This window comes from Thamnophis elegans, chromosome 16, assembly GCF_009769535.1.
Source record: "Thamnophis elegans isolate rThaEle1 chromosome 16, rThaEle1.pri, whole genome shotgun sequence".
Taxonomy (NCBI): domain Eukaryota; kingdom Metazoa; phylum Chordata; class Lepidosauria; order Squamata; family Colubridae; genus Thamnophis; species Thamnophis elegans.
In genome coordinates, this window is record NC_045556.1 from 38,970,504 (window position 1) to 39,228,848 (window position 258,345).

Genomic DNA, 258,345 nt, shown 5'->3' on the forward strand with positions numbered 1-258,345 from the left:
TGATTTCCAAAATTCCCAGTTTGCCCAGCAGAATCAGGATGGTGGGGAGTGCAGCCTTGAAAATAACAGTCTTGAAAAAGTTACAGAGTTGGGAGGTGCGTGGGAGAGGGAAGGGCAGCGAAAGTTTAATTAGATTACCTGGGGCTAGAACGCAAGCTGATGTTTGTTTGAGTTGCTATATCAATATAAAGTTAAGAAAGATTGGTCGGAGAATCTTCAGGAAAGTGGAGTAAACATGGGAGGAGCAATGAATGTGGATAAAATATATATGTGGATATGGATAAAGGCAGGGTGGAAGGTAAAAAATTTATATGTGGAGGTGGGTAAGGATAGAAAGGGAGGTGTTGGAAATGAAAAATGAAAGAAGTATTTGAGTTTAATGGTGTTATAGAAAGGTTTGGATATTTGGATAAAAAGAGATAAATTAAAGGTCTGAATAGATAGGCAAAGCAAGGAGACTTTTAGTTGGGGAATTCTAATTGATCAACTTACCTGGCTCTAATACAGTTTGAAACCCTGCAAGTAGCAAAATAATCGAAATTTGGAATGAGTCACATTGTTTAAGATTTACAGATAATGGGAAGCTGTGTTAACGTAGTGGGTTTATTGACCCTTTTTGTTTCTTTCTTCTTTTTGTGTGTGTGTGGGTGTTTTTTATTTCTTATTTTCTACTATTTTTCCTTTTTCTTTTTGGCTTTATTTTTATTTTATTTTTTTAATTTTAAAGTTAGCTGGCCTTATTATACTCAAATGCTTGTTAAAGAATTATGCCGGGCATGGGACCTGCGAAGCCGTAAGGGGGTTAGGGAGGGGGGATTATAGGGGGGAGGGGGGAGGGTGGAATTACAGTTTCAATCCTTAGAACAATAAGAATTCACTTGTGTACTGCGGCTCGTTTTTCTTTTCTTTTTTTTTTTATTTTCTTTTTCTACTTTTATTGTTAAAAACAAATTGAATTGTATGGATACACCAAAGTGAGGAGAAGAGGGAAAGAGAAGGGAGAAGTAAAGAGGGAATGAGAGGGAATGTATGGAGGGTGAAATGGAGGGAGGGGGAGATGTCTGAGGGGGTAGGGAAGTAGAAGAGGGGAATGTTGGAGGGGTGAAAGGAAAGTTGGAGGGGGAGAAGAGAGGGTGTATGGGGGAATGAAGTGTTATGTGGGGTTTTTTTTTTTTTCCTTTTTTTTTTTTTTTATGCACAGTATATAAGTGATTGTATAAAATGAAAATGAAAATGAAATAAAAGATATACAAAAAAAAAAAAAAAAAAAAGTTACAGATTTAGAGTTTTATGGGTCGATGGATATTATTTTATTAAATTTGCCCAATTTCAATTCCATGGAGTGCCAGGACCTGAACATTGGGTGTATTCTTTTAGGAAGCATATTTGAGATTCATTGGTCCAGAAATTGTTCTAGGAAGGCCCGTTTTGATCTGTTAAAGGTTACAGAATGAGTGTTTTAAGGGTAGGCCAAAGTTGTTTTATTAAATTAGCATTTTTTTTCAATTCAACAGAGACCTAACTCCTGAAATTAGGTGGTACCTGGCTCAATGGTAGTGACTGTGAGAGGGATCTTGGACTCCTAGTGGACAATCACTTAAATAGGAGCCAGCCGTGGGCAGCAGCTGCCAAAAAAAGCCAACACAGTTCTAGGCTGCATCAATAGAGGGATAGAATCAAGATCGCATGAAGGGTTAATTCCACTTTGTAATGCCTTGGTAAGGCCACACATGGAATATGACATCCAGTTTTGGTCACCATGGTGTAAAAAAGATGTGGAGACTCTGGAAAGACTGCAGAGAGGAGCAACCAACTCGAGGCTAAAATATATGAAGATCGGTTGCAGGAACTGGGTATGTCTAGTTTAAGGAAAAGAAGGACTAGGGGAGACAAGATAGCAGTCTTCCAATATCTCAGGGGCTGCCCCAAAGAAGAGGGAGTCAAGCTATTCTCCAAGGCACCCGAAGGTAGAACAAGAAGCAATGGGTGGAAACTAATCAAGGAGAGAAGCAACTTAGCACTAAGGAGAAATTTCATGACAGTGGAACAGTTAATCTGTGGAACTACTTGCCTCCAGAAGTTGTGAATGCTCCAACACTGGAAGTTTTTAAGAAGATGTTGGGTAGCCATTTGTCTGAAGTGGTGTAGGGTTTCCTGCCTAGGCAGGAGGTTGGACTAGAAGACCTCCAAGGTCTCTTCCAACTCTGCTATTATATTCTATTCTAAATTTGGGTGCATTCTATTAGTTTTAGTCCATTTGAGATCTCTTGATTCAAAAATTGTCCTATGAAGCAGCGTTTTTGCTAGTTAAAGTTTATATAAGGAGAGTTTTAGTAGTAGATAGATAAGCTTTCCATTGTGGATGTAGTATTTACTTTAGGTGTTGTCCAGCATGTCTTGTGTGTGTCATATTGGTTCCCCGTTTACTCAGGGTTTCCCCACAGTTTGTTTTGCAGGGACAGAGTTTATGTCAAGTTTACACATGACCTAAAAGAAACCTGTTTGGACAGGAGGGAATGCTGCCCTTTGCACCTTGTCCCTGTGTGGCCACTGACGGGGTTGGCAAACGGGGATTGGAAAGGGAAAACGGAAGAGCAGGAAACTGCAGCAAGGCTTGCTGGGAGATGTAGTCAGGAGAGCTCGGGTCGTTCGTTATATCCCACTAAGATAAGCCATCATGGATTTTATGTGGCTCTGCACATGACTTATAAGCCCTAAATTAAAGACAAGGCTATTATAAAATCTAGTCCAGTGTTTCTCAACCTTGGCAACTTGAAGATGTCCAGACTTCAACTCCCAGAATTCCCCAGCCAGCATTCGCTGGCTGGGGAATTCTGGGAGTTGAAGTCCGGACATCTTCAAGTTGCCAAGGTTGAGAAACACTGATCTAGTCATTCAACAAATCCTGATCCAACAAGCCACAACTCAACAAGCCAGAATTCAACAGCCCACAATCCAACAAGCCATGTTGGATTATGGGTTGTTGCACTGTGAAGCAGTGGTGAAATTCAATTTTTTTACTACCCACTCTGTGGGCATGGCTGGGGAAGGATACTGCAAAATCCCCCTTCCCTCCCCACTCCTGGGGCCAGTCAGAGGTGGCATCTGCCGGTTCTCCAAACTACTCAAAATTTCCACTACGGGTTCTCCAGAACCTGTCAGAACCTGCTGGATTTTGCCTCTGCTGTGAAGGATGGTGGAGGGGCGGCCCTCTGGCCAGACCCACACCATTAAAGTTGTTCTTGAGTTCATACATTGTGTTAGTTGCTTTTTATCCTGTGGTTCCCATCAGCTCTTTGGAGTGTCTTTTGAACCCAGCCATGTTGGCTAATGGATAGTTTAATGCACAGCACAAGGTCAAGGATTGATTTGGCTGTTCTGTATTCCACCAACCCCCATGGAACCCATCCTGCCAGCCACCGTGGTTTAGAACAAGCCACGATGGAGACACACAGACACAGACACACACACAGGGGCTGCCTGGTTTCTGATTTGCAAAGCTGTCATTCCGGGGCCGGCCGCCAGAGGGCCGGGGCGCCCTGGAGCAAGATGCCGGCGCCTGCGCGCAGGGCCGGGCGGAAGCGCTGCCGCGGGGCGTGCCGGGAGTGGTAGTCGCGGGCGAGAGGCGGCCATGGGGCGGCCGGCGGGGCTGCTGGTGCTGGTGCTGGCGGGGGCGCTGCGGGCGGGGGCGCTGGAGCCGGTCAGCACCGCCGTGGCCATCGGGGCGGCCTCCGTCCTCACCGGGTTCCTGGCCAAGCCCCGCTTCTTCTGCGCCTTCCTGGAGTGCTGCCCCCCCGACGACCACCGGCCCGACCCCGCAGGTATCGGGGGTCCCATCATGCACAGCCAGGGGTGGGAAGGCCGGCCCCGGGAATCTCTGGGGAAACACACCTCCCATGCTCCCCTGCTTTCGGTGGATGGGACTCCATTTCCTATCCTCCCCAGCCACTCTACTCGCCTTAAGTGTAGAGGAGGACCGTATCCCATCCTCCCCAGCTGCCTTTGACCTTGTTTGTTGGCTAAGGATGTCGGGGGAGGGGGTGTTCCGTCTTCCATCCTCCCCAACTGGCCTTCCATTGCTCCATGGGAGCATCGGAGCACCTTTCCCATCCTCCCCAGCCCCCCTCTGCACCTCTCCAGTGTATAGGAATCCATTGATAGAGGCGTCTGGGGGTTTAAAGCTTAGGGTTGCTTCACAGTCCTCCCTCCTTCCCTTCCTTTCCCCCTTCCTTCCTTCCTTCCTTCCTTCCCTCTCTCCGCAGCCCTGCAGCAGTCCCTGGACGAGAGGCTCTTCGGGCAGCACGTGGGCCAAGAGGTCATCCTGAAGGCGCTGACCGGCTTCATCCAGAACCCCAACCCCAAGAAGCCGCTGGTCCTCTCCCTGCACGGCTGGGCTGGGACGGGCAAGAACTTCGTCAGCCAGATCATCGCCGAGAACCTTTTCCCGGCCGGGCTGAAGAGCAAATTCGTGCACCTGTTCCTCTCCACGCTGCATTTCCCCCACGAGCACCTGGTCCCTCTCTACAAGGTGAGTGAGGGCAAAAGCGCTTTGGCTGGGGGGCCAAAAGGAGGCCCCTTTTCGCAGCATCCGTGTCAGGATTACAGCCGCTTCCTGCCTGGGGTTATGTCCATTTTGCAGAGGGGAAGTCTGGCTGCAGCCCTGAGAATTGGGACTAAGGACCCCCAGCCCACTCCCCAATATTAAGGAAAGGGAGGGAGCTTGGAAGCAGCTGTTGTGGCTTGGTGGCGCCTCCGGGACTCATTGGGCAGCCAAGCAGGAAATGCGATTTATTTCTCCTCTGGAGATCTTCCAGGACAGAGCAAAGAAAGAAAACAAGCTAAGCTGGTTCCACAGGGCATCGAAATCCCCTTTTGTAAAATAATTAATAATCCATCGTCATCATCTTGTGACTTCTAGAAATGACGAAGTGATTGGAAGGAGGAAGCTGAGAGGAATAGAAAGCAAAACTTTAAACCTTCTGGGTATTTATTGTTAGGGATTCTTAGGGAGACCGACTGCCCCAATTGAGCCTAAAATTCATGTTGCTAAGCGAGAGTTGCTAGGTGAGCTTTGCCCGGTGGCCCCAGGACCCTGGGACGGTCATAAACATGGGTCGGTTGCCGAGGGTCTGAATTTTGAATGCGTGACTGTGGGGATGCTGCAGAGGTCATAAGTGCGGAAAAAAAATGGACATAAGTCACTTTTTTTTCGGTGCCGTTGTAACTTTGGACAGTAAGTAAATGCCCCTTGTTGAATTCCACCGGAGCCTCTGAGTTAGGGGATTGAATCTGGAGAGCGGATCCCGATGGAAACGGGGAGCCCGGATCTTTGCCCGACTTTCTGGCTTCTTCCGGTTTCCAGGACCAGCTGCAGAAATGGATCCGGGGTAACATCAGCGCCTGTGGGAAGTCCGTCTTCATCTTTGACGAAATGGATAAGCTGCACCCGGGGCTGATCGACGCCATCAAACCCTTCCTGGATTACTACGAGCAGATCGACGGCGTGTCGTACCGGAGAGCCATCTTCATCTTCCTCAGGTGCTGCTGGCAGACCTGCCCTCGGAAGGAGTGAATCAGTTTGTTCTAACCGGAGGGGAATATGCCCTCCACTCTTTCCCTCCCATTTAACCTGAGATATAAGTCAGTGTTTCTCAACCTTGGCCACTTGAAGATGTCCGGACTTCAACTCCCAGAATTCCCCAGCCAGCATTCGCTGGCTGGGGGATTCTGGGAGTTGAAGTCCGGACATCTTCAAGTGGCCAAGGTTGAGAAACACTGATATAAGTGCTATGAAAGACCGCACCTTAGCACCACAATTGAACGCCCCACATGTCTGGGGTTTCCAGAGAGAGAGCTTCAGCCGGGATCTTGGCCATGTTGATAGCCACTCCTTGATGAACGTATTTTATTTTTCTTTATGTGCCCTGAGAGCATCTGCACCAAAGGCAAATTCCTTGTGTGGCCAATGAAGATTTCTCTTCTTCTCTTCCTTATTCTGTTCCGTTCCATTTTCTATTCTATTTTGTATTCTACATTCCTATTCCACTCCACTCTATTCTTATGGTACAGGCAGGCAGTTCAACCGGGATGGCAACACATCATTTGTGGCATTATCCCCCTCCCCGAGGGGTTTAAGAGATGACTTTTTCATCTTAAACTGCAGGAATTCCTGCTGCCGGCTTTTGAAAAACGCACCCTGAAATTCAAATTCCGGATCAAGGCTGCAGGCGGGAGAACGGAGCTGTGGGCAACTTTGTCTTAAGCGATCCGTGGGCCCAGTGGGAAGTAGGAAAGGGTTTGTAACGCTGGCTTCTTTGTTTTTCCCAACCTCTGCATTCCCACAGTAATGCGGGAGGCGACCTGATCACGAGAGTCGCACTAGAGTTTTGGAGGAGTGGCCGGGAGAGGGAAGAGATCCAGCTGAAAGACTTGGAAGGGGTCCTCTCTTTGGGAGTTTTCAACAACCGGAACAGTGAGTACCGATCTTGGCCCCCCCATTGGCCGTTTTCACCTCCCAAATCCCATGCAGAAAAGCCAGTTTTCTAGGTTCCCAGGGTGGCTGAAAGAGTTTCTCCTGAAATTGGGGAAAGATGAAAGATAGATTATATAGATAGATAGATAGATAGATAGATAGATAGATAGATAGATAGATAGATAGATAGATAGATAGATAGATGATAGATAGAGATAGAGATAGATATATAGATATATATAGATATATAGATATAGATAGATAGATAGATAGATAGATAGATAGATAGATAGATAGATAGATATAGATAGATAATTGATAGATAGATAGATGATAGATAGATATAGATAGATATAGATAGATAGATAGATAGATAGATAGATAGATAATGATGATGATGGATGGAGAGATAAAATGGAAGATAGATGATAAGATGATAGATAGATGGATAGAGATAGATAGAGATATAGATAGATGATGGATGGGGAGATAAAATAGATGATAGATAGGTAGGTAGGTAGGTAGGTAGGTAGGTAGATAGATAGATAGATAGATAGATAGATAGATAGATAGATAGATAGATAGATAGATAGAACAGGAAGGGAAGGAAAAGAGGGAGAAAGAAGGGAGGGAGGGAGAAGAGAGAGAAAGGGGGGAGAGAGGGAGGGAGGGTAGTGGAGAAAGTTTCATCGAACATCAGTACGTGAGAAGGCAGAAGTTTTCAATCAATACCTTCTGGAAATAATGATAGGCATCTCCCAAATCTATTTAGGGAGAACATTGCAGGAAGAAGAGGGAGCCACCACCGATAAGGCCCCGCTACGAAGGCCTACCTTGGCGTGTGTAGCAGGAGGCCTTTAGCGGTCCTAACGGAAACCGGTCGTGGATTTCCTTCCAGACTTTCCCCCCTTTTCAAACCTCTGGTCCCTTCCGCAGGTGGCTTGTGGCACAGCAGCCTGATCGACCGGAACCTCATCGATTACTTCGTGCCTTTCCTTCCCCTGGAGTACAAGCACGTCAAAATGTGTATCCGGGCGGAGATGAAATCCCGCGGCAACTTCATCGATGAAGAGATTGTCGAAAAGGTGGCCGAGGAGATGACCTTTTTCCCCAAGGAGGAGAAGATCTACTCGGACAAAGGCTGCAAAACCGTGCAGACTAAGCTGGACTTCTATTAAGGATTTCTATTTTTTTAAGGGCCCCCCAAAACAGGGGGAAGAAAATACGTGTGACCATTTCTGCTGTTTATGCACATTTTTTTAAAAACAAAAAAGAGGCAAGTCTCTGCATAGGCACTTTTTAAAAAGTTTGGGGAGGTTTTCTTCACAGCCCGTGGAAGCTTTTTTTGGGGGGGGATCGTTCCTTCTTCCTCAGATGTGGTCACCCCGAAAACATTGCTCTGGGCATCTTCCACTGTGCTGCACTGTTTAACACTCACTAATGGGTGTAGAAGATATAATCCCATCTACTGGAGGAGAATTGAAGAGAGTTACTCCATGTGATTATTCCTAACAGTCTGGCTGAACTCAACAGAGGTCTCCAGCTGACCATTTATGAACTAAAACCACTAAATGTTGTTACATGAGGTCTGTCTTCCTATCTCACCCCAGGCACCCCCCCACCCCCCCAATGCCTTTTTGAGAATTTCAGGTTAGAGAAAGGTCAAAACTAGTGTGTGCCTTCTTAGGTCAATATTGATGAGTGTCACGTTGTTGAGATTGTGTTAATTCAGGGTATCTCGTAGGCCAATTTGATCCAATAGTTCCTAAGCCTCTTGAGAATATGCTCAAGGTCCTGTTCCATCCTGGGGGGGGGGGGGGATAGTTTCTCCTTTATCTGACAATCATTCTTGTCTCGGGATCAAACTCCTGGTCCTCATGAAGTTTACGGATGGAAAAATAGCTCAGAAGCCTCTTGGAGGGGTGCAGCTATGCTGAAGGACCCATCCATTTTGGGGAGGGGGGAGGGAGAAAGAGTATAAGCCTTCCCTTTACCTGCCAGTCATCTTTTTCTCTGGGCCAAGCTTCCAGTCCTCATGAGGTTTGCACAGAAGTTGATTTTCCTATGCATGGGCTACTAAGAATCCAGATTTGGTGGTGGTGGAGTTGCAACTGCAGTGGTCACTAACTCAACTTTCTGTGGTTCGCACACCTACCTAAAATTAAACAACGGGGCAAATTGGGTGTGTAATTTTCTTAAGCCATCTCACTTTTTTTTAACAGAAGCAGCTTTAAAGAAATGTATTTTTTAATGACTGTTTTATATGTAGAACACTAGAGTTTATTATATGATTGAATGAAAAATAATAAATGAGTGATGAAAAAGATTTGGGTTGAATCTTCCTTTTTTCCCCAGTTGCCAGACTATTACAGTTTTTCCAGCGTTTTCCAACATTTTCTGCTCCTAGCAGTTGTACAGGTAGTCCTCGACTTACAACAGTTTGTTTAGTGACCGTTCAATCCACGGCAAAAAAGTTGGAAGCTTCTCCAATGAATAAAGCGGAAGGATTGAGGGTCAGTCACACGGCCGTTAAGTGAATCTGGCTCCCCGGTTGACTTTCCTTGTCAGAAGGTCGCAAGAGGAGATCATGTGACGCCAGGACATAGGAGTCAGTTGCCAGCAGTCTGGATTTTGATCATGTGACCTTGGGGATGCCGCAAAGGTTGTAAGTGTGAAAAATGGACATAAGTCACTTTCTTATAGTTTAGGAGAAACCCTCCCATACAACACTAGACAACGCAGTGGCAACAGCAGAGACCTTCAAATGTCTAGGTTCTACCTTATTTCAAGACCTAAAACGGATACACCTAACATCAAAAAGGTCATCAAAAAAAGCACAAGAAGGTTCTATCCATTATGCTGCTCCTAAATGTGACTGGTGCATGTGTGTGTGTGAATCTGGCATAAATGATTCATCGCATTCACGGTGGTGTGGGCACACGGAGGGTTAGCACCACCTCTTTTAACCTGATGGGTTAGTCTATTTAGGAAAGGGAGGGGGGTATTATCCACATCCCCCAACAGGAGAGGTTTGCCCTGCCCTAGGGCAGGATTTGAAGGAGGCCCTGGGGGGGGGGGGATGTGGCCGCCTGAGTTTCATATTACGCGCAATGCCCCACTGAACATGAAAGCGAACCAAGATTTTGCAAATGGAGGAGCTTTACTGGGAATGGTTGCTTGCTAAGGAAATCATTAACCAGTGCAATCTTGCGTGTCTTGTGCTCGTTTAGAGGTAAGATTTTAAGTGCCCCCCCCTGGGCAAGGAGCCCATAAGATTTTAAGCGCCCCCCCCCCTGGCCAAGGAGCCCACCCCCCTCTTTCCTGGCCCTGTTTTCTTCTGGGAAATGTGGCATCTCCCAAACCAATTGCCCAGGGTGTTTTAGAAGGAAAAACACACAGAAAGGAGAAAAGCTTCTCAAAACCTCCGCGATTTTACCTGTTGCTTTGTGTTTAATTGGGGATTCAGGGGGAATCCAGCTCAGAATATAGAGTTGTGTTGCTTTGTGGAGGCTGTGTGGATAGCAAGTGAGATCTTGGAGCAGCACTTCTCTTCATCCCAAGGTAAAAATGGGAAATTCTGCCCTCTTGCTTCTGCCTGCCCTTCAGCCCTCCCAGGGTCCGGTTGCTAAACCGTCAAAGGCAACTGTGTGGCATGGATACATCATTCTCCCTTCCCATTGCCTTGCCTAAGGCCGCAGGTAGAGCTGGTAGCCCACTTCTGCCTGCCCTCCAACTCTGCCAGAACCCCGTCTGGTTGCTAACCCTTCTGGCACAGAGCCAGGTCCCATCAAGGGCAGCTGTGTTCCTGCAGAAGCCGCAGTGCTTTCCCACTGAGCTGCCTTGGGACCCAGGTTGACCAGGCCGCTTCCTTCTGCCTGCCCTCCAACCTTCCCAGGGGCTGCCTGGGGGTCCAGAACCCCCAGTCCAATTTCTAAAACTTTTCTGGCACTGGACCAGGTCCCGTCAAAGGCAGCTGTGTGGGAGGGAGGCTTCCTCCTGCCTTCCCATTGCCTTGCCTTGGGACACAAGCAGCCCGGGCTCCCGTGGACACTTTTCGCCCCCCTGGCCAGGAATTCTGAGATTCCTACAACTGGGTGCTTTTTTTTCAGGGGGACTCAAAGTACACCTTGATTAAAAGGATACACTTGATAAGCATGCAGCATAAAACTCAGCTTGGGAAAAGCAGCCGCGGAGTCTGCCCTCCTGTGGCCCCTGTGTCAATGCTGTTAACGTTTGGCAAAGAAGCCCCAGAGTGGCTTATTTTCACTCTCCCATTTCTTTCCTCTGGCGAAAGCTCACAGCAACCACAGAGGAGGCTGCCAGGGATAGAAACGTTGGCTTCCTTTTTAATAGGGCATCGAGGATGGCAACATGGGGATTGCTGCCCTCTTGTGGCCAGGTATGGCCATGGCATTCTACTTTTCTAAGGTACAGCAGAAAAGGTTACAGGATAAATTGGATGGGATAAAACAAAGATAGAAGATGAATAGGGGTGGAAAATAATTTCATTGGAGGTTTATTTTGGTAGAAGAGGACATCCTCACAAAAGAAGGTCCTTGGTGACTCAGCATAGGGGCAGGACCACAGGGTGCCCAGCAGCCCCAAGCTCCTGATTGTAGCCTCACAAACGGTCAGACTTCAAAGCAGTTTCAAATACGTTATTGTTCCTTTAACACTGAGCATCGCTTCTCCCTAGCCCAACTCACCTGCCACAGTTTGCACAACCATTCAAATCATAATACAGCCCTAAAGAGGATACATAAAAATATCATACAGTATTTTAAGGATGACAGAAAGTCACATAATCGTAAAAATTACAAAAGCAACAATAAAATACCATGATGGGTTAAATGGTTTATTCACTTAAAATGACATTTTTGATATATTAAAAAAAGGTGAGGTGTAAAAAGAAACCACAGCTGCCATCGAAAGATTTCTCTCAGAAGAAAGAAAACACAACTTTAATGTTGAAACATTTTAATATCACAACTTGGTGAAGAGACGATGATAAGAAAGGATACATTAGAAATAGGCAACAAATAAACTATCTTCTTGTCTATCGTAAGCATCACAGCTACTTAACAACAGAGTAAGTCAGAAGTAAAACTCAGCTGCATTCCAAAAAATACATGTCAAACAGAATATTACCGAGCCTGAATCCTATTTAGAGACATTTCAGGACTAAAAAGATGACCAATATGACAAAAGAAATCAAAATTCTTGAGGTGAGGGCCACATACTGAGTCTCCTGATTAACATTTTACCAGTCGAAAACATAACGTACATTTCCAACCACAGCCCAGGCTAAAATTATTCCAAGGTGGAAAACGAGAAACCTTTTATCAATAACTGGCTACAACCTAACAATAAAAAGAGCCTTTGAAGCCTTTTTTTTCTGGTTCTAAGAACAATCGCCATGGCTAAATTTATGCCAGGAAGAAAACAATAACATCTATTTTAAATCACCGGCACACTTAGCATTAAAAAGATCCGGTGAGACGTTTTCTGGTTCTAAGATCATGCCTAAATTAAGCCAGGCCAGAAATCTACTCAGGATTTCAACGGCCACATCTAGAATGAAAAAGGGCCGCAGAGATTGATTTACTAGTTCCAAGACCTAAAGCCTCACACTAGCAAAAGAGTACTAACTAATTTATTGAGATGGCAACAACTCGTATTAAAGGGTGCCACAAGGTTTACTTTTGGTCCTAACAGATCTGGCTGCTACTGACCTTATTTCTAGGAATGTGAAGGAGGAGCAGGACTGGTGATCCAAAAGATCCCTTTCCAGTTTGAGAGGCGTTGGGGATCCTCAGGGACTGGGGGAGCCTTCTCTCTGAGCGCTCTAGGCTCTTCCAGTGTGATTCACCCCCACCGCCCACTCAGGGACTGGAAGGCCTCCTCCACCCGGGGGCGCCGTGGCATTTCCACCAACATGAGTGGGGGTCTGGTTTTGAGCACAGATGGAATCAGGAAGAGAAACGCACCCCATCAACTCACCTGTGCTCATGCATGAAGGTAGGCAGGCTATGAATGTGGAGGAGGAGGACTGGTGATCCAAAAGATCCCTTTCCAGTTTGAGATGCGTTGGGGATCCTCAGGGACTGGGGGAGCCTTCTCTCTGAGCTCTTCCAGTGTGATTCACCCCCACCGCCCACTCAGGGACTGGAAGGCCTCCAGGGCACCCTGGCATTTCCACCAACATGAGTGGGGGTCTGTTTTGAGCACAGATGGAATCAGGAAGTGAAACACACCCCATCAACTCACCTGTGCTCATGCATGAAGGTAGGCAGGCTATGAATGTGGAGGAGGAGGACTGGTGATCCAAAAGATCCCTTTCCAGTTTGAGATGCGTTGGGGATCCTCAGGGACTGGGGGAGCCTTCTCTCTGAGCGCTCTGGGTTCCTCCAGTGTGATTCACCCCCATCGCCCACTCAGGGACTGGAAGGCCTCCTCCACCCAGGGGCACCGTGGCATTTCCACCAACATGAGTGGGGGTCTGGTTTTGAGCACAGATGGAATCAGGAAGAGAAACGCACCCCATCAACTCACCTGTGCTCATGCATGAAGGTAGGCAGGCTATGAATGTGGAGGAGGAGGACTGGTGATCCAAAAGATCCCTTTCCAGTTTGAGATGCGTTGGGGATCCTCAGGGACTGGGGGAGCCTTCTCTCTGGGCTCCTCAAGTGTGATTCACCCCCACCGCCCACTCAGGGACTGGAAGGCCTCCAGGGCACCCTGGCATTTCCACCAACATGAGTGGGGGTCTGTTTTGAGCACAGATGGAATCAGGAAGTGAAACACACCCCATCAACTCACCTGTGCTCATGCATGAAGGTAGGCAGGCTATGAATGTGGAGGAGGAGGACTGGTGATCCAAAAGATCCCTTTCCAGTTTGAGACGCGTTGGGGATCCTCAGGGACTGGGGGAGCCTTCTCTCTGAGCTCTTCCAGTGTGATTCACCCCCACCGCCCACTCAGGGACTGGAAGGCCTCCAGGGCACCCTGGCATTTCCACCAACATGAGTGGGGGTCTGTTTTGAGCACAGATGGAATCAGGAAGTGAAACGCACCCATCAACTCACCTGTGCTCATGCATGAAGGTAGGCAGGCTATGAATGTGGAGGAGGGCTGGTGATCCAAAAGATCCCTTTCCAGTTTGAGATGCGTTGGGGATCCTCAGGGACTGGGGGAGCCTTCTCTCTGAGCTCTTCCAGTGTGATTCACCCCCACCGCCCACTCAGGGACTGGAAGGCCTCCTCCACCCGGGGGCGCCGTGGCATTTCCACCATCATGAGTGGGGGTCTGTTTTGAGCACAGATGGAATCAGGAAGTGAAACACACCCCATCAACTCACCTGTGCTCATGCATGAAGGTAGGCAGGCTATGAATGTGGAGGAGGAGGACTGGTGATCCAAAAGATCCCTTTCCAGTTTGAGATGCGTTGGGGATCCTCAGGGACTGGGGGAGCCTTCTCTCTGAGCTCTTCCAGTGTGATTCACCCCCACCGCCCACTCAGGGACTGGAAGGCCTCCAGGGCACCCTGGCATTTCCACCATCATGAGTGGGGGTCTGTTTTGAGCACAGATGGAATCAGGAAGTGAAACGCACCCCATCAACTCACCTGTGCTCATGCATGAAGGTAGGCAGGCTATGAATGTGGAGGAGGGCTGGTGATCCAAAAGATCCCTTTCCAGTTTGAGAAGCGTTGGGGATCCTCAGGGACTGGGGGAGCCTTCTCTCTGGGCTCTTCCAGTGTGATTCACCCCCACCGCCCACTCAGGGACTGGAAGGCCTCCAGGGCACCCTGGCATTTCCACCAACATGAGTGGGGGTCTGTTTTGAGCACAGATGGAATCAGGAAGTGAAACGCACCCATCAACTCACCTGTGCTCATGCATGAAGGTAGGCAGGCTATGAATGTGGAGGAGGGCTGGTGATCCAAAAGATCCCTTTCCAGTTTGAGATGCGTTGGGGATCCTCAGGGACTGGGGGAGCCTTCTCTCTGAGCTCTTCCAGTGTGATTCACCCCCACCGCCCACTCAGGGACTGGAAGGCCTCCTCCACCCGGGGGCACCGTGGCATTTCCACCATCATGAGTGGGGGTCTGTTTTGAGCACAGATGGAATCAGGAAGTGAAATACACCCCATCAACTCACCTGTGCTCATGCATGAAGGTAGGCAGGCTATGAATGTGGAGGAGCAGGAGTGGTGATCCAAAAGATCCCTTTCCAGTTTGAGATGCGTTGGGGATCCTCAGGGACTGGGGGAGCCTTCTCTCTGAGCTCTTCCAGTGTGATTCACCCCCACCGCCCACTCAGGGACTGGAAGGCCTCCAGGGCACCCTGGCATTTCCACCAACATGAGTGGGGGTCTGTTTTGAGCACAGATGGAATCAGGAAGTGAAACACACCCCATCAACTCACCTGTGCTCATGCATGAAGGTAGGCAGGCTATGAATGTGGAGGAGGAGGACTGGTGATCCAAAAGATCCCTTTCCAGTTTGAGATGCGTTGGGGATCCTCAGGGACTGGGGGAGCCTTCTCTCTGGGCTCCTCAAGTGTGATTCACCCCCACCGCCCACTCAGGGACTGGAAGGCCTCCTCCACCCGGGGGCGCCGTGGCATTTCCACCATCATGAGTGGGGGTCTGTTTTGAGCACAGATGGAATCAGGAAGTGAAACACACCCCATCAACTCACCTGTGCTCATGCATGAAGGTAGGCAGGCTATGAATGTGGAGGAGGAGGACTGGTGATCCAAAAGATCCCTTTCCAGTTTGAGACGCGTTGGGGATCCTCAGGGACTGGGGGAGCCTTCTCTCTGAGCGCTCTGGGTTCCTCCAGTGTGATTCACCCCCATCGCCCACTCAGGGACTGGAAGGCCTCCTCCACCCAGGGGCACCGTGGCATTTCCACCAACATGAGTGGGGGTCTGGTTTTGAGCACAGATGGAATCAGGAAGAGAAACGCACCCCATCAACTCACCTGTGCTCATGCATGAAGGTAGGCAGGCTATGAATGTGGAGGAGGAGGACTGGTGATCCAAAAGATCCCTTTCCAGTTTGAGATGCGTTGGGGATCCTCAGGGACTGGGGGAGCCTTCTCTCTGAGCTCTTCCAGTGTGATTCACCCCCACCGCCCACTCAGGGACTGGAAGGCCTCCAGGGCACCCTGGCATTTCCACCAACATGAGTGGGGGTCTGTTTTGAGCACAGATGGAATCAGGAAGTGAAACACACCCCATCAACTCACCTGTGCTCATGCATGAAGGTAGGCAGGCTATGAATGTGGAGGAGGAGGACTGGTGATCCAAAAGATCCCTTTCCAGTTTGAGATGCGTTGGGGATCCTCAGGGACTGGGGGAGCCTTCTCTCTGGGCTCCTCAAGTGTGATTCACCCCCACCGCCCACTCAGGGACTGGAAGGCCTCCTCCACCCGGGGGCACCGTGGCATTTCCACCATCATGAGTGGGGGTCTGTTTTGAGCACAGATGGAATCAGGAAGTGAAACACACCCCATCAACTCACCTGTGCTCATGCATGAAGGTAGGCAGGCTATGAATGTGGAGGAGGAGGACTGGTGATCCAAAAGATCCCTTTCCAGTTTGAGATGCGTTGGGGATCCTCAGGGACTGGGGGAGCCTTCTCTCTGGGCTCTTCCAGTGTGATTCACCCCCACCGCCCACTCAGGGACTGGAAGGCCTCCAGGGCACCCTGACATTTCCACCATGAGTGGGGGTCTGTTTTGAGCAGATGGAATCAGGAGCAGTGCAGCCTTTCTCCTGAGAAATGCACCCCATCAACTCACTATGTGCTATCTTCCATGCTATGTTGGTTCATGGGATGCTTTTGGGGCGCTCTCAAATTCTAAGAACTACAGCTATAGCTAACACTATACCTTACCAAACACCTAATCACTAGTTCTCTCTCACCACACTGACATTCTTCTTGGTTTTAATAACCATTGCCTGGTCTAATCGCCAAGAAAATTAGGGAATCTTTTATACATCATGGAACACACTTAGATTTAAAGAGAGTACTTGACCTTTTCTTTCTGGTTCTAACAACCATCCCCATGAGCAAAACTACACCTGGCAAGAAAACAAGAAATTCTATCATCTATCAACAGACACAGACAGCATTAAAATGTGTAGCATGTTGTGTTAATGAGTGACCCACAATTTCAGTAATTCTTCTACAGGTCAGTTTTGATTGACTGGGTGAAGTTGCATTCTTGGCGAAGATCTTATTCATTCTTGCGTTCCATTCTTTCTTCTATTTCTACCAAAAATGTTGCAGGCTGACAATCTAATTTTCTATCTTCTAAAATGGTACAGTTCATTCCTTTGAGATTAAAAAAAATCAACATTACTTCAGCTGCCACTGGAATTTTACTCCTAAGAATACACAATACATAGTGGTTACTTTATCTGGGCAAAAGGGGCTATCAGTTAGTGGAGGGCCATCCGCCTCCCCCGAACATTGAAGAATACAACTCTCAACTGTACTTACCTCACAGTGTGGAAGAAGACATCAAAGGTGAAGGCTCAGTCTTGGGCTGGGGACTTTTTCGTGGTCTCTTTTTCCTTCTTCTTTCATTTCATTTCTTCCTCTGCCATGCCTAAAACCGTTGTCTCTTTCAAAGAAAATTTAGCAGGTGGCATGCACGTGTTCCTCCTCTCAATCTCATAAGTTCTAAAATCTTCTATAGATCAACGGCCACACCTAGCATTAAAAGTGGCCATTGGGGTTTTCTTTCTGGTTCTAAGAACCATTGCCAGGGCTAAATTATGCCAGGGAAAAAAGGTATAAAAACTATTATCAATTACTAGTAGTATTTAACATTAAAAATGGCCATTGAGGTTTGTCTTTCTGGTTCTAAGAACCATTGCCAGGGCTAAATTATGCCAGGCAAAAAAGGTATAAAAACTATTATCAATTACTGCTAATATTTAACATTAAAAATGGCCATTGAGGTTTTCTTTCCGGTTCTAAGAACCATTGCCAGGACTAACTTACGCCAGGCAGAAAAGGAATAAAAACTATTATCAAATACTGGTAGCATTTAACATTAAAAATGCCCATTGAGGTTTTCTTTCTGGTTCTAAGAACCATTGCCAGGACTAAAATACACCAGGCAAAAAAGGTATAAAAACTATTATCAATTACTGCTAATATTTAACATTAAAAAGGGGCATTGATGTTTTCTTTCTGGTTCTAAGAACCATTGCCAGGGCTAAATTATACTAGGCAAAAAAGGTATAAAATCTACTATCAATAATTGCCCATACCTAGAATTAAAAAGGGCCTTGAGGTTTTCTTTGTGGTTCCAAGAACCATTGCCAGGACTAACTTACGCCAGGCAAAAAAGGAATAAAAACTATTATCAATTACTGGTAACATTTAACATTAAAAATGGCCATTAAGATTTTCTTTCTGGTTCTAAGAACCATTGCCAGGGCTAAATTATGCCAGGCAAAAAAGGAATAAAAACTATTATCAATTACTGCTAATATTTAACATTAAAAATGGCCATTGAGGTTTGTCTTTCTGGTTCTAAGAACCATTGCCAGGACTAAATTATGTCAGGCAAAAAAGGTATAAAATCTATTATCAATTACTGCTAATATTTAACATTAAAAATGGCCATTGGGGTTTTCTTTCTGGTTCTAAGAACCATTGCCAGGACTAAATTATGCCAGGCAAAAAAGGAATAAAAACTATTATCAATTACTGCTAATATTTAACATTAAAAATGGCCATTGAGGTTTGTCTTTCTGGTTCTAAGAACCATTGCCAGGACTAAATTATGTCAGGCAAAAAAGGTATAAAATCTATTATCAATTACTGCTAATATTTAACATTAAAAATGGCCATTGATGTTTTCTTTCTGGTTCTAAGAACCATTGCCAGGGCTAAATTATGCCAGGCAAAAAAGGAATAAAAACTATTATCAATTACTGCTAATATTTAACATTAAAAATGGCCATTGATGTTTTCTTTCTGGTTCTAAGAACCATTGCCAGGACTAAATTATGTCAGGCAAAAAAGGTATAAAATCTATTATCAATTACTGCTAATATTTAACATTAAAAATGGCCATTGGGGTTTTCTTTCTGGTTCTAAGAACCATTGCCAGGGCTAAATTATGCCAGGCAAAAAAGGAATAAAAACTATTATCAATTACTAGTAGTATTTAACATTAAAAATGGCCATTGATGTTTTCTTTCTGGTTCTAAGAACCATTGCCAGGGCTAAATTATGTCAGGCAAAAAAGGTATAAAATCTATTATCAATTACTGCTAATATTTAACATTAAAAATGGCCATTGGGGTTTTCTTTCTGGTTCTAAGAACCATTGCCAGGGCTACATTATGCCAGGCAAAAAAGGAATAAAAACTATTATCAATTACTGCTAATATTTAACATTAAAAATGGCCATTGAGGTTTGTCTTTCTGGTTCTAAGAACCATTGCCAGGACTAAATTATGCCAGGCAAAAAAGGTATAAAAACTATTATCAATTATTGCCCTCACCTAGAATTAAAAACGGTAGTTGAGGTTTTCTTTTTGGTTCTAAGAACCATTGCCAGGGCTAAATTACACCAGGCAGAAAAGGAATAAAAACTATTATCAAATACTGGTAGTATTTAACATTAAAAATGGCCATTGGGGTTTTCTTTCTGGTTCTAAGAACCATTGCCAGGACTAAATTATGCCAGGCAAAAAAGGAATAAAAACTATTATCAATTACTAGTAGTATTTAACATTAAAAATGGCCAGTGAGATTTGTCTTTCTGGTTCTAAGAACCATTGCCAGGACTAAATTATGCCAGGCAAAAAAGGTATAAAATCTATTATCAATGACTGTCCATACCTACAATTAAAAAGGGCAGTTGAGGCTTTCCTTTTGGTTCTAAGAACCATTGCCAGGGCTAAATTATGCCAGGCAGAAATCTATATATTATATAATCAATCACAACACCAGGTAGCATTCAGAATACTTGTTCCTCCACTCAGTCTGCTAAGGAAGAAAACTATAAGATCTCTTATAGATCACACCTAGCATTAGGAAAGGGCCGTTGAGGTTTTCATTCAGGTTCTAAAAACCATCGCCATAGCTAAAATCACGCCAGGTAGAAAACTATAATATCTACAATCAATCAATAGCCGCACCTAGCGTTGAGGTTTCATCACTATCATTCACATCAGACCAACCAATCAAGATATAAAGATTTCCCCTATCAAGGAACTGCCACAGAAGCTAACTACAAAAACCCTACAAAGAACCTCCGAGACCATTTGCACCAACACGGAAAGAAGCCAGAAGAACATAAACCGAGGGCAAGCTACACTCCCTACCAACACCGACGACGGGTTCACTTTCAGTTCTAAGAAGTCTGGCTGGCACTGGCATTATTTCTAAGGGTGTAAAGGTGGGAGAGAGGTGATGCAAAGGATTCCCTTCCAGTCCTGAGTCTCACTGAGGGGGTCCTCAGGCACTGGAGGAGGCTTCTAGCTGAGCGCTGTTGTCTCTTCCAGTGTGATTCGCCCTCACTGCCCACCCAGGGACTGAAAGGGCGACCCCAGAGAGGACTTCCCGTATGAGTCTCCCACAGTGTCTGCTCAGGGGCTCAATGAGACAGGCAGCGGATTGACTGCCTGGCTCATCCAGTCTGGGCGTCACAGAGTGGAAGCTCAGGGACTGAAAGACCTCCACAGGTAGGGGCATCACCCCCATCCCCACTTGTGTTTGTATGTGGAATGCGCTCTGGTTCTAAGAACCACAGCCAAGAGCCAAAATTATGTTGGGCCAGAGATTTTTTAAAATACTTTTTACCTACCTTTGTCACATTTATGACTGTACTTTTTACCATTGATAGTTTGTAATGTTGTTTTTTAAAAAACTTTGCTAAAGCAAGCCTTAGAGTAAACTTTAGCGAGGCCCAAAGAGTTTTGCAGTAACACACATGTTGCATACAGTACCTGCCAGGCTTCCTCATGTTCATGAAACACTGAAGAGTAAATGAAACCATGTGTCTTACTGTTGATGTCTTCTTCTTCGTCTACAGGTCAGTTTGGATTCGTGCCTTTGGGGGAAAAAAATCAACATTACAAAATGATCAAATGATGTTCAGGGACTAGAATAGCAATCAAGTAATTCTACTGTTCCTAAACATATGGCCTGTATCCCCTGGGTTTACCCTTACTTACCTAGGCAAAATGGGCTATCAATTAGGGGAAGGCTATCCACCTCCCTCCAGTATCCCAAAACCTGAGAAGAATACAAGACTCAAGGAAACTTACCTCATCGCGTAGAAGACGACATCACAGCTGAAGGCTGGCAGTCTTGGGCCGGAGACATCTTCTTCTGGCTTTCTGGGTTCTTCTTTCACTTTTCTTTCTTCTGCTGTGCATGGCAAGCGTTGTCTCTTTCAAGGACAGTTTGGTAGCAAGAGGGCACTTGTTCCTCCTCTCAGTCTGAAAAGCTAGAAAACTATAAGATCTCTTCTAGATCAACGGCCACACCTAGCATTAGGAAAGGGCCGTTGAGGTTTTCATTCAGGTTCTAAAAACCATCGCCATAGCTAAAATCACGCCAGGTAGAAAACTATAATATCTGCAATCAATCAATAGCCACACCTAGCATTAGGAAACGGCCGTTGAGGTTTCATCACTATCATTCACATCAGACCAACCAATCAAGATATAAAGATTTCCCCTATCAAGGAACTGCCACAGAAGCTAACTACAAAAACCCTACAAAGAACCTCCGAGACCATTTGCACCAACACGGAAAGAAGCCAGAAGAACATAAACCGAGGGCAAGCTACACTCCCTACCAACACTGACGACGGGTTCACTTTCAGTTCTAAGAAGTCTGGCTGGCACTGGCATTATTTCTAAGGGTGTAAAGGTGGGAGAGAGGTGATGCAAAGGATTCCCTTCCAGTCCTGAGTCTCACTGAGGGGGTCCTCAGGCACTGGAGGAGGCTTCTAGCTGAGCGCTGTTGTCTCTTCCAGTGTGATTCGCCCTCACTGCCCACCCAGGGACTGAAAGGGCGACCCCAGAGAGGACTTCCCGTATGAGTCTCCCACAGTGTCTGCTCAGGGGCTCAATGAGACAGGCAGCGGATTGACTGCCTGGCTCATCCAGTCTGGGCGTCACAGAGTGGAAGCTCAGGGACTGAAAGACCTCCACAGGTAGGAGCATCACGCCCATCCCCACTTGTGTTTGTATGTGGAATGCTTGTGCGGGCCTCTCTGGTTCTCAGAACCACGGCCAATAGTGAAAATTATGTTACACCAGAAATTTTTGATACTTCTCAGGTAAGTTTGTCACACTTTATGACTGCTCTTTTTACCACTGATACTTTGTAATGTTTCCTTTTTAAGAAAACCTTTGCTAAAGCAAGCCTTGGGCTTAGGATAAACTTTAGCAAGGCCCAAAGATTTTTGTTGCTGTAAACATGTTGCAAACAGTACCTGCCAGGCTTCCTCATGTTCATGACACACTGAAGAGTAAATGAAACCATGTGTCTTACTGTTGATGTCTTCTTCTTCGTCTAGTTTGGATTCATGCCTTTGGGGGAAAAAATCAACATTACGAAATGATCAAATGATGTTCAGGGACTACAATAGCAATCAAGTAATTTTACAAAGGACTTGTATGTGATTTATACTATAAGTGAAAGTAGACATGGTAAAAACAATTGGAACGGTGTGCTCTTGGGAATACCTCAGACTAAGCAACTAGTTCTTTACATGTTTTGCTTATTTTAAGGGGTTGAGCCATGGCTAAAATTCCCTCAGGTCCCCAGAGTTGATTTTATTCAGGAAAGTAATGGTAACTCCAGGTCCTGAAGCTATTTAGCCTTTAAACTAATTGTAATGCTTGTTCACCTGTGATTTTGCCCTTTTAACTGCCCCTGGCTAAAATTGCCTGAGTTTTATTCCTGAGAGTAAAATTAGCTCCTTTTTGGTTAGCCTTGACCTTTTCTTACTTGCAGTACTTTTAGTCTACAATTGACATGGCTATTATTTCAGACTTTACTCAGTAGCTAATTTTAACTCTTATTCACACCTGTGATGGTTTGGTCCTTTTAAAAGGGGCCTGGCTGAGATTACCCTAGAGATTACCCATCCACATTTTATTAAGAACTTGGTTAAAGTTACCTCAGACCTCAATAACTGACTTTATTTCAAGAAAATAAGGTCAACTCCTGGACCTGAAGTAATATAAAACATCCTTTTAACAGGATTACCTAAAATTCCACCAGTATTTTACTAAAAACTTGAGCCTTGGATGAAATTACCTCAGAATAACCCCAAAAGCTGCCTTTTATTTCAAGAAAATAAGGTCAACTCCTAGACCTGAAGTAATTTTAGTTAACTTTTTCCTTTACCTACTTGAAATATTTAGTCTGCAAGGCCATGGCTATGATTACCTCAGACTTAACTCAGAAGCTATCTTTAACTCTTATTCACACCCGTGGTTTAAAAATGTTCTTTAAAAGTGGTCCTTTACCTCAGGTTCCACCAATTTTTTTACTCTAAAACCTTCAATTTTGGCTAGAATTACCTCAGACCTCAAGAATTGACTTTATTCCTGAGAACAAAGTCAGCTCCAGAAGGCAATTTTACCTTTAAAGCTAATTTTTAACTCCTATTCACACCTGTGGTGGTTTGGTCCTTTTTTTTTAAAGGAACATGGCAGAGATTACCTCAAGTTCCACCAATTTTTTTAATAACTCAGCCTCGACTAGAATTACTTCAGTAGTTCAGTAGTTTGCGTTATTCCCTGAGGCAAACCCATGGGTAAGACTGAGGTAACTTATCTTAAGAGGTATTTGAGTCCTTTAAATAATACACCTTTGAGGTATATGAGGACCCAGACTGTGGGGGCGATATGCTGACTCTGTAAACCGCTTAGAGAGGGCTGAAAGCCCTAGGAAGCGGTATATAAGTCTAACTGCTATTGCTATTGCTATATTATCTCAGCCGTCCCTGGGTTTTACTCCTCAGAAGACACGCCTTGAGGTTAAAATTACCACAGGTGCTCTCCCGACTCCCCGAGAACAATACATTATTAATTAAAGTGCTCGCGCTCCCCTCCGTATCCTACTACAAGGCATAAAAAGTCTCAGCTAGAATTACCTCAAAAGCTCAAAAGGCCCTGCCCGGCCTCGAGCTCGAGGACTTGGGCAGCGGAGGCGCCGCTGAGAGACTATTATTATTATTATTATTTGCTTTGCGGCGCCCCGCAGCATCGTCCTTTTCGAGGAGCGAGAGACGCGGCGGCGGCAGCAGCGGAGGCTACCGCTTCGCCACCACGCGGCCCAATTTCAGACGCAGCTGAGGAGCCCGCCGACTTTTTAAATGGTCCCCGCCTCTCGGGGAGAGAGAGAGAGAGGAGGGGGGGGAGAGGCCTCCCGGCCAATCCGAGGGACGGTTTTTCTGAGTATCCAATGAACGGGCGAGGTGGGCGGGGAGAAGGAGGGGCTCTCCGCGGCTCCGGCTCAGAAGGATTTGGGCGGGAAAGGGCGCGCGCCGGCGCTCGCATCCAGCGCGCACGCGCGGTTTCCTTCCGTTCCCGTCCGGGGGGGGGGAGGTTCCGGCTCATCACGGCCACGTGCAGCCTTCCCGCGCCTTTCCCTGTGCACAGGAAGTCGGAGTAAGGTTGGGGGCTTTTGCCTCCCCCGCTGCAAAGGCCCACCTTTCGAAGTTATTCTCCATTATTTTTGCCTTTTTTTTTTTTTAAGCATTGAGAGATCAGAGGATGACTTGGGCTTATACTGGGGATGTTTTGGATTACAAGTCCCATCAGCTTCCCCACCCCGGGGTGGGGGCGCGGATAGGGAACATAGCTTCCTGCAATGGAGCTCCCCCCCGACCCCCGTTGAGCAGGTTTCCCTTCTGATTAAAATGCTTTTATAAAAAAAATCCCTGAAAATGTAATAATTACAAAAACCCTCCCCATAACCCCCCCCCTCAAAGACCAGGTGATGGGAATTGTAGTCCAAAGCATCTCCAAAATTCAACCCCTTTTTCTGCTTTTTTTTGCATCTTCTCCACCCTGTTACAATCCCACCAGGACGCCCTTGAGTTATATTTTGTGGTGCAAATATTGAATTTGTTGTTTTTCCAGTTTTGTTTTTTAAGAAAAAAAAAATCCCCAGACTGTCTTGTTTTGCTTTCTAGGGATTCTGCTTACTAAATATAATAATTTTTGATACATGGGTGTCCTGCCCTGGGAAACAAATTGAACCCAAATTCGAAACTATTTCTTCCTTTTTCTATTATAGGAATTCTTTCCCACCCCCCCAGCCCCCAAATCCCAGTTAAATGTTTTCAAAAGAGGTACTTGTCCCAAACATGCAAAATAATAAATTGGCTGGATTGCATTTCTTCATGGTTTAAATGTGGTTTATGGAATGAACCAGGTTTTCTACCCTTAAATGACACTGAACTGTAAATTACCCATACAAGCTACTTTAGCGGAGCACCCTGAAGTGGACAAACACAGCTATGGAGAAAACTGGCTGTTTTCTACTTTGTGGGTTAGAACAAAGTTGCAATGGGGAAACTCTGATCTTTTTGGATATTGCATTACGCAGACTGAAGGTTGGGGACTCACAGCTTAGGAGATCTAGGCAAGGGGCGGCTTTTTTAAAAAGGGCTTACAAAATCTAACAAACCCACCATACGATCAAAATCCCACTCCATTTCCCATGGCAGCAGCAATCTACCCAAGTTGAACTTTTAATGAAGTCCCTTTCAACAATTCCACCATGTTGCGCCCTCCAGACAGGGTAGGACAAGTGACCTTCAGAATTAAATCAACTGGCTTTTCTTTATTCACAAAAATATTCCAGAACGTTCAACAAAGAGATGAATACCTTCTTGTTACTGCTTCACAAAGCCATTTTATTTGGATGGCTGGGGGAAAAGTACATTTTTGCGAGTGATGGCAGAGACCCCCAACATTAAAATATTCTCAGAAATTCTGTCTCTTGGCATGAAGGCAACATTTTTAGAATTGGTTCTGAGAAGTTCTTGCTTCAAGGAATTGCAGGTGATTCTCAGAATACTTGGAATACGTCGGCTGTTCAGCCCCGGCAGTAGTTAAGATGGCCAGCTGTGTTTTATTCCAGTGAGGAAAAATATCTCCCTGAAAGAGTGTCAAATCTTTTGTTGCTTGACAATTCTGACAGCGCTAGATCACTTAGATTATTTTTTTTCTTTCTTCTTTTTTTTTTTTAGCACCAACTCTTGATCTCGATACAGAATAAAGGCTTTTAAAAAGCAGATCGAAGGATACCCAAAGAATCATTTCTAATGAAGTGTACTACGTTAGCTCAAGATTGCTGGAAAGATTCCAACTGTTCATTTGTAGAATATTTAAAAAAAATGCACGGATTCAAAAACATTCCTTCATTTCTTAAGAGTCACAAACGTTTCAAAAAGAAAAGAAAAATCAGAATACTTTGCGTACCAACCGTTATCTAGTTAGAACCATTTTCACTTCCAGATAGAAGGATGTGTTCCCTAAAGATCTCGTGACGTGGACCAAAACGCAGTCATGATTAAAAACAATTTTTCAACGGATGGACCGAGAAACTCTTCTCTTAACGAACGAGCCACAATTTTAGATTTCCAAAATCCCAGCTCTCCCCCAATCTCAATTAATTGTCCTGTTTACATAGGTTAAAATCTTAGGGGAGGGGGAGAGAGAGAGAGAGAGATTTGGTCCTCTGAACGGATTCATTTCCCCCTCCCCTTCCTCTGAAGTTGCAAGCGAAAACCAATTTTAGACGTCGTAGTAGAAATCTAATTTTGTGTAAACTGTCTTGCATCCTTTGTCAGAATAGATCTTCTCCTCTTTGGGGAAATAGGTCATCTCATTGGCCACCCGAGAGACCACGTCTTCATTTACTGCGTGGCCCCGCGATTCCAGTTCAGACCTGATGCACATTTTCACGTGGTTGATTTCCAGAGGCAGGAAGGGGATAAAGTAATCGATTACATTTCGGTCGATCAGGCTGCTGTGCCAAAACCCACCTGCAAAAGAAAAGCAAAGTTGTCTTGAGTGGGATTCCTTTGTAATGCAATTGAAACAAAAGCAACTATATAGGCAGCCCGGTATTTAAGGGGCTGCCACAAAAAGGAGGAGGGTCAATTTATTTTCCAAAGCACCAGAAGGCAAGACAAGAAGCAATGGATGGAAACTAATCCAGGAGAGAAGCAAGCTAGAACTAAGACATTTCCTGGCAGAATAAACCAGTGGAAGGACTTTTTCTCCAGATGTTGTGGATGCTCCACCACTGGAGGCTTTCAAAACAGATTGGACAGTTATTTGTTCAGAACGGTGGAAGTTCTTCGGCTTGTGCCGAGGTGGCGCAGTGGTTAAATGCAGTACTGCAGGCCACTTCAGCTGACTGTTATCTGCAGTTCAGTGGTTCTAATCTCACCGGCTCAAGGTTGACTCAGCCTTCCATCCTTCCGAGGTGGGTGAAAAGAGGACCCAGACTGTGGGGGCGATATGCTGACTCTGTAAACCGCTTAGAGAGGGCTGAAAGCCCTATGAAGCGGTATATAAGTCTAACTGCTATTGCTATCTATCTATCTATCTATCTATCTATCTATCTATCTATCTATCTATCTATCTATCTATCTATCTATCATCTATCTATCATCTACCTATCTGGGTGAAATGAGGACCCAGACTGTGGGGGCAATATATGCTGACTCTGTAAACCGCTTAGAGAGGGCTGAAAGCCCTATGAAGCGGTATATAAGTCTAACTGCTATTGCTACTGGAGGCTTTCAAAACAGATTGGACATTTATTTGTTCAGAACGGTGGAAGTTCTTCGGCTTGTGCAGGGGGGGGTTGACTAGAAGACCTCTGGGGTCCCTTCCAACTCTTGCTACCCTGCTCTTCTCCAAAGCAACTCAAGGCAGGATAAGGGAAAAAAAAATGGGTGGAAACTTTGGTAAATAAATAAATTGTGTTACTCACTATTTTTGTTATTAAACACGGAATTTGACAATTGCTGTTGCAAAACATGCAGAGGAATCTCTTCCCTCTTCTTCCCACTCTTCCAATAATCGAGAGCCACTTCGGTTATTCTTTCAGCTCCAGCATTGCTGGGGGGGGCAGAGGGGGGGGGGGCGGGGAAAAAAAAAAGAGATTTCACACACAAGCAGCCGAAAGCGGTTTCTATGCTCCTGCAAAGCAGGGCTGAAGAATGCCAGCCACTACAACAGTGTTTCTCAACCTTGGCAACTTGAAGATGTCTGGACTTCAACTCCCAGAATTCCCCAGCCAGCGAATGCTGGCTGGGGAATTCTGGGAGTTGAAATCCGGACATCTTCAAGTTGCCAAGGTTGAGAAACACTGCACTGCAATTAAGCAGTTTTGGCTGGATGGAAAATAAATCCAGATCTCCCCCACCCCCGCCTACTTTTTGACATAATCTTTCGAAGGGTAACAGGAACACGACAGCATTGTGTTAGAATCCATAAAACAGCCCTTGACTTATAACCACAATCATTATTTCTGTGTTGCTAAGTGAGACATTTAGGTGACATTTGCATCATTTTAGCACCTTTCCTGCCAGAGTTGTTCAGGGAATTGAACAGTGTTTGTTAATTTTGTCACACGGTTGTTAAGTGAACCTGGCTTTCCTGCGGACTTCGCTTGTCAGACGGTCGCAAAGGTGCATCACGTGCCTCTGGGATATTGTAACCGTCATAAACACGAACCCAGTGGCCAAGTATCTGAATTTTGATCACATGGCCATGGGGAAGCTGCAACACCCGTGTGAAAACAGCCTGGGGCTGTTGACCTCTGGATTGAGGTCCAGCCCCGCTTAGATTGGGGGCATGTTGCGTCTTTTTAAATTTGTGGTGTTTTATCTGTTTTTAATTTCTTTTAATTTCTGTTGCTGTAAGCCGCCCGGAGTCCTCCAGGATTGGGCGGCCTATAAATTTAATAAACAGTTAAACAGTTAAAAAAGGGTCCCAAGTCTTTTTTGTTTTAGCGTTATTGTTAACTTTGAACAGTCACTAAACAAACCGTCGTAAGTAGAGAACTACCTGTACACCTGTAACTCAGGAGTACCTGAGTTGGCTCCCGATTCAATGACTGCCCCCAACCTTACTTAGCAACAAACATTTTGGTCCCAATTGCAGCTATAAGTTGAGCACTACCTGTATTTGAAGGAAACAAATTATAGAGGTGACACTGATGGTTCCACGACAAAACCGCGGTAGACAAAAGCGCGCTCGATGAAAGCGCGTACGTGACGTCATCACAGCGCGATGAAAACATCGCGCTGTGAGCGGTAAATTTAAAATTAAAGCGAAAACCTTACCCTAACCCCCCCCCAAACCTAACCCTAAACCTAAACCTAACCCTTAACCTAACCCTTAACCTAACGCTAACCCTTAACCTAACGCTAAACCTAACCCTAACGCTTAAAGTAACCCTAAACCTAACCCTAACCCTTAACCTAACCCTAACCCTAACCCTAACCCTTGCCTTTATGTGAATCGGCTTGCTTTAATTTTATTTTAATTTTAATTTAATTTTTTAATTTTTTTCGCCGCGCTGCTGATGACGTCAGGTACGCGCTTTCGTCGGGCGCGCTTTTGTCGACCGCGGTTTTGACGGGTCACGGACACTGACAGATAAGCAATAAAAAAGGACTAAAATTAGGTTTTAGTTTAGTTTAGTTTAGTTTTAGGTTTACAATACCCCAGATTTTTAATGACTAGAATCCTGAAATCTACTCCAGCAAATTTGTTTTAAAATAAACATTTCTTTTGCCTTGTGTGGTGGCCCATCACTGGCATGGTGCCTCACCTGAGGAAAATGAAAATGGCTTTTCGATACGAGATGCCGTCTATTTCTTCATAATATTCCAGGAAAGGCTTGATGGAGTCTATGAGCCCGGCGTGCATTTTATCCATTTCGTCAAATATGAAGATCGACCTGCCACAGGCACTCACGTTGCCACGAATCCACGTTTGCAGCTGGTCCTGAGAGATTATTTTTTTTTTATTTTTTTTATTTTTAGAAAATTAGAAGCAAAGCTGAACTGAAGGAGCCCATCAAAAGCGGAAAGGGAAACTAAAAGGCCTGAGCTCACTCCGCGGCAATCCACACCCAGAGGAGCAGAGATCGACACCAAGATTTAACGCTAGACCAACAATCAAGAAGTCTACAAAACAGCAAACAGCAGCCCAATCAAGGAGCCATTGAGAACCTCTCACCAACATCGACAAGGCAAGCCGCTTTGTATAAAACGAGAGCAGTGCTACCTTTCTGCTACTGATGACGTTACCTAGTTTGGTAATGAAATGTCTTTCAGTACGCAAAAGGCGATCAAATGACCCCAGCGATATTGCAACCGTTGTAAATACAAGTCTGACTTTTGATGATATAACCTGGGGATGCTGGCGAAGGTGGGACAAATGGCCGTAAGTCCCTTTTAACAGGGCCTTCGAATGGTCACTAAATGAACTATTGTAAGTCGAGGACTACCTGTTACTCAGGAGAACAATGGGCCTCCCTGCAGGGTCCTCCGGATCCGCTCCCCACAGTTGCTTTCATGGTGTGGCGACAAGAACGTGGTCCTTAACACCAAGGAGGCCAAGGAGCTTATTATAGTGGACTATAGAAGGAACAGATCAGACGTCCGGCCCCTGGTCATCCATGGAGACTGAGTGGAGCAACAGTTTTAAGTTTCTGGGTGTTGTCATAAAAAGAGGACCTGGCCTGGGGCAACTCACATTGCAGCCCTGGTCAAAAGGGCCCAGCAGAGATTACACTACCCGAGACTTCTTGGGAAACAGCAACTGAATGGAAAACTGCTGGTGACCTTCTACCGCCGCACCAGAGAGAGTATTTTAACTTAATGCCCCCGTGCCTGGTTTTCCAACTGCACAGGGGCAGATAGGACAGCACCCCAGAGGGCCAACGTCATTGCCCAGAGGATCATGGGTTGCCCCCCTCCCTTCCTTGGAAGAGCTTGATGGCTCCCGCTGCCTTAAGGAAGTTCAAAACATTCTCAAAGATCCAACCCATCCTGGGCAACCTTTGTTTTTTGAACTATTACCATCTGGCAGACGGTACAGGACAATAAAAACAAGGGCGAAAAACAGCTTCTATCCCACGGCAGGAACCATACTGAATTCTACGGTATAGTGCAATATCGGGCTTTCAATTTCAATTATATAGATTACAGAATGTAAAGGATGTATGTTTGTGTTTTTTTATTTTTATAGTTCTATAAACTGAAGACGGCATTTAATTTCGTGGTCCCATGTGCAATGACAATGAAGTAAACTAACTAACTAACCTTGTAATGGCTGATGTTCTGCTGATGTGGGAAGTGCAGAGTGGACACGAACTGGTGGACGTATTTGCTCTTCAGCCCTTCGTCGTAAAGGCTTTCTGCCACAATCTTGCTGACGAAGTTTTTGCCCGTCCCCGTCCACCCGTGCAGAGAGAGCGCCAGGGGTTTCTTCGGATTCGGGTTGGCCAAAAACCCCGTCACAGCTTTCACAATCACCTCCGACACCAGGTGTTGTCCGAAGACTTTTTTCCCCAGATTGTCCTTAAGATCTGCAGCAGGGAGGAGGGGTGGGGGGTTGGGAACGATGGGAGAAGCAAGAATTTTTTTTAAAAAAAGAACGATAGTCTGAGAACATTGGAATTGGAAGGTCTTCTGTAGGAATAGAGGAATGTTTTACCCCTCGGAAAGGGGAGATCAACAAAACTTGTCCAAAGGATTCAAAGACACACACACACAGAGCATGGGAGAGTACAGTGAATTTAGAAAGAGTGCAGAGAAGAGCAATAAAGATGATTAGGGGACTGGAGGCTAAAACATATGAAGAACGGTTGCAGGAACTGGGCATGGCGAGTCTAGTGAAGAGAAGGACCAGGGGAGACATGATAGCAGTCTTCCAATATCTCAGGGGTTGCCACAAAGAAGAGGGAGTCAAGCTATTCTCCAAAGCACCTGAGGGCAGGACAAGGAGCAATGGGTGGAAACTAATCAAGGAAAGAAGCAACTTAAAACTAAGGAGAAATTTCCTGACAGCGAGAACAATTAATCATTGGAATAACTTGCCTCCAGACGTTGTAAATGCTCCAACACTGGAAGTTTTTAAAGAAGAGATTAGACAACTATGTGTGTGAAATGGTGTAGGGTTTCTGGCCTAAGCAGGGGGTTGGATTAGAAGACCTCCAAGGCCCCTTCCAATAATTCTAATTCTAATAAGAGCCGAGGTGGCACAGTGGGTAGAGTGCAGCACTGCAGGCTACTTCAGCTGACTGTTATCTGCAGTTCAGCTGTTCAAATCTCACCGGTTCAAAGGTTGACTCAGCCTTCCATCCTTCCGAGGTGGGTGAAATGAGGACCCGGATTGTCGGGGGCAAAAATGCTGACTCTGTAAACCGCTTAGAGAGGGCTGAAGCCCCATGAAGCGGTATATAAGTCTAACTGCTATTGCTATTCTAATAATTCTATTCCTATTCCATTCTACTCTACATCTATTCTATTCTTCATTCCAATATTTATTCTATTCTATTTTAATAAGCAATGCAGGAACAGTCCTTGACTTACAACCAATTATTTAGTGACTGTTCAAAGTTAGAACAGTACTGAAAAAAAGTGACTTACGGCAGATTTCCACACTTACGACGGTGGCAGCGTCCCCATGGTCACATGATCAAAATTCAGTCTCTTGGCAAACTTGACTCCTATTTATGATCAGGGGGTCACGCGATCCTCTTTTTGCGACCTTTTAAAGCAGTGTTTCTCAACCTTGGCAACTTGAAGATGTCCGGACTTCAACTCCCAGAATTCCCCAGCCAGCAAATGCTGGCTGGGGAATTCTGGGAGTTGAAGTCCAGACATCTTCAAGTTCCCAAGGTTGAGAAACACTGTTTTAAAGCCAAGGGGGGAAGCCAGATGCGCTTAACAGGGTGTGACTAATTTAACGTGGAACAAATGTGTCAAGAAAGGTCGTTAAACGGGGCAAACCCCACTTAAAATAACTCGCCGACAGCATAAACGTTGGGCTCCCTTGTGGTCGTAAGTCGAGGACGGCCTGGTCACCTGCGCCACCCCGCCCACCTCCCAGTGACGTCAGAGCGCGACCTCCCCTTCCACGTCCGCAGCGGGCCCCGCCCCCTTCCCGCAGCGGGTGACGTCACCCACCTCGCCCGACCTGCGGCGGCGGCGGCCTCTCCAGGCAGCATTCGGCGAAGTAGCAATAGAGCCTCGGGAGGGAGATGAGGCCGGTGAGGGCCGAGGCGGTGCCGGCCAGCGCGATGCCCATCGTGATCGGGTCCATCGCCCGCGCCGCCGGGCCCAGCTGCCACAGCACCAAGGCCAGGCCCCACACCGCCCCGGGCGCTCGGAGAACCTTCATCGCCGGCAGCCGCGCTTGGGCCGCTGCCTATTGCGCCTCAGCGCCTCGCTTCCTCTTCCGCCCGGGCTGCTTCCGGCCCCGCGGCCGCCATCTTTACGCCGGGCCGGTTGGGAAAGGCCATTGGCTGCCGGGGAGAGGGGGCGTGGCTTTGCTTCCCCGCCTCCCTCCCGTTGCAGCCTGTCGGATTTCCACCTTTTAGATCTTCTCACGATCAGCAGACCCGAGTCAGCAAGCCAAATCGCGTGTTTTCAACTTCACACACCCCCCCAACCCGCAAATCTTGGATGCACGTCCACTTGAACTCCCAAGAACTGACACGCATTTCAGCCCACGAATGAATTGCAATAAATCCTTTTTTATTGGGGACGGAAGGACAGATTTCTCCCTGCTAGGACGTGGTTTTTGCAAAAAGGACAAGTTGCAGAGTGGGTTTGCTCCTGCTCTAATCCCCAAATATCTATCTATTGTTCCAATTTAAATAGCTGCCCATCTTAAGGTAAACCGCTGCAAACTTGATTGCAGAAAATACGACTTCAGCAACTGAATGGTCAACGCCTGGAATTCTCTACCTGACTCCATTGTTACATCCTCAAACGCCTACAGCTTAAAACTGCCTAACGTGGACCTCACCCCATTACTAAGAGGTCCGTAAAGGGGGCGTGCATAAGCTCACCACCATGCCTACTGTCCCTCTCCCCATTTATCTGTACCTATTTTCCTGTGTTCTTCTTCATGTTTATTCTTATTCCTGTTACCTTGTACATATGTATACATGTACAGGACCCTTGAATGGCTTGCAAACAAATATACAAAGAACAATAGAACTATATGAAGAACAAAAAACAAGGAAATATGAAAACATCTAAAAAGTAACCTTTAGACTGGTTGGTTATATGACATCAGTGCTGACTTAAGTTGGAAGGCTTGGAGGACCAAGTTGTGGGTGGACAGCCTCTTGCATGAAGTGGTATAGGGTCTCCTGCTTGAGCAAGGGGTGGGACTAGAAGAAACCCCTCCACCCAAGGTCCCTTCCAACCCTATGATTCTATGTTCTGCCTGGAGAGGACCAAGTAACTTATTTGCGATCTCCGGTGGGATTGCGAGAATTCAAATTTCCATCCTATGTCGCTGCATGCAGAAAACACAGACAGACAAATCCTCCAGGCCATCCTCCGTTTAAAATACAAACCTTTACTGCTGCAAACATGCAATGCACATTGCGGTATGAAAAAAAGATCTATCAGTGACTATAATGCATGGCAGTTTCGTGGAGAAAAACTGGAAGGGAAATGAATAAGTGAGAAATATTAGAAATGCAGCCCAGTCTCTGACAACCGAAGAAACTCAATTCTCAGTATCTCCGGTTCATCTTCTTAAACTTTTCGTAGTGATAATCGTCGGTGGCTTTCTCGTTTGGCGGGCGCTTCCGGTTCGGCGGAGATTCTGCAAAATTGAGAAAGAGACATTCCCAAAATAAAGATTAAGCGACAATTTTTGAATCAAAATACCCCCAATAGGCCAACTCAAGAAATATGCCCATAACCCAGGTTACACGATTCCCACAGGATTGAAATTTAGCCCCCAGCCTGTGAGAACTAGACCAAAGTAGCTGGATAAGCCCTCAGTGTATGTGACTTACTTTCCATTTCGGATTTTTCAGTGTCTCCCACCCTCAGGGGTCGAGCCTTGGGCTCCTCTTTATTTCTTCTTACTGGAGCATTCAGTTCTTCATGATAAACTGAAAAGAGATTATCATGATCGTGCTAGCTTAGGATCAACTCAAGTAGAAATTTGCAGCTTTCAAAACACAGGGGCTCCTTGACTCACAAACCACAAATTGAGCCCAAAATTTCTGTCTTTAAGCCAGCTAAGCTTCCCTTTATGACCTTCCTTGCCACAGTTGTTAAGGGAAATCACTGCAGCTGTTCAATTAGTAACAGTCGTAAAGTGAATCTGGCTTCCCCAGGGACTTTGCTCATCACAAGAGGGGATCACGTGACCCTGGGACGCTATAACTGTCATAAATATGAACCAGTTGCCAGCGCTGTCCGAAGGAGTCTCCGTGGTCATGTGGCTGGCATGACTAAATGCCAAAGGTGCACGGAATGCTGTTCCCTTCCCACCAAAGGTGGCTCCTATTTTTCTACTTGCATTTTTTACGTCCTTTTGAACTGCTAGGTTGGCTGAAGCTGGGACAAGTCACGGGAGCTCACTCAGTTATACGGTGCTTAGGGATTCGAACTGCCAACCTTTCTGATCAACAAGCTCAGCGTCTTAGCCTCTGAGCCACCGCGTCCCCATTGATCCAGGACAGTCAGCTTAAGTCCTCTCGTACTCACATCTGTTGTGTTGGACATAGTTCACTGCCATATTGGTGGGAACGAAGGAAGTTTCGCTGTCTTTCTTCTTATTCTGCTGTTCCGCCAGCAATCTTGCCTTCGCGTCTTCGGTGGAGATTATGTTTTTTATCTTGGCCCTAAGAACCACCACCAAAAGAAATAGCATCAGGCTGAGATGTTTTCAAACGTCCGGGGAAGAAATGTTGGACTGAAGATAGCTCTAAAGAGAACAGCTAACGATGACCGTGGTGGAATGAAGAAGGGGGCGAGTTGATTTGCTCTCTGATAATTTCTCTCTGGACAAGGGGAGGACTTGGGATCACCCCAAATTTCTTTTAAAGGAGAACATTTGTAGCTCAGACTTGAAATGAGGCGTCCTTGGTGCTTTCTGAGCTTGGTTGTTTTCTTGCAGATGTTTCATTACCCAAACTAGGTAACTAACCCTGATGACGTTCCCTAGTTGGGTATTGAAACGCCTGCAAGAAAACAACCGAGCTCAGAACTATAAATGGAGCAAACCCCACACTCACTAGCCCTGATGATGTTACCTAGTTGGGTAATACCTGCAAGAAAACGGCCAAGCTCGGAGAACACCAAGGTCCCCTCATTTCAATTTCAAATATTCTCCTTTATTGGATTAGAAACTGCTAAACTTACTCGATTCCAAGGTCCACCTCGGGGATCCCACTCAGCATCTGATTGGACAGCATTTCTTCCGTCTTCTTAGCCGAAGAGACACGGATGCTCTCTGGGAGCTCGTACAGACAGTCCTCTGCGTTCTTCTGCTTCACTTTCTGCTCCTCGTTTTCCATAATCCCTTTTCTCTTCTTCAGCTCAGTTTCGATGTATTTCATCCTGAACGAAAGCCGGACTGGGTGACTTTGGGCCGATCACCAGGAGGTGAAGAATTCTAGTCCCACCTTAAGTGTGAAAGCCAGCTGGGTGACTTTGGGCCACTCCCTCTCAGTCCAACCCACCTCGCAGGGTGGTTGTTGTTGTGGGGAAAATAGGAGGAGGAAGGTCAGGTGGATATGTTCACCACCTTGACTTCTTCGTGAAAATAATATAGGCGAGATATAAATAAATAAATAAACAAATAGTGGCAAGCTACATACATGTCTGCGTCTTCGTCTCTCCTGTTGGTCTCGGCTGAAAACGAGGTGCCAAGATTGAGATCCTCCTCTTCGCTGATCCTATGAAAGGGCCACAAAGATGACTCTAAGCACCGTCAAGGCAAAAGGGGCAGAAGCACCGAAATTAATCTTCGGTCAACCCTCTTTTTTTAACCCGTTAGACCCAATTCAAAACATCTAAGAGGCTGTGCCTCCATGTTGTGCTGGGAGAGAGGAGAAGGAGAAAGGAAGGGGAAGTAGAGTAGAAATTGATGGAGGGAAGACAGGATGTAGAAGAGTTGGAAGCAGAGGAGAGAAGAAAGATAGGAAGAGGGGGACAGGAGAGAGGGTGAGGGGGGAAGGTGAGGTGTATAAGGAGGAGTTGGTAAGGGGAGAGAGGAGAAGGAGAAAGGAAGGGGAAGTAGAGTAGAAAATGATGATGGAGGGAAGAAAGGATGTAGAAGAGTGGGAAGCAGAGGAGAGAAGAAAGATAGGAAGAGAGGGACAGGAGAGAGGGTGAGGGGGGAAGGTGAGGTGTATAAGGAGGAGTTGGTAAGGAGAGAGAGGAGGAGGAGAAAGGAAGGGGAAGTAGAGTAGAAATTGATGGAGGGAAGAAAGGATGTAGAAGAGTGGGAAGCAGAGGAGAGAAGAAAGAGAGGAAGAGAGGGACAGGAGAGAGGGTGAGCGGGGGAAGATGAGGTGTATAAGGAGGAGTGGTAAGGGGAGAGAGGAGGAGGAGAAAGGAAGGGGAAGTAGAGTAGAAATTGATGAAGGGAAGAAAGGATGTAGAAGAGTGGGAAGCAGAGGAGAGAAGAAAGAGAGGAAGAAAGGGACAGGAGAGAGGGTGAGGGGGGAAGGTGAGGTGTATAAGGAGGAGTTGGTAAGGGGAGAGAGGAGAAGGAGAAAGGAAGGGGAAGTAGAGTAGAAAATGATGATGGAGGGAAGAAAGGATGTAGAAGAGTGGGAAGCAGAGGAGAGAAGAAAGATAGGAAGAGAGGGACAGGAGAGAGGGTGAGGGGGGAAGGTGAGGTGTATAAGGAGGAGTTGGTAAGGGGAGAGAGGAGAAGGAGAAAGGAAGGGGAAGTAGAGTAGAAAATGATGATGGAGGGAAGAAAGGATGTAGAAGAGTGGGAAGCAGAGGAGAGAAGAAAGATAGGAAGAGAGGGACAGGAGAGAGGGTGAGGGGGGAAGACGAGGTGTATAAGGAGGAGTGGTAAGGGGAGAGAGGAGGAGGAGAAAGGAAGGGGAAGTAGAGTAGAAAATGATGATGGAGGGAAGAAAGGATGTAGAAGAGTGGGAAGCAGAGGAGAGAAGAAAGATAGGAAGAGAGGGACAGGAGAGAGGGTGAGCGGGGGAAGGTGAGGTGTATAAGGAGGAGTGGTAAGGGGAGAGAGGAGAAGGAGAAAGGAAGGGGAAGTAGAGTAGAAAATGATGATGGAGGGAAGAAAGGATGTAGAAGAGTGGGAAGCAGAGGAGAGAAGAAAGATAGGAAGAGAGGGACAGGAGAGAGGGTGAGGGGGGAAGACGAGGTGTATAAGGAGGAGTGGTAAGGGGAGAGAGGAGGAGGAGAAAGGAAGGGGAAGTAGAGTAGAAAATGATGATGGAGGGAAGAAAGGATGTAGAAGAGTGGGAAGCAGAGGAGAGAAGAAAGATAGGAAGAGAGGGTGAGGGGGGAAGGTGAGGTGTATAAGGAGGAGTGGTAAGGAGAGAGAGGAGGAGGAGAAAGGAAGGGGAAGTAGAGTAGAAAATGATGGAGGGAAGAAAGGATGTAGAAGAGTGGGAAGCAGAGGAGAGAAGAAAGATAGGAAGAGAGGGACAGGAGAGAGGGTGAGGGGGGAAGGTGAGGTGTATAAGGAGGAGTGGTAAGGGGAGAGAGGAGAAGGAGAGAGGAAGGGGAAGTAGAGTAGAAATTGATGGAGGGAAGAAAGGATGTAGAAGAGTGGGAAGCAGAGGAGAGAAGAAAGAGAGGAAGAGAGGGACAGGAGAGAGGGTGAGCGGGGGAAGATGAGGTGTATAAGGAGGAGTGGTAAGGGGAGAGAGGAGGAGGAGAAAGGAAGGGGAAGTAGAGTAGAAATTGATGGAGGGAAGAAAGGATGTAGAAGAGTGGGAAGCAGAGGAGAGAAGAAAGAGAGGAAGAGAGGGACAGGAGAGAGGGTGAGCGGGGGAAGATGAGGTGTATAAGGTGGAGTGGTAAGGGGAGAGAGGAGAAGGAGAGAGGAAGGGGAAGTAGAGTAGAAAAGGATGATGGAGGGAAGAAAGGATGTAGAAAGGGGGAGGAGAGAGGGGGAAGAAAGTGTCGCATAAGGTATAAATATGATGTATGGAGAGCAGAAGAGCCAATAACTGTTTTGTTTTTCCCCCCCTTTGGTAGTTGATGGTAAGATGAATTGATGTAATTACTTAATAATACAACATGATATTGACTATGTAATAGTATACATGTGATTATATGCTATGAAAATGGAAAAAAAAAATTCTATCAGAAAAAAAAAAGGAACATGTTGTTCCTCCGCTTCCGGTCACACAGTCGGTGGCCAAAAGGCATCCACCCACCCAGGGGTGAAACCCTCCCGGTTCGGCCCAGTTCAGCTGGACCCGTAGGGACGATTCTCCTTGGTTCTGCAAACCGGTAGTAAAAAAAATATAATTTATAAAAATATATTTTTTTCTCGCCCTCCCCCAACTTTTCAAAGCATTTCCCCCCTACCGATTCGGGCAAATAGGCAAGGAAAAATCCTTTAAAAAGCGGGGGTGGGGGGAGGACGAAAGGAAGGGAGGGAGAAAGAGAGGGAAAAAGGAGAAGGAGGAAACCTGGCCCTAGATCAGTGTTTCTCAACCTTGTCAACTTGAAGATGTCCGGACTTCAACTCCCAGAATTCCCCAGCCAGCGAATGCTGGCTGGGGAATTCTGGGAGTTGAAGTCCAGACATCTTCAAGTTGACAAGGTTGAGAAACACTGCCCTAGATGCAGCTTCAGAGGATACCTTGAAAGAGCAGAGCAATCCAGGGCTGGAAGGGACCTTGAGATCATCTAGTCCAACCCCCTGCCCCAGCAAGACATTGTTAAAGTGAGTTTCTCTCTTTTGACACCCCAGTCACATGACTACATAGCCATGCCCACTCAGTCACATGAACCCATCCCCCAACAAGCCACATCCACAGAACCGGGAGGGAAAAAAAAATCAGATTTTACCACTGCACCCACCTCTCCTTTCCTCGCTCTTTCAACTTCTTCATGTCCACCATTCCGCCTGACTTGATCTTAAAAGGATCATCCTGGCCACGAGGAGAGAATAAATAGAGGCGAGAGTTTTTGAAGATGCTGGAATCCGAAGGGCCATAAATGCTGATTTATGCAACTGGGTTTCCTCTGTCAACAGGATCAGCTATTTCTGTAAATCAGGGCTTGGTAGCCTTAAACACTCAAAGAGCCATTTGGACCCGTTTCCCACAGAAAAGAAAACACCGGGAGCCACAGAAACCCTTCCCGTTCCTGACTATTTCCTGAGCGGCCACAAAATTAGCACATGTAGATGAATTAAAGATTCTGTTTTCTTCTGAAACTTTTCTTTTCTTGGATTTATCCATGGTTGGCCGACCGGGGGTTGAAAATCTCAATAAATCACGTGCCACACACGTTGCGGGTGTCGCACATTGTTGTGATGCATATTTTGAGCAACAGGGAGCCACAGCAGAGGGATGAAAGAGCCACATACGGCTCCAGAGCCACATGGCTGCTGACTCTGGCTCTAAATCGTGAGTTAAACCACTATTAATGATACACCGAAGTGGGTTGTGTTTGCACCTCACTCAATACCTTTGGCGGAGGGAGGAATGTTTTTTGTTTTTTTTTTTAATAAAAATGTCAAATCAATACATGAACAGTGTGGCACCTGGACTCCGTGCATTCCAGTACAAACAAAACTAATCAAATTAAACATTCAATCAACCTATAAAATTTCCCATACATCTCTATTAGATTACAGTCTATCATTATTCAATTACTCCACCTATTTCTCATAATTACTTTCATTTTATCAAATAAAAATGTAATACACTGATATTCCCTTTATTTCTATTTCTAGCTTTTAATCATTTTCACCCCATATTAAAAAGTTTTTTTCTTTCTTTCCTGTCTGACTTTCTAATCGTGTCACCTGCCTACAGAAAGAGAAAAAGAGAAGAGGAATGGAGAGGGAGATATAGAAGACAGTTCAAATCAAGAATTGAGAACAGGAACCATCCACCCATTATCTCTTATCTCTTACCTGCTTTATAGTTGCTATGCTTTAAATAAAGAGGGGTAGAAGGAAAAGCAAGTCAAAGAACAAGAAAGAAAGAAAGAAGAAAGATAGCAAGAAAGAGGATATATCTACTCATTGTCCCTTGCCCGCTTCGATACTTCAGTTGCTATGCTTTTTTTTTTTACTTGTCTCCCACATTCCTCTCTTAAGTCTCCATCTATATCTATTTCTTGGACATCCCATCTAAGCATTCCTCGGAGAGAGGAGTATTTACAGGGCTCTGTTCTGAAGGCTTCCCATTCTGATCTTACCACCAAAGTTGTCTCTTCTTGTAGCTTTTCTCCGACAAGCAAGGCTGCAGCACTTGGGGGGGGGGGGGGGGAACGACAGACAAGAACAAAGAATTAGGATGATTTAAGAAAATCTTCCATTTTTATCTCAAATCTGATCAGTCAGTTTGGGCTAGAGTACTTAGAAGAGTTTGATATTCCTTTCCTTCCTTGAGAATACTTGTTTTTATGATCGGTGTTCAAGAGTCGGGATTCAGGACAGGTAGTCCTCGACTTACAAGCACAGCTGGGAGCAGAGTTTTCATCGTTAGGCAAGGTGGTCGTTAAGTGAGTTGTGTTTGATTTTACCGCCTTTTTATCGGGTCTACAACAACTCACCAGTGTTTAATTATTGGAACTACTGTAATACCTCATATAATAATAATTTGTACTAATTAAAGTGAACTAAACTCATAATCATTTGAATTCGCTGTTTAATTATTTGAAATAATTTGAATTTTGAGCATGTGTCCAGGAGGATGCTGTGACCATCCTAAGTGGAAGAATCAGCCAGAAGTCACCTTTTTTTTCACAATGGATGGTTATAAGTCAAGGACTACTTGTACAGCACAGTGCTAAAGTAGAGTCAGGGAGCCCCAGGTTCAAATCCTTGCTTGTCCTTGAACTCATCACGTACTCAAGCCCTGATCCATGAACCACAATTGGTTGGCTCTGTGCAACATGCTGGTGAGGGTTGTGGGTGGAATCTAACAATTCTTAGCCAAATGGCAGATATGAAGACGCACCTTAATGTTCACAAAGAATGGTAGATGTATTTCAGAATCTCAGTTTCTACGGATATAAATGGTTCCGGACAAAAACCCAGGATCTCAGTCTGTGATAGCTGACAAAGATTACCTTGACATTAAAACTCCATGGAAACATTAGTCATACCTTACTCCATTGGGTCTCCTTCTTAAACTCTGCACTTCCTTCGCTTCTTCTAGTTTTAAACTGGAGGGGAAATCATAGATCATAAACATTAAATACCAGGATCTGGGGAATTTTTGGCAGTACACACATCTTAAAGGTGCTGAGATTGCTGTTTTTTTTTTAAAGGCCTTGATCATTTTTTAAAATGATTTGCAACTGAAGCAAACCTTTGAGAAGTTTTTTTTATTTTTATTTTTCCATAACCACTCCTTACATCATTAATCTTACAGTGTGTCGTCTTGGTACAATCTTTCTGTCATCATATTTTAACAGTTACATCATTTTAAATCTATTTTTATCTTACATTTCAATTGCCTTTTAATTCAACTCCTCCCCTCTAATTCTACCTTCTTTTCCAAATTATTCAATTTTCTGCTTCTTTTTGCCTATACTCGTTTTCTATCCAGTGATAAAAACAAACTTGTTTAAAGGCCTTGGTCATTTTTAAGAATGATTTGCGACCAAAGCAAACTTGTACATATTTTTAATCTTGTATTTCATGTTTTAAATTGTATGCCATATGGTAGGTCTTATTTTAATTGAAATGCTCCTGACACAAATAAACAAATAATAGATAACCGTAATTGTAAATTGTATATAAAAAAATTAAACAGCAGAAGCAAAGCGCCTCTTTCCAGCCTCGCCCCCTCCCCAATATGTCAAGCCCACCCCCCCTTCCCCGCTGGCACTCACCGAACCTCCTCGGCCACCAGCTCATCCTCCTCTTCCTCCTCGGAGTCGGCCTTCCTCCGGCGAAAACTCTTCCCGGCCGGCATAGCTGGAGACCCCCCCCCTCCCCGCCTCCCACCGCCTCAAATCAAGGTGGCTGCTTGGAAAAGGCGCTTCCTGTTTGGCAACCTGGGGGCGCGCGTCTTGTGACGTCAACACCGCGCGCCGAAGCCGCCTCGTTGTGGCTCTTCGTTGCCCTTAGAAGGGCAGGGCAGAGTATTCCGTCCAGGGAGGGCGGGGGAGGGAGGGAATCAAGGCGTCCATAGATGTAGGAAAATAATAGATGGATGGACAAGGGAGAGAAGACGGGTCTCTTTAATTTTTTTTAACCTATATTTTAATTTATTTTCCTGGACTGTTAGAAAAAGTAAGAATTATACGTCACAGGAAAAAACATCGCGGTTGCAGAGATGCTTAGGTGGGGCATGGCCCCCAAAAGGTTGGGAACCACTGCATTAGAGCCTGTAGGACCGCCAGAGGCCATCTAGTCCAGTGTTTCTCAACCTTGGCAACTTGAAGATGTCCGGACTTCAACTCCCAGAATTCCCCAGCCAGCATTCGCTGGCTGGGGAATTCTGGGAGTTGAAGTCCGGACATCTTCAAGTTGCCAAGGTTGAGAAACACTGATCTAGTCTACAGTTGAAAGGAGAAATCGAGTCTTTGGGGCACCCAGAGGTCATCTTGCCCGTCCCCTAGACAGGAAACGGCCTGTGGGCCACCGCGAGTCTCCTACTGCCTATAGGAGAAATTGGGCTCCCAGAGGTCATCTTGCCCACCGCTAGAGAGAAAACAGAATCTTTGGGGCCCCCAGAGGGCATCCTGCCCATCCTCCAGGAAGCAATTGGGGTCCATCATGTCTATAGGAGAACAGGAGCCATTGACAGATCAAATCAAATAAATTTATTAATAAATAAATCCATTTGTTAATAAATAAATAAATGCGTACCTACTACCTACTTTCCTAGAGAGGAAACGGGGTCCATGGGGCATCCTGAGGTCATCTTGGCCGACCCCTCCCCTTCTGGGCCGCCTTCTCCCCCGAAGCCCCGCCCCTCTCCCGAGGCCCCGCCCCCTCCGCCTCCACCGTCGCCTTCCCCGCTTTCCCCCCGAGCGGCGCAGCGCCCTCTGAGGCGGCCCCGGCCGGTAAGCTGCGCCCTTCCCCGCCCGACCCCCCTCGGCTCCACCCGACCAGCCAGGGGCTTCGCATCGCCCCTCCGGCTTCGTCTGCCGGCCCAGCGGCCCAAAAGGCGAGAAGGAAGGTTTTGCGGCCTAGCCTGGTCCGAAGCCCCGGACTCGCCTACCGCGCCCAGCCGAGGAAGGCGCGTTGGAGGCGGCCGGGCGAGTCTGATCTGTGGGGGTGGGGGCTGTGACAGTGCCCGAGTTCGGCTGGGGAAGGTGGGCAGGGGAGGGAATCGTCTCAAGGGTGAGACCTCTCCCCCAACCCTGACATTTTCTCTTTTAAATGAGACGTTTTCATGCTTTTTATTGTTTTAAAATGTTTGTCAAGAATTTATTTGTAATGTTTTCCAATTGGGAGCCACCCAGAGTTGTTTGTGGAGATGGGCAGCCATAGAAATCAGACAGAGATGGATGAGAGAGAGAGAGAAATGATAGATAGAATATGATTTTATATATGTATGTGTGCATGTATATAATATATGTGTGTATATGTATGTATGTATACGTATGTATGTTTGTATGTATATATATGCTGGTCTTGTTGTATTCGGGTCTTGTCCCGTGTAAGATTGAGATTGCCTTGGCAACGTGTGTGTGTATATATGTATGTATGTATGTATGTATGTATGTATGTATGTATGTATGTATATATATATATATATATATATATATATATATATATATATATATATAATAGATAGATAGAATGATAGAAGATAGATAGATAGAATGATAGATAGATAGATAGATAGAATGATAGATAGATAGATAGATAAGATAGAATGATAGATAGAATGATAGATAGATAGAATGATAGATAGATAAATAGATAGAATGATAGATGATAGATAGAATGATAGAATGATAGATAGATAGATAGATAGATAGATAGATAGATAGATAGATAGATGATAGATGGATGGATGGATGGATGGATGGATGGATGGATAGATAGAATGATAGATAGATAGATAGATAAGATAGAATGATAGATAAGATAGAATGATAGATAGATAAATAGATAGAATGATAGATGATAGATAGAATGATAGATAGATAGATGATAGATGGATGGATGGATGGATGGATGGATAGATAGAATGATAGATAAGATAGAATGATAGATAAGATAGAATGATAGATAGATAAATAGAATGATAGATGATAGATAGAATGATAGATAGATAGATGATAGATGGATGGATGGATGGATGGATGGATAGAATGATAGATAGATAGAATGATAGATAAGATAGAATGATAGATAGATGAATGATAGATACATAGATGATAGATACATAGATAGATAGATAGATAGATAGATAATGGGAGGGGGGAGGGGGGCTTCTCCATATCTGCCCCCCCCCAAAAAAGATCCGGGCAGAATATTACTCCCCCTTCCCCCAGCTGGTTCCAGTCTGCATGCCCACCACCTCTTAGTCTCAGCTTCCATCTGGGTTAGGTTTAGGTTAGGTTAGGTTTAGGTGTGTGATGTGAACCCAACAACCCCATGGCTTCAGGGCACGTGTGTGTGTGTGTGGACTCCCCAATGGGACAAATTCCCTACCCCGCTTCCCTCCCTGGACTTGGCCGATGGGAGTTGTAGTCCAAGCCACCCCGAAGGCCCCAAGATGGAAAACTTTGATCCTGACATTGAGAAATGAGAGAGGAAATCAGGTAGGGAGTCAGTTCGTATTTGTAGGAATCAAATTGGGGAGGGGGCCCTGCGGCGGCCTCTAAGCAATTTTATTGGGAAACGAGGTGGTCGTCTTGCGATGGATCTTAAATTGGATGTTTTTTTCTAGTTCTCTTTGCCTTTTCTGTCTTTGTTGGCTTCTGGCTAATTGCAGAAGGGAGCAGGTTTAATGGCGAATTATTGTTTGGTGAATGGAAATTTTGGGTTTTAACTGAGCCAGATTTCACTCCCTCTCACACAGCCCTGTGCTCTAGCGCCTGTTGGCTTTGGATTTAGTGGTAGGACTGAACTTGGCCGTTGTGGGTTTAACAAAACGTGGCTAAAACAAGTGATGTCTTGGTGTGTTGTATAAAGCTGATATGGGAGGTGGTGGCTTAGTGGCTAACACCCTGAGCTTGTCAATCAGAAAGGTCGGCAGTTTGGCAGTTCGAGCCTCTAGCGCCGCGTAATGGAGGGAGCTTCCGTGACTTGTCCCAGCTTCTATCAGTTCGAAAGCACGTAAAAAATGCAAGTAGAAAAATAGGAACCACCTTTGGTGGGAAGGGAACAGCCTTCCGTGCGCCTTCTGGCGTTGAGTCATGCCAGCCACATGACCACGGAGGCGTCTTTGGACAGCGCTGGCTCTTGGGCTTTGAAATGGAGATGAGCACTGCCCCCTAGAGTCAAGAACAACTAGCATATGTGCGCGAGGGGAACCGTTACCTATAAAGCTGGTAGTTTTATTTGTGGCATTGCTCTAGTGCAGTGTTTCTCAACCTTGGCAACTTGAAGATGTCTGGACTTCAAGTCCCAGAATTCCCCAGCCAGCATTCGCTGGCTGGGGAATTCTGGGACTTGAAGTCCAGACATCTTCAAGTTGCCAAGGTTGAGAAACACTGCTCTAGTGTGTTGTAAGAATGCAACCTATAGGGCTAAATTTACCATTTATTGTGTGGTGCAAGCAATAATGGGGTTAATTCCCAATGCCGTGAATATGATAATCTTATCATGTGATCAGAGCCTGTTTTTATATAACAACCAGGTTCTTCAAAGTGATGGGATATTATTGTTCTTACAGTTTTATTCTTTGTTCGTAACAATACTGGTAATCTTTGACATTCAACCCGTTCATTTAGAGACCGTTCAAAGTTACAACGACGCTGAAAAAAAAGATTTATGACCATTTTTCACACTTATGACCGTTGCAGTATGCCCGTGGTCACTTGATTTACATTCCAATGCTTGGCAACTGACTCATATTTATGATTGTTGCAGTGTCCTGGGGGTGGGGGGGTGTCACGTGATTTCTCCTTTTGCGACCTTCTGACCAGCCAAGACAATGGGGGAGCCAGATTCACTTAACAACAGGGTGACTAACTTATCAACTGCAATGATTCACCAAGAAAGGTCGTAAAACAGGGCAAAATTCACTTAAACAAATGTCTCCTTCGCTTAGCAACAGAAATTTTGGGCCCCATTGAGGTCGTAAGTTGAGGACTACCTGTAGTTTGTGTTCTGTATAGGGGACCTCTCAGAGACCCAGTGTTTTCCTGATGGACAGGGCCTCCCTTTTCACGACAGTGGTGCAAAAACAGAGAAGAAAGAATGGAGCCAGCAAGGATTGGGGGGGGGGGGGGAGTGGCTGTGGACAGCTCTAGCTTTTGTGGGGAAAATGATGAGTAAGCCTCCATCGGAGCTGAAAAAGTAATTGGTTGCTAAGCCTCCAAGCTACCATGTGAAAGCTTTGTTTTCATCCGTGCTAGGAGCAACCAGCTGATGCTTTCTGGGGAGCATTTTCCAGAAAATCCTTCTGGTTTATTTAATACAGTTCAGAACGTGCCAGCACAGCAAACTTGAAAAAGGATGCCAAGTTGAATGAGGAGGGTCAAAAGCATTTACTAAAATCGGTCACTTGCGTGTGAGTTGGGCAGCTGTATAAAATCTGGTAGATAAATGAAAGACACCAAAATGGGAAACTGTACTTTTGGGAGGGGAGGCATGTGGAAATGCAGCATTCTAAGTGTGGATGCAAGACCACACCTGGAATGCTGTGTCTGGGGTTGGTCACCATATTATACAAAGGGTGTTGAGACAATGGAAAGGGGGCAGAGAAGAGCCACCAAGAGGATTGGGGGCCTAAAACACAGGGGGAACGGTTGCAGGAATTGGGCATGTCCATTTTACTGAAAAGAAGGATTAGGGGGTAACGTGATAGCAGCGTTCCAACATTTGAGGGGCTGCCACAAAGAAGAGGGGGTGGGTCAATTGATCTTCCATAGCAGGGGCTTTTGTCGGGAGGAGGAGGAGTTGACTTCCTGCTCTTGAGAAGCCTGGGTTAGGACAATGATAGAATAGAATAGAATTTTATTATTTGTATGCCGTCCTTCTCCGGGAAGACTCAGGGCGGCGAACAATTCAAGGGGGAAAAAGGGGAACATAAAAAACAAAATACAAATAATAAAAGTAAACAACAGTCGCACAACCATACATAGGTAGGTAGTAGGTAGGGATAGGTAAGTAGGTAGGTAGGTAGGTAGGTAGAAACAATACAATAGCACAGTGTTTCTCAACCTTGGCAACTTGAAGATGTCCGGACTTCAACTCCTAGAATTCCCCAGCCAGCATTCGCTGGCTGGGGAATTCTAGGAGTTGAAGTCCGGACATCTTCAAGTTGCCAAGGTTGAGAAACACTGCAATAGCAGAGTTGGAAGGTACTTTGGAGGTCTTCTAGTCCAACCCCCTGCCTAGGCAGGAAACCCTATACCGTTCCAGACAAATGGCTATCCAACATCTTCTTAAAGACTTCCAGTGTTGGGGCATTCACAACTTCTGGAGGCAATTTCTGTTCCACTGATTAATTGTTCTAACTGTCTGGAAATTCCTCCTCAGTTCTAAGTTGCTTCTCTCCTTGATTAGTTTCCATCCATTGTTTCTTCTCCTGCCCTCAGGTGGTTTGGAGAATAGTTTGACTCCCTCTTCTTTGGAGCAACCCCTGAGATATTGGAAGATGCTATCATGCCTCCCCTGGTCCTTCTTTTCATTAAACTAGACCTACCCAGTTCTTGCAACCCTTCTTTATATGTTCTAGCCTCCAGTCCCCTAATCATCTTTGTTGCTCTTCTCTGCACTCTTTCTAGAGTCTCCACATCTTTTCTACATTGTGGTGACCAAAACTGAATGTGGCCTTACCTAGGCCTTATAAAGTCGTATTAACACTTCATGTGATCTTGATTCTATCCCTCTGTTGATGCAGCCTAGAACTGTGTTGGTTTTTTTGGCAGCTGCTGCACAAGGCTGGCTCAAAATTAAGTGGTTGTCCACTAGGACTCCAAGATCCCTCTCACAGTTACTCCTGTTGAGCAAGGTACCACCTATCCTGTACCTGTGCATTTCGTTTTTCTTGCCTAAATGTAGAACCTTACTCTTTTCACCCTTAAATTTCATTTTGTTAGATAGTGCCCAAAGTTCAAGTTTGTCCAGATCCTTCTGTACCTTAAGCCTGTCTTCTGGAGTGTTGGCTATTCCTGCCAGCTTGGTGTCATCTGCAAATTTGATGAGTTCCCCATTTATTCCCTCATCCAAATCATTGATGAAGATGTTGAAGAGTCCTGGGCCTGAAACAGAGCCTTGGGGTACTCCACTTCCCTCCATGTAGATGCAGTTGGTCAGCCAGTTATGAATCCATCTGGTGGTGATGCTGTCTAACCCACATTCTTCTACTTTATCTAGTAGTAGGTTATGGTCTACCTTATCGTAGGTAGATAGATGATAGGTAGGTAGGTAGGTAGGTAGGTAGGTAGGTAGGTAGGTAGGTAGGTAGATAGATAGATAGATAGATAGATAGATAGATAGATAGATAGATAGATAGATAGATAGATGATAGATAGATATACTGATTAATAGATACCGATAATGGATAGGTAGGTAGGTAGATACAGTAGACAGATACAGGAGAAATGGGATGGATAGATAGGGATGGATAGGTACTGTAGATAGATCGAGACAGAGAAATAGATTTACTTGCTTACTTACATGGGATATGAAGTGAATTCTGGAGTTCTTTTCTCCTATAATATTGATTTCTTTTTCAAACTGCTCAGGAAGTCCTGCGTTTGTGCCAAAAGGCTTGCCACATTATCCGTTGTGCAAGGTCGAAACCAATTACAGCCCATTTAAAGCCTCTGTTCTTATGGCTGCTTTTTGGCTAAGCCAGGCGAAGCAGAAGAGGGAACATTCTGTGACCTGCATCTTTATTAGTATTTTTTTCCTTAAATGTTTTATTCATTTTCATTTTCAATTTTGTACATTCACTTATATACTGAATATTTGCAATAATAATAATATAATAATAAAAAAAGAAAAACCCCAACCTAAACACATCGCTTTCATACACCCCTTCTTCTCCCCCTCCAACTTTCCTTTCTCCCCCCAACAATCACCCCTCCTACTTCCCTTTCCCCTCCTATCTTCCTTTCTCGCCTTCCTCACCCTCCTTCCCCTCTCATCCTCCTTACATTCCCCTCTTCCTCCCTCCTTACTTCTCCCTCTTCCTTTCCTCTACTTCTCACTTTGGTGCATTTCTCTATTCCTTAATCTACGCTGAAAAGAAAAAAGAAGAAAAAAAAATAAAAAGAAAAAAAAAGAGAAAAATAAAAAGAAAAGATAAGGAACAACAGTATACAAGTGTATTCTTCTTATTCTATATATTGAGACTATATCTCCACCCACCCACCCACCCCCAATGAACCCCCCTCCCTAATCCCCTCCGACTTCCCAGGTCCCACACCCGGCACAGTTCAGTACCATTCACCTTCTAAAATATCTTATTAACAATAATAATGAAAGTAAAATAAAAAGAACACTCCGAAAAGAAAAAAAAACAAATAAATAAATAAATAAAAAAATTTAAAAATCTTTTGCATTATGCTCAGCCTCCCATCATTCTTAAAATTTAAACAGTATAAATCATTCCATTTATATTTTGTCCTCGTCCCTTACTTCTTTGATATTTACCCCCATCTTCCTGTAGACTCTCCAGATAGCCTTTCTTAACCTTATATTCAAATATTAGTTTATACAAAAATCAATTTATCTTCAAATACAGAGCAGTCTAATCATACTTTCGCTACTCATCTTCCTACCCTTCGTTTCTCATCTCCATTCCTCCCAAGCCCAAATTCCATAAGATTAGGATCTCGCTCTTCACTTTAAAATCCTGAGCTTTTTATGTTATACTTCAAGCATGTAAATCCGTAAAATGTGTGCCCAAAATCCATACCACTTCATTCAATCCCAAGATCCCTTCATCAATATCCCGCTCCACCTTCCCTTCTGCCCCACTCCTCCCGACTCCATTCATCCCAAACCGCAATTCAAATAAATCTTAATCCCCGCTTTCCTCACAGAAAACAATTCATGCGCAGTTTGGATTGAAATTCAAATAAGTCTTATAAAAGTCCCGTACAATATCTGTCCAAAATAAGCAATGCTTCTTTCCATTCCTCATCGGTACACAGCTTTACCATTTCATCCCAAACAGAAATCCTAAAATTTTAATCAGTCCAAGAGCTTAGAAAGTATTTTAAAGACATCGCTGGATCTATATTCTTTACTCTTCTGCCCTTCCGGATAGAGAAGGCAACCCTCTGCCTTATGACCACGTGTCCCGCTGCTTTAAAAATATGGCTAAATCCTCAGTTTCCGCTCCTCTGCCTCTCCAGTAGGGGGAGAACAACTCCCTCCTTCTTGTAACCAAGTGACTTGCTGCTTGTCTTTCCTTCACGTTGTCCTTCCGCGTTTCCGAGTGAGTCAAGAAGCCCCGCCTTCAGAGTTTTATAATAAAAGTCCCGGGCTTCCGAAACAGAATTAATACGAAATCTTTGATTTTCGAGTGTAACTGTGATTCCAACTGGAGCTTCCCATTTATACTGTATTTGACTATTTCTAAGTTCTTGGGTTAAAAAAGTATAGCCTCTCCTTGCTTGCAGCATCTGGAGCGGGATTTCTTTAAAGACAAACAAATCATGGCCATCGATTCGGAGCCTATTGTTGTAAAACTTTTGGATGATCGCATTCCTGGATTCTCTTGTGAAAAAGTATATAATTATGTCTCTTGGAAGCTGTCGTTGTTCTGCTACACGCGAATTCTGGCGATAGATTTTTCGAATATTCCAATCAAAATTGAATCCCGGACCTCCCACCGCTTGGCTGAAAGCTTCTACAAACGTCTGTTTCAAGTTCTCTCCTTTCTTTTCGGGCAGTCCTCTGACTCTTATTGCAAACGCCTTTCTGTTATAATTTATCATTATAAGTTGTGTTTGAGTATCTCTAATCTCTTGTTGTAATACTTGGATGTTGGAAGTCAAATTAGAATTAGCCTCCTCCAAGGTTTCCAGTTTAGTCTCCATTTCTTCGATATAATCTGTCAAAGTAGACATAGCTTCAAACATATCCACCTTTATTTGGGCAATTTTAGTCTGTATTTTGTCGCATAAATCCAGCACAAATTCTTTGATTTCTTGTTTAAAATCATTGAGTATTTGAAAAAGAAGCTCCTGTGTCAAGGAATCTCCAGTAGGGGGTGTAGGAGGCAAAGGCAACGATTTACTAACAAGTTCTTTAAGCACATGCGGGGGGGATTTTTTTGCCTGCTTAGACCTGGGAGGCATTATAGATAAAAGCTGAGAATAAACAGATAAACAGTGTCTTCACCTGGTCAGTTCTCAATAAATTATTTGTAGATTTTGCTTGTTAATGAGTAGCAGTCTCCGGGGAGATAAAGCCGGTTAATTGCGTCATCAATCACCAACACAGTAAAAACGCCATCTTGTACTCGGTTGAACAAAGAAGTTTCAAAGGAAAAACAAGGCTGGTGTTTAGATAGTTATAAAAAAAGGAACATCACAGGAGTAAGACCCGCTCGTGTTAGCCTTAAGTTGCTTTAAGCAATTTATCATTGTCCTGAGGGGGGGGATCGCCTGTCTAGGGCTGCAAAAAGGCAGCTGCGAGGAACTGGCTGGAGATAAGAGCTCAGTTACGCTGGATCTCTTCTCCGTTCGCAGCCCCCCCCAAAAAAGGGCTGTGAACTACGAATAAATCCTAGCACCTGAGCTTCTGCCTGCCCCTTTCTGCCAAAAAGGGGTGATATCTATTGATCTTAATTAGATATACAAACCAGAACTCTGAGAGGGGCTCCGTTGAGCTCCTTCGGCGACAGGCTCCGCCCCCAGGAAGCCCTTTATTAGTATTTTTATCAGGCTGTCAGCGTGCCTGGATTGATGTAAGAGAATGATTCAAGAGCCGGTGGAGCGTTATTATATTTTTATTTGCATTTGGCCAGGCACTCGATAGCTGAGAAATCTGGGAAGCCACGGGAATTCCTTCTAGCTCAGTGGATACGAAAGGACGTGTTCCTTCTGTTGTTTTGCTCCCTTACACAGGGCTCATGCTGAGTGAGAAAGAAACAGGGAAAATCCAGCTAGCGAGCCTCTGCATTTAAAATCTAGAGGAGAGGAGGGGTTGCAGTTAATGTCTCATCCTGTATTTTCACTTGATACCACCGCTAAAGCCTCAAACTGACTGACAGAAAGATTGCTGCGAGTTGCTGTCATTTGCAATCCTCCCTAATGCGGTATTTTTCTCAACCTTAGCAACTTTAAAATATGTGAACTCCCAGAATTCCCCATCCGGCATGCTTTAGGTTGTATGGACTCCAACTCCCAGGTTTCCCCAGCCACCATGTGTTCTGACTGTCCTTGTCTGGACAAAAACCCTTTTATTAATTGATTGTGAATTCTGCCAATTCACCTCCAGCAAAGTCTTTCAAGGGAGGATTTATAGTCACAGACATTATCTGGTTTGGAGAGCTTACAGGCCGATCGATATCTGGACAACTGATCAAGGAATCTCTGTGGGTCACAACCAATGATGTGAAGTAATTGTCTCCTGCAAACTCCCCTCCCCTTTCACTCCTCTTTTATTTCCTCTGGGAGGGGCCATTCATTGTCCACCTGTGGCCTTACTCCCAAGTCGACCCCTGCTCTTTAGCTGTTCCCTTCGTCTGGCATGCGCACACTGGGAACAGGCTCCAGCTGTTCTTCTGCCTCACTGATGTCTGACTCTGAAGGCAGCTGATAACTGTCAGACAGCCCTGGCCCCCTCGCTGCCTCCGACCCAGAGCCTTCCCCAGACTCCAGGACTGGCCCATCTCCTTCCCCAACCTCCGAATCCGCTCCCAGCTCCATTGGCTGCTGGTGGGTCTCAACACCTTTCTTTCGGTGGGGTGGACTTCCAACTCCCAGAATTCCCCAGACACCCTTCTTTAGGATGCTAGACTAGAATAGGAAACCCTATTTTTAATGCTTTCCCTTTTCTTTACATCTTCGATGCCCTATGATTGAGAAGGCAGAGTGTTAATCCTGGAATTCTAATTACTGTTCTGTTTGTTTATTGACTGCATTTTCAGACTGCTGCCTGTTCCAGGGGCTCATGAATTATACAAAACGCTTAACCTTTGGGAGATTAAATATTTCAGTTGCCTTCTTCTCGGAATCCAGTCCTCTGCATCCAAATCCAGCGAAGCAGGTTTGAGACCCTTCTCTTTTCCGTTTCAGGCACGGATGGTGGACTGAGCTGGCCTGGAAAAAAGAAGCCAATTCTTTCTCCGAGCTCTTTCTCCGCCCCCTTTAGGGGGAGCCCAGGCACAGAATGGGGGACCGAAGGGACCTCTGTCCTCACCTGGATTGCATAGGTGAGGTCACCAAGGACGATATGCTTTTCAAGTCCAAGGTAAGCAAGTGGCTGCATCTCTGCAGCGACATTTCTCCTTGCTGGCATAATACAGCTAGTCCTCGAGTTACGACCAAAGCCGAGCCCCAAATTTCTGTTGTTAAGTGAGACATTTGTTAAGTGAGTTTTGTCCTATTTTATGACTTTCCTCGCCATAGTTGTTAAGAGAATTGCTGCCCTTGATAAGTTTAGTAACACGGTTGTGAATTGTTAGTCGCAAAAGGGGATCACACGAGCCCGGGACACTGCGACTGTCATAAATGTGAGTCAGTTGACAAACGTCTGAATTTTGATTCACATGACCACAGGGATGCTGTATCGGTCGTTAAGTGTGAAAAACAGTCCTAGGTAACTTTTTTCAGTGCCATTTTAGCTACGTTGGGTTCTCCCTGGACATTCTTCTTTTAGTTTAATTAAAGAAAGAGGACACGAAACCGAAAATATGAAAGCTTTGTATACTAAGCAATCAAATCATCATCATCTCCTTTTAATAACCCCCATAATCCTTTGCAGAGTGGAGTCTGAATGGAGCTGAGTATTTACTGGCCGGGTGCCCTACCTGTCGCCAATGCGGAGTTTTATTTGGCAGATAAATTCACATTGTGCCCAGAGGGAGAGAAATATCTCCCTCTACCCAGAATCAAACTCACGGCCTCCTGAGCTCCACCTCTAAGCCATCGCACCACTACTAAGCAATCAAAGAACAATATCAAGATAATAATAATCTATCTAAATTAAACATAGAGCCTATAAATGCATCATAAGGTCACCGCTTCGGTATTGTTGGGAACAAAAATGGGCATGTTGGGGAAACCACCAGACGTCAACTTCTAAAGCGTTGCCATGACTATTATCAGGCTGGCATGGAAGGGGAAATTCCATGCATGCCTTCCTCCGTCTCATGTCGACAGCCTAGTTGGAGAATATGAATTACGACGCAGGAAAGAAGGGAGCGGATACAGGGGGTAAAGTTCAAACGCAATTGAGCGAAAGCAGTTTTGGCTCCACAGGAGTCCACGCCAGAATGTCGATCCTAATGAATGATTGGATTTCTTTTGAACTTTGTCTCGAGGCTCGTAAATTAATTAGGTTGTCTTCTGGGAACTTCACACCAGGAGTCATGTCCACATTTTTCATCCCACCCCCCCCTTTTCGTGTGACTCTAGGGAACATGCCAGTCTTGTGGTGCGGGAGGACCAAATCTCTGGGCCTGCCTTCAGGTAAGACACTCCTCCCCCCCTCCCTTTAAGACCAAACTTTTGTGAAGGAGGGGTGTTGTGTTCCCCCTGTGGTCACATCTGGTGAGTTATTGGGCCATAGAAAGTTCATTGAGGGCAGCAAAGACACAATTTTCTGCGTTACAAACGCAGCCGCCTTCTGCTTGCTCCCGCTTTAATAAGCCTCTCTGCTCCTCTTAGGTTGGTTGCCATTATGTCGGTTGCGGAGAATCCTTTGCGGATCACAGCACTTTGCACGCCCAGGTGAGACACTTTCCACCAACTTCAATCAATCAATCAATCAATTAATCTATCAATCAGACTAGAGCTGGAAGGGACCTTGGAGGACTTCTAGTCCAACCCCATGCTTAAGCAGGAGACCCTAGGCCATTCCATAGAAAGAGTTGTCCAGTTGTCTTTTCTTAAAAACCTCCAGTGTTGGAGCACCCACAACTTCCTGTTGCTCCACTGGTTAATAGTCCTCACTGTTAGGAAGTGTCTCCTTAATTCGCTTCGCTCCTTGATTAGTTTCCACCCATTGCTTCTTCTCCTGCCTTCTGGTGCTTTGGTAAATAAGTTGACCCCACTCTTCTCGTTTCACTAAGTTGAGTTAAGCTGATTCACTGATGTTGAGACTCTGGAAAGAGCGCCGGGAAGAGCAACAAAGATGATGAGGGGACTGGAGGTTAAAATATACGAAGAACAGTTGCAGGAAGTGGGTATGTCAATCTACCAGTATTTGAGGGGCTGGGAAGGGTCAAGCTACTCTCCAAAGCACCTGAAGGCAGAACAAGAAGCAAAGGATGGAAATTAATCAAGGAGAAATCCAATCTAGGAGGAATTTCCCGACAGTGAGACTAATTAACCAGTGGAACTCCTTGCCTCCAGAAGTTGTGGTTGCTCCATCATTGGAAGTTTTCAAGAAGAGACTGGACAATCATTTATTTGAAACGGTATAAGGTTTCTTGCCTGAGCAGAGGGTTGGACTGGAAGACCTCCAAGGTCCTTTCCAACTCTGTTATTCTGTTAAGTTGGTGAAGTCTCTGAATCACAAACCCTAATTTCTGCGGGTGGTGGTGGTGGTGTTCTTTTCTTTTTCTCCTTTTTCCTTTCCTTTCTTCCTTTCCCCCTCAATCTGCACCCAGGCCAAAAAGCACAATTTGACGGTGAACCTGACCACTTTTCGGGTCTGGTGCTACGCGTGCGAGAAGGAGGTGTTCTTGGACCAAAACCTGGCTTCCCATCCTACCAACCCGCCTTCCAAATTTATGGAACAGGTAGGTGAGCGGTTTTTTGTGGACTGTGCTGATTGCATTCCTCCTCCTCTACCACCCCACCCCTCGGTTGAAGAACACAAAATAGCAATAGCAATAGCAGTTAGACTTATATACCGCTTCATAGGGCTTTCAGCCCTCTCTAAGCGGTTTACAGAGTCAGCATATTGCCCCCAACAACAGTCTGGGTCCTCATTTCACCCACCTCGGAAGGATGGGAGGCTGAGTCAACCCTGAGCCGGTGAGATCTGAACAGCCGAACTGCAGAACTGCAGTCAGCTGAAGTAGCCGGCAGTGCTGCACTCTAACCACTGCGCCACCTCGGCTCAAAAAAGAGTTGCTGAGCGCATTTTGGCTCCTGAGGTTTACACGGGTGCTTAAAAGACGGGCATCCTGAGCACCGATGCTTTCAGGGGGACCGAGTGCGTTGCGAGGACCCGGATGATGGCTTTCGTTCTGACCTAGGCTTCCCGAGACAGTAAAAAGCACACGCTTAGTTCCCAAAACCCTCTCTTTATTTTAACGGCTGAGAATTATGTTCATTCACAGCCCGTAATGAGTCCCAAATAGTTTGTAAATAGTCCGACAGAAGTCTGCCAAAGTCCTTCGGGAGAAGGCTGATAAGCACCCACCTTTATCTCCCTTGAAACTTTGCCAAAGACCTAATTGGCAGTTAGCTTGGCAAGGCCACACGGAGCGAAGAGTCAGAACGGGGCTTCAGAAGGTAAATTGACCGGCATGAACCAAGTTGCTTCCTCAAAGGCTCCCCTGTCTTTGCTCCTCCTTTATGCCCTATGGGAGGGGCCAATCACCTCCAAGCCTTACTCCCGAGTCGTCCCTTCTGTCTTAACTGTTCTTGCCTTCTGGCAGCTCTGCGCATACGCGCACTGGGAACAGAGGGAACCTGTCCCTCCGCCTGGCTCATGTCAGACTCCGGAGGCTCCGGAGGCAGCACATAACTCCCAGACGGCCCTGGCCCCCCTCTCTGCCTCCGACGCAGAGCCCTCCTCAGAGCCTTTCCCCAGACTCCAGCACTGGCCCATCTTCCTCCTCACTCTCTGAATCTGCTGGTGGACCACAGCAGGCTTTGAAAGGCGAACGCTGCGCCCCCCCCACCTCACCCCAAATCTTGCTTTCCCCATTCCTGCTCCAGGAGGCTCCCCCACCTGTCCATCCACTCAAAGCTGTTCCGATTGCTGTTGCTGACGAAGGAGAGTCGGAATCAGAAGACGACGACCTCAAACCAAGAGGTGAGCTGGTTGGGGTCATTTTGGGGGGGGGGGGGGGGGGGGCTGGTGGGAGAACCAAAGAGTTATAAACAGAAAGAAGGGGGTCTGCAGAGCTTCACACACTCCATTCCTGCCCCCTTTAGGCCTTACGGGGATGAAAAACCTTGGGAATTCGTGTTACATGAACGCTGCTCTCCAGGCGCTCTCGAACTGGTAAGTACTTTCATTACAGGTGGTCTTCGAGTTATGACCACAACGGAGCCCAAAGTTTAGGTTGCTAAGTGAAACGCTTGCCACATTTTACTAGCATTAGCACTTAATACACCGCTTCATGGTGCTTTGACAGCCCTCTCCAAGCGGTGTGCAGAGTCAGCCTCTTGCAAACCCCAACCATCCGGGTCCTTATTTTACCCACCCTGGAAGGACGGGAGGCCGAGTCAACTTTTGAGCCTGGTGAGATTCGAACTGCCAAATTGCAGGCAGTCAGCAGAAGGAGCCTGCAGTGCTGCGCTCTGACCACTCCGCCACTGTGGCTCGTTTACGACTTTTCTTGCCACCGTTCTTAAGCGAAGAATTTGCGTTTGTTAAGTTAGTTGCGTGGTGGTTAAAGCAGCCTGGCCAACCCCTTGTCTGCCGGTCAGAAGGTTGCACTGCGACCGTCGTAAATCTGAGTCAGTTGCCAAGAACCAGAATTTTTGATCACCTGACCATGGAGGATGCTTCAGCGGCCGTTAAGTGTGAAGAAATGGTCGCCGCGGTCCCCTTTTGCGACCTCCTGGCAAAGTCAATTAGGAAGCCAGATTCGCTTAACAACCGTATTACTAACTGAACAAGTGCAGTGATTCCCTTAACAACTCTCGCACGGAAGGTCGTAAAATGGGGCAAAGCTCGCTTTTAGCAACCGTCTCGCTTAGCAACAGAAGCATTGGGCTCAGTTGTGTCCGTAAGTCGAGGGCCGGCTGCATGTTTGAATGGAGGAGATGCTCTCTTTGGTCTGTGACGTTGCACGAAACGGACGGAAATGTTCTCTCCGGCCTTCTTGCCTCCGCTTTAGCCCCCCACTCACGCAGTTCTTCCTGGAATGCGGGGGCCTCGTGAGAACCGACAAGAAGCCGGCGCTCTGCAAAAGCTACCAGAAGCTGATATCCGAGGTCTGGCACAGAAAACGGTGAGTTGGTTGAGGGCAGCCCAGCTTGTGGGAGGTAAAAGTACATTCTTAGCCTGGGTGGTGGGTGGATGCACGGATAGGGAAAACACACACTTCTCTCACTGATCCCTATCTTCTTGTAGACTTTCCATTACCAAACTAGGTAACGTCACCCGTGCTAGGAGGACGTGAGGTTTGCTCCGGTTTATATAGAGAAGCTCTGAGCGGGGGTTGAGGACGAGGAAAAGGGCTGCGAGGCCCTTGGTGCTTTCTGAGCTGGCTTGGTTTCTTTTGCAGACGTTTCATTGCCCAACTAGGTTACATCCTCAGTGCTAGTGAGTGCGGCTCACTCTGTTTATATGCCGTGGCTTGGAGATTGATTTCATTTCTGGACTGTGTAAGGTGACAATGATGACGTTACCTAGTCAGGTCATGAAACAATCAAACATCCAAGCTCCAAGCCACTGTATATAAAGCAGTGTTTCTCAACCTTGGTGACTTTAAGTCCACAGGACTTAAAGTCACCAAGGTTGAGAAACACTGATATAAAGAGAGCTGTGGGATTCTGGGAGTTGAAGTCCACAGGACTTAAAGTCACCAAGGTTGAGAAACACTGATATAAAGAGAGCTGTGGGATTCTGGGAGTTGAAGTCCACAGGACTTAAAGTCACCAAGGTTGAGAAACACTGATATAAAGAGAGCTGTGGGATTCTGGGAGTTGAAGTCCACAGGACTTAAAGTCACCAAGGTTGAGAAACACTGATATAAAGAGAGCTGTGGGATTCTGGGAGTTGAAGTCCACAGGACTTAAAGTCACCAAGGTTGAGAAACACTGATATAAAGAGAGCTGTGGGATTCTGGGAGTTGAAGTCCACAGGACTTAAAGTCACCAAGGTTGAGAAACACTGATATAAAGAGAGCTGTGGGATTCTGGGAGTTGAAGTCCACAGGACTTAAAGTCACCAAGGTTGAGAAACACTGATATAAAGAGAGTGAGCCACACTCACTAGCACTGAGGATGTAACCTAGTTGGGCAATGAAACGTCTGCAAGAAAACAAGCACGCTCAGAGAGCACCAAGGGCGCCGCAGTCCTTTTCCTCGTCCTCCTCTCCCCACTCCCTACTAGTTAGGTAGTGCAACGTCTTGCAAGCAAGCAGCCAATCTCCGAGCTCCTGTACATAAACAGGGAGCAAACCCCACACTCACTAGTCCTGATGATGTTCCCTTGCTGGGCCTTGAAAGGTCTGTAAGGAAGCCACCCAGCTCAGAGGGCACCCAGGACCCCACAGCGATAAACCACTGGCTGTTTAAACGGCCTCTCAATTGTCGGCTTGTCCTCCCTTCCTCCTAGCCCCAGCTACGTGGTCCCCAACAGCCTCTCCCACAGCATCAAGCTGATCAACCCCATGTTCCGGGGCTACGCACAACAGGTGAGCCCATTCCCTTTGCTGAGATCTCCTCCCTGCGATGGGTTAGAAAGGAGGAGACACGCTCGGTTTCTCCAGGACCAAACACAGCAAGTGATTATGGAAGTAGCAATAGCAATAGCAGTTAGACTTACATACCGCTTCATAGGGCTTTCAGCCCTCTCTAAGCGGTTTACAGAGTCAGCATATCGCCCCCACAGTCTGGGTCCTCATTTCACCCACCTCGGAAGGATGGAAGGCTGAGTCGACCTTGAGCCGGTGAGATTTGAACCGCTGAAGTGCAGATAGCAGTCAGCTGAAGTGGCCTGCAGTACTGCACCCTAACCACTGCGCCACCTCGGCTCAAAAGTAGCATTTCCCTATTATTGGGTAGAGTCTTGCCTCACTTACCGTATTTTTCGGAGAATGAGACGCACTTCCCCCCCCCCCCAAGGGTGAAAATTTAGGTGTGTCTTATAGCAATAGCAGTAGACTTATATACCGCTTCATAGGGCTTTCAGCCCTCTCTAAGCGGTTTACAGAGTCAGCATATATCGCCCCCAACAACAATCCGGGTCCTCATTTCACCCACCTCGGAAGGATGGAAGGCTGAGTCAACCTTGAGCCGGTGAGATTTGAACAGCCGAACTGCAGAACTAGCAGTCAGCTGAAGTAGCCTGCAGTGCTGCATTTAACCACCGCGCCACCTCGGCTCATTTTATGCACCAAATGTAGCCCCACCCACCCACCGCCCCCCACCCTTTAGCCTCTGCCTCCCAGCAATTTGCCTCCTTGCAGCAAACAGCCTGTTTCAGCTTCAGCACAGCCTGATTAGCACAAGCAGCTGATTGTCAGTTGAATTGTCCTCCCAACCATCAGCTGGGGTGCCTGAAGGCGGCAATGGGCAATGGCAATCCCTGCAGCCTGAAACAGCTGATCATCGGGAGGCCGATCCAACTGGCAATCAGCTGCTTGTGCTAATCAGGCTGTGCTGAAATTGAAACTGAAACGGGCAGTTTGCTGCAAGGAGGCAAATTGCTGGGAGGCACAGACAGATTTTTTTCCTCTTGTTTTCCTCCCCGAAAGCTAGGTGCGTCTTATACTTTGGAGCGTCTTATACTCCGAAAAATAGAGTATGTCTTGAATCACTGAAACGTTTTGTAGTTCGTTAGAAGGATGTCTTTGGGATAAGCCCCATTTTCCCCTAGCAAACCTGGGGTCACTTTCCGTCCCCTTCCCAGGATACGCAAGAATTCCTCCGCTGCCTGATGGACCAACTTCACGAAGAGCTGAAGGAGCCGATGACGGCCGAACTGCGCGACTTGGACGCGAGCGACACAGATGACAAAAGGGAGGGGGACCGCAGCCCCTCGGAGGACGAGTTCCTCTCCTGCGACTCAAGCAGTGACCGCGGGGAAGGGGATGGGCAGAGCAAAGCGGGCTCAGCCGAAGCGGAGCTGCTGATCCAGGAGGAGGCGGGGGGTCGCAGCATCTCCGAGAAGGAGCGGATGAAGGAGCGGAAATTCTCCTGCCACCAACGGCGGAGCAACTCGGAGCAAGTCGACGAAGATGCTGACATTGACACCTCGGTGATGGCGGTGGAGGGCGGGGCTTCTCCGGAAGGGCTTCTCCCGCCCCCTCCTCAACCCGCCAGCCCTGCGAGGACCCCAGGTATGGGCCATGTGAGCCATCCCTCCTTTCCTTCCTTCCTTCCTTCCTTCCTTCCTTCCTTCCTTCCTTCCTTCCTTCCTTCCTTCTTTCCTTCCTTCCTTCCTTCTTTCCTTCCTTCCGAGTTCAGCATCTTTCAAGCCTTCCTCCCTCCCTCCCTCCATTTAGCATCTTTCAAACCATCCTTCCTTTCCTTATTTATCTTCTCTCTTTTCCTATGTTTCTTCCTCCCTCCCTCCTCCATTCCTATCCCTTTCTTCTCCCTTCCTCCCTCCATCTCCTCATCCTCCCTCATTTATTATGTAACTTCCTTCTCCTTTTTTCTTTTCCCATCTTCCCGTCTCCCCTCCATCTCTCCTTTCATCTTCTCCTTCCTTCCTTTTTTCATCTTTTCCTCTTTCTCTTTCTCCTCTGCATTTTTAAGCCGCCCCAGAGCCACTTTACGGGGGGAGACAGGAGATATAAAATGTAATAAACAAAACCAATAAAATCTCACCATACCCAACTGCCTCTCGTCCGTTCCCCAGAACCAGATAATGACGCCTACCCACGTTGTTCCTCGCGGCCCTGCAGCCCTGTCCACCACCACCACGAATACGCCAAACTCTCGACTCCTCCACATTCTAGCCCGGTGAGGCTGGGACACTCCTACGTGCTGAAGAAAGGTAGGAGGAGTGTAAGTCTAATGTAAGTGTCTGCGCAGTGGGGTTATTTGAGTCCTCGCCTGATCACCTCCTTTGCTGCTGGGGCCGTTAAGTGAATCTGGCCTCCCCGTGGACTGGGAATCGGAAGGGATGGGCGAATGCGGTTGGATGGGGTTGTGGGCTTCGTTGCAGGAGGTCAGCCAAGCTGCCTTTTTGCAATTGACCGACGGCGATTCTGTCAATGCCAAGATGGTGTTAGGAGCGTGGTGGCACAGTAGTTAGAACACAGCATTGCAGGCTAACTCTGCCCACTGCCGGGAATTCGATCCTTGACCGGCTCGAGATTGACTCAACCTTCCCTCCTTACCCCGAGGTGGGTAAAATGAGGATTGTTGGGGGCAAGAGGCCGACTCTGTAAACGGCTTAGAGAGGAGGGCTGGAAAGCCAAGCGGCATGTAAGTCTTTTAAGTGCTGCTGCTATTGGTGTGCAAGTGGTGCTTCCGGAGATTTTGCAATTGCACCCCAAAGTGCCTATCGCTCTTGGCCAATATCTTCCTTCTGTTCTTGTTCGCTCCCTTCTTCAGCTCAGTTGCTGACCTCTGGAAAAAAGAAGAAAGAATTGCGTTACCGTAGCGTCATTTCTGACATTTTTGACGGATCCATTCTCAGCCTCGTCCAGTGCCTCACCTGTGACCGAGTGAGTTTCGGTGCTCTTGGAAAGAAGCCGTCCCTTTCCCACACCTTGTGGCCACGAGTCACACCATATTTTGGCCCCAGGGAGAGGGATTTTTTCCCTAGGTTTTGGTCTAGGGATGATAGGGGCAACCAGGAATTTACTTTCCTTGCAAGATCCACTTGGGCTCGGTTACCGAGACCCAAAGAGGTGTAGCCTTCCGTGCTCTCATGCTGGAGCCCATCCTCAGGGAACGTCTCTCTATCGGAATGGGTGCGCTGGGCTATTCCAAACATCGTTGTTGTGGCCTGCCAGAGGAGTTGGCAGCAGATTCGGACAGTGAGGAGGTTGGGGAGGAACCTGGGCCAGTCCTGGAGTCTGGGGAAGGCTCTGATGAGGGCTCTGTGTCGGAGGCAGAGAGGGGCCAGGGCCGTATTTCAGTTATCAGCGGCTTTTATCAGTGAGGCAGAAGAACAGCTGGAGCCTGTTCCCAGTGTGCGCATGCGCAGAGCTGCCAGAGGAAGGGAACAGCTAAAGAGTGGGTTGACTTGGCAGTGTCACACAGGTGGACGATGAATGGCCACTTCCATTTCCACTTTCTCTCTTCCTTCGATGCCCTCCAGGTTTCCACCACTGTAGAGACTTTCCAAGATCTGTCGCTGCCGATTCCCGGGAAGGAAGATCTGGCTAAGCTGCATTCAGCCATTTACCAAAATGTACCCATCAAGCCAGGACCATGCGGTGACAACTATGCCGCCTCGCAGGGCTGGATCGCCTTCATCATGGAATACATTCGCAGGTCTGTGGATCTTGGAAGCGCCTGCAGATGTTGAGGCCAGCTGGGGAATTCTGGGAGTTGAAGTCCACACCTCTTAAGGTCGCTAAGGTTAAGAAACACCGCTCTACGGTTTCTTGGGTTTATTGTATTTGCACGCTGATTTTGATAGCTCAGATCTGGCCACGTGGTTGAGAAGGAGGAGCCTTTTTCCCCCTAATTTTCCTAATAGTGAGAGAGACAAATTCACAATTGCATTTCTGTTGTGGCCCATGCCAGTGGCCACTGGAGCTGGCAGCAGATTCGGTCAGTGGGGAGGTTGGGCAGGAACCTGGGCCAGTCCTGGAGTCTGGAGAAGGCTCGGACGAGGGCTCTGTGTCGGAAGCAGAGAGGGGGCCGAGGCTGTCTGGCGGTGATCAGGGCAATGAAACGCCTGCAAGTGAATTTTAAAATATTATTGTTGTTTTTTTAAAAAAAATATTTTATACACATAAACACATCAACAGAACACATAAGCACATTAACAAAAATAACCACATAACTTAAAAACAACATAGGAACAATAAGTTCCATCGTATATCATACAGCAGTTCCGAATCGGTTTCTTTGCAGTTAGTGTTTTCCCTTCTATACATTTCTATCTTGCGATCATAATCTCCTTATTCGTTGTCCATTTTTATGTACATTTCTTTATTTATTTGTACTTAGCTACTTATGGTCAAGTATTATGTACCTATATTGTGCTTTATATTTTTACTGTCATTTATTCTCTTGCATACAGTTCTAGGTATACATTCACATAGTAGTATTTTTCTTTGCCATTCTTATATTATTATTGTTCCATTTAAAAGGATATAAGGTATAATTTGGAATGTATTGTTTACCATCCTTCACACCTGCTATGACACCACCTTATTTTCTCTCTCTTTTCTTTTCTCCCTTCCTTCTCTACTTCCTTCCTCCCTCCTCCCCTTCCCCTTCTTCCTTCCATTACTTCTCCCCTACTTCTCCCCTCTTTCTTCTCCTTCCTACCCTCCTTCTTTCTCTTTTTCTCTCTTCCTCCCTCCTCTCCTTCTCTTTCTCTCCCTTCCACCCATCTCTCCTTACTTCTCTCTTCTTCCCTTACCTCTCCTCCACATTTCTTCTTCTTCTCCTACTATCTCTCCTTCTCTCTCTCTCTCTTCCACCCTCCACTTCTTTCCTTTCCTTCGTCCCTCCATTCCCTACTTCCGTCCTCCCCTCCTTTCCTTCCTTCTTCCCTTCCGTTCTTTTTTTTAAAATATTGTTGATGGTGAAAACCAAATTCTCTGACACTGAATGCAAGGCAATTGGCTCTCAGCCTCCTGTGGACAGACAGACAGACACAGACAGACACACACACGGTTTTCCAGAAGCCCCAAGTGCAAATCCACAATTGCAAACAGGGTGTCAGGTCCATAGTGACTCATGCAGTGCCTCCTTTCTCCTTTGTTCTCTCCAGGTTTGTGGTGTCCTGTATCCCCAGCTGGTTTTGGGGCCCCGTCGTTACCCTGGAAGACTGCCTGGCTGCCTTTTTTGCCGCAGACGAGTTGAAAGGTGTGTTTGCAGGGAGGAAGGCCGCTCCCAGCCCTCTTGTGGGGCTTCCACACCCAGGGCCCTTGAAAGAAATGGGGGTGGTACACGTTGTCCTTGACTTATTAGTCCTCATAACCGGCACACCATTCCCAGGGTCATAGAATCAAAATTCGGGCGCTTGGCAGTGGCAAGGATTTACGCCTCTTGCAGCATCCTTGGCTCACCTGGCCGGCCATTTGCCACCTTCCCAGTGCTGTGGCCCGCCAGCAGAGCTGGCAGCAGATTCAAACAGTGAGGAGGTTGGGGAGGAACCTGGGCCAGTCCTGGGGGGGGCTGAGGGAAGCTCAGACGAGGGGTCTGCGTTGGAGGCAGAGAGGGAGCTAGACAGCAGTGAGGCAGAGGAACAGCTGGAGCCTGTTCCCAGTGTGCGCATGCAAGAGCTGCCAGAAGACAAGGACAACTAAGAAATCAGGGTCGACATGGGAGTAAGGCCACACCTTGGAGGCGATTGACCCCTCCCAGAGGAAACAAAGGAGGAGCGAATGGGGAGGGGGCTTTTGCAGGAAACAATTCGTTCCTTCGGTCATTTCAAGAGTGGGAAGTTCTGTTTGTGACTGTAAGAGACTCTGGGCCAAGCGTTGCCTTGCCCCGCGGTTGGAAACTGGTTACCTGGCAGCTCTCCAAGCGAGATAAGGTTCGTGTGGATAAACATTCCTTTGAAAAGACTGTTTTACTAAGCCTTGCTGAGTGGGAATGAAAGGAACCCACAGTCGTGTAAATAAAAGGGATTTTGCCAGGAACAAGACTCCGCTTCTTGCTTTCTAAGGAAGCCGAAGTCAGAACAAGGGCCACCCTAACCACTCCTGCCTCATCTTCGTTTCTCTCCTAGGCGACAACATGTACAGCTGTGAAAGATGCAAAAAGTAAGTCCCTTTCCCCACCTTCCATCGCGGGGAGAACTCCTCCCTTCCCAGATATTTTCCCTGGCGGCTCCCAGTTTTGCAAATGTTGAGGAGCGACACTCAGCATCTCGGTGGGAGAATAAAATTGGAAGCAGCCGAGAAGCGACTAAATTAGCTAAAACAAGGAAGGTTGGCTGGGGAACTCCGGGAGTTGAAGTCCACATATCCTCAAAGTTGCCAGGAGAAATCCTGGAGCAATCCCTTTTTTCCTCTTTCTGTCCCTCCTCCAGGTTGCGGAACGGAGTCAAGTATTGTAAAGTGCTTCAGCTGCCTGAGGTGAGCTGTTTCCCTTTTCTTGGTTTGGCCAAAATCATTTGGCTAAATTTCCTCCTTGGTTAATGATGTCTTCTGCCGTTGCGGAGTGAGAAGTACGTGTTCACTCTGGAGCCCTCGCTCTGGAAGCGTGGCTCAAGAAGAAGGGAAGACATGGGCAGAGTGAAATGCATTGGGGAGGCATAGTGTGGAAGATAGTTTTCTTAAAAAAGGACAGGGAAGGGAAGGGAAAGAAAAGGGGAAGGGATTCCCTGCCATTCGGTCAGAACTGAAGAAGCTTCTTGGATGAGAAGAGAAAAAAACAAAGTCCATTTGCCTCTTGAGATAGCACCTTTGGGGAAAGCAAAGGAAGTAAATGGATGAAGCAAGGAAGAGAAGAGAAGGGGGAAAGGAAAGATGAGGAAGGGAAGGAAGGAAGTAGGAAGGAAAAGGGAGAAGAAAGGAAGGGAAGAGAAAGGGAGAAGGAAGGGGGGAAAAGGAAGGAAAGATGGAAAAGGGAGAAGGAAGGAACAGACAGAGGAAGGAAGGAAGATGAGAAGAAGGGAGCCGGGGGAAGAATGGTGACTTTCCCTCAAGAGCAGCCAGTGATTTATAATCTCAGCAGGCATTTTTCAAACTCCCCCCCTCCCTCCCTCCCTCCCTCCCTCCCCAGGTCCTCTGCATCCACCTGAAGCGCTTCCGGCACGAGGTCATGTACTCTTTTAAAGTCAACAGCCACGTTTCCTTCCCCCTGGAGGGCCTGGACCTCCGGCCCTTCCTGGCCAAGGAGAGCATCTCCAAAGTCACCAACTACGACCTCCTCTCGGTCATTTGTCACCACGGCACGGCCGGCAGTAAGTCGCCTTCCTCCGCGTCCTTTGGCTCCCCTGAACGGAGTTATGGAAGCAGGACGCTGGGTCAGGGCCCCGCGCCAATTCTCGGCCTCTCGGTCCTAGGTGGACATTACATTGCCTACTGCCAGAACATGATCAACGGCCAGTGGTACGAATTTGACGACCAGTACGTGACGGAGGTGCACGAAACGGTCGTGCAGAACGCCGAGGCTTATGTCTTGTTTTACAGGTGAGGGTCACCTTGTTTGGGGAGTCCTCGACTGACAACTTACAATTGAGCCCACCACCACACTATCTCCGGGTGATTGGCCCAGAGTCACCCAGCTGGCTTGCACGCCTCAGGCGGGACTAGAACTCACCGCCTCCTGGGGATTAACCCAAAGGCGCCAGGCTGACTTTCATGCCTAAGGTGGGACTAGAACTCACCGTCTCCCGGTGGTCGGTCCAAAGTCGCCCAGCCAGCTTTTATGCCTAAGGCGGGACTAGAATTCATCGCCTCCCACTTTCTAGCCCTGGTGCCTTTTCTACAGGACCAAACTCTTCCGCCTCCTCTTGTTTCTTTCCAAACGTCCTATAGAAAAAGCAGCGAGGAGGCTGTCCGGGAGCGCCAGAAAGTCGTCTCGTTGGCCACCATGAAGGAGCCCGGCCTGCTGCAATTTTACATCTCCCGGGAGTGGCTGAACAAATTCAACACCTTCACTGAGCCCGGGCCCATCAGCAACCACATCTTCCTCTGCTCCCACGGAGGTGAGGGGGTGCTGCATGTGTTGTGACCTGCCAGCATCCAGCGGAGCTGGGAGCGGATTCGGACAGTGAGGAGGTTGGGGAGGAAGATGGGCCAGTCCTGGAGTCTGGGGAAGGCTCTGATGATGAGGGCTCTGTGTCAGAGGCAGAGAGGGGGCCAGGGCCATCTGACAGTTATCAGCTGCCTTCAGAGTCAGACATCAGTGGGGCAGAAGAACAGCTGGAGCCTGTTCCCAGTGTGCACATTATGAAGTGAATCCAGCTTCCCCATCGACTTGGCTTGTCCGAAGGTCACAAAAGGGGATCACGTGACCCCGGGGCACTGCGACCGTCATAAATACGAGTCAGTTGCCAAGGGTCTGAATTCTGATCACGTGTGACCACAGGGACGCTGCAACGGTCGTAAGTGTGAAAAACAGTCATAAGTCACTGTTTTCAGGGCTGTTGTAACATCAAATGGTCACTAAATTAATGGCCGTAAGTCAGGGACTGCCTGTGGCAAGGCATAATAGCACGTCAGAGGTGGGGCAGAGGTAGATTTAGGGAGTTGCACGTCATCCCACCTTGCTTCTAGAATTAGTCCTTTGCTTACGACCACAATTGAGAACGGGATTATTCGTCATTAAGTGATTTGGTCATTCAGCGAGGCACCACGTGACCCCACCCAATTTTACAACCTTTATTCATTTTTGCTTGTCCGAAGCCAGCTGGGAAGGTCATAAGTAAGTGATCAGGTCATTCTTCTAGGCCGCTACAATTGTCGTAACTGTGAGCCGGTTGCTCACATAATTGTGGGATCACCACAGCAGTCATAAGTGCGAGAACTGGTTGACAGTCATATTTTTCAGTTCTCTTCTCAGCCTCATTCTTAACTCTCTCTCTGGTTTTATCTTTCCCCATAGGAATTCCACCAAATAAATACCATTACATTGACGATCTGGTGGTGATTCTGCCCCAGAATGTCTGGGAATACCTGTATAACAGGTGAGGAGTTTCCTCTTCCAGCGGTTCAGCCACTGCTGGGAGTGACTGTTCTTTTCCTCTTGGTCTCCTGTCCCTCCCCAGGAGAAGAGGACAAGCTCAGAGCCTTAGCCACTGAGCCACCTACTACCGTTCTAACTGCAGTCAATATATGCAGAAGTTGAGGACTTCCGATCTAACCCTCCAGCGTTCCCTACGCCTCCTGGTCTCCGGAGTGACCAGACCCAGGAAAATCCACCTTGTCGGTCTGGAATAGAGGATCCCTGCAGGGATTCGATCCCGGAACCCAAGGCGCCATTTGGTTCAGCACCTGGTTTCTTTCCATGCTCAGGTTTGGGGGTGGCCCAGCCGTGAATCACCTGTACGTCTGTTCGGTGTGCCAGGTGGAGATTGAAGCGCTGGCGAAGCGGAGGAAAATGGAGATCGACACCTTCATCAAGGTAACGTCCTCTGTCCGTCCCCCCCCCCCGTCCCCCCCTGGCTGGCCTGGTGCGATTGGGAGTCCCGACGGCCGGTTCAACGGGAGAGGCTGGCTGGGTTTGCAAACGGCCCCCTCCCAATTTAACAAAAAGAGAATTCGGAACCTGGAAAGGGGGTTCCGGAATATGCAGACAACAGCCTGGGGTTGCCCCAAAAAGTGTACACTTAACAACCACAATTGAGCCCAAAATTCCTGCTAAGTAAATTTTGTTCCCAAGAACGATCCAAATAATCACAAATGGCGCCCAGGAGCCGAGATTTATGCATTGATTACCTGCGTTGCCCCGAAAAGCAGATTTAAGAGTTTTAATGGCTCTGTTGGGGCAGTTTTCTGCACTTTGGGAGTCTCCCCAATGGATGAGATTTTGGGGGGGAGCCTTTATAAATCCTCAGTCAGGCCACACCTGGGATAAATGGGGCATCCAGTGTTGGTCCCCGCATGACAAAAAATTAGACTTTGGAAAAAGTGCAGAGAAGAGCAAGGAAGGTGATTAAGGGGCCAGAGACAAAAATCTATGAAGAATGGTTGCAGGAGTTGGGTATGACTAGTCTGGAGAAAAGAAAACTGGGGGGGGGGGCATGGTAGCAAGTCTTCCCGTATTCGAGGGGCTACTGCAGAGAAGAGGGGGGTCAACCTATTCTCCAAAACACCTGAGGGTAGAACAAGAAGCAGTAGATGGAAACATCAAGGAGAGAAGCAACTGGAATTAGCAATAGCAGTTAGACTTATATACCGCTTCATAGGGCTTTCAGCCCTCTCTAAGCGGTTTACAGAGTCAGCATATTGCCCCCAACAACAATCCGGGTCCTCATTTTACCCACCTCGGAAGGATGGAAGGCTGAGTCAACCTTGAGCCGGTGAGATTTGAACCGCCGAACTGCAGAACTAGCAGTCAGCTGAAGTAGCCTGCAGTGCTGCACTCTAACCATTGCGCCACCTCGGGTCTAATTGAGAAACTTCCTAACAACGAGGACAATTAACCAGTGGAACTGCTTGCCACCAGACGTTGTGGGTGCTCCAACACTGGAGGTTTTCAAGAAGAGACTGGACAGTCACTTGTGTGGAGCGGTATAGGGCTTCCTGCCTGAGCAGAGGGTTGGACTAGAAGAGCTGCCTTTCAGCCCTGTCCTGATTAATTTGACCTCCCCTGGGAGGTTTCATTCCCCCCAGTCTGACCTTTCCCCCTTTCTCCCCCCCCCCCCAGCTGAACAAAGCTTTCCAGGCGGAGGAGTGTCCCAGCGTCATTTTCTGTATCAGCATGCAGTGGTTCCGCGAGTGGGAGGCCTTCGTCAAAGGGAAGGACAACGGTGAGACGCTGGCGGAGGGGGTGGGACACGGGGACCCCCACAAAGATGTGGACCAGGAAGTGACATCCCGCTTCACTGCTGGTTGAAGTTGTGGGATAAAAACCGGGCGGCCGGTTGATCAATTCCCCTCTTCCTTGGTCCTTTCCAGCAAGGCCCAGCCTTGTGATGATGATGAGGTCACCATTAATTCTAGGAAGGGGAGAGGTCCTCACATTAGTAGAGGCCACTTGGTTAAATCGCCTCCTTTGATTTGTGTAGCTGTCCTTGAACGAGGACGCACAAAACCGCAACTCACAAACCATGTTTTTATTTCCCACAGAGCCTCCAGGTCCGATCGACAACACTAAAATTGCCGTGTCCAAAGGAAGCGGCCACATGCAAGTCAAACAGGGTAAGGAAGAGGAAAAGCAGCTTGGCCGGCCCACCAGGAGGGTTCTGCGGCAGAGGCAGAGGGGGGGCCGTCTGACAGGTATCGGCTGCCTTCAGAGTCAGACATCTGTGAGGCAGAGGAACAGCTGGAGCCTGTTCCCAGTGTGCGCACGGGCAGACTGGCCAGACAAAGGAAAGAGATAAAGAACAGGGGTCAACTTGGGAGTAAGGCCACAGGTGGACGATGAGTGGCCCCTCCCAGAGGGAATAAAAGAGGAGCAAAGGGGGAATGGAGTTTGCAGGAGACAATTAGTTCGTTGTCAAATTTTGCAAATATCGGCCTGGCAGCTCTCCAAGCCAGATAAGGTCTGTGACTGTAAATCCTCCCTTGAAAGACTTTGCTGGAGGCGAATGAGCAGAATTCATAGTCAATTAATAAAAGGGGCTTTTGCCGGGACAAGGAGTTTGCTTCAGGCTCTTGGGAAGCCTCGGTCAGAACACAATCAAAGACTGAAACCCAACCTGCCTCGAACAGAGTTTTGAGGCTCTGAGTTCAAATGCTGCCAGAGTGTCTCCTGATCGGCTCTGGCGTCTTTTCCAGGAGCCGATTACGGGCAGATCTCGGAGGAGACCTGGATCTACTTGAGCACGCTCTACAGCGGAGGCCCCGAGATCGCCATCCGGCAAAATGTGGCCCAGGTGCAGGAGGTGGAAAGTCTCCACGGGGAACAGAAGATCGAAGCCGAGACCAGAGCGGTTTAAAACGAGGAAGACATTCAGGTGAGCTCCTCCGGAGAACCCAAAGTGACGTATGTTTGGTTAAGTTAACAGGGTTGACATTTGCATCCTGCCTGTATTATTTATACCAGCAGTCACCAACTGGGGGTCCGGGAGGAAATTTTGATGGTCCGCAGAAAAATTACTTGCATTTTTTAATATTCTACTAAATCAGGGGTCCTCCCTCCCCCCTGGGACAGATACGTGCAATGAACGCTTGTGTTGCTGCAGAGAGTCTCCCCCTTCAGGGTCTTTTTGTGGGCGTCGGAGAGGATCAGAAATTCCGACGGGTGGGGGACTTTCAGCCTCCTGGTGGGGGGCTTTGGGCGAAGGCTGGAGGGAAGAGCCGCTGGGGGCGAAGAGCCGGAGGGCCTCGTTCCAGTGGGACGGCATCAGGGCCTGGAACTGGCTGACCATCTCAGCCCTCCGAACCTCCAGGCGCCAGACTGCAAAACTCACTTAGCGAATGTGTCCCTTAGCAACAGAAATGTTGGACTCGGTGGTGTCCAGGATTAATTGTGTTGTTATTCTTGACTTTTCCTTCCTTCCTTCCTTCCTTCCTTCCTTCCTTCCTTCCTTCCTTCCCGTAGGTCGTCTCCCCCTTCAAACTCCTGTGTTTTGGAAGTCAGCACACATCCATCCGCTGCTCTCACCACTACCGCCCTCTGCCCAGCCAGCCCCTTGGCCACCAGTCTTAATTTGAGGCTCGGTGGCTTCTCCCTCCCTCTTTGCCAGAGAGCAGGGAGCCTGACCGCATCTCGCCTGCCTACATTCGTCCCAAAATCGTCCGGTTCCAGGCCAGGAAGAGCACCTGGTCCGGTTTGGTCTCCTGCTTTCTCATCCCATCCACCTTCAGAAGCCGGGACAGGATTCGCCGGGAGAAATTTTGGGCCGCCCTTGGAAGGAGGATCCGGTGTCACCACCGTTCTCCTTCGTCACCTTTGCTGGGCTTTTGTGACTTGAGGTACCATGGAGCGGTGCACCATGGTCTCGGTTCTCCTTTTGGCTCCCCTCCTGAATTATTATCTGGATGCAGGAAAGATTTTGAAGCCACCTGGAAAGGACCTGGTCGGTTGAAAGGAATACCTGGGCCACAGGTGTTTTTTTTCTCTCTTCCTTTTGTGGCACACAAAAAAACATATTTTTTTCCTCCCTTCACCCGTACGGGTCAAACGGGTTGGGTGCAACCCCCCAATTCCCTTCTATTTATCTTATTTATTTGCAAGGAATGGGTTGTCCTTGGCTCTTCTCGTCTCTGCCCCAAGTATTGCCCAGCACAACCCCTAAAACCAAGCACGGACTTCAAGCCAGATCAACAAACACGCTTGAATTTTTCATCCAGCGGTTCCTTACACGCACCCCAAACGGCTACAGCCCCCCCCCTCAAATGTTACAAAGAAGTGAGGGAGCCCTCTAACATCCGTGCGCCGAAAGGGGTTGAGCATATCCTGGAAGGATCTGACAAGGGAACGGGGAGGAACGGGACACCCCCATTCTCTGTCAGTCGATGCTGACGTTCGCCTCCATGTTCCTGCAAAACTTCCTTTCGGAGACTCGTGACTTTCTCCTCCACCTGGGTGATGCGTAGGGCAAAAGATGGAGCTCGGAGTGTTTTTTCCCCCCAGGCAAACGGCCGTCCCACTGTGGACGTGGACTAAGAGCAGGACTCTTGGACGTCTCCGCCTTTCGCTTCTCCGACGGAGCCCCGGTTCCTAATCCTCAAGAGATTCTTCACTCTCCTAGCAGTTGGTCTCTCGGCAACTTTCTTCCCCCAAACCTGCCCACAGTCTCACGTTTCGACCCAGGTTGGAATGGCGTCGCCCTCAACAAGCCAGTTTATTATTATTATTATTTTTTTTCTGGAGAAAGGAGGAGGAAGAGATGCAGAATGAAACGTGGGCTTGGGAGAAGCTGCTTGGAAGATGTCAGTGGCAAAGGATGGGTTGGGGACTCACCTGGAGAGAGATCCTGGCCAAGGGGTTTGGCTTCACCTCTTATCTGCTGGATGCCGTTTCCTCCCCCTCCCACGGTCCTTCTGAGGGAGGGGCCGCCTTGTTTTCCATCATCCCGCCTGGGTCTACTTTGCAGAGATGGGGGGATTCGGACGATTCATCCCGGTGCCCCAAAATGGATTTTGTTTTATTTTTTTCCTGCCGAGAACATCAGCCAATAAAACCCGCTCGCATTCAAAAGTCCGTCAGCGTTGCTTTGCTTCGATCTGCGGCAAGTCCTTTGAGCTGGGTGTGCTGCTATTTGTTGTGGCCCATGCCAGTGGCCGGCGGAGCTGGCAGCAGATTCGGACAGTGAGGAGGATGGGCCAGTCCTGGAGTCTGGGCAAGGCTCTGGTGAGGGCTCTGTGTCGGAGGCAGAGAGGGGGCTAGGGCTGTCTGACAGTTATCAGCTGCCTTCAGAGTCAGACATCAGTGAGGCAGAGGAACAGCTGGAGCCTGTTCCCTGTGTGCACATGCACAGTTGCCAGATAAAGGGAACAGCTAAAGAACATGGGGTCAACTTTGGAGGAAGGCCAGACAATGAATGGCCCCTCCCAGAGGGAATAAAAGAGGAGCGAAAGGGGAGTTTGCAGGAGACAAAATTAGTTCGCTTAATTGGTTCGTGACTCTCTGAGACTCCTGGCCAAGTTCTGCAGAGATCGGCCTGGCAGCTCTCCAAGCCGGATAAGGTCTGTGACCGTAAATCCTCCCTTGAAAGAATTTGCTGGAGGTGAATGAGCAGAATTCACAGTCAATTAATAAAAGGGGTTTTTGTTCGGACCAGGAATTTGCCTCAGGCTCTTGGGAAGCCCCGGTCAGAACACTCTTGTCCCCTGAGCTGTAGCCAAGGGTCAGCCCTATAGAAAAAAATGAAGGGGAAGGGGTGTAATTTTTATCTCCCCAGGCCCAGCCTGAATTTCCTTCTACTGGGAGGGCTGGGAGCATGGGAACTGATCAAGGATTGCATATTTAAAATCCTAAGGCAAGTGTGTGCATAATAGTAATATAATAATAATCTTATATCCTCCGGCGTTACCTTAACAGTTCCTAGGTCCTTGGTTAGGACTCCAGCTGTTGAGCTGCCAATCAGCCCTAAAGGCTTTGAATCTCACCAAAGATTAACCACATAACAATAACGATTATCATCGTCATCATATAGGTAGTCCTCAACTTACAACAGTTCATTTCGTGACCGTTCAAAGTTACAAATGCACTGAAAATAAGAGTCTGTTTTTCATATTTATGACAGTTGCAGTGTCCCCGGGGTATATTTGTGTGTTGTCACATGATTTTCAGATCTTACGACAAGCAAAGTCAATCCCGGAAGCCAAATTCACTTAACGACCGTGTTACTGATTTTAACAGCTGCAGGGATTCATTTAACAACGGCAGCTGGAAAAAGTCATAAATTAGGCAAAGCTCACAACCTCTTTCTCACTTAGCAACACAAATCGGGGGTTCAACTGTGGTCGTAGTTAGGGGACAGCCTGTCCTTGACAATTAAAATATTTGCTTTGAAATTGGCCTTTCTACGCTTCTAAACTTGGTTTCAAATTTGAAATTTGAGAACTCTCTACAAACTTGGTCCCTAATATGTTTTTTTGTGGGGGGGGGGGGAATTGTCTCTCCAAATTGTCCAAAAAAACAATCCTCTTCTTTCATTTGTCTTTCATCTCTCTCTTAAGAAAAAAAAAACATTCCCAAAGCAGCTGTTCTGAGCTCTGCTTGCTTGGCAGCCACGAGGATTTTCCTTCTGGGGATAATAATTCATATTTGGCTGGGGTGATTTTTTTAAACCAATCCTTCCCTACAAAATTAGCCCACCCCTGCTATTTTTGGTGGAAAGCCCACCTACCTGCAACAAGAGAGATATGAAAAGTGATCTCTTCTGCTTCGGGATCTTTTTGCTCCAGGCAGAGGATCAAGTGGGTCCTGGATCGGCTGGGAGAACTAGCAGAAGAGCCTCTTGCTGTTGGGGTTGATGGATTAACAACAGATTCCCTTTCTGTCCCTCCTCCTCCAGTCTGGAAATTCTTTAAGATCATATTACATACAGTAGACCAAATGAGCTTGCAGCTTTCCACGCTCCGTGTAAATCAGAGAAGCTGTTTTAAAAACTTCAGAATGAGAAAGGGGAGGGGGGGAAGAGAGGAAGGTAGCAAGAAAAGGGAAAGGGAGAATGAAGAGAGGGAGAAGGAGGGAGGGAGGGATAATGAAAGGGAGAAGGAAAGAGTGGGAAGGAGGAAGGTAGCAAGGAAAGGAAAAGGGAGAATGAGGGAGGGAGGGATAATGAAAGGGAGAAGGAAATGAGGAAGGAAGCAAAGGAAAAGGGAGAAGGAACGTGGGAGGGATAATGAAAGGGAGAAGGAAGGAGGGATGGAGGAAGCAAGGAAAGGAAAAAGAATGAGAAGAGGAAGGAAGGTGGGAGGGAGGGATAATAAAGGGAGGGAGGAAAGGAAAGGGAGAATGAGAAGAGGAAGGGAGAAGGAGGGAGGAATAATGAAAGGGAAGAAGCAAAGAAGGGAGAATTGGAAGAGGGAAGAAGGAATGAAAGGGAGAATGGAAAAGGGGGAGGGAGGGAGAAGGAAGGAAAGAAATGAGAAAGAGGAAAGAGAAGAATGCAGCCATGACAGACAGCATGATTCACTTAAGAACTGCTAATGATTTGCTTAACAGTCATGGCAAAAGAAGGTAGAAGTAGCCATGATTCCCTTCATCCTCACTTTTCTTAGCAATGGAATTTCTGCTCGTAAGTCAAGGGCCACCTATATTCTGTTGCAAGCATATAGGTGCAAAGTTTGTCATTATTCCCCCCCCCCTGCACTTAGTTTTCTACTTTTCTTTTCTAAGTAAATCCACACCAAACATGCACCAATCACAGTCGAAGCCGTCGCTCGCTTTCAAATGGAAGCACTTTATTTGATTGAATTCTGTCGCCAGAAATAAAATGAGTCGGAAACACTAGAACTCGGATTTTCTTTACACCTTGTTTTTTTCAGCTAGGAAAATCATACATACGCACAGACATTTAAGTCGCCACCAAAAAACCTACATTAAAAGAATCCAGTGCCTAAACACACAGAAGTAAACCATTAAAAAAAAAAATGGAAAAAACAAAAAAAAAGTGCTTAACGTTTTATGTTAAAATATAATTTGGCGGGTTTTTTTTTCTTCTTTACATTTTTTGACACTTCAAGCATGAGAAGGAGAGATGCGAAGTACGCAGAACCTTTGAAAAATACTCAGCATTAAAACACAGTTTTTCAGTAAATATTTTTTTTTCTCTCTCGTTTATTTACAGATGGTAAGAAAGGGCGTTAGCGGATGAGTGGAGAGGCCAGGATAATCTCGTCTTTTTAGTCTGATCCTAACCAAGGAGGAAAAAAACCTTTTAGAAACTTGGTTGTGTTATTTACCTACTTCAAATTCACACCTCTAAGGCCCTACGTTAAAATTTCATGCACACTTTTTAAGCGTAGATGAAACTTTTCAAATATATTCTAACATAGGGTCTCTACTCCCTCGGGGACAAGGGACAATATTCTGAATCTGGAAAAAAAAATTTAAAAACATTTCTCTTAAAATTTATTACGTGATGTGTACGAAGGTTTCCAGGGTGAAATTAAAAAAAAACAATCTCAAAACAAGCCTTCCAAGTCAAAACACATGTTGGGATTCAAAACTGCAGCTTTTTTGGCACCGTGATTTCCTAAGTATTTTTCCCCCCAGCCATCCTGGGGGAGGAGGAAGGTGGCTGAGCCTTGGGAAGCAAAATCCCCTGTAAAATAGGCACCCCCCAAAAAATAATTGAATTAAAATAGCAATAGCACTTAGACTTATATACTGCTCGGAAGGGTGGGAGTCTGGTAAGATTCAGTCTACCCAATTTCAGGCAACTGGCAGGCAGCAGAAACAGCCTGCAGTGATGCACTCTTGACAACTGCGCCACCAAGGCTCAAGGGCAAAATTAATTAAGATAACAATTCTCCGTCCTTAACATTTTCTCCCCCGTTTTCCGTTGCATGCAAAATAAGCATTTCCAACAAAACATCTCTTGGGGCATTTGCTCCTAATCCAGGGTTGAAAAAAGAATAACTTTCCCTTCCTTTATGTCTTCAACAAATCCACACCTTTCTTTTTTTCCCAAATTAAACCCATGTCCTATCAACCTTTGCAAAAAGGTTAAGGTGGACAGTCGATAACCGGTCTGGCGGTGTCTTAGCACCTGGATTTAAAAAAAAAGGGAGATTGAAACCATGGCTCAATTGCAACCTTGGTTTGTGGGAAACAAAGTTGGGTTTATCTATCTTATCTGTCCATGTGGACGTTCCTGATCAGGGATTGGTCCAGCGAGATCTTAGATCCGGTGATGCACCAAACATGAAGCTTTACAAAGAAGCATTTTTTAAAAAAATTATTTTGGGTGGGAGAAAAGGGGAACTTGTTCCCCAAACTGTTCAAAAGGCGAAAGAGAAAGCAGGGAGAGGCCCTTTTCTAAGGATGCTGGATTTGGGAAAGGAGAAGAAAAAAAAATTGGGAATTTTAAAAACCAAAGTGGGATCTTTATTTTGGAGAGCCCCAGGTGCAAAAGATGCCCTGCCTTTCTGGGCTGCAGGGAAAGAAGAATTTTCAGGTCATTTTATTTCCAAGAACTCGGCCCAACCGGGAGTTTCCTAAATCGAAGGGCAAATAGGAAGCTCTCTGTTGCCAAATCATGCTGCAACTTTATTTTATTTTGCTTTGGGCTTCCTCAAACTCTCCCTGCAAGGTGGGAAACCTGGAAGGCTAAACTGCCTTCTGCTCCAGGGAGGTTGGGGCAGGTGGGGGGGGGGAGGTTGCCTGGCCCACCAGGGTAACAATTGGGGGGGGGATGCCCTCTCCCTGAATATCCATGTCCACCCTAAGTACATTGAGAGCTGCAGTAGACCAAAGTCCAGAGAAGGCTCTGCCTTCACCCTCCCTCCCCCCCCCCCCCCCACCAATTTCTGATCCCCACAGGTAAACTGTTCCCAAGAGTGGAGGCTCAATTTAGATTCCTGGGCTTGTGGGCGCCCCATCCTCCGCAAATCCAAGCTGCCCGTTCCTAGATTTGTTCCCATCTTGGCGAGGTTCGTAGCAGGCAACTTTTATTCCACCAGGATATTTTTAATGGTGAGGATGTGCGAGGATGAGTTATAACGGTGCAGTTATATCCACAGATGGACATCAATTGTCCACTCATGGTTAAGCCTCCCATCTGGAGGGTGTTTCCAATGTCTGCTCCAGCTTCCAACTCTTCACTTCCCTGCTAACAACTTTCTCGTCGGGAAGATTCAGGTTTTCTTCTTCAACGCAGACAGGGAATCCCGCCAAATTCCTTAAAAAATCCATTCTCGCCTGTTGATTTCCACCTCTTTGGATGGAGAAATGAGGTTTCACCGTCCGTGTTCTTGGTCCCCTTGGCTTTCCAACTGGGTTGCAACCACAGGTAGTTGAAGCTGCAATCTGGGGCTACCGCAGCTCCCTTCTGACTTCCAAGAAGAGGCGAGTTCAAAACCGGCCGTCTCTTGAACTCAGCACAGCAATAACCTTTCTTGGCCAATCGGCTACAAGGCTCCAGTTTTGGAGTAGGACCTTTGGTCTTTCGGGACGCTGACCAAAGCTGCAACTTCGATGTGATGGCATGGCTCACAAAACGGAATTAAAAACTGAGGCCAGGCGAGAGCCGAGAAGGGCAGGAATCACAGCAAAATTTGGCCGGGATGGATGGTAGCACCAAAGGGCTGGAGAAGGGACCTTGGAGGTCTTCTAGTCCAACCCCTTGCCCAACGCAGCAATCCCCAAGCAGGATGGGGGTTGGGAAAAGCTGAAATAAATAAATGAGGAGGGCCCTGCGAGAGAAGGTGGAGGGGTGGATTTTGAGAAGGCGTCATGCAAAACAATTTAATAAATTAAAGGGGCAAGGAGAGAGATTAAACGGGCTGGAGATTAAAGTGACCTGGACGATGCATAGAGGGCGGAGCAGGGAACTAACAGGCTGAAAGGAAGAAGAAATCGAGATTTGCATGAAAGATGTCGGGCAGCTAAAAGAATATTCGTGAAATAAAAGCCGTGCAGATGGGAAAACCAGATCCCCGGGAAGCTCAGCAAGGCCAAACCAGCTTCGCCAGCCCAGCAGAGCCTCCCAGTTGGCAAGACCAGGCAGAAAGGCTGAAGGCCTTGGGAGCAGTCTGGTTCTCTTGTCCAGGCCTCCCAAAAGCCATCCGTCAACAATTGGGGCTGGCTTGAGAATTCTGGGAGTTGAAGTCTACCTGTTTTTAAAGCCAGCGAGGTGGAGGAACTCTGCATCAGATCAGACCCTTCCTGAAGTGGAAAGAAAATATCTCCTTAATTCTTAGTAAGAGGGCTGTCGGATGAAGGGGACCTGAAGGCACTTCCTAGAAGGAGAAATCTGAATTCCTACCTGCAAGTCACGGGGCTTTAGCAGAGGTGAGGCGTGGAACTGAAGTCCTGGTGAACACCACGGGTGCCCATAGACACCACAGCAGCCCCAAACCAGGGCCTCCGAACTGCTTTCTGCAAAGTTTCCGGGTGCTGTGAAACGGCTCGAACCCAGGACCAAAACGGGGCGTCTCTGCACATGGGTAGCTTGGCCTGGGGGCAAGGCACACCTTGGGGCTCTAACAGCTTCATTTATGCATCACGCTAAGACTGTACTTCAACATGTTTTGGTAAGGGAGATACTTGGCACTAAACCAGGGGTCAGCAACCTGCGGCTCCGGAGCTGCATGTGGCTGTTTTCATCCCTCTGGTGCGGCTCAAAATAGGTGTCACAACCACCAATGTGCGCCAGCACAGGATTTACTGAGCTTTTCGATCCCCGGTGGGTTTTGTGGCTCCAGGTCTTTTCTGTGGGTAACGGATCCAAATGGCTCTTTTGAGTGTTTAAGGTTGCCAACCAAACCATGGCTGGGTGAGCTCTCCACTAACCCAGGACCAAACCAGACCATCAGTTCTTAGCATGATGCAAATCCCATCTTGAATAGCCAAGCGTTCTCCTGGGCATAACGCCCATCAAATCAGCCAGGCTAATTTTGGGGTGATCTCAAGGCCACCCATGGGCACAAGAGCTATCTTCTAGGACTCTACTCTGCCATAGAAGCCCGTTCTCCTTCCAATGAACCTCCTCTGGATCTGGGTGTGATGGACAGATGGAGTGAGTGAAGGGAGAAATGGAGGCCCTCCCGCCACCACCTCCACCTCCCTCCGTCACACCAAACACAACCCAGCTGGGAGGGAACGTCTTTTGCCTTCTCCCTTCTGGAGAGAGCAGCACCAGAAGCTCCTCGATCAACTTCTAAGGAAAGTCTTCTCCAACCTAGGTCCTTCAAGGAAGGTTGGCCAGCCTAACCAACGGGGGATCTTCTCAATGTGGCCAAGACGTCCTATGGGCTCCCAACAGCCAACACTTCCATCTCCTGCTCTAAGCCCCATGGGAAAGTCATATTGGCTCCTCCATTTTCTCCTCAAGCGATAAAACGGGGCTAAGCCCACCCGGCTTTCCTAGTCAAAGCCCAGTGGTTAGATCTGATGGATTAAAAACAAAAATTGTTTGGATCTCAGACCTGCAAATTAGCTGTGGACCGAACTGATGATGTCAGACTGCGTGGCAAATCGTAAATTCTATCTCGTGGCGAGGACCCTCCGTTTCATAGCTTGGTATTCGGACGGTTTTCTGTGCAGGAGACCTGTTTGAGGGGCCAGGAGAAAGGAGGGGGAGGAGGAAGGGGTAACCGTTGATCCGCTGATTCCGTCCCGTCCCTTCCTTGGTGGAAGAAGAGAGGGGACCCCACAGTGTGGATCCGGTAAGCGGTGGTGGAAAACCACTTGAGCCAAGCCAAGAGGGATCCGTTGGTGCCAGAAGCTCGGAGGCAGGAGAACGTAAAGAAGCGATGAAGGATGAGCTTGAAGGACCGTTTCAGATGGGGGGGGGGCTTTAATTCTCCTCCCCACTGAAGGACTTAAAATGCCTTGACTCCCCCTCCCTTTTGTCCCAAGCTCTCCAAACGCCAGAAGCGGTTTTCAAAAAACGGGACACGTTTCAAAATAATCATAAAATCCAATCGGCCGTTTCTTTCTCCGGTGTGCCCAGCTCGTCCTGAGGCTCCTGTGACAGCAACTGACTTTGTGTTTTTTTCCTCTTTTTTTACTTTAGGAATCTGAAAAAATAAACACAAAACAAAATAAAATACAAACAACATCAGCGGGAGAAAAATAAATGTACAGACAGCCCTTGACATGCAACGCTTCATTTAGTGTCCATTCAAAGCTACAGCAGCGCTGGAAAAAAGGGATTTATGACCATTTTTCACACTTAGGACTGTTGCAGCTTCCCCACCACAGTCAAAACTCAGAGGCTTGGCAACTGGCATGTACTTACGACGGTTGCTGTGTGCTGGGGTTGCGTGATCCCCTTGTGCGACCTTCTGCCAAGCCGAGTCAATGGAGAACTCGGATTCACTTAACAACTGCGTGATTAACTTAACCACTGCAGTGATTCATTTAACAACGGTGACAAGGAAGGTCTTAAAGTGTGGCAAAACTCAACAACTATCTCTCAGCAATAGAAGTTTTGGACTTAACTGTGGTCGTAAGTTGAGGACTGCCGGTATAAGCCGTGTTACCTTTGGCATTCTTCTCCAAAAAGACCTCGACGTAAGAAGTGGGGACGTAGCCTTCCTCATCCTCGTTTCTCCGGATGCGAGTCCACCCATCTCCTTTGTCTTCCTCTATGACGTACAGCGTCTCTCCTTCCGTTACAGAAATGGTTCCTTCGTTCTGCCCTGCAAGTGGGAAGGGGAAGGGGATTAGAATGGGCAATTTTAAAAAAAAATACACCTCTAAATTCAGTCACATCTTCGGCATCAAGGCTGGTCCTGCGCCTAAGAGGGCAGAAAATTACAGGCAATAGCAATAACACTTATTGTTCTGATGGAGGCTCCCCAAGAGCCTGAAACAAAATCCTTGTCCTGACAAAAACCCCTTTTATTAATTGGCTGTGGATTCCGCTCATTCACCTCCAGCAAAGTCTTTCAAGGGAGGATTTACGGTCACAGACCTTCTCTGGCTTGGAGAGCTGCCAGGCCGAGATCTGCAGAACTTTGCAAGGAGTCTCGGAGAGTCACGAACCAATTAAGGGAACTAATTTTGTCTCCTGCAAACTCCACTTTCACTCCTATTTTATTTCCTCTGGGAGGGGCCATTCATCGTCCCCCTGTGGCCTTCCTCCCAAGTCGACCCCTGTTCCTTAGCTCTTCCCTTCGTCTGGCCACTCTGCGCATGTGCACACTGGGAAGAGGCTCCAGCTGCTCTTCTGCCCCACTGAGGTCTGACTCTGAAGGCAGCTGATAACTGTCAGACGGCCCTGGCCCCCCCTCTGCCTCCGACACAGAGGCCTCATCATCAGAGCCTCCCCCAGACTCCAGGACTGGTCCATTTAATTCCCCAACCTCCTCACTCTCCAAATCTGCTGCCAGCTCCACTCTCCTCTGGCGGGCCACAACACTTGTATATTTTTGTAAAGTGAGTCCAGGGCGTGGAAGAATCTTTCACCAGAAGCTTCTGGCTCCTGTTTGGAGAGTTCCCCCCTTACCATCAAAGGTGTAGAGAGCCTTGCAGGTGCCGATGGTGGGCAGAGGTTCCTCATCGTCAAATTCATCGTCAAATTCGGTCGTCGGCGTTTTCATCTCACTCTCCTGGCTGGGTTCCTCTGTGTAACCGCCATCGGGACTGCTCAAGACAGGAAAAGGAGAAAGGAACCCTAACCCTATAGCAATCTTTTGGGTCGGCTGGAGAGGAGGAGGGAGGAGAGGCTGCCCCTCGGCCTGCCTCCCCACCTGGGTCTCTGCCGTGAGCTTCTGCCCTCAGGGGCTTGGGAGAATAGGCCAACCCCCTTTTCTCTGCGACAGCCCCCCAAAGACTAGAAAATTGCTATTGTGTCACCCCTTAAACTAAGCTAAACGTTCCCCTTGCACATATATGCTAGTTGTTCCTGACTCTAGGGGGCGGTGCTTATCTCTGTTTCAAAGCCGAAGAGCCGGCGCTGCCCGAAGACGTCTCTATGGTCTCGTGGCTGCGTTTTTCACCTGCTTTCGAACTGCTAGGTTGGCAGAAGCTGGGACAAGGAATGGGAGCTCACTCCATTACCGGAGATTAAACCTGTGATGGGAGCCAGATTCAAATCGGCTCTCAGACATGGGAACTCTGGGCCAGTCACTCTCTGCTCAGCCTACCTCTCAGGGTGGTTGTTCCTGTAGGGGTAGAACTGGAGGAGAGGAAGGTGCTTCGGAAATCATGTAGGTGAGGACTGTGCGGGCTTTGAGGTTGCAAGGCTGGCATCTGAGAGGGCCTGGCGCCAGGCCTTTGCCCTTCATGGGTTCTCCAGCACAGTACAGGTACTGTACCTCTCTCTATCCTGGACGCAGTTTGTGACGGTCAAGGTGTTACTCTGGGGCTCGTAGGCTCCACTCTGGCGGCGCATCACCTCTGTCCGGACAGGTAACCGACCTTCCACCTCTGCTAACCAGCCCTAAAGCAGAGAAGGAGGGAAAACGAGGGACTTTTAATGGTCTGTGGGAATGGCCTTGGGAGACTGGAGGAAGAACTGTGGACTAGATTAAAGTATCTCAGCCCAGGGATGGAAAAGGGACGTGGGAAGCATCTCGGAAGTAACAGGAAAAGAAAGGAAAGGAAAGGAAAGGAAAGGAAAGGAGAACAGTTTTCAATCTTGCAAGGTTCTGTGAATGTGATCCGACAGTTGGATCTCTTCTCTGGACTACCTTGCAAAGCTAACAGGGGAGACTTCAGTATCTTGGAAAAACCATCTGGATTTGACCAAGCGGTGCCTCGATATGATGCTCAACTCAATGGGCTGAGAGACTACAGTTCCCAGAATTCCACTGTACAGGAAATTTGCCACCCTAGCACATCTGGGTGGCATCTGCTTGGAAAGCCTTCCCTAAACTCAAGATTTCTAAACTTTAGCCGTTTTAAAATGTAAGGACTTCTGTTCCCACAATTCTACAGTGACACATTTTCAAGCATGCTGGCTGGGCAACTCTGGGAATTGAAATCCACACGTCTTAAAGCTTTCCACCTGGGGAATTCTGGGAGCAGAACTACACCCATTTTAAAGCCGGATGGCTAGGGGATTCTGGGAATCCATGTCCACCCATCTTAAAGTTGAGAAACAGAGCAGAAACTGGTGCTTGGTTAACTCCCTACTGTTGGGCCCCGCCAGCATCCAGTGGAGCTGGGAGCAGCTTCGGACAGTGAGGAGGTTGGGGAGGAACCTGGGCCAGTCCTGGAGTCTGGGAAAGGCTCTGATGATGAGGGCTCTGGGTCGGAGGCAGAGGGGGGACTAGGGCCGTCTGACAGTTGTCAGCTGCCTTCAGAGTCAGACATCAGTGAGGCAGAGGAACAGCTGGAGCCTGTTCCCAGTGTGCGCATGCGCAGAGTGGCCAGACAAAGGGAAGAGCTAAAGAACAGGGGTCGACCTGGGAGTAAGGCCACAGGTGGACGATGAATGGCCCCTCCCAGAGGAAGTAAAAGAGGAGCCAAAGGGGAGAAGCGTTTGCAGGAGACCATTAGTTCACTTAATTGGTTCGTGACCCTCCGAGGCTCCTTGCCAAGTTCTGCAGATCTTGGCCTGGCAGCTCTCCAAGCCAGATAAGGTCTGTGACCGTAAATCCTCCCTTGAAAGACTTTGCTGGCGGTGAATGAGCAGAATTCACAGTCAATTAATAAAAGGGGCTTTTGCTGGGACAAGGGATTGGCTTCATGCTCTCAGGGAGCCTCCGTCAGAACACCTACCTCAAATTTTTGTACTTCCAGCCTCAGCTTCTCCAAGTTTTGTGCAAGTTCAGCTAACTTGATGTCCACGCTAACCGCGTCCCCCATTTGGGGGTTCTTGATGTAGACGTCCTTCATTTTCGTTAAGGCCTCTCTGAGAAGGAAGAGGGAAGAACCACCATCAAACCAGGAGCTTGAAACCACTCTCAACATCTTTTCAGGAGCTGCAGCGCGCGAATAGCAGCTGTCTTTGCCCCTTTACAGCCTGTCCATCCCCAGGACCAAAGAGACTGTTATTTTATTTCTAACAATAATTATCTTATGAACCGCAGAAAGGTTCCTTTGCCATTAAGGGGGAGCTGGAAGATAAAATTTTACTAGTTTGGGAACTGGCGTTTGCATTTGTTCTTCAAACACCGAACCAGGAAAAGCATTCTGCATTCTTTACTTTGGCTACAGGACCTCCGGTGATGGGGTATCCATGAGTGGAGAAGCATTGCTCAGATCATAAGAGTGGGAAGGGACTTTGGAGGTCTTCTACTTAGGTTCACACTTTCACAATTAGGAAAGAAAACCACGAGACTCCATTGATAGAATCAAGTGTACCTTTACTAATTATAAATGATCAGAAGCGTAGCAAAGCGAAGACTGATTATTTAGGCGCGAAAGCAAATGATATATAGAATAGCCCATTCCCCTCCCCTTGGCATCCCAGTTACAGTCCAATCATAATTCTCCCAAGTGTCAGGTGCGAGACAACTTCGAAAGGCATCACCCAGATGGAATGTCGGTGCCATTGGCCTTGGCGGGAAACCTCCTCCGCATGCGCAGCAAGACGGGCAGCAGAAACTCCAGAATCTTCCTCCAGCACAATTAGTATTCCCCTCCCAAATACCATGCCCCCCTCCCCCCGTTTCAATGGCAGCTGAAGCAGCAGCAAAGCAGAGGCTGACATCATCCCTTTCCAAATAAAAGGCTGTCCAATCTCATCTTAAAAACCTCCAGTAATGGAGCAGTCAGAACTTCTGGGGTTCCACTGATTAATTGTTTTCGCAACCAAAAACCTTCTCCTCATTCCTAGGTTGGTTCTTCTCCTGCCTTCGGGTGCTTTGGGGAATAGATTGGCCCCCCTCATCTTCATGGCAGCCCCTCAAATATTGGAAGAAGCTATCATCATGTCCTCCTTTTCATTAGACAAGAGAGAACCACGGTTCCCTGCAGCCATTTTTTTCATATGTTTTAGCCTCCAGACCCCAATCTCCTTTGTGGCTCTTCTCCGCGCTCTTTCTAGAATAGTCCCCGCATTTTCCCCCCTATCGTTTGATCTACCTTTGATCCAGCTCTTTCTGAATATCCTTGTTGATTTCATCCACTTTTTGCTGGAGTTTCTTTCTCCGTTGCTCTGGGGGAAGGTTGCTATAATCTTCCGGCCCTCCTCCCTGAGGTTTTCAGGAAGGCGAAAAAGGAGAAAAAAAGATGAAAAGTGAAACCTCTCGATCCCATCACGCGTGAGAATTTTATCTGCCTGCACAGCAATATTCTAACCCAATTAGTTATCAAAAGATGTTGCCTTGGCTGACTTAAAGGCATTCCTTTTAAGGCGGCGGATTGGCTGTTGAACAGCCAATCACAGGGAGTTCCCACACTCTTCTCTAAGTCTAAGATACAAACATCTCTCCAAAAAAATAAAATAAACTAGAAAAAAAACCTGGAAGCATCTTTCGTGAATAGCTACGTAAAGGTAAAGGTTCCCCTTGCACATAAGTGCTAGTCGTTCCTGACTCTAGGGGGCAATGGTGCTCATCTCCGTTTCAAAGCCAAAGAGCCAGCGCTGTCTGAATACGCCTCCGTGGTCATGTGGCTGCATGACTCAACGCCAAAGGCTCACGGAAGGCTGCTCCCTTCCCACCAAAGGTGGCTCCTATTTTACTACTTGCATTTTCTACGTGATTTCGAACTGTTAGGTTGGCAGAAGCTGGGACAAGTCACGGGGGCTCACTCCGTTACGCGGCACTAGGGATTCGAACCACCAAACTGCCGACCTTCCGATCGACAAGTTCAGCGTCTTAGCCACTGAGCCACCGCGTCCCTCCGTGAATAGCTAATTATATTAAAAGGCTCAAAAGCTTTTGTAAAACCACAGCTCCCTTCATCAGACGCACAGGAGGGCTGGATTAATCTAAGGTTTAATTTAGGAGGCGGTTGGGAGAGAAATGGGGAGGGAAAATAGGTTGGTTATTGATGAAGGGAGCTGCATCTGACAAAAGCTTCTTTTAATTAGATTTATGCAACCAACTTCATCCCATTTGTCAGAAAAAGCGCTATCCAACTTCTGATTTCCTCCCCCCCCCCCCGTTCCAAACATGTGGCTCTCTGCTTTGGGAAAATCTATGAATGACCACTTCCAACGGTCACTAAACGAACGGGCGTTAATTCGAGGACTCCCTCTACGGTATGCAAACTGTAGCGAAGACACGACCTTTTATGGCTGCAGCAGTTGAAAAAGAGGCCGAATCTCCGTCAACTTTGGAAGCCAATCAGGGCCAGATTAAGCAGGAAATGAGCTACCGTATTTTTTCCTGCTGAATCAGTGACTTGTGTGTGTGATTTCTGATTGTGATGGCTGCTGCACACCCGGCCCACCAACTGGTTCACCGTGAGCCTATTTGAGCTAGAACCTACGATGAGCCTCCAGCGAACTCCCTTGTCACCAGCCCCAGGTTTTTTTGGCATTAAATGGAGTTATTCTTTTTAAACGGTTTGGTTGAAATTTGCTGGGAAAGGATTAAAAAGCGTTAGTTTGAGGAAATCTTGCGTGGGAGGCTGAAAAACGTAGCTGGCTAACAAACCAAGAGAAATGGATAACCAAGATGGCAATCGCATTCTGTACAGCCCGGTTATTGTGATTGATGTTGAACTCAATGAAGGACAGAGAAGGAGATGCAAAGATTTTTTTTAATCAATCATGATCAATGTATATATTCCTGAGGATCTTTTAGTTCTCCACCGGGTAGAGTCCAAAATGAGATTGATATTTATTAGATTTATATTGTTCAGAGAAGAGTTTAAGTTCCCTAACCAAGACTTCCCATCCTGCAGTGATTTTCACCACCTTGCCAAATTTGGGATAGCCAATTCCTTTGCCATTTGTAACTAGGATAAGCAAACCTTTAACTAACACAACATTCTTGCAATTGGCAAAGAACTCCAAAAACTTACTATCCTAAATTTTTCTTTTAACTGGGGAACATTTTTTTTTTAACAAGACTTCTATGATCTGAATTGGCCAGACTCTTCTCTGTTGTTTATTGAGTTCAACATTTTGTTTTCTTTCTTCTCCCCACCTGTGGATGGAGAAAAGCCTATTTTTAACCCAAACTAAATTATTTTAAATCTGTTTCAAGGCTGTCTGTCAGTTCAGAATGACAAGCCTATTATCTACGTTTTTTGTTTTTTTGCAGCCTGCATCGCGCGAGGCTTTCTAAAGCCTTCTAATTAGACTGAGACACTACAAGTTAATTCTTAGTAGTTCATTAGCAGCATCAAAATGGGATCACCTCCATTAAATTCCAGACTTGCATATTCAAAGTTATCTGATAAAGGCCGAAAGAAAAGAAAAACACAAATAAACACACGCAAAACACACCAACACACTTAAAAGACAACAGGGAAAAAAATAGTCATTTTACAAGCTACACAAGTCACAGATATAAAATAGTGATATTTTTTAAAATATATATATATATATACATATACATGCTGGGATGGTGCTTACCAGCTTCAGAGAAAGCTTCGTGTTTAAAGCGGAGGAGGACGGAGAAGGGGGGGAGGAAAAGAGAGAGAGAAAGAAAAGAACGTATCAGAAAAAGGAGACAAAGCTCGAAACTGCGTTTAATAAAACGATGTGAATGAACTGGACACACGCACAGAGGTCTGCTCAGCTTGTGCAAATGGACACTGCTTTTCACAGAACTTTGCAAAGGTTCACAAGATTGTAATGGGGCAAAAAAAATACTGCTTTGGTCTCCCCGCTGCCTAAAAATACAAATTCTCAGGTGGTGGTGTTTTTTATCCTGCCTCGTCTATGCTAATCGGCCTCTGCAAAAACAAAACGAAAAAGGTGACTTAAGAGCCGCTGAATAATGCAAAGTCAACTCCTTGTGCTTTAGACCTTTTAACTTTAAAAAAAAAGGTTTGCCAACTTTTTACATGTAGTTATTAGTATTGTGTTGGTTGCTTCCAAGTATGATCTGTAAACCATTTGTGGTGTTTTTATGGCTTTAATTATTGGGGGCTGGTTTGCTGGCCAGAGTGGCCCGGATTGAGATGGGCGGCTATAGAAATTGAATAAATAAAATAAGAAAGAGTAGGGAGGGAGGGAGGAGAGAGAGAGGGAAAGAAGGAAGGAGGGAGAGGAAAAAAGGGATGAGAGAAGGAAGGAGGGAGGAAAGGAAGTGAAAAGGAAAGAAAGATAAATGATAGATGGATGGATGGATGGATGGATGGATGGATGGATGGATGGATGGATGGATAAAAAATTATTAAGTGGCCATGAGAACTGTTTAATTCACTTTCTTTCTGTCCGGAAGCTTGGAAAAAAAGTGTTTAGCTTCCAGGCAGGCAGGGAGGAAATTAAACATCTCAATATCTCTTATTCCTTCCTTCATGATGCTATTCTGCACATTTCCAGTTTGAGCATTGGGGCGTTCAAAACTGGAGTTTGGTGCACAATAGGGGAAAAAAGACAATTTGAGGGCGAGAATTTAAGCTCTTCTAAGCCACCTCAAACTGCAACAGAGCTGTCATTTAAAAAAAAACCAAACTATTCTCCCAAGGATGGGAATAAGATTTTGTATTAATTCATAGCCCCCAAAAAGCCTCACTAGAATGCACAGATACAAACTAATAGTTTAGCCTTAGATGAAACAAAACAAAAAGGATCATTATTACATAAAACAATTAAAAGTCCAGCTTACTGATGTGTTACTAAAGACTTCGTTTTTACACTCATTGTTCAAAAGAGTGCCATGTTAGGGATTTTATTTTCCAGTAAAACCTTTTTAACAGACTCAGAAATATGGCTTCCTGTCCTGGATTTTAAAAATAGGTCAGATAATATATCCTGCTGAAATGTCTAAAAATAAATGTTGGGAGTAACCTAAACTCTAAAAATAAACAAACCTTTTCTGTGCCTGTAATGAGCTAGCACATCCGCATATTTTTAATTTATCCAAATTGTATCAGAATGGTTAAAAAAATAAAATTAAAAATTAAAAATAAAATAGAGACCAAGCCGGAAACCTGTAAATCTAACCGAGTTTCTTCTGAATGTTATCTTGTTGCTCTGGACTTTAAAAGACAAAAAAAAGGTTTTAACCCCCATTTATATAGTGAACAATTTTTATATATTTTCACCCGGGTAATTTCCCTCTCTCTCTCTACAATCCACCAGAATGTAGAGGTAGAATTCTAGGTAATATACACAGCTTTTTCTCAAATTTTCTCACTTCCCGTGAACTGGTCACAAAGTTAAAAAGCGTTGAGGACTGGTTTCGTTAAGGGTGAAGTGCTGGGACTGGGAACTGGGAACTGTAGTTGCCTCTTAGATCTGGAAGAAGGCCTACCTCCTAGGGTTGTTGGTGTGAGGAAAAAACAACCAGGAGGGTGCATTATGTTTGCTGGATTGACTTGTGCCAATGTAAAGGGGGGGGGGCACGTAAATCTAAATAACATAAGTCAGCCAGGGGACCCCGAGTTCTACTCCTGCCTTAGGCATGAAAGCTGGCTGGGCGGCTTTGCGTCAGTCACCAGAGGATGTGAGTTCTAGTTCCGCCTTAGGCATGAAAGCTGGCTGGGTGCATGTGGGCCAATCACCAGGAGGTGGTAAATTTGTTATCTTGAGCTGTTTATTTAAAAAAGAATAATAAAGGTGGGGCATAAATAATAAATAAACCACCTAGGGCATGGATCCATTCCCCTGGCAAGCTGCAACGTAGGCTTATCATGCCCCCCCCTCCCCAGCACTTACCTGAACACCCCCCCCCGAGAGTTGAACCCCTGTGCAAAACACTGTTTTATCCCGGCGTTTTGCATTTCCCCCCCAAAATAAAATGTGAATAAATGCAACCAGCATCTTACAGAAGACCGAAGGGCGAGCCTCAACCCCAAGCCCACAAAATCTGGGCATCTCCTTTGCTGTCGTCCCCCCCACTGTCCCCCCATGGCTGTGAACGTCTACAAAGACACAAGGCTACTACACAGATCTCCAACGGCTACATGCAGGCTATAGAAACTACGAGGAGGGATGGTTGTCGAAGGAAAACCGCCTCCCCTCCTACAAGCATGCGCTATGGGTCAAAGCTGCTCACTCTCTAGACAAGGGGGGAGTAACAATGCCAGAAGCTACGGATTTGCCATCCAACAAGGCTACCATTTTAACGGTCACTCCATGGATGCTACGGGCCGGACCACACACACACATACATATTATATATATATACAGCGTATCTACAGCTTACAAAATGAGGCGGGGCGGGGAGAGGGGGGGGGGCGAGAGACAGAGGAAGAAGGGGGGAAATGAGAACAGAAGGTATTGTTTTGCAGGAGGGGAGGGGTTCCCCTTGGTTTTTGGCACTATTATTATGATTATTTCTTTTTCTTTTTTGCATCTACGGTGGAGGCTTTAAAACTGTCAACATGACTGCCCAAAAGGTTCCAAAGAGTTTCTTCAAACTTTGCATCGGGAGTGATGAATAAAGAAAGTGGACCTCCAGATTCTTAGGTGGTCGAAAGTATAGATATACATATACATATACATATATATATATATAGAAATATAAATATATAAATATATATATAAAACGCCATACGGAATCCCCCCCCATAAAACCCCCTCTTTTAATGACTTCTTTTGACCGATTTTTAAAAAACAAAACGGTTTGCTGTTATAGCAATGGCTCATGTGTACTAAAGCATGTAAAACTGAAATATTAAGGCTGCATTTTATTATTTTTATTTTACGGCACTTAAAAGAAGTTCGAGGTTAGTCTTTTTTTTCCGTAACGGGGTAACAAGAGTTGGAAGGGACCTCAGAGGTCTTCTAGTCCAACCCCCAGCTCAGGCAGGAAACCCTGCAGCATTTCAGACAAATAGTTGTCGAACCTCTTCTTAAAAACCAGTGTTACTTCCTTTCTTTTCCCACACTTCTCTTTCTCCCTTTTTTCCCCCTTCCCCCTTTCCCCATTATTCTTCTTTTCATTTGTATTTTACATGAGGAGAATTTGAATACAAATTATATTAAAAAAAAATAACTGGTCTGATTACTGTAAAAAAAATTAAACTTTTGTTCTAGGGATTGGACTGTGGTTAATTTTTACAAAAATTCCTTTAATTTCTCGGGTTTTTCATAGCTCTGTATAAAAAATAGAAATAAAACAAAACTCGTTTCAGTCCTTATTAGCTATAGGCTGCCCTAATTCTTCAGTTATGAGCAAACCTGATCACCGTATTGAAACGGTGGCATCTGTGGTTTAATCAGATTCTGGTTTTCCATGCTTATCTCTTTTGGTTTCTTTTAATGACGCTGTGTTTTGGGGAGGGGCGTAAATTGGCTTTAACCCAAACCAGGTGAGCATGTGAATTCCACATCTGAATTATATGGCTTGACCCAGGCAATTTAGCCTGGTGGGAAAACCAACAATGGCAAAATCTGGGTACGTACGGCTGATGCCTCAAGTTAATTCCTAAATAAATGACCTAATCTCCAGTGGGGGAAAAAGGGGTATAAGATCATATCTAAGTCCTTTAGATCCTCACCTTTGTCAACTTTGATCCCTTTGAAGAGGTGTGGACTTCAACTCCCAGAATTCTCCAGCCTAACTGGGGAATTCTGGGAGTTGAAGTCCACACCTCTTCGAGTGGCCAAAGTAGAAAGTCTGCATAACCGCAAGCAATAAATTCAAGAATAAAATCCCTTTGCTCCCTCCCCAACCAGATCCCCTACGTGGTTTATTCGGGTTCCACCACCACCACCACCACCACCACCAACCGATGGCTCTGGAGAAGGCGGGGAGGTGGGCCGGTCTCTGATTTCCCACAATCCCCCTTCCTTACACCCGGAAGCAGGGCAATTAACCCTCTGGGGCTCATGTTGTCAGGATGCAGCAGAGGGAGCCGATGGAGGGGAAGCCGCAAGCAAAACGATGGACACGCGGCAGCGCATGGAGAAGCCGGTGGATCTCGGCGTTCCTGGCACGTGGCAAACCATGACTCTCGTTTGCAGCGGGCAAGAGGGCGGATTCCGAGTGGTTGGACCAAGACTGAAGAGCCTGGTAAGGCACAAATATGAATATATATACATATTTCTCTGCATTGGAAGGGAGAGGAGGCTCGGCGGAAAAACCCAGCCTTTCCCTTCTTCAAAGGTGATTTTTTGGGGTGGGGCAATTTTGCCAAACTTGGCGCGGGGTTAACGAGCCAGAGTTTGCTGCCCACTGCAGTGTAACTCCCTCCTTCTCCATCTCGCTGGGTGAGAACAAGCCTATCAAGGACACGACTTAATTACAGGTAGTCCCCGAATTACAACCGCTGGCTTAATGACCCTTCAAAGTTACAACGGCACTGAAAAAAAGAGACGGGAACGTTTCTCACGCTTACGACCATCGCAGCATTCCCCGTGGTGTTAGCCTCAAGTCATGTGTCGAGGACAGCCTGACTCCCTTCCCAACTTCACGGTGGTGCTTATTAAGCCAACCTCCATGAGGAGTTACCACTTCTGATCCAACGGGTTCATAGCATCAGAGGGCTGCCAGGGGCCTTGGGGGGTCTTCCAGTCCAACCCCCTGCTCAGGCAGGAGACCCTGTTCCATCCCAGTCAAATGGCTCTCCAGCATCTTCTTCAAAACCTCCAGGGATGAAGCACCCACAATTTCTGGAGTCGTTCCACTGGTTAATTGTTCTTATAATTCAGCTAATCGGAATAGATCCGGAAGGGACTCAGCGGTCAATAGTCGATACGGGTTGCTGTCAACTGAACATTTAAAGATGTGTCACAAATTCTACTGACTGGTGCTAATGGCTGATATAGGTGCTGCCGGCATCCTAAGTATCAACCAAGTATCTCCCTAAGATGTATGAAGCTCCGAGTAACACAGTTTTTTTGCAGTTCCGCTGGTGTTATTGCAGGAGGCTGCAATTTATTGATGCGTTTTGTAAAATTCTTGGCCAGGGTACCAAGTGCCCCGATGACCATGGGTATCACCGTTACATGCTTCATCCATGGCCGTGTAGTTTCGATGGCCAGGTCGCGATATTTCTTGATTTTTTTCCCCAATTCTTTTTCTTTGACTCCGGCATCTCCTGGTACTGCGATATCAATAAACTGTATGCTTCGGCCCTCTACAACCATGATATCTGGCATGTTGTGTTCCAAATAACAACAATAACAACAACAACAACCCACCGCAGCCTATCGTTCTGCCAAATAGCCAAATAGCCAGTTTTTGCTTCTCCCATCTTCTGGGCATCAGCAAAGAGAGTTTCACTGCAGCGGCCATCCTGCCTCTTTCGTGGAAGGTTCGCTTTGGATTTTCCAATGTTTACGGTTTTTTAAATCTCAAGCCAACCCAGCACACGCCCTGCGATGTGAAGGAAGCACCCCCCCCCTCCCTTCAAGATTTGGGGTTTTAGTTTTGCTTGCAACCTCCCGGGGGGGGGGTTGTTGCTGAGGGCCGAATTGGAACTTGGGCGTCCTCCCCCTTGCAAACGTTGCAAACGCGTCAGTGGTTGCGTGGGCCGTCCACACCATCCACGGGACTTACAATGTACTCCCTAGCCTCCACGGCATAGGTGGCTCTGCCTAAGCGCCTCTTCATGTGTTCTTTGTCAAAGTACAAAGACTGGGATTGTTGCTGAGTCAGCAAAAGAAAATACAGGTGTTAAAAAAGAGAGGAGGAGGAAGAGGAGGAGGAGCAGAAGGGAGAACGGAAAATAATAATAATAAAGAGAGCTACATTTATTCCTCCTTCAGCAATAAAGGTTACCTCTGGCTGGAGCGTGATGGAAACAACGCAAAGAAAGATAATTTGAACTGAGAGATGGTTAACCAGGAATCAAACCCTGTAAGAGGGTGGCCAGGTTACGAACTGACACAGGTAGTCCTCGGGCTTGTGACCAGGAATCAGGACACTGTTGTGGGCTGCCAGTGACCAGTGGAGCTGGCGGCAGATTCTGACAGTGAGGAGGGTTGGGGAGGAACCTGGGCCAGTCCTGAAGTCTGGGGAAGGCTCTGTGTCGGAGGCAGAGAGTGGGCCAGGGCCGTCTGACAGTTACCAGCTGCCTTCAGAGTCAGACATCAGTGAGGCAGAGGAACAGCTGGAGCCTGTTCCCAGTGTCCGCATGCGCAGAGTGGCCAGACAAAGGGAAGAGCTAAAGAACAGGGGTCGACTTGAGAGTAAGGCTACAGGTGGACGGTGAATGGCCCCTCCCCAGAGGAAGTAAAAGAGGAGCGAAAGGGGAGTGGAGTTTGCAGGAGACAAAATTAGTTCCCTTAATTGGTTCATGACTCTCCGAGACTCCTTGCCAAGTTCTGCAGATTTTATGCCTGGCAGCTCTCCAAGCCAGAGAAGGTCTGTGACTGTAAATCCTCCCTTGAAAGACTTTGCTGGAGGTGAATGAGCAGAATTCACAGGAAATTAATAAAAAGGGTTTTTTTGTTGGGACCAGGAGTTTGCTTAATGCTCTTGGGAAGCCTCGGTCAGAACAGGCACCCAGTGCTGAGCAGTACAGTTGTTAAGTGAGACATGCCTGACTGCGGATGATCGGCTTGACTTAATGACCGTGGGCTCCCTTAACGGTGATGTGAGTTTGCTTAACGTCCGTGCCATTGGCTGAACGACCATTACCCAAAAAAAAGGTCATAAAATCAGGTTGGTCACGGGATGACTCACTTAGTGATCGTACTTCTGGGATTAATTAGAATCGTAAATCAAGGACTACCTGTATCAGCCCTCCAGGTCTCAAAAAAAGAAGAGCTGAGAAATAAAAAGGGGTGACCGAAACACCCCCTTCCCATCATGCATTTAAGATGAGAAGCATTTAATACGAGCAGCATCTCCTTTGGATGCAAATTCGGAGCAGAAGTCTGGATAATCCAGAACCCAAGGAAGAATGGCCAGGAGAGAGAAAACAACTCCTCCCAGGGGGAAAGAAATACCTGGCTAAAAAATTAACTAATTACTGACGGTCCCTAACCCCGATTCCATGCAATGCTTCTAACCTACTATTCCGAATGTTTAAACACAGCAAGGACCAAGGTAATCATAGGTTTGATCAATAAACTATAATGGAAGGACGGCATTGCATGAAACTGCCTTTTGTAAACTTCCCCACATTGGTTTACGTGACTTCAGAAAACACAAAAGGACCGAAATGCTCAGTTTAATGAATTTTCACAATTCCTTCCGTGGCTCGGGTTCTCCCTTATTAGGGCCAAGCCAGAAAAATGAATAATTTATCCAGTCACAGGAAAATCCCACCCACGATTAATATTAATAATTTAAAGCCCCTCACATTAAGAAAACTAGCTTAGCAGTTTATTCCCTGACAGGCTAACTTTTTAGAGGCGGGGAGTTTCTTGAAGTTTTAGAGATATTATTTTACACTGAATTATAATCCATTCAATTTAAAAGTAGCAGTTTTCAATATCCCCTCCTACGGAACACTAGCTAGTTGTTTAATCCCAAATGAAATGAAACCCACAATACATTTTCCAGCTTGGCTTAGAGTTTCAGAGTGAAGATCCTAAAATGAAAAAAAGCCCATGCTCCACAGTTTATTTCATTTTTCTTTCCAAACATGCCAAGCACCTACCGGATTTCTTCCGCAGGGAAAAACAATCAAACGCTATTAATCTGCAAGCAAACCAGGGCTGAAATAATACTAAAATAAGAACAACATCCCCAAAAGCTGAAAAAAGGAAGAAATTAAATTTTATTTTTTTTAGGCATTTGCGGCAGGCGGATTGGAAAAAAGTATTAATTCGGACAATCTCAGTGTGATTGTGCACCCACAACGCACAACGTGGAGAAAGAATCAAAAGCGAAACATGGCAAATGATTAAAAAGACATTTCTGGATGCAAAACAGGTCAGATAATCACATGGGAAGGGAAAGGAGTCAATAACATCCATCGGGATGGAAACCACAAAGATTCCAATGTCACAAAACAACAGTTTGCGACAAACTGCAAGAAAAGGGCCGCATTGTCAGTGCCAGCGCAACTTTGAATGGCCACTAAATGAATGGTCATAAGTCCAGGACTACCCTGACTCTAGAGACACTGATCGGGTTTGACTGTTTCAATGGCCAAACTGAGTAACAGAATTGGAAGGGACCGTGGAGGTCTTCTAGTCCAGCCCCCTGCTTAGGCAGGAAACCCTATAACACTTCAGACAAATGGCTATCCAACCTCTTTTTAAAAACTTTCAGTGTTGGAGCATTCACAACCTCTGGAGGCAAGTTGTTCCACTGGTTAATTGTTCTCACTGTCAGGGAATTTCTCCTTAGTTCTTGGTTGCTTCTCCCCTTGATTAGTTTCCACCCATTGCTTTGTCTCCTGCCCTCAGGTGCTTTGGATAATAATTTGACTCCCTCTTCTTCTTCTTCTTTGGGGCAGCCCCTGAGATATTAGAATACTGCTATCACTTTACCCCTAGTTCTTCTTTTCTCTAGACTAAAAGGTAAATGTTCTCCTTGCACATATGTGTTAGTCATTCCCGACTCTAGGGGGCAGTGGTGCTCATCTCCGTTTCAAAGCCGAAGAGCCAGCGCTGTCCGAAGACGTCTCCGTGGTCATGTGGCTGGCACGACTCAATGCTGAAGGTGCACGAAACACCGTTACTTTCCCACCAAAGGTGGTCTCTATTTTTCTACTTGCATTTTTTAACGTGCTTTCGAACTGCTAGGTTCAGGACGAGTCACGGGAGCTCACTCCGGTAGGTGGCACTAAGGATTCAAACTGCCGACCTTTTCTGATTGACAAGCTCAGCGTCTTAGCCACTAAGCCACCGCATTGTCTAGATTAGACATGCCCAATTCCAGCAACCATTCTGTATAGGTTTTAGCCTCCTAATCCTCTCGGTTGCTCTTCTCTGCACTCTTTCCAGAGTCTCAACATCTTCTTTCTATCGCGGTGACCACAACTGGACACAGCTGGGGCTTCACCAGTGCAGGGTAAAGGGGTCCTAATCATTTCCCGCATACAAAGGCCCGTGTGACTTTTTTGGGGTGGTTTCACCGTGGGGGTTTTTGACTCCGTGTCGAATTCTAATTCTCGGGCCGCCGAGCTATGGGTCTCACAAACACACACAGAGACTATGGCCCTCTACAAGGAAGGAAGGAAGGAAGTGGACGTAACCCTCAGTTTCCCCAAACGTCACAACAGAACGTGCAATGGAAGAGGAGAGGAAAGCCGACAGACACACCCGGAGAACTTACCCCGCGCTTTAGGCTCCTGAAGCAGTGGATTTTGGGTTTGGAGGTCATGAATTCGTTGAAGCGATGGGACAGGGGTTCCTTTTGCTGCTTAGGGGACTGAGGGCCATTTGGCAGAGCAGAAGGCGAGGCAGAGGAAGGGGGCAGAGGAGGAGGCTGATAGGGGGGTGTTAAAAGGGACATAAGCTACGTATAAGAGATGGAGAAGTGATAGAATTAAAAAAGAAAACAAAACAACAACAACACAATGAAATCAAAAAGGTTAAGGAACCAAACCTGGAACCAAATCAAATAATAAATAAAGCACAGAGCATACACACACGTACAAAAAAGAAAAAAAAGAAAAGGCAAACAAATTTACAAGCACCAAAAAAAGGGGAACTAAAACCAAAACAGATAAGGGGGAGGGGACACCCAAAACCTGCTGAAAATCAAATTTCGGAAGAATTCCTCCCAAGAAAAGCCACGGACGGAGGCAAAAGAAAGCAAAAAAAAAAAAAAAAATCACTGACGTCATGGGGTTTTTCATTAAAAAAAACAAAAAACAGGAAAGCAAAGCAGAAGGTGGGCTGGGGGTGAGGGGGGGGAGAGAGAAAGAAAACGAGAGGAGGGGGAAAGATCGGCGCCTTGAATCCGAAAGAAAGGTTTCCCCCCCCAAAAAAGGCATGATCCAAAAGCAGTTTCGTAGCAGGTGGTTAGGATGGCCGGCCATGCTTCATGCAGGAGGAGATTCGGGTGTTAAATAGATGGGAAACTCCGGATAGGGGAGAATATTCCTAGGTCAGGATTGAATGGTGACGTCCTTGGTCCGCTCTGAGCTTGGTGTTTTATTATCCAACTAGGTCAGTGTTTCCCAACCTTGGCAACTTGAAGATGTCCGGACTTCAACTCCCAGAATTCCCCAGCCAGCGAATGCTGGCTGGGGAATTCTGGGAGTTGAAGTCCGGACATCTTCAAGTTGCCAAGGTTGGGAAACACTGAACTAGGTAACGTCATCAGTGCTAGAAGGGAGGGTCGCTTGTTCTCTTCTTCCCATACAGAAGCTTTCAGCAGGCGTTTCTTGACCCAACTAGGGAACACCATCAGTGCTGGTGAGTGTGGCTCGCTCCCTGGTTATATACAGTAGCTCCCAGCTTGGGGGTTTTCTTGCAGACATTCAGCCAGGTAACATCGGGTTAGGATGCGGCATTGTAGGCTAACTCACTGCTCACGGCCACGAAGGTCATTCCGACCCACTCCCATCTTTCCACCGTTGATGAAATGAGGACCCAGATTGTTGGGGGCAACATGCTGACTCTATCAAGTGCTTAGAGATGGCTGTAAAAGCACTACCATGTTCCCCCCAAAATAAGACAGGGCCTTATTGTCTTTTGACCCCCGAAATAAGCACTTGGCCTTATTTTCGGGGAGGCCTTGTTATTTTTGAGGTGCAGGAGGTGGCGAGCGTGGTCACCTGAGTGTTGCGCTCTTTTTGAGGCAGCCATTAGCGTGACAGAAGGGGCGCGGTGGCTGGGGTTGTGGGAGTGGCCATTAGGTCAGGGGGTGCGTGTGGAATGTCCCCCCCCCGGCTTCGCCTCCTCACTTTTGCGTGGCAAGCAACAAGGAGAAATGGTGGGGACCAGCTGCGCACGGGCTCAAATATTTTCGGGGAAGGCTTATTTTCGTGGAAACAGGGTATTAATGAGTATATAAGTCTAAGAGCTATTGCTATTATGATCAACACTGGTAAGAATGTAACACTGGTAGCAGCTACCCTGTTTCCCTGAAAATAAGACCCCCCTGGATAATAAGCCCCATCGGGCTTTTGAGCGCCTGCGCCTGAAAATAAGCCCTCCCCAAAAACTTTGCAACACAGCAGCAGCCATGAGGTGATCACGCTGGCCGCCTCCTGCACCTCAAAAATAATAAGACCTCCCCGAAAATAAGGCCAAGCGCTTATTTCGTGGGGTCAAAAGAAAACAAGGCCCTGTCTTATTTCCAGGGAAACACGGCAGCTTCTTCTAGCATTGGGGATGTTACCTAATTAAGTCACGAAATGCCTGCAAGAAAACGACCAATCTCTGAACTGCTGTATTTAGACAGGGACAGAGTCATAACTCATAGCACTGATGATGTTACCTAGTTGGGTCATGAGAGTTCCTGGAAGCCTCCATCCCCAGGTGAATGAGTGTCAACCGGTGAATATGCCATTGCTGAAAATCCTGGGATTTGGAAGAGACTTCAGATGGTGGAGTTCAGTTCCCAGATTTTCCCCAACCAACGTTTGGTCTTTTTGAGGATCCTGGGAATATTCTCCAGAACTACGAATTCCCTTGCCTCTTGAGAGACCGCCTGCTGCCAATTACCTCCCAAAGACCCATTAGATCGGACAGGGTCGGCCTCCTCCGGGTTCCGTCTACCAGCCAATGCCATCTGGCTACTACCTGGGGGAGGGCCTTCTCTGTGGCAGCTCTGGCCCTCTGGAATGAACTCCCCGCAGAGATTCGGACCCTCACCTCTCTCCAGGCCTTCCGAAAAGCCATTAAAACCTGGCTGTGTCAGCAGGCCTGGGGTTGATGAGTTCCCCTCCCCTCTCGACTGGTGTGGTTGTGTGATTCTTGGCTATTTTAGATTTAGATTTAGATTTAGTTTATTTGTATGCTGCCCTTCTCCGGGAGGGACTCAGGGCGGTGAACAACTCAAAGGGGGGAAAGGGGAACATAGAACACAATACACGTGATTAAAATAAACAAGAATCATACAGCCACACAGGTCGAGAGGGGAGGGGAACCCATCAACCCCAGGCCTGCCAGCACAGCCAGGTTTTGACGGCTTTCCGGAAGGCCTGGAGAGAGGTGAGGGTCCGGATCTCCGCGGGGAGTTAACTACTTGTATTGTGTTCTATGTTCCCCTTTTCCCCTTTTGAGTTGTTCGCCGCCCTGAGTCCCTCCCGGAGAAGGGCGGCATACAAATAAAATAAATCTAAATCTAAATCTTGTGGCTGAGAATTATGAATTCTTTAAGCGATCCCTGTATTGCTTAAAGGAAACCATTGGTGGACATTGAAGAACGAGATGCAACCACAAACATCAATAAAGTGAAGGTTGTGACATGTGTGAGGACCCCTGGGCCAGACCCATCCTACCCCCAACTCCTAACCATGTAGGAGGCAAAGAGCTAGATCTGCAGAAGTGGCGTCAACCCAACGCGAGGAGGAGAACCCAGGAACATGCCTTGTTCATGCTTTGATCATGCGGGTGGTGAAAAAGGAGAAGTTGATGCACGTGGAGAGTGTTAGGCCTGCTCATCCCAAACATTTGCTACCCTGCCCCAGAACGCTTGCCCAGAGGGACCCACGGAGATCCCGTCCCAACCGCCAAGGAGACACAAAAGCTGGGCTCAGCTTCAAAGGAGTTGAGTCCCCTTTCCCCATCTCAACCCCGTTTCCAGGTGCCACGGAGAAGGAAAAGTCACCTGTTGGGTTGAAGGACCCACGGCTGTGCTCCATCGGCCTCTGGCTTCTTCCTTTGCAAGGGGCCACCACCACCACCACCACCCCAAAACTGATGTGTGGACAGCAGAGCAAATGTTTAGCCGAAAGACTGAGCATGCGAGTGGAGGAAAGAAATCATGTTTCCTAGTTGGACTTGGGGGGGGAGGAGGATGAAGTTCTAATGAAGATGCTTAGGTCTTCCAGCCCAATTTAACAGTGGAGAAATTGGGCTTTCCTGTTTCCCTAATGATTGAATTAGCTGGAAAGGGTCGAGCAATGGAACCAGAGGAGCAACTGAGGCAGGCATGGAAAAAAAAAAGAAGAAGAAGAAGAAGGGACAGCAATTATTTAGAATTGAGCAGGAAAGTCTGGGGGAAAAAAAATTCAGGAAGTCCTCGATTTACAACAGTTGATTTAGTGCAGTGTTTCTCAACGTTGGCAACTTGAAGATGTCCGGACGTCAACTCCCAGAATTCCCCAGCCAGCATTCGCTGGCTGGGGAATTCTGGGAGTTGAAGTCCGGACATCTTCAAGTTGCCAACGTTGAGAAACACTGATTTAGTGACTGTTAGAAGTTAGGACGGCACTGAAAAACGGATTTAGAACCGTTTTTCCACACTTATGACCATTGCAGCATCCCCATGATCATGTGAGCAAAATTTGGACGCTTGGCAACTGACTCATATTTATGAGTCCCCATTTGGGACCTTCTGACAAGCAGAGTCCATGGGGAAGAGGCCAGAGTCACCTAAAAACCATCTTATTAGGTTAACAACTGACATGATTCTCTTAACAACTCTGGCAACAAAGGCCGTAAAAATGAAGCAAAGCTCACTTAATGAATGTCTCACTTAGCAATGGGAATTTTGTTTCTATTGCGGTTGTAAGTCGAGGACCACCTGTAACCACCATGGCAAAGATACAACTGAAACAGAGCCAAACAAAACTAACTTCAAACCAATTCAAATCAATTCGGCATTAAAAGCTAAACACAAATTATAATGAAAAGAACCATAATTTCAAAAGAAGATGCATTGAAAAATTAAAAATAAAACAAAAACTTTGCCAATGAAAAGAAAAACTGTTACATTAAATTTCAAACAGGACCATCAGCTATTAGTTCTTAGAAACTAATTTCTATTTAAAATAAAAAAAGAAGAAGAAGAAGAAGAGAAAGAGAGAGAAAGAGAGAGAGAAAAAAAAACACTTCACTGCTGGGATTCCAAAGAAAAAAACTCACAAGTAGCAAAAACTACTGTACAAAGAAGTGTGAACAACTAGGCCAAAGTGTGCACAGGAGAGAGAGAGAGAGAGAGAGAGAAATGTCATATATACCTTGTTTTTTTTGATGAACGGCCATAATTTGCCCTTCGACTTGCTGGAAAATCTGGATTCGGATTTGCTCTCTTTTGAGTTCGAGAGGCTGGATTCGGAAACGGCTCGCTTGATTGGCTGGGTGAAGTCTTCGAAGTCAACATCTCCTGGGGGTTCAAAGCCGGATTTGAAGGCATCGACCACGAGCTGAGAATCCTGGATGGGGACACACAATGGCAGAAAACAGGGTCACAAACTGAGGATCTTGGAATCTCAAGAAGTTTGAAGGAACCGACAAATTAACCAGTGGAACAATTTGCCACTAGAAGTTGTGAATGCTCCATCCCTGGAGGCTTTTAAGAAGAGACTGGGCAGCCATTTGTCTGGAATGGTGCAGGGTTTCCTGCTTAAATAGGGGGTTAGACTAGAAGACCTCCAAGGTCCCTTCCAGCCCTACTCTGATTGATTGAGAGTCTCACTCAATCCAGGTGATAGTTGACCCGAAGGTGCTTTTTTCAAAAGGCAGCGGGACTTCCCTGCTTTCTTTTTCCTTGGAAGAAGTTTTGCTTCTTGTCCAAGAAGCTTCTTCACAAGAAGCAGGTTTTGGGGTTATCAGCTAAGAAAATGACCCAGAATTCTGTCATGCATGGGAAAATCGGGAAACCCAGGCAGTGTTGTGGCCCTCCAGCGGAGCTGGCAGCAGAGTCGGAGAACGAGGAGGTTGGGGAGGGAGATGGGCCAGTCCTGGAGTCTGGGGAAGGCTCTGATGAGGGCTCTGTGTCGGAGGCAGAGAGGGGGCCAGGGCCGTATGCCAGTTATCAGCTGCCTTCAGAGTCAGACATCAGTGAGGCAGAGGAACAGCTGGAGCCTGTTCCCAGAGTGTGCATGCACAGAGCCGCCAGAAGACAAGGACAACTAAGAAATCAGGGTCGACATGGGAGTAAGGCCACAGGTGGATGATGAACAGAGGAAACAAAGGAGGGGCGAATGGGGAGGGGGCTTTGGCAGGAAACAATTTGTTCTTTCGGTCGTTTCAAGAGTGGAAAGTTCTGTTTGTGACTGTAAGAGACTCTGGGCCAAGCGTTGCCTTGCCCTGCGGTTGGAAACTAGTTATCTGGCAGCTCTCCAAGCGAGATAAGGTTCGTGTGGATAAACATTCCTTTGAAAAGACTTTTTGCCAAGCCTTGCTGACTGGGAATGAAAGGAATCCACAGTTGTGTAAATAAAAGAGACGAAGGCTCTGCTTCATGCTTGTTAAGGAAGGTTCTGGGTCAGAATAGGTCTTTGCAGGGGACACGAGGGTGTGTTCCCCATTCAGTAACTCTTCCCAAACTTCACAGGAAGGGATGGGAAGAGGAAAAGGAAATTAAGAAGGGAATAGCTGCGAACTGGAGAGACAAAGAAAAGCAGAGGAAGCCGCATCCTGTATGTTCCACCTCCTCTTTTTCCAATTTTATTTGGTATTACTTTATTTTCCAGCCTTTGCTTTATCTTTTCTAAGCCGTGCCACATCCCCTGCCCTGGGTTCTAACCTCCTGTCGCTGCATCGGAAGGAAACACGGCGACTGTCTTTATCCAGACAGGAAGCAGGAAATCGGACGGGTATCCAGAGCAAGTTCAACTGCTGCTCTCAGCTTTCTGAATCTGTGCTGTTTAAATCTGTCATCTCAGTCCTGCCCACCTGCCCTTCGATGGGCCTCACAGGGGTGGTGGTGGTGGGGGGGCACACCTCTGGCTTGCAAGCAGCCCTCCACTTACGTCCAACAAGTAAGAGCAGAACTTCCACTGCTAAGCAAAAGGGTTGTTAAGTGAGTTGCATTTGAGCGTGTAATATATTTGTTTCGGCCACAGCTGTTAAGCAAAGCACGGCATTCATTGTTAAGGGAATCGCTAGTGTTTTAAGTTAACTGCTTGTAACGGATGCAGCAACCGTCACAAGTGTGAGGACCGGTTGTAAGTAGAGGACGTCCTGTACATGAAAGGGGACAACGGATGCACTGCCTTAAGCATAAAAAGCTGCAGTGAAGGAACCACATCCGACTCTTTTTCAAAGAGCAAACATGGTTTACGCCTGATCATCTTCACTTAACGACCCCATCATCCCTCGCGGGGTGGAGTCTGGGCAACGGAATGGAACCAGCAGAGTGTTTTACTGGCCGGATGCCCTTCCTGTTGCCAATGCGGAGTTTTGTTCAGCAGATAGATTCTCCTTGTGCCCAGAGAGAGGAATATCTGCCTCTACCTGGTATTGAACTCCTGATGGTGAGGCGAGAGCGCCACCTCTAGGCCACCGCACCAACTCTACGGTTTACACCTGACGAACAGGGTTAAATATCACCTTCCCCACAACCCAGGTGTGATCCTGGGTCTGAAGGAAGCTGCCCACTTACGTGCTTTGGGTCAATGGAATCCACGGCCTTGGTGATCTCGTCCAGGCACTTTCCGATGATGGGCGTCACCTGGCGATCCACCTCGGCAAATGTCTTCATGGATTCCCCTATTCTGATGATCCGCCTCTCTTCCATGTCTTGGATTTTCTGGAGAGAGGAAGAATCACACGTTAAACTTCTCCCAGGGACACCCCGTCCATGCAGCAACCTCAAGAGGCTCTGAAACGGAGATGAGCACTGCCCCCTAGAGTCGGGAACGACTAGCATGCATTTGCAAGGGGAGCCTTTACATTCTCACACCTTCTAGGACAGTGTTTCTCAACCTTGGCAACTTGAAGATGTCCGGACTTCAACTCCCAGAATTCCCCAGCCAGCATTCACCGGACATCTTCAAGTCCGGACATCTTCAAGTTGCCAAGGTTGAGAAACACTGTCCTAGGAGAAAACACGAAAGGTTTTCCAAAGTCTGGGATTGCTCAGAAGTGAGGAGGGAGGTAAATTTATCCTAGAGAGCCTTGTATTCACAAAAATAACTCCAAAGTACCAATAAAATTGTAAATTGCAAGCTGCCCAGTATCATTGACAGAGAAGGGCAGCTGTAGAAATCAAACAAATTAAAAATAAATAAAATAAACATTCATAAGGCATAAAGGAGCCTTTGCAGGAAGCAACTTTGTTCGTTCTGGTCGGTTTAAACTCTGAAGCTCCGTTCTGACTCGGTGCTCCGTGTGGCCCTGCAAAACTAGTTGGCAATTAGGTCTTTGGCAAGGGAGATAAAGGTGGGTGCTTATCAACCTTACCCCGAAAGACTTTGGCAGACTTCTGTCGGACTCTTTACAAACTATTTGTGACTCATTGTGGGCTGTGGATGAAGATAATTCTCAGCCCTTGGAATAAAAAGAGGTTTTTTGGGGACTAAGCGCGTGCTTTTTATTGTCGTGGGAAGGCTATAGCTCCAAGTTTTCCATAATCAAAGTAACACAAACTCTCTCCCTTCATCTGGATGAAGAGGTTTCCTAATTCCCTCCTGCAACTGGCGAGTGAGTGGAAGGCAGAGAGCAATTCCCGGGAAAACCTCCACGCAGGGAGATTATTTTTCAAAATCAGAAGCTGCTCACTCCAAATTCTTCTTATGACAGGTTTGGGAATTTTCCACTCCACTTTTGGTCACAGAGAGAAACGGCTGCGATGAGTCTTGAAGGAGGCTAATGAAGATGACCAAAAAAAGGAAGAGGATGGAAGCCAGGGTAGGAGATGATATCAGCTTATTACACATATTTCTTTCTTTCTGGCATTGGAAAGTTCCAGCGTGTGTGTGTGTGTGTGTGTGTGTTCTCCCGTGCTTTGGAAACATAATTATAAGAAATCCTCAACTTATGAATGGAGCCCTGTTGCTAAGCAAGATGGTTGTTAACTGAGCATTGCCCCATTTTATGAATTTTGTTGCCACTGTTGTTAAGCGAATCATTGTGTTTGTTAAGTTAGTATCAGGGTTGTTAAGTGAATGCAGCTGCCCCCTGGGTCAGATGGTCGCAAAAGGGGATCAGGTGACCCCGGGACATGGCAACCGTTGTAAATACGAATCAGTCGTCTGAATTTTAATCAGGTGAGCAGGGGATGTTGCAAACTCATTGAACAAGTGGCTCACTTAACAACATAAATTTGAGGCTCTGTTCCGGTCATAAGTTGAGGACTGTGTTTATGACAGTTGCAGCGTCCAGGGGGGGGAATCATGTAATCGCCACTTGCGATTTTCTAACAAGCAAAGTCGACGTGGGAAGCCAGATTCACTAAACCAGGGATCCCCAGCATTTCGGACCTCAGGAACCACTAAACCACTGTTTTTCAACCTTTTTTGTGCAAAGGCACACTTTTTTCATGAAAAAAATCACGAGGCACACCACCATTAGAAAATGTTAAAAAAAATTAACTCTGTGCCTATATTGACTATATATAAAGTAATTTCCCACGGCACACCTTACACTATGTCACGGCACACTAGTGTGCCACGGCACAGTGGTTGAAAAACACTGCACTAAACCACTGTTTCTTAACCTTGGCAACTTGAAGATGTCCGGACTTCAACTCCCAGAATCCTGGGAGTTGAAGTCCGGACATCTTCAAGTTGCCAAGGTTGAGAAACACTGCACTAAACTCATAATTTTAAATCCCGCGGACCACTAATATCATCTGCCTAATGACTGGCTGGGTGGGCGTGGCTAGGTAGGTGTGTGACTGGGTGGGCGTGGCCAACTCGATGTCACTCACGTCAAGAGGCGCCTCACCAGCCTCTGCTCGCCCCTCCCTTCCCAGCCCCTCCTCTCCTGCCCTCCCGGGCTCCTTAGGGCCCCAAGAGGAAGCAGCTGCTGGAGCTAAGCAGCCCCCAGGAGAAAGAGTTGGCAAAACAGCTCGGTTCAAATTGGATCTGGCCGAGGAGGAGGCTCAGCAGAAGCACCTCACTGAGGACTAGGAACATGGGCTTTCCAAACAGAGGGAAGACCTGCGGGAGTTCAAGGCCAGGTGCCTGGAGGCTCAGCGGGCTGAGATGGGCAGCCAGTTCCAGGCCATGATGCCGTCCCACTGGAACGAGGCCCTCCGGCTCTTCGCCACCAGCGGCTCTTCCCTCCAGCCTTCGCCCAAAGACACCCCCCCCCCCCCAGGAGGCTGAAGGAGACCCCAAGTTGGAATTTCTGCCCCCCTCCAGACCCCAAAAAGACCCCTAAGGGGGAGACTCTCTGCAGCCACACAAGCGTCCATTGCACGTATCCCTCCCAGGGGACGTAGTTGGAGGAATATAAATATATAAAATGCAGATAATTTTTCTGCAGACCACCAAAATTTTCTTGCAGACCCCCAGCTGGTGACCACTGCACTAAACAACCTTTGGCAATGGTCACATAACCAACTCTTGGCTTGGGGCATCCAGGCAGAGCCTTGGTTGGTTCAACCTGGCACCAGGCTGCCCCCTCCGCGTTGTCCCTCTCCAGCTGCAGAGCGGTGAGTGACAGCGGTGGGAGAAACAATGATGTCAATACAACGACAGCTCCAGAGTCTTTCGGACAACCGGCAGCTGTGCCTGAATTCCTGCCAGAGTTTATTCATTCAGATGCGGCAGAAACTAGCAGAAGATCAGGAGAAGTTAGGGCTTCCTTCGCCTAGAAATCCTTGACTTACAACCGTTTCATTTAGTGACAGTTTGAAGTTACAACGGCGCTTTGAAAAAAAGGGATCATTTTTCACGCTTATGACTGTTGCAGCATCCCCGTGGTCACATGGTCAAAATTGGGACCCTTGGCAACTGGTTCCTAGTTATGACGGTCACAGTGTTCCGGGATCGCGTGATCCCCTTTGGCGGCCTTCTCAATGGGGCAGCCGGATTCACTTAATGACCGGGTTCCTGACTTAACAACGGCAGTGATTCATTGAAGCACCGTCTCCCTTAGCCACAGAACCATGGGGGCCGAATGGAGGTCGTAAGTCCGAGGACTGTATTGTTTGCTACCAAAAATAATTCGGAGACCCAAATTGCGAGAGGTTGCCTCACCTGGAAAATGCTGGGGATGTGCGTGTGGTAATGTTCTCGTTGCTCCTGGTTGAATCTCTGTAAGGTGGAGAGATACTCTCCTTTGCTCTCTTCGGCCATCTGGTGACGCACCTGGGCCTGCTGGCGTGCCTGGAGGAGGAGGAGAAATGGAAAAGGTGGGATACTCGGCAGATGCTTCCGGGGAGATTTTGCACCCGATGGCTGCCCCTATGACTCCCGTTGCAAAGCAGCCTGGGAAATAATGGAGGGACTACAAAAGACCCCCACCCCCCCACCCCCAAAAAAACTGGCTAAGGGAAAAGGGAAGAGAGTCAGTGCGGTGGAGAGTTAAGATGCTGGGACTAGGATCCAGGAGGTTGGAAGTTCTAGTGCCGTCTGACATGTGAGTGCTGGCTGGGTGACTTTGGGCCAATCACTGGGAGATGGTGAGTTCTAGTCTTGCTTTAGGCATGAATGCCACCTGGATGACCTTTGGGCCAGTCACCGTGAAGTGGGACTAGAACTCACCAGGAGTCGGTGAGTTCTAGTACCGTCCTAGCCATGATAGCTAGCTGGGTGACTTTGAGCCAATCACCAGGAGACTGCGAGTTCTAGTCTCTGTTCTAGTCTCTCTCTCTCTCTCTCTCTCTTTTTCTCTTCCTCCCTCCCTCCCTCCCCCCCCCCTCTCTCTCTTTGTTTCTCTCTCTGTCTCTCTTTCCCTCTCTCTCTGTCTCTCCCACTCTCTGTCTCTCCCCAACCCACCTGGCAGGGGTGTTGTGGGGAAAAGAGGAGCAGAAAGGATTGTGAAGATGTTTACTGCCTTGAGTCACAGGAAGGAGTTTTTAGGAAAAGAACAACTGAATGGCCAGAGGGGCATCTCATGCCTCTGCAGAAGCAGGAATTGGTTAACTGGTTTCCCGCTGGCAATGGGTGCTGCCTTTGCATAAATATTTTCCATCAACAATCCCTTTGTAAGTCAGCTCCTCCGCCCACCCCGGCCTCTGAGCAAGATTTCCACCGTCTGGCGTTCCTTTCCCGGCCCACTCGCTTCGGCTGGCTCCCCAGCCCCCCCCCCTCTCATCTGCTCCGCATCAGATGCCTCCTCATCCCCACCAGCCTGGAACTCCCGGCTCTCCCCCGCTGGCATCTCCCCAGATGTTGCAGCCGGCTTTGGGGAAGGACCCGGGCTCTCCCTGGGGAGGAGGAGAGCTAAGGGCGAAGAAGGCACCCCTGCCCGCGTGCAGAGTGCATCCCTGTGCCCTCAAGAAGAACCCACCCCCCTTTTGTTAAAAAAAAACCCAAAACAAAACGGAGGGGGGGCATTTTCCAGGGAAGGGGAGGCTGGGTCTTCTGCCAGCCCTTATATGGTGAGATTTTGGAGAAAGAATCTGCCGGCTTTCCACCAGCCCCCCCCTCCCCCCCCCACTGCTTAAGGTTGCACTCAATCCCGAAGGAGGGAGGAGAAGCAGCAAAGTCTGAAAGGGATTTTCAAGCACTCGGAACAATCAGAAAAAGAGACCCCCTGTTGGCTGCAGGACGGATTTTGCTGCAGTGTTAAAATAGACAACTTTGGTTCCTTGAATTTCTTTGGGAGAAATCTCCCTTTTGAGGGTGCTCCAATCACAATGCGTTAATTGTGGGGGGGGGGGAGAGAATGGACAGAATGGGAGCATTTAAGGCAGCCAGAACCCACTACAGGCAATTAGTTGGAAGGCAAGTAGTTTTTTTAAAAAAGCGTGCAATTCTTATGATCCATGTGCTTGGAATCCACATATGTTCATTATTACAAACACAGACAAATATTTCGGTTTCTCTCCCTGTTTTTGACATTAAATCCATCATGTTTCCTCATCGGCTGCTCTTTGTTTTAATGAAAGGTCCTGCACGACAGAAATTTCCGTGCGACGTAATTTTACACACTCATTTTTGCACACAATTTTCTTTCCCCCTTATAACCCCACATTGGCATTTATTTTGACTAACATCTCTCTCTCTCTCTCTCTCTCTCTCTCTCTCTCTCTCTCTCTCTCCCTCCCTCCCTCCCTCCCTCCCTGTTTTTCTTCTGGATGTTGCTGAATTTTTTTAAAAAATTGCATGGAAGTCCTGAAAGAATTTAGGAAATTGACAAAAGAATGAATTTACTCAGACAGCTGAGTCAGTTAAACAATACTGCATTGAACCATATGAGTTGGGTGATATTCCTCATAGTGTTGTGGCCCACCAGTGGCCAGTTAATTTCTCATGGTGGCCTGTTGTGGCTGGCCAGCAGAGCTGGAGACAGATTCGGGCAGTGAGGAGGTTGGGGAGGAACCTGGGCCAGTCCTGGAGTCTGGGGAAGGCTCCGGTGAGGTCTCTGTGTCGGAGGCAGAGAGGGGGCCAGGGCCGTCTGACAGTTATCAGCTGCCTTCAGAGTCAGATATCAGTGAGGCAGAAGAACAGCTGGAGCCTGTTCCCAGTGTGCGCATGCGCAGAGTGGCCAGACGAAGGGAGAAACTAAAGAACAGGGGTCGACTTGGGAGGAAGGCCACAGGTGGATGGTGAATGGCCCCTCCCAGAGGAAATAAAAGAGGAGCGAAAGAGGAGTGGAGTTTGCAGGAGACAAAATTAGTTCGCTTCATTGGTTCCTGACTCTCTGAGACTCCTTGCCAAGCTCTCCAAGCCAGATAAAGTCTGTGACTGTAAATCCCTACACTCAGCAACTTATACAGAGACACAACGAGCCATTTCCTCATGGACAGAACCCCTTGTCTACATCCTTATGTTCAGGTGAACAGCTCATATGGAAACACAACAGGCAGCTTCCTCATAGGAGGAATCCCTTCCCTACATCTCTACGCTGAGGGCTGCAACTCATTCAGAGACACAATACACAGGTTCCTCCCTCGAGGTGGCTTTTCCTACATCCCTAAATTCAAAACCGTGACTCACACAGAGCCACGACGGGCAGAAGCATAAAACTGTTGCCATTCCATCCCTCTTGAGAATCCCTGGACAAAATTGGCTCTTAGCCTCCCTTCTAATTTATCTCTCCTTTCCGTCTTAGCCCAAGAAGCATCAAGCCTGGATTTGGAAAAAAACATTCCCTAACCCTTCCCAGGTTCCAGAAACGGCAAAAGTGTCAATAAATAGATTTTTTTTTTGTTCCCCACAAAGGGAAGCTAAGGGCGGATAGCTGCTTCTAAGAGACTAATTCCGGAGAAGCACAGCCGATCTCCAAAGAAGATCAATCCAAAATCAATCAATCTCCCTCTCCCTCTCTCCCTCTCTCTTTCTTTTTGGGATGACACCCTCTTCCAGGCCAAATCCTGCATTGTCCTGTTGCCAAACCAGCTGCTCATCCGAGAAGATAAACAAGGCAAGAACGGAAAACAAAACATGCCAAGTTCTGTTTCAAAAATAAACTGAATTAGAGGACTGTTTTTTTTTTAAAGCAACTTTTGGACTTTGGCTTCACGCACCCACCAAGATAGAGTCACGTCTCAATTCTGCTAGCATCGGGGACACCCAAAATTATCATACAATCGAAGGGCTGGGAAGGGCTGATATTTGAAAAAAATGACACCACACGCCCGGGTGCATTTTATCAGGGAGTTCACACACACACACACACACACGGCACTGAGATAAAACGCAATTTAGTTTTGCTGTTTTGCATATGGAGAACCGCTTAGGTGCCAATTCTGGGTTTGAACCGTTCCAAAATTTGGCTTGTTTTAACTCATGCAGAATACAGGAAGTAGAATGCAGAATATCAGAGTTGGAAGGGACCTCAGAGGTCTTCTAGTCCAACCCCCTCCCTGCTCAAGCAGGAGAGACCCAATATCATTCCGGACAGATCCAATCCACCCAAATTCCAAATCTCCTGTGGAATTCAAATTCGGCAAATTTCATAAAACATTTTAAGACCCCCAACATTATCATAAAGCATTTTATGACATTATATATATACAGAAATGTTCCGTGTGATCAGCTCCTCTATGTTTGACGGTGCAGGGAGTTCAACCTGGGCTCCCTTTCTGAATACTTTTGAACATCTTTCCAAAGGGGTTCGTAGACTCCTAAGGCGGGAAGGGACCTTGGAGGTCTTCTAGTCCAACCCCCTGCTCAAGCAGGAAACCCAAACCAGGGTGGCACAGTGGTCAAGAGTGCACTACTGCAACCTACTTCAGCTGACTGCCGGCTGCCTGCAATTTGGCAGTTCGAATCCCACTAGGCTCAAGGTTGACTCAGCCTTCGGTCCTTCCGAGGTGGGTAAAATGAGGACCCGGATTATTGGGGGCAAGAGGCTGACTCTGTACACCGCTTAGAGAGGGCTGTAAAATCACTGAGAAAGTGGTATATAAGTCTAAATGCTATTTCATCCAAACAATTGTCCTTAAAAACCTCCAGTGTTGGGGCACCCACAACTTCTGGAGGGAATGGATTGATTTTTCTCCCTGTCAGGAAATTTCTCCTTGATTCTAAGTTGCTTCTCTCCATCTGTCATTCCTTCCTTCCATTCCATCATTTTCCTATTATTCCCCTTTTTAATCAGATTCACAAGATTTGGAATATCTGAAGAACCACGGCTACTCAGAGAGAACCCTCTGTTAAAGGGCAGATATGTTTAGTCCTGGCTAACTGCAAACGTAGTCAGCCACCATTTGAAATTCCACCACTGGGGGAAAAAAAGTGGCCACTTTTCCCACTTAGAACCATTGCAGCATCCAATCAGCATGGCCACCCGATCAAAATTAAGAGGCTTGGCAACGGACTCACATTTATGACGGTGGCAGAGTCCCAGGGGGGTCACGTGATTCCCCCTTTTGCCACCTTCTGACAAGCAAAATCAACGGGGAAACCAGCTTCACTTCACAACCTCGTCACTAAAGGAACACGGCAGAGATGCATGCAATAAAGGTGGCGAGAGGAGTCTTGCTCTGCATCCAGATTTCCTCTGCACCCCTCCCTTTTTTTTAATCAAAGCAAGATACTTTCATCCCCCAGCTCTTCATAAAAACAATCAAGGTGATAATTCAAGATGGTTGGTTCCCCTCGATCATATGTGCTAGTCGTTCCTGACCCTAGGGGGCGATGCTCATCTCCATTTTAAAGCCGAAGAGCCAGCGCTGTCCAAAGATGTCTCCGTGGTCATGTGGCCGGCATGACTCAACACTGAAGGTGCACAGAACACTGTTCCCTTCCCACCAAAGGTGGTTCCTATTTTTCTACTTGCATTTTTTACGTGCTTTCAAACTGCTAGGTTGGCAGAAGCTGGGACAAGTCACGGGAGCTCACTCCGTTACGCAGCGCTAGGGATTCGAACCCCGGAACTGCTAACCTTTCTGATCAACAAACTCAGCGTCTTAGCCACTGAGCCACCTTCGAGATTCAAGATGATTGATTGATAATTCAAGATAATCATCTCTTTGTGGGGCTTCCAAATGGAATTTGGGGGGTGGTGTTTGCAATTGTGTAGAGAGGTGTGCTAGGGGAGTGAATGGAGGGACCACCCAGGAGGAGGATAAATTTCCCTGTATTTTCCATGGAGCTTAATTCGCCCTTCCCCACGCCCACCGGGGCTGGAGTTTGCTGGGCTTCAGAAGAATGATTCATCTTTTTTTATTTATTTAAACCCGATGCGATTGCCTGATACGGCAACTGGATATGTTTTGCCTCTGGCTTTAGATCAAGGGGCTCTCCTAGGGGCTCGTTTGGCCAGTTGGGAGTATTTAAACAAATACATAATTTTAAAAAAGAGAACCTCGTGTTAGGAAGTGGGGTAGTTTCAGGAACAAGAGGAAAAATAACAGAGTGGTGCAGTCCTGAGTGCCTGGGATTCACCGTTTCTGAAGGGTGTCATTGAGATATTCAGAGACAGAATGGGATAAGTAAGTTATTTTTTTTTAAAAAAATCCCTGCATGTAGAAAACTAGCACAATAAACCTCACAAAGAGAAATCTAGCACAAGACAACGCAAGTTGCTTTTAGAACTTTTTCGGATTAGTTAGAACTTTCACAGCTCAACAAAGATCAACCCCCCCCCAAAAAGGGTGCTCACTTTTGAAGGGTGCAAAATAAACCCCCATTTGTTTGGGGTGAAAAACAAGATACTGGTCCCTATTATGCAAGGAGCATCAGTACAGATTAAAAACAGCCTTGGAAAGAGGAGGACTAGGAGGAAGTGGAGAGGAAGGAAGGAAAGAAATAGGAAACAGAGAAAGAAGAAGATAAAGAGATAAATAAATAGGAGAAGGGGAAGAAGAGAAGGAGGAGATAAAGAGGAGAAGGAGGAAGAGGAAGAGGAAGAAGAAGGAAGAGATAAATAAACAGGAGAAGGGGAGGAAGATAATAAGAAGATAGAAGAGAAGGAGAAAGAGAAGGAGGAGGAGAGATAAATAAATAGGAGAAGGGGAGGAAGAGAAGGAGAAGGTGTAAGAGGAGGAGGAGAAGGAAGAGATAAACAGGAGAAGGGGAAGAAGAGAATAAGGACATAGAAGAGGAGGAGAAAGAGAAGGAGGAAATATCTCCCTTGCAGTGTTCAGAAAGTAAAACAAAATATATTTTCCACCATCGTTCAGCCACCAGGGAGCTCGTCTTCAGCACCAAAATGCTTTACCAGATATTATCATAGGGATGGAATGCAGGGCAATTATCTCCCAGGGCTAATGAGTGGAGGAGAAAAGCACAAAAGGAAACCCTAATGAGGCGCCAACCATGGGGGCAGAGCTGTGATCGCAGACCCTGCCCTCAAACTCTGGCCCACCCCCACCTTTTCTGCCCCAGATGCGCTCACTGTAATATACATACATACATACATACATATATATATATATATATATATATATATATATATATATATATATATATATATATATATATATATGCAATATATGCATATACAAATATGTACCAAACTTGGTACACAGATGGCTTACCCTCTGGATACAAATACTGGGTGGGGGTGAAGACAGCCCTGTTGTGCGTGCCTGCGTGTGTGTGTGTGTGTGTTCCAGCATAACTCTGGAATGCCTGGCCCGTTAAGGAGAGGGAGTGCGGCGTCCTAGAGCGGCAATTGTTTGTGATGCCATGGGAGGGAGAAGAGAGAGCCTGGGCCGTTAAGGAGAGCGAGTGACTAGAGGCCCCCATGTTGGCAGGGGGATGTCTCTGCTATTTAGCAGGCCGTCTAGCTTTGCCATCACTTCCCTCCCCGGGAGCAAGCCTCTTTTCATTTCTTTTAATTTCAGTTAAACTAGACCCACCCAAAGGGAAAACAGCAGAAGGGAGGGAGCGTCCACCCTTCCCTGTATGGGTTTCCCCCAAATGGTAAAAGAACCGAAGGCGGAGCTAAAAAAAAGTCTGCTCACTTTTCAAGCCCGTCACAATTTCCCCCCGCGTCCCACAACGTTTGTGCTTCCTCACCAGGTTGGGGAAAGGCAAACATTCGAAGAGGGGAACTTGAAATAATGGATCGTGTTATAAAATAAGCCCACCACGAAATGCACAAAATCTCCAGTCCTTCCTACTGGGAGCCCTCGACATTCATTTAGTGCCCCTTCAAAGTTGCAACGGCGGCGCTGAAAAAAAGTGACTTTCACACTTCCGACCGTTGACTTTGCTTGTCGGAAGCTGGATTCGCTTAACAGGATTCACTGGACAACTGCAGTGATTCACTTAACAACCGTGGCCAAAAAAAGGGCATTAAATCGGCTGCGACTCACTTAGCAACCAACTTGCTTAGCGACGGAAAGCGGTGGTGAGATCCGATTGCTGAAAGCAAGATGAAGCGATCAAGGCCCTCCGAGCTAACTAGCCCCGTCCTGCCCATCTCACCGAGACGCAGCGTATTTTAGCTTCCTACAACTCAAGCCGAATCCAAGGGAGCTGCCTGCAGAGGCCGGGAAATCTCCTGCCACAGGAAGGAGGCAGCCAAGAAATCCAGGGGCTGCTAACAAAAGGTGGAGGCTGAAAACAACTCGGTTGTGTCATCCTAGGAAGGCTGAGTTAGCGCTAAGCTACAGAGAGAGAGAGAAGGAGGGAACAGAGACAGAAAAAGGAGAGAGAAGAGAGAGAGAGAAGAGGAGGAAGAGAGAGAGAGAAAGGAGAGAGAATGGAGAGAGAAATAAAAGAGAGAGAGAAAGAAGGGGGAAGAGAGACAGAAAGGGAAAGAGTGAAAAAGAATAGAGAGAGAGAGAAAGAAAAGGGAGGGTGAAAGGGAAGAGAGGGAGAAAGAGAAGAGAGAGAGAGAGAAATAAAAGAGAGAAGAGAGAGAGAAGGAGGGAACAGACAGAAAAAGGAGAGAGAAGAGAGAGAGAGAAGAGGAGGAAGAGAGAGAAAGAAAGGAGAGAGAATGGAGAGAGAAATAAAAGAGAGAAAAAGAAGGGGGAAGAGGGAAAGAGGGAAAGAGAATAGAGAGAGAGAAAGAAAAGGGAGGGTGAAAGGGAAGAGAGAGGAAGAAAGAGAAGAGAGAGAGAGATAAATAAAAGAGAGAGAAGAGAGAGAAGAGGAGGAAGAGAGAGAGAAAGGAGAGAGAATGGAGAGAGAAATAAAAGAGAGAGAGAAAGAAGGGAAGAGAGACAGAAAGGGAAAGAGTGAAAAAGAAGAGAGAGAGAGAAAGAAAAGGGAGGATGAAAGGGAAGAGAGAGGGAGAAAGAGAAGAGAGAGAGAGAGAAATAAAAGAGAGAGAAGAGAGAGAAGAGGAGGAAGAGAGAGAGAGAAAGGAGAGAGAATGGAGAGAGAAATAAAAGAAAGAGAGAAAGAAGGGGGAAGAGAGAAAGGGAAAGAGAGAAAGAGAATAGAGAGAGAGAGAAAGAAAAGGGAGGGTGAAAGGGAAGAAAGAGGGAGAAAAAGAGAGAGAGAGAAAAAAGACAGAGAAGAGAGAGAGAGAGAGGGCACCAGCCGTAGCCCTGTAAATAAACAATGTGCTATTCTGCACCACAATTACATAAGCTTCGTATCACATGTCCCCAGCCACACAAAGGAAGGGACTTAAGACTTAACACACTTCACAAAACCACACACACACGCACGGTGTCCTCTGGGGCCAGCCACGTGTCATGTGCACCCCGGGCACGGATGGCGTGGAGGCGAATGTCCAGAATTGACGGGTGCCAAGGCAAGGGAGGCTCCCACGAGGCTTCCAATGAGCAAAGACGGGGGGGGGGGTGGGCGGATTCGCTCAACGACTGTGTGATTCACTTAACAGCTGTCCTGATTTGCTTAACCAAAAAAAAAAAGGTTGTGAAATGGGGCCCGGCTGACTTAACAACCACTTTCCTCGGCAACCGTTAAGGGTGAGCAGTAACTGTGAGTTGCAAAAGGACCATAAGAGGTTTTCAAGAATAGGCTGGACACCCGTTTGTCTGGAACCGTACTGTAGACAATCTCTTACTCAAGCAGGGGGTTGGACTAGATGACCTCCAAGGTCCCTTCCGACTCTGTTGTTCTGGGACCGAAATTGAGCAAAATACGTTTCTCTCTTTTCGTGCCTCTCTCTCTCTCTCTCTCTCTCTCTCTCACACACACACACACACACACACACACACACACACACAAACCTCCTTACCTTTTCCACATCTGCTTTCGTGACGTTGAGGTCCGCATCCATCTTCTCAAAGTACTGTTGCGCTCGGTCGGCTTCTTTGCAATCCCGTTCAAAACGCCGCTTGCTCTGAGGAGGGAAGGAGGAGAGTTAGCAAGTCCTGTGGAAGCGCAGAGAAGAAGGACTAGAGGGGGACATGACAGCAGGGGCTTCCCCAAAGATGAGCGGGGGGTCGACCTGCTTTCCAAAGCACCAGAAGGCAAGGCAAGAAACAACGGATGGAAACTAATCAGAGGAAGAAGCAACCGGGAATTAAGGAGAAGCTTCCTACCAGAACAATTAACCAGATGTGGGTGCTCCATCAATGGAAGTTTTTAAGCAGACAATGGACAGTCATTTGTCTGGAATGGGATAGGGTCTCCTGCATGAGCAGGGGGCTGGACTAGAAGACCTCCAAGGTCCCTTCCAGCTCTATTCTGATTGATTGGTTCCAACAATGATTTTATGGGTCGTCCTCCTTCAGCAGCTGCCTCATTTAGCGACAGTTACGGCAGGGATGACAAAGCCACTTTACAACCAAACCTCATGCCGTCCATCTCTTAATTGTGGTTTTTTGGGGATAATTTTAATATTTCAATATGCCTAGTTTTCATATTTTTATTGTGGTTTTTTTTAATAACCTATAATAAGGGACCCACAGTCCTCTTTAAAGGGAGATTGGATCATACTATTTAAAAAAAAGATTAGGTAAAGGTAAAGGTTCCCCTCGCACATCTGTGCCAGTCGTTCCTGACTCTAGGGGGCGATGGTGCTCATCTCCGCTTCAAAGCCGAAGAGCCAGCGCTGTCCGAAGACGTCTCCGTGGTCATGTGGCCGGCATGACTCAATGCCGAAGGCTCACAGGACGCTGTTACCTTCCCACCAAAGGTGGTTCCTATTTCTCTACTTGCATTTTATTATGTGCTTTCGAACTGCTAGGTTGGCAGAAGCTGGGACAAGTCACGGGAGCTCACTCAGTTAGGCGGCGCTAGGGATTCAAACCACCAAAGTGTCGATCTTTCTGATTGACAAGCTCAGCGTCTTAGCCACTGAGCCACCGCGTTCCAAAAGAAAATTTAAAAACATTAATCAATCAATAAAATAGATAATAATTACAATCTTCGTCGGTCTGTAAAGCCAAGGAAGGCGGAAGTCAGACCTGTAAGCACCCTCAGGGTTTCATTTAGCAACCGCTTTGCTTAATGACCAAGTTGCAGGTCCCAGCTGTGATCCCTAATATGTGGATGGCTTTTACTCCAGAAGTCATTGGTGCGTGGAGCAAACCAACATCCTTTAGTTAGCAGGAAGACTTTTACAAACAGCCCAGAAATGTTAAACCTAACATAGAACGGAGTCACAGACGCACTTACCGATTCCAGCTGTTTCCAACAGGTTTCTATGTGTTGCTGCGCTTTCCGTCCGTCGTGAAAATGCTGGAAGGAAGAATTCACAAGATCTTATTTTTTTAATCAAAGGCAGACTTGGGTCAAAAGAGGCAAATTTATTGCCATTTTTATGATTGGAATTTGTTTTCTGACTGAGGCTTCCCAAGAAGGAAACTCCTGATCCCGACAAAAACCCCTTTTTATTACTATGGATTCTGCTCGTTCACCTCCAGCAGAGTCTTTCGAGGGAGGATTTACAGTCACAGACCTTATCTGGCTTGGAGAGCTGCCAGGCATAAAATCTGCAGAACTTGGCAAGGAGCTGCGGAGAGTCACGAACCAATGAAGGGAACTAATTGTCTCCTGCAAACTCCACTCCCCTTTCGCTCCCCTTTTATTTCCTCTGGGGAGGGGCCATTCACCATCCCCCTGTGGCCTTCCTCCCAAGTCGACCCCTGTTCTTTAGCTGCTCCCTTCGTCTGGCCACTCTGCGCATGGGCACACTGGGAACAGGCTCCAGCTGTTCTTCTGCCTCACTGATGTCTGACTCCGAAGGCAGCTGGTAACTGGCATATGGCTCTGCCCTCCTCTCTGCCTCCGACATAGAGCCCTCCCCAGAGTCTTCCCCAACCAGACTCCAGGACTGACCCATCTCCCTCCCCAACCTCCTCACTGGCCGACTCTGCTGCCAGCTCCTCTGGCTGCTGGCGGGTCACAAGAAGACCTGCCCCATTGAATCTGACCACAGCTCCCATCTTCTCCAGCTACACCGAGTGAGTGAAAGACCTCTCCTGCCCGCTACTGTCTCCCTTCAGTCAACCGCATCGTTGGCCGTTCTATTTTGAGCGCAACGCCCTTCACGCCACCGAACGTGCAGCACCAGAGCGCCATCCAGACAGGAGAACAACCCTTAATGAATCTTCTGGGCATCCGGCCAGAGAAGGCGCTTCACCCTTTGGTTGAAGGGTGAAGTTGTATCTTCTGAAGAAGGCTGGGGAGAAACACTGTGGGTCACCTGAGGAGACCGTCCTTCTCCCAAACTGTCAGGTGCTCCTCACAAAGCTTCCGGAGATGCTGGCGATGGGACAACCACATTCTTTGCTTTAACCACAAAGCCCCATCAGCCAAGGGGCTGCACAGGGAAGAGGCTCGTTGTGGTTGCTAACTCTTCAGAGCGGGCAGCAACTCAACACTCAACCAGCTGCTGATCCAGTTCCACGGAGGAAGGATTGAGTCTGTCCTCTGCACCCTCCATAACGGTCTGGTTGGGCTGTGGAACCCATCAAGGCAGACACGGACTTCAGAGGAGAATCAGAACTGGAGAAAAATCAATGGCTGCCAACCTTCCTTCCATGGAGGACCTGGACACGGCCCGAATCAAAAAGAGGGCGGTGAAAATATCTAGACACCCCTCGCATCCTGGACATGAATTGTTTCAACTCCTGCCCTCAAAACAACACTATAGGGCCCTGCACACCAGAACAACTAGACACAAGGACAATTCCCCCCACCCCAAAAGCCATCACTCTGTTAAACAAATAATTCCCGCACCACTGTCAAATTATCTACTAAGACTGTATTACTATTCTTCTCTGGAATGTTTGGAATGTTTATTAACATTTGTAGGCCGCCCTTTTCCCTGAGGGGACTCAGGGCGGATCACATAAAATCAGGAAGGGGAATACAAACAATGACGTAGACACATATAATAAAAGTAATAAGCAACATTCATTCATCATTCGGGAGGGGCGGCTATCCTTGTCCCCAGGCCTGACGGGCTAGCCAGTTCTTAAGGGCTGTGCGGAAGGCCTGGACGGTGGTGAGGGTACAAATCTCCACGGGGAGCTCGTTCCAAAGGGTCGGGGCTACTACTGAGAAGGCCCTCCTCCTTGTAGTTGCCAGCCGGCACTGGCTGGCCGATGGAATTCGGAGGAGGCCCAATCTATGAGATCTAATTGGTTCTCTTCCTTCCTAGTACCTAACTCTTTCCTAGTATCTGTCTCTTTCCACTTGCAACCATGTTGCTTGTATCTTTACAAAGTTGATATTGTTTCCCAATTGCTTATTTGTACCCTATAACTATCATTAAGTAGCAATAGCAATAGCAGTTAGACTTATATACCGCTTCATGGGGCTTTCAGCCCTCTCTAAGCGGTTTACAGAGTCAGCATATATTGGCCCCAACAACAATCCGGGTCCTCATTTCACCCACCCCGGAAGGATGGAAGGCTGAGTCAACCTTGAGCCGGTGAGATTTGAACCGCCGAACTGCAGATAACAGTCAGCTGAAGTGGCCTGCAGTACTGCACCCTAACCACTGCGCCACCTGGGCTCATAATAGCTGTACCTTATGCTTCTTGAGGAATGTATCTTGCCTTTCGATGTACACTGAGAGCATCGGCACCAAAGACCAATTCCTTAGAATCTCATCACGGAGAATATTATGACAAGAGGGCCTGTCAGTTATTCTGAGCCGTCCATTTTCTGTACCCTTGAATTGCGACCGCTGTTCAAAATTGCAACGGCACTGAGAAAAGCGTCTGAGGGCCAATCCTCGTGGCTACGACCGTCACAATGTCCCCGCAGTCACGTGACCAAAATTCAGCATGCATTTCTCATGGCTGCCACGGGGGTCACGTGATCCCCACTCATTTAGCGACTGTTCGAGGTTACAATGACGCTGAAAGAAGTGACTGAGGACCACTCCTCGTGCCTACGACCGTCCCAATGTACCCCTCACGGTCATGTCATTGGGCGCTTAGCAACCGGCACGTATTGACGATGGGTTGCCGAATCCTGTGGTCACGACAAGCAAAGTCAACGGGGGGGAGCTAGATTCGCTTAATGGCCACGTGATCCACTTAAAATGGCACAAGGGATGTCCAGTCGGTGCGGCTCACTTAATGACCGCCTTGTGGCCACAAGCTGAGGAGTACCATTCAATTTGCGTTCGTCAGGTCACCTGAGTCACAACTCTCTTTTTAAGGTCTGTCGTTACTTGGAACGTTTGGCTGGTTGTAAACCGAGGACTCCCCGTAGCAATGGGAAAGGAGGACGAGGCACAGACAGAGGGAACCATTGAGGAGGCTAACAATCTCTGCTCCCTTCCCTTCTCTTCTCAGAGCCTTTTGTTAGCATCCAGACAGGCCAATTTCTTTCGTCTCTCTCTCTCTACGTCAACATCCTGCTCTCGGCTGCCGAAATGTCAGGAATCTCCAGCTAATTTTGGGCTGGGATTAAAAACAAAACGCCCAGCCCTTGGGCAGTGTGAAAATTGCCCACCCGTCCAGCGACCCAGCCACCCAGCCACCCACCCACGTGGGTCTCTGCAAACGCAGCCGGCTGCGTTTTCGGAGACCTCAAAAACGAGAGAGGAAAAAGAGAGATTATTTTTGTCCTGGCTAAGCAGAAAAAAAACCTCAAATCAAAGTTGGCTTTTTTTAATGATCTCTCTCTGCCTCTTCGGGTTTTTCCTGCCCCGTGTAAGTCAGTCTGTGCCGCCCCGACATATCAATTCAGATGAAAACCCAGAGCTCAGACTCCCCTTTTCCAGCCAAAGTTAATTGTACGTTTGCAAGTCGGACTTTGCTCTTCGCCAGTCTTGAAAGCGTTCGTTTCTTTCTCTGCGTCCTTGCAAAAGAGATCATCACACCGAGGATCTGTGCCCTGAGGGGGAGCCCTCGGCGTGCAATTTATGCTTTGTGCCAAGGAAACAGGAGGGCGCTGATGTTGGCAGAAACACCCGATGGGGAATTAAAAGTCCCGAGAGGAGCCACCTGCTTTTCTTCCTTTGCTGGCTCAGGAGGTGTTTAGATGCTCTTGTCAAGAAATACAATGACTGTACGGCCATAAGGAGCCCTGCAATGTTTCTATGTCAAGTTACTAGTCCATAAAGTCCTCCCTTCCTTCCTCCCTTCCATCCCTCTATCCATCCCTGACCAGCCCAGGGTTTCCTCTCTGTTCAGTTCGTTCCATCCATCCGCCCATTGCAAAGAAATCAGAAAGTTTAATGGGGGGAAAAAAACCATCCTTACCGATTTCCTTTCCTGCTTGAGTTCTTGTACGTAACGGGCTAACTCGGTGGTGATTTGGGAAGTCATGTTCTCGGAAATGACTTCGTGCTGACCGGCGTAATCGTTCATTTCGTTCAAAGTTGCCAGGAAAGCTTGACAAGATGAATACCTAAAAGGAGCCCGAAAAAGAAAATTGAAACGCAAAAACACTTTTTAAAAATCATTTTACTTTTCGGGAGGTTGGGCTCGTCCCATCATTCCTAGACAGCATGTAGAACAGTGTTTCTCAACCTTGGCAACTTGAAGATGTCCGGACTTCAACTCCCAGAATTCCCCAGCCAGCGAATGCTGGCTAGGGAATTCTGGGAGTTGAAGTCCGGACATCTTCAAGTTGCCAAGGTTGAGAAACACTGATGTAGAACATAGAGAATCCTAAAGCTGGGAGGGGCCCCAGAGGTCTTCTAGTCCAGCCCCTTGGCGCCTGTTAAATGCAAACATGTGTTAAACCAGAGCTTCCCAAACATTTTCCTTCAGTACCAAAATCACTAATCAGAAAGTCTTATCAAGCTTTGAGGACCTTCCTACATATATATATATATATATATATATATATGTATGTATGTATGTATGTATGTATGTATGTATGTATGTATGTAGGTAGGTAGGTAGGTAGGTAGGTAGGTAGGTAGGTAGGTAGGTAGGTAGGTAGGTAGGTAGGTAGGTAGGTAGATAGATATAGAGATAGATAGATAGATAGATAGATAGATAGATAGATAGATAGATAGATAGATAGATAGATAGATAGATAGAGAGATATGGTAAAGTTTCCCTGGCACATCTGTGCCAGTCATTCCTGACTCTAGGGGGCGGTACTCATCTCTGTTCCAAAGCCAAAGAGCCAGCGCTGTCCGAAGATGTCTCTGTAGTCCCACCAAAGGTGGTTCCTATTTTTCTACTTGCATTTTTAATGTGTTTTTCAACTGCTAGGTTGGCAGAGGCTGGGACAAGTCACGGGAGCTCCCTCCGTTACGCAGCGCTAGGGATTCGACCTTTTCCGATCGACAGGCTCAGCGTCTTAGCCACTGAGCCACCGCATCAATATATATATATATATATATTTGCAGGTGACGCTTTGGTTGAAAACCTACATGTATTCATCCTCTTCTTTGGAATTCTTTTTGGGCTGGTATTTCTTTGCGAGGTTCCTAAAAATAAAAGTGGAAAGAGAGAGAAGGGAATAAATGAATAAATGAATAAATATCAGTAAATAACTTAGCAAACTTTTTCTTTTCTTCTTCAAACAGAAGATCAGTTGTTCAATCAGCTGGGTCGGTTTTGCGGCCATTTAAGATAAGAATATTCCCCCGGCAAACAGAAAATAAGCAGTTGCAAACTTCCCAAAATAGCACGGCTTTACGACTGTAATTCTGGGCTCAGGCACGGTCGTAAAGACGAGGACAGCCTAAAGACCTTGAATTGGCGGCACAAGCAACTGAAAACTACGATTAATTTGTCACCCCAGCCTCTCTTGTGCTTTTTCCAAGGAAAAAACTTCATTTTGTTCCCAAAATAAAGAGAAACGGATTTCTATCCGAGGGTGCAGGCTGCTAAATTTGGAACTCGGGTGAAGTTGCTTGTCCAATGAGACCATCAGCGTGTCTTCCTAACGATGAAACATTTGAGACTTCAATCAGACACCTGAAGGTAGTTTTATTTTTGTATCAGCCATAAACTATGCTGAAAATGGAATGGGCCAAGTTGGGGATAAAATAATGCATAAAGCAAATTATAATGGCAATGAAGGAAGAAATCCATTCCTATTTAGGAGTTACAATCATGGAAACTTGCAGGAGATGGGAGAAGTTGAAGGGCACATAAATAAACAGGACTTCTGATAGAAAACAGCCAGCCAGCAAGAGGGGTCTTTGGATTTGCAGGAGTCGGGGGCCAAAACATCTACGAAAAAAAAACATGCTTTGTCTAGTAAACTCTAAATCTGAAACTCAGAAACGGTAACCAAAAAAAAAAGCTTTGCCCAGTTTAAAAGGTAAAGATTCCCCTCGCACATATGTGCCAGTCGTTCCCGACTCTAGGGGGCGATGGTGGTCATCTCTGTTCCAAAGCCCAAGAGCCAGCGCTGTCGGAAGACGTCTCTGTGGTCATGTGGCTGGCATGACTCAACACCGAAGGCTCACGGAATGCTGTTATCTTTCCACCAAAGGTGGTTTCTATTTTCCTACTTGCATTTTTTAATGTGCTTTCGAACTGCTAAGTTGACAGAAGCTGGGACAAGTCACGGGAGCTCACTCCATTACACGGCGCTAGGGATTCGAACTGCCGACCTTTCTGATCAACAAGCTCAGCATTTTCGCCAGTGAGCCACCATGTCCCTCTATGATTTGTCTAGAAAACCTTAAATCTGAAACTCAGAAACGGTAACAAAAAATATCAAAATAAACTTTGCCCGTTTAGGTAGCTTTAAATCCATAAATCCCTTCCCTCAAACCTGGTTCAGAATACTTGGCAAATGCAGGTAAATCCTACAAGAATTACGTGCTTCGGACTCACCTAAGCTGCTTTGCATAATTGATTTCGATCTCCGTCCGATCCTTGACGAATTTGATGTATTTTTCTAGAATGTCGATTCCCCATTGGGTGTGTTTTTCGAGGGTGTCAAATTGATCCTGTAGAGGAAGACAGAGTGGCAAAGTTGGAAAGGGACCTTGGAGGTCTTCTAGTCCAACCCCTTGCTCAGGGAGAAAAGAGAGAGAAAAATGTTTAATTGGCCACCGTTGTCTCCTGGCGATTGGCCCAAAGTCACCCAGGAGGCTTTCATGCCCTAAGGCAGGACTAGAACTCACCACCCAGGCGGCTTTCATGTGTAAGACAGGACTAGAACTCACTGTCTCCTGGTGATTGGCCCAAAGGGTAGAGATTGGGGAGCCCCCTTTTATGAAAGGCTTAATTCAGTTCTCTCCACATTGCTGAGGTTTGGGATAGATGACCCTTTAGGGTCCCTTCCAGACCACTTCAAGCACCAGGGGCTGAAGTCAAGTTGAAAGGTTGCCATTCCTGCACCGCAACTTTGACAACTTTTTTCATACCGCCGGGATCTGAAGTGAGCGAAATAATAATAATAATAAAAGCCAAAACCTGGCTTTGCCGGCAGGCCTGGGGGTGATGAGTTCCCTCGCCTCTCGACATGTATGGTTGTGCGATTGTTGTCGACTTTTATTATTTGTATTTTGTCTTTTATGTTCCCCCTTTTTTTCCCCTTTGAATTGTTCGCCGCCCTGAGTCCTCCCGGAGAAGGGCGGCATACAAATAATAAAATACCAATACCAATACCAATAATTCTGTGAGGTTTAACACCTCCCACCCACTCCCCGCATCCTTTCCAAAGCCCCTCACCACTCCCCGGACTCCCAGGGCATCCACTCCATTGGACGGATCTCCCGCCTCGAAGTCATACTTGCCATTGAGTCAACCCTGGTTTCTCCAATCAGCCACACACAGGTGTGCCCAGGCAAACGGCTTAAGCCTCAAGTGCGAAATATCCAACGGCACCGAAAGGAAAGGCAGGATGCTGCGGGCTTCCTGGGACCGCGACCCACCGGGGCATCCTCAACGGTGAAGGATGATTGGAGGAATGTAAAATAAGCAAAGCCCCCCCCGCCCCCCAAGATTTGGAATTGAAGTCACAAAATCCCACCCAGCAGCTGTTCCGAGTCTGGTGAGCTCCTTCCAGCAAATTGCAAGGACCCCCCTGTGAAACAGACCGAAGGGGCAGTTTTCGGCTGCTGCCATAGCAACAGAGCCAGCATGCCTACGGAGGGTGTGTGTGTGTACGGGGGGGGGGGGGGTCTTCTCCGCCAATGGAGCATCGCTCGCCTGGCTGTTCCATTTCTAACCGCGATTTGATTCGAGGAAGCCCACGGCCTCTTCTGCCAATCAGGCCCCTCCGCCAGCGGAGCTTTGTGGAAGGAGCCGTGCCAGTCTGCACTCAGCTGCAGGGCTGGCAACGTTGAGGGCAGAAGGTGACTCTGAGCCAGGGGGTCCCTCTCCCCCCCTCCCCCCCACAGAAGCTTCCTATTGGGGCTGAAAAGATGCCACATCTTTTGTGCATAGCAGCAAGCCCACCCGCCTCGGGGTTGTCGCTCAGGGCTCTGCAGGCACAGGGTTGCAGGTACCGGAGGCAGATTGCAAGCATGCATAGGGTAAAGGTTCCCCTCGCACATCTGTGCCAGTCATTCCCGACTCTAGGGGGCGCTGCTCATCTCCGTTTCAAAGCCAAAGAGCCAGCACTGTCCGAAGACGTCTCCGTGGTCCTATGGCCGGCATGATTCAACGCCCGAAGGCGCACGGAACGCTGCTCCCTTCCCACCAAAGGTGGTTCCTATTTTTCTACTTGCATTTTTACCTGCTTTTGAACTGCTAGGTTGGCAGAAGCCGGGACGAGTCATGGGAGCTCACTCCCTTATGCGGCACTAGGGATTCGAACCGCCAAATTGCCGATCACCTTTCTGACCAACCAGCTGAGCGTCTTAGCCACTAAGCCACTGCGTCCCTTTTGAAGCATGTACACATAGAGCAAAACCGAGCCCCAAATTCCCCCTGCTAAGCAAGAGGGCTGCCGAGGGACTTTGGGACCCATTTTACCACCTTTCTTGCCACCCTCGTTAAGCGAATCGCTGCAGTCATTAAGTTAGGAACTTGGTTGCAAAGTGAATCTGGTTTTCCCATCGATTTTGTCCACCACATGAGCCCAGGACACCGGAAGCGTCGTAAGTCCATGCCAGTTGCCAAGCGTGCATGAATTTTGGTCACGTGACTTTGGAAATACCGTGATGGGGTTGGGTAAAAAAAAGTGCCTTTTCTTCAGTGACGTTGTAACTTCGTCACTAAACAAATGGTTATAAGTCAAGAACCGCCTGTACGATGAGTGACTGATTGTTCCCACTGCTTTTCAGGAGGGGGGGAGAGGGGGGGACTTGCTTTTCTCCTGGAACTCATCCAGAGAGCACAAAAGAGGAGATCTGAAACTGAGCCACAAGAAACCGAAAGAAACATTTACCGACAAATAACACAAGTGAGTTGCGGTACTCGGTTCTGCTCTTGCAAAGGAGACGGCTTTTCCGCCCCTTGTGAGTGAATGTATAGATAAATTTACACCCTAGGAAGGCGCCCCAAAAATTAAAGTTGCTTTTGATGAGAAGACTTCTAGAGTCCAGGCTGAGGTTTCAGAGAGGAATATTCTATTTTTAAACCGAGTGGCTCAAACAGACCCTTAAATGGGCTACAGCACCACATCACGGGAGGTGCACTTTTGCACTTAGCTAACACACTCACACCTTCTTTTGTGATGGGGGAGGGGGTGGAAATCTGCAATTGAAGTGGAGACAGATGTGTGTGCACGTTTTGCTTTCCTGCACGGTGGAAAGAAGCTGGGAATAAGGTTGAACTTATGATCCCCCAAAGGAACGGAAGGCGGGTCCTTGCCCAGAGGGGAGTTTACAAACACACAATTGTGGAGATTGAACGTTGCAAAGGCAACCCACATAATCAAAAGGGACCTTGTGACACTGAATAAGAAAACATGAGAATCACTTTTCAGCATCTGTTGGCTGGAGGATCACACATTTTTTTTTATTGGAATCTGTTTGAGGTTTCTAAAGAGAGTGCTCTTTAGAAGGTCAGATCCTGAAGAGGAAACTCAAATACTAATGAGAAGGAAGGACTGCAATGGATGGCTGTGAAGGTTGGATGATAAAGAAGGCTGAGGGCCAAAGAACGGAGGCCTTTGAACTCTGGTGCTGGAGAAGAAGACTCCTGCATTGAGTCCCTTGGACTGCAAGGCCATCCAACCGGTCAGTCCTAGAGGAGATCCACCCCGACTGCTCTTTAGAAGGCCAGATCCTGAAGAGAGACTTTGGCCACCTAATGAGAAGGAAGAAGGACTCCCTGGAGAAGAGCCTCGTGCTGGGAACGATGGAGGGCAGAAGAAGGAGAAGAGGATGGCAGAGAAGGAGGTGGCTGGATGGAGTCACCGAAGCAGCCGATGTGAGCTTAAATGGGCTCCAGAGGATGGCAGAGGACAGGGAGTCCTGGAGGAACGTGGTTCATGGGGTCGCGATGGGTTGGATACAACTATGCAAATTAACAACAACAAATTGCATGCATGTTTTTAATTGAATGCTTTTTTTAAATCAACCTAGCGGCCAACTGATTATAACATCAGGTGTGATTCACTTAACATCCTCATTGCTTAACGACTGAAAATCTGCTGGTGATTGAATGTCGAGGGCTACTTCCAACTCCTTCAAATGGATGGAAAAAAACATGCATTTTTTTTTGAGCCTCCAGAAGCAGGGTTTTTTTTTTAATGTCTCTCTTCTCAACCACATAACTTCCTCTCTTCACCCCCGGAAGTGTTTTAACGGTGCATCCCAATTTGCTAGAACGCATCAACTGCGCTTATGATTCAGCTGCATTTCCCCCCCCCCCCCCTCGGTCACAGATTGGCCAACGACTCGAACCATCATCCGGTGTTCTAGAAACATTGCAGAGCTGGAGAGGAAATAAGAACCATGCTAAACTTTCTGCACTTTCCCCCACCCCCCAAAAACCCCCACCTGCCATTGGAGTTGGGTAAAATGTAAGGTGGATATTTCAACCTTGTTTTCTGCCAGCTGAATAAATCCAGAGCCTCACGTGATGGGGCTTTGATTGAAAAACGCGATTTTAAGGCATTTCCACACTGCGGTCCTTGAGCTTGGTTCTTTCCTTGCAGAGAATATCATAAGTGCTAGAAGAGTATGGGGGGTGTGGAGAGGAGGAGGAGGAGGAGGAGGAGGAGGAGGAGGAGAGGGAAAGAGACTGTGGGGTCCCTGGTCCTGTCTGAGCTAGGTGGTTTCCTTGCAGATGTTTCATGACCCAAGTAGGTAACATCATCAGTACTAGAAGGGAGTAGAGTTTGTGGAGAGGAGGAGGAGAAGAGGAAGAGGAAGAAGAAGAAAAGGAGGAGGTGGAAGAAAAGGACGAGGAGGAAGAAGAAGGAAGGAGTACTGTGGGTGCATTTTTTCCTGTTAGGTTGGCAGAAGCTGGAACAAGTAACGGGAGCTCACTCCGTTATGTGGCACTAGGGATTTGAACCACCAAACTGCTGACCTTTCTGATCGACAAGCTCAGCATCTTAGCCACTGGGCCATCGACTCCCAGCATGACCTCCCTTCAAAGAAATACTGATGCATAAGCAGTGATAACAGAAACAAATCCCATTAAACCAAAAAAAGGATTCTGTCAAATTACTCACATAATTTCAAAATACCTCCGGATGTTTCCATCTAAGAAAACTGCTCACCCTAACTCTCCATCCCCCCTCGTGCACTTTTCTTTCTTTAAAGAAAATTTAAAAAACTTCTAGGCAACATCCAAGTGAACAAACTTCCCCTTCAGACGTCCGTGAATGTACAGAAGTGGGTGAAGAAGAAAAAAAAAAGAGAGAAAGGGAAAATATTTGCGAAGAACGCCGAGGCACCGAAAGCAAGAAGGCGGCCCTTGTTTAGGCAAGCAAATGAATAATTTACTGGGACTTCACATCCATTAAATCCATTGTGTTTGCAGTCCTGCCTTCCGAAGGAGTTAGGTCATTTGCACCCTCACTTCATAGCGCTAATGGCAGGAATTTTTATCCAGGAAGACTATTTCTCAGGAAACGCCAATTAGATCTCCAGCCGAAATCCAGCCTGGGAAGGAGAAATCCGTAACAGGGCACATTTTTCACACGGCCCAACAACTCGCTCTGGAAAAGTCCAAAAGGATCTCGCCACTGTGGCTCCTCCCAGCAAAGGGATTCACTCAACAAACGTGGCAAGGACAGTCATAAAACGGGGCAAAACTCACCGAAGACACATGTCTCACTTAGCAACAGAAGCAGAGTTGGGGAGGGGGTGGGAGAGAAATCAACCCAGGGCTTTAAAAGCATTAACTCAGTGTTTCTCAACCTTAGCAACTTGAAGATGTCTGGACTTCAAGTCCCAGAATTCCCCAGCCAGCGAATGCTGGCTGGGGAATTCTGGGAGTTGAAGTCCAGACATCTTCAAGTTGCCAAGGTTGAGAAACACTGCATTAACTCCTGCGAGACTCCTGCTAAAATATGCATCTATCCAGTTGGAACTGATTTTCAAAACAAAACAAAAAAAAGCTGTGTTTTGGTTTTATTTTCACAAAGCCGCTCATATTTTCTTCCAGCGGAGGATTTAAGCACAGAAGCCTCCTTTGTTCCTGGCATTCTTGAACAGAACCTCAAGCATAACTAGAGATGAGATCCACAGGGCAAAAAAAATAAAGTATTTTCGTGGCCGGGAGAAAATTGTATCAGCATATCCGCCCGAGATTGTGTGAGAGCTGCTCTCTTTTGAAATTCTGCAACAGCATCTATTCTGACAAAATAGGGAGCACTTTGCAAACGGCATAAATTATTCAAATAAAACAAGCATGCGGAGGGGTTTTTCTTTTTTTGAGCTTTATTTTAAAATTCCAAAAGTGGCACAGATTTCTTCCTGTAGCTCAGAGTGACCAAGGCATGCCCTAGGACTGGGAACTCATGAGATCTAGAAACTCCCACTCATTGTACACGGCAGTTGTACAACATTTGCAAGGCTGTGGAAGATGGGGATGCGAGAATGATGGGTCCTTGTACCTGGTGCGTGTTACCTAAGGCCCTCCCGTTGGTTGCACAGCCTATCTCGTCCCTTTGTGTAGAATACTGAAAACAGAGGAAGCGTCTTCTTGGCCCCCGGGTGGGATCTTTCTGTCCATTCTCTCCTCCTTTTGTTTCTCAGTTTCTTCCTCTCCGCCTGGTTTATTTCGCAGCCTCATTTCGCTCTCTTACACACACACACACACAAGCCTACACAGCTTCACATTTCGCCCTCCTGCCCCCCGGGGAAATCCAGGGCCCCAAACACAAACCAACAACCCTCTTCTCCCCGTTGTAAGAAAAGAAAAGAGGTAAATTAATTCCCCTTGAGTGCAAAAAAACCAACAACAACAACCAAAGACCAGAATAACAGAATTGGAAGGGACCTCGGAGGTCTTCTAGTCCAGCCCCCTGCTCAAGCAGGAGACCCTATCCCATTCCACACAACTGGCTACCCAGACTCTTCTGGAAAAGAGTGTTGGGGCACCCACAACTTCTTGGGGCAAGCTGTTCCACTGGCTAATTGTTCTCGCAATCATGCGAACAAGAGCCGGAAGGGACCTTGGAGATCTTCTAGTCCAGCCCCTTGCTCAAGCAGGAGACCCTATCCCATTCATCTGGGAAATTTCTCTTCTGGAAACCCTCCATGGATGGAGCAGCCACAACTTCTCCTTTTCTGCATAAAACAAGGACCAATATTGTAATAAAAAGGCATCATGGGGAAAAAAAATAAAAACGATGCCCAAAACCCCATCAAGGATGTTTGCTTTCTGCGATGCTAAAATACGATTTTAAGTGCTCTGGGCTTCTGCAGTGGTTAACCATTGTCACGTCTCAACATCCTCCTTATTTTACTTTATTTATTTATTCTGCTTCTGTTCAGTCGCGTCTGATGCTCAGAGGCCGCCTGGACAAGCCCCTGCCGTTTTCCTGGCCAGCTTTTCCAGAAGTGGCATTTGGCATTGCTTCCTTCCGAGGGCTGAGAGAAAGTGGCTGGCCCCAGGTCCCCCGGCACAGCTTACATCCTGGCATGATAGCTTTGACACAATCCAACAACAAGGTTTGATTCTCCCGGGTCCTTGGGAGGGACCCAAATCCAGAACTGGCCTAAATCAATTTGACAGAAACACAACTCGGAAATGCTTGAAATGCTGAAATGCATAAAAGTGCTTGACAAAATTCAGAGGAAGAAGAGGGATTTTTTTCAGAGGAAGTTGAGTCAGGAGGGTGGGTTAAAATGCATGTCACGGCTTCTGCAAATGCAGCACTCATGACTAGCATAAGATTTTTATAATTCAGCTAATTGTGATAGAGCTGGAAGGGCCTCAGAGGTCTTCCAGTCCAACCCCCTGCTCAAGCAGGAGACCCAAATCAATCAATTAATCAGAATAGAGCTGGAAGGGCCTCAGAGGTCTTCCAGTCCAACCCCCTGCTCAAGCAGGAGACCCAAATCAATCAATTAATCAGAATAGAGCTGGAAGGGCCTCAGAGGTCTTCCAGTCCAACCCCCTGCTCAAGCAGGAGACCCAAATCAATCAATTAATCAGAATAGAGCTGGAAGGGACCTTAGAGGTCTTCCAGTCCAACCCCCTGCTCAAGCAGGAGACCCTCTACCATTCCAGAGAAAGGGTTGTCCTGCCTCTTCTTGAAAACCTCCAGTGATGGAGCATCCACAACTTCTGGTGGCAAGGAATTCCACTGGCTCATTGTCCTCACTGTTAGGAAGTTTCTCCTTCATTCCAGATTGCTTCTCTCCTCGATTATTTACCATCCATTGTTGTTTTTCTTCTTGTCTTGCCTTCTGATGCTTTGGAAAATAAGCTGATTCCCTCCTTCCTTGATGTGATCACCATTTTGGAGGTCAATTTTGGGAATTTGGGGACCCTTTGTGATTGTAAGTCCAGGGCTACCTATATACATAGAATGGGACCCTATAAATTCAATTTAAAATTATAATTGAATTAATTCTTTGCTTTGTCACCTGAAAAAGGATACAGGATGATTTTATTTAAAAGAAAAAAAATAGCTCAGAATCTCCAAATGGGTTACGAGGAAACAAGAGTTTGCTTGAAAATGCAACAGGATTTAATTGGAAAATAATAAAATTCTCAATTACAAACTCACTCAAACACACACACACACACACACACACACACACAGATTTTATGATTTATTGGTGCCCAAAGAAGATTGAATATAATTGCTGGGTAATAACAGTTTACGTCCCAAAGCTTTTGCCTCTTCAAATCTATATTTATGGATTTCATGCTCATCACGAGACAATTGGATATGAAGTTTGGCATTTTTATCAGATACCGGTTTATAAATAAAGTGCCGAAAAAAACCCCTGCAGGTATAATAGATGTATCCTAGCAATCAATCAGTAGGGAAATAATAAATGGATTTTCCGGATGGGACAATTAATGGATTACTCTATTAAGCAGTGAGACTTTTGAATAAGGGTGGGTGGGTGGGGTGGAGATTTGTGCTGAAGGGGTAGGGGGCAGATACAGACAGCTGTTCTCACCCAGAACCTTCCTTAGAAAGCATGAAGCGGAGTCTTGTTCTTGGCAAAACCCCTTTCATTTACACGACTGTGGATTCCTTTCATTCCCAGTCAGCAAGGCTTAGTAAAACAGTCTTTTCAAAGGAATGTTTATCCACACGAACCTTATCTCGCTTGGAGAGCTGCCAGATAACCAGTTTCCAACCGCAGGGCAAGGCAACGCTTGGCCCAGAGTCTCTTACAGTCACAAACAGAACTTTCCCCTCTTGAAACGACCGAAGGAACGAATTGTTTCCTGCAAAAGCCCCCTCCCCATTCGCCCCTCCTTTGTTTCCTCTGTTCATCATCCACCTGTGGCCTTACTCCCATGTTCACCCTGATTTCTTAGTTGTCCTTGTCTTCTGGCAGCTCTGCGCATGCGCACACTGGGAAGAGGCTCCAGCTGTTCCTCTGCCCCACTGCTGTCTAGCTCCCTGTCTGCCTCCCACGCAGAGCCCTTGTCTGAGCTTCCCTCAGCCCCCCAGGACTGGCCCAGGTTCCTCCCCAACCTCCTCACTGTCCGACTCTGCTGCCAGCTCCGCCGTCGGACCGCAAAAATAGCCCTCAACTTACAACCATTGATTTACTGACCATTCAAAATTAAAGCAGCACTGAAAAATGTCGATTTTTCACACTTTACGACCATTGCAGCATCCTCAGGGTAATACATGATCAAAATTTGAACCGCTGGCAAGGGACTCGTATTTATGACGGCTGCAGTGTTCCCAGGGGGGGTCACGTGATGCCCCCTTTTACGACCTCCCAGTGATGAAGGTTTTTAACCTGATAACTTGATTGACGGATGTTCTAGTCCAGTGTTTCTCAACCTTGGCGACTTTAAGTCCTGTGGACTTCAACTCCCAGAATTCCCCAGCCAGCTGTGCTGGCTGGGGGATTCTGGGAGTTGAAGTCCACAGGACTTAAAGTCGCCAAGGTTGAGAAACACTGCTCTAGTCTCAACCAAGGGCGACTTAGCAGCCAAACCCTGGTTGAACCCCACATGGTGGGATTTGCAGTTCCAAATTGTAAGCATTTCATGGTAGCGAAGAGGGAATCCCAGCCCTTCTCTTGCAGTTGTAGAAAATTAAAGATTAAGCTCCACGCCAGCCCTCAGCCCTTCCAAAACCAACTGGGGAAAAGGCTGCCTTCCATAACCACAAATCCACACACGGCAGCCACAAGTTACTCAGAAGTCTCTCATTAGAACAAGAGGCCGGTGGTTTATTTCCCAAAAAAAACAGAACGTGGGATTTCTCTGCTGAGAGTCAAGGTGGGGGGCCAAAGCAGATAGACAGGGAGCCAAAGGCTGCTCTCAGCTACCCAAGGGCCACTTCCTTCGGAGGAAGAGGAAGGAAGGAAGGATTGAAAGATAGTGAAATCAGGCAAAGAAGAAGGGAAGGAGGGAGGGAAGAAGGGAGGAAGGAAAGGAGGAGGAGGAGGAGGAAAGGAGGGAGGGAAGGAAGGATTGAGAGATAGTGAAGTCAGGCAAAGAAGAATGGAAGGAGGGAGGGAAGAAAGGAGGCAATGGGAATGAGGGAAGGAAGGTAAGGAGGAGGAAGAAAGGAGAGAGAGAAGGAAGGAAGAAAAGGAGGAGGAAGAAAGGAGGGAAGGAAAGGAGGAAGAGGAAGGAAAGGAGGAAGGAAGGATTGAAAGATAGTGAAATCAGGCAAATGAGGGAGGGAAGGAAGGGAAAGGAGGAGGAGGAAGAAAGGAGAGAGGGAAGGAAGGATTGAAAGTTAGTGAAGTCAGGCAAAGAAGAAGGATGGGAGGGAGGGAGGAAAGGAGGAAGGAAATGGGAATGAGGGAAGGAAGGTAAGGAGGAGGAAAGAAGGAGAGAGGGAAGGAAGGAAGAAAAGGAGGAGGAAGAAAGGAGGGAAGGAGGGATTGAAAGATAGTGAGCTCGGGCAAAGAAGAAGGGAGAGAGGGAGGGAGGGAGGATGAGTGAGGAAGTGAGCGGCCATATCAATCTTCTAAATGAGGAAATAACTCTAGCTGCCCCCCCCCCCCATAGCTGCCCTCACAGGCTCCCATCCATGCTGGGGAGGCTTTTGAGATGTGGGTCTTTTTCCGGGAACATTGGATGCCCCTCCCCCCTCTGCTGCCTTTCCAAAGAGCCCCCAAAAGCAGCTTTTTCAACAACCCTCTTCCCTTGTGCCTTATGGGTGATGGAGTAGCAACCTTCCCAGCCAGCTTCCAACAAGCAAGGTCAATAACGAAAGCCAAGCTCACTTCACCACTGCGACAAAAAGGTGATAAAATCGGGGTTGACTCGCTTAGAGACAGGTCCCGAATGTGGTCGTAAATCGGGGACTAGCAATAGCACGTAGACTTATATGTTGGTAGTCGACTTACAACAGTTCAAAGTTACAACGGCACTGAAAAAAGGGACTTAGGACCATTTCTTACACTTACGACCATCACAGTATCCCCATAGCCCCCTGACCAAAGTTCAGGCACTTGGCAACTGACTCATACTTATGACGGTCGCAATGTCCCAGTGATCCCCTTTTGCGACCTCCCAGCAAGCAGAATCAATGATCCACTAAACAACCACGTTACTCGCTCAACAGCTTCAATGATTCCCTTAGCAACTCTGGCGAGAAATGTTGTCAAATGGGACAGGACTCACTGAACAAATGCCTCACTTAGCAACCAAAGTTTCAGCCTCCATTGTGGCCGTATGTCAAGGACTATCTGCACGGCTTCGTAGCCCTCTCTAAGTGGTCGACAGAGTCAGCCTTTTGCCCCCCCCCCCAACAATCTGGGTCGTCATTTTACCGACCTCGGAAAGATGGAAGGCCGAGTCAACCTCGAGCCGGTCAGAATTGAACTGCTGGCAATTGGCAGAGTCGGCCTGCAATTCCGCCCTCTAACCACTGGGCAACCTGGGCTCCACAACTCCCTGCTATTTTGAGTAGCAAGCTAACCCAGACCATCCGTTCCACGCATCAATTCCCTCAGCAACCAGCAGTCATACGCTACCATCATCCCCAGTCCGGCTTCTCTTATTCGGCTTTTCCTTCCGAGAGAGTCAACTGTGTGATTAGCTCTTTGCTCGAATGATGAGCCGTCCGACCTTCGCAAGCGCCGTGAACAAAAACCCAAGTCCGACAGGCTTGTGCAACCATTCAGCAATTTTCCGATCCTTTCGGTTTCTATAACAGCCTTCGAGGTCTTGATTATTGCAGGCAACCTCGCCTCGAAGTTGGAAATGCGCCAAGCGCATTACACGTTGTGTCCCTCTTCAGCCAAGAGTTGGTTGGCCCTGGACAAGGAAATCTGGACCTCTCTAAAAAACCTTGGCACCTGGAGTCTCATTTTACATTTGGACGACACTGAACAGGTGTTCTGACGGAGGCTTCCCGAGAGCCTGAAGCCAACTCCTGGTGCTAACAAAAAAACCCTTTTATTAATTTCCTGTGAATTCTGCTCCTTCGCCTCCAGCAAAGTCTTTCAAGGGAGGATTTACGGTCACGGACCTTCTCTGGCTTGGAGAGCTGCCAGGCATATAATCTGCAGAACTTGGCAAGGAATCTTGAAGAGTCACAAACCAATGAAGCGAACTAATTGTCTCCTGCAAACTCCACTCCCCTTTTGCTCCTCTTTTATTCCCTCTGGGAGGGGCCATTCACCATCCACCTGTGGCCTTACTCCCAAGTCGACCCCTCTTCTTTAGCTGCTCCCTTCGTCTGGCCACTCTGCACATGCGCACACTGGGAACAGGCTCCAGCTGTTCCTCTGCCTCACTGAGGTCTGACTCTGAAGGCAGCTGATAACTGTCAGACGGCCCTGGCCCCCTCTCTGCCTCCGACACAGAGCCCTCACCTCCGACACAGAGCCTTCCCCGGACTCCAGGACTGGCCCATCTTCCTCCCCAACCTCCTCACTGTCCGAATCTGCCGCCAGCTTCCCTGGCCACTGGCACTGGCCACAACAACTTGTTACACTAAACCACAGAGTTGTTAACCAAACCTCACATCAGCTGGGTTTGTGCCCCGAGACGAGCAAAGCAGAACTCCTGAGGCTGAATTGTCATATATACTCTTTAATCCAAAGCAAATTTGGTTTTGAACCTTGTTTTATAAGCCACTAATTGTGGCCTATCGGTATGAGCAAAATAGGCCACTATGTTCATAGTAAACATGGCTTAATGAGATTTATAGATCCAGCTGGTGACTGGTCTTATTTCATATTTGAGGCCAAAATATGGGGGCTTCCTCCCCCCCCAAATCCACAGTAACAGATTAGGAGAGTTGGAGAGGACCTTGGAGGTCTTCTAGTCCAGCCCCCCTGCAGTCCCCTTTCCTTTCCAATCTTCTGACAGTTACCAAGAGCCAAGAAAATCCAGTGGATGAAATACGCAGGTGTCACCCCCCCCTCCCCCGGTCCAATTCCCCTTTCCTTAATTGATCACAACTAAAAAGTGGTTTGTTCTCATTCTTGTTTTGATGTGTGTGTCCCCGTCCCCCCCGCGCACTTCCCCAGTGAACATGTGAGTTAAACAGAAACAGGAAACCAAAAGAGGAGCCTCTTTCATGGCGAATGTCCTTCTTCCTTAAAATGCTTTTGCTCTTGTGTCCAATTTGCCAGCGAATACGTATTTCAGAGAAAGAAAAGCTGCCTTCGACCAACGCCTTCAATTAGGGCCAGTTAAAAACCGGCAGCATTCACACAACATCCTTACTTATCTTGGTTAGTTTTCACTCTTTGTATTTTTTTTCCCCAGCTACTCAGTTCATTCGATTAAGTAGAATATAGAATAACAGAGTTGGAAGGGACCTTGGAGGTCTTCTAGCCCAACCCCCTGCCTAGGCAGGAAACCCTACACCACTTCAGACAAATGGCTACCCAACATCTTCTTCAAAACTTTCAGTGTTGGAGCATTCACAACCTCCGGAGGCAACTTCTGTTCCACTGATTCATTGTTCTCACTGTCAGGAAATTCCTCCTTAGTTCTAAGTTGCTTCTCTCCTTGATTAGTTTCCACCCATTGCTTCTTGTCCTGCCCTCAGGTGCCTTGGAGAATAGCTTGACTCCCTCTTCTTTGGGGCAACCCCTGAGATATCGGAAGACTTCTATCATGTCTCCCCTAGTCCTTCTTTTCATTAAACTAGACATACCCAGTTCTTGCAACTGTTCTTCATATGTTTCAGCCTCCAGTCCCCTAATCCTCTTTGCTGCTCTTCTCTGCACTCTTTCCAGAGTCTCCCCATCTTTTCTACACCGTAGCGACCAAAACTGAATGCAAATATTCCAAGTGTGGCCTTATAAAGTGGCCTTAGGCCTCCACGGGATCTTGATTCTCAGCTAGGTTCCTACCTTGTGCAAACCTGAAAACTGTTACTTCAGGGAGAAAAGAAAAGGGTGAAACCTGCTGAGTGACCAGCCAGCCTTCCCACATTCCTAAGACACAGTCTCCAGGTTTATATAGGCACACGGCTGGAATCGCACCAGAGGCCAAGGGGAGCCTGGCTGATTTGGGGGTTCGTTGGGCTGTGGGCGAAGAGGAAGGGAACCCCTCAACTTAATTCTGAAAGTCAGGAGGGGTTCAGAAGAACCAAACAACCAAAGAAGCCTGAACTCGGTTACATGGTGGCTAAAAACCGTGGAGGACATTCCAGAAACGTCTTTTTTAAAGCAGAAAAAAAGATGGACGGACGATGTCTTATAGACACCCATCTCTTCAGGAAAAGCAGGGCCCCACCACCAAAAGGCAGGCAGAAACCAGAAATAAATAAGTACACCTCTGCCCCCCCCTCTGCCCATTAAATAAAATATTTCAGCACCCCCAGCCAGAGGTATCTCACGGGTGAGGTCATCCATACTGGTTTGAAAAGCTTAGGTTACGCCTGCATCCCTTTAGCTAAACCTGGTTATCTCTCCCTCTCTCCCTCTCTCTCTCTCTCCTATCTATCTATCTATCTAGGCAGTGTGGGGGGGGGGAGGCATTAATTCAGGAATTAGTGAAGCCACTGCAAGGGGCGGGGGGGGGGATGGAGAAGCAGTTGGAAAAACAAGGGGAAGGGGAGGTGCCTCCATCTAAGAGCCCTCTCTATAAAAGGAGGTGCAAATAAATCGCAAAAAAATTAAGAAACTCTCTTGTCCAGATAGTGCTTGGCTTAAACCACCAAACAGAAATATCAGACCATCCTGGTTTTTGTAAATTGTTCTTTTAGGGAAGGAAGAAAGCAGATTTTTTGGGGGGTGGGTGGGTGGGAGGGAATAATTATCCCCTTCTCCAAGGTTGCCCAGCTCTCTGCCCTGCTTCTCAGGGGCGGCTTTTCTGGCTTGGCTTCCACGCCCCACCACTCACCCAGCCCACTTCTCCCACCCAAGACGGATCGGCTTAAACCCCCAGCCACCCCACCCCACCCCCCACATTTCCGTCCCGCGGTTGAGAAATGAGGTTTCTCTCTCTCTCTCGGTCTTTTGCCTCGGCCGCTTCAAAACCCCACCGGGGGCTCGTTTCTCGTTCGCGATTGCATCAGTGGAAAATTAGAAATAAAATAATGAAATGGAATGAAATAGGCATTGCAGCCGAGGTGATCAAGGCACGCGCTTCCCTGGGCATTCCCCCAAAAGCTGCGTCTCCCCCCCTCCCCACACACACCCACCCCCCCAAAAATTCCCCCTGCATTTTACTCATCGGGAGGAAACGGATGGGCTGCGAACACACACAGACAGACAGACACACACACGGGGCTCTGGCTTCTGCAGACCGTTCTTTTCCTCCCTTTTTCCAGCGGAGGGGGAAAAAGGCGCAGCGGAGGAAGGATGGAGAGGTTCTCCGCTGCCCATCCCTCCTTTTGCTTTGGCCGGGGAAGTTTGCGCAGCGTCGTATCCCGGCCTGCGGAGGGAGGGGGCTGAGCCCCTCCGGAGGGGAAGGGGGGAAAGCCCCTCGCTCTCCCGCTGCTGTCCAGAAAGAGCCCCCCCCCACTCCCCCCCAGGCTAAAGCCCCGGCCCTCCCCCGTCCCCAACGCCAAGGGCGCGCTTACTCACCCATAGCTCGGCGCCCCAATTCATGGTGCCTGCGGGGCTGCGGGCTGGGCGAAGCGGCCGGGGGTCCTCTGGGAAGCGGCGGAGGAAGGGGTCCTTGGGGGGGGAGGGGCTCTTCAGCAGCCCCTCCTTCCTCTTCTCCTGGCTCCCGACTGCCCCCGTCGGAGGCGAGCCCCCTTCTGCGCCCTTCGCCCAACTGGCATAGGCTGCGCGATGGGCGAAGCGAAGGCTAGCGGGAAGAAGGGGGCTTTCCGCCCGCTGGCTCGCTCTGTCTGTCAAGGACGCCTCCCACCCCCTCTTCAAACACACACACACACAATCACACAAACCCGGACTTGCTATCTGCCCATCGCTTCCTCCGTCCGGAGCGCGCGCTCGCGCGCACACACACAATAAGGCTTCAACAACCAGCAACTCCGGAGGCTTGGAGAAAGGGGGGGGGGGAGAGATTGACAGTTCGGGGAAAGGGGGAGAACGCGCATGCGCAAGGGGGGGTGTAGATAGGAGGGGGAAGAGAGGAAGGAGTACAGGGGGGCTGCGGGGATTGCGCAAGCGCGAGAGAGGGGGGGGGGTCTTTGGCACACACACAAAACACACGGACACCCCACCCTTAAATGATGGGCAGGCGCCTTTTGCAAGCTTCCAGCGCAACTGCGCGGGCTCCGAGGACGGCCAGCAGCTGGGGAGGGGATGCAGATCGTGGTTTAACGGGCTGCTGCAGCTGCTGCTCCCCCCCCCCCCCCGACTTCCTCTGGCCTGCGGTCAGCCGGCTGGCGCTGTCCAAACCCTCCCAACTACAATCAATCAGGATAGAGCTGTAAGGGACCTTGGAGGTCTTCTAGTCCAACCCCCTGTTCAAGCAGGAGACCCTACCAGCCTCTTCTTGATGAAGCACCTACAACCTCTGGTGGCAAGCTGTTCCGCTGGTTAATTGTCCTCATTCTTAGGAAGTTTCTCCTTAGTTCTAAGTTGCTTCTCTCCTTGATTAGTTTCCACCCATTGCTTCTTCTCCTGCCCTCTGGTGCCTTGGAGAATAATTTGACCCCCTCTTCTTTTTGGCAACTTCTGAAATACTGGAATGCTGCTATTACTTCCCCCCCAGTCCTTCTTTTCTCCAAACTTTAGAACAGTCGCTAAACAGGTGGTTGTAAGCCAAGGACTCCCTCAGTGACGTTAACTGGGAACCTCCCCCGTTGAAGGCGTCCCTGGTCGCCAAACCACGTCAGTGTGCATTGCCGCTTCTGCACGACACCTAGTACAATTGGGTAGTAGTGACGGGTTCTGGGAGGTCATCCAGTCCAGCCCCCCACAGGTTCACACAGTCGTTCCTGTTCGGCCATGCCCACGAGGCCGGCCAAGGACAGCGGGGTGTGTGTGTGTGTGTTGTGTGTGAAAACAGGCATTGTCCTTTGTGCAAGACCTCCAGTCAAGAGGCATGCAGGGGAAAGGCCCCAAGGCCTGGTGTGCCAGGGCAGCTGTGAAGGTGCAGCAGGAGGTGAATTAGAAGATACAAAGCAGGTCTCTTTTGGGGGGGGGGGGAAATGACATCTGACCTTTGCAAGACACACTTTGGCCCAGTGCAGGGATGGCAAAGCTTTTGGTTGTTGCGTGTCAAAAGCAACAACGCATTGTTGCATGGGTGCAAAAACGGATGTCTGTGTGCCCACCCCCATAATGCAATGCATGCATGGCAGCCCCCATGCGCCCTGTCCGCACTCATGCATGCACGACCAACCCATGCTCCCCTCCCCCCTACACGCCCCGACCCCCAGTGCATGCATATACAACCCCCCTTCGTGCCCCCCCATTTTGGGCCTCCCTGAAGCCTCTCTGGACCAAAACGGGACATTGGGGGGGGGCTCCCCCTGCTCATGTATGCGTGTCTCCCGCACGCACCCAGCACATGTGCGGCAGAGACCTGGAAATGAGCTGACCGGCGGGAGAGCGCCCACGGATGCCTAGTGGAGCTGAGCCGGGGTGACGGCTCGCTTGCCCGCAGAGAGGGCTCCGAGTGCCCACTGTGCCATCACGGGCCTAGTGGTTAAAGCACCAGCCCGTAAGAAAACTGCATTTGACGTGAGCAGTGCCATCCAATTCCTATTTTCAACTTACAGGTAGTCCCCCGACGTACGACCAAAATTGAGCTCACCATTTCCGTTGCTAAGCGAGACGGCTCTTAAATGAGTTCTGGTCCATTCTTTCTTAATTTCTTTCATTATTAAGTGAATGGCTGCCCTTGTTAAGTTAGTCACGCGGTTGTTAAAATCAGGCCTCCCCATGGACGTTGCTTGCCAGAAGGTCACATAAGGGTATCAAGTGACACCACCACCCCGCCCCGGGGTGCCACAACCGTCGTAAATACGAGTCAGATGCCAAAAGTCTGAATTTTCATCACGTGATCATGTGAAAAATGGTCATATAGGTTACTTTTTTTTCACCGCTGTTGTAAACTTTGAATGGTCCATCGCTCCATCTATTTAATCCAAAGACTTTTAATTGTTTAATTAAAAGACTTAAAATCTGACTCACAAGGCACCCGAGAGACTCACAGCCATAATAAATCATGAAATAAGCAATAATACCAACAGCTACCAAAAGTAATCAAGGTTCACTTTGCCTCATTCAAGCAGCTTCAAAGAAAAAACAACGTATCTCTTTTTTTTTACAAATCTTTTCAGAGCAAAAAAGTTGAATTATGATCATCCGTTTGCTGCATTATATAAACAAAACCAAGGTTAAACCAAGCGTGATTTATTGCAACGCAAACTAGGTCAGTTTTTTTTTGAAACTCAGTCGTTCTTAGATTCCTACATTAGACAATTCATTTTTCAACCGGTTGATAGAATCGTTTGAATAATTAAGGCAGAAGCTTAATTATTACAACAGGAGGAAGTCAAAGTAATGATTCCTTAATTAAATATCTGCTTAAATCTGGCAAAGAAACACCATTAACTGTATTCACACAACATCTAGTGGTGAAAGGGGGAACAACAAATTCACCCTGTGATAGATGGATGGATGGATATTCAAAGCAAAGATATTTGCTGAATCCGGACACCAGATTAGCAACAGCAGTTGGATAAGCAGATTTTAGCCATCAAATTGGCGGCAAAACACACACACACACCCCAATTTGTAAGATCTGGCACCATCAAATGAGTTTTCCAAATATGGATTTGACCTAATTAAAAGGTCTTTCCCCCCCCCCTTTCAATTATCAACTCAGTATAATTTCATCCATCTTAAAATGAAGATTGTACGAGTTGCCAAATTAGACAGAAAGTAGTTGGGAAAAGCATCACAAACCTTTTTGTAAATTGCAGGAGTCTTGGGGCTTGTTCAAACTACTTCAGGGACTTTGTCTCCAACTCCTGACAAAGCAAAGATATCTTTGAATGTCGAAGGATCCTCAGAATTTACTGTTGTAGCAGCTTAAGCAAATTCCCCTCTCCAGTATGTGAGATTTTATGCAGGAAATCGAAGCATTGGGTGGATGGGTGGGGGGGTTTCTACATCTCCTGGCTTTGTAGTCTGGTGGCTTTGTGTGCATACTATACACAGGTATATACTTATTACATATGATGCTTTGCCTCTGTTTTGTGGTGGCAGAATTATTGTGAGGTGGCAGGTTTTGTATCTCGGGTGAAGACATGGCTCTTCCAATCACATCTCTGGCTAGTGGCTTAACACCTGTCCCCCTGCGTTTATGTTTTGATGCATCAGAGATGTTTGTAGGGAAGATAAGTAAGAATACACACCCACCCGTGTGTGTGTGTGTGTGTGTGTGTGTGTGTCTGTGTGTGTGTGTGTACACATCCCTCCCTCCCTATCGATCTCTATAGTTCTATAAAAACCTCATAATATGTTAATATGTAATCCTGTTTCAGGATGCTGTGTGACAGAGAGATGGAGGGATGGAATGATAGACAGACAGTTAGATATAGACAGATGGATTGATAGATGAATGGATGGACAGACAGACAGATAGGGTGACAGATAGATATAGACAGAGATGGAGGGACGATCGGACAGACAGACAGACATTAAAAGCCTCTGTGTATGACTTAACACAGAGCTCTCTGACGGTGCAGCACCCCTGGGGGACGGCAGAGGGCGCACGCCTCCACTCCAGGCGCGAAGAAAGCAGCGGCTGCTAGTGGAGACGTCGCCCTTCCCTCCGCCGGCCTCTCTGTGGTCCGCCCGCTTTCGCTTTCCCCTCACCGGAAGTCCCGTGACGTTCCAGCGGCGGGCGGCGGTGACCTCTAACCCCGGAAGCGGGCGTCCGGGGCGATGTTGACGCTGGAGTGAAGATGGCGGCGGGAGGGAGCGGCGGCGGCGGCGGCGGCGGTTCCGGCTTCCTCTGCCGGCTCCTCCTGGCCCTCCTGGCCGGGCTGCTCTCGGGGGGCCCCGCGCAGGCCCGGCTCCACCATCTCACCCTCAAGGTAGGAGGACGAGGGGGGCCTTTCCCCGCCCCGCCCGGAGTCCCCAGCCCCATCATCCCCTGCCTGGAATCCCGTCAGTCTGGTACACCCAGCCCCATCGTCCTTGGCTTGGTTGCTCTACGTCCCTTCCGCCCTAAAGGCCATCACCCCCAGCCTGGAATCCCTTCTACCTCATCTCCCATCATCCCCAGCTGAATCCTATCAGGCTGGTACTCCCCAGTCCCATCATCCTTGGCTGGGTTGTTTTAGGACCTTTCTACCCTGAAAGCCATCGTCCCCAGCTGACTTCCTTCAGGTTTGTAGTTCCAATCCCATCACCCCCAACCTGGAATCCTTTAGTGCTGTTGCACTCCAGTCCCATCACTCTTGGCTGGATTCCTTTAAGATTGTTGTACCCCAACCCCCATCATCCCCAGCCTGGAATCTCTTGAGGCTGTTACCCTCCACTCCCACCTTCCCCAGCCCAATCTCTTTAGGCTGGTACCTCCTAGTCCCATCATCCTCATCTGGATCCCTTTAGGACTGCTCCACCCCAACCACCATTATCCTCAGCCTGAAGAGTAAGCCCCATCTTCCCCAGCTGGAATCTCCTCAGTCTGGTGTCCTCCAGCCTCCCTGGATTCTCCACTCCCACCTTCCCCAGCCCAATCTCCTCAGGCTGGTACCTCCTAGTCCCATCACCCACCTCTGGATTCCTTTAGGGCTGTTCTACCCCAACCACCATCATCCCCACCGGAGTCCCTTCAGGCTGGTACTCCCCAGACCATCATCCTTTAGGATTTGGAAACTTGATCTGAGAAGACTTTTATCCAACCTCATCACTATCAAATATCCGGTCAAATCTTATCTACTAGCAAGAATGTGCAGAAACAAAGCAACTGGCAGGAGTTGAATCACCCAACTTTAAACGTATTCTTTAAAAGTCAACTTTTTTGGGACGTGTCCATGGAAGGCATCATTTTCTAATTTACCACTTAAAGTGTCTTTCGAATAAAATGTCTAGCAAGACTGTGCAAGTGGAAATACTCCGGATGAGCCTTCTGTTTGTTCATGCTTCATTTATCTGTATCTGTCACCATCATCATCTTCTAATGACCCCATTAAAAGATGAGGTGAAATGTCTGGGCAACTGAATGGAGCTGAGTGTTTACTGGCCAGATGCCCTTCCTGTTGCCAATGTGGAGTTTTGTTTGGCAGATATATTCTCATCGTGCCCAGAGAGAGAAATATCTGCCTCTACCTAGGCTCGAACTCCACCTCTAAGCCACCGCACCACTCACATTTATCTATATTTGTGACACCGCTTAATTTTAAAATTTCTAGCTGGGAATTAAGTTGATCCGCTACTATTTTAGCAGGTTGTTTCATATCAAACTCTTTTTGAAATCCTTGAATTATAAAAGCTGTAACTAGGCAGCGGTTTCCTTTGTCCTCGGATACAGGTTTCCTTAACTTCATAACTGCAATTCTCAGGAAATACATGTCCTATCCTGAAAGAACAGTCAGCACCTCAAACATGTTAAGGTTGTTTATTTTAACGCACCAGTGACTGTGTTTAGAATACAGCTTTCTTTTCAGCTCCCAAGTCTTAACCATTGAAATTGGAAATATTCTCTTTTATCTTTTGTTCAGAACATTCAGTGAGTCTTTGTTGACATTAGCCAGAACTTTTAATCTTGTAATTTATCACTTCAGCATTTGATATTGTTGCTGGAGGGGAAAAATACGTTGGTATGTCACCATATTTCTGATGAGTTGGCAGTATTGTGAAATATTCCTTTTCCGAACTAAAACAACTTTAGGTTTGTTTTTGTTTTTATTTTTTGCGGTAGACTTAATTTTTTTTAGGAAAGCTATTATTTTTGGGAAAGCTATGGCAAATCTAGATAGCATCCTAAAAAGCAGAGACATCACCTGGCCAACACAAGTGCATATCGTCAAGGCGATGGTTTCCCCAGTTGCAAAGGATGGGTGTGAAGGTTGGACCATAAGGAAGGCTGAGTGCCAACGAATGGAGGCCTTTTAACTCTTGTGCTGGAGAAGGCTCCTACGAATCCCTGAAGAGGAAACTCAAATGCTTTGGCCACCTAAAGAGAAGGAAGAAGGACTCCCTGGAGAAGAGCCTCATGCTGGGAAAGATGGAGGGCAAGAGAAGAAGAAGGGGACGGCAGAGAAGGAGGTGGCTGGATGGAGTCACCGAAGCAGCGTGAGCATCAGTGGACTCCAGAGGATGGGAGAGGACAGGAAGACTTGGAGGAACGTTGTCCCCGGGGGTCGCGATGGGTCAGACACAACTTTGCAACTAACAACATTTTTTTTTTAGTTGGAATTTCACAGATATCTTGTACCTTAATTTTGCAATGGTTCTTGGTTTTGATGGGCATATAAAAGTTGATTTTGTGCCGGACGTTGTGAGGATTGGTCTGCTAGAAATCTTACGAATATCCTAGAAAGCTGTCAGCCTTCCTTAGATAGACCTGATGGAAAAGGAACTAATTCTAATTTATTCCATAAATTTATACCTCAACAAAGTCTTTTAAATTTAAACCAGTTAGTCCCTTTTATTTAAACAGTCAAAAGACGAACAGAGATAGATGCAAGCATTTTGTATCGACTCATCGGTACCTACATTACAATAACACGGTTAAAATCCGCCTGAAATATAAGATCTAGCAAGAAGATTAATTAATTAAGCCTATAATTTATGCAGGGAAGCATACAAATCTTTTTAAGGCTGAAAGCGAAAATCCCCCACTGTCTCTTTTACAGTCTGGGGGCTGCTAAGGAAATTCCTTTCTGAGTTTCTTCTTTCTCTGCCCGTTATGCAGCTCTGGGCTATTCCCTCTCTTATCTGATCATTCCCTAAGTAGCCTCTCCTCCTCCCACCTCTCAGGTCCTTCCCATGTCCTACCGCAGAAGCAGTACTGCCCTTAATTTACTCCCTGTTGCTTCCTCAGCGTCTTAAGTCGCAGACCTTTCTGAATAAATATGAAGGGAATCCGACTGAGCTTCTGAAGTTAGGAATATGTATTCCGTGGAGAGCTCAGTCTGGATTCCCAGGAGGAGGGAGGGGCTGCGTTCCCGGGGACCAAGAGACAGAGAAGCTTAGATGCCTTGGTTGGGAGGAAGACGGTTCAGACGGCTCCTCCTTAGAGTATATTTATAGTGGCGCAAGCACTTGCTTTAGTTGGGCAAGATTTCTGCCTGGAGGTGAGGAATGAAGGAAGGAAACTGCTCAGGATGACATTCTGCCTCTCTTCCTTTCGCCTTGCAGCCTGACATAATTGCAGGCATAAGCTGAAAAGACTCCTGCTGAATCAGGACAGTCATTCAGCGTCTCTTCGTATTGCAATTAATTGTCAGGTGCAAATAACCAGGAGCATTTTTGGGGTGGGGTGGGGGGAGGCTTCAAAGCAACATTATTGTTGCAACCTAAATGCAACAATCTACTCAGCTGATGGCTAAACTTGTGTTAGATAAGGGTCAACGTGATTGACAGCGGTCTGGACCCTTGGGTTGTAGCTGCGCAGCGACTCCAAGCTGATGACACATTTAACCCCACCTTCCAGTTCAGCCTGCTCATTTCCTACAATACAGGTAGTCCTCGACTTAACAACAGTTCGTTTAGTAACTGTTTGTTCTGACCGAGGCTTCCCAAGAGCCTGAAGCCAACTCCTTGTCCCGACAAAACCCCCTTTTATTAATTGACTGTGAATTCTGCTCATTTACCTCCAGCAAAGTCTTTCCAGGGAGGATTTACAGTCACAGACCTTCTCTGGCTTGGAGAGCTGCCAGGCTGAGATCTGGGAGAGTCAGGAACCAACTAATTGTCTCCTGCAAACTCCACTCCCCTTTCGCTCCTCTTTCATTTCCTGGGAGGGACCCTTCACTGTCCACCATATGGCCTTACTCCCAAGTCGATAGCACGTCCCTTCGTCTGGTAACTCTGCACATGCGCACCCTGGGAAGAGGCTCCAGCTGTTCCTGTGCCTCACTGCTGTCTGACTCTGAAGGCAGCTGATAACTGTCAGACGGCCCTGGCCTCCTCTCTGCCTCCGACACAGAGCCCTCACCGGAGCCTTCCCCAGACTCCAGGACTGGCCCATCTCCCTCCCCAGCCTCCTCACTCTCCGAATCGGCTGCCAGCTCTGCTAGCCGTTGGCATGGGCCACAACGCTCTTCCAAATTACAACAGGGAGGTGTTTTGAGTATTTTCTTTACATTGACATTGTATTTGAAGGACTCTGGAAGACAACCTTGAGGCCGTTCAGGTTGTTCTCCTTGTTAACTACAGTTGCCACTAATAAAAATGAGTGGACTATTGTCCTAGCGCTCTCTGTCCATCTGTCTGTCTGTCTGTCTCTCTCTCTCTCTCTCTGTGTCTCTCTGTCTCTCTCTGTCTCTGTCTCTCTCTCTCTCTCTCTCTCTCTCTCTCTCTCCGTCTCTGGCCCATGTTCTCCATAATCAGGTCACTTGGAAGCCCCACCAGAATTTCGATGTTGTGGAATGAGAGTCTCTGGTGAAGGGACCACGTTCTCCAAACCCCGCCAGATGGTGGCTCATCAGGGGCCTCGTCCTCCTGGCAAATCTTAGGAGATTTGTGTCATTGTACGAGGAGGTGATTAGTGTGCCTAATTATAACACAGATGGCCAGAGGGCAGCCTAGCTGGTGACTTTCAGGCTTGATGAAGAGCCGTGGTGGTTCCTCTCTCGCCTCCCCCGAAACCTCCGTCTTTCATGATCCTCTCAAAACAAACAGGCCAAAAGCCAACTCTGGACGCTGACATTGAACCCAGGACAATAAAGACCCCGGGGTTCATTTTGCCTTTCATGCTGCCGTAAATGTGGGCTGTCCCAAAATGCAATCCTGTGACCGGGGGAGAGGGCAGCCGTCAGAAGTTCAGAACTGGGTTGTAAGTAAACCCTGGGAAGGTCCATTGTAACTCTGAACTGCCACTAAGTGACTGGTCATAAGTAGAGGACTACTTCCCATAGTTAGAAGAAGAGGAGGAGGGGGAGAAGAGGAGGAGAAGGAGAAGAAGCAGAAGAAGAAGAGGAGGAGGAGGAGATCACTGTGGGAGGTTCTTGGTGCTCTCTGAGTCTGGTGGGTTTTTTGCAGGCATTGCATTACCCAAATAGATAATATCATCAAACCTTCTCCCCCCAACTTTCCTTATAGCACTGATGATGTTACCCAGCTTGGTAATGAAACGTCTGCAAGAAAACAACCAAACTCGGAGACCACCAAGTACTCCAGAGAGGGGCTGTTTTGTGCTCCCCACCCACCCGCTTCATCTACGAGACCCTCTAAATAAAATTGCGTTTCCTCCTCTCTTCCAGGATGACCTGCGTCAGAAAGTGCACCTCAACACATTTGGCTTCTTCCAGGATGGATTCATGAAGGTCACAGTCAGCAACCTCTCGGTCAAATCCCTGGGAGAGAGCGACAAAGACATTCAGGTAAGGTCCCTGCTGGCCAGAGTCCGTCACACAGCTCTGGAGGGCCGACTAAGAGGGACATTCAAATTCGAACTCGCTCGGCCCCCCAAGAGTGCCCGGTCTTCAGAAGAAATCGGCAGGCTTCCTTGGTGAATTGGATTTTAAACTCCTCCCTCCTTGTGTCTGTTGCTTTTTCAAAACCTGGAGGCAGCCTTGAATATTAACCCTTTGTTCTCCGTTACAAATCTGTTTCCAGGTGGGCTTCAGCCTAGATCGAACCCAGAATGATGGATTTCCCACTTACCTGGTAAGAAAGTACAGTCCTACCTGGATACCCAGCTGCTCTGAAAATCTTAGAATTTGGTCCTTGACGCATTTTTGACAAAAGTTGACAAATTGACATATCCTTAGTGAGGTGGGGAACTTGAAATGGCCAAATACAAACATACTTTCCAAGTAGGCAGCTATCTGAATTTACAACTGCCAAAACATCTTAGGGAGACATTTACGCGAGTGAGATTCGAACCACTTGACACAATCAGAGAGGGGAGATTCCACTCTTCACCCTACAATGAGCATCTTTGCATTTGTGGAGCATCAGAGGTAGAGGACCTGGCTCACGTCCGATTGGGCTGTTGCTTGTGGAAGGGGGTGAGGGGTAGAGACCTTGGTCCATATACCAAACGGATCACCCACTGGGATCCCCCTATCAAAACAACTTTCTTTATGTGCAGCCAGAGCTGGGAAATAACATTTAACACAGCCACAGTCCTTCAACAAAATGGATTGGTTGAGATCTGAGATACGTGGGACCGATTGGGGTAGATTGCAGGGGTGACACCGAAATGTAATTTTATCATATTTTATATCTTAAATTATATATTCTATTCCAATTTCATTTTAAATCGTATTTTATCAAATTCCATTTTATACTGCTTTTATCAAAATTTAGTAATAATTTGTTTCTGGAACTTTGCCTTTGATATGGCCCCAAGGGTTGATCAATAAAGACTCAACGTCCATCACCAAAGTTGACAAATTTTGCCCTGGTACTCGTCATCTTTCTGATAGTGGACACGCAAGCTTGGAACTTGTTGTCGGTGTCCTTGTGACTCGCTACCCTTTCCAGCCACAACAGAGGGCCACAGATTAGTCACATGGTAGTGGCCGTAAGTTGAGGATTGTACCAAGACCAGCTGAATTTAAAGGCCATTTGGGGCTGTTTAATTGAAAAGGATTCATCCTCATCCAATAAGCTTCTCTTTCTTTTTCGGGCAGAATGAAAAAGTGGATTATTGCGTCTTGAATCAAAAGCCAAACCACGAAGTCTTGGTCATCATTTTGCTCCTGGATTTCTCCAAGAAGCTGTAAGGAACCTCGGGGCAATTGGGGGGGGGGGGGTGGCTGGGGAATTCTGTGGGGGGAGTCACAGTCCCATTTTGGTGAGGTGCCCTAAAAGGAAAGAATTTGAAAGATCGCTCAAGTTAATTTGAGAATTAAAAGCATGCCAGAGTCACCCGTTCTCCAGGAGGACAAATTGAATCGATCTATTCAAGAAGTGTAATTAGAAAAAAAAAAAGATCAATAAGCCGATGTCTCGTCTTGGAATAAACGCTGCATGTGGAGGCAAATTAAATTGGAAGAAGTAACTATGCGCCATTGGGAACCTCAGTTGCTCTTGTCCTTTCCTTCCTTCTCTCTCTTTTTGGCCTCTCTCATCCAGCATTTGATGACCGTCTTTGTCATTGTCCCCCGCAGGGTCAAAGTGAAGTTTGAAAACAAAGCTCCACAGTTGCCTGAAATTGTCTTCGGCGAATCCCAAGCAACGGGTCCTCCAGGACTTTCAGAGAAGTCCGGTAAGCCATCGTGTCGGGGTCCCCCTCCCCCCCCAAGGAGGATGGCACTTCCTTTGTGGCATGAAATAAGAATTAAGAGAAGCCAGGAATTCACCCAGGGCAGGGGCAGAGCCATCTGTGGAGAGTCTCCAGATCGTGGGTGCCCCAGACTAAAATATCCCCCCTCCCCCTTGCTGGAATTGTCTCTGACTTCCTTTATCTTCGCCTTTTAGAACCAAAGCAGCCGCCTAAGGACAACACGACGGAAGTCCAGGTAAGCAGCAGCTGGATGCTGGATGGAAGGAGTCATGTTCCTTTCCCCATCCTGCTACATGCGACACTCAAAATTGCCCAGTTTGGGAATTCTGGGAGTTGAAGTCCAGCAACGCTGCCATGGAGGCTGCCACCCACTTGCTTTTTAAAGTTTAAAATCCTTTTTTTAATTTTTTTCCTTTTTTTCATTGCCTGCCCCCCCCCCCAACCCCAATCGCTGGCACCGTTGTTGGGGAGGCTCCACGGATTAAACTAGGTTTAATCTATCCTTGTCCTCAGGTGCTTTGGAGAACAGATTGAGCCCCTGTTCTTTCTGGCAGCCCCTGAGATATTGGAAGACTGCTATCATGTCCCCCCTGGTCCTTCTTTTCTATTAAACTAGACATCCCCAGTTCTTGCAACCGTTCCTCATATGTTTTGGCCTCCAGTCCCCTAATCCTCTTTGTTGCTCTTCTCTGCACTCTTTCCAGAGTCTCCACATCTTTTTTATAACATGGTGACCATAATTCATACCTGTTGCTTCCGATTTGATTTGGCGTAACCATAAAACCTGGTGATAATTTTGTTTTTTATCCACCAGGCGCCTGCTGAGCGAACGCACCCAATGCAAAGCGGGAACAATAGTTTTTCATTCCAGGTAGGTGGTTTTTGTTCCTCTCCATTCCTAATGAAGCCTGAGCTGAGGTGGCGCAGTGGTTAAAGTGCAGCACTGCAGGCCACTTCAGCTGACTGCTAGTTCTGCAGTTCGGCTGTTCAAATCTCACCGGCTCAGGGTTGACTCAGCCTTCCATCCTTCCGAGGTGGGTGAAATGAGGACCCGGATTGTTGTTGGGGGCAATATGCTGACTCTGTAAACCTCTTAGAGAGGGCTGAAAACCCTATGAAGCGGTATATAAGTCTAACTGCTATTGCTATTGCTATTGAGCTTGAAACAGCCAGTCTGTGTGTGTGTACACTCCACTCCTCCCAAGTGGGCTGAACGGCAACCGTTTCCTCAAAGAGGAAAATGAAATACATTTGAAACTTGAACCTGCCCCTTTGAGTCCTGCCTTGCAGGCTGTGTAAAAACACCCACCCAGCTTTTTGTCTGCCAAGGATTCTCTGACTTGTCTTTTCAGTCATATTTCTGCACCTCATTATTTGGCTCTGCCCATATAGGTTGTTGGATTGCTGTTTCCGTTTGCCTTTTATTTTTCTGTTTGGGTGGTCCTTGACTTACAACTGTAATGGAGCCCGGAGTTTCTGTCCTATACCATGACGGCTGTAAGTCGAGGCAATTTCATTGTATTTGTTTTGTACAATGACAATAAAGATTATACTTACCCACTGGGCTGACTCCTTTTTATGATTTTTCCTGCCACGGTTGTTAATGAATCCCTGCTAAGCTAGTAGATTAACTGCATTGATTTTGTGTTACTGTGCTTTTATTGTGGAGGAATTTTATCCAAAGTCAAAGCCAAAGTCATCCCTTCTTCCTTCTGTGTCCTTTTCAGTTCACCATCAATTCAAAGGAACAAGAAGGACTTTACAGTCTTTATTTCCACAAGTGCACCCTGGGGAATGTGCGGACTGAAGATGCTTCCTTCAGCCTGGATGTAAGTTTTTTTTTCTCTTGCTCTTTTCCTTCCAAGAATCAGGAATCAGATTCCTCATGGGCCTTTCATTGTCCCCAGATGAAACTCCTCATCAAACGTCTCTCTGCCTGTCTGCCTTATCTCTCATTTCATCTACCTATCCATCCATTCACCCACCCACCCATCCTCCATCATCCATCCATCCGTCTGTCCATCTATCTGCCATTTTCTCCAGGTCTTGTTCTAAACACCTGTGGAATCCACCCACCCACCCATACATCTAATGCAGTGTTTCTCAACCTTGGAGGCTTTAAATCCTGTGGACTTCAACTCCCAGAATCCCCCAGCCAGCTGTGCTGGCTGGGGGATTCTGGGAGTTGAAGCCCACAGGATTTAAAGCCTCCAAGGTTGAGAAACACTGATCTAATGTGTCCGTCTGTCTATCCATCCATCCTGTATTGCGTTCACCTTGCCAAAAGACATCGCATAAAATCTCTGTACAAAGCACTCGAACAATAAATAAGGACCTTAAGGTTTTTTTTTAATTTTAAAAAAAATGAATTAAAATAAAACCAAGCAGGATTGTGAGACAGGGAAATCTCTTTGACCCGTATTAACCCTAACCCCTTTCACACAACCTCAGTGTTTCTACCAAGGAGCAATTGGCTGGGAATTGCGTGGGAGGGAAATGGTTCCAGATCTCGAACCGTGTTTTCCTGTCGTTGAAGAAACGGATCCTCACATGACGCAGTCTTCCAGCCAGGGTCCCATAACGTGCGCGTTGTATTCTCCCCTTTTTGCTGGATCTTCAAACCGCTTCCTCCTTCCTGCTTGCAGATCGCGATCACGGAACAGAATCCAAACAGCTACCTCTCCGCTGGAGAAATCCCACTTCCCAAGCTGTACATTTCCATGGCGTTTTTCTTCTTTCTGGCTGGGGTCGTGTGGATCCACACCCTCCGGAAGCTCAGGTACATTCAAAGAGAACTTCCCTTGGAGCCCATCGGCAAATCTCCCTGTAGAAACTTAGGAAGGGCAAGGTTTGCACCCAAATTGTCCTCTTGACGTAGGACGAACAAGGGGGCTCAGATTTCTGTTGCAAAGCAAGAGAGTCATAAAGCGAGCGTGGCCTTATTTACGGCCCTTCTTGCCACCAATGTTAAATGAATCGCTGCAGTTCTTAAGTTAGTAATGTGGTGGTGTGGCCTGCCAGCAGTCAGCAGAGCTGGCAGAAGATTCGGACAGTGAGGAGGCTGGGGAGGAAGATGGGCCAGTCCTGGGGTCTGGGGAAGGCTCTGATGATGAGGGCTCTGTGTGGGAGGCAGAGAGGGGGCCAGGGCCGTGTGCCAGTTATCAGCTGCCTTCAGAATCAGACATCAGTGAGGCAGAGGAGCAGTTGGAGCCTGTTCCCAGTGTGTGCATGCACAGAGTTGCCACACGAAGGGAACAGCTAAAGAACAGGGGTCAACTTGGGAGTAAGGCCACAGGTGGAGGGTGAATGGCCCCTCCCAGAGGAAATAAAAGAGGAGCGAAAGGGGAGTGGAGTTTGCAGGAGACAATTAGTTCGTTGCCAAGTTCTGCAGATCTCGGCCTGGCAGCTCTCCAAGCCAGATGAGGTCTATGACCGTAAATCCTCCCTTGAAAGACTTTGCTGGAGGCGAATGAGCAGAATCAACAGTCAATTAAGAAAAGGGGTTTTTGTCGGGACCAGGAGTCGGCTTCAGGCTCTCGGGGAGCCTCGGTCAGAAACACTGGCTGTGAAGTGAATCTCGCTTCCTCTTTGACTTTGCTGGTCAGAAGGTCGCAAAAAGGGATCACGTGACACACACACACACACACGGGACGTTGCAACCATCATAAATATGAGTCAGTCACAAAACAACTTAATTTTGATCACGTGGCCATGAAGATACTGCAATCGTTGTGATGCCTCAATGTGTCTCTTGACGTTCAGTTCTCCATTTTTGTCTTCCAGGGCTGATGTTTTTAAGATCCATTGGCTGATGGCTTTGCTTCCTTTCACCAAGTCCCTTTCTCTAGTCTTCCACGCGGTAGGTTGCCTCTGGATTCACTTGTTTCTGTGCCACAGGGAGGAAGAACCGTAGGGCTGGAAGGGGCCTCGGAGGTCCTCTAGTCCAACCCTCCGAAGCATTTGCCTGTTACAGAGTTTGAGGCAATTCGGCAGCTAGACAAAGATAGGGCTTGACTTGCAAAGGACTCTTTCCTCTCTTCCATCCCTGCCAATCAGCCAGAGTGACTTCCAGGAATTGACGTAAAACACCTGCAGATTACTTGGCTGTCTCTCCGTCTTTTGTTTCACTTGCTTTATTTAGCAGCAAAACGTTTTCACGTTTTCCACTAGAACGTGGATTCTCCAGACTTCCATTCCCGTAGATAATGGGTGGAAGAAACAACATTTTATTTTGGAATTCCCCCCTCTCCCCCAAACTGATCGAAATTTAATTGAACAGTCTGAAGTGGCAACATCACTTGTATAATTATTTACCATTTTTATATCCTTTGGTCAGTTGACAAAAATGAGACTTAATGGCATTCTTTTGGATTTAACTAACACCCCCCTTTTTACCAATTTGTCAACCAAAATGAAGCTCTCTTTATATTGGATTTCATTTAGATGTTGTTGTTTTGTTTCTTCTTATTTTAGAATTTTGCTAGAAGGGAAGGCTGTTGTAAGGAAGCTTAATAGGGTGACTTAAAAAGCTTAGTGGCTGAATACCAACCTTGGCACTAACTTCTGCCTTTTTCCTTTCTCCCCAGATCGATTACCACTATATCTCCACGCAGGGCTACCCCATCGAGGGCTGGGCTGTCGTCTATTATATCACACACCTGTAAGTCTCTATAGAGCCTGGTTGCAGATTTAAACCAATCTAGTGTGGGTAGCTAGTCAGATGCCGAGCTTGTCAATCAGAGAGGTCGGCTGGTCGGCGGTTCCAATCCCTACCGCCGCGTAAGGGAGGGAGCTCCCGTGACTTGTCCCAGCTTCTGCCAACCTAGCAGTTCGAAAGCACATAAAAAATGCAAGTAGGAAAATAGAAACCACCTTTGGTGGGAAGGGAACAGGGTTCTGTGCGCCTTTGGCGTTGAGTCATGCCGGCCACATGACCATGGAGACGTCTTCGGACAGCGATGGCTCTTTGGCTTTGAAACGGAGATGAGCACCACTGCCCCCTAGAGTCGGGAACGACTAGCACAGATGTGCGAGGGGAACCTTTACCTTAGTATGAGGTAGTGGCAACTGTGACATCTTAAAAATGGCATGTTGCAGTTTCAAAATGGTTTCTTTTTACACGAGATTGTAGCATGAAGATTGCCAAAATCTTATGAGGTTGTAATCAATTGGAAAGGCAGCCTTGTGGACCTCTGTTGTGAAGTTGTTAGATTTGTAACTGTCATTTGATTGACATTTCTGCTCTTGGTTCTTTCACAACAATCCTTGAAGGTAGGCTGAGCCAAGAGAGAAAAAAGAAGAACTGGTCCAGAGTCACCCAGGAAGCTCCTGTGTCAAATGTTGGACTTGATTTATTTATTTGTTGAATTTATATTGCCACCTGTTTGCCCTCAAGGTGATTCAAGGCGGATTGCAGAATATAAAATCACATTTGTCACAATAAAACTAATAATAACTAATCAAATAAATTAATATAGTATAATGCAGTGTTTCCCAACCTTGGCAACCTGAAGATGTCCGGACTTCAACTCCCAGCATTCGCTGGCTGGGGAATTCTGGGAGTTGAAGTCCGGACATCTTCAGGTTGCCAAGGTTGGGAAACACTGGTATAATGTATAATCATTCTAGCCCAAAATGGGACTCTCATAAACGTTTAAACCAGGACTTCCAAAGCTCAAGTTGCACCGCATTGAGCCACTGTTCTGGCCCCAGAATAGTACCTGATTCCTTAAAAGTATTATTATTATTATTATTTTGCATTTGAGTCATATGCTCCACTTTTAAGAGAGGATTGTTGCTGGAAAGTTATTTGTTTTCGCTTGAGGGCTTTTTGGAATTGACGGATGCATCAATCAACATGTCACCATTTGTGTGTGTGTGTTTTTTCAATCAGGTTAAAAGGCGCCCTGCTGTTCATCACCATTGCTCTCATCGGTACGGGCTGGGCTTTTATTAAGCACATCCTCTCCGATAAGGACAAGAAGATATTCATGATCGTCATCCCGCTGCAGGTGAGGCGGGGCCAGGAGGTTCTCAGCTGGGTTTGTTGTAAGCAGCGTCCCAATTTGTGCAATGTTTTAGTTGCGTGGAGTGGGGGCACCTTCTGCAACTCACGATTACGCAACATGCAGCCTCCTTCTCCCGAGACCCCGTGTCTGGGAAGGCAGAAAATATAGGGGGGGCCTTGACTTAACGACCGCCACTGAGCCTGAAATTTCCCTCGCTCAGCAAGACTGTTAAGTGAGTTTTGCTACATTTCTACCTCCTCTCTTGCCACCTTTGTTAAGCAAATTGCTGTGGTGCTGTGGTTTTGTTAGGGACACGGCCAGTGGTGGGATTCAAATAATTTAACAACCGGTTCTCTGCCCTAATAACCGGCTGGGTGGGTGTGGCCATGGCCAGCGGTGGGACAGGCAGCATTCAGCCACTTGCTCTTACCTGGGAGCCAAAACACGGCGTGTGGGGACCTCTGGAAGGGGCGTGGGAGGAAGGGGCAGGGCCAGCCAGAAATTCAACAACCGGTTTGCCCCGAACCGGCTGAATCCCACCACTGAACACGGCTGTTAAGTGAACCCAGCTTCCGGCAGAGTTCCCAGGGGAAGGCAAATTCTCTCCACGACCGTATTCATTTGCTTAGTGACTGTAGCGATTGGCTAACACCAACCACTGCAAAAAGGTTTTTTTTTAAAGGTCATAAAATCAGGCACAATTCGTTTTAACGACTGAATCCCTTAGCGATGGAAGTTCCTGTTCCAATTATGGTTATAAATCCGTAAGGGTGTGTGGGTGCGTTAGACAAAGTGTACCTATGGAGGATTTTGTCCGGGGAGAAGCGTTGGGATGAAGTGATTTCAACTCCCCTGTATCAAACAGTCCTTAGACTTATCCAATGTTGCGTCCGGCCTTTTGTCTACAATCAAGCAGAAATTTGCCGCTGGTCAGATTCGCACCGTTTCCCCTTTCCCAGGTCTTGGCAAACGTGGCCTTTATCATCATGGAATCCACCGAGGAAGGCACGACAGAATACGGGCTGTGGCAAGAGATCTTGTTCTTGGTAGATCTCCTCTGCTGCGGGGCCATCCTGTTCCCCGTCGTATGGTGAGTTTGTGGGAATGGAGGCCGTCGGTTGGGGAAGAGCAACGCCCCCCCCCCCCCCAAACAAACTTTGTGAACAAGATATTGTTCTGACCCAAAAAGCAGGAGGCAGAGTCCTGGACCCCACAAAACCCCTTTTGTTAAACGAACGTGAATTCCTCTCCTTCACCTTCCGCCAAGGCCTGGCAAACAGCCTTTCAAAGGAGTATTTATGACCACAGAACTTATCTATCTTGGAAAGCTGCCAGCTAAATATTTCCCAAATGAGGAGCTGTGCAAGGAAAGGCTGGGCACAGAGTCTCTGAGATTCACGGACAGATCTTCACACTCCTGAAACAAATGAACAAACAAACAAATTGTTTCCTGCAAAAGCCCCCTCCCCTTTTGCTCCTCTTTTATTTCCTCTGGGAGGGGCCAATCACCTTCCACCTGTGGCCTTACTCCCAAATCGACTCTGATTTCTCAGGTCTTCTTTTCTTCTGGTAGCTCTGCACATGTGCACACTGGGAACAGGCTCCAGCTGTTCCTCTGCCTGACGGCTGTCTAGCTCCATAGGCATCAGATCACTGCCAGAGAGCCTCGGCCCCCTCTCTGCCTCCGACACACAGCCCACATCAGAGCCTGGCCCATGCCCCTCCCCAACCTCACTGTCCAGCTCTGCTGCCAGCGGTGGGGCCCCACCAGATATATTTATTTATGTCCCGTCTTGGTTAAAGCCCAAAGAGAGCTGAGGGCCTTCTAAGTAGATCCCCCATCCTTTTCCTAGTCAAGAGTCGGCTTGAAGGATCCTGCCTAGGGGTCTGTCATTAATCCAACGATTGTTCTCTGTCCTAGGTTGATCCGACACTTACAGGAAGCTTCTGCCACTGATGGGAAAGGCAAGTGTTTGCTCCCCAATTTGGGGGTGTTCGGGTATTCTTGGGGTTCCACCAGGTTTCTGCAGCTCAAAAGTCAGCAGGTATTCACTTCGCCTCCCCTTTTTCTGTCTCTCCCTCTTTTCCCTTCCTTCCTTTTCCCTTCTCTCCCTCGTTTCTTCTTTCCCCTTCACTTCTCCTTCCCTGCCTCTTTTCCTTCCTTCCTTCCTTCCTTCCTTCCTTCCTGAGCCGAGGTGGCGCAGTGGTTAAATGCAGCACTGCCGGCTACTTCAGCTGAACTGCAGTTCTGCAGTTCGGCTGTTCAAATCTCACCGGCTCAGGGTTGACTCAGCCTTCCATCCTTCCGAGGTGGGTGAAATGCGGACCCGGATTGTTGTTGGGGGCGATATGCTGACTCTGTAAACCGCTTAGAGAGGGCTGAAAGCCCTATGAAGCGGTATATAAGCCTAACTGCTATTGCTATTCCTTCCTTCCTTCCTTCCTGGTCCCGACAAAACCCCTTTTATTAAACGAATTTGGATTCCTCTCCTTCACCTTTAGCCAAAGCCTGGCAAACAGTCTTTCAAAGGAGTATCTATGACCACAGACCTTATCTATCCTGGAAAGCTGCCAGGTAAATATTTTCCAAATGAGATGCTGTGGAAGGAAAGACTTTGCACAGAGTCTCTGAGATTCACAGACAGATCTTCACACTCCTGAAATGAATCTAATGACTGAAGGAACTAATTGTCTCCTGCAAAAGCCCCCTCCCTTTCGCTCCTGTTTTGTTTCCTATGGGAGGGGCCATTCATCGTCCACCTGTGGCTTTACTCCGAAGTCAACCCTGGTTTCTGAGTTGTTCCCTTCGTCTGTGCACACTGGGAACAGGCTCCAGCTGTTCCTCTGCCTCACTGCTGTCTAGCTCTGTAGGCAGCTGATCATTGCCAGACGGCCCTGGCCTTCTCTCTGCTTCCGATGCAGAGCCCTCATCAGAGCCTTCCCCAGACTCCAGGACTGGCCCATCTTCCTCCCCAACCTCCTCCCTGTCCGACTCTGCTGCCAGCTCCACTGGCCGGCCACAACACCTTCCTTTGCTTTGAGAGGATGCAGTGGTGGTGTCAGGGTTCCATATAGCACCCAAAACTAAATCAGAGTCCGAGGCAAAGGATTCCTCAAAGTTCCCATTGATGAAGAGAGCCATGTTGGCACATCTGGGGAAACCCGAATCTGAAAGCTTCCAGTTGAAAGATCAAGATCCTGCCCCCATACCCACGAGTCCATCACACGGTCCAATCTTCCCCTGCCAATTCCTCTCGTACAGCTCCAGCCAGGTCCAGAGACAAAGGATGACCTTGTCTTTCTAAGAAGACTGTTGTTATGGCTACATATCACCCACTCCGTCTAATTCCGCCCTCCCGTTTTCCCACAATAGAAAATGAATAGTGGAAAGTTTGCCAGGCCTGGAACCCAAAAAGAGAAGATGACTGACAGGTCTGACAGCTGGTTGGTTGTCTTTGAGGACTCTGAGCTCCAGCTCACGCTTGTCCCAAAAATATTTTATTTATTTATTTGTATTTTATTGGTCTTGTATGCCGCCCACTCCCGAAGGACTCCGGGCGGCTTACAATAAACAAGGGAAGGGGATAAATAGACAAATAGACAAGCAACAATTTAAAATGCACAACATTCATAGTTCCCGTGGGGCTGGCTATTTCAACAGCCCCCCAGCCTGCCGGAGCAGCCAGATCTTAGTGGCTTTGCGGAAGGCCGGGAGAGTAGTAAGGGTCCGGATCTCCACGGGGAGAGGGCTTTTTCAAGCGGCAGCTGGGCTTCCCTTTTTCTTTCTGGCGACTTAGCAATATATAGCAGTAGACTTATATACCGCTTCATAGGCCTTTCAGGCCTCTCTAAGCGGTTTACAGAGAGTCAGCATATTGCCCCCAACAATCTGGGTCCTCATTTTACCCACCTCGGAAGGATGGAAGGCTGAGTCAACCCTGAGCCGGTGAGATTTGAACCGCTGACCTGCTGATCTAGCAGTAGCCTGCAGTGCTGCATTTAACCACTGCGCCACCTTGGCCCTAGACTTCTTGACCTTGATGATGGCTAAGAGATGCCGGCTGCCTCCCGTCACCCGGCCGAGTCCTGGAGACTCCGCCACCATCGCCCTTGAAACTGTCCAGGTGTGGATTTCTCGGGAGGAAGAAAATCGGTAAATGTGAGCCAAGGTTTGTTCTTCCACCTCTCTGAGACCTGGGAGAGAAACCAAGATTCTTATTTATAGATGCACACCAAAACCTTGAATTTCAAGCCGAGGTGAACCAAGGCAGCTAACCTCCAATTTATGAAGAGAGCCATGTTGGCACATCTGGGAAAACCCGAATCTAAAAGCTTCCCGGTTTTTCCCACCCTTGTTGAAAATTCAACATGCTTTCCTCCAGCTCACAAGTCCTGTCTCCCACTGCCGTGCTAGCAGCTTCCACCCATCCAGTTCCAGTGAGGTGCAGAGACAAAGCATGACCTTGGCTTTCTAGAAAGAATGTTGTTATGGCTACATAGCATCTAACTCCGTGCAAATCCCCCCTCCCATTTTCCCACCATAGAAAATGCCTAGCAGAATAATAGAAAGTGTGGCAGGCCAGAGACCCAAAAGAAAAGAAGGCTGCAGGCATTGACACTTAAGACTGTCTTCACTGGGTGCAGAGACGCCTAGTTTTCTGCCGCCTCTTGTTCTCCCTTCATCTTTCTACAGTGCCCATTGGATGACAGTGCAGCTCATCTTTGTCTGCCTCTTGATTTCCTTTATCTGTGTGTTCTTTCCAGCAGCTGCCATTAACTTAGCAAAATTGAAGCTCTTCAGGCACTATTACGTCATGGTAAGGAGTTATGGGTGGGCAGGGGGGGTAGGAGGTGGAGGAGGGGGTCCCCTTTGTTTGAAAAAAGATTCCCCTTTAAATGAAAACGGTCATTCTAGATCGACTTGGGTTCTCTGGTGGGCACCGACCTCTGCCCTCTCCTGTATCGCTGTCTTGAGGAGAGATCTCCTGTTCTGGAACTAACCAGCCTCTTCCTTCCCTCCAGATCGTGTGTTACATTTACTTCACCCGCATCATCGCCATCCTCATCAAGATTGCGGTTCCATTCCAGTGGAAGTGGCTTTACCAGGTAGGTTGCCCCAGCCTCCACCACCCTTTTCCTCGAAGTAGGGCACCGTTGGTTTAAAGCAAGGTCCCCAAACCCCCAAGCCATGGGCAGGTACCACTCTGTGGCCTGCTAGTCCGTACAGTGAGCAAAGTTTCATCAGCACATGGGTGGGATCTAGTGTTATGGGGCACCAGCAGAGTTGGCAGCAGATTCAGCTAGTGGGGAGGTTGGGGAGGAAGATGGGCCAGTCCTGGAGTCTGGGGAAGGCTCTGATGATGAGGGCTCTGTGTCGGAGGCAGAGAGGGGGCCAGGGCCGTCTGACAGTTATCGGCTGCCTTCGGAGTCAGACATCAGTGAGGCAGAAGAACAGCTGGAAAGAATAGACGAAGGGAAGAGCTAAAGAACAGGGGTGGACTTGGGAGTGAAGCCACAGGTGGAGGATGAGTGGCCCCTACCAGGGGGAATAAAAGAGGAGCGAAAGGGGAGTGGAGTTTGCAGGAGACAATTAGTTCGCTTCATTGGTTCCTGACTCTCCGAGAGAGTCAAGTTCTGCAGATCTCGGCCTGGCAGCTCTCCAAGCCAGATAAGGTCTGTGGCCGTAAATCCTCCCTCGAAAGCCTTTGCTGGAGTTGAATGAGCAGAAGTCACGGCAAATTAATCAGTTTGCTTCATTGGTTCGTGACTCTCCGCGGCTCCTTGCCAAGTTCTGCAGATTTTATGCCTGTCAGCTCTCCAAGCCAGAGAAGGTCTGTGACTGTAAATCCTCCCTCGAAAGACTTTGCTGGAGGTGAATGAGCAGAATTCACAATTAATAAAAGGGGTTTTGTTGGGAGAAGGAGTCTCCTTCAGGCTCTTGGGAAGCCTTGGTCAGAACACCTAAGTTGTGCATGATTCCACACGCACACACTGGTCCGTGGAACGCATTTTGTTCCACGCTGCGAATCGCCCTTTTCTGCAAAGCATGAGGCTTCTTCGAGCTCTGGTGCTTTCGTCTTCAGGCGCTCAAGGGCGCTTGATGGTTTCCGGCAAAGTCTCTGAAATTGTAGAAGCGAACCACGAAGGACTCTTTCATTGAACACTCTGCTGACTCCCACCAGGGACGATCTCTCTTCATCCAGAACGGAGGGAAGGTCAGAGAAAGAGGAAAAGCTCGCTTGCACGCTTGAGAGTTTGCGAGCTGAATTCCCCCCCCCCCCACATCTCAATTTTTTAGGTTTAAAATACAAAATCTGAAAGGAAAAGCGAGACAAAACTTAGAGAAAAGCATTTAAAAAGTGCAAATTTTTTAAAAAAGACACAAAAACACTTATTCTCCCCTCTGGTTGAACCACGGCCGGATCTCTTGTCCCAAGAGAGCAGCTGGACTTTCTCATTTTTCTTGGAAGACGTTTCGTTTCCCATCCGAGATGCTTCTTCAGTTCTGACTGAATGGCAGGGAGGGGCTGCCTGCCAGGAGCATAAATCCTTCCATCCCCCACCATCCAGTCAGAGCCGAAGAAGCTTCTCGGGTGAGAAGGGAAACGTCTTCCTAGGAAAGCAAAGGAATTCCAGTTGCACTTGGAAAAAAAGGCACCTTTGGGGGCAACCATCTCCATGATGGAAGATGGAGAATCTCCAGAGACATTTAGCTGTGATGAATCTACTGCAACAATCAATAGTTTAAATCTCTCCCCCACCCCCCACCCCTTTTGCAAAACAGTTCGGAAATGTTTACAGCAATTCATTTCGTGACCTTTCAAAGTTAAAACATCACCGGGAAAAGTGAGTTACGATTTGTCCTGAACTCAGTTTCCCAAAAGCAGGAGGCAGAGTCCTGGTCCCGACAAAACCCCTTTTGTTAAACGAATGTGGATTCCTTCACCTTCAGCCAAGGCCTGGCAAACAGACTTCCAAAGGAGTATTTAGGCCCACAGACCTTATCTGTCCTGGAAAGCTGCCATGAAAATATTTTCCAAATGAGGTGCTGTGCAAGGAAAGGCTGGGCACAGAGTCTCTGAGATTCACGGACAGATCTTCACACTCCTGAAACAAATTAAATAAACGAACAAATTGTTTCCTGCAAAAACCCTCTCCCCTCTCACTCCTCTTTTGTTTCCTCTGGGAGGGGCCATTCATCTTCCACCTGTGGCCTTCCTCCCAAGTCGACCCCTGTTCTTTAGTTTTTCCCTTCGTCTGGCCACTGTGCGCACGCACACTCTAAGAGCCAAGGTGGCGCAGTGGTTAAATGCAGCACTGCAGGCTACTGCTAGATCAGCAGTTCAGCGGTTCAAATCTCACCGGCTCAGGGTTGACTCAGCCTTCCATCCTTCCGAGGTGGGTAAAATGAGGACCCGGATTGTTGGGGGCAATATGCTGACTCTCTGTAAACCGCTTAGAGAGGCCTGAAGGCCTATGAAGCGGTATATAAGTCTACTGCTATTGCTACTCTGGGAACAGGCTCCCGTTGTTCGTCTGCCTCACTGATGTCTGACTCTGAAGGCAGCTGATAACTGTCAGATGGTCCTGGCCCCCTCTCTGCCTCCGACACAGAGCCCTCATCATCCGAGCCTCCCCCAGACTCCAGGACTGGCCCATCTCCCTCCCCAACCTCCTCACTGCCCGAATTGGCTGCCAGCTCTGCTGGAGGCCCCCAACAAGATTGTTTTTCACACACCCGTTGCAGAATATGGTTGCATTTGCTTGTCAAAAGGTTGCAAAAGGCCTTGGGACACTGCCAACGGTCATAAGTATGAACCATTTCCGAGTCTCTGGATTTCGATCCCAGGTTCATCAAAGGTCGTAAGAGAGACAAATGGTGGCTAGGGTTCTTTTTCCTGCGCTGTTGTACATAACTTTGGTTTCGGTTGTTGTTCTTTTATTTTTATATTTTTATTGTATGTTTTTCTTCATTTTACTTCACAGTTTCGTCTTTGCTACGGCGATATACTGGTTGTGTCATCACTTTTTAAAATATGCGTGATGTTAGGCATCCTAATTACGACCATTTTCCTCTTATTCATGCAACATAGTCCATAGAAGATGCAAAAAATAACAAAAAGAAGAAAAAAAAACATGTAGAAACTTGATATTATACGACATACTTATATCTGTTGTTTCCATCATTCTCTATACCAGTATTTCTCAACCTTGGCCACTTGAAGATGTCCGGACTTCAACTCCCAGAATTCCCCAGCCAGCGAATGCTGGCTGGGGAATTCTGGGAATTGAAGTCCGGACATCTTCAAGTGGCCAAGGTTGAGAAACACTGCTCTGTACATTGAACATTCTGTATACTTTGATTTACACTTTTGTACAGTCTGGTAGTATTATTGCAATACAATACGTTTTCTTCTGTGTAGCTTTATACCTCTATTTACTTCTGGCTCGTTGTAGATCACTTGGAACTGTTGTAACTCGAGGACTGCCTCCTATTTCACCCGGCACAATCTTTTCTCTTTCTGTCGTTGCAGCTGCTGCACGAAATGGCAACCTTGATCTTCTTTGTCCTGACCGGCTACAAGTTCAGGCCAGCCTCCGACAACCCTTACCTGCAGCTCTCTCAGGAAGACGACAGTCTCGACATGGAGTCTGTGTAAGTCAGAGCCTGTTCTCCCTCAGGCTTCCCCAGCGGCACAAGGCCGAGTCCTCGTCCCCAGCAGCCCCTTTGATTGAATGGACAGCGAATCCCTCTCCAGCAAAGTCTCTCCTCCCCCACCGTCTTTCAAGAGAGTTCACAATTACTGACCTTGGTCAGGCTTGGGACATGGTGGCTCAGCGGCTAAGACGCTGAGCTGGTCGATCAGAAAGGTCTGCTGTTCGGCAGTTCGAATCCCTAGTGCCGCGTAACGGAGGGACTTGTCTCAACTTCTGCCAACCTAGCAGTTTGAAAGCAGGTAAAAATGCAAGTAGAAAAATAGGAACCACCTTTGGTGGGAAGGGAAGAGCGTTCCGTGCGCCTTCGGTGTTGAGTCATGCCGGCCACATGACCACGGAGACGTCTTCGGACATCGCTGGCTCTTCGGCTTTGAAACGGAGATGAGCACCATCGCCCCCTAGAGTCAGGAGCTCAGAGCAGGACAGAAATATCCCCCCCCCCCCCACATCTCTGAATAAAGTCCTCTTTTTTTCTTTTTTGCCCTTGCTTCCCAGGGTAACCACCTCGGGTGTCATGGAGGGCATGAAGAAAGTCAAGAAAACGGCGGCCAATGGCTCAGCAGAGCCCCACGGCGAGAGAGAAAGCGCCGCGTGATGGACTTGGCCTCCTCCTCTCCTTTCCTCCTTGACACACACACCGCCTGTCTTCTCCCTCCCCCCCTCCCTCCCTCCCTCCCTCTCCCCCCTTTTAGAACGAGGCAGCACTTTTTTCCCAGAGACCTGTAATTTATTGATCCTTGCCTTCCCTCCCTCCATGGCACAGGAGCAAAAAAACCGACCTTCCCAGTGTAAAAAGAAACACACACACACACACACACACACACAGACGTTGGGCTTGGGCGGTGGTGGGTGGATAAAGGATAAAAATGCAGCCAGGAAAAGAGAATCCGAAAGGCGATTTTTGTTCCTCTTGTCTTTTCTTCTGGTGCCTAAGCGGAAGGGTGGAAGGACGGAGGATGGTGGCGGCTTGCTTTCTTTCTTCCTTTTTAAAGAAAAGTCTTTTTCCTCCTCTCTTTCCTTCTCCCTCCTCCTTCCTCCCTCCTCCTCTCTCTATCTCCATCCTCTCCCCTTCTTTCTTTCTTTCTCCCCCTCCTTCCCTCTCTCTCCCTCTCCCCCTCCCTCTCCATCCTTTCCCTCTCTCTCCCTCCCTCCCTCTCGCGTTATTCGGAACATGACCTCTGTTGGACTTCCGGATGGGGAAGAAAGGAGATCTGGAGAAGTGCACCTAGGGGTGCCTCCATCTGTGCTGCTTTCCAAAATGTAAAACTAGGGTGAACTGCTTGGGGGGGGGGGGGGTGAACGGAAAGCTTTGGGGCGTGTCCTTCGGTGGCTGGCTTGGAGGTTTAATCATTTCCCCATGGGGGTCCCCCCACCCACCCACCCACCCTTTCAGCTTTCATTGGCTCGGAGGGCGAGGGAGGCAGTCGGGTTCTCGTCCCACAGAATCCGAGGCTGGTTTTTATTTTTTGAAGTTGCCGCTTCCGTCTGTTTCCGTCGCCTGGGCGAACACCTTTCCTCGGGCGGCGAGAATGTATGCAACAGCGCAAAAGTTTAAATAGTAAATTATTATTATTTCCCCCCCAAATTTTTCTTTATTGTTAAGCAGGGAAAGGGACTGTGATCCGTGGGGAGAAAACGGCATTATAAAAACTCTTAAAAGAAGCCTTTACCAATCTTGGAAATTCCTCTCTTTTACGCTCTGTAAAACGGTTGCATATATTTTGGACTCATTCCCAGGACATGTTCCTGGAAAAAGGGAACGGGGGGTGGGGGTGGGGGGAGGCCCTTGCCACTGGCTTCAGTTTACAAAATAAGGCTCGGCTCTTCTGTAGCAGGGCCAGTCAATGCCACAACTGAAGCTGTTACAACCCGGATCAGTCCACAGATTCGGGAGTGACCGACAGCTTAGGAAAAGTGGATTTTTTTAAAAAAAATCCCTTGCACCTGCTTCCTCCTGCCCTCCCCGACAAAGCTGTATATAATTTGATAAAGGCTGGGTTCGCCTATCACACTGAGCAACAAATCATGGTTTAAAAGCCATCGTGATTAAGCCCCAAACCGACTGCCTTCGCTCGTGGTTTGCTGTCGCTGTCAGGAGCCATAACGTGGCTCTGTTTTCAGCCTTGGGTGAATTTAACGCTGGTGGGGTTGATCGCTTGAAACAAATTCATTGCTTGGATAGCCAACCTTTGGGAAGACTCCCTGGCCGGGTCTTCTGTTAAATTGAGCTGCTAGAGATTGCAAAATCCGAAGGCCTGTGTTCTCTTTTTGTGTGTGTGTGTGTGGTGAGGGGCGCTTCAGCTGATGACTCCAGGACCCCACGGTTGAGATCTTGGATGGCAGGTTTCTCCGAGGCGAGATATTGCCGTGAGGCTGCAACCCATTGGGAGGTCGCAGAAGACTCGGAGAAGCTACCACAAGCTTAGAGATGTTGGCTGGGAAGCAGAGTGGTTTTAGAGCTCTTGGCAAGAAGGTAGACCTGAATTTGTCATCCTCTGATCTTTTCTGATCCCAGCTCCTGAGTGAATCTACTGCTGACTGGGTAGATCCCAGAGATATAGGATCCCGCCTGGGGGAAGGATATATTGCTAACCCTTCTTGCTAAACGTTATTGTTTACACATTAAGCTCTATCGCTAATCCCTTCTCTGTGTTAAATTCTGTTGTTAAATTTTCTTGTTAAGCTCTATGGCAAACTTTCCTTGTTACATTCGATAGCTGACCATCCTCTTCAAGCTCCATAGCTAATCCTCCTTTGTTAAGCACTATAGGTAACTTTCCTCGTTAAATCATGTGGCCAACTTTACTTCTTAAGCTCTATGGCTAATTTTTCTCCTTGTTGAGATCTATGACTAACCTTTCTTGTGAAGCTCTATTGCTAAATTTTCTTGTTAATATTCTACGGCTAACTCTTCCTATTCATCTCCACTGCCGATCCTTCCCCCGTTACGTCTTCTTTCTCTCGTGAGCTGTGGCTGAAGCATCTGGAAAGGTTGTCTGGGGACCGATAGATTCCTCAAACAATCACAACCGTCAGGTGCGAGCGCAGGGATAGGTTTCGAGTGGCAGCCTTCTCCTTTGGGTAACCGTAGAGCTGCGAGACACCCTCCCTGGCTCGGGGGCTCACATCGCACGTCCCGAGAAGCCTCTAGAATGAATACCTTGTTTGCCAATACAGGGCGTAGTTATACCATAAACCCGTGATGGCGAACCTGTGGCACGTGTGGCAGAGGTGAAACACAGAGCCCTCTCTGGCCACGCACACCGTCGCCAGCTGCTCCTCTGGTTTCCAGGGTGCCCATGTGCACCGGCCAGCTGGTCTTTGCGGGTGGTTGAGCGCAGGAAAACCGCCTGAAAAACAGCCATGCACACGCCGGCCAGCTGTTCTTCGGGTTTCCGGTGCTCCGGCGTGCCTGCATGCTCATTCTGGCTCGGGCACTCGGTGACGAAAAGGTTCCCCATCCCTGCCATAACCCGTAGGCTTGTAAAAGCTTGGTTTTACCCGTGCCGCGGTCTGGTTTTCAACTGGATCTCGGTGGCTCTGCCCACACAGCGTGAACGTCCCTTCCCCTGGCCAGGCGCCGCTTCATCCGGCTTCCTTTTGCGCTGGGTGCACCGGAGGGGGTTTCGAACACCCTATGAACCCTCCGCGAGTGGGAAGGTTTTTTTGGGGAGGGGAGTGGGTGGGGAGAAAATGTCTTTGCAGGCCGAGCAGTCCCCAGATGGTCCCCACTTGCTGAGCCTTGGAATAAATGTCCCCTAATGGTCACCGCTCTCCAGCTGTTGCCCCTTATACCTCCCCCCCACCTGAAAAAGATGCTGCGATACCTGTCTGGTCCCTCTTGGCCCCTCTATCTCCCCAGGACCACCAGCCTTCCTGGGGAGAAGGTGCCTGCAAAAGAGGTTTGGTGCATTGCAGCATTTTCACGACGCAACCTGGTTAAGGGAAGGAAAAACGCTGCTCGCTCCCATCTCTCCCCACCCCCCTCTTGCCTTCCCCTCAGCAAGCAGGACAGAAACTGAGACGGAAGCCGGGCAGCGTTGATTCTCCGCTGAGCGTGCAATGCCTTAAACTAAGCCAGGAAAACTTTCCCTCTCCCTGCCAAGAACAGCCCACCGGTGCCAGAGAGGGGTGTGTTTGTGTGTGTGTGTGTGTGTTTGTGTGTCTGTTGTTATTTTTTCTTTTCCTGTTCGGACATCTGTTCATTTTGGAAACCGGCAAAAATATCCTTCCAGGCTCAGGGCGGGAAATCTCAGTGAGATGCGAGGGGGCTCAGGATGTGGGGAATGCTGGTTTTGGGGTCTGGGAGAAGCCAGATCTTCCTCTCGGACTTCCCAACTTCATTGGCGATCCAAAATTCCAGAAAAAGAGGCTCGTGAGCCTTCCCTATTGGCCAAACAGTAACAGAGTTGGAAGGGACCTTGGAGGTCATCTAGCAGGAGCAAGGCGGGTCCCAGGGCTTTTCAAGCCAAAGCTTCAATTTATTTGGGGGACTGCTTGAGATAGGAACGAGAGTCATAACTGAACAGAGCGATGTTTTTTTCAACTTTGGCGGTTTTACAATGGATGGACTTCCAACTCCCAGAATCCCCCAGCCAGATGGGTGGAATTCTGGGAGTTGAAATCCACTTGGAGGGACTTGAAGCGATGCTCCTTAAGATGAATATTTTTTTTCCTCCCCTATTTTTCAAGTTTCCTTCCCACGGCGGCTCTCATATACAGCACCTCTTTTGCATTATTATTATTATTATTATTATTCCTCCCAGTCGGTTTTATCATGCATTTTTCTAGTGTATTCCTGAAGATTTGCGTTCTCGCACCTTAAAAGTTTTAATCAGAGAAAACTTTTGAAACAGCAAGAAGGACCAGTTCAGTCCTAGGAAAAAAACACTCCTGGTTCATTTGGGAATAAAAGTTTATTATTTATTTTCCTCTCTTCCCAATTTCACTCCAAGGGAGAAAAAGGTTAAAATGCGACTCTCTTTTAAGATCTCTCTTTTAAGACCTCAAAACCTCCCAATTTCTTTAAAAGAACAAAAAACGAAGTACAGTTGGAGCTTTTTTAATGGGGAAATTTCATTTAGGAACTCGGGGGGTGAGGGGTGGGAGGGTTTTGGTCCTTTTTTAATTTCCTTTTTTAAAAAATAAATAAATAAAATAACAGTATTTCTGTGATAGGGGCTAATACCAATTGAGGGTTTTGATTTCTCTCTCTATAATGTGATTTCCCTGCTGTGGAACAGGTGTATAAATTAAAAGAATTCGTAACGAAGCGTGTTTGGCCTGTGATCCTTGAATTCTTTCTTTTGCTTGGAAATCCGTGAGTCTTGTTTCTTTTTCTTTTTTTTCTTCCTAGACAGAAATGCCCTTTCTGGTCTTTTGGGTTATTTGAAAGAAGAGAAATAGGATGTCATCTCAGGAGGTTTGATTAAAATTGTGCATAAGTGCGAGCGATTTTGGGTGTACCTAGATACACCCATGTTACACCCATCCTCCGCGAGCTGCACTGGCTCCCTATTGGTCTCCGAACGCGCTTCAAGGTGCTAGTCGTTACTTTTAAAGCCCTTCATGGCTTAGGACCTGGCTACCTGAGAGACCGCCTCCTGCCACTTACCTCCCAACGACCAACAAGATCTCACAGGTTGGGCCTCCTCCGGGTGCCGTCGACCGGACAATGCCGGCTGGCGGTTCCCCAGGGGAGGGCCTTCTCTGTAGCTGCGCCGGCCCTGTGGAACGATCTACCCATTGAGATCCAGACCCTCACCACTAAGCCACTAAGACCTGGCTGTTCCGGCAGGCCTGGGGCTGTTGATCAATGTCCAGCCCCACTTAGACTGAATGGATGGTGTGCAATTTTAATCAATTGTATTTCTTGTCTTTAAATTTTTAAATTGCTTTTTATCTGCCTGTAAGCCGCCCAGAGTCCCTAGGGAATGGGCGGCATACAAATTTTATGAAATTGAAATTGAAAATAAGTAGTTAACAACCACAATTGATCCCATCATTTATATTACTATAAATTATTACATTAAGTGAGACGTTTGTTATGTGGGTTCCACGACCACATTGGGTTAGTAAATGGCTGCTATTAAGTATTCTGACCGAGGCTTCCCTAAACCACGAAGGACAAGGACCCTTGTCCTTAAAAAAAACAAACCCCTTTTTATTAATTGACTGAATTCTGCTCATTCACCTCCAGTGAAGTCTTTCGATCACAGACCTTCTCTGGCTTGGAGAGCTGCCAGGCCGATCTCTGCAGAACTCGGCAAGGAGCCTCGGAGAGACACGAAGCAATTATGGGAACTGATTGTCTCCTGCAAACTCCACTCCCCTGACGCTCCTCTTTTGTTTCCTCTGAGAGGGGGCCACTCATCTTCCACCTGTGGCCTTACTCCCAAGTCTCCCCCTGTTCTTTAGCTCTTCCCTTTGTCTGGCCACTCTGCGCATGTGCACTCTGGGAACAGGCTCCAGCTGTTCCTCTGCCTCACTGACTCTGAAGAGAGCTGATAATTGACATATGATCCTGGCCCCCTCTCTGCCTCCGACACAGAGCCCTTATCAGAGTCTTCCCCAGACTCCAGGACTGGCCCATCTTCCTCCCCACTGTCCGAATCTGCTGCCAGCTCCACCTGGCCACTGGTGGGTCACAACATTATGTTACTAAGTTTGCCACCCAGTTGTTAAATGAATCTGGCTTCCGCATTGCCTTCACGTGTCAGAAGGTCGCAAAAGGGATCACGGGACACTGCAACCGTCATAAATATGAACCCAGCTGCTGAATTTTGATCATGTGACTGGGGGAGTGGATGCTGCGACGGTGGCGTGGAAATCGGCCAGAAGTCTCTCTTCTCAGTGATGCCATGACTTGGAATGAACAGTTGAATGTTGAGATGACCACAGAACTGCCCAGGACAAAAATTGGGGAGCAGGATAAGAGGCTGAACCATACAACCAACGGTTCCTCAACCGGGTGTGTAACCAGGTCTTAAGTAGCACTAGCGATGGCCCGATGGCTGCCTTCCAATGTTGGAGGGCTTTTGACTTAGTCAACGTGGCCAACAGAAGAGAGGGTCAGCCTGTTCTCCTAAGCACACGATGGTGGGCAGGAGACGAAGCAACGGATGGAAACTCATCGAGGAGAGAAGCAAGCTGGAACTACGGAGAAATTTCCTGACAATGAGAAGAGTTAACCAGTGGAGAGATTGGCCTCTCTGCTGGCTGGAGAATTCTGGGAGTTGAAGTCCACAAGTCTTAAAGTTGCCAAGTTTGGGAACCACTGCTCTAGAGGTTGTAGGTGATCCATCACTGGAGGTTTTCAAGAAGCCAGGCGTCTTCAAAGAAAAACCAAGGACCTCCAGTGGCCTCTTGGAAAAAGCTCCTTTGGGCACAACTTCGACCTGGATGACGATCGCTCCATATTCAGTCAAGGATGCTGCAGTTAGGTCTCCTAAACCGGGAGCCCTTCGGCCCCAGAGACCCGCCTCTCATCCTTGGGCCCAGGCAGATTCGGGAGGAAGCTGATCCCAAGCACCAGCCTGGCCTCGCCCACCCACCCACGCGCCCCTTTCCAGGAGCCAGGCCTCCTCCTCCCCTCCCTCTTCCCTCCTCCTCCTCCCAGGCGCCCGCCCCCAACCCAGGCTCAGCTTCCCGGGAAGCCTCCGCCAGCGGATCCACCCGCATCGCCTTCTGCAACTGGCGCCCGCAGGTGAGCCAAGTAGCCAAAGGACGCTTGGAGAGGTTCGGAGAAATCCCCCCCCCTTGGTTGGAGGGGGGTCTTCTTGTCCTTGGGGAGCCTGCTTGGAAAAGGGATCTTTAGTACCCCCCCCACGTTTCCAGCTCCATGTGGCCTCCTTTGCCCCCCCCCCACCTCAATCCCTCTTGCCAAATTAGGCTGTCTGCCTCTGCTTCCCCCTCCCTCCGTCTTCCAAGCGGCGCGTCTTCGCCTCACCTTGCTTGCCAAGAAGGATGACGCGCAAAAGCGCATCAACGGGAAATGGGGAGGGTGGCTGTTGGGGGGAGGGGAAATGGGGAAGGGCAGGGTTTTCAGCCTCCCCCCCCCCCCCCGGAGGTGAATGAATGAGCGTTGGGTGCTTTTCAATCGTGGCTGGTGGAATAAAGGCATCCCTTTTACAAAAGGGGCTAGGAAAAGCTAGATTTGTGAGGCAGGTGAGGGGGTCTCGCCTCTGCCCCCCCCCCTTGTCTTCGCATCCTCGGGACTTGGCCGGCTGGGTTCAGCCGAGTCTCCTAAAGCTTGGTAGGATGGCATCTGAGTCTCTTGACTGTCCTCTGGACACGTGTTCGGAGGTTGTGGGAAGCCCTCGCGTGAAATAAGTCCTGGAGTGAAAGCCAGGAGTCTTGGGTGTGGGAACGCAGCCAGGTCGGTTGCAATACCCCGAACCTCCCTCCCTCCTTCTTTTTCTCTTTCTCCTTCCTTCCTTCCTTCCTTCCTTCTTTCCTTCCTACCTACCCATCCACTTCCTTACTTACATGCAGCCCTGGGGGAAACTGGAATAATGAAAGCATCGTTGAATTTCCACACAAGTACAAAACTGTAGCTATGGGACACAACTTCTAATTTCCCATAATCGTCCGTAAGGTCACCCCTTTCTAAGACCAGATGGACAAGAGGATTCTGGGAATGCTACGGCATTGTTGTAACAGTGTCACTTTTTGAGATGGAAAGAAAAAAAAAGGAAGGAAGGAATCAGGAAGGAAGGGTTGGTGGAAGGAAGGAAGGAAGGAAGGAAGGGGAGGGAGAGTGGAGGGAGGAGAGAAGGGAGGAAGGAAGGAATCAGGAAGGATGGGTGGGTGGAAAGAAGGAAGGAAGGGGAGAGAAGGGGAGAAGGATACTGAAGGAAGGAAGGAGGTCAGGGAGGAAGATAGGAAGGATGCTGAAGGGAGAGAGGGAGGAATCAATGGATGAATAGGTGGAAGGGTGGAAGGAGAGGGGAAGGGAGGGAGGATACTGTAGGGAGGGAAGGAAGAAAGGGGAGGGAGAGTGGAGGGAAGAGAGAAGGGAGGGAGGAGGTCAGGGAGGAAGATAGGAAGGATGAGGAAGGGAGGAAGGAAGGAATCAGGAAGGAAGGGTTGGTGGAAGGAAGGAAGGGGAGGGAGAGTGGAGGGAGGAAGGATAATGAAGGGAAGGAAGGAGGTCAGGGAGGAAGAAAGGAAGGATGAGGAAGGGAGGAAGGAAGGAATCAGGAAGGATGGGTGGGTGGAAAGAAGGAAGGAGAGGGAGAAGGGAGGGAGGATACTGAAGGGAGGGAAGGAGGTCAGGGAGGAAGATGGGAAGGATGAGGAAGGAAGGAAGGAATCAGGAAGGATGGGTGGGTGGAAAGAAGGAAGGAGAGGGGAAGGGAGGGAGGATACTGAAGGGAGGGAAGGAAGGAAGGAGGTCAGGGGGGAAGATAGGAAGGATGCTGAAGGGAGAGAGGGAGGAATCAATGAAGGATGAATAGGTGGAAGGGAGGAAGGAGAGGGAGAAAGGAGGGAGGATACTGAAGGGAGGGAAGGAAGGAAGGAGGTCAGGGGGGAAGATAGGAAGGATGCTGAAGGGAGAGAGGGAGGAATCAATGAAGGATGAATAGGTGGAAGGGAGGAAGGAGAGGGAGAAAGGAGGGAGGATACTGAAGGGAAGGAAGGAAGGACTTCTCTGGCTGCCTCTTCCTCCCTTCCATTCAGTCCCCAGGAAAGCCAGGAGAGGCAGCCTAAGGAAGAACAAACGCTATTTCCTTGGCCATCTTGCTATTAAATCAGTACAGAAACTTCACACTTCCTCCAGATGAATTTCTCTGACTCTCTCTTTCCTTGGAAGGCATTGAAAAAAGCAAACTCTTTTGAACAATCTGGTGCGGAGTGGAGGGAAGAAGCCTTTGAGGTTTTCTCTTTTTCCTTTCCTTACGTAACATCTGGACCAAAATTTGGTCTCCTCCCTCTCTTTTCCTGGAGTCCTGACGGCTCAACCCTGCTAATTCTGGAATAGAACCTGACACGCCGTAGCCGAAGGAGGATAATTTTAATCCCTTTGGAGAGGACTTGGCTTTTACGTCTTCATATTCAGAGGGCGAAATTGCTTTATTACATCCGTCATTCCTGGCCGGGGGACATTTATCAAAAGAGGCAGAGGGCTTTTTAGTAGTCTAATCCAGCGGTCACCAACTGGTGGGCCACGAGAAAAAATTGGTGGCCTGCAGAAAAATTATTTGCATTTTTTATATTGCACTAAACCAGGAGTCCTCGAACTACGGCCCCTGCTGCAGAGGGTCTCCCCCTTAGGGGTCTTTGTGGGGGTCGGAGGGGGGCAGAAATCCCGACTTGGGGTCTCCTTCAGCCTCCTGATGGGGGTCTTTGGGCGAAGGCTGGAGGGAAGAGCTGCTGGTGGTGAAGATCCGGAGAGCCTCATTCCAGTGGGACGGCATCATGGCCTGGAACTGGCTGAGCATCTCAGCCCGCTGAGCCTCCAGGCACCTGGCCTTGAACTCCCACAGGTCTTCCCTCTGCTTGGAAAGCCTATGCTCCTAGTCCTCAGTGAGGTGCTTCTGCTGAGCCTCCTTCTCAGTCAGATCCAATTTGAACCGAGCTGTTTTGCCAACTCTTTCTCCTGGGAGCTGCTTAGCTCCAGCAGCTGCTTCCTGATGGGGTCCTAAGGTGCTCAGGTGGGCAGGCGAGGAGGGGCTGGGAGGGGAGGGGCAAGTAGAGGCTGGCGAGGCGCCTCTTGACATGAGTGACATCAAGTTGGCCACACCCACCCAGTCACATGACCACGTAGCCACGCCCACCCAGCCGGTCATTAGGCAGATGATGTTAGTGGTCTGCAGGATTTAAAATTATGGGTTTAGTGGCCCCTGAGGTCCAAAAGGCTGGGGGCCCCTGGTGTACTCAGGGCCCAAGGTCTCCATGGCTGAGCCAGCCTCCTTGGTTTATTTCAATGGGCAAAATCCAGAAGGCTGGTGGGGAGCTCTCCAAGGTCCTGATTTCAACAGACTGGGTTGGGATTTTAGTAGCGGTAGTCCTCAACTTACAACGGTTCCAAGTTACAATGGCGCTGAAAAAAAGGGGACTTTCCCCACACTTAATGACCATTGTAATATCCCCAGGGTCACGCAATGAGAATTCGGACGCTTGGCCCCTTAGGATGGTCGCTGTGTCCCTGGTGGTCACCCCTTTTGCGACCGACTGACCAGCAGAGTCAATGGGGAAGCTGGACCCACGTCACAGCCCTGGGATTAACAAATGGAGTGATTCACTTAATAACGGGGGCAAGGAAAGGCGCCAACTGGGGTAGAACACATTTGGTGACAACTGTCTCGCTTAGCAATGGAAATTGTGGGCTCGGTTGTGGACAAGGACTATCCGTTTACCCTGCCGTGCCCTCACAACACAGCCTTCTCCAGCTTCTCCAGTTGTGTAGGTGGACACAACCTTCTTGCCTCTGGGGCTGCGTGTGCTGCCCCGTTTCCCCCCAAATAAGCCCTCCCCGAAAATATTGCAACACAGCAGCAGCCCTGAGGTGACCACGCTCACCGCCTCCTGCACCCCCAAATAATAAGACCTCCCTGAAAATAAAGCCAATTTTGCTTATTTCGGGGATGGGCGTCGAAAGAAAATAAGACCCTGTCTTATTTTCAGGGAAACAGAGTAGCACTGATGATGTTCCCTTGTTGGGTCATGAAACATCTGCAAGAAAACCACAAAGCTCAGAAAGGACCCCCACAATCTTCCTCCTTTCCTCCTCCTCCTCCTCCTCCTCCTCCTCCTCCTCCTCCTCCTCTTCTCCACAACCTCCCTCCTCCCTCTAGCACCAAAGGTGTCACCCAGTTTGATCATGAAATATCTGCAAGAAAACCACCAAGCTCAGAGTGCCAAGGACCCCACAGCCATCCTCCTCCTCCTCTTCCTCCTCCTCTTCCTCCTCCCCCTCCCCCTCGCCACCAACCCTCCCCCCAGCACTGATGATGTTCCCTAGCTGAGTCCCGAAGTCCTCCAGCAAACCATCCGGCTTAGATCCGCTTCACATCAAAACAGGGAGCAAACCCCACCTTCCCCTCATCCTGGAGTTGTTACCTGGCTGGGCCACACAATGCCTGCAAGCTTCCCAGAACAAACACCCCCCCCCCCCCATTCTAAAAATGTTCTGAAGCCCCTGAGCCACAGAGCTTCCTTTGCAAATGCTACCTGGGCAACCTTTTGTCATGCTCTCTCCTTCCTCCCCCCCTCCCCCTTTCCAAGGCCCGATCGATCCCCAGCAGAAGCCCAGCCGGAGGAGGAGGAGGAGGAGACAAAAGGCAGGCAGGCAGGCGAGCCCACCCACCCGCCCTCTTCGCCTCCCTCCCTCCCTCATTGGTGCAGGATCCGTGCGTCGGCTCCAGCAACCCAACGCAGCAGCGGCTGAGCAGAGCCTGGGCGGGCAGGAAAGGCAGAGGAGGGTGTTTGTAACCAGGGACGACCGCGGCAACACTTGGCACGGCTGCGGGGAGGCCGAGAGGAAGGGAGAACTGAGCCTTTGCCCCCTGCCCGGTTCCTCGGTTGGGTGGGAAAAGGAGGAAGCAGGAGGAAGGCATCCATTCATTTCTGGCCTTGGCTTTGCCTGCTCCGTGTCCTCATCTCTGGAATTCTTCCTCCCTCCTTCTCTCCTCCTCCTCCTCCTCCTCCTTCTTTCTCCTGTTGTTTTCTTTTGGGGACGCAGAGAACATCAGCTCCCCCCTCCCCACTGTGATGGATCCGAGGGCTGCTTGTCATCTGCAGATGCTCCTCTGAAGACCCTCCAGAGACAGAGACAGAGAAGGGCTCCTCCGGATTGCAGCCGGTCCCTCCCATCGCCCCCCCCCAATCCTCGGCTTCTTTCTTGTGGCTCAGGGGGGATTTGCGAGGAGACCGAGGGGGGGGTCCGATTTGGAGGGCCAGGCGGCCCCTCTCCTCCTGGACTTTGGCCCCCTCTGGCCAGGCTTCCTGTATGAGTCTTCCTCCAGCCCCGGAGCGCCACCGGGCCCCATTGATGCCTTGCTGAGCCTGGAGGAGCCGTCGGCCACCATGGGGAAATCCAACAGCAAACTGAAGCCCGAAGTGGTGGAAGAGCTGACCAGGAAGACCTACTGTGAGTTTCTTTCCTTCCTCCTCTTCTCCTCTCCCTTCTTCTCCCCCCTTCCTTTTCCTCCTTTCCCTTTCTCTCTCCTTCCTTCCTTCCTTCCTTCCTTCCTTCCCATCACATATCAGCCTCCCTTCCTTCCCTTCCCCATCCATACCACCAAACCTTCCACTTCTGCAACTTTCTAGACCTGCCTCCTGATTAGAGACCTCTGGGCTCAAAAAATGCCTGGATTCGTCCCTCTCTTTTCTGGGTGGGGTGGGGATGAAGATGCTCTGTCTGCCTGTCTGTCTGTCTGCCTTGTGTTGCGCTGCACCTAGGAACAATCCTGCTCTAGCAAGCCCAGGGCTGAGCAGGGGAAGGAGCACCCGGGGAGGTGTGCTCGAGTTGCATGCTGCAATCTACTGCATTGCTTTATAGCGGGGCGGGAGGGGCAGGGAGGGAGGGAGGGAGCTCTCATCGGGGTGTTATTATTGTCAGGGCTGCAGGGAGAGAAAGAACAAGGAGGAGGGGGGCTTTTCTCTCTCTCTCTCTCTCTCTCTCTCTCCCTCTCTCCCTCCCTCCCTCTCTCTCTTTCCCAGTGATTCATGCAGCTTCTCGCCTGGAGCTGTTTCTCCAACAGCATCTGGCAGCCCCTTCGGCTTCTCCTGGGGTGGGCGGGGGCTGGACAGAACTGGAGAGGAGCCGCGCAGGGAGGGACATGCCAGGAAAGGAAGAGGAGAAGGAGGAGAGATACTGGGAGAGGAGGAGGAGGATGAAGGGGAAGAGGGAAAGGAAAAGGGAGAAGAGATATAGGGAGAAGGAAGAGGAAGGAAGAGGAGGAATAGGCAGCAAAAGAGGAAGAGGAGGAGAAGGGAGAGGGGGGAAAGGAGGAGGAGAAGAGATATGAAGGAGAGGAAGAAGAGGAGGAGAGGAAACAGAGGAATAGGAGGCAGAAGAGGAAGAAGGAGGGGGAAGAGAAGCAGAAAGAAGGGGAGGAGGAGGTTAAGGGGAGGAGGACGTGAGACAGAAAGAGGAGGAGGAGGAGGAGGAGGAGGAGGAGGAAGAAGAGGGATGGGAAACGAGGAGGAAGAGGAAGAGGAAGAGCCCTTGACACAGCTGGTAGTCCTACTGATGACTGCATTGAATCCTTAGACATTTTCAGTCCTGGGTGGGGGGAGGGCCCTTCTTCCAATCTTTGGCTTCCTCTCACCTTCCCAGCTTTCAATGCTATTTGCAATTTGAAAATGGGGATTGGAGCTGCGCAGAGTCTGGCTGGGGGGGTGGGGGGGGGTGAGGGAAGGAAACAGAAGGGGGGTTTGCAGCCGAAATGCATCTGATGCATTTGTTTCATCATTTATTGGAGTCAATAAATTCTTTTTACTATTTTTGTAAACAACTCGATGCCAAATCCAGTCAAAGAATTATGTTTCGTGTTCCCCACTTCTCTCTTAATTTATTTGTCTTTACCTTCCCCCCAAAAGTGTTTTTTTTAAAGGGGGGGGTCCCCCATTTTGGTCAGCAAAGGCTCCTCCTTCTGAGCAGTTTCTCTCCAGTTGCATCTAAAACTACACAAGGCCTTTGTGCCTTTTGATGGGTTTCCCAGCATTCAAGCACCCCTGGACTGAAAAAAAACCCTTGAATTTTGCTCTTAGACTGCTGAGTTTCTGGATACTTGCAGAGTTTTTCTCTCCTCCCCACAGGGATCAGTCACTCAGAAGTTTGTGAGAAGAACGCAGTTGTGTTCTTTATTTTTAACAGGAACTGTAAAAAAAAAATGAATAGGATTTTTTAATTTGGCAAGCTAAATTTGACAGATTGGCAAAAAAAAAAAAACCCCAGCAAACTGGCAGAGCCAATCTGTGATGTCCTTCCCAAAATGACAAAGGAAAGAGGCTCAGCCAAGACAATTGCGTTGCTAACGTGCCTTTTTTAAAAACAGCAGAAAGAAAGCCATGCTTGAGGTCATCCATCCTGCTGGTGAGTTATTGGAAAGCCTTTGCTTTGGCCCACTGGGTGTTGTTCACTCCCTGGGCTGTCTAGTTGCTGACCAGCTGATAATTAGATCCGTCAAACCTGGGACAGGAAATGGTTTTGTGGCTTTAAAATTTTTATAAATGAGGATTGTAGGAACTGGAGCCAAACTTTTGATTTTTGCTTTTTTTTTAAACAAAGTTTTTTTTGTTACATATTTTAACTTCTTTTATAAACAAAGTGCTGTCAAGGTTTCCCCCCTTTACATCTTTTATTATACATAGTTCATTTTACATCATATTTTAATTTCACATTTCAATCATCTTATTTTCTTTCCATATTTTCCAGCTTAACTTTAATTTCTTCTAATATATAAACAATACCATTTTTGCCTCTCCAGGTTAATCAAATTTTAACGTATCATTTCCATCTATTGTTCTATTTTACCATAGATAACATATATCCAGTTTAATTTTATATAGTAAACATTTCACTTAGTTAATTATCCACAATGAATAGTATTAATCTATTTCCCTCATATCATATTGGCTATATACCATTGGCTATATTTACCAAATTTCATTCTATTCTATCCTTTTCCTTCTTTCAACAATTTTCTCCTAGTCTCTTAGGAATTTCACCTCTTATATTCTCTTCTCTCCACCCATTTGCCTAGCTTGCTCTTGTTCTTGAAACTTCTATATTTTTTCTTTCCAGTCTTTTTTCTAATTCTATTGTTTTAATACCTCTCCCCAGTCCCCACCCCGCTCTTTCCCCATGAATCCCACCTTTCCAAACTTTTGATTTATTGAGCGCTGTTTCTCTGTCAAGGGTGAGGGGTCCTGTTTTCTTGCAGATGCTTCATGACCCAACTAGGTAACATCATCAGTGCTAGAAGGGAGGAGGGTTTGGGAGGACTGTGGGGTCCTTGGTGCTCTCTGAGCTTGGCTGTTTTCTTGCCTTCGGTTTCCAAAGGGTTACAAATGAAATGCGAGCTCCGTTTGGCAAACATTTTGACGTTGGATAATATTTTAAATTGTACGTCTTGTTCCTTTGGTTCCCCCTGCGATGGCCGGTTCGAAGGAGAGAGCTAGAATGAGGAAGCCACGAAAGGCAGGCAGGCAGGGAGGCCTTGATGCTTTCTGCCCTGCGAAATGGCTGGAAACCACTTCTGGACTTTCTGCTTGAGGTGGGTGGGAAAAAATCCTGAAACTTTAGTTTTGAGGTTTTGCTGGCTAGTTTGTTGCTATGGAAATGGCTAGGATGCAGATTGATTACAGCCACTGGCCATCAATCAGATTGGTTTTCTGTCCGGAAATCAACCACGTAATTTAAAACTGGTCAAGCTACAATCTGATTTATTTATTTAAACAAATGAAAGGCTTTGGTTGAAGCAAATTTGCAGAATCATTTACAGATAGTCCTCAACTTGCAGATTTTTGTTTAGTGGCCAACTGAAGCAACAAACACCACTGGAGAAAGTGACTTATGACTGGTTTTCACACTTGTGACCGTTGCAACATCCCCAGGTTGTGCGGTCAGAATTCAGATGCTTGGCAACGGATTTGTACTTATGACGGTCGCAGTGTCCCGGGCAGGGCTGGGCTGCCGCCGGCATTGCTGCTGGTTCGGTGCACACGTGTTTTGCGTGCGCTTCGTGAGTGTGCGCAGTTGAGAGTAAATTCTTCTGCGCATGTGCAGAACATGAAGAAAGGATTAAACCAGGGAACTGGTTGAGGGGTGGGGGGGTGTCCAGCCTGCCATTCCTACCAGTTCGGCCAGCAGGTGCCAATTTCCACCCCCTGCTCCCCTGAAGCGGTGCGAATTGGTTGCAACCCACCTCCTGCTCCCCCTTTGGCGACATTCTGACGATGGGGGAAGGCTAATCCACTGAGCGACGGTGTTGCTCTCTTAACGACCGCAGCAATAACAATTGTAGCAGGAAAGGTTGCAAAATGGGGCAAGACGCGCTTAGGAACTGCCTTGCTTAGCAACGGAAATCTTGGAGTCCATTGTGGCCGTAAGTTGAGGACTAGTTGTATTGCTTTCGCTCACTGCAGGAGTTTTGTCAACATTTTGTGGATTTGAGGTTGCTGAGTTGAGTTGTTGGAAACCCACCCCAAAAATGCGTCGGACAGCTTCCTCCTCACTTCCTGATTGACCTGGGAGTTTCGTGGCTCCGGCCAGGATGAGCCAGGAGGCGGCTGACGTTTTTCCAGGAAAAAGTTGGCCCCTGCATTTCTTTTATTTTGCATATGGCTACCGTCATGATGGATATTGATTCCGAATACGATTACCTCTGGAGACAGCTCAGAGTGGGGGCATCATAAAATCCGTCTTCAGGAGAAAGAAAAAACAGCGATAACAACGGTCGTAAAACCAAGCCTCATAAAACAGAACTCATAAAAAGTCTACAGTTACAGTAGCACAATTACACAACAGGAGCTCAGTTTTACAAGGTGCATTTCTTATTAGATCAAAGGGGGGGGGGGCGGCACTGGAAATTTTGAACGTGGTGATTTCTTTCCATGTCTTGGCTTCTTGGGAGTGGAACATTTTTTAAAAAATTTACTAGTGTTTGGAATATATATAGTCTTGTTGTATTCGGGTCTTTTCCCATGTAAGGCTTTAAGCCCAAAACCCAGCCTGAAGATGGCGAGTGAGACCTCGCAGAAACATTGCCAAGACAATCTCAATCTTACATGGCAAAAGACCCGAATGCAACAAGACCTGGAGTCTGGGGAAGGCTCTGATGGTGAGGGCTCTGTGTCGGAGGCGGAGGGAGGACCAGGGCTATCCAACGGTTATCAGCTGCCTTCGGAGTCAGACATCAGTGAGGCAGAAGAACAGCTGGAGCCTCTTCCCAGTGTGTCCATGTGCAGAGTGGCCAGACGAAGGGAAGAGCTAAAGAACAGGGGTGGACTTGGGAGGAAGGCCACAGGTGGACGATGAAGGGCCCCTCCCCAGAGGGAATAAAAGAGGAGCAAAAGGGGAGTGGAGTTTGCAGGAGACAATCAGTTTGCTTAATTGGTTCGTGACTCTCCGAGACTCCTTGCCAAGTTCTGCAGATCTCGGCCTGGCAGCTCTCCAAGCCAGAGAAGGTCTGTGACCGTAAATCCTCCCTCGAAAGACTTTGCTGGAGGTGAATGAGCAGAATTCACAGTCAATGAATAAAAGGGGTTTTTGTCGGGACCAGGAGTTGGCTTCACACTCTTGGGGAGCCTTTGTCAGAACCCCTTGCCCAATACCATTCTGTCCAGTCTCTTCTTAAAAGCCTCCAGTGTTGGAGCAACCATAAAACAAGGAATTCCACTGATTAATTGTTCTCACTGTCACGAAATTTCTCCTCGGTTCTAGGTTGCTTCTCTCCTTGATTGGTTTCCATCCATTGCTTCTTGTTCTACCCTCAGGTGCCTTGGAGAATAGCTTGACTCCCTCTTCTTTGGGGCAGCCCCTGAGATATTGGAAGACTGCTATCATGTCTCCCCTGGTCCTTCTTTTCATTCAACTAGACATATGTTTATGTCTCAGTCTCCAGTCCCCTAATCCTCTTTGTTGCTCTTCTCTGAACTCTTTCTAGAGTCTCCACATCTTTTCTACATCGTGGCCACCAAAACTGAATGCCGGATTCCAAGTGTGGCCTTACCAAGGCCTTACAAAGCGGTACTAACCCTTCAAGTGATCTTGATTCTATCCCTCTGTTAACGCAGCCTGGGACTGCATCGGCTTAACACGTTGATTGGCAAGCACCTGATTTTTTATCACATGACGGTGGGGAATACTGCAAATGGTCGTAAATGCGAGGATCAATCCTAAGTCACTTTTTTTTAACGCCGCCCTGATTTAAAAACGAAGTGGACTCAAAACGCACGGTTCTGAGTCGAGGGCTAATTAACGAAGATGGCTAGTGAGGTTAGATTGGTTTTTTTTCGCCTTGCACGGATTCTCGGCTCGAAACCCTGGTGTGAGTCCTTCCTTCTCTTCTTTCCAACAATTGCTTTACTCTGCCCCCACCGTACAAAATAAAAAGGAGCCGGGGAGGGGGGGAATGAAACCTCTGCGTTCTGCCCCCAGAAAATCTGTTCGGTTTTGGTGTCTCAACCTGGCTACGTGCCATGATGAACTCGCGTGGGCTGTTTCCCTTCAAACCGTCAAGGGGAAAAAATAAAGCCTTGTAAATAGGATTTGTTGCCGAAAAAGGGCCCAGCGGGGAAGGTGAGAAAAACGGGCTGCCGTTCAGTTCCTAGAAACTTCTCCCAGGGACCATCTGCTGAGATGGGGGCAAGCAAATGATGGGGAGTCCTCGACTTACGACCACCATTCAGCCCAAGGTGGTGGTTAAGCGAGCTTTGCTCCACTTTACAAGCTTTCCCCCCTCACCAATTTGTTAAGCAAACCGCTGAGGCTGTTAAGTGAATCGTGCGGTCATTAAGTGAGCCGATTGATGTTGCTTCGTCGCAAGCCTGCCTGGTGATCACATGACCGCAGGACAATGCAACAGGCATAAGTACATTCCAGTGGCCAAGCTCATGAACGCTGACTGCGTGACCACGGGGATGCGGCAAGGGTCATAAATGTGGACATCGTCGTAAGTCACTAGTTCAGTGCCGTCGTAGCTTTGAGCGTTCACTAAATGAATGGTTGTAAGTAGAGACCTACCTGCACTTTGGGACAAATCAATGCTGGGAGCCTTGCAGAAATGGAAGGAAGCATTGACCATTTAATCAACACTTCAAAATAAGTATTGGCTGGTTTCTCCCATTTGGCGGCAAAAGGCAACATTTGCCTCCTAATTTTCATTTAAAGAACAATAAAAGGTACCCCCAGAATTGATATAAAGGGGCAGGGTGGAAAAGAAATCCCCCTCCCCATCAGAGCATCAGTCTAGCCCAGGGCTCCAGGGAACAATTGACATATCAGGAAAAAGAGAGAGGTTTTTTTTTTGCAACCACTCCAAGTTTATTTCCTGATTGTGCTCTGCAATATATAAGCCATAAATTATAGCTTTGATTCAATCTCCTTGCTATTTTTATAACATCCAGGACAATGTTCCATTTGCCAAAGCAGCTGCATAATTCAGAGGTTCAGAATACGGAGATTATGCCAAAAGGAGGGTGGGACTGGGAACCCGCAGCCTTGACTAGACGCCCTTGTGTTGGCAGGGCGATGTCTCCGCTTTTTAGTCTAGATTTGCCATCACTTTCCTCCCCAGGAGAAATTGTCCTTGGATTCCTTGGCTGCAGTCCCCATCTGCGGTGATTTTGGGACCCAGGATAATACAATCTGTCACTCCCTCCATTTCTCCTCCATCTAATTGCCAGGAATTGAGAGGGCCCGGATGCCATGATCTTGGTTTTCTTAACGTTGAGTTCAAGCCAACTTTTGCCCTCTCCTCCTTCAGTGAGCCGAGGTGGTGCAGTGGTTAAATGCAGCACTGCAGGCTACTGCTAGATCAGCAGTTCAGCGGTTCAAATCTCACCGGCTCAGGGTTGACTCAGCCTTCCATCCTTCCGAGGTGGGTAAAATGAGGACCCGGATTGTTGGGGGCAATATGCTGACTCTCTGTAAACCGCTTAGAGAGGCCTGAAAGGCCTATGAAGCGGTATATAAGTCTAACTGCTATTGCTATTGCTATTCACCTTCCTCAAGAGGCTCTTTGGTTTCCCTTCCCAACCTTCCCTTGCTGTGCTAATAACACTTTGGTAGCTGTGGATTGACAAGGCATCATGTCTGGGTGTGTCCACACAACAGTCTTACCCGGATGTGTTAACTGGCACATTCACACAGCAGGCAATACTTGGATAGTGGTTGCAGCTTGGCGTCTCGTGGGAATCCAGTGTTTTGGGTTAGCCCATCTTTCCATAGCTAGGTGAAGTGTGTCTTCTGCAAAGGGATCATCCCTTAGCTACAGCTAGACTTTAAAGTTGGCCTAACTCATTTTACATTACTTGAGTAAGTCTCATCATCTCCTCTCCTTGGCCGGTCCAACTTGGAGATGAGTTTCTCGTGCATCAAATTCAGTTTGGGTGGAGAACAATATTGATAATGAAACTTTCTGGCATACAGAGAAGTCCAAGATTTAAACGATGGTGGGGTGGAGCTGGGAAAGAGGTTATTTTTTGAACATCTGGAGAACTTTCATCGGAAGCGGGTGGATACCATATATCACTTATAGAAGGGAACTTCCCAGGTCCTTTTCCCACCAGAGATCGGAAAGTTGTTGACCCTTTAAATCGAAGGATTGGATTTGTTGGGTGGACAACCCATTACTGTAGATCTACGACGTTCAGTATCTGTCAACTCTTGGTCAACCTATTTGGGACTCCTAAGGTTTCTTCACTATTCTGGAAGTTCAGCTCCCCCATCCCAATGTTGTGACCCGCCAGCAGCCAGTGGAGCTGGCAGCAGATTCAGGCAGTGAGGAGGTTGGGGAGGAACCTGGGCCAGTCCTGGAGTCTGGGGAAGGCTCTGATGATGAGGGCTTTGTGTCGGAGGCAGAGAGGGGGCCAGGACCGCATGCCAGTTATCAGCTGCCTTCAGAATCAGACATCAGTGAGGCAGAAGAACAGCTGGAGCCTCTTCCCAGTGTGCACAAGCGCAGAGTGGCCAGACGAAGGGAAGAGCTAAAGAACAGGGGTCAACTTGGGAGTAAGGCCACAGGTGGACGGTGAATGGCCCCTCCCAGGGGAAATAAAAGAGGAGAGAAAGGGGAGTGGAGTTTGCAGGAGACAATTACTTCGCTTAATTGGTTCCTGACTCTCCCAGATCTCAGCCTGTCAGCTCTCCAAGCCAGATAAGGTCTGTGACTGTAAATCCTCCCTTGAAAGACTTTGCTGGAGGTGAATGAGCAGAATTCACAGTCGATTAAGAAAAGGACAAGGAATTTGCTTCAGACGCTCGGGAAGCCTCGGTCAGAACACCCGATCAGAGATTGTCGATTTTGTTATGTCTTCTGTTGATTTGGACTGATTCTCTTCCATCAATTCCGTTCTCTAAAAACCTCCATTAAATATTTAATTAACTTGGAAGACACCTTAATTGCAATTAGCTATTCGCCCAGAGAGCCCTTTTGCAAGCCAATTGGCAATTCTAAAGGATGGGTTGGGGTGAGAAGCTGCAGATTTGGGAACCAAATATTTACAGATGGTGAAGGAAATTGCTTTTTTTTTTTCCCCTGAAAGAGCTGGAAACCTACCATCTAAGTTTCAAATCCCTGACTCATACACATTTTTTTGCGAGCCAAAAACCTTGTCAGCCAAGCACAGTAGCACGGCTTATTCTCCCTTTGCTCAGCAAGTTATATACATTGAATGCCATTGAATACATATATAGAATAGAGTAGAATAGAATTAAGAATGAAAGAATAGAGTAGGAATAGATTAGAATACAATAGAATAACAGAGTTGGAAGGGACCTTGGAGGTCTTCTAGTCCAGCCCCCTGCCTAGGCAGAAAACCCTACACCACTTCAGACAAATTGATATCCCACATCTTCTTAAAAACTCCCAGTGTTGGATCACCTACAACCTCTGGAGGCAAGTTGTTCCACTGATTAATTGTTCTTGATGTCAGGGAATTTCTCCTCAGTTCTAGGTTGCTTCTCTCCTTGATTAGTTTCCACCCATTGCTTCTTGTTCTGCCCTCAGGTGCTTTGGAGAATAGTTTGACTCCCTCTTCTTTGGGGGCAGCCCCTGAGATATTAGAAGACTGCTGTCATGTCTCCCCTGGTCCTTCTTTTCATTCAACTAGACACACCCACTTCCTGCAACCTTTATTGTGTTATGTCACACCTCTTTCTCCTTGGCTGCTCTCAAAGAACCTCTAGCATGTATTTGATTGTTGTGAGTCATTTACATAGCTGAGAATTGAGTGGTATATACATTTTAAAAAGTATTATGGCTGGTTGTACAGTTGGACAGATGTTCACACTGGATTGGGTCATTCTGTCTTCCCACTGAGTCCTTCCCAAGGAGAGGCAGATGTTGTGGTTTGATGGTATTGTTGAGGGAGAGAAATAAAAGAGAGAGAGAGAGGAGGAGGTAAGAGAGACAGAAAGAGAAGGGAGGAAGTGTGAGAAAGAGGGAGAGAAATAAGAGAGAGGGAGAGAAGGGGGAAGAGAGAAAGGGAAAGGGAAAGAGAAGAGAGAGAAATAAAAGAGAGAGAGAAAGAAGGGGAAAAGAGAATAGAGAGAGAGAAAGAGGAGAGAGAAAGAAGGGAGTGTGAAATGGAAGTGTGAGAAAGGAAGAGAAGAGAGAGAGAGCGAGCAGAAAATTGGTATTTAGTGTGTCACATTTTTGGGGGAAATTCAAAACAAGCATGCAAATTTGGCATCTTGCAAAAGCCATGCATGGATAATTAGCTGTTTCTTTCCCAGCGTGGCAGCGGAGTCTTGGCCTGGCAGCCGTTTGCCGGGTGTATTTTGGGTTTGCTGCCTCAGCTGCGGGAACGAGCCAGATTTTTTTCCCAAGCACAAAGTCCCCTTTTGAGAAACTTATTTAAAGTTTCAAAACTAACTTATTTCACTGAAGCGAAACAGTGAGGACGGAGCTTCACTACGTTCACAAGGGGTGCAGCCCAAGCTATGCCATCATATATCTTTTTCAATCCAGATAGTCCTCGACTTACGACGGTTTGTTTAGTGGCTGCTCAAAGTCACGAGGCCACTGAAAAAAAGGGAATTATGTGCTTATGACCTATACCAGTGTTTCTCAACCTTGTCAACTTGAAGATGTCCGGACTTCAACTCCCAGAATTCCCCAGCCAGCATTCGCTGGGAGTTGAAGTCCGGACATCTTCAAGTTGACAAGGTTGAGAAACACTGACCTATACGATCAAAACTTGGGCGCTTGTGTTTACGATGGTTTGCAGGGGGGCCCTTCGCGGCCTTCTCAGCTGGCTTCTGACAAGCAAAAGTCGGGGTGGGAGCCATATTTGCTTTACGACCATGTGATTCATTTAACAACGGAAGCTATTTACTTAACTGCAGCCCCACCCCAAAAGCTTGTAAAATGGAATACAACTCATTTAACAACCATGGGGCTTAGCAATGACAATTCTGCTCTCAGTTATGGTCGTAAAGTTGAGGACTGTTTGCAGCCCTCCCCAATCCATAATTCTCTTCCCAAAATACTAAGTTTGTGTTCGTTCAGTCGTTAGGAGTGTGAAGATCTGTCCGTGAATCTCAGAGACTCTGTGCCCAGCCTTTCCTTGCACAGCTCCTCATTTGGAAAATATTTACATGGCAGCTTTCCAAGATAGATAAGGTCTGTGGTCATAAATATTCCTTTGAAAGGCTGTTTGCCAGGCCTTGGCTGAAGGTGAAGGAATCCACATTCGTTTAATAAAAAGGGTTTTGTCGGGACAAGGACTCTGCCTGGTGCATTTTGGGGAAGCTTCGGTCAGAACAACCGGTTCCTTTCTCCCATTTTCCAAGTCATGAATTCATGTTGACTTACAGTATTTTACGCTAATTAAAATTCCCCTGACTTGTACAGCTAGAATCCCAATTTATCTCCTTTGTGCTCAGAAATATTTAATATCCCTTCTTTAGCTTTATTAGGAATTGATAGCACCAAAGATGGAAAGATTTTTCTCTTCGCAAAGGCAATCTTTGCTAATTGACCAAGGGAATAAGTGTTCCAGTGGAGAGCAATTATGCCCCAAAAATGTGAATAAAATCAGAGTTAAAGCTTTTGAAACCTTAATTGAAGTGCTTGAATGTATGAAATCGTCCATAAATACTTCTTTCTCTCTCTCTCTCTTTTTTTCAGTCACAGAGAAAGAAGTCCAGCAATGGTGAGTTTTCAGTGTTATTTCAAATCCTAAGAATGATTGAGGGACACGGTGGCTCAGTGGCTAAGACGCTGAGCTTGTCAATCAGAAAGGTCTGCAGTTCGGTGGTTTGAATCCCTAGCACCCACGTAACGGAGTGAGCTCCCGTGACTTGTCCCAGCTTCTGCCAACCTTGCAGTTTGAAAGCATGTAAATAAATGCAAGTAGAGAAATAGGAACCACCTTTGGTGGGAAGGAAACGGCGTTCCGTGCGCCTTTGGCATTGAGTCATGCCGGCCACATGACCCCGGAGACGTCTTCGGACAGTGCTGGCTCTTCGGCTTAGAAACGGAGATGAGCACCATCGCCCCCTAGAGTCAGGAAGGACTAGCATATGTGCGCGAGGGGAACCTTTACCTTACCTTAATGTAAGAGAGAGAGAGAAAGGAGGCAACTGGTGTTATCTATGCCTCCCATGTGCTATCAGATTCTTCCCCCCCCCCCAAATCAAGTGAATCCATTTATCTTCCTGGTTGCAGGTATAAAGGCTTTATTAAGGACTGCCCAAGTGGACAGTTGGACGCGGCCGGATTTCAGAAAATCTACAAGCAGTTTTTCCCGTTTGGCGACCCAACCAAGTTTGCAACATTTGTTTTTAATGTCTTTGATGAAAACAAAGTGAGTTTGCTTTCCTTCCTCCCTCCCTCCCTCCTCCCTTCCTTCCTTTCTTCCCATAGCATATCTTCCTTCCTTCCTTCCTCCCTCCCTCCCTCCCTCCCTCCTCCCTTCCTTCCTTTCTTCCCATAGCATATCTTCCTTCCTTCCTTCCTTCCTTCCTTTCTTCCTTCCTTCCTTCCTTCCTTCCTTTCTTCCCATATCATATCTTCCTTCCTTCCTTCCTTCCTTTCTTCCTTCCTCCCTCCCTCCCTTCCTTCCTTTCTTCCCATAGCATATCTTCCTTCCTTCCTTCCTTCCTTCCTTCCTTCCTTTCTTCCCATAGCATATCTTCCTTCCTTCCTTCCTTCCTTCCTTCCTTCCTTTCTTCCTTCCTTCCTTCCTTCCTTTCTTCCCATAGCATATCTTCCTTCCTTCCTTCCTTCCTTCCTTCCTTCCTTCCTTCCTTGCCATAGCATATTATCTCCCTCGCTCCCTTCCTTCTTCCCTTCCTTCCTTCCCTCCTTCCATGCAAATGAATCTTAATTTATCTCTGGCCAAAATGCATTTGCCCCGAACAATATTTTCACAGAAATAGGACAGAGGAAACGGGGATATTAAATGAGGTAGGCATTAAGTGAGTCATGTCTACAACTTTTTTTTTTTTTGCCACGGTCGGTGGGTGAGTCCCACGGTCGTTCAATGGATCCAGATTTGCCGGGAGCTGGCTGGGAAAGTCCCAAAGGGCCATCGGGTCACCTGAGGGGCTCCAACCCTTGTCAATAAATACAGGCCAGCTGCCAAGGCTCTGACTTATGACCACAGAACTGTGAGGACGCTGGGCTGGTCGTAACCGCAAGGACTCAGTTACTGTGCTGGTCCTAACTGCGAGATGTGTCTGCCGCCGTAACTCCCAACAGCCCCTAAGCGAATGGCCGTAAATAGAGGACCACCTGCATTTGCACTTTAAAGAGCTTTTTCCCAAGCGGGATCTCAACGTCGGCTCTTTCCTTTTCTCTTCCCAGGACGGGAGAATCGAGTTCTCCGAATTCATCCAGGCCCTTTCAGTCACCTCCCGAGGGACCCTGGATGAGAAACTGCGCTGTAAGCCATCCGATGGGACGAGATTCTTCTTCCCCCCAGCCTCTTCCTTTGATTGTTGGCCTCCTGGTTAGACGGCCCTTTGCCCGGAGTGATGTAGGATCTCCTGCTTGAGCAAGGGGTTGGACTAGAAGACCTCCAAGGTCCCTTCCAACTCTGATATTCTATATCAGGGGGCTCAAACTGGATTCCTTCGAGGGCCGGATCCACACTGTAGTTCTCCTCCTCCTCTGGGGGGGGCCAGCCCTGTGCCTGGGTGGGAGATGGGACAGAAACTGTGGGAGAGATTTTGGCCCGAGGGCCTTTTCGGAGGAGCCTCGGTCCCTAAAACCGCATCTCTTTCCTTGCAAACTTGGTCCTTTCTCTTTCTTTCAGGGGCCTTTAAACTGTATGACCTGGACAACGACGGCTACATCACCAGAAATGAGATGCTGGACATTGTAGATGCTATTTACCAGATGGTGGTGAGTAGAGAAACCACGGGACGGGGAAAGAGACCGTCCGGCCAGAAGGCTCCCGACAATGACGTTGACTTTCTGTAATGTCCTGAACCCCAAATTAGCTCCTTCGACCATGGGACATACCAAGGGCACCCCGATCTGGTTGGCCTTGGGGAGGTGGTCTAATCCAGTGGTCACCAAGTGTGGGTCCGGGAGAAAATTTTGTTGGTCTGCAGAAAAATTATCTGCATCTTTTATATTACACGGTCCCTGGGTTGGATACGTGCAATGAATGCTTGTGCGGCTGCAGAGAGTCTCCCCCTTCGGGGTCTTTTTGTGAGGGTCGGATGGGGGGCAGAAATTCCGACTTGGGGTCTTCTTCGGCCTCCTGGTGGGGGTCTTTGGGCAAAGGCTGGAGGGAAGAGCCGCTGGGGGCAAAGAGCCGGAGGGCCTCGTTCCAGTGGGACGGCATCATGGCCTGGAACTGGCTGAGCATCTCAGCCCTCTGAGACTCCAGGCACCTGGCCTTGAACTCCCGCAGGTGTTCCCTCTGCTTGGAAAGCCCATGCTCCTAGTCCTCAGTGAGGTGCTTCTGCTGAGCCTCCTTCTCGGTCAGATCCAATTTGAACCAAGCTGTTTTGCCAACTCTTTCTCCTGGGGGCTGCTTAGCTCCAGCAGCTGCTTCCTGTTGGGGCCCTAAGGAGTCCGGAAGGGCAGGCGAGGGGGGGCTGGGAGGGGAGGGGCGAGTAGAGGATGGCGAGGCGTCTCTTGACATGAGTAACATCAAGTTGGCCACACCCACCTAGTCACATGACCACCTAGCCACGCCCACCCAGCTGGTCATTAGGCAGATGGTATCAGTGGTCCGCGGGATTTAAAATTGCGCCTGTCGTGGTCCCTGCGGTCCGAACGGCTGGGGAGCCCTGGACTCATAGGTGCCTTTGTGGGCTTCACAGAGTCCCCCCGAGTCCATGGGATCCCCGTCTTCCTTCTCTCTGAGCAGGGAAACACGGTGGAGCTGCCGGAAGAGGAGAACACGCCAGAGAAGCGGGTGGACAGGATCTTTGCCATGATGGACAAAGTGAGTCTTCTCCTCCCACTCGCCCGGCTGCCCCCAACAGGCGGAGACCACGGAGGCCCCCTTCCCTTCACTTGCTCTTTGCGCTCGGGACCCGACCCCTGAGCTGCTTCATTAAATCCGGCACCCAGAAGCGGGATGGGCCAGATGATCTCTCGGGGGCCCACTCCGACTCTTACGCCCGGTTCTCCTTTGTCTTCCAGAACGCGGATGGGAAACTGACGTTGCAGGAGTTCCAGGAGGGCTCCAAGGCCGACCCTTCCATCGTCCAGGCGCTCTCTCTCTACGACGGGCTGGTATAGTCCCACCCTCTGCCGGCTTTGGTGAGCAGCCAAGTCTCCGTCCTGGGGGACAACGCAGGCCTCGGGGCTTCGGCCTCTGGACGGCTGTGCCGGGTCCCAAACTCTGCATTTGAAGGAGAACAAGGACAGCGGTGTGTCTGGCGTGGTCCGAGTCCTGCTGCTGGACCAGGGGGTTGGACTAGAAGACCTCCGAGGTCCCTTCCAGCTCGGTCGTCCTCCTATTCTGCCGTCCCCCTCAAAAAATCCCCGTGAGACTTAGAAGAAGAATAGTTTTTTATTATTATTATTATTTGGCTCAGCTTGACTTCCATCTGGTTTGTGTGGATGCTCAGGGCAACCACAGAGTCTTCCCCATCACAAGAATATTGCCTTTCACTAACAAACAATAAAACGGCATCAAAATCTGAATCCACCCAAAATCTTAACCCCTCTTCAAGCCACCATAAAAATAGTTCCTTCAACCTTGTGGGCCGAGCCCAAAATATCCTGGATTTTGCAATAGGAGGCGTTGCAGTAGAAGAGGATGAGACCAAGAGGAGGGGAAAACCCTTCAAAACCCGCGTTTATTAAAACCATCAAGGGGAATAAATCATTGTTTATGCCTGGCAAGGTTCAGCATTTCCTTCCAAATTTGATTCTAACTTAGACTGCATCATTCATTTATTCATTCATTTTACATTTCCTTCCTTCACTCCCTCCCTGTCTTTCTCCATTCCACTTTCATTCCTTCTCCTTCCCATCTTTCCTTCCTCCCTCCCTCCACCTTTCTCTTTTCTCCTTCCCTTTCCTTTTCCCCTCCCTCTTTCCTTCCTTCCTTCTCTCTCCCCTTCCTTCCTTCCTTCCTTCCTTCCCTGCCTGCCTGCCGTCCCTCCCTCCCTCTCTTTCTCCATTCCACTTTCATTCCTTCTCCTTCCCTTTTCCATCCTCCCTCCTTCCACCTTCCCTTCTTTCTCTTTTCTCCTTCCCTTTCCCTTTTTCCTTCCTTCATTTTCTCATTCCTTCCTTCCTTCTGGCCTCCCTGCCTGCCTTCCCTCCCTCTCTCCACCTTTCTCTTTTCTCCTTCCCTTTCCTTTTCCCCTCCCTCTTTCCTTCCTTCCTTCTCTCTCCCCTTCCTTCCTTCCTTCCTTCCCTGCCTGCCGTCCCTCCCTCCCTCTCTTTCTCCATTCCACTTTAATTCCTTCTCCTTCCCTTTTCCATCCTCCCTCCTTCCACCTTCCCTTCTTTCTCTTTTCTCCTTCCCTTTCCCTTTTTCCTTCCTTCATTTTCTCATTCCTTCCTTCCTTCCTTCTATCCCTCCCTCCCTCATTCATTCATTCAATTTTTATGGCTGCTGTCTCAAAGCAGTTAAGTGAAAGATTAAAATGGTACAACACATTTCTAAAAAAGACTCGAAAGGCAGGACATGAATTCTATAAACCTACAAAATTGTAACTTCCATCAAACCAAGGAGCTTCGGCTTTTTCATCTTCTTTCCTTTCCTTTCTCCTTTCCTTTTCCCTTTTCCCTCCTCCTTTCCAGGCACACCGGGAAGCCCTTCTTCCAGTGACATCAAGCTGCCTCCTCCGAGGAGACCTTCCTCCGACGTTACTCTTCCGTTCCTCGCGAGCAAGGGGGCGCCTTCCAAGCCCAACCTCAGCCTGAGAATCCCTTTTTCTGCTTGGAATCGCCCCCATCGGCTGCTTTGATTATCATTTTTGTTTTAGTTCTTTTGAGAAAAGGAGAGACAGACAAAGGAAGGGCCGAGCCAGAGGACCCTTCACGGGACAGAGATGGTTCTCGCACACGTTTTCCCCCTTTGCGTTTTGTCTGGGATGGACCTGAGATTCCGCATTTCTTCCCTGGGGGGGATGGAAGAGGCTGGAGATTAAATCAGAGTGGAAAGCCAGGGGGGGCAGGGAGTTCAGGGGGGGGGGGGCGAGGGCTTAAGCAAAACAAACCAACCAACACAAAAAATGAATCCAAACCCCTTTGAAAACTCATTTTCTGCATATCTTCCTCTGGGTTTGCTGCAATTTGCATCGCTCCCTCGGGGTGGGGTGGGGGGGGCAGGGGGGGCTGCCAGGTCTGCATGTACAAAGCCCCTTTTTGTGTTCCGAGCGATGCACAAAAGACGCCTCCTCCCGTCTCCTTTGGACATGATTTGCCTTTGTGTGTGTGTGTGTGTGTGTGTGTGTGTAACAAATGGCGGGTGTTTCTCTTTGCGACCGCTGCCTCTTTATTTGACGCTTTTGGAACGGGGCTCTTTGGCCGAAGGATCAAATGCTGACAATGGGGTGGGGTCTTTCCCCCCCCCACTTCCACGGGAGAAATTTTAAGGCCCGAATCTGTTAATCACGCACACAAGGTAGCTGAAGGGGGTTAAATTCCGCCCCTCCCCTTTTTCTCCAAGGTCTCCCTCTGTCTTTTTTGCTGTTATTGTTGTTGTTGTTTTGTCCATCACAATTGTCCTGTGATGCTTCACTTGGGAGGGTGGGAGGGAGGGAGGGGTGGGAGGTCACACATCCTCGCCTTGCTTTTCAAAAGCTTCAACGCTCCGAAACTCCGATTCCACCAAACTTCCATGCCTGCATATTAAAAAAAAAAACAAAAGGAAAAAGGAACATTATTTCTTCATTCTTTTCCTTTTTTTGAACCCCTGGGAAACTCGGCAGAAGAGAACTTGGACCCTTTCCATAGTCACATAGGCCTTCCTAGCGGTTTATTTTTTATTTTTTTGAAAAAATGTTCTACCTTTAGGGTCCCAATGAAAAAATAACACCCTGATTGATTCTATCTTAGTTTGCATCATTCATTCATTTTATATTTCTTTCCTTCCCTCCCTTTCTCCGTTCCATTTTCATTCCTTCCCCTTTCCACCTTTCCTCCCTCCCGCCACCCTCCCTCCCCTTCTTTCGCTTTTCTCCTTCCCTTTCCTTTCCGCCTCCCTCTTTCCTTCTTTCCTCCTCTCTCCCCTTCCATCCTCCCTCCCTCCCTCCCTTTCTTTTTCCATTCCACTTTCATTCCCCTTTCCATCTTTCCTTCCTCCTGAACAAATAACACCCTGATTATTAAACCAAGTTCTTGATTTACGATTCGGACTGGAACGTCCCGTTGTTACACATGGTGTAGATGTTAAGGTGTCTGTCTTTTTTGGGGGGGGGGGGTGTTCCCTAAAAATGAAAGTGAAAGTTAAAAAAAAAAAAGCTTTAATTCACATCTCCAAATGGCTAACAAGAATGAAAGGCCCCTGTTGGAGTATATAGCAAATATATCAAGCACATGCTGCCCCCTCGTGGCTCAGCTGGGTACTGCATCCCTCTGAGTAAAATAGGGAAAGTTTATAATAATTTAGGAAATGATGCCACCTGTTGGCTGACATGTAATTGCCGGGTCCATTGGTAAAATAGGTCAAGGTAGGGCATCTCTAGGGCAGCGTTTCTCAACTTGGCAACTCCCAACTCCCAGAATTCCCCAGGGGTCAGATTTCAAGACGGGGTAAACTTCAATTCCCAAAATTCCTCAACCGACACACTTTTAAGGCATGTGGACTTCAACTCCCCAAATCCCCCACTCGGGCATGTCTTAAGATGTGTGGACTTCAATTCCCCCCCCCCCCCCCCCCCAGATTTCCCCAGCTAGGAATTCTGGAAGTTGAAGTCCATACAGTGGCCAAGATTGAGAAACACTGCTCTGGGATGTACCAGAGGCTGCCCTCCAGTGGCTGATGTGGGTACTACTAACAGGTTAAAAGCAGAGAACTGGAAAATGTATTGAGCCACACTGCCACCCCCCGCCCCCCCCCGCCCCGTGTGTGTCACTTGGATATTTGACCCCTCGGCAACCAGCTTGCATTGACCATGATTGATCTTGGGATCCCCTGAATCTCAATCTGCCACTTCGCAGCCAGCTTCCGACAAGCCAAATCCATGAGGGATCCGCGTGGTTTGCTCAACAACCGGACTGAACGTTGTTGTAAAATTGGGTGCGGTTTCACCATGATGACTTGCTTAGTGGCGGCGTCCTTTCGCAAAGGGTGAAATCCTGCTCTCCGTTGGGGTGGTAAGTCAAGGACTTACAGGGGCACAGAGCCGACCCTTGGGATGGACGCTTTTCAAAACGGAGAAGACGAAAAGATGGAAGAAGACAGAATAACAACTTTGCAACTTTAATAGAGTTGGAAGGGACCCTGGAGGTCTTCTAGTCCAACCTTACACCGTTCCAGGCAAATGGCCGTCCAACCTCTTCTTAATAACTTCCAGTGTTGGAGCACCCGTAACTTCTTGGGGGCAATTTCTGTCCCACTGATCAATTGTTCTCACTGTCAGGAAATTCCTCCCTAGTTCTAAGTTGCTTCTCTCCTTGCTTAGTTTCCACCCATTCATCCGAGCCCTCATCATCCGAGCCTCCCCCGGACTCCAGGACTGGCCCATCTTCCTCCCCAACCCTCCTCACTCTCCGAATCTGCTGCCAGCTCCCCTTGGGGGGGGGGGGGCAGAACAACAGTAAACAAATGGCTCAGTTCTGGCTAAAACCTTTTCTGGAAGCATCAGATATTCCAGTTGGGAACCTACTTACGATCTGACGGTGCAGAAATTCCAGCAGGAAAACTTGGAATATGGACCGAGGTCAGAGGGGTCTGGAAAAAAAGAGGCTGTCCGAGTGCTGAGACCCTTGTACCTCCAGGCAGGTGACCCATCTGTTGCAATGACACCTTATCGCTTCCTGACGGGTCACGAGTCGTAAATCCGTCAAAAGGCCAGCCAAATTCTTCTCTCCACCTGATGGTGCAAGAGTTAAAACAATAACTAGGGCAGGGGTTTTTCAACCCCCCTCCCCCTCCCCTTGGCGGTGGTTCAACTGGCTTAATTTGGCCCCAAAACTATTGGCGAGGTTTGAATAACTGAAAACCAGCCCGGGTGATGACTCTAGAAGACCAGAGGAAGGGGTGAGGTTGGACTGTGCCTTTCCTGGCTCCTCCTCCTTCAATAATTGGGGAGGGGTATATATTCCGGGATGGCTCGAAGCACCGAGATTTGGTGGGGAGAACCCCTGGGGTGAATCTGCAGCTGAATTTTTGGTTTTTTGTGCAGGCGACAACGGTAAGTGACATTGCAAGAAAGGGGGGGGGGGAAACTTTTAAGAAAGTTTTGAAGATTTGCAAAACCTTCTAAAGAAGTTTGGAAGAGTTAAAGAGGATTCGGGAGATAGAAGGAATGTCTGATTTAGCAGGTTGAGGATGAAAAAGGAGTGGATGAGAAGAAGGAAGCCGCACTACAAATAGAGTGTAAAATATAAATACATGCAGGACGGATGAAAAGAAGGTCCGAAACTGACTTTATATCTTTTATGAGATAAGATAGATTAGAAAAAGAAGAGTATTTTGATGTAACTTTAGAAAGAGAGAGATTAAAATATAATTGTGAAGAATATCAGAATCCATTTCTTTGTACGTTTGTTCCTCTTTTTCAGTTTTTCTTCCTTGTTCTTCTTTATTTCTCTTTCTTTCTTTCTTTTTCTTTGCTCTTCCTCACTTTGCAATAGTTTTCCCTCTTTGAGTTTCAATTTGTATCTTTCCCCCCTTCTTCCTCTTATTTTGTTTCCCACCGGCTTACTTATTCCTTTTCCTTCTCTTTTCTTTCTCCTTTCCTGCACTTGTTGAATAAATATAAATAATACAAATAATTTTGGGGTGATTTGAAAGAGATGTAAAATGGCAGAACAAAAGGAAAAGCAGAAAATTCTCTGTGCCCCGAGTTTTAAACAGGAGATTCGCAGCCAGCATCATGCCCGGAATAAATAAATAAATTGCTCTTTTGTATAAAGGAACTGAAAGTACGAACTGGGGCTGTTTAAAGGAGCCAGTGGACAAATCTTTACTTTGGACGGTGCCAATGGTGCCCCAGCTCTGCCAGCTCTGCTCTGTGCCAAGGTGGACCTCCTATTATTGAAAAAACTTCTATGGGAAAAATAAGACAACTTCTTTTCCCACCCTGAATTGGGTTGGCTGTATATATTATAGTCCATCTCTTCAATCGATTCTATCAAATCCGTTTAAGCCCCTGAAGGCAGGACAGAAGCAACGGATGGGAATTTCTCAAGCAACCTAGAACTAAGGAGAAATGTCCTGAGAGTTAGAACCATCGATCAGTGGAACAGCTTCCCTCCAGATGTTGTGGGTGCTCCACCCCTGGAGGTTTTCAAAAATAGACTGGGCAACCATTTGACCAGGATGGGGTAGGGTCTCCTGCTTGAGCAGAAGGTTGGACTAGAAGACCTCCAAGGTCCCTTCCAACTCTTGTTATTCTGTTAGGGGTGACATGATAGCAGCCTTCCAACATTTGAGGAGCTGTCCGAGAGAAGAGAGGGTCAACCGCGGTGACAAAACCGCGCCGACAAAACCGCGCCAACGAATGAGCGCTGAAGCGCGCCGACAACAGCGCCCCGACAGAAGCACGCTGTAACCTAACCCTAAAAATAACACTAAACCTAACCCTAAATCTAACCCTAAACCTTACTTTAACTTAAATCGCGCTTCTGTCGGCGCGCTTTTGACATCGCGATTTTAGCGCCGCGGTTTTGTCGGCACGCTTTTGTCATTCGCGCATTTGTCGGGTCATGGGACAAGAAGCAATGGAGGGAAATTAACCAAGGAGAGAAGCAACCTAGAACTAAGGAGGGATTTCCTGACAGGGAGAAGAATCAATCCGTGGGACTGCTTTGTCTCCATCACTGGAGGCTTTTAAAGAAGAGACTGGACAGACAGCTGTCCGGAATGGTATGGGGTCTCCTGCTTGAGCAGGGGGTTGGACTAGAAGACCTCCAAGGTCCCTTCTAACATTCTGGTCGTTAAGTGAATCACGAGGTCGTTAAGCAAATCCAGTTCTGTCAGCTCTTTTTTTTTTTTAGCCTAGGAAAAAAGCATTTGGGTTTGGGAGACTTTTGAAGGTGCCCAGAGTCTGCTTGTTAATCTCAGTGGGGGCATTTCCTTGAATTGTCCTTCGGGTGGGATATAAGCTCAGTCGAGGATGATGATGATGATGATGACTATCTTACAGGCTCCCATGTCTCAGCCCAGAGGCCTTGTGGTTCTGGCCTACAGTGGTGGCTTGGATACCTCCTGCATCCTGGTTTGGCTGAGAGAACAAGGTTATGATGTCATCGCTTACCTGGTGAGACAACTTTTCAAGGACTCTTAAGTTTTTCAAACTTGGCAACTTTAAGACGGGTGGACTTCAACTCCCAGAATTCTCCAGCATGCTGGATGGGGCCTTCTGGGAGTTGAAGTCCACCCATCTTAAAAGTTGCCAAGTGTAAGAATGAGGGCAGTGGCTTGACTTTTGAAAGTTTTCAGGTAGAAATTCAACCGGTGTAATTCAACTCGTCTCCTGAGCGGGTAAGAGGAGGACCATCCGCCACAAACCGGAAGCCGGGGTCTCAACTTCAGCCTTCCCTTTCAGGGGTCAAACGGGATCGGCTGGCCCCTCACTCGCCAACAGCAGGGCTGGGAAGGATGGGATTTGACTTCCAACCCAGCTGCTAGAGTCGTCCTGAATTAAATATAAATTTCATTTTAAAGGCTTGGGACCTTTTAAATGAACACCCGAATTCAGGATCTGAGAATACATATCGGGAATTAGAAAATGTGGGAAGCCACAAAGTTCCAAAAGAATTCCAACAATGAAGAATCATTAAAAAAACTCCCCTTATTTACCAAGACAAAGTCCAGGCCGCCTTATGATGAGTCCTTAGTCAAGAGAGAACCTGAGCCCTTTGGACTTCTGCCTGCCCCTTCTTCTTTCTTATTTGGGCTTCTTTTTATTGGCCCCGAAGGACAAACTCCCTCCCACTTCCTCCCCTGCAGCTGGAGGCCCTCAGGCGGTCTCCCTCAGCCAGGGAAGGGCTCCAGAGGAGGCCAGGAGGGTTGGCGTCTTAAAAAAAGAGTGGGGCTAGATGGCCTCTGGGTGCCCTTCCAGGGAAGACAGTATTTTCCCCTTAGGACCTGCAGAGAACGCTGGAGGGAGGAGGCTTATAGGAAGAGCCGGGCATCCCTCCCTCCCATCTCCCTTTTCTCCTCCCTCCCTCCCTTCCTTCCTTCCATTTCTCATTCCCAACTTCTTCCTTCCTTCCTCCCTCTCTCCCATCTCCACCTTCTTCCTTTCCTCCTTTCCTCCTTTCCTCCCTCTTTTTACTTCCTTCCTTCCTTTCTTCCTTCCTTCCACCTTTCTTCCTTCTTTCCTTCATCCCTCTCTCCCATCTACAGTTCATTTTTCCTCCCTCCCTCTCTTCTCTCATTCCCATCTTCTTCCTTTCCTCCCTCTTTTTACTTCCTTCCTTCCTCCTTTCTTCCTCTTGCTATTCCTCTCCCTCCCCTTCCCTTCCTCCTCTTCGCTCTTCTCCTTCCCTTAATTTTTACCCCTTGGAGATGGGAAATGGGTCTGCCCTTCCAGGATTTAGCAGACCCCTTTTCCAGAGTATGCTAAGATACCCCCAGATTAGGGATAACAAGACCCCTTTATACAATTAAGGACTTGGTGCCTTTGCTCCCTTAAAAACATTTTAAAAAAAACAGATTTCCTTAATCTAGAAGGTATTTTCTATTCCCCCCACCCCCCCTTAAATATTTTCCAGGCCAACATTGGACAAGATGAAGACTTTGAGAAGGCGAGAACGAAAGCTCTTTCTTTGGGTGCCAAGAAAGTGAGTGATTAGTTTTGCCTGCTACGTTTTGACTTGGTTTGCTGAAAGAATAATGGTTAATAATAGTTAAATCATACATATAGGGACGCGGTGGCTCAGTGGCTAAGATGCTGAGCTTGTCAATCAGAAAGGTCAGCAGTTTGGCAGTTCAAATCCCTATTACTGCGTCATGGAGTGAGCTCCCATTACTTGTCCCAGCTTGTCAAAAGCAGGTAAAAAATGCAGGTAGGAAAATAGGAACCACCTTTGGTGGGAAGGGAACAGCCTTCCGTGCGTCTTCGGGAGTTGAGTCATGCCGGCCACATGACCCCAGAGACGTCTTTGGACAGCGCTGGCTCTTCGGGTTTGAAACAGAGATGAGCACCACTGCCCTCTAGAGTCAGGAGCAACTAGCACATACGTGCGAGGGGAACCTTTACCTTGACGCATACATGGACACCAATCCTCCTTCCAGAAGTTGTGGGGTGCTTCATCAGGGGAGGCTGGAGAAGCATTTGACTGGAATGGGAGAGGGTTGGACTAGACGGCCTCCAAGGTCCCTTCCAGCCCTATTATTATAATCTGCCTTTCAGGTTTACATTGAAGACCTCCGCAGGGAGTTTGTAGAGGAGTTTATTTGGCCAGCTGTCCAAGCCGGGGCTCTCTACGAAGACCGGTATCTCCTGGGCACCTCTTTGGCCCGGCCGTGCATCGCCCAGAAGCAGATGGAAATCGCCTTGAGGGAGGAGGCCCAGTTCGTTTCTCACGGAGCTACAGGCAAGGTGGGCATGAGCCATAGTGATGCTCCTGGGTGCTCTCTGGGCTCGCTTGTTTTCTCCCAGACGTTTCATGGCCCAACTAGGTAACATCATCAGTGCTAGAAGGGAGTGGGATGTAAGGAGGAGAAAGAGAAGAAGGAGAATGAACGTGAGATCTACGTAGCACTGATGATGGTTGCCTAGCTGGGTAATGAAATGTCTGCAAGAAAGCCACCAACCTCAGAGAGCACCGAGGGCTCCTCGTTTCAACCCTGAGCTACAAAATATTCCCCTTCGTTGGTGATCTTTTCAATTGCTCCCCTGTTAATCTTCTCCGTGGACTTTACTTCAATTCGTGACAAAAACATGCCGGGATCCGTCCCGAGGGCAGAAGGTCTGTCTATGCTTCTAGGAAGCATGAAAAGACATATTTGGGTTTCTGGCTTGAGCAAACTTAGCCAAGGTCTTGGGAAGTGATCTTGTTGGGTTTTGTCCCTCTGAGTAATTCTGAATAATTCAAAGAAAAATAAGACCTCGTGTATCTAGATAGCGCTTGTTAAAAATTACCCAAACTCAGTTTAGCTGGACAGAATTTTCCTGGAGTAGCTGACAAGCTTAAGTGCACAGGCAAAAATTGGGTTTAGTTGCTTTGAATGTCACAAATTCCTATTTAGCAACAAATGTTTAAGTTCTCAATGGAGCGCAGAAGTGGTGATTCTATATTTTTTTTCTTTCCCTATTTTCTTTTTCTAGTATTATTTTTCCTGGAATTGTTTTTAATCTGATTCTAAAATTCTAATTAAAAACAAATCTGGCCGTTGCAAATCGTTATTCCTGCTGTTGGAATAACAGTAAATTTACGCAGGATTGTGGTGTTTTTAAAAAGTGTATGTCCCACATTCGTCCACAAGAGGGCAGCAAAGACTTGCTTTTAATCAAGATTCCTTTTGCTCTGCTTCGTCTTTCCAAATTTTGCTTCTTTTTAGCTGAACGGAAAGAGCCCAGAAGGGACAGGAGAAAGATGGCAGAATCAGGTTTTCTAAAAAGAAAAGAGCTGATTTTGCTCCTGTACAGTTGCAATGTGAGGATTTGGGAACTCTGGGGGGAGTTTGGTAAAAGATTCTCTTTGTTTATTTATTTTTACCCCAACGTCCTGAATTGATAGCAAGAGATTGAGAGTTCTAATCCCACTTTAGGCATGAAATTCTCTCATTCTCTCTCTCTCTCTCTCTCTCTCTCTCTCTCTCTCTCTCTCTCTCTCTCTCTCTCTCCCCCTCCCTCCCTCTCCCTCTCCCTCTCCCTCTCCCTCTCCCTCTCTCTCAAATCAACCCACTCACAGGTGGTTTTTATATAGAGAGAAATTATCAAGTGATTCTGGTCAGCATCAGTTTAATTCATGTTAAGTGTTAAGATACAGTCTAGTCCAGTGTTTCTCAACCTTGGCAACTTGAAGATGTCCGGACTTCAACTCCCAGAATTCCCCAGCCAGCGAATGCTGGCTGGGGAATTCTGGGAGTTGAAGTCCGGACATCTTCAAGTTGCCAAGGTTGAGAAACACTGGTCTAGTCAAGCCAAAAACATTGACTCTAGTTGAGGTTAGTTCTAGTTGAATTCAACTCAGCTCGAGTTCAGAGTTTCTCAATGTTTCCTAGAAGCAAAAGGCAAATTGCAGCACATTTAAGGCCACACGGAGTTGGATCCAACTCCGCTTGGCGTGGCCTTAAACGTACTAAAATCCCCCTTTCGCCTTCGAAGAAACTTTCTCGCCTCTCGGTTTCCCAGGACCGAACTCTTCCGAAAGCTGCAAGCCCTTTGAAACGTTTTCCCGTCCAAGGAAGCTTTTGGCTTGCAGGCAAATGGCTTGAGAGGCAGCCACCCCCCCTCCCCGTAATCTGAGACCCCAAAGCTTCCTGGTCCCTGATCCGCACTGCCAATTTCTGAAATGCTCTGGGCACCATCTGTGTGAGGCTCCGTGACTGAGAAGCAGATGGCAGAGGGAAGTTGGGTTGCTGAGATGTTGACTCCAGAACCTTCTGTCGCTGCCTTTTGGAGGTTCCCGCAAGCCACGATCATCTCGCTTGCTCCCTCAACAGATCTCAGGGAAGAGAGGAGGGTCTCTTAAACCACGTCTAGTTCTGATCACCACCCTACACAAATGTTGTTGAGACCCTCGGCCGTGATGGCGAACCTATGGCACGCCTGCCAGAGGTGGCATGTGGAGCCCTCTCTGTGGGCATACATGTTGTCGCCAGACAACGAAGTGAACTAATGGTCTCCTGCAAACTCCACTCCCCTTTCGCTCCCCTTTTATTTCCTCTGGGAGGGGCCATTCATCGTCCACCTGTGGCCTTACTCCCAGGTCGACCCCTGTTCTTTAGCTGTTCCCTTCGTCTGGCCACTCTGCACATGCGCACACTGGGAACAGGCTCCAGCTGTTCTTCTGCCTCACTGCTGTCTGACTCTGAAGGCAGCTGATACCTGTCAGATGGCCCTGGCCCCCCCTCTGCCTCCGACACAGAGCCCTCATCTGAACCTTCCCCAGACTCCAGGACTGGCCCAGGTTCCTCCCCAACCCCCCCCACTGGCCGAACCTCTGCTGCCAGCTCCACTGGCCACTGGCATGGGCCACAACACAACCAGGTGATTCCAGCAGGGGAAATAAAAATAACTGACAGGTTTCCAACTAAAGCAATCATGAACCATTTCCGTTTGGCAAAAGCGATGTGAAATTTTGCTGAATATCCTTTTACCATCTTCTCCCTTTTAGGGCAACGATCAGATTCGGTTTGAGCTCACCTACTATGCGCTCTCTCCTCACATCAAGGTAAGGTTGGTTTTTTGTGCTACCCGACATGCCATGTTTCATTCAGTCCCCTTCGGTCACACCAAACTTCCCCCCCTCCCACTGGCAGCTTTGAGGCGGCTGCAACCGGCCCTGGGGCTTATTTATTTATTTTATTTATTTAGTTTGCCAAACGTGTGCAAGACAGCAGGTATAAGTATGGACAAGGACATGAACACAGGAAATGAGTATGAATCAATGGGGACAGCAGGACAGGGATGGAAGGCACGCTGGTGCGCTTATGCACGCCCCCTTTACGGACCTCTTAGGAATGGGGTGAGGTCCACAGTAGGCAGTTTGAGGTTGAAGCTTGGGGGGGAGTGAGGATGTAACAACGGAGTCAGGTAGAGCATTCCAGGCATTGACCACAATGTGGTTGAAGTCGTATTTTCTGCAATTGAGTTTACCTTGAGTTTGTATCTATTGTTTGCCCGTGTGTTACTGTGGTTGAAGCTGAAGGAGTCATTGACAGGTAGGACATTGTAGTGGATAACTTTATGTACTACGCTCAGGTCAGACCGAAGGCGACGTAGTTCTAAGTTATCCAAGCCCAAAATTTCGAGCCTGGTGGCGTAAGGGATTCTGTTGTGAGCAGAGGAGTGGAGGACTCTTCTCGTGAAATCCCTCTGGACTCGCTCAATTGTATTAATGTCCGATATGCAGTGCGGATTCCAGACGGACGAGCTGTATTCAAGGATTGGTCTGGCAAAGGTTTCATGTGCCTTAGTTAACAATTCAATCTTACCAGAGAAGAAGCTTCACAAAATTTGGTTAACGATTCTTAATGCCTTTTTGGTGATGCTGTTGCTTTGGCACTTAGGTCATTAGAGATGAGTACTCCTAGGTTACGCACCACGTACCCCCACTCGGATTTAAAAGTTTATTCTTCCTTTTCTGGAATTGGTGTTTGGATGAAGTAGGGAGCATTTCAAAGCGAGAAGCCACCGCAGGCCTTTAAATCCCCACTTTAATCTCTCCGCAGGAAACAAAGGTGATTCTAAACCTTTTGCAAAGTTTTTTTCCATCCTGCTCAGGGCAAAATCCAGTGGAAACTGAACCCTTTAATTGTCCTAGAGAGGGTCAATTAAAACCTCAGTGACTTAAGTAAAAGTTAGAATGTCTTTTGATCGTTCGTTAGCTAGCAGTTGCTATTTTTGAAATTATTCTTTAAAAAAAATGGATTCAGATCAAATTATTTTTAATTCCTTGGATGGAACTGGACGAGGTTTTATCCTCCATTTGAGATTTTTGCTTCGGTCCCACTCCAATCACTGCAGCTTAGGAAGACGATGTAGAACGAGGCGGAACATGCAAAGAAATATAATATAAATGTGAATTAATTAAGCTACGTGTTCCTAAAACTCTTGCGCCTGTAACCTTTAACCTGTCGAAACAGTGCAGCGCAGGGCAAAACTTTCTGAGCTAAGGGACTTCAGAATGTGTAACTTACAGAATGCGCCCAAAAATCTGGGACCGGAGGAATCGACATTTTGCAAATTGTATAAAACATTTTATGACATCCAAAGAAATGGGGAGCATTTTATGACCACATGCAAAAGGTCATACAAGCATTTCCTGTGTTTGACTCTGCTGGACGCTTTAACCAGATCCATCTCTGAACATCTTGGAATAGAATGATAGAGTTGGGAGGGACCTTGGAGGTCTTCTAGTCTGACCCCCCCTGCTCGAGCAGGAGTCCCTATGCCGTTCTGGACAAAGGGCTGCCCTGTCTCTAAATTTTCATATTTGGAAGCGTTTTTCCCCTGCATAAGAAGTTCTGCCGTTGTTGAAGGTTTTTGAGGAACCTGGTAAGGAAATCTCTCTCTCAATCTGTTACCCTTCAGCTCATCCGCTGCCCATTATGGATTCACAATGATACTATAATTAATACACCCGAATAAAACCAAGTCACTACAATCTATACTTTCCATCCTCCCTCCCTCCTTCCTTCCTTCCTTCCTTCTTTTGCCTGAACTCATCTTTCAATCCTTCCTTCTTTCCTTCCTTCTTTCTTCCCTCCCTCCCTCCCTCCCTCCCTCCTTCCTTCCTTCTTTCCTTCCTTCCCTCCTTCTTTCTTCCCTCCCTCCTTCCTTCCTTTTTGCCTGACTTCAACTCTCAATCCTTCCTTCTTTCTTCCCTCCCTCCCTCCTTCCTTCCTTCTTTCCTTCCTCCCTTCTTTCTTTCTTTCTTTCTTTCTTCCCTCCCTCCTTCCTTCCTTTTTGCCTGATTTCAACTTTCAATCCTTCCTTCCTTCTTTCCTCCCTCCCTCCCTCCTTCCCTTTTTCCTTCCTTCTTTCTTCCCTCCTTCCTTCCTTCTTTGCCTGACTTCATGTTTCAATCCTTCCTTCCTTATTTCCTTCTTTCTTCCCTTCCTCCTTCCTTCCTTCTTTGCCTGACTTCATCTTTCAACCCTCCCTTCCTTCATCTTTGAATCTCCTTCCTTCCTTCTCTCATCTTTTTCCTCCCTCCCTTCTTTCCTTCCTCTTTTTCCAATCTCTTTCCTCCATCCCTTCTTCAATTAATCCCTCCCTCCTTCCTCAACGTCCAAAACCAGCCGTGACCCTTAAAGAGCTGGCGGTTCCTTCCTTCCTGGCCTGAAGCTTTTCCCGCTGCACCAAACGGGTTTTCACTCACGACCGACTTTATTTCCATGGTATGTGCAGATCCTGGCGCCATGGAGGATCCCCGAATTCTACACCCGCTTCCGAGGACGGAGCGACCTCATGGAGTATGCGAAGGTACCCGAATTTTAACCCTTTCTTCCCCCCCCCCCTCCAGTCAATGCTTTCTGGTTCCACCCTTTCTTCCTAGAGGCACAGGCTGGTAGCCATCCCGGCCTTCGCCCTTCACATCCTCCCTATTTCCTAGAATCCTTCGTTCCATTTGATGGTTGGCTTTCTAAGTAGTCCTTGCCTTACGTCTGGCCATTTAGCGACCGTTCAGAGTTACAATACACACTCCTTTCCGTCCCTCTCATATTCTTCCTTCCTTCCAACCTTCCTTCTCTCCCTCATATTCTTCCTTTCTTCCCTCCTTTCCTTATTTTTCTTTCCCTCTCCTTCCTTCCTTCCTTCCTTCCTTCCTTCCTTCCTTCCTTCCTTCCTCCCCCTTCCTTTCATCCTCCTCCTCTTCTTTTCCTTCCTTCCTTCCTCGCGCCCCCCTCCTCTCCAAGACCAGCCAGAATAAATCAGATGAGGAGGTTTGCATCCCTCCCTCACCAGGGGCCCTTTTTCTTCTCCATGGACGTTTGACAACTGTGTTCAATCAATCAAAAGAAAAGAAACATTTTGTGTACAAACCAGAAAATTGCTCAAAGTCCCATGTATCTTTCTATCTCTCTCTCTCTCTCCCTCCCTCCCTATATATCTATTTTCTTTTCTTCCTATCTAAAACAGAGCAAATGATTCCCAAGGTCCTTAAATGGGAAGCTGGGCGCAGGAGAGGGGGGGGAAAAACAGAACCAAAAAAAAAACCATCATCCATCCGGAAGCCTTTTTGCTTTTCATTGATTTATTTTGCATTTGCAAATATTTGCAAACATGCCCATCCAGGCACCCTGAGCTTGAAAAACACGTGTATTTCGGGGTTGCTGGTTCCCCCCCCCCCCCCCCCGCACACACACACACACACACACTTTATTTTTCCTGCCATCTGTTATTTGGTGCCTCGGGGGGAAATTTACAAGAGTCCTCCATATGTTGCCAAACAAATTGTCAAGTAGGCGAGTTGTTAAGACAGGGGCGGACGCGTGTTTTTAATTAGGGCACTTATTATATGGGAAACGGGAGCGTGGTCCGGTTTTCTTTCTCTCCTCCTTCCTTTTCTCCTCCCTCTTTTATTCCCAGCTCTCAGCGTCTTTGCTGCAGAAGCTTTAAGGAAGGGAGTAAAGCAATTAAGGGGACATTTCAATGCTTGTGCTTGTGTGAGTGAGGGACCCTTCATGGGGAAAACACACTCGCCTTCCATTCAGTGGCCAAATATTGTTTGGGGATTCTAAGGAGCAGCTGAGGATTCTGCAGGGATCCTTCCCCCCCCCTCCCCTCTTTCTTTCAACCCGGCTTCCCCAAACCTTGTGTTGACAGGCGCTGGAGTTGCAACTTACAACAGTTGCAAGCAGGATTGTCCTCTCAAGGATCGGAACACACGGGAGCCCAGATGCCCATTTTCCCACCCGGTTGCCTTGTATTGTATGGTTATTTCATTTTCCTTCCTTTATTTGCTCCAAAGGCCCAGGAAGCAGGAGAAGGTCTTAAAGGTGGACCCAGTTTTTGTGCAGAGTCTTTTTACACAACAACAACAACAACAACAACAACAACTACTACTACTACTACTACTACTACTACTACTACTACTACTTCTTCTTCTTCTTCTTCTTCTTCTTTTTCTTCTTCTTCTTCTTCTTCCTCCTCCTCCTCCTCCTCCATCATCTACTTTTTCTCCTCCTCCTCCTCCTCCTCCTCCTTCTCCTCCTCCTCCTCCTCCTCCTCCTCCTCCTCCTCTGCTGCTTTGTTTCTGGCAATTCATATGCTTCCATCATGGCCTGTTGACTTAGTCATAAACATTTCCTGCCAATTTTATACAGATAATCCTCGTGATGGGAGTGAGAATTTTTGAGTTGCGATCCCTGATCCTGTCAGTCAGAGAGTCTCAATCACGGGCAACTTGAAAATGGCAGGTTGGGAATTCTGGGAGCCCCCCCCCTCCTAAAGCAGGCTGGCTGGGGGATTCTGGGAGCCAAAGTCCACCCATCTCCAAGTGAGCCAGGTTGAGATTCTTCTCCATGGAGAAGAACGCCCCCTTCTACAAACCAGGAGAAACTTTGTAGTGTGTTTCCAAGGGGAGTTTGCCAAGGGTGGGTGTCAATCTCCAGGGTGGGCCCAGGGAAGTGGCGGAGGGTTGGTCTCCCTGCATAGCTCAGGGCATTCAGGAGAAACAAAGGAGGCCTTTAATGGACTTATAAGCTCTTCAAAGCTAACCAAAAGAAGAGCAACTTGGCCGGTGGAAGGGAGAATGGCTCCCGCTCCCCTCCGGGCACCGCGGAGGAGCGTGGACGGCTGCCCAGAGGTGCCAAGCCCACTGTGACAAAAGGGCACCGTCAAGGCATCCCACAACGGTGCCTTCAAGGAAGGAGATTCTCCCAAGTGGGCATCATCCCCATGAAAAGTTTGAAACCGGGGTGAGGCTCGCTGAGCGACGGCTCGCGCGGAGTAAAATCCGTCGCGAAATCTGGACGGAGCGCTTGGCTCTCCTTTAGCAAACCCCGAGAATGCCCAGCTGTTCCTCTTGCTTGACAAGCTTCTCCATGGCGCTTGTCTCCGCTACTCCTGCTAATTTCTGCCCCTGGTGCTTAGTTCTTTCACAGCCCATTTCCCTTGGAGAAACAACTCCAGCTAATTGACTGGTGGAGTGACCTTGTAAGAGATCTTGGGCTTATGACGGCCTCTGCAGGAGAGGCAGGCGGGGAGGAAGGAAGGAAGGAAGGGGAAGGGAGGACAAGGTGGGTGTGGGAAGGATCACCAGTGCCTGCGCTTGAAGGAAGCAGGCAGGGATGGAACCAAAAGTACAGGTAGATGGCAATGGTTTCTTCTCTTCCTCCTCCTCCTCCTCCTCCTCCTCCTCCTCCTCCTCCTCCCTTCTCTGCTTCCTTCTCCTTCTCTTCCTCCCCCCTTCTTTTTCTCCCTTCAGGTACTTCCAATAGGTTGACACCCCACCCCTCTTCTTTGTGGCAGTCCTCAAATATTGCAAGACATGCTATCCTGCCAACAACTCTAGTCCTCCTCCTCATTAAGTTTCATGCCATCCCTCCGTGCCGTTTCAGGATCATGGAATTCCGGTTCCAGTCACGCCATCTAATCCTTGGAGTATGGATGAAAACCTTATGCACATCAGGTGAGGGGCAGGGAGAACCCTTGTAGGATTGAGATACCCCCCATGTTTAACCCATTGGTGGGAGAGTCAGCTGCCATTTCCAGCTGAGTATGGCTTGCCCCGTTCCCCCACCCCGTTTTCTCGTTATGCTAATGACTCAATTATATCTTCCTTCCTTCCTTCCCTCCCTCCCTCCCTCCTTCCTTCTTTCCTTCCTCCTCCCCCACCTCCACCTCCTCCTTCTTCCTGCTTGGATCTTCGTCCTCCGAAGCTATGAAGGTGGAATTCTGGAGAACCCTAAGGTAAGAAGACCAGAGGTGGCTTGGAGAAACATCTGGGGATCTTCTCCAGGCCTTTCCTATTCCCCCTGCCCCAGGGTTGTCTTAACCATGGTTTAATAAATAAACCCCAGTGGGCCAATCTTGCATTGTGTGGGAAGGCTGCCCAGATGTTGACTTTGGTGTGATGAAGCCAAACCCAATCGAAAACAACAATATTAGTCAAGATAAACCAACAATTCAAGTTGGGGTCACGAGACATAAATGTTGTTAAAAGTCATCTTGCTCATAATCAACCAAGGGATAGCATCAGGATCACGAGAAGTTATGATGCAGGCAGTCCTCGACCTATGACCACAATTAGCCCAACACTTATGTTGCTAAGTGTGACATTTGTTAAGCGAGTTTTGCTCCATTTTGCGATCTTCCTTGCCACAGTCATTAAATGAATCACTGTAGTTGTTCAATTATTAACACGGTTGTGAAGTGGAATCTGGCTTCCCGGTTGACTTGGCTTGTCAGAAGGTCACAAAAGGGGACCACTGCGCCCGTCATAAATGTGAGTCTGTAAGAAACGTCTTCAGAGGTTGCAAGGAACGGCTGGTATTCAAAACAAACTTGGGGTAAAAGTAGACTCCCCCCCCCCTAGTATTGAAGGCGAGAGGGTGGAAAATCCACTCCCCTACTCAATGGTTATGGTCTTTGTAGAGCTGGAGTCCAAAGAAGGTGGACCTCCAAGGGTTAGGAGAAGGAAGAATGTCTCCCCAGAATTTAACCCTTGGCCAACTTTCTCCTTGGCTGTCAACCTTCCGTTGAGCGCAGAACTGGATCCGTGGCTTCAAGGCAGAACCTGGGTTAATTTGGTCACCCAGGGGCAGCTGGTTGTGTGAAGGCATCCAGGTTTCCTTGGGCAGAATGGGAGGATGGCGCCCCACTCATTTCTCTTACTGTGTGCCAACTGGGTGCTGTTTTTTTGTGACGTCTTAATGGGCCAGGAGGGTTGTGTTGCCTGCTGGCTGTGTCTTTCTTCTTCCACTTTATGCTCCCCTGGAGTCTCTCTTCCAGGAGATCTACTTAAACCATCCATCAAGACTAATTAGACAATCAGACACCAAGGTTGCGGGTAGGCAGACAGGTCGGGAGGAGCGGATTCGAGAAAGCGTTTCCTCCGGCGTGTCTCTTGGTGGCTTCCTGGGAGAGATGGATGGGCCCAAAGTCACCCAAGGAAATTCTGAGCCCAGAGTTGGTCTTCTGGCTGTTATCCACACATTCACTTTGACTTTGAAGGCGACTCAATTCCGGTCATCTGGTTGAAGCTTTCTGAGCTCCTGAGTTCCAACTTCTTCACCCTGGGCTTGGGGAGTTTGGTCTCCAGGGGGGAAGGCTGTGGGGAGGGGGCTGAGGGGATGAAGATCAGCATCTTGTCATGTCCCAGAGATGCTCTGACTTGGAGGTCCCCAGGGCAGTGGTGGTCTTCTCAGTCAAAAGATTTGGATGATTGGATCAGTGCATGGAGACTATGCTTGGCCCAATATCATTCTCCTCCAGAAAGGATATTCGAATAGAGGCTATATTGACCTGTTGTTTTTCCTTATCCTTCCTTCCTTCCTTCCTTCCTTCCTTCCTTCCTTCCTTCCTTCCTTCCTTCCTTCCTTCCCTCCCTCCTTTCCTTTCCTTTCCTTTCCTTCCTCTTCAAATCTCCTTCATTACTTCTCTCATCTTTTTCTTCCTCCCTCCCTTCTTTCCTTCTTTCCTTCCTCTTCTTCCCATCCCCTTCCTTTAGCCCTCCCTCCTCCCTCCCTCCATCTCTTCCTTCCTCTTCAAATCTCCTTCCTTCTCCCATCTTTCTCTTCCTCCCTCCCTTCTTTTCTTCCTTCCTCTTCCTCCCATCTCCTTCCTCTCTCACTCCCTCCCTCCCTTCTTTCCTTCCTCTTTTCCCATCTCCTTCCTCCCTCCCACCCTCAATTCCTTCCTTCTCTCTACCCCTCTCGCCTTCCTCCCTTCCTTCCCTTCTCCTTTGAAAAGGCCCTTTCCCCTACAATTCCCTGCCCCAGCCGTGTCCCCCTGCCCCCAGATTTCTCCCAAGGTGGGAAAACTGCTTCTCCCCTACCCCAGGTCGTCCCCCAAATCTTCCCCCCTCCCTCCCTCCCTCCCCTCTCCCTTGGCGCACCCTCCCCACGAGAGTCCTGCCAGTCGAGGGATTTGAAAACAGATGGTTGAGCTATTTTCTGCCTCTGTGAGGCCTGATTGAGGAGCAATGAGGCAGCTAATGTCGAGAAAGAGAGAAATTTACTTGCTTTAACTTCATCTGGGCAGCCTGAAAGGGCTTCATTCAGTCCCAGCCGCAACAATATCAACCTGGATGAATAAACCATTTGCGGCATTGATAGCTGTGCATCATAGTTTAATTCATGGACCATTTACTTCCAATTTCCCCCCCCCCCAAGGCCCCTATTCTTCCCTGCAGCCCCACCCCCTCATCCCTCTCCCCTTCGCCCCTCTAAAGATGATTTTGCAATTCCTGTCGCCTGGGATAAATGGGAGGCATTGATACCCCATTGGAAAACCGTTTGGATTCACCTTTATTGGCGGGGGGGGGGGGGAGAGAAAAAAATAGCCCCCCTCCCCGAGTTAGCAACAGAGATTATTTTTAATGTTTGAAAAGTTAGTTTAGTGAGCTGTTGGTTGGGACACCTGCAGACACACCTGGCTTTGCTTTTAGGTATTTTCTAACCTAAAAAAAGGACGCGGTGGCTCAGTGGCTCAGACACTGAGTTTGTCAATCAGAAAGGTCGGCAGTTGGGCAGTTCGAATCCCTAGCTCTGCTTAACGGAGTGAGCTCCCGTGTCTTGTCCCGGCTTCTGCCAACCTAGCAGTTCAAAAGCAGGTAAAAAAATGCAAGTAGAAAAATAGGGACCACCTTTGGTGGGGAGGGAACAGCGCTCCGTGCGCCTTCGGTGTTGAGCCTGCCATGGAGATGGCACATGACCACGGAGAGCTCATTGGACAGCGCTGGCTCTTCGGCTTTGAAACAGAGATGAGCACCACCCCCTAGAGTCGGGAATGACTGGCACAGATGTCCAAGGGGAACCTTTACCTTTCAAGCCAAGGACTGCCTGCATTCCTACATTTGAAAGAGGGTTGTGTCCCTGCAGGAGCACAGCCAAGAAGAATGGAAAGCAGGAGATGCAGAATTTGGACTCCGTGGTCCGTGGAACTGGAGGTCCCCCCTGTGTGGGTTTTGAGGCTCTCTGTGTTTGCGTGTTGTTAAACAACGGAAACAGCCCTAAGACAGCCCAGCCCTGTCTTTCCCCTTTTTCTTTGGCATAAAAGATATAGTTAAGGAGAAAGAAAAACGAAATGAGAAAGTGGGGGGGGGGGAAATCTAATCTCTTCTGGCTTGTATGAGGTCGTCCAACCTCCCATCTCTAATTTTCTGAGTGGGTGCATCTTATCTCCATCTTTGAGGCTTGGCGTTTTGTACAGATTCACTCGGCGTGGCTAATGCCTTGGGAGGCTGGATTCCTATGGAAATCAGTGGCCTGCCCGCTTAGCAACAGGCCCGATTCACAAGCTGTGGTTTGCTCTGGCCCGCCGTTTGCTGAATCGACGGGGACGACGGGCTTTAAGCCACCAATCGTGGTTTGCAAGCCATGGTTCCAATTGCATTAGGGCTTCGGGTGGATGGAGCCGCGATGCAAGTCGGACGTGTTACAATTGTATTTCATGCAACATAAAATAGTAGCATTGGAAGGGACCTTGGAGGTCTTCTAGCCCAGTGTTTCCCAACCTTGGCAACTTGAAGATGTCCAGACTTCAACTCCCAGAATTCCCCAGCCAGCATTTGCTGGCTGGGGAATTCTGGGAGTTGAAGTCTGGACATCTTCAAGTTGCCAAGGTTGGGAAACACTGTTCTAGCCCAACCCCTTGCTCAAGGCCTCAGCATCATCCCAGACGAATGATTGTCCAACCTTGTCTTGAAGACCTCCAGTGATGGAGCATCCACATCTCCAGGACTCTTCCGTTGATTTAATGAAAAGAAGGACTGGGGTGGGGGGTACAGGAGAGCAGTCTTCACATATTGGAGGGACTGCCACAAGGAAGAGGGGGGGCACGTATTACCTGGAGCCCCCGAGGGCAGGAGAAGAAGGAACGGGTGGAAACTCCTCAAGCAACCTAGAACTAAGGAGGAATTTCCTGGCAGTTGGAACAATTAACCAGTGGAACAACTTGCCTCCAGAAGTTCTGGGTGCTCAAACACTGGAGGTTTTTAAGAAGAGGCTGGACAATGATTTGTCTCCTGCTTGAGCATGGGGTTGGACTAGAAGACCTCCAAGGTCCCTTCCGATGCTGCTGTTCTGTTATTCAGTGGAGGGCTTGTGAAACAACTTGCATTGATCACGTTTTGATGTACGGTGCGAGGAGAAGTGAGAAGCAAATGCTCCTCTCAGCTAACCTCGAATTCCCGTGACCCATTTTCTCCGCCGTTTTGGGGGGGGGGAAAGACCAGGTGTTGGAACAGGAGGGACCGTCCTTCTGGGTTTCGGTTAACGGCCGAGACGCTGCACCTTCTCATCCCGGTTGAGGGAAATTGATCTGCATGGTTTAAATAATTAAGTTGCTGTCCCACCAACTGGGTTCTCCTGGCGTTCTTCTCCCATCTGTTCTCGGGAGGAGATAAATGCTTCGGTTGGACATCAGCCAGAAAGCTTTCCAAGGGGAGTCTTCTTCGGTGACGTCAGCTGGGTGGCGGTTGAAGGGGGAAGCACGTGAGATGTTGCGCCATGCGCGCGTTGGGTGTTTTCCTCCAAGAAGGTCCATCTCTTTCTTTTTTATAGAAGCCAGTCAACGGTTGCTCCTGATGTTGCAATGATGCTTTCCTTCCTTCCTTCCTTCCTTCCTTCCTTCCTTCCTTCCTTCCTTCCTTCCTTCCTTCCTTCCTTCCTTCCTCTTTCCCTCTCTCCCTTCCTCCCTCTTTGGAGTAAGATCTGAGCTGCAAAATCTCTTGGCTGACCTCTTCCTTTCCTTCCTCATTTCCCTTTTGATTTCCTAGCCTGTTAACTTTCTTACTTCGTTCTTCTTTCTTTTCTTCTTTCACCCCTTTCTTCTCCTTCCCTTCCCTCCCTTTCCCTAAGCATATTATTTTCCTTCCTTCCTTCCTTCCTTCCTTCCTTCCTTCCTTCCTTCCTTCCTTCCTTCCTCCCTTACTTCCTCCCTCCCTCCTCAGCTCATCCATAATGGCTGGTTCTGGGCAATACAATGCAGGTCTAGTCCTTTACTTACAACCATTCCCCCAGTGACCATTTGACGTTACCACGGCACTGCAAAAAGCAACTTTCCAGCCGGGTGGAAGTCCAGACCCCCGCAGCTTGGACAGAAGACCCCTTCCCCACCTTAGCCAGTGACCCTTAGTTGAATATGAGACGGTGCCGTTCATTTTTGGGGTTCTCCTCCCCCTCCCCACTTGGAAAGGAATGGGTCTCTCAACCAACCAGCCCCCTTCCCTTGCGTGCCTCCAAAGGTGGACATTTCTCCAGAGTGCTTGAGGCATGCCGTAATTATGGGGACGGAGAGGGGGGGGTGTTTGGGTGCACCCCCCTCCCTGATCTGGCAGCCCTGCGCTCTAAAATCTGGCGAAAAAAGAGCAGGGGGGGGGGAAGAGAAGCAAATATATTTATACATAAAGGTTGATGTGTTTTCAAAATGAGGTGTTTTTTTTTTTGCTTTTTCTATTTCCTCCCCCCTCCCCGGGTGTATTAACCTTGGAGGCACCGCTGGGAAAACACAGTTTGCAGGATCACCTGCTGAGGTCAAGAATAGTCATTAGTTTTTCAGTCAATGCAGAATGAACCCCCATTTCTCTCTCCCTCTCCTTTCTTTGCCATCTTGCAAAATATATATATATATAGGGGGGGGGGAGGAAATCACATTTCTTCCCTGCCCCCCCCTTACTCCTGGCCTGACTTTTCCTTCCAGAGCTATCTGTCTCCAGCTGTGGGGGCGTCGAAGGAGAAGATGAGATCAAGTTGAAGGCAAAATAAATGGACTGATTTCGCACCAGCCTTTTGTTGGTGGACTTCCTCCCTTCCTCCCTTTATTTCTTTTTTTGCAAAGGAGGCAAAACCTGAGTTTTTCTTCTTTCCTTTTTCTAAAAAAAATAAAAAAAATCTCAGCTCAGCTCAAATTTAAAGGCCGTTTTGGGGGGGAAAGGGGGGGAAGCTGAAAAGATGGGGAGTTTAGTTTGATGAGGGTGCAAAGAAAAGCACAGGTCGAGCCTCCAGAGGCAAAGGCAGTCTATCTCTCATGGACCGCAGCGAAGGTCGCTCTTGCAGTTAGAATGCTTTCCCAGACAGTCCTGGACTGAAAACGGTTTAGTGTCCGAAATTAGAAAGGCACCAGAAATGGGACTTATGACCATTTTTCCCACCGGCACAACATTCCCACAATCACGTGATCACAATTCAGCCGATGGGCAACTGACTCGTATTTATGACGGTCGCAATGTCCCGGGGTCACGCGATTCCCCTTTGGCGACCTTCTGACGGGTGAAATCAAGACAGATTCGCTTAACCGCCGTGTGACCAATTTCACAACTGCAGTGATTCACTTAGCAACCACGGTGGCAAGGAAGGTCGCAAAATGGGACAAGGCTCTCTTAAGAAATGTCTCACTTTGTGACCTAGGCTTTGGGCTCAGTCGTGGTCCTACGTTGAGGATTATCTGTATTTGGCTAAGCGTGATTAGACACACAAATAATTTGTCTGTGGTGCAGAAATCTTAGTATATGTGCAAAACAACAGAGTAATAGTAACCATGAAGATGAGACAGATGATGATGATGATGATGACAACAATAATAATAATAGAAATCGTGTGTTGTCCCAATTGTAATTGGAGCCCTTGGAGCAATACCCAAAGGGCTACCTCGCTGTTTGGAAATTTTAAATTTACCTGACTTGAACATTCTGATTCTACAAAAAGACACCCTACTTGGAACACCTTATATCCTCCGGTGTTGCCTTAACAGTTCCTAGGTCCTTGGTTAGGACTCGAGCTGTTGAGCTACCAACCAGCCCCAAAGGCTGTGAATCTCACCAAAGATTAACCATGCAATAATAATAATAAAAAGGAAAACAAATTGCAGCTTCCTGCAATAACACCAGCGGAACTGCAAAAAACTACTTGGAACATGGTACATCTTAAGAAGGTCCTTGGTTGATTGCTAGGAGGCTGGCAGCAGCCCCTGTCAATCATTAGCATCGGTCAATTGTATTTGTGATGTGTTTTTGAATGTCCAGTTGACTGAGTTTCATGCTTAATGACTAAAAGAAATAATAATAATAATAATAATAATAATAATAATAATAATGCAGCCATACCTGTATGTGAATATACTTTGACCTATGAAGAGATGGGCTTCAGCCTGCAAACACAACCTGACCTTTGTGATCCCACTGAAGTGGGCCGTTGTGGGGAAAACAATATAATTCTTTGTTGGCCAAGTGTGGTTGGGCACACAAGGAATTTGTCTTTGGTGCAGATGCTCTCCGGGGACATAAGGAGAATAAAATACTGTACACTCGTCAAGAATAAAAAAGATAGAACACTTAGTGACAGCTCAAGCAACATGGTTATAGTCGTAAGTGGAAAAAGATAGGTCACTTAACGACCACTGGCAAAAAAAAAACAAGGCGTAGAATTGGGCTGCTCACGTGGCTGCTGCCTTGTCTTATAACCATGATGACTTACGGCAGAAATTCCAAGCTCCATTTCGGTCATATGTCGAGGATTACTTGTAGGTCTTTATTTGGGGGGGGTTGTTTGGAAAAAGCCCCCCATGGTTTCATTTTCCTTTGATTTTCCTCTTTTAGAACCACCCTCCTCCCGCCATCTACAAAAAGACCACCGCCCCAGCCTCCGCCCCAGATTGTCCTGATATCTTAGAGATTGAATTCAAGAAAGGTAAGAAGATTCTTGCCCTCATACGGCTAATCCTTGATTTACGATTATTCGCTTAGGGACTGTTTGAATTTAACAACTGCACTGGGCCATTTTTCGCCCTTCCCCGTGGTCACGTGATCAAAATTCAGACCCTCGGCAACTGACTCGTAGTTATGACGGTCGCGATGTCCCGGGGTCACTTAATCGCCTTTTGCTCTTCCCCTTCTGACGAGCAAAATCCATGGGAAAAGCCTGATTAGTTTAACAACTGTCTTGCTAACTTAACCCCTGCGGTGATTCACTTAACGACCGTGACCAGAAAGGTGGTAAAATGGGGGCAAAACTCACTCAACAACCATCTCACAGAAACATTGGGCTCAATTGTGGTTGTAAGTCGAGGACTACCTGTAATGTACAACAAATTTAACAAATAAAAAAACCAACCCAAATAAATTGATAGCAAGACACAAGTTTCGATGTCTATTTTTCCACCCAAAATCCCAGCTCAATCCTCCTTCGGCTTCCTTCAAAGCCCGCCTGCTCCCCCCCCCCCCGAGAATGTTTCCCCGATTTGTCCCATCTTATACTTTCCAGAGTCACAGACACACTCGCAAGGCACTCTTCATCCCGCCCCCACCCACCCACCCCCGGGCAAAGATAACTCTTAAGGGAGGTGTGTTGAATAGTTGACGGTGGGTATTTAGAGAATCAAAGACATATAACTTGCTTGGCCCGCGATCGGATCCCTTACGAACCTAGCAGAGGGAATAGAATAGAATAGAATAGGGAATGGAATGGAATGGAGTAGAGTAGAGTAGAATAGAATAGAATAGAATAGAATAGAATAGAATAGAATAGAATAGAATAGAATAGAATAGAATAACTTTATTGGCCAAGTGTGATTGGACACACAAGGATTTTGTCTTTGGTGCGGATGCTCTCAGTGGACACAAGGAGAATAAAAATGCATTCATCAAGAATGAAAAAGATACAACACTTAGTGATAGTCAAGGTTACTAATAAGTTACCAAATCGTACTAGGAAACAAATAAAATTGTAGAGATAAAAGCAACATGGTTATAATGATGGGTGGGAGGAGAGAGATACTAGGAAGGAATAGAAGACTATGAGTAATACAGTCTTAGTAGATCATTTGACAGTGGGGAGGGAATTATTTGCTCAGCGGAGTGATGGCGTTTGGGGGGGAAACTGTCCTTGGGTCTAGTTGTTGTGGGGTGCAGGGCCCTATAGCGTCCTTTGGAGGGCAGGTGTTGAAACAATTCGTGTCCAGCAGGCGAGGGATCTGTAGAAGTGCTAAATATTGTTACTTTCCTTCCTTTCTGGGTGCGCATCGTTTAGCATACAACACAAACCAAGATTCAGGCATCTTTTGTGACGCGTTCATCCAATCTCGGGTTAAGGAGCTTGTATCTACTCCCACTTTTCTCTCTCTCTTTCTCTCTTTCGCCCGCACTTCCATTCTCACCCCACCACCTCTTAGTTAATTTATTTGAAGTCCTAATCTAATTATTAACTCTTCTCAAAGGGATAAGCCGCTTTGGCGCACAATGCCCCAGTTCTCCGCCCGGGGCCGGCCGGTGTCAAATGGCCCCAGGAAAGCTGGCAATTCCACCCCAGCCAAGCAGATGAGCTAAGGAGGGCCGCCCCCCCCTCCCATCCATCCATCCAAATCAGATTTAAGGCTCATTACTGCCGGCGGAGGGGGGGAAACCCCTTCTATTTAATCGTCATTTACAACCAAATTGATAAACTCACACGCCTGGTAGTAGTCCGCTTTCAGCCCCCCTCCCTCCCTCCCTTCTTTGCAAAGTTAAATTTAAAAATGTCCCCCAGTTTCGGGCTTTTGAAGGGAGGGGAAATATATGTATATGTGTGTATGTGTATGTATGTGTGTGTATATATATATATATTCTTCCAGACGCAGCGGGATTTGTCATGAGGACTAGAAAAGCGGCTATTGAGAGCTGATTAGCCCCAAGTAAAGCCCTCAATGGAAATAAGGAGGGCAGATGGAAGACAGATTAGCCGCAGAGGGCTCCCTTTCCTTGGGCTTTTGTGGCGTTTCCCCCACAGCCCCCACCTGCCCACCGAGGCCTCGTTTCCGTATACATTTATTGCTCATTTCATCCTGCTGCAGGAGGGGGGGGGAGGCGTGGGGGCCTTTCTGTTTTTTGGGCGGCCACCGTCCTCCTTCCCTGCTGGGGCACCCCTCTCTCCCTCCCCCCCCTCCCTCCCCACCCCGCTTGTCAGCGCAAGAGAAAGGTGTGATAATTAATTCATGGAGCCATCCCTCATCCCCAAGTTACAATGGGCCCCGGGAGACGTCCCCATTCAGCCCTGGCAGGCGGATAACTAGGAACATAGATAGGATTTGTCCGCCGAGCCATTACAGGGGCTGTGGGTGGCAGGTCCAGGGAGGGGGGGGTGAGGGAGGGAGACCCCCCCTCCTTCCTCCTCCCCCCCCCTTTTCAGCCGACCCAGGGCCCCCTCGACTGGTGGAACAGAAGGTGGCTCCTTTGCCAAACAATGATCAAGCATGAAATTTAATTAGCCGGAGACTTTGCTGCGGTTTCCATCCACTCTTCCCCCCCCCCTTAAAAAAAAAGAGGCAGCGATAGGGTGTGAGAGGGGTTGGTGGAATATGGGAGTGGGCTGGGGGGGGAGATTGATGCATTTTATTCCCCCCAACTCTCTTTTCTCTGGAGATTTATCCAGTTTCATAATGTACGAGGGTCTCTCTCTCCCTCCCTCCCTCCCTTCCTCTCTGTCACTCCCTCTTTTTCTCCTTCTCTCCCTTTTTCTCTCTCTTTCTCTCACCCTCCCTCCCTCTTTTTCTCTGTCTCTCCCTCTCTTTCTCTACTCTCTCTCTTTCTTTCTCTCTCTGTCTCTCCGGCTTTCTCTCTCTTTGCCTGCCTCTCCTTTATGTACCCCCAAATCTATTTAAATGCCTTTGGAGCAAAGCCGCTTAGCCACAGTTTGTGAGAAGTTATTTGGGGTTCATAACTGTCACGGCTATTTAGCAGCTTCGGAGTGCCAGGCCCCCTGCCCCCCCCCCCCCCCACTTTGGCCCATGCTAAGGCAGGTTTGCAAGAGAAGAGATTCTCCGTAGCTCAGGGTTGAACGGTGGGGTCCCTGGTGCTCTTTGAGCTGGAGGGTTTTCTTGCAGGCGTTTCATGACCCACCTTGGTAACCTCATCAGCGCTGGAAGGGGAGAGGTTGGTGGAGAGGAGAGGGGGAGGAGGGGGAGGAGGAGGAAGACAACGACTGTGGTGTCCTTTCTGAGCTTGGATGTTTCAAGAAACGTCTGCAAGGAAACAACGGAGCTCAGAGTTCCTCTATATAAACAGGGAATAAGTCACACTCACGAGCACTGATGGCGTTACCTATTTGGGTCATGAAACGTCTGCGAGAAAACAGCCGAGTCCGGAAGCACCAAGGACCCCAGAATCATCTAGGCTTTTTCTCTGCCTGTCCTGGCAGGTATCCCCGTGAGAGTCACCAATATGAAGGATGGGGCTGTTTACCCAACGTCTCTGGAACTCTTCCTTTACCTGAATGAAATTGCGTAAGTATTTCCCCCCAAGCAACAGACAGACAGATGCCCAGTTTGAGGAAAAGAAGGACTAGGGGGGTGACATGATAGCAGTGCTCCAATATCTCAGGGGCTGCCCCAAAGAAGAGGGAGTCAAGCTATTCTCCAAAGCCCCGGAGGGTAGAACAGGAAGCAACGGGTGGAAACTAATGGAGGAGAGAAGCAACTTAGAACTGAGGAGGAATTTCCTGACAGTGAGAACAATTAACCAGTGGAACAGAATTTGCCTCCAGAAGTTCTGGATGCCCCAACACTGGAAGTCCTTAAGATGATGTTGGATGGCCATTTGTCTGAGGTGGTGTAGGGTTTCCCACCTAGGCAAGGGGTTGGACTAGAAGACCACCAAGGTCCCTTCTGATTCTCTTATTCTATTCATCCTTTGAGTTTCAGCCCCTTGTTAAGGAGCCCTCCTCCCCCGCAATATAACCGACATCTCCCGTTTACCTTTTCCCTTCAGTGGCAAGCATGGTGTTGGGCGTATCGACATTGTGGAGAATCGGTTTATTGGGATGAAGTCAAGAGGTAAGGGAGAATAGTTTTCTTTTATGGACATTCCCAATGCGTCTCATGCTGTATTTATGTAATAGGAGGGGTCACCAACCTTTCGTACCTCAGGGACCACTAAATTCATAATTTTATATCCCGCAGACAACTAATAAGATCTGCCTAATGACCAGTTGGGTGGGTGTGGCTGGGTGGTCATGTGACTGGGTGGGCATGGCCAACTTGATGTCACTCACATTGAGAGGTGCCTTGCCAGCCTCTGCTCGCTCCTCCCCTCCCTTCCTCGCCTGCCCACCCGGGCTCCTTAGGGCTCCAACAGGAAGCAGTTGCTGGAGCTAAGTAGCCACCATGAGAAACATTTGGCAAAACAGCTCGGTTCAAATTGGAGTCTGGGGAAGGCTCTGATGATGAGGGCTCTGTGTCGGAGGCAGAGAGGGGGCCAGGGCCGTCTGACAGTTATCAGCTGCCTTCGGAGTCAGACATCAGTGGGGCAGAAGAGCAGCTGGAGCCTGTTCCCAGTGTGCGCGTGCGCAGAGTGGCCAGACGAAGGAAAGAGCTAAGGAACAGGGGTCGACTTGGGAGGAAGGCCACAGGGGGATGATGAATGGCCCCTCCCAGAGAAAATAAAAGAGGAGCGAAAGGGGAGTGGAGTTTGCAGGAGACAATTAGTTCGCTTAATTGGTTCCTGACTCTCCGAGACTCCTTTCCAAGTTCTGCAGATCTCGGCCTGGCAGCTCTCCAAGCCAGAGAAGATCTGTGACCTTAAATCCTCCCTGGAAAGACTTTGCTGGAGATGAATAAATAAAAGGGGATCATTTTGTCGAGGCCAGGAGTCGGCTTCATGTTCTTGGGAAGCCTCAGTCAGCACAATGTGTAGTTCCTCCATTCCCCCTTCTTTCTTTCCCTCCCTCACCTCAATCTTTCCTAGCAGCAATTACAGCCCGATTGAAATATACTGAGCTTTGCCTCCTGACACCGCAGTCTTTGTTTTTTTTTTTTTACCATAAACACCGAGAAATGCAGTTGACACGCCAAGCGGCCGAGTGACACATTTGAAGAGATCTCTTGTCTTTTGCGTGGTAACACCGGAAGGCCATCTATCATTTGCTTCCTTCCCCGGGCTGCGATTTGCACTTCGACTGTCAGAGAAGAAGGGAAGGGAGCGTTAAAATCTCTCTCTCTCTCTCTCCAAAATATGACTTTGGCTTCCAAACTGCCATCTTTTGAGCTTTGGGCTTCCTGTCACCGATTGAGCAAAAATATTTGAGCGAGAGAGAAAGGAGAGAGAGGGAGGAAGAGGTGTCTGGTATTTTCATTTATTTTTCCTGAGTAAAATTACTGGTAGAGAGGGAGGGGTGGGGGGAGTTGGAGACGTGTAAAGGAGTGGAAAAACTGAAGGAATGCTTAGACGCAACGCTAAAACACCAGCTTTTTATCAGTCTGAATTAACTTTAACATCACCAGAAGAAAATATACATCTAAATCTAGACAGATATCAAATAAAGGCAAATCTAGGCAGCATCCTAAAAAGCAGAGACATCACCCTGCCAATCAAAAGTGCATCTAGTCAAGGCTCTGGTTTCCCCAGTTGCCATGGATGGCTGTGAAGGTTGGACCACAAGGAAGGCTGAGGGCCAAAGAATGGAGGCCTTTGAACTCTGGTGCTGGAGAAGAAGACTCCTGCATTGAGTCCCTTGGACTGCAAGGCCATCCAACCGGTCAGTCCTAGAGGAGATCCACCCTGGCTGCTCTTTAGAAGGCCAGATCCTGAAGAGGAGACTCAAATGCTTTGGCCACCTAAGGAGAAGGAAGAAGGACTCCCTGGAGAAGAGCCTCATGCTGGGAAGGATGGAGGGCAGAAGAAGAAGAAGGGGACGGCAGAGAAGGAGGTGGATGGATGGAGTCTCCGAAGCAATCAGCATAAGCTTGAATGGACTCCGGAGGATGGGAGAGGACAGGAAGGCCTGGAGGAATGTTGTCTGTGGGGTCGTGATGGGTTGTATATGACTTCGCAACTAACAACAATAAGATATATGACCGATCGCCCCAAAAGGTAGTTGTAATTATGCGAATTGAAAGTTCTGAGGGCTGCAACTTCCTTGGTAGTCACACAATCACATTTTGGGTGCTTATTAATTTAGCCTACAATGAGAACACGATCGAACGGAGTAAATACACACAGACACAGACACACACAATCCATGTAGTTATAGACTGGTAGTCCTTGAAGTATAGGGACACAGAGGCTCAGGGGCTAAGACGCTGAGCTTGTCGATCAGAAAAGATTGGCAGTTTGGCAGTTCGAATCCCTAGCGCTGCGTAAGGGAGTGAGCTCCCATGACTCATCCCAGCTTCTGCCAACCTAGCAGTTCGAAAGCACGTAAAACAATGCAAGTAGAAAAATAGGAACCACCTTTGGTGGGAAGGGAACAGCGTTCCATGAGCCTTTGGCATTGAGTCATGCCAGCCACATGACCACGGAGGCGTCTTTTGGACAGCGCTGGCTCTTTGGCCTTTGAAACGGAGATGAGCACCATCGCCCCCTAGAGTCGGGAACGACTGGCACATACTGTATGTGCGAGGGGAACCTTTAATCCTTGACTTAGAACTGTTCCTTTAGCGATTCAGCTTCCTTGCTGCTTACGCAGCCTCACAGGCCTTTTCTTGCATTTGTTGGAAGAGTTGAGGGTGGGGGGAGAAAGGAAGAGAGAGACGAGAGTTTCTTTCTTTTCCCCTGACTCCCCCATGAGCCTGCCCTGCGTGGTTGTTTAATTATAGGTTTTCAGGCCCAGATTGGTGGGCGACCATCGGTGGGAAATCGCCTTCCTCAACCCTGTCATTTCGCCTAGTCGGAGCGTTTCTTCCCAAAGAGGAATCCAGAAATTTTCTCCGCGAGGTGCGGAGTGGACTGTCTCGGCCCCAGCGGGACTGTAATGACAGTCGCGTTTCATGGCAAGCTGAGACTGAATAGAGGCAGCCACGGCGTTTCCTTCCTGTCAAGCAGATCATTATTCTGTGTCATTTCGTGACAGTTTTAGGCCTCACTCTTTTCTCTCTCTCTCTCTCCCCTCTCCCCCTCTGGCTTTCTCTCCCCCCCCTACTCCACCACCCCTCCCCCGCTCTCCTCTGCGCGGATGAAACCTCTAGGTATCTATGAGACTCCGGCGGGAACCATCCTCCACTCCGCTCATTTAGACCTCGAGGCCCTCACCACCGACCGCGAGGTGAGGAACATCAAGCGAGGACTGGCCGCCAAGTTCGGAGAGCTGGTTTACAACGGTACGTAAGGACCTTGGGCCGGTCTCCTGCCGTTCCTGATGAGCGGTCGGCCTTGCGAAGTCTGGGGCCATCCGCCACGTGCAACAGTAACCGTTCGAAGTTGTAGTAACAGTTGTAGTAGTAACCGTTCGAAGTTGCAGGAGCACTGAAAAAAGGAGACTCGGGGCCGTTTTTTGCCCTGACGACCATTGCGGCTTCCCCCTGGTCATGTGGTCTGAATTCAGATGCTTGGCCATGGGCTCGTATTTATGGCGGTCACTCACCGCATCCCGCGGTTACATGATCTGCTTTTGCGACCTTCTGGCAAGAAGAGTCAGTGGGGAAGCCGGATTTACTTAACAACCATGTTACCCATTTAACAATGACAGTCACTCACTGAACAACTGTTGTAAAATGGGGCCAAGTTCACTCAACTCACTTAGCCTCAGAAACTTTGAGGTCAGTTGTGGTTGCGAGTTGAGGGCTACCTATAGTTCAGTCCAGAAGCACTGCTAATTCTATCTTTATTGTAAGGTTGTAGTAGCAGAATCTTGTAAGTCTGAAAATGCCTCTCCCCCCACCCCACCCCCGCCTTTACAACCCAAGAAACTAGGGAAGGTCTCTTTTGAGACGTTTGCCACATCCTTTTTCCTTCTTGGGGCTCAGCTGTCTCTTATCTGACAATTATTTAGCCTATAACTCTTCTTCCAGACTCCTGAGGTCACGTCTGAAAGTGCCTCTCTCCCCACTCGCCTTTACAACCCTAGAATTGGATTGCAGCCACATCTGGAGGGATGTTGGCTTAAGACAGGGGTTGGCAACCTTAAACACCCAAAGAGTCATTTGGACCAGTTTCCCACAGAAAAGAAAACACCTGGGAACCACAAAAATGTTCCCCATACCTGGCTGTTTCCTGAGCGGCCACAGAACGTAGCATATGTAGTTGAATTAAACGCTGTGTTTTCTTCTGAAACTTTTCTTTCCTTGGCTTTATCCATGGTCGGCCTACCTGCGGTTGAAAAACTCAATAAACCGTATGCTGGCAGGTATCACACATTGGCGGTTGCAACACGTATTTTGAGCGACAGGGAGCCGCAGCAGAGGGATGGGTGAGCCACATGCGGCTCCAGAGAGAGGGATTCCTGACCCCTGGCTTAAGAGGAGCGGAGGGTGGTTTAATAGTGTGACAATTTTTTTTTTTAAATTTCTCCCAGAACGTTGCTAGCAAAGTAGATCTGAGTTGATTGAACTGGGGCCATTTCTACTTTTGCGGGAGCTCTCCAGGGTGCTGAAGTTCTCTTTCTCTCCAACCCTCCGTCAAGTAGAACTGGTTTGTTAGGCAGATTTATCCCCACTTTAAAACTATTTCCATGCCTGTTTTGATTCCTTACAGGTTTTAACTAATGCAAAAGCTCAAACACACACCCTAAAGAACAAGATAAACATGCATAACCGTTGCACCAAAGCTTATCTATTTTGAAATAAGAAAGCTAAATAATTTTATCTCCAAAAACCATATTGGGGGGAGGGAAGGATCTGTTTTAATAGTTTGAGTATTAAATCATATTAAGAGAAATACTTTAATAGTTCAGAAACTGAGGCTGGGGGAGGAGGAAAAAGACAAAGGAACAAAAATGCGGTGCTCTCTAATGTTGGTGGTTTTCTGACAGACGTTTCATTACCCAAGTAGGTAACATCATCAGTATGATGTTACCTAGTTTGGATAATGAAACATCTGCCAGAAAACCACCCAGCTCAGAAAGTATCAAGGCCCCCACAATAATAATAATAACAATTCTTCTTCTTCTTCTTCTTCTTCTTCTTCTTCTTCTTCTTCTTCTTCTTCTTCTTCTTCTTCTTCTTCTTCTTCTTCTTCTTCTTTCTCCTCCTCCTCTTCCTCTCCCTGCAAACCCCACTGCCTTCCATCACTGATGATGTTACCTAGTTGGGTCATGAAATGTCTGCAAGAAAAAAATCAAGCTTAGAAAGCACCCACTCATTTTAACCCAGAGCTACAAATATTCATATTCATATTCATTCATTCATTCATTCATTCATTCATTCATTCATTCATATATATATATATATATATATATATATATATATATATATATATATATATATATATACATATATATACATATATATATATATATATATATATATATATATATATATATATATATATATATATGAATGATAGAGATAGATAGATAGATAGATAGATAGATAGATAGATAGATAGATAGATAGATAGATAGATAGATAGATAGATAGAACAACTGAATAACTAAGCAAAAAAAAATTTTTTTTAAAGCCACATCTTGGTTGATGTTTTCCAATGCGCTGTCCACTGCCGTGCTCTGGAAATACATTGGAGGGGAAAGTTCACAAATCGGATTGCCTAGCTGAGAGGGTTTAAGCACCCACTCCACCCATTGGGGGGCCGGTGCGTAGCTGTTAATTATCCACTCCTGTGCCTCTTGCGGACGGGAATTTGCTATGTGGAGTCAGCCCACACTGGGGCACTGTGGAATTTATCTTGGGTTGGAGAACCGGCCTGGTTTTGTTGGAGGCAAATAGGAGATGAAATCCCGGCGTGTGTTTTTAAGTGCAAGTGCCAAGGAGGTTGTTACCCCTGGCATTTTCAAGCAGGTGTCTGGTCAGCAGGGTGAGCCGTTCCTGGCCTGTGGCCAGTTTTGGAAACTGGGGCGGGGGGGGGGGAGAAATAGAGAACAAAAACTGGGAGTGCGTGGAAGTAAACAGCAATGAGAAAGATCTTATTGCACAGGGATTAGGAAAAGGGGTCTGTTTTGAATAGGATTTCGGGTTTTCTTCCCAATCAGATCCCAAATGATCTTTCTTTTTTTAAAGGCATATTATAAATGCTAACACTGAGTGAGAATATTATCAGGCACTCGATCTTCTCCTGCTGCTCTCCCCTTCCTCTTGCTGCCCAGTTCGGCTGCTGGGTGAGCCCAGGGCCGTTTAATTTTAAGGAATATCGCTGTCTCTTCCTTAAAACGTCTTCGTTCAAGCCAGGGAAATCCCGAATTGTGCCTCCCTGCCTTTTGAGAAATTTCCCTTCTCGAAATCGACTCTCGTAAGGCGGCAGGTGAGCTGCAGCGTGTCGTCGGAAGGGAAATAGTAGCAATAGAGACCAAAAAAAGGGCAAATAACAATATAGCGGATGACAGAGAGTTCCACTCAGCAGAGGGAGCCTGCTGGAGACCAAGTTTTTGTCTCCCTGTCTTCCTTAAACACCTAATTATTGTAACTAGTCTCTGGATTTAAGGCAATTAGTGGCTGTCATTTCCCTCGTACCCCTGCAAAGACTCCTCCAACCTGCGGCGGGGAAGGCAGTTCTCCGGTTTTGTTCGGGTTCCCACTCTGTGCCAGGTTTAAGCCAGGTGTGGCCACCTGCTTCTCTCTTCCGAGGAGGGGAGCTGGATTGTCCTTGAAAAGCAGGGTGGGTTGTTGTGTGTGTGTGTGTGGGAGGACGGAGGCAGAGAGAAAGAGAGGATCCCGATGGACTAACTTTCTCGAAAGGTGCAGTTTGTTAGGAATCTTTGTCCCCTTAGAAAGACAAACCGAAAGAGGGAGGGAGGGAGGAGGGGAAGAAGATGAGAAGGAGGAGAGAAGAGGGAGGGAGAAAGCAAGCAAGAAAGGAAGGAAAGAGATGGAAAAGGGAAGGAGGGGAAAAGCAAGGAAGGAAGGGGAGGAAGAGAAGAGGGAGGGATGGAGAAAGCAAGGAAGAAAGACGGGGTGAAATTCAGCAGGTTCTGACAGGTTCTGGTAGAACCCCATCAAAACAGTCTTCAATTTTCCACCCTTGTGAGGGCGGATTTCATCTTCTAAAGTCCTAATTAGGAGAAATGCAGTTCTGTTCCATCCCATATCGTCCAAATCAAGGGTGTCCAATTTTGGCAACCCCTTCAAGACTTGTGGACTTCAACTCCCAGAATTCCCCAGCCAGCACTTAGGGTTTTCACGTTTTGTGGCCTGCTGTCTTAACCACAAGACCAGTGTTTCTCAACCTTGACGACTTTAAGTCCTGTGGACTTCAACTCCCAGAACCCCCAGCCAGCACAGCTGGCTGGGGGATTCTGGGAGTTGAGGTCCACAGGACTTAAAGTCGCCAAGGTTGAGAAACACTGCACTAGACCAATGTGATGCCTTCACAACTTGGTGTATCCACTTGGTTTGGTGTCTTGGTCCCACAAAAAAATCATCATATAAATTGAAGATCCTTGTTGACAGCTTCCACAAGGCGCTTTCAAGATTCCTAATGTCATTCCTTGAATGACAACCTATGGTGGCTTTCTTGTATAAAATGGGATGCCTTCAAAACTTGCTGTATCCACTTAATAAGTTTAGTGGCTCTGTCCCCCCCAAAAAAAACCCCACCATAGAAGTTGAAGCTCCTTGGTGACAGCTTCCACAAAACACTTTCAAGATTCCTAACGGGTCCTCGCTTGGCCTGGGGAATTGGGAGATCCCTTCCCTGGAGGAAGCAATTAAGTCCCTGGCTTATCCGTCCTCCAGATCTCCCAAGAACAAGGATGAAACCCTAGAGGACCAGCGTAGGGTATCTGCCCTCCATTGTCTTCTCATACCAGAAACAACAAAGCTTGGCCTATGTGGTCCAGTGGAAATTGAGATGGGGGGTGGGGGGGTTCCTGGAATGGGGCGAGGGGGGTGAGGTTACTTGAGAAGTGAACCCGCAGAGGAAGGGTCGATTCCCCACCAGATGGGTACAGATGTCCCGGAGTGATAGAGACTCCTTTGGAGGAAGTAAAAAGGGGAAGGAAAGAATGCCACTGTTTCTGATTTAGCTTCTTAATTACTGGGGAAGGAATTGGGTGGGGGGCGGAGGGTTCCCTGCATGCTCCTAGCTCTCCTTTGATGGTTCTCCCCCCCCCTCCCGCCATGTTCCTCTTCTTTCTTCTGGGGATTAGAAATGGCCATCCTTGTTCCGCCTGTGCATTGTTGTCCCCTTTTGATAATCCAGGTGAGGCACACCTGAAGGGTCTCGTTTGCTCTTTAGCCATCTGCCCCAAGACTTCGCTCCCCCCCCCCTTGGGTTTCCTAGGGTCTCCTCCAGATGGCCTTTGATAATGTTACATGTGCAATAAGAATCATAATAACAATCCTCCTGGCTCTGGGGACTTTGAGATGAGGACCAATAGAATTTATTTCATTTCGTTTTGTTTAGTTTTATTTAGTTTCATTTCATTTCATTTAGTTCTATTTAGTTTAGTTTTATTTTATTTTGTTTGTCAAGCATGTAAAAGATAACAGGTATTAGTATAAACATAAATATGAATACAGGGAATGGATACAAATAAAAAGCAACATGAGGACAGGGACGGAAGGCACGCTGGTGCGCTTATGCACGCCCCCTTTACGGACCTCCTAGGAATGGGGTGAGGGCCACAGTAGGCAATCTAAGGTTGAAGCTTGGGGGGGTTTGAGGATGTAACAACGGAGTCAGGTAGAGCATTCCAGGCGTTGACCTCTCTGTGGCTGAAGTCGTATTTTCTGCAATCGAGTTTACCTGGAGTTTGCATCGATTGTTTGCCCCTGTGTGTTACTGTGGTTGAAGCTGAAGGAGCCATTGACAGGTAGGACGTTGCAGCAAATAATTTTGTGTACTACGCTTAGCTAAGATGTAAAAGGGGATCAACTGACCCCGGGGACGCTGCAACCGTCATAAATACAAGTCAGTTGGCAAGCATCTGAATGTAAGTCAGGCGGCCATGGGGTTGTTGCAGTGGTCGGTAAGTGTGAAAAATGGTCACTTTTTTCAGTGCCGTTGTAATTTTGCACTCTTGCTAAACGAGTGGTTGCAAGTGGTTCCACCACAAATGCGCGAACGACAAAAGCGTGCCTGACTAAACCGTGGTGACAAAACCGCGCCGACGAATGAGCGCTGAAGCGCGCTGACAACAGCGTGCCGACAGAAGCGCGCTGCAACCCTAACCCTAACCCTAACCCTAAACCTTACCTTAACTTAAATCACGCTTCTGTCGGCGCGCTGTTGTCGGCGCGCTTTTGACATCGCGGTTTTAGCGCCGCGGTTTTGTCGGCGCGCTTTTGTCGGGTCACGGTTGCAAGTCAGACACCCGCTCTGTAGAACGGGTAGCTTTGATTTTCAGCCTTTCAGTCACTAAGCAAAGCAGGCGCTAAGTGAGTCGTGCCCATTTTATGACCGTTTTTTTTTTGCCCAGGTTGTTAAGCGAATCACTGCAGAATGAACTGCAACGCGGTTCTTAAGTGAATCCAAATTTCCCTTTGTAATTTGAACCCCCAACTTTAGACTTTAGAGCAGGAAGGAAAGATCGTTCCCTTAAATACTAACAGGACTTAACTGTTGAGTAGTTACGTACTGATAGTCCTCGGCTTACAACCACAATCAAGGTTGGAATTTCAGGGGCGATCCAGAGATACGATGGTTAAGCAAATTGTCATGTGGCCAGACCTGACTTTACGACCTTTTTCACCTGCGGTTATTCAGTGAATCCAGCTTCCCTCATTGATTGTGCATGTTGGAACTCACCATCGTGTGACCCTAAGGATGCAGTGCAGCCCTAAGTCAGTGTTTCAGTGGTGTGGTGAACTTGGAATTGCCGTTAAAAAATGGTCGTAAGTCGAGGACTATCTGTTCAGGAGCGTGCTCTCTTGTGGAATTCCAATATGGGATTCGGAGTTTTGCAGCTAATGAAGATGGACCTTCCGAAACCTTGAGCTACTGCTCAGAGCAATCTCTGTCTTTGTGGTAGGCTTCTGGTTCAGCCCCGAGGGCGAATTCATCCGCCGTTGCATCGACCATTCCCAAGACCTGGTGGAGGGGAAGGTCCAGCTCTCTGTCTTGAAGGGTCACGTGTACATTTTAGGAAGGGAATCGCGCCAATCCCTGTACAATGAGGAACTCGTAAGGTAAGTCCCTTACGTGTAATTACCGGTGTAATTCCAGAACCATATGTCAACAATTCATCTGTAGGAGACAAACTGAAGTGGAGGGTGGGGTTAAATGTGTCATTAGCCTGGAATCATGGCACAGCCACAAGAGAGCCCAGCCTTCCTTGAGTTCCATTGGCCCTCATCTAGTGCCAATTTAGCTTTGACCTTGAGTTGAACAGATACTTATGCATAGATAAAAGGTAAAAGTTCCCCTCGCACATATGTGCTGGTCGTACCCGACTCTAGGGGGCGATGGTGCTCATCTCCCTTTCAAAGCTGAACAGCCAGCGCTGTCCGAAGATGTCTCTGTGGTCATGTGGCCGGCATGACTCAACGCCTGAAGGCGCACAGAACGCTGTTCCCTTCCCACCAAAGGTGGTTCCTATTTTTCTATTTGCATTTTGTACGTGCTTTTGAACTGCTAGGTTGGCAGAAGCCGGGACAAGTCACGGGAGCTCACTCTGTGACGCGGCACTAGGGATTCGAACCGCCAAATTGCCAACCTTTCTGATCAACAAGCTCAGCATCTCAGCCACTGAGCCACCACGTCCCTTATGTTTTTTTTATATTGTCATATGTTGTTTCCACCCTAAAGTGGACTTGCTGAGTTTCTGGAAATCTTGCCACTCCGTTCTTTTTGTCTCAATAAATCTTGTTGAAGAAAACTCCGGAAAATCCTATTGTGCAAAGAGCCTTTTTCACTTTGAGCCAAACTTGTGCTGCAAAATAAAACTTCTCCATTCCAATAGCAACTATCTCCCCTCCCCTAATTACACTGGACACAACTTAAGAGTAGACTTTTAAGAATGTCCAAGAATCCCTGTTGAATTGGACCACTGCACGCAAAAGAGGTCGCCAAGGTTTAAATCTATGTTGAACAATGCAATATTTTTTTTAAAAAATTGCTCTGAATTTTCTACACATCTGTGGTTAAAAATGCCCCCAAGGTTTAAAAACTCTAAAATTTTCACCTCAACATTATTTATTCTTAAACTTCGGCTTTTTCTTCTCTTTCGTCACCCTTACTGATTTTTAAGAGGCATAAAAAAAACCCCACACAATTAAGCAAAGGTCTTGTTTAAAAGTGAAAAGTATTTTTCATCAGTAAGCTTTCAGCCTTTTTAAATGCATACATCCACACATCCACACATCTACATAGACATCCACTGCTTGTCAGCTTCCCTTTCTTATTTCTGTCTCTTCGTTTCCCCTTTCAATCCTTCGAAATGCTTTATAAGCCGTAAATATACCCAAATCAGTTTAGATCAGTCAGAGTAAATGTCAAATTATGCCTCTCTCCTCTGGATCTTACTTTTCCTCCCCCTTCAAATCAGCAGTTTCTAATAATTCCATCTCAACCTTTCATTATCGCTTGCATTCTCACGCGGCGAAATTAAATGAATAACGTTAAAAAGAGAGAGGGGGGGAGAGAGAGAGAGAGAGTGCAGGGTGGGGAGAAGGAAGAAAGAGCGCAAAGGAGAAAGGAGAGAGAGGGGGGGAAACAGGGACATTTATTCTCACTGTGTCGTGAGCCATTTTTCTTTTCTTCCTGATTTCTACATCGCTGGGTTGAAAAGCATTTGAGTGACGGCATCACGGGAACTGAAGCGGGTGCCACAAGAGATGTAACACGCGAAAAATGTCTCTGCACAGTGGGTAGAAAGTAAGATAATTACAGAGCAGGTCAGTACCACTTCGATGAGCAAAAATAAAAGCTCCGAGGTTTTTCTATAGCCCTTCGGTGGGAGGTAAAGTCATTGTAAACTCTCTCTCTCTCTCTCTCTCTCTTTCTCTCTTTTTAATTTTTCCCCCTCCCCCCTTTCAAAAAAAACCCCAAAAAGAAAGAGGGTTGCAGTTTGCAGAAAAAGGAAGAAGGTTCCGTTTTATTTACTTTCGTGACGAGAAGGATGGTTTGCGATCCGGTTCGGGGGTTTGAACTAGCGTGCAGGATTTCTGTTGCATGCTTAATGCCAGCCCCCTACCCCACCCCAGAGAGTTTCCTTACAACTTCTTGATCTAGATTCCTTGCTGAATTGAGTCTAACACTTCCGAATTTTGCAGGCCAGGGGTTTATTCAGTCGTCTCCCCGTTTGCAAACCGCAACTCACCATCACCTGGTGATTGGCTCAAAATCACCCAGCTGTTTTTCATGCCTAAGGCGGGACTAGAACTCACCGTCACCTGGTGATTGGCTCAAAATCACCCAGCTGTTTTTCATGCCTAAGGCGGGACTAGAACTCACCGTCACCTGGTGATTGGCTCAAAATCACCCAGCTGACTTGAGAAGGGGGTTGGACTAGAGGACCTCCAAGATCCCTTCCAACTCTGTCATTCATTCTTTCCAAAGGGCCCGTCCGTTAGAGATGACCCATTGTCTACAATGCGGACGTCGGCCACAGGAGTGAGCGAAGGGTCAACAACAATATCTCTTTAGCCAAGTCAACCCACCGGCCTCCTTTGAAATAATGGGGGGGGGGGGAGTTTGAGAGAGAACCAGGAGGAGGGAGAAGAAAAGAAAGAGGTGGCGCATGGAGACCTTGGGCGCATGGAACATTATGCGGCCTTTTTTTATTGCCCCATAATTAACCGGCCGGCACTTTGCGCAACAAAGGAGCCTTTCTGAGGCAAAGGCCTTTCAAGTCAAAGGTTGTCGGAAGAATCACTTCTAAATTAGGTGATTGTGTGCCAGGAGTGGATTCTGCACGGGTGAAGGTTGAGAGCCCTTGATGGGGGGGGGACAGCGGTGGCTTTGTCCAGGAAGCAGGGAGCGGATGGCCAAACCTTGGAGGCAATTAAGGGCTGACCATCTCCAAATCCAATTTCTGAATGTTTAGTCTTCCCTGCCTGATTTCGGGTAGTCCTCAACGTATGACAGAGACCGTTCAAAGTTACAACGGCACTCTTCTGAACCAGGCCTCCCAAGAGCATGAAGTAAACTCCTGTTCCCGACAAAAACCCCTTTTACTTATTTGCTGTGAATTCTGTTCAATCCCCTCCAGCAAAGTCTTTCGAGGGAGGATTTACGGTCACAGACCTTCTCTGGCTTGGAGAGCTGCCAGGCCGAGATCTGCAGAATCTGGCAAGGAGCCTCAGAGAGTCAGGAACCAATGAAGGGAACTGATTTTGTCTCCTACAAACTCCACTCCCCCTTCGCTCCTCTTTTGTTTCCTCTGGGAGGGGCCATTCATGGTCCACCTGTGGCCTTCCTCCCAATTCAACTCTTGTTCCTTAGCTCCTCCCTTCGTCTGGCAACTCTGTGCATGCGGACACTGGGAACAGGCTCCAGCTGTTCTTCTGCCTCACTGATGTCTGACTCTGAAGGCAATAGCAATAGCAATTAGACTTATATACCGCTTCATAGGGCTTCCAGCCCTCTCTAAGCGGTTTACAGAGTCAGCATATTGCCCCCAACAACAATCCGGGTTCTCATTTCACCCACCTCGGAAGGATGGAAGGCTGAGTCAACCCTGAGCCGGTGAGATTTGAACCGCCGAACTGCAGAACTGCAGTCAGCTGAAGTAGCCTGCAGTGCTGCATTTAACCACTGCACCACCTCGGCTCCCTCTCGGCAGCTGACAACTGTCATACATCCCTGGCCCCCTCTCTGCCTCCGACACAGAGCCCTCTTCATCTGACCCTTCCCCAGACTCCGGGACTGGCCCATCTTCCTCCCCAACCTCCTCACTGTCCGAATCTGCTGCCAGCTGCACTGGCCACTAGTGGGCCACAAGAGGCACTGAAAAAAGTGACGTATGATCCTTTTTCACCCTTACGGCCATTGCAGCATCCTCAGAGATGCGTGATTAAAATTCAGATGCTTGCCCACCGACTGTGACAGTTGCCGTGTCCAAGTGGTTCCCCATTTGCGTCCTTTGGAGGAGCAAAGCCAGTGGGGCAGGTTCCAGAAAGCTGGGAGAAAGCTTTGTCTGAAGGGGTGTGGGGTTTCCTGCCTAAGCAGGGGGTTGGACTAGAAGACCTCCAGGGTCCCTTCCGACTCTACTGTTCTATTCTATTCCAAAGTCTAACCAGATCCAGATCCTGGTGAAAGCCAAATTCTGCAAACTGGTAAAGGAGGCTGGGAAAAGGGTGGAGGAGTTGTTTTATGCCAGATGACAGATAATCCTTGACTTAACGGTCGTTACGTTCAGCCATCATTCAAAGCTACAACAGCCCTGTGGGAAAAAACCCTGTGATTTAGACCTGTCCTCACACTTATGGCCATCTCAGTGTCTCCACAGTCACGTGATCAGAATTTGGGCAGGTGGGAGCTGGCAGGGGTTGACAATGGTTGCAGCATCCTCGGCTCACGTGGCCACAACTCTGCAACCAGTCGGCTTCCAGCAAGCCAAGTCAATCAACAGTCAACAGTCAACAGAGTTGGGAGGTACCTTGGAGGTCATCTAGTCCAACCCCCTGCTCATGCAGGACACCTGTACTAAGGATTCAAACCGCCGAAGTGGCAACCTTTCTGATCGACAAACTCGGTGTCTTAGCCATTGAGCCACCTAGTCAAGTCGACAAATTCTTTGTGTGATTCACTTTACAGTTGTGGTGACTTGCTTAACAATCAGGCCAAAGTGGAGGTGGGGGAAGGTCATAAAATCAGGCAACTTAACATCTGCCTTGTTTAGCAGTAGAAATTGTTTTTCCAGCTGTGATCCTAAATTGAGAACTAACTGTACTCCAGAATATATGGTGGTTGCCTACCTCTTGGCTTAAGATACTACACGGAGTGAAATCCTCCTTTCCAAACCCGATATTGCAGTTCTGACCCGTCCTTTCTCTTCCTTTCCTTCAGCATGGATGTTCAAGGGAGTTATGAACCCTCGGATGCCACTGGATTCATCAACATCAATTCCCTTAGGTCTGTATTCCCTCTGAACACCGGCTCCCATCGGCTAATTGATCAGTGGAACAGCAGCTTCCCTCCAGAGGTTGTGGGAAAGAGAAGGAGTGAGATGGGATTGATGTAGAATGGAAGATGATAGATAGATAGATAGATAGATAGATAGATAGATAGATAGATAGATAGATAGATAGATAGATAGATGATAGATAATGGATGATATATAATAGATAGATAAATAGATGATTGATAGATGATAGATCGATAAATAGATGATTGATAGATGATAGATCGATAAATAGATTGATAGATAGATATATGATAGATAGATAGATAGATAGATAGATAGATAGATAGATGATAGATGATAGATAGATAGATAGATAGATAGATGGATATACTGATAGATGATGGATGATGGATATACTGATAGATGATGGATGATAGATAGATAGATAGATAGATAGATAGATAGATAGATAGATAGATAGATAGATAGATAGATAGATGGATGATAGATAATAGATAGATAAATAGATAGATAGATAAATAGATGATAGATAGATAGATAGATAGATAGATAGATAGATAGATAGATAGATAGATAGATAGATATACTGATAGATGATGGATTAGATAGATATACTGATGGGTGATAGATAGATAGATGGATGGATGGATGGATGGATGGATGGATGGATGGATATAGAGAGATAGATAACAATAGATAAATAGATGATAGATGATAGATAGACGATGGATGGATGGATGGATGGATGGATGGATGGATGGATAGATAGATAGATTGATTGATTGATTGATTGATTGATTGATAAATATACAGAATGAGCAGATAGATATAGAATGGATAGATGGACAGACAGAAAAGCCCGACAGATACAAAACAATTGTGTGTTTAGCAGCAATTGTCAAAGACAAAAACGCAGGAACGAAACCCCTCTTAATAAATGCATCTTGTGTTTATTGTCGTTTCACATCGCTTAATTGCCTCAATTTTTTTTTGCTGTTACCTGTAAATTCATAATTATATTTCTCTCCCCCCTTTCCTTCTCTCCCTTCGGTTTGGCATACAGGCTGAAAGAATATCATCGGCTCCCCGACAAGGTCAGCCTGGCTCAGGATTAATGGCAATCAAGTGGCCCAAAAGCAGCTCATTCTGCTAATTTCTTCCCAGCTCTCGTCCTCTGGGTCGCAACTGGGCATGTCCTCCACCTTCCCGACCCGTGTTTTGTTACGCTTCTCAATTGCCGAGCTGCCGAAAAGCAAGTCTTCTTATGCAACCAAGACCTTATCATTAAAATATTTCTGACATTATTTCACAGCTCTGATGAGTGACACCCCTTGTAATGTTCCTCTCTTCTCTCTGTTTGGGGCAGTTTCATTTCCTCACCCATCACATATTGCTGAATTCCCGGGGCACCTGAAGGACATCCTGTATTTTGTTTAGAATTGGCAATTTTGTCTATGTGTGTGCAAAGAAAAAAAAAAACACAATAGCGCCGCAGTTGGATTTCACCCAAACCGAGTCCTCTTTCTACCTGTAAGAGCCTTAGCGAAGGAGGAAAAAAATTAGCATTTTCCCTTTAATCACCAGGCATTAACAGCCTCGCTTTGTCTTTGGCTTAATTGCTGTGAAATCTGGGGGAGTTTTCTCCCTCTCTGCATTTGCTTTCCCCCCCCCCAAAATCCTTTTATCCGATTTTTGTTGTCGTCATTCTTGTTGATATTTTGCTGCAGTGCTTTTGACCTCCCCTGCGGATTCAGTGCTGAAAATCTAAATTCAAGGTAAAGAGGATACAAAGGGAAAGGCTGCTTGCAGAAATGTCAAAATGCTTGTGTCCAATGCATCTCTATACCTGCACCTATCTATATATATATACCTCCATCCATCCACCCACCCACCCACCCATCCATCCATCCATCCATCCATCCATCCATCCATCCATCCATCTATTTATCTGTCTGCCTGCCTGCCTGCCTGCCAGCCAGCCTTAGGCGTGAAAACCATTTGAGTTACTTTGGGCCAATCACTGGGCAACAGTGAGTTCTAATCCTGCCTTAGCCATGGAAGCCAGCTGGGTGACTTTGGCCCAGTCCTCCCCCACAATCTCTCATTCCAACCCGCCCCACAAGGTTGTTGTGGGGAAGATAGCAGGAGGAAGGATCATTAAGGCTGATCACCGCCTTGAGTTATTTATAAAATTAACTAACAACGACAACAATAACAAAACCAGAATTGAGAAGACAGGTGATAGGTGACAGTGGGCGCACCCACATTTGCACCTACAAAGCTCTGCACAGGCGCAAAACATTTAAAAGGGGGGGGGAATTGCATTTCTGCAATGAAAATTGTTCTGCACATGCGCAGAACCCAAAATCAAGATGGCGCGGCTGTAGGAGAGCCGGTTCGGGGGGGCGTGGCAGGCCTGGGCCGCTGCCGGTTCCAGAGACCCAGAGCACCAGATGGGCCAAAGCGGTAGGAACCCACCTTTTTGCCTATTCTTAAGGGAAGATGGAAACAGTATATAGAGAATAACATCTATTTGGATTGCCAGCTTCTGGCGCAACCGTCCGGATCCCCTCCAGTGCCAATGAGGCTCCGGGTGCGAGGCAGCTGCTTGGGGGAAACGCCCCGGCGGTCTGTCGGTGGCGTTGGGCTGATCTGCACTCTTCTCAGGCTGCGGAGGAGACGGGGGGCGTCGCTGGGGTCATTTCCAATCGATAACTCATCTGCCGGCTTTGCTAGCGGAAGTGATGGCCTATTGGAAGAAGTTAATGGCTTTGGTCTGGTGGAAGAGGCTAATCTTCCGCAGCTGCAGAAAATCTCCACAGGTGGCCTTCCAGCATCTTCCACCACAATGACGGCGGCTGTCAGTCACGTGGCACCAAACTCCGTTTCCCTTCGCAAAGCTGGGGGAGAAAAACTCCCCAAGTTTCTTCTGCTTGCGGCCTGTTAAAAGCTCGCTTGGAAACTTGAGTGGAGAAGCAGAGATTTCACAAGCTGAAGCCCCTCCTGATTCATCGGGCACGTGACAGGCGGTCCTCGACTTAGAACAATCCATTTAGTGACCAGAGCTGTGACAGCACTGAGAAAAAGGAGCTTCCCGGCCAGCTTCCGGCAAGTGAAGCCAACGGGGGGACCCTGATTCGCTTAGCGACTGGACGACCCCGGCAAAAAAAGAGAGAGAGAAAAAATCATGCTATCGGGTGTGACTCGCTGAACGGCCGCCTTGCAGAGCCATGGAAATTGTGGGCATCAACCGAGGATTTGTTGAAATCTCAAAAGCCGTTGAGAGTTTCTCCTTGCCGCCTCTTAAAACGATCCCGCAGCGATGCCGTGTCTGTGTGTGTGTGTGTGTGTGTGTGCGTGCTCTTTCTAAGATGTCCTCCCTTCTCCGGGGGGTGGGGGGTGGGGTGGGGGGGTGGGAATGCTGGGACTTCCCCCTTTCAAGAGATCGTCCCTGCCTTCGCTTTCCCATGGCTGTACAACCTGGAGTTGGTATAAATGACCTCTAGGTTCCCCCCTCCTCCTCCCAAGACAGGCCCTTTGGATATTTTAGCCCGAAGCACCGTGCGAAAAAGGCCCGTTCCAGTTGGGGAAGGGAAAATAAATGAATTTTTTTTAAAAAAAACCTGCCCCAGAAGTTTAAAGGGGGGAAAGAGGAAAAAAAATAGGACTCTCACAAAGCCAGTTTGTGAATCTCGTCGTTTGGGGGAATCGCCTGAAGCTTCTAGGAAGGGTGGCACAAATAAAAGCCTTTGTAAACCCCTCAACAAGATGGCTTTGTGGGGGGACCTGGCTGGCTTCTCCTTCTGTCAAAGGCCTCCCTGGGAAGGTTGAAAGCAGCTATTCTTCCCTTCTGCCCCCGTCCTGGGAACCACCTGAGGGAGAGGCAGGACGGGCAACCCAAGCCAGGGAGGGCAGGGAGGCCATCGCCCGGGGCTCTCCCCAGGGACCCTCCCTCGCCACCAAGAAAGCCGGCCGGGAGAGGCCTACAGAAGGCACCCTTGATGGCATCTGGTCAGTTGGGGGGGCCTCTTTTTCCAGCCCTCCCCGGCCCTAATTGAGGACGGGCTTAAATATCCCGAGAGGCCCCTGACCCGACAGGTAACGTTGGATTGGGTTCGGGTAACTGTAGCCACGGGGAGCCTGCCGGCCTCTCTTTCCCCCCTTCGGCGCTTTTGGGGAAAGGTCAGTGGGTTGACCTCTGGGGTTACGGAAGAGCCGACTCGGAGCGCAATGTGGGGCTCTGGTGGCTTCTGGGGGTCATGGGTTGAGGTGAGCCCAGAGAGACGGACAGCCCCAGCGGCCATTCCTTTGAATCTCCATCACCGGCCATTACGATGCGCTTAAATCATCCTAGGACATCCAGGGAGAAATATCAGCAACCGTGGATACGCAGAGGATGCCACTCGAAGGGCAGAAAGGGAAGAGGAACTAAAGAGCCTCTTGATGCGGGTGAAGGAGGAGGGAGCAAAAGTTGCCTTGAAACTCAACATTAAGAAAACGAGGATCGTGGCATCCTCTCAATTCCTGGCAAATAGATGGGGAAGAAACGGAGGAGAGATTTTATTTTCCTGGGCTCCAAGATCACCGCAGGTGGGACTGCAGCCAAGAAGTTAAAAGAGGCTTCTTCCTGGGGAGGGAAGCGATGGCAAATCTAGACGGCATCCTAAAAAGCAGAGACATCACCCTGCCAACAAAAGGCTGCCTACCCAAGGCGATGGGACCTGTGCAAAACAAACAAATATCCCCCCCCACACACCCACACACGGGCTTGTGATGGTGTTGCTTGCACCGCTCAGAAAGGGTTTCGGAGCAGAAAAAAGAAATAGCTGCAAAAGAGCAGTGGGATGTGGTGGCTCAGTGGCTAAGACACTGAGCTTGTTGGTCAGAAAGGTCAGCAGTTCAGCGGTTCAAATCCCTCGTGCCGCCTAACGGAGGGAGCTCCCGTGACTCGTCCCAGCTTCTGCCAACCGAGCAGTTTGAAATCACGTTAAAAAAATGCAAGTAGAAAAATAGGAGCCACCTTTGGTGGGAAGGGAACAGCGTTCTGTATGCCTTCAGCGTTAAGTCAGCCACATGACCACGGAGACATCTTCGGACAGCGCTGGCTCTTCGGCTTTGAAATGGAGATGAGCACCACCCCCTAGAGCAGTGTTTCTCAACCTTGTCAACTTGAAGATGTCCGGACTTCAACTCCCAGAATTCCCCAGCCAGCGAATGCTGGCTGGGGAATTCTGGGAGTTGAAGTCCGGACATCTTCAAGTTGACAAGGTTGAGAAACACTGCCCTAGAGTCAGGAACAACTAGCAGATATGTGCAAGGGAACCTTTACTTTTACCTTACAAAAGAGCAATGGATTTTCCTGACCAGTCAAGTCAAGTAGGACGCAACCTGTTGGTTCCACACACTTTCGCAAGTTCAGGAAGCCCTTGACAAATCCACGTTGCAAGTCGAGGACTACCACAGCTCTCTGGGTCAAGCTCTTTTAAGATGCGTTCCGATCAACCGCTCTTTCGTAGCCACAAAAGTCCTTTTACTGCCGTTATCCCACCCCCCCCACCCCACCCCAATAAAAATGCCCATTTAAGCTCAAGGCTGTTGCGGTAAATCTGTGGCTCTTGAGTGGGCAAGAGGCAAAAACAAGGGGAGGGACCCATCCTTCCTGGTGCTCAGCACCCCCATCCCTCAAGGTCCTGTGGGGAGATCTAATCGTCCCCCCGGTTGCGTCTCAGAAGGCAAACAAAAAATCAGAAAAGACACAGCGGAGGAAACCGAGTGAGCGAACCTCCCAGATTGAACCAACAAGTAGTGGTTTTGTGTCGAATTGTTGGTGATGTGTTTTAAGTGGGCTCTGCGATGGAAAATGTTAGGCACTTGAGAGACTGGCGGACAAAGGCAGGGAAATGCATTAGTTTCTTTTTTTATTGGTCTGTTTTGTGCATATTTGACATTACTCGATTAAGCAAGTCCCTGTTCAGCCTATTAAACGGGAGAAGAATGGGAAGCCAGGGAGGGGAGGCAGAGAAAGCGAGGAGGGGGAGACGGTTGAAACAGGCAAGCAGCCTCATAATGGACCGGAGACATTGGAGCGCACTGTGCCAGCCAGATGGGACCCAAACGCTGCCGAGAATTAGCAAAAAAAACGGCATTGTTTGAGGGAGAAAGTAGGTGATTCTTCTCTGTAATAGCTCTCTCTATGCCCTATAATAATATCTCATTCACGGGATGAGCATATCAAGGACAGAAGTCACCAGCAAAGAGCGCGGAAAGAGAGCTGCGCAAAGAAAACCACACACACACACACACACACGGAGAGACACTGGGGAGGGGCAGTGGCCGAGGCGCTTGCACAACTCAGAAAGGGTTTCGGAGGGGTGGGGGGGAAAGGAAATAGCTACAAATGAGCAGTGGGTCTTCCCAACCAGTTGAGGAAGACGAAACCCGTGTATTTCACACACTTTCCCAACTTCTGGTAGTCCTCGACTTGCGACAGTTTGTTTAGTGACCATTTGGAGTTAAACCATTTTGAGCCAAGGTGGCGCAGTGGTTAAATGCAGCACTGCAGGCTACTGCTAGATCAGCAGGTCAGCGGTTCAAATCTCACCGGCTCAGGGTTGACTCAGCCTTCCATCCTTCCGAGGTGGGTAAAATGAGGACCCAGATTGTTGGGGGCAATATGCTGACTCTCTGTAAACCGCTTAGAGAGGCCTGAAAGGCCTATGAAGCGGTATATAAGTCTACTGCTATTGCTATTGCTATAAAAACGGGGCTGAAAAAAAAGGGACAGCACCATTTTTCACACTTACGTCCGTTGCAGCATTCCCCTGGACACATCGTCGAAATTCAGATGCTTGGCAAACTGATTCACGTTTATGACGGTTGCAGTGTTGAACTGCTATTGCTATTGTGGTCGTAAGCTGAGGACTGCCTGTACTTTGCCTTCCCGGGTTGGATTTTGAAGATAAACCAGACAACCTAAGACGAACTAAAGTCATCCCTGGTCAATAGCTATTTATCTACAGGGACAAACAGCGTGAGGGTGAATAGAAATGACTTTCGACTTCCCGCAGGCTTCCCCATTGACTTTGCTCGTAAGGCTCCGCGGGTGACCTCCAGTTCCTCTCAAGCCTTATCGCTCAACCGCTCATCAATACGTGCTACTAATCGCAGTTCTAAGAATAACTCATATATCTAGGAATGACCCTCCCTGAAGGTGGAAACATGGACGATGGGATGAACCTACGAGGCGGTAAAGAGAACCAATATAGGTAGTCCTCAACTTACAACAGTTCCATGAGTTTTGCCCCATTTTTAGCAGGTTTTAACAATGATCAGCCAGAGTGTTTCTTCCTCCATAAAGAAGCTGAGAGACGGTTGGATCAAGCAACGGACGCTGAAGACCATTTGACTGAGGCCAAACTGTTTTCGCCTCGGGGAGCAAAATATTATCTTTTTTCTTCTTCTTCTTCTCAGAGTGTAAAGAAGACCTTCCGATCGATGGAGGCCCTGCCATGACATGTTGACCCCTGTTCAGCAACATGGGGCTAATAACGTGGTTTTTAAAGACGGGGCCATAAATCCTGAGCCCCAAATCGAGCGAGCGCAGCATGGGGAGAAAAAGAGGGTGGGAAGGAGGGCATTTCGATAACGTGGAAGGCCGTGGCAGATGGAGGGAGGGTGGGGGAGGACGGGCCAGCAATGCAGAGATTTGCAAAAACTGTCAAAATCGCCATGCAAAACCACCTCAGGCCACACATGGAGGGGAAGGGGACGGAGTGTCATCAATCAATCAATCAATCAATCAGAAGAGAGCTGGAAGGAACCTTGGAGGTCTTCTAGTCCAACCCCATGCTCAAGCAGGAGACCCTGAATTTAACCTAAGTCTGTATCTCTGTCTGTGTCTGTGTCTCCTTTGATCTCTGGTGACCATATGGAATCTTCCTTCCTTCCCTCATTCCCATTTCCTTTCTTCCTTCTCCCCCTCAATCCTTCTTTCCTTTCTTCCTCCCTTCCTTTCCTCATTCCCATTTTCTTTCTTCCTTCTCCCCTTCCTTCCTCATTTCCTTCCTTCTCTCTTTTTCTCCTTCCTTCCTTCCCCTCCCAAACACTGGTCCTCTGAGAGATTGCCTGTCCCTCTTTTCCCAAGGAAGAAAAGTTCCCCCCACTCAGCCCCAGGCAGAATCAAAAGATTTTATGTTGGGGGAGTTTGGACAGGCCCATCTGCTCTTCTGGTTAATGGTCAATGAAATGGCCACTACTTTAGAACTCCATTAGAACTCCATTAGGGGGAAACACCAACGGTCAAGAAAGACTTTTCTTTCTTTCTTTCTTTCTTTCCTTCCTTCCTTCCTTCCTTCCTTCCTTCCTTCCTTCCTTCTTTCTTTCTTTCTTTCCCTCCATCAAGTGGGCCACACATAGATTTCAAGGATGGAGCTGGCTTTTGTCGAAAAAACAGGCCTCAAACTTTAGCTTCTGAGCATCCATTCCCTGTTTTTCTCATTCTGCCCCTTAGAGCACCCTCAATAAAAACCATTTATTTTTTCCCCTCCCGGCTTCTGTTTTGCCTATAAGCCACTGGAATCGCTTGACGAGTTCAAATGAACTCGCCTAAGGGATTTGGGGATGAAGCCGTTTTTGAATTTGGTTTTGGTCACTGAGCAAGTACAAAATCCAGAAGTAAATACCTGAAGCTTTGACAAAGTTAAGTCAGATGGAGATGAGGAACTCCTGAACACGTGGATATACCCCCTGCCTCCACCCACCAAAAGAAAGACCTGCTCCATCCTAATTTGCTCTACGAGAGGGCCCCTTTGGTCTAGTGGTTAAGGCATAACGTTAAGGTGCGTTAGCATGGGAAGGGTTGGGTGACTTTGAGCCAATCCCCAGGAGACACTCGTGAGTTCCAAAAATGGGGACACTGGGATGGCCAAAGGATACCCTACTCCTTACATAGAGTGACAAAGATAAAATAAATGAACCCAAGAATCACTTACGGTGATTGAAATTCTTTGTTTACAGTTTGCAAACTTCCTGCAGTAAATATCACGGATTAAAAAGTATTGGACTTTTCCTGAGCTTGGTGAGATGGTTGAAGTCCACGCCTCTCGTATAAAACCTGAAGCTTCGCAACATTTAAGTTGGCATTACCCTCATGTGGCAAAATGCCCTCTCAGCGAACCGGTAGTAAACCAGCTATGAACCCACCACTGACTCCAGGGGATGGGAGAGGACAGGAAGGCCTGGAGGAACGTGGTCCATGGGGTCGCGATGGGTCGGACAGGACTTCGCAACTAACAACAGATTTTGATTGGAGAGACTCGCTGGCCTTTGTAGAACCTGCTCTTTAAGCAACACCCCTCCCTGATTAATCAGATTTATCGGACCGATCAAAGTCCACTTTGCGATGATCATATCATCTCAAAGGCTTTGGAGCGATTTCCTCCCCGATAGATGCTCCCAAACAGAAAAGAATCGATCTTCCCAAAATCAGAGTGGCTTAAATCCTGCAGATAAGATGTTAATCGTAGCCAAAGATCAACACTTCCTACCTGTTGACTAGACCCAACATGGGTTAATCCCACATCAACGTGGAGAGCTGCATTGAAAGCAGGAGAAAAGGACGCAGCTCTTAAAAGCTTTGGTTTGAACGGAGTCCAGATGGGTGTTTTTTTTTTTAAATGGACCCAACTGTGCTTTGTATAGAACAGTTAAGCCACAACGGTCGGCCGAGGGAAAAACCCTAATTGCTCCAAACATAAATTGAACGCCTCCCGGCCAAAAGATTAGAGAGCCACTGTAATCTTTCCACTATTTTTGCACCGTTAAATGTGCACCGCACAAGGGAAGGTATTGCTTGAAGAGGCTTTGAGGCATTTAAGTGGGCTGCCTCTGGCACAGAAACCAACACAGGTGGCCTTGCTCATTTTTAAGTTTTTAAGAGACTGGACAACCATTTGTCTGAAGTGGTCTAGGGTTTCCTGCCTAAGAAGACCTCAAAAGTCCCTTCCAACTCTGCTATTCTATTCTATTCTATTCTATTCTATTCTATTCTATTCCTCCCTCCCTCCCTTCCATGGTGTGCAGTATTGCATGCTAACTCTGCCAAGTTTGACTCTCACCAGGCTCAAGGTTGACTCAGCCTTCCGTCCTTCCGAGGTGGTTAAAATGAGGACCCAGATTGTTGGGGACCAGAGGCTGACTCTGTAAACTGCTTAGAAGGGGCTGTGAATCATATAAGTCTAAGGACTATTGCTATGAACTATCTTGTTTAGCATGGGAGACTCGAGGTCAATTGTAGCCGTAGGTGAAGGACTTCCTGCATATTTCCTTTCTTTAGCATGTATTTTGTTCTCCGTTTAACGCCGCTGTGTTTTCTCGCTCTGAAGTGGCCCCATGGCTATTTGGGACCAACATCTCTAAAGTAGTGTCCCCTTTTGAGCCGCATTCTCCCCCCCTTCCCCCCGTCGCTAATCAAAACAAACCCTCGGGTGGAAGCCGAAGTTACAGCAGGCGCTCCAAACAAATCACTAATTTCTCCCTGCGTGATCTGAAGGACCAAGAGAGGCGTCAATAGCCAGGCCCCGGGCTCGGTCCAAGCAAAAGCCCCCCGGCGGGGTAATTGGAAGAATGACAAACATTAAAGCCAAGCAAAATGCCGAAAAATAGATACTTCCCGCCGCCCTTCGCAAAGGAGCGATTGCAGGGCTGGGAAATTGAGAAGGCAAGGCGGGGGGGGGGGTATTTTCTCATTGAGACGAGAGTGAAGAGCAAAAGAAGCTACTATTACGGTGGGTTGAAAAGGCAGAGGAGGAAGGGCGGAGGAGTTGCGGAGAAGAAGCGGGGGGGGGGAATTTGCAAGAAAGCTGTGGGGGGGGGGGTTAAAAGCACCAAGCCTCAGAACCAGAAATAATAAATAAGATACTGACGTGCGCAGAAATGGACAGACTGACTCTGGAGCTCAGAGACAAGGGGGGGCGGGGAGGCGGAATATCGTGAAATCTGGGACAAATGGAACCGAGGGTCAGAAAGGAGGGAAAAAGCTCGGAACAGAAAAACACGGATAAGTTAAGAATTGGGAAATATGGTATTAAGAAGGTGTGAAAGGTGGGAAGTGGATCTGCCTTTCTACGATGAGTAATTATGTAAAAGAAAGATCAACAGACAGGTGATCTGACAGACTACATACACCTATGCAGTGGATATAAAAATGTTATTGTTGTAAGATCTAATCACTATATGGAAACGTTTATGCCAGAGGTGTCGCACTATGTCCAATGTTTTTAATGTTTATCGTGTCGTTCCCCACCACCACCACCACCCAAAAAAAAAAAAGAGGACTGGATTGGGCTTTTGAGCACTAAAATCATCCCTCCCCCCAAAATAAGCCCTCCCCAAAAACTTTGCAACACAGCGGCAGCCATGAGGTGACCATCTCGCCGCCTCCTGCACTTCAAAAATAATAAGACCTCCATGAAAATAAGACCAAACACTTATTTTGGGGTGGGGGGGGGAAATAAGACCCTGTCTTATTTTTGGGGAAACACGGTATAAGTATGGACATGGACATGAACAAAGGAAATGAGTACAAATAAATGGGAACAGTAGGACAGGGACAGAAGGCACGCTGGTGCTCTTATGCACGCCCCCTTTACGGACCTCTTAGGAAGTCCACAGTAGGCAGTTTGAGGTTGAAGCTATGGGTGGTTTGAGGATGTAACAATGGAGTCAGGTGGAGCATTCCAGGTGTTGACCTCTCTGTGGCTGAAGTTGTATTTTCTGCAATCGAGTTTGGAGCGGTTTACCTTGAGTTTGCATCTGTTGTTTGCCCATGTGTTATTGAGGGTGAAACTGAAGTAGTCATTGACAGGTAGGACGTTGTAGCAGACAATTTTGTGTACTAAGCTTAGGTCAGACAGTAAGCGGCATAGTTCCAGGTTGCCCAAGGCCAAAATTTCGAGACTGGTGGCGTAAGGGATTCTGTTGTGAGCAGAGGAGTGGAGGACTCTTCTCGTGAAATCCCTCTGGATCCCTTCTATTTAGATTTAGATTTAGATTTTACTTTATTTGTATGCTGCCCTTTTCCCTAATTCCCTAATTTTCCCTAATTCTATTGCATTAATGTCCGATATGCAGTGCGGATTCCAGACAGACGAGCTGTATTCGAGGATTGGTCTGGCAAAGGTTTTGTATGCCCTAGTTAGCAGTACAATGTTACTGAAGAAGAAACTTCACAAAATTAGGGTAACAACTGTTAATGCCGTTTTGGCAATGTTGTTACAGTGGGCTCTGGGGCTTAGATCATTGAGATGAGTCCTCCTTGGTCTTCAGGTTACACACCATGTAACCCCTGGGTAAACGATGCGTAACCACGTACAACTCTGAAGTCCTGTGATCTGTGCCTCCTTTGGAGTGATGTGTGCGCCTTTGTACATTTGAAAACATGCCTCGCTTGGAGGGGCCCATTAGTAGCTGCCCCTCTCTGGGGGAAAAAGAGTCTTACCCCCACCACCATCACCTCCAAAAAATATATCAGAAACCAAACTAAATACATACAGCGGAGACGAGAGAGAAAGAGAGAGAGAGGGAGAGAGGAGAAGGAGAAGGAGAAGAAGAAGAAGAAGAAGAAGAAGAGAAGGAAACGATAAAGCCCTCCATCATAATTTTCTCTGTGGGACTTGGAGGTAATTGAGCCACTTAGATAAAAATAGGGCAGGCTGCCGTCCTTTAGGTAAGGAGAGCCTTAGCAACAGAAGGAGGGTTGAATTATGCGCCTGGTATCACTTTAAATCCCCCCGCTGCGGCCCTGCCACCCCCCCCCCAGCGTTAAGCTGAGCGCCCCCTCTCTTTTCAACTTCTCCCTCTCTCTCTTTTTTTAATTTGCAAAATAGCTTGTCAAAGGCTGTCCGACGACGGATGGAGAATTTCAGCTGTCACAACTAATTTTGGCTGTCCACAATGCGAGTGTGTCGGTGTCTGTGTCTGTGTGTGTGTGTGTGTGTGTGTGTGTGTATGCACCCGTTGGCAGTTGGAAGAAGGTTGTCAAATCCAGCATTCATTTTTCTTCTTCTTTCACTCTCTCTCTCTCTCTCTCTCTCTCTTTTATAACTTTCAGATTTACATTACAAATTTGTTTCTGGCAGTGTTTAAGGACTATAATTTCCTCTTTTTTTCTCCCCCCCCCCCCGGCCAACAGTGGCTTGATGGGCTTTGATTTCCTAAGCTTCCCACTCGCTGGTGGTACCCCGCCTGGCTCAGTCTCCTGCCTCTCCATCCATCGCTGTCACACTGCCTGCACGAGATCGGGCAAAGCACCCTGGCGTTGTTGCGTTCTGTGAATGTCAAATCGGTTTCTCCCTCCCTGGGTTTGGATGGAAAGCTTGGCACGCACAGTGGGATCCACTCCCCCTTCGCTCCTCTTTTGTTTCCTCTGGGAGGGGCCACTCATCGTCCACCTGTGGCCTTACTCCCAAGTCGACCCCTGTTCTTTAGCTCTTTCCTTCATCTGGCCACTCTGCGCATGCGCACACTGGGAACAGGCTCCAGCTGTTCTTCTGCCTCACTGATGTCTGACTCTGAAGGCAGCTGATAACTGTCAGACGGCCCTGGCCCCCTCTCTGCCTCCGACACAGAGCCCTCATCATCCGAGCCTCCCCCAGACTCCAGGACTGGCCCAGGTTCCTCCCCAACCTCCTCACTGGCCGAATCTGATGCCAGCTCCGCTGGAGGGCCACAACACCATCTTAAATATGAACCTGTGGCCCAGCGTCTGAATTTGGATCAGGTGACCACAGGGAATGCTGCAACGGCTCTAAGTGTGAAAAGGGGCACTTAAAGGGCATTTTTTCAGCGCCCTTGTATCTTTGAATGGCCATTAAAGTCAAGGACTACCTGTACCGCGATGTTCAGGCTGGGCATTCGGGAAAATTAAAATAGCAACCCTTCTCCCGACTGCTGTGAATTAACTGAAGAGTTTTGAGCTGTGCCCTTCACAAGTGTGTAGTCCGTGGGGTGCTTGCATGTGGTGTACGCATTTCAAGGTTATCCCATGCTGACAGGAATGTAAAAGTGACAATGCCAACTGCATGTAAGGAAAACTTGTACAAAATGTTTTGTAGGTGGCACTTTGCCCCAGCAAGGCTGGCCAGAGTGTATGAAGATCAG

At 47.7% G+C, this 258,345-nt stretch overlaps 8 protein-coding genes and 1 long non-coding RNA gene across 27 annotated transcripts; 5 read left to right on the forward strand and 4 right to left on the reverse strand.

The window, feature by feature from the left end:
* Positions 1-3,607: 3,607 nt before the first annotated feature.
* On the forward strand, positions 3,608-8,798 carry LOC116519452 (torsin-1B-like). The gene is made up of 5 exons (XM_032233318.1): positions 3,608-3,821; positions 4,263-4,528; positions 5,363-5,538; positions 6,345-6,472; positions 7,409-8,798. Exons 1-5 carry the CDS (start codon positions 3,632-3,634, stop codon positions 7,648-7,650), a joined length of 1,002 nt encoding a protein of 333 aa, XP_032089209.1. The 5' UTR covers positions 3,608-3,631; the 3' UTR covers positions 7,651-8,798.
* A 16,506-nt stretch (positions 8,799-25,304) lies between these two features.
* On the reverse strand, positions 25,305-32,998 carry LOC116519218 (torsin-1A-like). The gene is made up of 5 exons (XM_032233020.1): positions 32,706-32,998; positions 30,837-31,102; positions 29,339-29,514; positions 27,491-27,618; positions 25,305-26,531 (listed from the first exon to the last, which is right to left on the reverse strand). The coding sequence occupies exons 1-5, from the start codon at positions 32,917-32,919 to the stop codon at positions 26,281-26,283; spliced, it is 1,035 nt and encodes a 344-aa protein (XP_032088911.1). The 5' UTR covers positions 32,920-32,998; the 3' UTR covers positions 25,305-26,280.
* A 1,092-nt stretch (positions 32,999-34,090) lies between these two features.
* Positions 34,091-42,745, reverse strand: C16H9orf78 (chromosome 16 C9orf78 homolog). Its single transcript, XM_032233021.1, has 9 exons — positions 42,570-42,745; positions 41,838-41,897; positions 40,926-40,977; positions 39,576-39,646; positions 36,374-36,451; positions 35,916-36,113; positions 35,259-35,395; positions 34,559-34,657; positions 34,091-34,362 (listed from the first exon to the last, which is right to left on the reverse strand). Exons 1-9 carry the CDS (start codon positions 42,650-42,652, stop codon positions 34,271-34,273), a joined length of 870 nt encoding a protein of 289 aa, XP_032088912.1. The 5' UTR covers positions 42,653-42,745; the 3' UTR covers positions 34,091-34,270.
* A 921-nt stretch (positions 42,746-43,666) lies between these two features.
* Positions 43,667-108,292, forward strand: USP20 (ubiquitin specific peptidase 20). 3 transcript variants are annotated; one of them, XR_004256656.1, is made up of 26 exons: positions 43,667-43,748; positions 54,072-54,246; positions 55,413-55,466; positions 55,665-55,727; positions 56,609-56,740; positions 57,891-57,987; positions 58,110-58,179; positions 59,021-59,134; positions 60,466-60,544; positions 61,762-62,191; positions 62,716-62,853; positions 63,417-63,529; positions 64,129-64,304; positions 65,761-65,855; positions 66,724-66,757; positions 67,027-67,072; positions 67,722-67,902; positions 68,005-68,131; positions 68,480-68,649; positions 69,549-69,630; positions 69,959-70,067; positions 71,313-71,415; positions 71,735-71,806; positions 72,386-72,564; positions 94,538-94,711; positions 108,187-108,292. XR_004256656.1 is itself a non-coding variant. In XM_032233441.1 (25 exons), exons 2-24 carry the CDS (start codon positions 54,166-54,168, stop codon positions 72,544-72,546), a joined length of 2,727 nt encoding a protein of 908 aa, XP_032089332.1. In that variant the 5' UTR covers positions 43,667-43,748; positions 54,072-54,165; the 3' UTR covers positions 72,547-72,564; positions 94,538-95,256. The 3 variants fall into 3 exon arrangements, 2 of the variants coding, with proteins under 2 accessions (XP_032089332.1, XP_032089331.1); XM_032233441.1 differs by lacking the exon at positions 108,187-108,292 and having other exon boundaries at positions 94,538-95,256; XM_032233440.1 differs by lacking the exons at positions 94,538-94,711; positions 108,187-108,292 and adding an exon at positions 73,152-74,756.
* On the reverse strand, positions 77,447-144,191 carry FNBP1 (formin binding protein 1). Of its 15 annotated transcripts, none has more exons than XM_032233446.1 (18): positions 143,773-144,191; positions 128,096-128,211; positions 126,676-126,732; positions 125,549-125,696; positions 121,500-121,562; positions 120,115-120,219; positions 110,592-110,720; positions 107,048-107,194; positions 104,679-104,873; positions 99,875-100,027; positions 90,157-90,171; positions 89,939-89,974; positions 87,711-87,820; positions 86,403-86,535; positions 84,995-85,119; positions 84,184-84,323; positions 83,216-83,374; positions 77,447-82,750 (listed from the first exon to the last, which is right to left on the reverse strand). In XM_032233446.1, the coding sequence occupies exons 1-18, from the start codon at positions 143,794-143,796 to the stop codon at positions 82,743-82,745; spliced, it is 1,863 nt and encodes a 620-aa protein (XP_032089337.1). In that variant the 5' UTR covers positions 143,797-144,191; the 3' UTR covers positions 77,447-82,742. The 15 variants fall into 15 exon arrangements, with proteins under 15 accessions (XP_032089337.1, XP_032089334.1, XP_032089333.1 ...); XM_032233443.1 differs by having other exon boundaries at positions 84,184-84,320; positions 99,875-100,057; XM_032233442.1 differs by having other exon boundaries at positions 99,875-100,057.
* Positions 144,192-148,050: 3,859 nt separating this feature from the next.
* GPR107 (G protein-coupled receptor 107) lies at positions 148,051-171,292 on the forward strand. 2 transcript variants are annotated; one of them, XM_032233458.1, is made up of 18 exons: positions 148,051-148,211; positions 153,552-153,671; positions 153,907-153,957; positions 154,929-155,017; positions 155,409-155,506; positions 155,719-155,759; positions 156,339-156,395; positions 157,252-157,353; positions 158,170-158,303; positions 159,308-159,383; positions 160,111-160,184; positions 161,418-161,535; positions 162,492-162,622; positions 163,454-163,497; positions 166,297-166,349; positions 166,555-166,638; positions 170,067-170,188; positions 170,746-171,292. In XM_032233458.1, exons 1-18 carry the CDS (start codon positions 148,080-148,082, stop codon positions 170,843-170,845), a joined length of 1,626 nt encoding a protein of 541 aa, XP_032089349.1. In that variant the 5' UTR covers positions 148,051-148,079; the 3' UTR covers positions 170,846-171,292. The 2 variants fall into 2 exon arrangements, with proteins under 2 accessions (XP_032089349.1, XP_032089350.1); XM_032233459.1 differs by having other exon boundaries at positions 166,300-166,349.
* An 11,391-nt stretch (positions 171,293-182,683) lies between these two features.
* Positions 182,684-199,137, forward strand: NCS1 (neuronal calcium sensor 1). The gene is made up of 7 exons (XM_032233465.1): positions 182,684-183,343; positions 195,057-195,081; positions 195,597-195,735; positions 196,737-196,815; positions 197,188-197,276; positions 198,256-198,333; positions 198,534-199,137. Exons 1-7 carry the CDS (start codon positions 183,280-183,282, stop codon positions 198,630-198,632), a joined length of 573 nt encoding a protein of 190 aa, XP_032089356.1. The 5' UTR covers positions 182,684-183,279; the 3' UTR covers positions 198,633-199,137.
* A 1,686-nt stretch (positions 199,138-200,823) lies between these two features.
* LOC116519546 lies at positions 200,824-203,290 on the reverse strand. The gene is made up of 2 exons (XR_004256657.1): positions 203,187-203,290; positions 200,824-201,196 (listed from the first exon to the last, which is right to left on the reverse strand). It is a non-coding gene; the product is annotated as an uncharacterized LOC116519546 (long non-coding RNA).
* On the forward strand, positions 202,421-245,492 carry ASS1 (argininosuccinate synthase 1). Of its 2 annotated transcripts, none has more exons than XM_032233464.1 (15): positions 202,421-202,670; positions 205,667-205,780; positions 207,240-207,308; positions 207,881-208,069; positions 210,813-210,869; positions 213,551-213,625; positions 216,706-216,776; positions 217,027-217,057; positions 224,904-224,994; positions 228,475-228,559; positions 229,044-229,108; positions 232,238-232,369; positions 239,131-239,287; positions 244,110-244,175; positions 245,252-245,492. In XM_032233464.1, the coding sequence occupies exons 2-15, from the start codon at positions 205,673-205,675 to the stop codon at positions 245,301-245,303; spliced, it is 1,248 nt and encodes a 415-aa protein (XP_032089355.1). In that variant the 5' UTR covers positions 202,421-202,670; positions 205,667-205,672; the 3' UTR covers positions 245,304-245,492. The 2 variants fall into 2 exon arrangements, with proteins under 2 accessions (XP_032089355.1, XP_032089354.1); XM_032233463.1 differs by lacking the exon at positions 202,421-202,670 and adding an exon at positions 203,392-203,710.
* The last annotated feature ends 12,853 nt before the right edge of the window (positions 245,493-258,345 follow it).

What these genes read in the sequence shown, in the direction of transcription:
- LOC116519218 (XM_032233020.1), bottom strand. Translation starts at nt 32,919, where the DNA reads ATGAAGGTTCTCCGAGCGCCCGGGGCGGTGTGGGGCCTGGCCTTGGTG. An exon ending in GCCATTTTCATTTTCCTCAG is followed by an intron (nt 27,619 to 29,338) that starts GTGAGGCACCAT and finishes TGCCCCCCCCAG; the next exon opens with CAATGCTGGAGCTGAAAGAA. An exon ending in CGTGTTTAATAACAAAAATA is followed by an intron (nt 26,532 to 27,490) that starts GTGAGTAACACA and finishes TTTCTTTTGCAG; the next exon opens with GTGGGTTTTGGCACAGCAGC.
- LOC116519452 (XM_032233318.1), top strand. Translation starts at nt 3,632, where the DNA reads ATGGGGCGGCCGGCGGGGCTGCTGGTGCTGGTGCTGGCGGGGGCGCTG. An exon ending in CCACCGGCCCGACCCCGCAG is followed by an intron (nt 3,822 to 4,262) that starts GTATCGGGGGTC and finishes CTCTCTCCGCAG; the next exon opens with CCCTGCAGCAGTCCCTGGAC. An exon ending in GCCATCTTCATCTTCCTCAG is followed by an intron (nt 5,539 to 6,344) that starts GTGCTGCTGGCA and finishes GCATTCCCACAG; the next exon opens with TAATGCGGGAGGCGACCTGA.
- NCS1 (XM_032233465.1), top strand. Translation starts at nt 183,280, where the DNA reads ATGGGGAAATCCAACAGCAAACTGAAGCCCGAAGTGGTGGAAGAGCTG. An exon ending in GAGAAAGAAGTCCAGCAATG is followed by an intron (nt 195,082 to 195,596) that starts GTGAGTTTTCAG and finishes TCCTGGTTGCAG; the next exon opens with GTATAAAGGCTTTATTAAGG. An exon ending in ATGTCTTTGATGAAAACAAA is followed by an intron (nt 195,736 to 196,736) that starts GTGAGTTTGCTT and finishes TTCTCTTCCCAG; the next exon opens with GACGGGAGAATCGAGTTCTC.
- FNBP1 (XM_032233442.1), bottom strand. Translation starts at nt 143,796, where the DNA reads ATGAATTGGGGCGCCGAGCTATGG. An exon ending in AATTATGCAAAGCAGCTTAG is followed by an intron (nt 126,733 to 128,095) that starts GTGAGTCCGAAG and finishes TTTTATTTTTAG; the next exon opens with GAACCTCGCAAAGAAATACC. An exon ending in GTTGGAAACAGCTGGAATCG is followed by an intron (nt 120,220 to 121,499) that starts GTAAGTGCGTCT and finishes TTCCCTCCTCAG; the next exon opens with AGCAAGCGGCGTTTTGAACG.
- USP20 (XM_032233441.1), top strand. Translation starts at nt 54,166, where the DNA reads ATGGGGGACCGAAGGGACCTCTGTCCTCACCTGGATTGCATAGGTGAG. An exon ending in CTCCTACGTGCTGAAGAAAG is followed by an intron (nt 62,854 to 63,416) that starts GTAGGAGGAGTG and finishes TCCCTTCTTCAG; the next exon opens with CTCAGTTGCTGACCTCTGGA. An exon ending in CGTCAAAGGGAAGGACAACG is followed by an intron (nt 71,416 to 71,734) that starts GTGAGACGCTGG and finishes TATTTCCCACAG; the next exon opens with AGCCTCCAGGTCCGATCGAC.
- C16H9orf78 (XM_032233021.1), bottom strand. Translation starts at nt 42,652, where the DNA reads ATGCCGGCCGGGAAGAGTTTTCGCCGGAGGAAGGCCGACTCCGAGGAG. An exon ending in AGGAGACCCAATGGAGTAAG is followed by an intron (nt 40,978 to 41,837) that starts GTATGACTAATG and finishes CCCCCCCCCAAG; the next exon opens with TGCTGCAGCCTTGCTTGTCG. An exon ending in AGAGACGAAGACGCAGACAT is followed by an intron (nt 36,114 to 36,373) that starts GTATGTAGCTTG and finishes GCTTTCGTTCAG; the next exon opens with GATGAAATACATCGAAACTG.
- GPR107 (XM_032233458.1), top strand. Translation starts at nt 148,080, where the DNA reads ATGGCGGCGGGAGGGAGCGGCGGCGGCGGCGGCGGCGGTTCCGGCTTC. An exon ending in ACAATAGTTTTTCATTCCAG is followed by an intron (nt 156,396 to 157,251) that starts GTAGGTGGTTTT and finishes TGTCCTTTTCAG; the next exon opens with TTCACCATCAATTCAAAGGA. An exon ending in TGATCGTCATCCCGCTGCAG is followed by an intron (nt 161,536 to 162,491) that starts GTGAGGCGGGGC and finishes CCCCTTTCCCAG; the next exon opens with GTCTTGGCAAACGTGGCCTT.
- ASS1 (XM_032233464.1), top strand. Translation starts at nt 205,673, where the DNA reads ATGTCTCAGCCCAGAGGCCTTGTGGTTCTGGCCTACAGTGGTGGCTTG. An exon ending in CTCACGGAGCTACAGGCAAG is followed by an intron (nt 208,070 to 210,812) that starts GTGGGCATGAGC and finishes TCTCCCTTTTAG; the next exon opens with GGCAACGATCAGATTCGGTT. An exon ending in AGAGATTGAATTCAAGAAAG is followed by an intron (nt 224,995 to 228,474) that starts GTAAGAAGATTC and finishes CTGTCCTGGCAG; the next exon opens with GTATCCCCGTGAGAGTCACC.